Source organism: Microcaecilia unicolor, chromosome 5 (genome assembly GCF_901765095.1).
Source record: "Microcaecilia unicolor chromosome 5, aMicUni1.1, whole genome shotgun sequence".
Taxonomy (NCBI): Eukaryota; Metazoa; Chordata; class Amphibia; order Gymnophiona; family Siphonopidae; genus Microcaecilia; species Microcaecilia unicolor.
The window spans coordinates 287,657,090-287,945,447 of NC_044035.1; the positions used below are offsets into that span (position 1 = coordinate 287,657,090).

General features: G+C 42.0%; 2 protein-coding genes across 2 annotated transcripts; one reads left to right on the plus strand and one right to left on the minus strand.

Moving 5' to 3' along the window:
* Nucleotides 1-23,105: 23,105 nt before the first annotated feature.
* CHODL (chondrolectin) lies at nucleotides 23,106-46,116 on the plus strand. Its single transcript, XM_030205045.1, has 7 exons — nucleotides 23,106-23,415; nucleotides 31,702-32,014; nucleotides 33,438-33,595; nucleotides 40,522-40,569; nucleotides 40,919-41,002; nucleotides 41,887-41,989; nucleotides 45,031-46,116. The coding sequence occupies exons 1-7, from the start codon at nucleotides 23,106-23,108 to the stop codon at nucleotides 45,113-45,115; spliced, it is 1,101 nt and encodes a 366-aa protein (XP_030060905.1). The 3' UTR covers nucleotides 45,116-46,116.
* A 5,338-nt stretch (nucleotides 46,117-51,454) lies between these two features.
* Nucleotides 51,455-234,699, minus strand: TMPRSS15 (transmembrane serine protease 15). Its single transcript, XM_030205046.1, has 26 exons — nucleotides 234,549-234,699; nucleotides 230,462-230,607; nucleotides 228,165-228,232; nucleotides 202,658-202,809; nucleotides 194,056-194,100; nucleotides 193,145-193,189; nucleotides 185,298-185,417; nucleotides 177,973-178,081; nucleotides 163,951-164,060; nucleotides 158,286-158,423; nucleotides 157,443-157,592; nucleotides 150,179-150,281; nucleotides 142,627-142,777; nucleotides 140,971-141,112; nucleotides 116,388-116,477; nucleotides 110,506-110,631; nucleotides 106,003-106,143; nucleotides 101,470-101,580; nucleotides 94,742-94,874; nucleotides 89,408-89,503; nucleotides 78,090-78,139; nucleotides 77,746-77,920; nucleotides 74,340-74,521; nucleotides 72,704-72,799; nucleotides 59,840-59,979; nucleotides 51,455-51,610 (listed from the first exon to the last, which is right to left on the minus strand). The coding sequence occupies exons 1-26, from the start codon at nucleotides 234,697-234,699 to the stop codon at nucleotides 51,455-51,457; spliced, it is 3,126 nt and encodes a 1,041-aa protein (XP_030060906.1).
* Nucleotides 234,700-288,358: the final 53,659 nt, after the last annotated feature.

Sequence of the window (288,358 nt, forward strand, 5' to 3'; positions counted from 1 at the left end):
GCAATGTATTGTTTTTGGGGGTTTTTTTTTAGCATGGATTTCTTGCTGTTCTTTCTTCAATTGGTTTGTAAGGTAGAGATTTTGTTCCTGCATAGTTCTTATCATTTCTTCTACCTGGGCTTTTATCATTTTCTTCTTTTTGTAGAGCTGATGTATAAGTTCATTTCTCGTTGACTAGTACATTTGCAGTTTTTCAGCACAGTCAGAATTGTATGTAGTGGCCACAATGTTTGATCTTGAATCTTTTAGGGATGATGTTCTTCTTGCAGAGCGTCAGAAAGTAAATTTGGCTGTTCAGTTTTGTTTCTTTCTCAGTGAGTTGCTCATTTGTTTTCTCATATAGCTGTATGTATTCTTTTTCATCTTGGATAAAATAGTGTGGCTGTTGTGTTAGTCCACTTTAAAGGTAATAAGTAGAAATATAACAAAACAAATAAAAAGATAAAATGATACCTTTTTTAATTGTAAGAATACATAATGGGCTGGATTTGGTAAATGGTGCAGAAAATCGACACTGAACGGTATTCAATAAAGGGTGCTCAGGGATGGGTGTCCTTTATAGAACAGTGCATAGTGCCAGAATCCACAGCCAGCTTTGGGCACAAGCATTTACACCAACTGAAACCAGGTGTAAATCCTGGTGTGCAAATTGGCATGGATCTCACCAATTCGATAACACTGCGTGCATTTTAAGGGACTGCCCCTGACCTGCCCATTTCACTTCCAACATTACTTCCCCTTTTCAGATCTGCATGGAAACAGTTAGGCACTGTTCAATAACAGGATACGTAAGTGTAGTTCCATGCCGATCTGCCAGTTTTGGGCCATCGGCACCTTGCTTCCTTTATCATGCGTCTGTGCTGAATAATTGGTGCAGAAATAGCTTATAGGGGGAGATTCTGTATATGGTGCCTAAAACATTGGTGCTGAAATTAGTGCAGACTAAGCATATTCTATAATCGGCACTTAGATTAAGTGCTGCTATCAGTGTTGTTTAGCTTGTTAAGTTTGTTAAGTTAGAAGCATTGTTATAGAATCCCCTTGGATTTTGGCGTGAATGTGTAGGCGCTCTAAATAGAATCTGGGGGATAATGCTAGGTGCCATACATAGAATTCCCTAGAATGTAATTAGCATTCAAAAGCAATGCCTTCTTCTTTAGGTTATAAATGAGCAAGAGATGGCTATATGAGAGTATATAATGCTTTAATTTATTTTTTAATTTTATGCTATTTTATTTTTTATTTAAAATATTTCTAGTTCATATGTTTCACAGTTCAAGGTAGGGTTCAACATACAATATATAAGTGAAACATAAAAACATTCCAATGACAGTTTCATGGGGAAAGTAGGGGGGTGAGAAACAAGGAAAGATGGATGGGTGATTAGAAGGTGATAATACAGTATAAGTTTGTGGTTTAGAATATGATAGGAAACCCAGGTCTCTGTTAAGACCTATTTTGCTGGTATTACAATATTTTAGCATGTTAACTTCTTGCTTTCCTGGATTGTTCTAAAATGTCCACTTAGTATTCTGACCATAAAGCCAGGGATGTCTGAGGGAAGCAGGGATTCCCCTTTGTGGATGAAAGGCAACTCATTGGATGTAAAAAGCAAAGAAGGGAGTGGGGGAAGGGAGGAGAAGCAGCAGCTCAATTACTGCTGACTCAATTACTGTTGGCCAGTGAGAATGAAATAGTGCTTACAAAAATTATTAGTGCTCTGAAGCTCTCTGTCCATAGCGTGTCAGGGAAAGGAGGTACACTACATCCAGAACACCCCCCCTCCCGGGACCTGCTGGTGGCTTCGGGTCTTTGCTGCATTTTACCGGACAGCCTTCTCTGAACAGCAGCTCCTGCTGCCCAGGCTTTGAAGCCCCCATTCCACCCAGGGCTCCAAGTCCCAGCCATGCCGTGCCTGTTGCTCACTTTCCTGCTGCTCAGTGCCTGCTTAGGGGGACAGATGGGCTGTGCAATGCGGCTCCTCAGTGGTGAGTACTGGGGTAGGTTGGGGGGAAGGGGATCAGGACACCAGGCTATGAGGGGATGTAAGAGCACAGAGAAGGGGAGAGCTGCATGAGGTACCTCACACAGTCCTTTCTTGTCCCTCCTGGGTCACCCTTGCTTTTCTCTATTGTGTCAACAAAGTCCGCAGCAGAGAAAGATCCTGGAAATGAAGTACATAGAAAGCAATTATTCTAAAGAGGTTAGTGTATTAAAAAATAAAACATTTGAGAGCACTGAGGATCTCACATTAGAAAAACTTGGGGTGGGGTCATTCAGAAAGAAGTCACAGGACTAAGGTGTTTTCCATTTATCATATTGCCTGTTGTTTTGCCATACTGCTTTCCTGTTATTCTAGGTCTCTTTTTTGTGTAACATATTTTCTTATTATTTTTAAAAATTCTTTTTGAAATAAGCAGTATCCCCCGGATTCTATATAGTACGACTTGAGTTGCGCAGATAAATCAGGTCGTATTCTGATTAGCATACGCAACTTAATTATCTTAACAAGTCAATCAGTGCCCAAAGTTGCCACTTAACAAGCAATTATTGACACTAATTGGCATTAATTAGAATTTATGTGCACAACTGTCTGTGCGTATTCTGTAAAGTAATGTGTGTAAATTTTAAGGCGCATGTTTGAAAAAAGGGCATGACCTTGGGTGTGGAATAGGCAGATCGTGGACATTTGTAAAAACTATGCCTATTTTTATAGAATATACCCAGACAGTGTCTAAGGGGTCCTTTTACTAAGGTGTGCTGAAAAATGGCCTGCGGTAGTGTGGGCACACGCGGAATTATTTTATAGCACATCTACAAAAAATGCCTCTTTTTTTGACGAAGATGGATGTGTAGCAAAATGAAAATTGGCATGTGCCCATTTGGGGTGTGACCTTACTGCAAGCCATTGACCTAGTGGTAAGGTCTCACGCGGTAACCAGGTGGTAAGGTCTATGCATGTCAAATTCCACTTGATGCGCTTGCGTCTGAAAATAAAAAATATTTTTCAGATGCTCGTAGCAGATGTGCGCCAAAATTGAAATTACCACAAGGGCCACACAGTAGCCGGGCGGTAGCTCCAATTTGGCACACATTGGGTGTGCGTAGGCGCCTACGCGGCTTAGTAAAAGGGTGCCTAAGTTAGGCATAGGCATTTACACCAAGATTTACTTGATGTGAATACCCACAACTAAACTTAGTCATGTGGTTGGGCACTAGGCATATTATATAACTCATGCCTAACTTTAGGTGTAGTTTATAGCATATACCTAGGCGTATTTTTTTCAGTTCCAATTTTTAGGACTCCATATACAGAATCCAGCTCTATATGCCTTTTGATGCTAGAATTTCCTGAGTCCCTCCTTCAGCTGTCCGCATTAGGGAATTACTATGAGCTGGTGTGAACTTCTGGTGAAAAGCTGCTCTTCATGTGTCTGTCTTGCATTTATGCTCTACATATATCGGAATGACTCCTGCTGTATTTGGTTCTGATAAGCTCATGATGGCAGTACCTGATCTATTTTACCTTCACCGCTGTGGAAGGGGTCACCTAGGAGGAATTTTCAGTAACTTTAAACACCAATACCTTCTTAGGAACAAAAGCAAATGAATGAGAATTCCCTAATGATTTTTTAAAATTTAAATGTGAACTTCTGCTCTAAAATGTTGGTGGGGTTTAATAGACACCTGAACTCATGCAATCTGGCTTATATTGGCCCAGATTCAGTAAATGGCACTAAAAAATCAGCACTGGGAAAAAATTGGTGATCAGTGCTATTATATAAATGATGCACCAGCTGAGAACCCTTTATAGAATAGCACATAGCGCTAATTCCCTCACCCAAGTTTTGGTGTGAGGACTTAGCCTGCTGAAACTAGGTGTTATTCCTGATGTGCAAGTTGGGTGCACATCTCCAATATTCTATAATACTGTGCCTAAATTTTTGGAACACCCCTGACCTGGTCATGACCCTCCCAAGGCCATGCCCACTTTCAGGTGTGGTGCATTATGGGATTTGGACACCCAAGATTATAGAACACACAGGTAGATGCACACACAACTCCTAATTGGTGCCAATTAGAGTTAGTAATTGCTAGTAGCCAATTATTGCTTGTTAACGGCTCCTTAACTAATTAAGTTGCGCGCATTTCTCAGGATCATGTCTAAATTTGAGTGACCTTTGTGGAATCTAGGGCTTACGTTCTTCTAGAAGCAAAAAAGTTTGAAGATCCTTACTCCGGATTAACCATCTCCTATCTTAGATGAATAGTGTTCAAGAAATTGTAGCTGCAAAATTTTATGAGACAATATTATCATATTAGAAAATTCCCTTTTTATTGTGACATCATGTTTTTGGCTTATTCTACAAGAGTACTTGTGTAGGTTCGGTCTGTCTGTCCATTTCTCCATACAAGTGCATAGGTGTTTTTAGAGGAAGCTTGAAGTAAAAGGAAGGAGCAGTGAACTGCAGGGTAGCAGGGATCCTGAGTTCAAAGCATAGTGGAACTGACAGTGGTCATGTCACAAGCAGCGCTGTGGAGGGGAGCCTAGGCAATGCCACTAGAAGATTGCAAGGAAAGAGGAGCCAGCTGGGCATCTTTCTGCTTGAGCTCTGTCACTTTTACTTGCACCATCTTTACAGCATTTGTGCTTGACTCCATGATAGTTTTTGCCTCATCCATATGAAAGAAATAGCTCCAGAATGTCAGGCTGATTCTTGAGTCTGAGCAAGAACTGTCACTTGATTTGATCAAAGAGAGACAGCAAAGTCATAGTATCCTCTATCATTTACACAGCATGGTCACTGGGTGAGGGGATGGGGGGAATTAGCAACCCACAATTGCTATAATCAGTGCATTTTCCTGGGGGATGGTGGGGAGCAAGGGCAAGTGGAGCAGATTTCCTTAGCAGGGATGACTGTGGGAAGCGATTCCCCTCTGTGAATGAAAGGCAACTCTTTGGATGCAAAAAGCAAGGAAGAGAGTGGGGTAGGGGAGGAGATGTAAATGTTTAATTACTGTTGGTCAGTGAGAAGGAAATAGTGTTTGATAAAATTCATAGTGCTGTGAAGCTCTCTGTCTGTAGTGTATTGGGGGAAGAAGGTACACTGCCTTTTGAGCAGTGAACTATTCCATGATGCTCTTCCTTCAAGTCTCATGAAGCAACACTGATCTTGCAGCTACAAACACTTCCCTCTCATTAGCTCCTACTTCCCATCACTCATTCCCCACCCCTATTCCCTCTTCTCTGCAGCCTCCCACCAATCATTTATATTCCTCTCCCAGATACCTCCTTTCACCCCACCCTCTTCACCCAGTAATTCCACTCCACTCTCCTACTCTCTCCCTTCTCACCCCTCCCCTCCTTTCTCCCCTACTTCATTCTCCCCACATTCCCAGAGTCCCAACTCAAACCACCTACAATCCTCAGACATCCCCACCCCACCTCTTCCCTTATCTTTTCCCAATACCTTATCTCTTATTTCTGTACTCCACACAACTTCACAGCTTCTCTTCACCACTTCCCCTGCATACTCCCCACACACGTTTCCCCCACATCTTCTTCAAAGACAGGAATTCTCAGTACAGTTCTCAGGACACACCGAACCAGTCAGGTTTTCAGGATACCCACAATGAATATGCATGAGATATATTTACATGCACTACCTCCATTGTACATAAATCTATTTTATGTATATTCATTGTGGGTATCCTGAAAACTGACTGGCTATGTGTGTTCCGAGAACTGAGTTGAGAGCCACTGACATAGACAAATACACACTGCACCACACACACACCATGCCTATTAATTTCTGTCACACTGTAAGTGTGCATTTGACACCTTGTTCCATTAGTCTATGTTTGCTTTTTACTAGTGTGCTAATCATTCCCATTTTACCAGCACGTTTTATGAGGATTTAATACAACACTATAGTACTGGAAAGATAATGTTAAAATAAAAATGTTATGCTGGCCAGTGATCAGTCCCTGGGTTAGACTTGTTCAGTCCCTGAAATTGAAGATGAACCTCTAGTTAAATGCATCAGAAGGAAATTCAAGGTTAGAAGTCATTTAACATGGATTTCCTGTAAGAGAAAGCACTATCACAATCTAAACCATGACTGGACACCAATCGCACCGAATAAAACCTCCTGCTCATAATTGTGTTTTCAGAATTACTCACTCACTCACTCACCTACCTACATTACATTCCTGTAAAGACAATCCTTTAATGCACAGTTGATATGTAATTTCATAGAAGGGCTGCCAGACAGGAACAGGCATTCTACCTGCAAGATATGAGAGATGAACAGGCAGGTCAGTTGTTGTAGACAAGTAATTGCCCGTTGATCCATCAGAGACATCTACTTTAGAATATACACAGCAGATGCATTGAACTACCTAGAGGGGCATAATCGAACGGGGACGACCATCTCTAAGGGTGCCCATCTCTAAGGACATCCTGGCGAAGGGGTGGGGAAACCTGTATTATCGAAACAAGATGGGCGTCCATCTTTCATTTTGATAATACGGTCGGGGATGCCCAAATCTCAACATTTAGGTCGACCTTAGAGATGGTCGACCTAAATGTTGAGATGGTTGACCTTAGAGATGGTCGTCCCCGGTTTTTGGCCATAATGGAAACCGAGGATGCCCATCTCAAAAATGACCAAATCCAAGCCCTTGGTTGTGGGAGAACCCAGAATTCGTAGTGCACTGGTCGCCCTGACATGCCAGGACACCAACCGGGCACCCTAGGGGGCACTGCAGTGGACTTCACAAATTGCTCCCAGGTGCATAGCTCTCTTACCTTGGGTGCTGAGCCCCCCAAAACCCACTCCCCACAACTGTACACCACTGCCATAGCTCTTATGGGTGAAGGGGGCACCTAGATATGGGTACAGTGGGTTTCGGGTAGGTTTTGGAGGACTCACATTTACCACCACAAGTGTAACAGGTGGGGGGGATGGGCCTGGGTCCGCATGGCTGAAGTGCACTGCACCCACTAAAACTGCTCCAGGGATCTGCAAACTGCTGTCATGGAGCTGGGTATGACATTTCAGGCTGGCATAGATGCTGGCAAAAAAAATAAATAAAAGTTTTTTTTAGAGTGGGAGGGGGTTAGTGACCACTGGGAGAGTAAGGGGAGGTGATCCCCGATTCCCTCCGGTGATCATCTGGTCAGTTTGGGCACCTTTTCATGGCTTAGTCGCAAGAAAAAATGGACCAAGTAAAGTCGGCCAAGTGCTCGTCATTGACGCCCTTTTTTCCATTATCGGCCGAGGATGCCCATCTCCTAATCACGCCCCAGTCCCACCTTCGCTATGCTAAACACGCTGTGATTGGCTCAGAGACTTCCAGGTCTTTCAGCTCAGTGAAGCACTGCCAAAAAAGACGTTTTTATTATTGCAGGGGGGAATGACGGCCAAAATGGACGTCCATCCAAAAAAACATCCATTTTGGCCATCATTCCCCTCTGCAATAATAAAAACATCTTTTTTTGGCAGTGCTTCACTCAGCTGAGACCTGGAAGTCCCTGAGCTGAGCTAAATGCGCTGTGATTGGCTCAGAGACTTCCAGCTCTCTCAGCTGAGTGAAGCACTGCCAAAATGGACGTTTTTTTTAGATGCGCATCCTCAACTGCACTGTCCTCTGGATCGAGCCGCATCGGAGGGGTTGAGCAGCGCGGCATCTTCACGCGGCACAGGGAGGCGTATTTGGCATGTGCAGAGCAGCCAGCATAATGCTTGGCTGCTCTGCGCATGCTCAACTGGCCGATTGGCCGACTGTTTAACGATGGAATACAGAATGCAAGTGAGCTATAAAGAGCAGCTCATTTGCATTCCATTTCCTTAATGCATGCCCGTTCCTTACCGATTCGCTAAAGGAATCGGTAAGGGAAGGGCTTTAACGATTGTTTAGTGCTTCTGGCCCCCAGTCCCCTCAGATTTTACCTCTCTGCTGGAGATTTCTTGGACTAGTGGCACCTGGACTTCCAGGCTGGCTATGCCTGTCTCTGCTGTGGCTTCCTGGAAAATTTCTCTTTGCTCTGAGGACCAGCTGTCCTTCCAAGACAGTTGGACTCTGAGGACCAGCTGCCTCCTCCACTGGGCTACTAGTGCCATCCTCACCCCGGAGGCCCTGTCCCTCGTTGGTCCTCTCTGTGGTGTTTGCTTATGTTAACTGAGTTGATGTGAAGAAATCCTCATGTCTTATATGTATAAGAGGAGCCTGCTGGGGTTCAGGTTTTACCAGCCCTTAACTGGGCTCTGCAACCACCAGTACTAAGGTTCCCCACTAGATGGCTACCTCTGCTTTTCTTGGCCCTAGGCACCAATTGTGCCCCGCAGGCCATCTTCTTCTGCCCTGAGCCATTCCCAGAGGTCTCTTTGCCGTGAGCAGTGCTCCCAAGGGCTGCTGTTCTTCTTGTTTTCAGGAGAGCCTCTAAGGGTACTTTACCTGCTGGGGTTACAGAATTACCCCAGGGCTCTGAAACTGCCAGTAACAGGGTTTCCCCTCTGGAGGGCTGCCTCCCATCTCTGTCAGAACCATCAGAGATGGCTCAGCATGAGGTATACGTTTTCCTCCTTTTCCCACAGTGAATTCCCAACCATGCCACCAATCTCCCCTCCCCTAAACTCATGGGGAGCAGGGTTTCCAATTCCCTTTTTGAGATCCAGCTCTCTCTATTCAGTGAGTGTGCATCATTTATCTCACAAGATTTATTCCCTGCAGTGAATTAATCCACTCATAAAGTATAAAAGAGCTCCCAGCATTATGCCTGTCTGCCCCCATTTCCATGCAGGCAGAGCTGTGAGACCCATCCCCCTCCTGCTAATGTAACAATGTTTAAACAAGCAAACAAGTGACGAGCAAAAAAAAGTCCAAGGAAGCTAGTTTTCAATGGTCCATAATGTTTATTGAAGTAGAATAGTGCAACTCGTGTTTCATCAAAGATGCTTGCATCAGGAGACCAAATCTTCCGTATAAACATCAGAATACAAATAAAACAATAGGTAAATGCCATACAAATCATAAATTAAACTAACATACATATAAGAGAGCATACAAATATATGACAAAAGTAAAGCTTATAAGGCTACACAGATAACAATGTGGAATGTAAAATTAAGAAATATTCCAATATATTACAATCACAAAGACCACACAGTGTAAAAGGATCAAAAGAAAACTGTATCACTGCACAGATAAAATATTGTAATAAACCAAAAAAGTATAAACTAAAATGCATAATTACAAAAGCTTGATGTAACTGTGTAAATATTGGAGTAAGCGTTTAGTTACAATAATAGAAACACAGTGAGCACACCACACCTTACCATGAAAGCCCACACTCAAGAAGGCTGCTGCATAAAACTTTCTATAGTGCTCTTTGATCCAGATCACAGTGGAAAAGATTTCTGCATCATGTTGAGTCGCACTTCCAGTTGCACTATTCTGCTTCAGCAAACATTATGATCCATTGAAGACTGGTTTACTTGGAATGTTTTGCTCCTCACTTGTTTTCTTGTTGGACACTTTAACCCACGTGAGGATTTTTTTCTCTTTTTCTATATTGATAATGTTCAAACAGCCACATTCCTGTGCAGCTGTACTAAGGCATGCAAACAGACAGTTCACCTTAGAGAGAATCAGTGGTGTAGCTACGGGTGGGCCTGTGCCCACCCATTCTTGGCTCAAGCCCACCCAATACAATTCAGCAGTGGCCACCTTCCTCCCCTCTCTCTCTCATCTAGATCCGGCATTTGCCCCTGCTCACCCACCCTCGGCCTGGCAACTCCCCCTCTTTCTAAACCTCTCCCTTCCCGGTATATCTCATCAACTTTGCAGGTGGAGGTAGAGACCTGCCCTCTAGGCTTCTCTCTGCTGCCTCTTTCCAGACAGAAACAGGAAGCAAAGTCAGTGGGAAGTCTGAAGAACTTGGGCAGGTAGTGGATGCATGGTGCTGCCGGTGAAATAGCTGAGGTACATGGAAGGGAGAGTGGGTGGCTGTGATGGCAGTGGCAAATTCCAGATCTGGGGGCAGAGGAGAGGGACCAAGATGCAGGATAAGGGGGGGGGGTTAGTTTGGGAAGACCCACTCAACATAACTGCGGGCCCATCCAAAATAACAGGTCTGGCTTTGCTGCTGAAGAGATTAAAACTGTTTGTGTTTTAAAAGCACTTTAATCAAGATTTCTTCTCTCTCCTTATTCTCAATAAACTCACCCACAAAGGGGGTTTATATATATATATATATATATATATATATATATATATATATATGCAAATATGTAAGTCATTACATTTGTGACATACAAAAAGGGGATGATAGCATAAAGTATAGGAAATTATTAAATTACAGGCACATAAAACAGAAACAATATTCTTGTGCCATTTCTACAAATGTTGTCTGGAAACTGTAGGTAATAGTTAATCAACATAGAACGATTTTTAGGGGGGCAGGATGGGGGTCAGGGGATGAAACGAGAGTAGATTCCATTCTGTCGTCACTCAAACAGAACTGAGAAACTCACTGTTGAACCTTCACTCTGCAGGGGCAGAATCCTTGATGGATGTTAGCTGAAGCAGTGTCAGACAAATGTGCTGAGTATTACTTGGGCTGCAGTGCTGTGTAATGACATCATGAGGAGTACAAAGTGATGAGAAAGCAGTTTGAAACGATGTAATTACTGAAAGTATCTGCTGGGCAAAAACGAAGAGTCTAATCCTGTTAGTCACCATTTAAGAACTTGTGTATTAATCAGAGCTATTATGCCTTTATGTCAGCTGTCACTGGCTGGTTTCTGGAGGAAGAGTTTTCTTCTGTTTAGCAGTGCTTGCTGAATGCCAATATGTTAAAAGTAGATTGAATAAGTAAGCAATATTTTGTAATTAATATTCCTCTTTCAGAGTAATAGTTATGAAACATGTAAACTGTCTAAGTGAAAAGAATGCTTCAGTGCCAACACTCCAGTGAAGGTTTTGTTCTTAAACACTGTCAGGTCGATATTTAAACACCACGGTCAGATTGCAAGTGGCGCTGAATATCGAGACAGAGTGGGGAGTACCACTGCTACCTGGACAGTGACGATTTTCAGACCTCTATCCAGATTGGGGGTTGAATGATGGATTAAAGATGGAGTTTGTGTACTCATCTATCCAGGACTTTTCTTAGTTTGCGGTAACTGTGTAGTTGAAACTTGGTAATAATGCCTGAAGGAAGACTTGGCCATTGGGTTTAGTGGTGGTCTTGAAAGAAGCATAGAGAAAAAGGTACGAAATGGCCTATCAGTGAAGATGGTGAAAGTCAGATTCTGGGCATACTTGGAACTGATGTGGGTGCAGTGGTCAGATAAAGGACATGGAGGTAGGGAACTGGTATTGAGTAGAGTATGGCAATTCATATGCTTATCCATCGAAAAACGAAGAATTGCACCTGAGCACATTACATTGGCCAATTTGGTCTTCTGCTATCATTTACTATGTTATTCTATAGCTACCTCAAGTCAATTTCTCCTGGCTTTAAGATATTCAAAATATTTATTTATTAGGATTTATTAACTGTCTTTATAAAGAGATACACCTGATATGGTTACTTGATTTCTTATTTGTACCAGTAATCAATAGAAATAAAACAAAATAAAACATGGAAAAGAAAATAAGATGATATCTTTTTTATTGGACATAACTTAGTACATTTCTTGATTAGCTTTTGAAGGTTGCCCTTTTTCGTCATATCGGAAATAAGCAAGTGTTGGTAGATGACAGTATATATAAGTGAAACATCAAAGCATTTCAGTGACAGTCTAACAGGGTGGGGGCGGATAGGTAAGAGACCAGGAGATATGCAAGGGAACATCAAAGCATTTCAGTGACAGTCTAACAGGATGGGGGTGGATAGGTGAGAGAAGGGTGACAAACAGAGCATTACAACTTTATGGTTTATAATGGGCTAGAAAACCCAGATCTTTGTTAAGTCCTATCTGGTGGGTGTCAAAATATTCAATCATTCTGACTTCAAAAGTCTTACATTCCTGTATTGTTTTAAAGTTACCTTTCAGGATTCTTACTATGAAATCACTGGTACGGTGTTCTGGTTTGTAAAGTGCTGCCCCACAGGAATGGAATCCTGGCTGGCACTGGCATTTTTCATATGATGTCTATGTAAGTTAAATCTTGTCTTTGGCATCTGGCTTGTTTCTCCAATATAGTACCCTTCGTCACATTTTTTTACACTGAATGATGTATACCACATTCGAAGATGAGCATGTAAAGGATTCCTTTATGTTGAATATTTTTCTTTTGTAAATGACTGTGGGGTCCTGTGAAATGTTTTGGCATAGCTTGCAGCTGGATATATTACAAGGATGTGTGCCATTCTCTTCTTTTTGAGTCTGTGTTGGGAGCTTACTTCTGATTAACTTGTGTTTTAAGTTGGGTGGCTGTCGGAAAGCCAGCACTGGTGGGGATGGGAATATCTCTTAAAGTAATTCATCCTCCTGGAGTAGAGGCTGAAGATCTTTTATGATTTTTCTTAATTTTTCCAGCTCTGGGTTGTATGTCACTATAAGGGGGATTCTGTCTGTGGCTTTTTTTTCTTTGTACTGTAGCAGATTTTCCCTGGGTGTTTTGAGGGAGGAGTCACATTTCCCATCTAGTCAGAGCACTATAAAGCATTCCCATGGCTGGAAATTGTTTATAGTGGAGTCTGTGGTTATATGGTCCCCTCTGATAATCACCTAGTCCCAGAGAAGGCTATAATAGGTGGTAATTCTTTCTCTGATCCTTTTGCTTACCATAAGAAATATACCAATAGGGTTTCTGCCTCCTTACACCCACCCCAAGATACAGTGGACCAGCCACCCCCCTGATATGGAGTGACAGAAAAGACAGAAGCTATGTTTCTTCCAAGAAGAACGTTTTTATTACTTACCAATCCAGATAATAACAAGTGTGTGTGGGTGTGTGGGTGTCTGGGGGGGGGGGGGGTGGATGACTCACTGCAGGACCTGTCAATAACAGAAGCCTTGCAGACTCTGTCCTGAATTCTTATCAGTTGCTTTGCTTCCACTGCTTCTCAGGATCAGCCACTGTATAGGATAACAGCACTGTGGCTTCAGGCCTGGATTGTGGCAGTGATGGCACTGGAGGCAATAGTTTCAGGCATCAAGATTTGGCACCAGAGACAGTTTCCTATAGGACCTATGCCTAAATCAGGGCTTGAAGATTTACCTTTTTTATTTCATTACTCGTTATTGCACTTCTCAGCATGGTATGATTTAAAAAATAATTATAATTTGTGACTTTAAAGAAAATGCAATTAATGAAAGAGCTAACTGGCTTTCAAGGTAGAATTGCAGGATCAATATCAAATAAATGGAGCAGAAAAGAAGCCAAAGAAATAGACATTCTCTGCTTAAAAGCAAAAGCAAAAATGATCCATTTGGGCCAAACATGCTTCATTAAAAATAAGCTTGGGTTTATTTTATTTATTTACCCAGGAGCATTTAGTGAAATCTCTGCTTAATACAGATTGCCGAGAAGCTTTCCTGTGAAGTTCTATGTTATGTTCCCCCAGTATAACACAAAAGTGCTGAAATTAATGCTACTTTTTATGTGTCAGGATTTTTCTAAATTTGTAAAAAGAAAATATTACTTTATTTGTATTCTATGGGACTGGTTGTAAATCATTGGATCACACCATGAAATTTAGAACTAGCTAGAAATCACAGATTTCCTTATAGAAAATATGAACTGTACTTTTTTCTGTTCATTGAAAATCTGTTTTTAAATTAGATTGACCAAATCAGGGTTTTACCTAAGTAAAGCAGAATGTTGGTCGCTTAAAAGGACTAGATTAGGGCAAGTAGGTTTAGCCAGTAGGAACAGATACTCTGAACTCCCTTTATTTTGTAATATACCAAACAGTGTGAAACACCTCATTGGAGCCTGTTCTATAAAGAAATTTTTCTTTAGAGAAAACTAGCATAATGTGCCATATAGCTGATGTAAATACTGTCACCAAGATGTGGGAGATATGCAATTAACATGTGGAAGGGCATTTTTGATATGACGTCTAAGTCTGACTTTGGACATGATGTCTTGCTCAGAACGTCTAGAATCCAAGTGGCAAATATAGTGATTTTCAAAACGGCAAAACATCTATTTTTTTTCACAAATGGCCACTTGCTAGATATTTTTGTGGTCTGTGCATTTATCTTTTTGGTCCATTTTCAGGAAAAAAAAAAAACATCCAAGTGAAAAATGCACAAAATCAAGCCATTGGGATGTAGGAGGAGCCAGCAGTAGACTGGCCACAGAGACATCCCAGCAGAGCAGTGGGTCACCGTAAAGGGCACTGCAATGGACGTCACGTAAAAGGTCCCGGTGGTGGGAGGCAGGGCTGGTGGTTGGGAGGCGAGGATATTGCTGGGCAGACTTATACGGTCTGTCCCAGAGCCGGTGGTTGGGAGGCAGGGATAGTGCTGGGCAGACTTCTACGGTCTGTGCCCTGAAAATGACAGATACAAATCACGGTAAGGTATACACAAAAAGTAGCACATATGAGTATCTTGTTGGGCAGACTGGATGGACAATGCAGGTCTTTTTCTGCCATCATCTACTATGTTACTTATGTTACTATGTCCCAGGTGCACATCTTACAATTATATTATATGGTGAGCCCTCCAAAACCCACCAGAAACCTACTATACCCAACTATACACCACTACAATAGTCTTTATGTCTGCAGGTGTCACCTATATGTTGGCACAGTAGATTTTTGGTGAGTTTTGGAGGGCTCACACTTTCCACCACAAGTGTAACAGTTAGAGTGGGATAGGGGACTTGGTCCTCTTCTCTACAGTACACTGCACTGACAAGTAGGCTATTTCAGGGAACTGCTTGCTGCCCAAATAGGACTGCCTATAACATCTGAGGCTGTCATAGAGGCTGATATTTACTGTTTCTTTCACATCTTTAGGGGGATGGGAGGGGGTCAGTGACCACTGGGGGGAGTAACGGAGGGTTATGTGGTTACCTGCTTTAGTTTCTAGACACAGTCGACGAGACACAGGATCGTTACCCCTGATACAGCTTTCACGAAACAGGGACTCCCTGTTGGGTTTTTTGAATTAGTTGATCGGCTGGTGATGCTACCTGTAGTAGAGCAACATGTGAATTGAAGAAGCAGAAGATTTGAGAGATAAGTGGTTTTTGGTTTTGGAACCAGCTTGGTTGAATTGAATTGAACTGAATTTAACTATTCTGTGTTCTACTGTGTATACACACGTGTGTTACCTTGAAGACTTTGAACATTCAAATACGCTGGAGTAGTGGAGTTTTTTCTGAGCCATATGATGGTGAGCTGGGCCCACACCTTATAGTTTGATATTTCAGGCTGGCTGGGTGGGGTTATTGAGGCTTTTTTTCTCCACTTTTTTGAGTGCTATACTGTGGTTCTCTGCCAAGGCACCTGCATCTGTATCAATACAACTGCAGATTTTGCGTTTTGTTAGATTGATTTTCTGCACTCTGGTTCACAATCTGCACTCTGGTTCACAAAATTATCTACGGTGAAGCCCCGGGATACATGACAGACTTGATCGACCTACCAACTAGAAACACATCCGAATCAACACGAACATACCTAAATCTGCACTACCCAAGCTGTAAAGGACTCAAATACAAATGAACCTACGCATTCAGTTTTTCCTACATTAGCACACAACTGTGGAACGGATTACCAAAATTCTTGAAAACTACGTACAATCACCTAAACTTCCAGAAAACACTAAAAACTAACCTGTTTAAAAAGGCATACCCGGCTGATCCTACATAAATGCCTGATATCTGCAACACAACAAAACTAAACTACGTAATGGACATACCACAACTCTTCCGATGCCCTAATGTGGCTGTGCCACATGAACTTTATCTTACCACAACATCACTTTGTATTTGTTTACAACGGAGTCTGCAAACGCCCTCTCTGGTACTATGTAAGCCACATTGAGCCTACAAATAGGTGGGAAAATGTGGGAGACAAATGTAACAAACAAATAAATAAATTTTCAGATTGAAGTTGACAGCTTGGGTGGATTTTTGGTCATTAAATTTTAACTGCCAGACCTTCAACCATTCTAACTTTTGGAGATCCCTTCTCATTATTTCTACTCATTCCATGGTATCCACTCTATTGGCTATCTTTGTGTCATCCAAAAAATGGCAAACCTTTCCTTCCAACACTTCAGCAATATCTCGCACAAATATATTAAACAGAATAGGCCCCAGCACTGACCCCTGAGCAACTCCATTGCTCACCTTCCTTTGCTCCGAAGAGACTCCACCCTCTGCCACCTGTCAGTCAACCAGTTTCTTATCCAGGTCACCACTTTTGGTCCTAAGTTCAGTCCTTTCAGTTTATTCATGAGTCTTCTATGGGGGACCGAATCAAAGGCTTTGCTGAAATCTAAGTAGATTACATCTTATGCACGTCCTTCATCCAGTTATTTGGGCACCCAGTCAAAGAAGTCAATAAGATTAGTTTGGCAGGATTTTCATTTGGTAAAGCCATGTTGCCTCAGGTCCTGAAACCCGTTGGCTTATAGAAAGTTAACTATCCTTTCTTTCAGTAGCGACTCCATTATTTTTCCTACCACCGACATGAGACTTACCGGTCTGTAGTTTCCCACTTCTTCCTTGTCTCCACTTTTGTGAGGAGGGACTACATCCATTCATTTCCAATGTAGTGGAACCTCTCTCATCTCTAAAGATCTATTAAATAAACCTTTAAGAGGTCCCGCCAGGACCTCTCTGAGCTCCCTCAGTATCCTGGGATGTATCCCATCCGGCCCCATAGCTTTGTCCACTTTCAGATTCTCCAGCTCTTTATAAATTCTTTCTTCCGTAAACGGCGCAGTATCCACTCCATTCCCAGATAGTCCCTTGGCAGCAAACCATGGTCCTTCACCAGGATTTTCCTCTGTGAACACCTAAGAGAAGTAATTGTTTAGCACATTTGCTTTCTTCTCCTCACTCTCCACAATGCCTTTCTCATTATCTTTCAGTCTCGCAATTCCATTCCTGTCTTTTCTACTTTCTCCAATATATCTGAAAAAGGTCTTGTCACCTCTCTTTACATCTTTAGCCATTTTTTCTTCTGCTTGCGCTTTTGCTAGCTGTATTTCCCTCTTTGCTTCTTTGAGTTTAATCCGATAATCTTTTCCGTGATCCTCTTATTGTGTTCTTTTGTATATCTTGAACAAAACCTCTATTTTTTCAGCTACTTGTTTGGAGAACCATATAGGCTTCCTGTTTCTCTTGTTTTTGTTTACTTTTCTTGCGTAAAGATCAGTAGCCATATTTATAGCAGCCTTTAGCTTTAACCACTGATTTTCCACTTCTCCTACGCTTTACCACACCAACAGCTCCTTCTTCAGGTATCCCCCCATTTTACCAAAATCAGTACGTATGAAATCCAGTACTTTTGCGTTTTCTGCGTCCGCACTCTGACATCAAACCATATCGTGTGATGATCACTATTACATAGGTGGGCACCCACCCGGATTTTGGAAACACTTCCTCCATTCGTGAGCATTAGACCCAGCATCGACCCTTCCCTCGTGGGTTTCATCACCATTTGTCTGAGTAAGGCACTTTGACAGGCGTCCACAATCTCCATACTTCTTTCAGATTCTGCAGACGGGACATTCCAGACCACATTAGACAAGTTGAAATCTCCCAAGAGTAGTACCTCCCCTTTCATACTAATCTTTTGAATATCTTCTATCAGATCCTTGTCTAGCTTCTCCATTTGTGCTGGAGGTCTGTAGATAACTCCCATGTGGATAAAGGTTCCATCTTCTCTTTCCAGGATAATCCATAAAGCTTCTTCCTTTCCCCAGGTTCCCCACATTTCAGCTGCTCTGAGATTGTCTCTCACGTATAGTGCCACTCCTCCACCTCTTTGGTACTCTCTATCCTTCTTAAAAGATTATAGCTGGTATAGTCACATCCCATTCATGGGAATCATTGAACCACATCTCTGTAATAGCAACAATATACAATTTTTCTTCAGACATCAGGGCTTGCAAGTCTTGAACCTTTTTACCTAGACTACAAGCATTTGTGCTCATTGCTTTCCATGTGCTGAGTGAGTTTAAGTGGTTTTCTATATTTAGGTGACCTTTCCCTCTACCATCATGTTTATTCTGGGGGTGACTTTCCGAGTTCCCTTGTTTTGTTTTGTCACCCCTGCCTTCTAGTTTAAATGTCTAGAAACATACTGTCTGAATTTCAACTCACGGATCCTTTTTCCCATCACAGAAAGATGTAGCCCATCATTATAGTACAGCCTGTTATTTTTCCACGTATTACCCCATGCTCCTATGTATCTAAAATCTTCTTCTTTACACCAAGACTCAAGTCACTTATTGAAATCCACTGTTTGGTCTAGTCTTTCCTCTCCCTTATATAGGCCAATAAAAAAATATATGCAGCCCCTTATTTTAGCATTATATGGTAAGTAAAGGTGTGTGTGTGTGTGGGGGGGGGGCATAATTAGTTATCATTGGATATTCTGTACGTTCTGATTGCAGCATTTTTTTTTCTGTTTATAGCAATAGCATGTATTGTAACAACAAAGGGACCTCAGTGTATGTGACCCTGCCTATGTATGGTGCTGGCACATGAGTGCCAGTCACTTTTCTAGGCTGCTCCTTATAGATCTCCATGCCCTCATGGAGACATTGTGTGGGAGCAGGTGGGGGTGGGGTTTCATTAGGACCAATAGCTCTGTTTCCTCCACAGATAAATTTGGTTTCCTTCTCAGAGACATAGTTGGGCAATCTGAGGAACATTCTTTTATGTCCAGTGGTATATATGTACGTTCTGCATGTGGAGGGAATGTCCTGCCATTGGCACAGATGTTTTTACGACATCAGTACCACTGTTGCACGTTTTACGTAATGTATTGGCAGAAACATTTATCTCCAAACATCTAGGAAGTTTTCAGTATATTTCTTTTAAAATGTTTCTTTTTGTGTGTATTTCTGAATATCGTAAAATGTTTAGTTTTTTTCTTCCATTATGGACTTTGGTTTTTAAACGTTTTCCAATAAACATTTATTTTCCCATTTGGATGTCGTATTGAAAATGCCCCTCTAAGTATACTACAGACTGGCAAAATAGAGCACAATGAAGTGAAAGATTGGATGGGAAAACATTAAAATATTTTAAAATAAATATATATTAACATAGATCAAAACAATAAGCGATACTTGAGGGTAAGATTATGCCTTGAGTTGGTGACTCTGGTCAAACAATACAAGAGAATATCTATATGTTTGAATTTTATGGGCTAGATATGATGGCATAATATTGTAGGATTGGTTGACCCCTGGAATGGAATTATTGATGTTAGTTATCCATGGGCATGGATGTATGAAGAGAGAATTTCGGTGCAGTGACTCAGAATTAAAAATCTTTAGACCCCTTTTACAAAGCAGTGGTAGGCCCAATGCGGGTTTACCACTCACTAAAAAGGAACTACCGCCATGCTACCTTAGCACCCCGGCGATAGTTCCCACCCCCAGTGTGCTGTCATATCCGGCGCTACTTTTGTAGTGCCAGTGTGTACTTGGTGGTAATCGGGCAATGCTGCATGTTGCCCGGTTACCACCGAGTTAGCTCGGGAGCCCTTACCACCACCTCAATGGGGGCCAATATTCAGCCCTTAACTGTATAAGTGAAACTAGACAAAAAAATAGGGCTTTTTTAAAAAATATGGTCAGATTTGTCCAGTTATTTTATCAGGTTAATGCTGAATATTGGTACTTAATTGCATAACTGCCAACTTTACCCCTGGATTGCCTACATTACAGCCTGTTTCTGCTTAGGCGATTAGAGGGGATATTCAATGGCAATTATCTGGTTAAGTGCTGCTGAATACCCCTTGATAGCCCAGCACAAGGAATTTAACTGGGCAGGAGCCTCTCCTGACCAGTTAAATCTCTTTAAATATCGACCCCTACATGTTTATCTAGTCCTGTTTCAGTCATGACTAAGTCACAAGTGCTCTAACTGACCAGTTGACCACTGAAGGGATTAAGGCATGATTCTGCTTAATCCCCCAATGATCACTGACCCCCTCCCACTCCCCAAAGATGTGACAGTGACAGTAGATACCAGGCTTTATGATAGCTCCAGATATTATGGCCATTCCTAAGAAAGCAGAAGCAAATGGATGGAGTAGCCTGGTGGTCAGTGCACTGGATGGAACCCAGGTTCAATTCCCACTATTACCCTTTCATTTCTGTACACATATGTGAGTCCTCCTGTAACATAGAAATACCTCCTGTACCTAAATATATAAGTAACCTGCAAGCCTGAGTGCTATTGTAGTGGTAGACCTTTACTACTACTACTACTACTACTTAACATTTCTAAAGCGCTACTAGGGTTACGCAGCGCTGTACAATTTAACATAGAGGGACGGTCCCTGCTCAAGGAGCTTACAATCTAAGAGACAAGTGAACGGACAGTCCGATAGGGGCGGTCAAATTGGGGCTACCCAATTGGTGGTTCCGACCAGCTGTAGCGCCGCCGCCAACATAGATCGCCGGCGATCTATTTGGCTGGCGACGTTCGATTATGCCCCTCTCTGTGTTCCACAATGACATGCTGCACTTTGTCCCTCTACTGGAGCAGGTTAAGAGTGGACTAGGCCATAATCAATATCAGTAATTTGATCAGTGCTACAGGTGTTTTACATGTCCTAAAATTAGACTGAAAAATCAATTTTAACCTATTATCACTTTTCTAAAATCTGGGGATTTAGAAGTGAAAATTTGGATTTGATGATGGTAAAGGACCATATCTATTAAAGAAAGACAACAACTGCTGCACTGGAGGGCAATGTGAGCTGCCCTTACAGTCACATAGTCCAAGCAGACAGAAGCTGAGGGTGTATTCCATACAGTCACCATTATCCCAACAGTGCAATATATTAAGTAGTCATAGGATTGACCTGATAAAGGGAAAAGTCATCAAAGAAAGTTAGAGGGAACATGAGTATGATTACTTTATTATTCAAAAATAGATAGATAGATAGATAGATAGATAGATAGATAGATAGATAGATAGATAGATAGATAGATAGATAGATAGATAGATAAACAGACAAGCTTGTGGGAGCAAATTGTGACATGATCCAGATAATTGTGAAATGAAAAAAAAAACCTTAAAATAGGTTAAAGAATTTTTTAAAAGGTAAAGTAGTCACACTGGACTTAAACCTGACTTAGGTCTTCACATTAAAGTGGACAGGTCAATAGAGAACTTGAGCGGCAGCCAGTGCAGTGCTGTCAGTATAAAAGGAAATGTTCACCACCCCCTCCCTCTTCCACCAGCAATCTGGCAGCCACATAATGCACCAAAAGGAATTCATTCAATGATTTATCATGAAGACAGTTACTTAAGAGCTGCATTAACCTGATTGTGAAAGAAGGCCCAGCTGACCAACAGCACACAGCTCAGCAATATCCTTGCTGTGGTAACAGAACTACCTGCCCAGATAATATATAGGTCTTTTGATCCAAACAGGTGCCAGAATAACTCCAAGAGTTTTACTTCTGATCTAGGGGAAAAGACATACAACAGTCAAGAGTTAACTGGAATCCAGTAAAAACAGGAGATCACCAACTTCAATGATCCGTAATGAATCTTGCTTCTGATGAGGGTTTCCAACAAAGCATGAGAACACTCACCATAAAGAGGCCTCATAAGCAGAGAAATTTACAGTATAGTAGACTGAGAATACAAATTCTGTAGAGTTGAAGTATTCTTTGTTCAGCATGGTAACACAGTAGATGATGGCAGAAAAAGGTCAAGTGACTGATCCAATCTTACCAATTATTCCTATCAACATAGATATGGATTTATTCCAGTTGTCAGCTATAGAGCGTGATCACTTGTACCTCTAGGGTAGATGAACATACAAGCTCCCTCACACAGTTTGTTCCCAACTTCTCTCTATTAGCTTTGTAATATTTTAAACTAGTAAAAAAGGCCCGTTTCTGACACAAATGAAACGGGCGCTAGCAAGGTTTTCCTCGAAGTGTGTATGTTTGAGAGAGTGTGTGTGAGAGTGACTGTGTGAGAGAGAGAGAGTGAATCTGCGAGTGTGTGTGTGTGTGACAGAGAGAGTGAGACTGGGTGCGAGTGTGTCTGTGAGAGAGTGTGTGTGCCTGGGGCCCCCCTTCCTCCGTGTTCCAGGGTGGTCGTCCCCCCTCCCTCCCTCCGAGTTCCAGAGTCGTCTCCCCATTTGTTTTTAGTTTTTGTACAGGTGGTGCATTCCCCCTCCCCCCTGTTTTCCCCTCCTCCAAGTTCCAGACCCCCTCCCTCCCTCCCCCCAAGTTCCAAACCCCCCCTCCCCCAGTTCCAGACCCCCTCCCTCCCTCTGAATTCCAGACCCCCTCCAAGTTCCAGACCCCACCTCCCTGCCTCCCTCCCTCTGATTTGCAGACCCCCTCCCTCTCTCCGAGTTCCAGACCCCACCTCCATGCCCCCTCCTTCCGATTTGCAGACCCCCTTCCTCCGATTTCCTGCCCCCCCTCGGAGTTCCTGACCCTCCGGGCTTCGTAGCCCATCTGTGAAGAAAGTTACAGACACAGGCAGGCAGACACATAGAATGTTGGAGGTGAGAATTATTATATAGGATGTAAACCAGACTGAGGGAGAGCAGAGAAGGAGTCATAACCAAAAATCTGGGAGTGTTCATTGCTGCACACAATCGGCACTCTGGGTCCGGCTGGATGGCAGGCCTGGATGAAAGTAGAGGATGCTGTCATCAGAGATAGGCTGTGTGCAACATGGCTTAGATAAGCCCAGCAGGCATCAGTGTCATGGGCTGGCAGGATGACGGCGCGTGTGTGTACATTGTGCATTTTGAATAGAGGTCCAGCAAAAGAGCAACAGGAATACACCAGGGATCCTGATTGAGACTTTCCCCACTTATCACACTCCTGTCCAGATTCAAACAGGAAATAGCAATGGGAAACAACATCATCCTACTCCAATTCGACCTGTCAAGTGCATTCAACATGGTTGATCACCAAATACTATTGAGAATCCTTGACAAGATAGGAATTGCAGGCAAAGTACTCAACTGGATCAAGGGGATTTTTAACTTCCAGAACATACCAAGTCAAATCAAACTCAGATATTTCTCCACATTGGAAATGGGAATGCGGAATACCACAGGGATCACCACTATTGCCAATACTATTCAACCTATTGATGATACCACTCGCCAAATCCCTAGCAAAACAAGGACTCAACCCATTCCTATATGTGGACGACAACACAATCTACATCCCCTTCAAACAGAATCCTACCGAAATCACCAAGAAAGTAACACAACGCTTGATCGTCATGGAATCTTGGGCAATGGCATTCAAACTAAAACTCAACAAAGAAAAAACTCAATGGCTTATCCTCTCCTCCCAACACAACAATGAACACCACACTACCATCAATGCCCTGGACTCATCTCTCCCAATCTCGGACAAGCTGAAAATCCTAGGAATAACTATAGACTGCAACTTATCACTAGAAAACCAAGCTAAAATTAAAACAAAGAAAATGTTCCACACAATGTGGAAACTTAAAAGCATAAAATTCTACTTCCCTAGAGACATTTTCCGCAACATGATCCAAACAATGGTACTAGCCCACGTAGACTACTGCAATGGAATCTACGCAGGTTGCAAAGAGCAAATCATAAGAAAACTACAGACAGCACAAAAGACGGCAGCCAGACTCATCTATGGAAAATCGAGATTTGAAAGCACGAAACACCTCCTACAATCCCTACACTGGCTACCAATTAATGCGCACATAACCTTCAAGATATGCTCAATCATACACAGAATTATCTACGGACTTGCACCAGAATACATGACTGACCTAATTAATCTACTGATAAGAAACTTGATGGAAACAGCAAGATCATATTTAATGCTCCACTATCCCAGTTGTAAGGATCTGAAATACAAAACGATATACACCTCCAGCTTCTCATTTATAGGAACCGTACTATGTAACTCTCTAAAAAAAGACCTGAAACTACCTAAACCTCCGGGAAAACCTAAAAACACATCTTGTCAAGAAGTTCCTCCCCAATGCATCTACCTAATCTCAAACCCACTGCGACACCCTCATATAACTTCAGACAATGACAAAAAAACGTCAACCTACCCTTAGCATACTATACCCATTACCACCATACAAATCATATCTGTTCACTTGTACTAAGTGATCTCTTCAACCAATCTGACCCACTGTAATAGTCTGCCTTGTTATAACGTTACTTGTCAATCAAACTGAAAATCTGTAATTGTATCCCTTGTTGTATGTAATCCAAAATGTGGGATACAACTGCAATAAATAAATAAATAAATAAAATTTGCAGATGACACAAAACTATTCAAAGTTGTCAAAACACATGTGGATTGTGAAAAATTGCAGGCAGACCAGGAAACTGAAAGATGGGCATCCAAACGGCAGATGAAATTTAATGTGGACAAATGAAAAGTGATGCACATTGGGAAGAATAATGTGAATCATAGTTACCTGATGCTGGGGTTCACCGTAGGAGACAGCATTCATGAAAAAGATTTAGGTGTCATTATAGACAATATGCTGAAATGTTCTGCCCAGTGTGCAGCAGCGGCTAAGAAAGCAAACAGGATACTGGGAATTATTAGGAACAAGAATGGAAAATAAGACAAAGAATATTATTATGCCTCTGTATTGCTCCATGGTGCAACCTCATTTTGAGTATTGTGTTCAATTCTGGCCATCATATCTCAAAAAAGTTATAGTGGAATTAGGAAAGGTTCAAAGACGAGTGACTGAAATGATAAAGGGGATGGAACTCCTCCCATATGAGAAAAGGCTAAAGAGTTTAGGGCTCTTCAGCTTGGAAAAGAGACACCTAAGGGGGGGGGGGGGGATACAGTTGAGGTTTATAAAGAACAGGTAGAAGTGAATTGGTGTTTCACTCTTTTAAAAAGTACAAAGATGAGGGGACACAATGAAGTTACATAGAAATACCTTTTAAAACAAATAGGAGAAAATATGTTTTCACTCAAATGATATTTAAGCTCTAGAGCTCTTTGCCGGAGGATGTGGTAACAGCGGTTAGAGTATTTGGGTTTAATGAAGGTTTGGACAAATTCATGGAGGAAAAGTCCATAGTCTGTTATTGAGATGGACATGGGGGAAACCACTGCTTGCCTCGGGATTGGTAGCATGGAATCTTGCTACTATTTGGGCTTCTGCCAGGTACTTTGTGACCTGGATTGACCACTGTTGGAAGCAGGATACTGGGCTAGATGGACCATTGGTCTGATCCAGTATGGCTATTCTTATGCTCTTATGAAACATGATTGAACTGAATAGAGCAATACACAATTAACAGACCATTCGGAAAAATATCGAGTATCTGATTAACTGGACATTTAATTAAAAAAAAAGTGAGCAATGTCAGTGGAAATAAACAAAACAGCCTAGTGAATTATTCAGATTGCATTTGAAACTGTACTAGATATAATATTTTCCATGTCGTTTATACTGCCTCGTGCAGTGCAGAGGTGGAATAGTGATTGAGTGATGCAATTAAAGCAAGAGACATGCAGGAGCAGCAACAGGGTTGGGTATGAATGGTTAAGTCAGAAAAGAGTAAATTTGTGTATTTTGAAGCAGTATCCCCCAGACTCTATATATGGCACTCAAAATTGTGCTCACCAAATTTCTGTGTGCAATTTAATCGAATAATGAACCAATTAGAGCTGATAATTGGCAACAATAGAATTTATGTATACATCTTGCTAGGCATATTCTATAAAGATGTGTGTGTAAATTCTAGTGCGTGAATCTGAAAAGGGGATGTGGCCATGGGAGGGTCATGGGCTTTCCAAGAATTTGCATGCACTGTTACAGAATACACCTGATCCATGTGTAATTTAGGCACAAGGATTTAGATGCTGGAAATTCTCACACCTAAAGTTGGGTGTGGTTCCCGACACTAGCAGATATTCTATAAACAGCTCTTAACTCAGGATGTCGTTTATAGAATAGCACTTAGCAATCATTTTTTTGTGACAATTTTTTGGCACCATGTATAGAATTTTGTCCTATGTGAAGAGAAAAATATTTGTTTGTATGTATAGGCTTGCAGCAAGTGTTGAACTTGAGAAAAACCTTTTGCTGTCAGTGGAGTAGCTATTAAAGGCAGATGGGTCAGAAACTGCATTTTCTGCCATTTCTGGTTACTGGCATTGACTATCTGGTTTAAATTTGGCCAATTTCAACTTAACCATCCAAGCCAATATTCAGAGCTGTCCTGTTAAGTTGGAAATGGCCAAAGTTATTCCACTTATTTACGTGATCAAAGATATCCGCCATACTTAGCCAGCTTCACGCTAAAAATTGGCTATCTGCTAAGCACTAACCAGCGATATTCAGCTGAGGATAGCTGGCTATCCCTAGCTGAATATTGCCGGATAGCCAGCTAAGTTCCATTTAGGAAGATAAATTGTTCTGAATATCGGGGGCGGGGAGGGGGAGTACTTCTTTTTTTGCCTTTGACATTTTTTTCTGTTCCATTGTTGCTGAAGAACATCCACATTTGAAACCCACCTGAAATGCAACTCCCACATGGCCCCTTGCATTTAGATGAACTATGGTGTAAAACATCTGAATTCTGAGTTTCAAAAATTCCAATTTAGATGTTTTTCCTAACAAAATCCATCTGCCGCTTTGTGCCGCTTTTCAGACATTTTTCAAATGAGCGCCGTGGTGTCAGAAGTAGATTAGTTATGGAAAGTTGCACATAAATGCTACTTCCACTACCCCTGAGTTTGGTAGGGGATTGTGCTACAAATTTTAAGCATTTCAAAAGCCAGTGGTGTAATTATAAAATTGCAAATGATCAGGATGAACAGCTGATGAATAAATGCTCTGCCATTCTCCTGGCATGCATTGGCATGGAAGCATATAAGCTGTATGAGACCTTGACCTTTGAGAACAAGGCAGACAAAACTGCTGTGAATAAAATCCTGGATACTTCGAAAATTACTGCATTGAAGAAACAAATGTGATTTACAAAAGGTACATCCTGAATAACAGGCTGCAAGAAACCAATTAATCTTTTGATGCATATCTAGCAGAAGTTAAATATTTAATAGTCATGTGAGTACAGAGATTTACCATGACTACCTCAATCATACATGAAAAAATTGTTATTGGCATTAGGGATGATGCTATATGGTGGAAGATCCTCATTACAAAAGGCTAACTCTGAATGATGCTATTGCAATATTCTTGTTGAATGAGATTGCCTCTAAGCTCATGAAAAAATATAATCAGTGAGGAAAAAGTGCAGTGGCTTTCACAGCCCGAGTCAGAGCACATGTGGCCAAGTGCGCTGAGATGACTTCAGGTTGCTAGAAGTTGTCAGAAAGGGATATGCTACTACTGTAATGGTAGCCATGAAGTGAAGAAGGAAGCATGACCTATGTATTGGAGACTCTACTTGGGATGGTGACATATCTAACAAAGTTTGTACCTAGATTCTCTGAAATATGTTCACTCATCAGAGAACTGCTTGAGTAGGAAAATGAATTCATTTGGTGACCTGAGAGACATGACACAGTTCTTCATGAGCTGAAATGCTTATTGAAGGAGGCCCCAGCATTGGGATTCTATGATGCCAGTGTTGATTTGTGGTGCAATATGATGCTATTCAGCATGGTCTAGGGGCTTGCCTTTCGCAAACCTGAAAAACTCTTGCATATGCATTTTGAGCAGTGACAAAGGTGGAGCAAAACTACGGCCAAATTGTGAGAGGGCTTCTAGGAATAATTTCTGCTCTTGAGCATTTTGATTCTTATGGCTAGGTTAGACAAGTGACTATTTAAACTGATCACAAGCCACTGGTCTCCATCTTTAAGAAACCCTTGACCACAGAGACTAAACCGCTACAGAGAATGATAGCTTTATCTTCAGCATATACCTTTTGAACTATAATATGTACTGGGAAACAAATTGGACACTGCTGACCCACTAAGATGGACTTTTTTTTCCTGACAGCCCAACACAGATCACAGTTGGAGAATTCTACAGAAGTGTCAGCCATACTGATTGAGGAGGAATCTCTCCCAGTGATAGCAGTGGTCATGGCACCTGAAACGATAGATTTACAAAACCATGAAACCCCAGATCTGGAGAGGGTGGCCAACTGATTTATTTATTTATTGGGATTTATTAACCGCCTTTATGAAGAGATTCACCCAAGGCGGTGAACAGCAGGCACAGTTTAACATAAAACTTACAATTAACATTAACAATATATTTGGTCATTAACAATAGTAAAATGACCAAATAAAAACATAAATGCAACAAATGAGGTAAACTTGAAAACAGTAAATTGAAACCTAATGATAGGAATACCATGAAACAGGATCAAAAATATACATATTTAACAGCCTTAAAATTCAAATAACAGAGATATAATATAATGGTGAGATGTTACCGCTGGAGATTAGACATTTTCACAACTTCTGTGATGAATTGACTGTCAAAAAGGGCCTGATTTACAAAGGATTAATGTATGTTCTGGCCAGAGCTGGGCAAAAGATGTTTGAAAGAATTCATGTAAGTCATATTGGTATCAACAGATGCATTTGTGAGAATTGAGAACTTTGTCCAGAGGTACTATATATTTGCTGTGATCCAGTTGGGCATTGCCCAAGAACTCTTACACCCTTATACGTCTATCAGCTAGGATCCGCATAAGTGCTGGTGACCAGTACATGCCCTGTTATATCTGGATATTCAGTGTCAGTGCCCAGATATTGCTTGGCATTGAATATCTGGGCTAATTTAGCTGGTGAATTTCAGCACTTACAAAAATGATGGCTGCTACTGACTGAATATTGAGTGGCTTGAGTCCAACCGACCAATCCCTGTGGACTACACCACTGTTGTCACTCCTGTGGCGGAGCATGTCCATTTCAGGGATGAGTATAGAAAACATTTTGGTTTATTTTTAGTTTATTTTTGGACTTTCCCCCCTGATTTTTGGACTCCTTTTCTGTTCAATTAACACACTTGTATTAATAGAAAGATTTTAACATACAAAAATGAGCTAAATTGATTTGAGTGCACTAATTTTTTAAAGATATGCTAATGCATCAAATGCATCCTAATCAATCCTTATCCCCACTTTCTTACCACTCATCTCTGCCTCTCTGTACTCTCCTTTGTTTTAAGGGAGCAAAGCCCCTTAAAATGAGCATTGCACAGATTGTAAAATTACTTCCATAGAGCTTGTTCTAGTTAATCCATGGGTTCTAGTGAGTACACCTTAGATTTTTCAATAGGATTTTCCCTCTCAAGAAAGATTGATGATCCTCTTTTATTGATTCTAGTTGACATATGTGGAGCTTTTCAGAAAATGGTTAAACATAGTAGGTCTGATATTCAAAGTGAATTAGCCAGTTGGTAAAGTCTGCTGACTGGTTAAATCACACATAACTGGCTATCCGTGAATATTCAGCAGGAAATAGCCGGTGCATAACCATGAGTCGCTATCTTGGGTGAGTCACACTCAATGTTCTCTTTAAGCAAAGCACATGAGTGATTGCTCATTCATTTTAGGAGTGGTGCTCACAGATTTTACATGGTTACTCACAAAAATGTTTTTTGTGCTATATACAGAAATCCATTGATAATACCGGCACTCAAAAATTGTTGTTTTTTAAAAATTGTTGCTTATACAAAAAAAACATTTGCACACACCAGGCTACTCTTTAGAGGAAACACTTAGGACCCAATATTCAGAACTAACTGGATAAGGTTAGTGCATAAATAGGACTACATAAGTCCTATCTTTATGTGCTAGCCTATTGCAAGTTAGCACTGAATATTGGCGTAACTGGTTATTGGCTAGTTGCCAAAAATGAAACCGGATATTCAATGCCTGTCACTGGAAATGGCCTGGCATCAAATATCTGGGTTAAATGCAATGTGGGCATTGTCTGCCATCAGCTGAAACTTAGAGGGGAGTATTTTTATCTTGGTCAAAAATTGGTACAAAGAGTTCACCATAAGAGGCTAGAGTAAGTTTACTGTAGTGTGAGACATCACATCATGAAGGCAATCGAGTGGGAGAGGATGCAGTATATTCACAACTAATGGTTCAAAATTTCCCTTTCCGTCTGAGTGCTGCTGTGTTGTCTGTAACCACCTTTGTTTCCTTCTGTTGCCCATGGAATGAAAGATTAGGATTTATAGAGGGATGCTTAACAGTGACTGTCTTCTGTGACACCTACATGAGTTCTGGTAATTATTCTGACTGCAGAACAAAGGGAAATTTTCAGCACTGAATAAATGAACATCAGGAAATCTCAGCAGTGTGTGGTCTCTAGGACATTAAATCTACTGAGTCACATGGAGGGGCATAATCAAAAGGGGCACACAAGTTTTCCTGATGACGTCCTCGCAGGACGTCCCGGCGAAGGGGTGGGGAAACCCGTATTATTGAAACAAGATGGACGTCCATATTTTGTTTCGATAATACAGTTGGGGATGCCCAAATCACGAAATTTAGGTCAACCTTAGAGATGGTCGTCCTTAGAGATGGTCGTCCCCGATTTTCAGCAATAATGGAAACCGAGGATGCCCATCTCAGAAATGACCAAATCCAAGCCATTTGGTCGTGGGAGGAGCCAGCATTAATAGTGCACTGGTCCCCCTCACATACCAGGACACCAACCGGGCACCCTAGGGGGCACTGAGTGGACTTCATAAATTGCTCCCAGGTGCATAGCTCCCTTACCTTGTGTGCTGAGCCCCCAAAACCCACTCGCCACAACTGTACAACACTACCATAGCCCTAAGGGGTGAAGGGGGGCACCTAGATGTGGGTACAGTGGGTTTCTGGTGTGTTTTGAAGGGCTCACAATTACCACCACAAGTGTAACAGGTGTGTGTGGGGGGGGGGGGTGGACCTGGGTCCACCTCCCTGAAGTGCACTGCACCCACTAAAATTGTCCAGAGACTTGCATACTGCTGTCATGGAGCTGGGTATGATATTTGAGGCTGGAAAAATATATTTTTTAATATTTTTGAGGGTGGGAGGGGGTTGGTGACCACTGGGGGAGTAAGGGGAGGTCATCCCTGATTCCCTTCTATGGTCATCTGGTCATTTAGGGCACATTTTTGTGGTTTGGTCGTAAGAAAATAAGGACCAGGTAAAATCGTCCCAAGTGTTCGTCAGGGGCGCCCTTCTTTTTTCCATTATCGCTCGAGGACACCCATGTGTTAGGCACACCCCAGTCCCGCTTTTGCTATGCTTCCAACATGCCCCCATGAACTTTGGTCATCCCCACGACGGAAAGCAGTTAAGGACGCCCAAAATTGGCTTTCGATTATGCCGATTTGGGCGACCCTGTGAAAAGGACGCCCATCTTGCGATTTGTGTCGAAAGATGGGCACCCTTCTCTTTCAAAAATAAGCCTGAAATTCTGAATAAAGACATAGTCTACAATCATTATGCTTTCTGTGTTGCTTTATTGCATTACCTCAAGGCATTCTTGCTGTCTTTACTTAAACTGCATTTTTATTTTCCAGGCCAAAAGGTGTGTTATGCAGACTATCTGCATCCCTGCTACAAGATTGCCTATTTCCAGGAACTTCCTCAGCGGGTGGGCTTCCAGGAGGCTCGGCAGGCTTGCGAGATTGATGGGGGAAGCTTGTTGAGCCTTGAGACGGAAGGCGAACAGAAGCTCATAGAGCGAATGTTACAGAACCTCACTAAATCTGGATCTGGCATTTCTGATGGGGATTTCTGGATCGGACTGTGGAGAAATGGAGAGGGGCAGGTGTCCTCAGTTGCTTGCCCTGATCTCTACAAATGGGCTGATGGAAGTATTTCACAATTCAGGTAAAACTCAGTGTCCAAGATTATGACGTATGGTATGGTGGGAATGCCCTCTCTTGTACTCCATTTTTCCTTAGGCTTCAGGAACTGGGATGCAAGGAATGGATTATAAAGACTCATTGTTTCCTTGTTTTGTTGTTACGTTCATTCTTGTGATGTGCTGTGCAGTGCTGTACTGTTGGCACTTTTGTAAAAATAGATAAATAGGAAAGAATACCTGCAGAAACACATAATGAGAGCAATTTTCAAAGTGTCCACATTGGACCAAAAACTTAATGGCAATCCTTGAATCAGTCCTCAAGGCAAAAGTACATGTGTCATTTCAGTTTGAAATTTACCATAAGCACAATGGAGGGAATTCTATAAATGGTGTTTAAAGTTAGACGCTAATTCCGTACCCAACTGTCGGCGCAAAAATGAATTCTAATGGATAGAAGGTGCTGAAACAGGGCTGAAGTGACATTGGTATGGAATCATACTTACTTACCCAGTTATAGGAGAGTTTAAGTGTATCTGCATGCAACTGCAAAGAGGGTGTTCTCATGGGGCATGGGCAGATCAGGGGTGTTCCAGAAAATTGCACACAATAGTGTAGAATACCGCAGATGCGTGCCCAACCTGTGTGCCAGGATTTACATCTGGTTTCAATTGGTGTAAGCAACAGCAATGATCTAAGGAAGGACAAGACAGCAAAAGTTCACTCAAATGTAACTTTAATGGAAACTAGACACGATCTGGCCAAGTTTCAGAAAACCTTCGTCAGGGGTCACACTGGTTTCCAAATATATTCACTGGTAAATGCATAGGTAGCCAATATATACTGCAATTCCTGCGCTGAAGAAGAATCAGTTCAAATGCAGAGAGGATTTTACCAGTGAATATATTTGGAAATCAATATGACCCCTGATGAAGATTTTCTGAAACTTGACCAGGTTGGGTGTATTTTCCATTAAAGTTTACATTTGAGTGAACTTTTGCTGTCTTGTCTTTCCTTGGATCATTGCTGCTCTTCTGTCTGCTTGGTTACAGCAGTGGGTTGTCTCCTGTTTTGTTTTAAGTGGTGTAAGTCATCATGCCCAAAGTTTGGAATAGAATTCAGTGCTTTACACTTCTCTAAAAGGCGCTCATCCTGATTTTTTTTCTGCACCCATATTTGGGCACCATTTACTTAATCTGGCCCAATATATATATAGGCAATTGTACTGTTTTTGTTGTGGATAAATATCTGATGGAAAAGTACACATGTAAAGTTGAACATGCATTATGCACCTTGTTTTCCTCTCTTGCCCTGAATAGCCCCCCCCTCCCCGAGAATGCCTCCTATTAGCGCTACTAAAGTACTCATGTTGTAGAACACATTTACTCATAGCAGCAGTGAGGGAGAACAGTCTTTGGACAATTTAAAGTTTATTTTTTGCACACATAGGAACTGGTACATAGATGAACCATCCTGTGGAAATGAAGCTTGTGTCGTGATGTATCATCAACCAACTGCAACCCCGGGGTTGGGGGGTCCATACCTGTATCAATGGAATGATGACAGATGCAACATGAAGCACAACTTCATCTGCAAGTACCAGCCAGGTATGAAAAGTGATAATGGGAGCTATTTGTTTTAACTCATTGTTGTTGGCACCTCAAGTTCAGTGGCGTATATACATAGAAATTGCAGCTTTACTTGTGCTCTGCCCAAAATTTGCCCCTGAATATATTTTCAATGTGTCATGTACAAGTATGCCCTTTCTTGTCATTGTCTCCTTCATTCTATAACAGGTCACCTAAATCTAAGCATCCATTTCATGCTTAAATATTTGGAATGCTAGTTTTTATGCACATTAAATGGTGCCAAAAATTGGTGCTGAAAAAATAACACATTAATTGCTATTATAAAATTTGCGCTGAAAATTAGGCGCCATTTATAGAATATGCTTAGTGCCGGGATTGTCACAACTTTAGATGCGAGGATTTACAGCAAGTAAACCCTGGTGTAAATCCTCACATTTAAATTAGGCACAGATCTCCCTTATTTTATAATAGTGTGCATAAATTGTAGGAATGCCTCTGATCCGCCCATAACCCTCCCATGAGTATGCCCCTTTCTGGACCCATGTGTAAAATTTATGCACAGATCTCTGTGACTAAAAATGCACATGCAAATTTCAATTAATGCCAATTAGAGCTGATAATTATTAGTACCCAATTATCAGTGCTAATTGGCTCATAATTCAAATAAATTTCATGTGCAAATTAGGTGCGCAATCAAATTTGTGCAGGCAGTTTTAAGTGCCATTTATAGAATTTTGGGGTAAGTGTACACTTGCATGACTAAATGGCAGTAAGGCACTCAACTGTTATTCTATAACTAGTTAAAAAGGCCCGTTTCTGACACAAATGAAACGGGCGCTAGCAAGGTTTTTCTCGGAGTGTGTATGTTTGAGAGAGACAGTGGCGTAGCCACAGGTGAGCCTGGGTGGGCCGGGGCCCATCCACTTAGGGCTCAGGCCCATCCAACAGTAGCACACGGTAATGAAAATGCTGCTCTCCACAATACCGGCACCTTCGCATGCTCAGTTTTCATCGCCTGCCTGCTTCAGACTACCAAGGTGGAGACTGGAGAGAAGCATTTTCCCACCAGCTGAGATAAGTTTTTGATGTGGGGGTGGGGGACAGAACATTTGGTGCCCACCCACTTCTTGCCTAGGCCCACCCAAAATCTGCTGTCTGGCTATGCCCCTGGAGAGAGAGTGTGTGAGAGTGACTCTGTGAGAGAGAGAGAGAGAGAGAGAGAGAGAGAGAGTGAATGTGCAAGTGTATGTGTGTGACAGAGAGAGAGAGTGAGACTGAGTGTGAGTGTGTCTGTGAGAGAGAGAGTGTGTCTGTGAGAATTAGAGTGTGTGCCAGGGGCCCCCCTCCCTCCCTCCCTCCCAGTTTCAGGGTCCCCCCTCCCTCCCTCCCACTCTTCAAGTGCCAGGGTCATCCCCTCCCTCCCTCCCTCCGAGTTCCAGGGTCGTCCCCTCCCTCCCTTCCTCTGAGTTTCAGGGTCCCCCTCCCTCCCCCCCTCCGAGTTTCAGGGTCCCCTCCCTCCCTCGGAGGTTCAGGGTCTCCCTCCCTCCCTCTGAGTTTCAGGGTCCCTCCCTCCCTCCAAGTTTCAGGGTCCCCCCTCCCTCCCTCTTCCCCATCCCAATTCAGCATCTCCCTTCTGTCACCCTACTCCCACCATGTCTACTATCTATCCTTCTCTCCCTGAGCAAGCATATTTCCTTTCTTTCCATCCTTCCTTGATCCTGTATCTCCTGTCTTCCCTATCCTCTCTATCCAGCATCTTCCCATTGGCTAGTGGCGTAGCAAGGGCCGGGCGGTGGGGGCGGTCTGCCCCCGGGTGCACGCCACTGGGGAGGTGTCGGCTCCGCTGGTTCCCTGCTCCCTCTGCCCCGGAACAGTCCTGTTCCGGGGCAGAGGGAGCAGGGAACCAGCGGAACCGACCCCCCCCCCCCAGAGGCATGCACACAGCAGGCAAGAATGCACTCGGGGGGGGGGGGGCTTGGGTGATGCACCGAGGGGGGGGGGGGTTGATGCGCTGAGGGGGGGGGTTGATGCACCAAGGGGGGGTGTCAGGCTGCACCCCCCCCCAGGTATTTCGGGAAGGTGGCTGTTGAGCGCGTCAGTGGCATCAGGCAGGCTGAAGTCACAAAGTGTTTGCTGACGTCAGCCTGTGCTAAGGAGCCTAGCAAACCAACTCCGAAGAAGTCACGAAAACAGGCAGCAAGACCAATAGAATGTTGGAAGTGAGAATTATTATATAGGATTACAAGCTAAAATGGCTTAGCGTGTAATTGTTTATGTTTAGTAAGAAATTGCTATACCACATATTCCAAGCATATGGATCTAAGCGGTTCACAACATAAAATACAATAAAATAGTAGAAAGGAGCACTATTATAGGTAGGATAGGTATATGAACATCCAAACAGACTCAAACCAATTAATTAAATTAAGTTGAAGCTAACTGGCCACCCACCTGGGGTTACCCTGCGGCCACTTAGAGGATCTATCCCCAGCACAGCTCATGTCAGCCTGCACCTGCTGCTTGTGCTGTACACTAGCACCTCCTCCCGTTGAAAGCAATGGAAGTAAAACCCAGACTGGCTCAAGCTGTCCTCCTTTTTCTGGAGCCATATGGTAACTCTATTTCTACTACAATTCATACATACAGTGGTGGAAATAAGTATTTGATCCCTTGCTGATTTTGTAAGTTTGCCCACTGACAAAGACATGAGCAGCCCATAATTGAAGGGTAGGTTATTGGTAACAGTGAGAGATAGCACATCACAAATTAAATCCGGAAAATCACATTGTGGAAAGTATATGAATTTATTTGCATTCTGCAGAGGGAAATAAGTATTTGATCCCCCACCAACCAGTAAGAGATCTGGCCCCTACAGACCAGGTAGATGCTCCAAATCAACTCGTTACCTGCATGACAGACAGCTGTCGGCAATGGTCACCTGTATGAAGACACCTGTCCACAGACTCAGTGAATCAGTCAGACTCTAACCTCTACAAAATGGCCAAGAGCAAGGAGCTGTCTAAGGATGTCAGGGACAAGATCATACACCTGCACAAGGCTGGAATGGGCTACAAAACCATCAGTAAGACGCTGGGCGAGAAGGAGACAACTGTTGGTGCCATAGTAAGAAAATGGAAGAAGTACAAAATGACTGTCAATCGACAAAGATCTGGGGCTCCACGCAAAATCTCACCTCGTGGGGTATCCTTGATCATGAGGAAGGTTAGAAATCAGCCTACAACTACAAGGGGGGAACTTGTCAATGATCTCAAGGCAGCTGGGACCACTGTCACCACGAAAACCATTGGTAACACATTACGACATAACGGATTGCAATCCTGCAGTGCCCGCAAGGTCCCCCTGCTCTGGAAGGCACATGTGACGGCCCGTCTGAAGTTTGCCAGTGAACACCTGGATGATGCCGAGAGTGATTGGGAGAAGGTGCTGTGGTCAGATGAGACAAAAATTGAGCTCTTTGGCATGAACTCAACTCGCCGTGTTTGGAGGAAGAGAAATGCTGCCTATGACCCAAAGAACACCGTCCCCACTGTCAAGCATGGAGGTGGAAATGTTATGTTTTGGGGGTGTTTCTCTGCTAAGGGCACAGGACTACTTCACCGCATCAATGGGAGAATGGATGGGGCCATGTACCGTACAATTCTGAGTGACAACCTCCTTCCCTCCGCCAGGGCCTTAAAAATGGGTCGTGGCTGGGTCTTCCAGCACGACAATGACCCAAAACATACAGCCAAGGCAACAAAGGAGTGGCTCAGGAAGAAGCACATTAGGGTCATGGAGTGGCCTAGCCAGTCACCAGACCTTAATCCCATCGAAAACTTATGGAGGGAGCTGAAGCTGCGAGTTGCCAAGCGACAGCCCAGAACTCTTAATGATTTAGAGATGATCTGCAAAGAGGAGTGGACCAAAATTCCTCCTGACATGTGTGCAAACCTCATCATCAACTACAGAAGACGTCTGACCGCTGTGCTTGCCAACAAGGGTTTTGCCACCAAGTATTAGGTCTTGTTTGCCAGAGGGATTAAATACTTATTTCCCTCTGCAGAATGCAAATAAATTCATATACTTTCCACAATGTGATTTTCCGGATTTAATTTGTGATGTGCTATCTCTCACTGTTACCAATAACCTACCCTTCAATTATGGGCTGCTCATGTCTTTGTCAGTGGGCAAACTTACAAAATCAGCAAGGGATCAAATACTTATTTCCACCACTGTATTTATAACATTTTTCATGTGCATGTGAAACAAATAAAATGGAATTACATACCTGGTTAACTGCATGTTAATCTCCTGAGTAGACAGCCCCTATCAGGAAAGAAAGCAGAACAGCTTATGAAATCACTACCCTACACATGCAAATGATACTGCATGCATAGATCCCTGGGATTGATAGCATGGAATCTTGCTACTATTTGGGAGAATAAGGATTTTGTATGCATATTGAAATATACTGACTTCATCCCCAGAATAGCAAAGGTGGTAAAAAACAGTGGAAGGTTGTAAGTACATTAGAAGTATTTCAAGTGTGTGTTATCCAATGCCAGCAATAAAAACTTAGTGGACTTATTATCTTCTTTGAATGTGCGAGGTTACACGCAACAATGAATTGTTGAACATCAAAAGTGCAAACACTGCACAGTTTGTGTCAATATGGATGAGGTCAAGGAAGTTTGATGGCCTAAGGGTGTACACATGATTCAAGTGTGCACTATCATGACTTATGAATTCAGAGTGATATACCTTATATGTTGCCCATGTGACCTGTTTTATATAGGTCGAACAAAAAGAAAATTGCATGTATGGTTGGTAGAACACAAACACTGTTTGAAAGCTGGAAATATTTCTGCTCCTATGGTGAAACACTGCTTGGAAATGAAAAATAAGTTTGATGAACAAAAATGTTTGGTAATCGATTATATTCCAGATTATGGCTATAGGGGAGACTTTTCTAGAATTTTGCGACAAAGGGAGCAATGCTGGATATATTGGTTGCCTACAGTGGCTCCTGCAGGACTGAATGGTCCCCTTGAATGGGAGGCATTCTTTTGATGTGTGTGGCTTCCGGTTGATAACGTCAGCTGATTGGATCTGCAGTATACAGCATCCTTAAGTAACCCATTGCCATTTTGTACCAAAATCATTTTGTGGAAAGTTTCTCTTCCTGACGTAGCTTTACGAAACAAGGGAGCCCTTGTTGAGGTTTGGGAGTTCGAGCAGGCTGCCTTTGTGATGATCTAGTTCTCGTGGATGAGCAAATATGCACCAATGAGTAAGTTTTCAGATAAGTGAACTTATTTTGTCTTGGCAGAGCTCTAGCCCTAGAAACATATTTTGTTATTTAAAATATTACTTGATTAAAGTTGAAAGTTGAGTACAACTAGCACTCGGTTTTGGAGTCTTATATAGGTAAGTTTTTTCTGTAGTGTTTTTTTTCTCCTAATATTAGGAATTGTTTCCATTATAGTTTTTCAGTTTGCCTTTGAGCCAATGAGAAGAAGCCCTCTGGGGTTATGTGTTGTAAAAATCTAAGACTTATCCCAGGGCAGTTGAGGCTCAAGTTATTTAAAATTTAGAAACTCCTCCATAGTGTTGGTTCTCTCAACTTTAGGAGCATTATCAGTGGTAGTATTTAGAGTTGTTTCTAAAATCACCATGACTTGCCATATACATGTGTAGATAGATAGATAGATAGATAGATAGATAGATAGATAGATAGATAGATAGATAGATAGATAGATAGATAGATAGATAGATAGATAGATAGATAGATAGATAGATAGATAGATAGATGCAAGGCTCATCTTTTGCTGATCATTTGTAAAATATTTACTCATGTTACTGCAACCTGATTTAAGAATGACCTCCTTAGGGGGTAATTCTATAATTGGGCACTCAGAAGGCATACTGTAGAATCCTATACAATAAAGGAATGTAGGCACCTAGGTTCTGTTATAGAATATGAGTTTAACTGGATATTCTCCATACCAGTCTCCAAGCTTATATTTCATCTTTGATTTCTCCCTACTGGCCTTCTCATGCTCCTCGGTCGGCATATAAAAATCATCTTTTTCTACCCCCTTTTCACTTCTCTTGTCTTCAATCTACTCAGCACTCTGCTTTTTTTGTACTGCCCCTTTTTTTAATGGAACTCTCTTCCACCTTACCTCCACTCAGAATGCTCCTTCTCCAAATTTAAAGCAGCATTAAAGATTCATTTATTTGTCTTAGCATGTCCTGACGTCATTGGGCAGGGGCCTTGAGAACCAGTAGCTTAACAGCCTTTTTTCCCCCTCTGCTTCCCTGCCCTATTTCTTCAGTTTTTTGATTTTCTTTACTGTCCTTTGATATATTCGAGTTCCTTTCCTCTCTGATTTTAGACTGTACGTTGTTTTGATTTGAATTGAACGGCGATTTAGTAAGAATCTAATAAACTAAACTAAAATCGAAGATGCTCACACTTACAGCAGCCAAAGAACAGATATAAGTGTGCATGCTTAAGTGTGACAGGGACACATGTATCTTACAGTATTCTTTAAGTTCCATGTGTAAGTGGGAGCCCCACCTATGTCCTGACCATTCTCTTCCCCTGTGTATACCCTCATTGCAAATATGCACTATGTAGGTTAAGTGGATATTTGCAGAATAATATTTAAGTAGGGGTGGACCAGGAAATCTCATCAGCCGAAGGTAGGTTGAAGTGACTTTATTCAGCACCAGATACGTGTATGACCCGACACAGCCTGTGGGGGTTTTCTTAACCAGACCTGTTGGTTGCTGTTTTGACAGAATAATATTTAGGTATCATACTAGCTGTGAGCACTTAGGTTACAGAATTGCCCTTCATGTGACCCTGCTCTAAACAGGGCTGTGCATATTCTACTCATCTAATTGCTCCTTGTGTTTGTTAACTCTGTAATTAACAGATAATGTTCCAGAGAATGAATTAGGAGAGCAAGGAGAGCAAGACTATGGTAAGAAACTTAGTTGAGAACTTTATTGAATTATTAATTCCAACACAAATAAGTAAAAGTGTGGAGCTTAACATAAATGCAGTGTTTTCTCTAATGGGATGCATGATTGAGTAATCCCACCGGGAGTACTGTTTCCATATGGATGAAATATTATTATTCATGAATGCCACAGCTCTGATGATTCTCTAACCAGCTGTTTCCCCAGCTTTATTACAAAATCCCCAAGCAGCATTAACTTACTGCTAAATTGTCCCATTAAAACTGTTCAGATATAAAACATAGACAACTGCTGCTGCTGAAGACCTGTTCTTCTGTCATTGTATTCTGACCATATATTTACCATTCTTAGGAGTGCCTTCTACAGTGACAGCAGAAAAAACATACACATCTGACAATCCAGGGGATCCTTTTCACATCCCTGTTACAGATACAGGTACTAGGAGGATTTCTCCAAATGGGTGTATGGGAAAATGGATGGATGTGTTGTATGCTGAGATTTCTTTCCATAGCAGAACTAACTCTGTGGCTATGGCAAACATCTTTACTGAGTGGTGTCCTCTGGGATCCATTTCACCAGCCTCAGGGCTTTCTGTCTAGTAGACAGGAGCATTGTAAGAAACTGGGGCCCATCTCCTCCAAATAATCCAGCGGAGTCTATTCAAAGTTCACAGAATGATGCTATTGCCAGTGCTCACCTAAGTAGTTCTGCTAATGTAGGTAGTCATAGATATTCAATATGGCTATCCTGGAAACTTGAATGGATGGGGGGCACTCCAGGACTGGCTTGAGAAACACTAGTCTAGATCCTTTTGGTAGAGATGGTACTAGAGGCCCCAGTGTCCCCTGAAACTGTTGATTGGGGCTACCCCAGGCCTGCTACTGCCACTACTGCTGCCCCCGCTGGTCTCACCATCACCTCCATCGTACCTCAGCATTGCCATGAGGCCTTCCTCCACAGGCCCACACTCCAGTGCTACTGTGTCCTGCTCCCTCTGACAACTTCCTGTGAAAAAAGTAAGCATAGAATTCTCTCCCTCCCCCCAAAGTCAGCACCCCCTGCCATGCTTACAATGTTCCAGCAGCTCTGCCTTTTGGAGGTAAGGCCTCTGGAATTGGAGATAAAGGTCCAAATGAGGTCTCCTCTATTTTTTGCTTGATGCATTATCACACCTTTAAGCTATGTGCTTGCCAACTTTCATCGTTTTTCTTAGTTGCAAAAATGGGTGCTTTATGTGCAAAATTGTAGCATACAGTTTTAAAGAATTCAACTTGAGTTAATGACTATGACAAAATATAATGATCATGTTTCTCTTCTAGGTATAATTCCAAATTTAATTTATGTGATTATACCAACCATCCCACTGCTTTTGCTGATATTGGTGGCTTTTGGAACCTGCTGTTTCCAGATGATACAGAAACAGTGAGTACAATACATGTGTTAAACTAATCATGGGGAGCTAATTCTGTATCTCAGCTTTTTATTTGCAAACTAGTTTGGCAGTAATGTAAGTTCAGAGAAACTGGTAGGTCCTTCAGCTTTCTCTGCAGTGCACTTCTCCCAGGCCTTTAAGTCCTGGCAATTTAAAGAATAATTCTAAAGTATTGGGCTTGATCATGGCAAAGGTTGACTCACGTCCCATTTTTCCTCACTAGGAAGTTCTTTCATTGACCCATACTAATGTCACACTTATTAATCACAGACTGTTTGGATTTGGTAAGATTTCTGCATTCTGAGTCATTAGAATTCAGAGGAGTGAAATAAAAGACCAACTTTTATCCCCAAAGCAATGAATATAAATGGGCCATATCTGTATAAGTGATTTTACAGTATAATGGAGAGGGACGTTTTCCCTGCTACGATAAGTAAACTTCTGCTTACTTGAGTGAATTTCTGTCATCCATACAGCATGCCCAGTTAAAAAGATGTGTTTCTGAGAATGGCTAAGGTTGGGGGGGGGGGGGTGTTAAATGTTGCATACACTTGATTTTCCAAATGTATGCATGCTACTTTTCTCTTGCTCAGCTATCTTCTCAAATGCATAATATGCAACCAATTTTAGCGTCTTTGCTTTGTGGATGCTAATGTTCAAGAGAAACAAGGTGACTGATTTCTGATTTCTTTTTAAATACTGACCATGATATATGTGGGTTAAAAGTGACTGTCCTGCTTATAATCGAAAGAGAAAAACGCCTATATTGTGACCCAAATCGGGAGATGGACGTCTTTCGCCCGTGGCTCCCAAATCGGTATAATCGAAAGCCGATTTTGGGCGTTTCCAACTGCACTCCGTCGCGGAAACAGGTAAAGTTGACGGGGGCGTGTTGGAGGTGTGGTGAAGGCGGAACTGGGGCGTGGTTATCTGCCGAGGAGAGATGGGCGTCTTTAGCTGATAATTGAAAAAAAAAAGACGTTTTTACCGCGATTTTGGGTCACTTTTTTGTACCCTTTTGTTTCATGAACAGGTCCCAAAAAAAGTGCCCCAACTGACCAGATGACCACTGGAGGGAATTGGGGATGACCTCCCTGGACTCCCCCAGTGGTCACTAACCCCCTCCCACCAAAAAGACCCCACTTTAAAAACTTTTTTTCCAGCCTCTATGCCAGCTTCAAATGCCGTACCCACCTCCATGACAGCAGAATGTGTTCTATCCTGTGACAGCCTTTCCCTGGTTCTGATGTGGCTCTCGGGTGAGTGTGACACCTTTTCTGTTATGCGCACTGCAGAGTCACATTAGCAATGCATTGTGGTGGGTGTAGGGTATTGGGCTCCGTGATTCCACTAGCTTGTGGCAAATGCTCACGATGTTGGTAGTTGGTAGGCTCTACTCCCATGGTGCTTTTCCCCCTGCTTACTGGGTCAGTGTGTGCCCTGTTTTGTTTCCGGTAGTCCATGAGGTAGTGGCCATTTTTGTAAGCCAGTTTTAGATCCCTTTCACGTGTTAGCCACGTTACAGAACTTAGTTCTTACCTTGAATGTGGCTGAAAGAGGGTTTTGCACAGCATTCTGCCAGCTCTGACCTACTGCTCATCTCAGTACCAGGGAGACTCGTTGCCAGTGGGGCACAACCTCTGATCTGCAGTTAACTGTGAGTAAGCGTGCTTATTCCAATAAAGGATATTTTTGGAGAGATTAGTCTTCAGGTGTCAACTGGTGTGCCAATGTTATATAGCAGCAACAAGTCCTAGAGGCCTGCGTGTATGCAGGTCCCTGAAGCACTTTTAGTGGGTACCGCAGTGCACTTCAGCCAGGTGGACCCAGGCCCATCCCCCCCTAACTGTAAAACTTGTGCTGGTAAATGGGAGGCCTCCAAAACCCACTGTACCCACATGTAGGTGCCCCCTTCACCCCTAAGAGCTATGGTAGTGTTGTACATTTGTGGGTAGTGGGTTTTGGGGGAGGGGGGTTGGGTACTCAGCACTCGTGGTAAGGGAGCTATGCATGTGGGAGTGTTGTCTGAAGTCCACCGCACTGAACTCTAGGGTGCCCAGTTGGTGTCCTTGCATGTTAGGGGGGCGAGTGCACTATGAATTGTGGCCCCTCCCACGACCAAATAGCTCGAATTAGGACGTTTTTGAGCTGGGCGTTTTTAGTTTCCATTATCGCTAAAAAAAACAACTCCCAGCTGAAAAACGTCCATTTTTTCGAAAATACGGTCTGTCCCGCCTCTTCATGTACCCGATTCGGACATAGACGCCCATGGAGATAGGCGTTCGATTATGCCCCTCCACATGTACTACAGTCTATTCAAAATGGCCTCCTTAATTTTTATTGCATATTGATATAGTGGGTTCTTCTTTTTGGTCTACTTGTATCCTCTGGCAAAAGCCACGCATGAAAATTGATCCCCATATACCATGGGGAGTCCCTGGTCTGGAAATACAGCATTATCAACATCTGCTTGCCAGTTTGTGTGGTACAGCAAGTTTTAATAAACTATAAACTATATCCTCTGTTTCAGGCTAATGTTTCTATCTCCATTTAGACCTACCTTTTGCCTCTTGTACAGTCCAAATGTCTTCAAGAAGGTCTGCATTTCAAAACTGCACCATGATGATTTTAAAATTCAGACAACATAATGTAAACCCGTAATAAAGGTTTGAACAAGTTCCTACAAGAGAAGTCCTTAAGCCATTATTTATTTATGACATTTATATCCCACATTATCCCCAAAACAAGTTTGAGATCAATGTGGCTTATTTCTGGGTAAGCAATATAAAATCTGTTTTTACTCTTTTGGGATTTTGCCAGGTTCTTGGTAACTGTTGGAAACAGGATGCTGAGCTTGATGGACCTTGGTCTGATCTAGTATGGCAATGCCTAAGTTCTTCAGTTCTAACCCTTTCAGTGAATATGAGAATCTGTTGAAGCACATAGGCCGTTAGTACTTCTTAAATATCCTGGATAGAAACATACTGCAATTTCAAAACTGATATAGCTGATGCTCATTTCTCATTTTCAGGAAAGACCGAACAAAAACCAGTCCTGAACATTCTACACTCTGGATTTCCAAAAATCCCAGGAAGGAGAATGGCATGGAAGTTTAATTGCGCAAGGAAAGGCAATTTTGTATGGCATTTTACTCTGGTAATCTGTCCTGTTGGTGCCTCAAAGCATGGACTTGGAATGGCTTCATGCCTCTATCAGCAAGAGGTCAGCTCCCCCTGCAGGCAAGCACAGGGCTCCAAAGGGTTTTTAATCCTAGGTAATGCTGAATTACAATAAAAGGAATATTGCTGTGCCAAAGAATCCAAATGTTATTTTGCCAGTGGAACGACCCAGACTGAACTGTAGATAAATGGGATGAGACAATAACTTTTAAACTTTATAAGAGAAAATGTACTTGTGTACTTAAAATGGTTTGCAGAAAGGATTTTTTCTCCTGTATGGCATTGTACATTCTATGAAAATTATAAGAAATGGTCTGTCTGCATAAATGTTTGATGAGCCGATTGCTCTGTTTATTTGCATGTTTAGCCCATTGCTCTTTCCAGCACAAGTTAATTGCTAGATATTGTTCCTGTGATCTGGGAGTCTCAGGAAGGATCAGCAGAGGCCCAGGAGGTGTGACTGTGAGCTGTAATCAGTTCTATGGGATAGAGATCAGAGTCTGTAAGGGGCTTGTCTAAGTGTCATCACTAACCATTCATTTTATAGTAATAAGACTCCCATTCTAAGTTGCAGGGCACAGGCTGTTCAGGTTCAGTGGTTCAGACAAGGCCCTGCTATGGGCAGCTCTCAGGCTCACCACTTAAAGTATCATTTAAGAAAAGAAGCAGATCTGACCCTTGAATGTTCTGTTTGCTTGTTCTAAATGCAAATATATTCCTGGCCAGTAGCGATGTGCATAGGGCAAACATTTTTTGTTTGGCCTTTATTCCTGATTTTCAGACTTTTTATTTTCAGCATATTTCACACATTCATTTAAAATAAAAAAAATTTCAACACATGCAAATCAACTTAATGTGCATGACTTGGTAGGTTAAGACATGTTAAATCGATTTTGCAGGCACTAATGATTTTAAGGTATGCTAGTGAATGCACACCCCTAGTGCCTGGCATCTGCTATTCAGGTCTCAAGCTGAATGTGATCCTGTATGGTGAATGAACATCCTTTTTCTCCCTCGCCCATGGCTGTATATGTTATCTGCTTCAGGCTCTAGTGAATGGCATTGACATCACTGCACACTGCACTTGCTGTCGGCAGTGTATTCTTTTTTTATGTAGCACTACATGCTTACTAAAGGTAACATTAACTTACTAGTGAAAAAGTATTTACTCCTTTAACTTTGGGGACTTTAGACCTTGTGAGCTCATTTTCAATTAAGAGGAAGTCATACACCTGATCAATTGTGTTATATATGTTCTACCATGCCAACTGTTATTATGAATAATGAACTCTGTCATAATGTTTTCCCTCTGGGTTCACCTTCACCCCAGCTTTCCTTAAGAGAGGACAAATGTGAATCTGTGGTTCCCCTGGGAAAGGTGAGCACTGTTCCCCTTAAGCTGAGTGGGAGTCCTCCAACTGCATTGTGGCAATAGAGGGAGGTGCTTCAATATTGTGCTTTCAATTGCTAGGGACAGGCATGTTCCCTGGAGTCCTGAAGAGCTTGCCTGTCCCTCAGTATTGAAAATGTAATAGAGAAATAGCACCCCCCACTGGCAGGATTGTAAGTGGAGGACTCCCATTCAGCTTAGAACAGGTCCTCGGGACACACTTAGCCAGTCAGTGTTTCAGGATATCCATAATGAATACACAGGAGATACATTTGCATACAATGGAGGTAGGGCATGCAAATCTATCTCATGCATATTCATTGTGGGTATCCTGGAAACCTGACTGGCTAGATGTATCACAAGGACTGGGTTGAGAAACCTGGCTTAGAGGGAACAGTGAAAGTAAACATCCCCTGGTGAGGATGTGGGGTTCCTTCTCTCTGTGCTATGTGCTGGGCTAATCTCTTTCTTCCTTTGCTTAGGGAAGGTTGATTCTCATTAATCCCCACAACGAAAGAGAATTTTCAGTGGGTGGGACAAAGTGGTATTGTCAGGACCTAAACCCAAAGATATGGAAATAAAAATGATTTTTAATAAAAGTCTATTTTAATTCCAAATGTTGATTTCTATCATTTTTATAATAATGAATGTACTTCATAAAATAAATCTTGCTACTGTACCCTTAGGCAGCATTTAATAGACACCAACTTCATTGGTACCAGAAGGTGCTGAGCACTCCGTAGTATAGATGAAGCTCCTTCATTGTGTCTAGGAAGGGGCAAGTTGTATCGCGCCTGGCATCCCTAATCATTTTGAGATGTTGGTATCTATGGCTACAATAAGTAGCTAATCAGTTTGTTTCCTGGGTGCAAAGCACAGGAAGGATTGTTCCAAGAGGTTGCTAGAAGGACTGTTATTGGGAGTCAGTTCCTTGCCTGCTGGGGAAAGTCTTTCCGCTGTCCACCAAAACTAATTTTGCTGTCACAGGGTACTGCTAGTCCCATAGACCAGGGTTCTCAACCCAGTCTTCGGGACATACCTAGCCAGTCAGGTTTTCAGGATACCCACAATGAACATGCATGAAATAAATCTGCACATAATGGAGGTAGGGCATTCAACTTTATCTCTTGCATATTCATTGTGGATATCCTCAAAACCTGACTGGCTAGGTGTGTCCTGAGGACAGGGTTCAGAACCCCTGCCATAGACCAATGAAAGAAAATGTATTAACCAAAAATGTGCAGAGAATGAACAGTGAGAAACAGCAGATCTGTGTCTGCCACAAAATGTATTACTTTTTTTTTTAGATTTAGGGATTAATTAATAACAACATTGACAATTTATCAGTGCATTGATCCTTTAAAAATGAGAAAACCCTTTAAGAACATGAACAGTATTTATTAAAATATTTCTAAAAGTTATTATCTTACATTTATATGCTATAAGTTACCAACATCCATTGTGTGAAATTACTTCAGGTAAACAGCATATCTGTCCACTGTAAATATACAGAATAAATGGGAGGAATTACCACATTGTAATTAAACAAAACCAGATTCTTTGGAAAATAAATTAAGCTGCTCTTCTACCTTCAGTAAAATTACATTCTTACTTATACAATAAGCAGCAGTCAGTTGCAAGTTATTGAATAATGTGTTTTATTCCACAGAGCAATTTTTAAAAGAAACATAGTAATAAGTAACATAGTAAAGGACGGCAGATAAAGACCTGTACGGTCCATCCAGTCTGCCCAACAAGATAAACTTATTTTACATGGTATGTGATACTAAAGGAAACCGGTGTTGGATAGTAATTAAATATAACTAGTTAGTAAAAGTTTTGCTACTTTTATTTGTAAGGTAGTACAGAATAACATTTGTTACTTTTACTGAAGTAATAATTTCACCAATTTTTACTACTTTCACTCAGTTACATCTAATGCTTGCAGTTAAAATTAAAAAGTAAAAGCGGAAGTGAGATGTAAATGATGATTGCTCAGTAACAAATGAAACAGCAAAACCAGGAACAGGATTTTTGCTATTGCAATCCTCATCACACAAACAGTAGATCATCTCATCTTAAATTTTGCTGTTCAGTGAATCTAGCCTATGAGAACAGTGGAGTTGCCTTTGTTTGTTGGTTACTGGTCTGCAGCCATACAGAACAGTGATGAGTTGGGTCACTTTTAAGCAGGAAGCTGGTCGCAATTCTTGGTGAATAGACATATGTCTCTATCACAACAGACTGCTGGTCATCCCTTAGAAAATTTTACATTGAGATGACATCCATTAGAGAGGAAGTCTTGTCTGTTAAGACTGAGGGGTTCCCACATATTTGATGTTCTAGTATCAGTTCTCAAAGATATTCAAACAGTTTGTCATCAGATGAAAAATTGTTAGAACAACAATGATTTCAACTTTGTGAAAGCCTTTTCTGTAATTGAACAGCATGATAATGATAACTACAAGGGATGAGTTAGACAGCACTATTTCTAATACAGTTGATAACAACAACAATGGTAAAACATTCTTTGCTATAAGGAAGTCAGATGTTTCAGGCAGAGATTACCTTGATCAATCCCTGCAGACTTAGTCAAAAGGCACCAGTTGCAGCCTAGCCTGATTTGAAGGTACTTTTTTATCAGACTGATCATTCTACTTTCTGCTAATGAAGTTATTGAACATCTTTTTAGCTCTTCTGGATTAATGACTCACAAGTGCATTCACATGAGTGACAGTTGTTTTCCAAAATCTAGTTTTGCCATAAGCAAAGTGAATTAAATTGTAGAGCAATAAAGTTGTTGGGATAAAAACATTAACAAGGGTTGCATTCATTTTAGTTATAGTACTTTTACTTTTTACTCAAAAAATATTATATTAGGCAATAACTTTTTTACTTTCACTTAAGTACATTTTTGAATGTGTTTTTCACTGTATGTTCCAAAGTTACAGCACCTGTTCAATAGCTAGTGGGGATGTTGAAACCTTTCCAGTCAACGAACTCCACTGCCCGAGCCACCTTCTCCCCTTCAGGAGTGAGGAAGTCCACAGTGTGCTTCCAGCCACTGATGCCAGCACTCCCTGAACATACTTAGTTCAGATGTAACCTGAGCATGCTCAAGGAGTACCAGTGACAGCAACTGGATGCATGCTGCTGACTTCCTCGCTCCTGAGGCAGCATAAGGGGAATGGGGTGGGTTGAGCAGAGGATCTCTTTGGCTGGTGGGGCTTCATCATCCCTGAAAGCAAAGGTATGATAACGTGGTGGAAGCAGGGGGAGAGAAAATGCACGCCTCCCCAGGTCCACCCCTGGGTCCCACCAAAAATGGACTGCTGGCTATGTCTATGTTTCTAGGAATGGAGGTTGTACAAGGCAAATAATGGTACAGTACAGAAATATACCACTGAGAGCAAGGCATTTATAGGAAGAGAACAGAGAAGGAAAATGCTATGTTTGCAGGATTTTGGAAAATCTTCCCAGACGTTACAAATTAAAATAGGTAGGAAGATAAGGCCATCAAGGGCTGTAACACAGGGAAGTAGAGCAACCTCATGCCACAGAAGATGGAGAGAAATGAGAAAAGGGATCCTGAGGCAAAGGCCCAGGGAGACCAAGAGTAGCAAAAACTGGAACATTAAGTTGGACCCATGCTGGATAGGATTGGAGACTAGTCCACCTACTTAACATTGAATATAAATTTAGCAATCAGACTGAATCATGTCATGATATTTACAGAGGAATATACAAAACTAAATGTGCAGGACCAAAGGGGCTGCAAACGAGAAAGAGATGCACTCCATGCATAAAACTGCTACAGCTCACACTTCAGCAGTAATCAATGTTCTAGAACAGGAGTGCTGCAATCCTGTCTTTTCTTTTGGATTTCCACAATAACTATGCATGAGATCTTATTTGTGTACAGTGGAAGCAGTGCGTGCTAATAGATCTTATGTATGCTCATTGTTGAAATCCTGAAAACCCAACTGAGTTGTAGCCTTGGTCTGCACTTCCAAATGTTGAGGACCTCCAATGGGTTACGTTTTCAGGCTATCCCTAATGGGTATATATATATGAGAGACCTGCATACAGTGGAGGTAGTATGCATGCAAATCCCCTTCATGTATATTCATTAGGGATAGCCTGAAAACCTGACCCGTTAATGTTCCTCAAGGACTAGAAGTGAAGACCTAGGCTCTATGGGGGTCAATATTCAATGCTGTTTAACTAGGCAGGAGGCTCTTTTGCCCAGTTACGTAGCAGTAGCAGGTTTGGAACATAGTATTCAGTGGCACTTAACCAGAGAGTGCTGCTGAACATTATATCTGATTACGGGTGCATTCTGGGTGAGGAGTTGTGATGAACCTGGAAGTTATCTGTGCCCCTCTGATAGTAATGCTTGATGCCCTGTCAATAACTGGGCATGCAGAACTGCATAAAAAGCTGACCTAACTATGCCTGTTTAGTTATTCAGGTACCATTACTGAATTTTGGTGGTACCTGGATAACTTCCGGTGGCCACCAATGACACGGATATTGAGTGTCGTTAGCTGGATATAGCTCAGTATCAAATATCTGGGTCTAAGTTAGCTTGCAGTGGTCAGCGTTAAAAAAATGCTGACTGCTGTGGGCTGAATATTGACTGAAATAGTGACAGAGGACATTACTTTCTGATCTTCTGCTATTTTACTATTGCTTATGCAGTTTTTTCATATAAAGCATGGTTTTCTGAGATCTAGACATTTTTGTATTAGCTTGAGCAACAGCCACATTTGAAACAGCATAAAGGAGTCTGATACTTCTCTTCAAGTGGAGTGCTGATGCTTTCATATACATATATGGAGCTTTCCTCATCTGTACCAACAGTGCCTTTTAGTCAGACATCAGTGCTAATGGAGGAAAGTTTGTATCCATTCCACAAACTGCGTGACACGCACATACACTCCTGGTCGGTGGGGCCGTGCACACTCATAACCAAATGAGGTAACACCTGCCAGGAACCAGCGCTCATTTATTTGACACATCATAGGCCCCCCAGAGTCTCCCTGAAAGAAAGAGTTTAGCGTTGAGAAAATAATTAGGAAATAATTAGGAAAAGAAGATACTTCAAATATATCCACTTTCTTATAAAAGAAAATATATATCACAGGAACTTAACAAATGCTATGCTAGATCATACTAATTGAACCTGGCAACATGCTCCATTAGTGGCCAACCTAGGACATTGGGAAGTATCTGGTACATTTTAATGAGGAGATCTGTTCTCTGCTTCTCATTTCCAGAAGTAAGACATGGTGAATCATAAGTCTGTTTGGCTATTAATTATTCATGTATTTGTCCTCCATAATTTTGTTTGTTTGTTTGTTTTAGATTTAGGGGTCATTTAGTAATGTGTATAAGTCTTTGCACTTACTGTATGTTGGGTGCAAAAACTAGTGCATGATGAGAGCAAAGACTGTGGTAAATGCAGGAGATGTATCCAGGATCTACCCTGCATTTACTGCACAGGGCAGACACTTACCGCGGGACACCACGTTACATAAAGTGGCAGATAGAGTGGGAGCACTCATACTATCTTCCACTGCATGTAACATTGTGCAGGCCCACTTATAAATGAAAAATATAGAATTGCTGCAGTGGTGCACCCCCTCTTCCCCCAACATCTCTACACCCAATCTAATTCCTGCTCTTATATGGAAGGCTGACCCCCTATTGTAGCCCTGCGAGATTACTGTTAAAGGTTGGTAGGTGCCATTTTAGTATCTTGAGCTAGATGGAACAGGAGCAGAGAACTTTCTTGGCCCATCTCACTAACCCACCAGGGATGGCCGCCAGGTAAGTTCTGGGGGAGGGGGGAGGAGGGCTGGCTCAGGGAATTGTGGAAGGGGCTTTGTGTCAGGAAAGGGGCTTGGAGGATCAGATCAAGGGTGAAGAATCAGATGTGGGGACTGGATTGGAGATGTGGGTGATTGGATTTGGGGATCTGGTGGCTGAAGTGGATGTGGGGATCGGAGGAGAGAGTTGATATTGGGAGGGAGATGGTGCTCTCTTCTGTTAGGGCTGTGGCCACACTAGTGGATTGCCGATAGCATGGGAGCACTTACTGCCAGCTCTTGAGGTGGCAGTAAGTGCATTCACAGAATCATGACAGCTAGCATGCGATACTGTTCTATGTGCTAGCTATCACCACTGGCCACTCCTCCAACCTGCTCATGTCATGCCTAGTTCATGTTTGTACCAAGGGTAAGCAGCTAGTTTGGGGTTTCTCTCATGCTGGCTTGTTTTTGTGCATGCTAGACATTATCCCAGGCTCATGCTAACATCTACCAAGCAGAAAAACCTGCACCAGCTGCTTAATACAGCTTAATAAAGGGGCACCTTAGCACAATACTTTTTCAATAACAACATGTATCTAAATCTTACCTGCATTCTTCTTTCAACATTAATGCATATGACTCTTCCTTTTTTTCCAAGGCAAGTTTAAAATTCAGGAACAGCAAGTATCTTCCTGACTCTGGAGGGCTCACAATCTACACTTTTACCTACAGCATTGGAGGGCTAAGTGACTGCCCCAAGATCACATGAAACTGCAGTGGCATTGAACCCTGGCAAATCCTCTGTTCGAAAAAGATTATTCTGTCTTAAAATCTGCCATTATACGGACTTGAACATATCTTCAGGCAACAATTTCATATCTTAACTGAATATGTACTTCCTTAGATTTGTTTTAAATCTGTTACCAGATAGTTCTCTTGGAGTGACCCCTAGACATAGTATCATTTAAAAGGTAAATAACTGTTTCAGAACTGTTTTGTGTTCCAACGGAAAATTCAACACATGTTTAGAGAGCCTTGAGAGTTGAGCTACAATGAGTGGAAAATATCCCCCTTATTCTATAATCTCATACACAAATTTGCTTAATCGGGTACAGATTGGTACTAAGAACCAATAATCAGCAATAATTGGAGTTAAGGCATTAATTGAAACTAACTTGCAGTTATGTGCGTAATTGAAGTTAGAAGCTATTCTGTAAGGGGCCTTTTTACTAAGCTGCATAAGCGTCTACATGTGCCCAATGCACGCCAAAATGGAGTTACCGCACAGCTACCATGTGGCTCTTGTGGTAATTTCATTTTTGGCACGCATTCAATAAGCGCGGCTGAAAAATAATTTTTGTTTTCTGTCGTGTGTATCTGATGCGCCTCAAGTGGCATTTGGTGCATGTAGATCACTAACACCTGGTTACCGTGTGAGACTTTACCACTATGTCAATGGCTGGCATTAAGGTCTCAAACCTAAAATGGACACGCGACAATTTTCATTTTGCCGCACGTCCATTTTTGGCAAAAACTTTAAAAAGACATTTTTTGTAGGTGCGCCAAAAAAATTATTCTGCACACACCCAAATTATGCATCAACACTACCACAGGCCATTTTCAGTGCATCTTAGTAAAAGGACCCCTCAGTTCTATAGGGCCAGATTCTATATTTGGCACCCAAAAAATTAGTGCGGATGGAAAACGTGACTACATGTATTCTATAAACTGTGCCTAAAGTTAGACACAGTTTACAGAATACATGTAGCACTGTCCACATGATTAAAGTTTAAGTGCAGTCATTTACACCTGGTGTAAATGTTCACGCCTAACTGTAGGAGTGGAATGGGTTATTCTATAACACTGTGCTTAAAGGAATGCCCATGACCCACCCATATTCCACCCATGCCCACGCCCCCTTTTGAGATCCGCGTGGTAGAATTTACATGGGCTACTTTATGCTTAGCAAGTAGTGGGAAAAAATTCTAATTAGTGCCAATTAGTGCTGATAATTGCTTGTTAACATTAAAATACCAGTGCTGATTGGCTTCTTAACCAATTGAGTTGTGTGCGCAAATCAGAATACACTCAGATTTGCATGCACAACTCAAATTGCACTATATAGAATTTGAGGGATAGTGTGAAGCTGTGAGAGGGACATAGGTATGGGAGGGATATGGGCAAGGCAAGGGTGTACCAAGGAGTTACACGCTGAGGTTTTAGAATACTGTCTGTTACGTATAGACTTATGCTATAAATGCGGGTAGCTAAATAGGTCAGTGATCTGCATAACTCATATTATTCTATAAGTTACATACACAAGTGTCAGTCTCATTCATTCAATGCTCATGTGTAGACCCCCTTGTATTTATACACTATCCTCCCTGTTTACTAAGCCGCACAGGAATGCCGATGCAGCCCATTCAAAGTGAATGGGCAGTGTCGTAATTAGCGCACAGCAGCTGCTAGTGCAGCTTAGTAAACAGTGGTTTATGTAGGTTAGCCACGTTGTTTATGTTTATTATATAATTTAATATACCACCTTATCTAAAGGAGGCCAAATGCTATAGCATAGGCACAATCTCTACGTGACTCTAGTCTGTACCTTTACTGTAACTATCCAGCTACTGGAGCTGTATAAACCACAATCCCACTCTCTGATGATATACAGCACTTTAATCCTAGTGCAGACTTTCTGCTAACTGTAGTACTCTAAACCACTTCTTCTGGCACGGGGTTAAGTCAGTGTCTAAAGCAGCAGGTTTTGCTTACTCTGCTAAATGTTTAAAATCTAACTAAATTAGGGGCCCTTTTACTATGCAAATACAAATCCACCTATGCAACCAGCTTTTACTACCTAAGCGCACAACTATGGAACGCACTGCCAAAAGCAGCAAAAACTACGCTCAACCACCTAATTTTTCGGAAAGCACTAAAGACAGACCTGTTCAGAAGAGCATACCCCACCAACCCAACATAAAAATACCTGGTCACTTGCGACACAATATAACCAAAGACCGTAACGGACATTACCTGACTCTTCTTCCCTATTTCCCTCTCTAAGTTCCCCCCAGCTGTTCCTACCATACATGTACCTCATTATACCACAATATCACTTTGTATTCATTCATTCATACCATGTATTTGTTCAGACCTTAATCGGCTAACGCTGTTAACGGTTATATGTAAGCCACATTGAGCCTGCAAAAGGTGAGAAAATGTGGGAAACAAATGTAACAAATAATAATAATAATAATGCAACAAAAAGCACTGCCATGGCACGTGCTGAGGTATCCTATGGTAGTTCGCCGATCGCCACTCACCAATCCCACGCTAAAAAATAGGTTTCATTTTTTAGTGCAGGGGGGCATGATTATGGGCAGAGAGTAGGCATTCCCTGCACTTATCAGTTAGCATGGGGGTATTGCCATGAGTTGGTTAGTCCTGGATTAGTGCGGATGCCCCTAGAACCTACAAAATAGAAGGTGGCAAGAGCTCCCACGCTAACTGGGAAATTAGCATGTAGCCATTAGGGGAAAAAAGTGGCTTCAGCACGTGGAAAAGCTATCCACCAAAATTACCGTAGGCCACTTTTTAGCATGGCTTAGTAAAAGGGCTCATAAATCTTTTAGGGACCCTTTTACTAAAGTGTGGAAATTCTTTCACTTACTGTGCTTTAACAACAAATATTAACATGTAGTAAGTGGAAAGGCTCTCTGTAGCTTCTGGAGTGTGTCCAGTATGTCGTCTGTAGTTGCCACACTGAAAAGTTATTTGCAATTAATATGGATGCACTTAACCCATTCTCTAGAGGAGGCAGTAAGTGTACCTGTGTTAATTGCAGTAAGTAGGGCAGGGCAGGGCAGCCTAAAAATGTTCATTTTATGTCATTTCTCATGTCGCTTCTGGGAATGTTTGTGTTGATCGTTTTTGTTGGCCAATTTTTCATCAAGGGAGGAATGTTGTTGAGTGTGTACTAAGTGCTCACACTTCCAGAAAGAGTGCACATTCTTTTCCCAGTAGTGTGTGCACGTGTGCAAAGCAGTTCACACATGGGCAATAGGTGCTCACATTATTATCGAAAAACAAGAAAACATAAATTTTCATGTTTTTTATCTGCTTATTTTTAGGTTTTAATGATATGCAACAACATGGGATGTGTTGTCATTTTCCGGTCTTTGCAAAAGACAGCCCACCTTAAGGAAGTACCATGTGCTAATTGCAGTATACAGTCTACTCTCATTCTCGGCCCATAACCTGCTGCTTAACACAGCTTACAGTTAAATCTTGAATTAGTGTGTGCTGCCATCCAACTGCAGTAACAGTTACTGAGTGTAAACTGCTTAATGCTTAAAAAAAGAACCCCAAAATGCATTGCTTTGACTTCAATATTGACTTTGATGGGGCCGAACTAATCGAGCTGTGAAAGGTTTTGGAAATCTCTTTTAGATTAGTTTCCCTTTTGATTCAATCAAAATTCACATTCCTACTGCTGAATATTCATTGTAAACATCCTGAAAAAGGGGCCTACATGCATCCCTCGAGAATGGGAGTCAAGAACCCTAGATCTAAAAGTACAAGAATAGATACAAATGAAAAACTTAAACTAGAAATATAAAGAAAGGGAGGATCCAAAAGCAGCAGCCAGGAGAGGTTAGAGTGGCCTAGTGGTTAGAGCACCAGTCTTGATATCCTGATTCAATTCCCACTGCTGATCCTTGTGATCATGGGCAAGTCACTTAACCCTCCATTGACTCAAGTATAAACTTGATTGTAAATCCTCCAGGGACAGGGAAATACTTAGAGGGGCATAATCGAACGCGAATGCCCATCTCCATGGGCGTCTATCTTCGAGGACGGCTCTGCAAAGGGGCGGTCCAAACCATATTTTCGAAAAAGATGGGCGTCCATCTTTTGTTTCGATAATACGGTTGGTGCCGGGCAAATGCATTGGATTTGGGCGGATTTGAGCTGGGCGGTATCGGTTTTCAGCGATAATGGAAACCGAAGGCGCCCAGCTAAAAAACGAACAGATCCAAGGCATTTGGTCATGGGAGGGGCCAGGATTCGTAGTGCACTGGTGCCCCTCACATGCCAGGACACCAACCAGGCACCCTAGGGGGCACTTGTAACAATTAAAAAAAATTAAAATACCTCCCAAGTCCATAGCTCCCTTACCTTGGGTGCTGAGCCCCCCAAATCCCCCCAAAACCCACTCCCCACAACTCTACACCATTACCATAGCACTTATGGTTGAAGGGGGCACCTAGATGTAGGTACAGTGGGTATTGGGGGCGGTTTGGAGGGCTCCTAGTTACCAGCACAAGTGTAACAGGTAGGGGGGGATGGGCCTGGGTCCACCTGCCTGAAGCCCACTGCACCCACTAACAACTGCTCCAGGGACCTGCATACTGCTGTGATGGAGCTGGGTTTGACATTTGAGGCTCGCATACAGGCTGGAAAAAAATAGTTTTTAAAGTTCTTTTTTTGGTGGAAGGGGGTTAGTGACCACTGGCGGAGTCAGGGGAGGTCATCCCCGATTCCCTCCGGTGGTCATCTGGGCAGTTGGGGCACTTTATGGGGACTTGTTCGTGAAAAAAAAGAGTTCAGAAAAAGTGACCCAAATTCTCGCTTCTGGCGCCCTTCTTTTTTCCATTATCGGCCAAGTGCCCATCTCTCCTCGGCCGATAACACGCCCCAGTCCCACCTTCACCATGCCTCCAACATGCCCCCATCAACTTTGTCTGTTCCCGCGACAGACTGCAGTTGGAGGCGCCCAAAATCGGCTTTCAATTATACCGATTTGGGCTCCCATGAGAGAAAGGCGCCCATCTCCTGATTTGGGTTGAAATATGGGCGTCTTTCTCTTTCGAAAATAAGCCTGTTAGTGTACCTGCATGTAAATGTAACTCACCTTGAACTACTACTGAAAAAGGTGTGAGCATAATTTAAATAAATAAATAATGCTAATATATAGGGATGTAAACAGACAAACAAGAAAAATTAGTTTGGAAAGTTAGGCTTCCCTTCTCTAATTTTCATGATTTCTTTTTCAGTTGGTTTCATATATTTGTGTCAAGAAGCGTTTTTAACCCACATTAGGAAATTTTAATGCATGCAAATTGATTTTACATGCATTGATTCATAGGTTAATATGCCTTAGATCAATCGGCTTTCAGTAACGTTTTCAAGGCACCTTAATGAATCAAATGCACACTCTTACTATTACTGGGAGTAGATTTGAAAGGACTTTTTAACAGGGAAGTTGCTTTGTTGTTTAGTGTGTTATGGCTGAAGTTGTAGATAGATGCATAATTCCTATTAACAGTTTCAAGGTGATCTTTCTTTATTTATTCAATTTCTTAAACCTGTCTCCTGATCCAGATGTGACCTTGAGCCAAAGTTGCTCACATGGTGAAAGCCTCTCCTTGTGGTTTTCTTGGCATGATACAGAAGTGGTTTTCTGTCACCTTCTTCCAAGACATGAAGGGTTAAGTAACTTGTCCAAAGCCACAAGGAACTACCATGGAATTTGAACCTAGGCCTTCTGGTTCTTAGTCTGCTGCTCTAACCATTAAGCTACCATGGTTCTGGCGTCCTGTTTGAGAATTTATTACATTATATGCTTCTCTTATATTTTCCTGTTTAGATGTTACTTCCAACCTATCCGGTACCCGCCCCAAAAGCATTTAATATGTATTTACCTTTATTTCATTTATTCTAGGGGTATAGCTCCGGACTACACATGTTATAATGCCTTTCTTGCCTTTTGTTGAAACCGGTGTTTCAGTTACATATATGGTTCTCCCCTGTTACTCTTATTATAGTATGTAGAAGTTTCATGTCTTGTTTAATGCCTATATTTTGTTTCCATATACAGCTCCCAACATTACATACAAGCTTGAAAACTACCAAGTGGTGTACATTCAGGTCCAATAGGTATTTTGTTTTCTGTCCCTACAGGGCTCACAATCTAAGGGAGTATTTTACTAAGGTGACTAGTGTTTTTAGCTTGTGCTAAGAAATACGTGTGCTAAATGCTAAAACACCAATTAGATTCCTATAGTTTCTTAGTGTGAGCTAAAAACCCTAGTGCACCTTAGTAAAAGACCCCCTAAGTTTGTCCCTGAGGCAACATAGGGTTAAGGAAGGCTTTACTAAGGTGTGCTAGTGTTTTTAGCTCACACTAAAAATCAGCTGGCACTAAACACTGAGATGCCCAATATATTCCTATGGGCATCTCAGCATTTAGCACCAGCTGATATTTAGTGTGAGCTAAAAATACCAACACATCTTAGTAAAAGACCCCTTAAGTAATTTGCCCAATATCACAAGAAGCTGCAGTGGGATTTAAATTTGGGTTCCTGTCATTCTCAACCCACTGCTCTAACCATTAAGCTACACCTCCACCTTCATTCATAAGCACATTATCATTGACAGTTTCTCTGTTGTTTTTACCTGACATGTGTCTATCCCTCCTTCATCATAGCCTCCACATATCATGTTCTTTGTAATGTTGTATTCGGGCATCTGCTCCTGGCATTTCACATTAGTTATAAGAGGTATCTCTGCTTCTTGTAGAATGTTGGCCCCAGAACCTGATTAATGATTGCGAATTAACCAACAACAAGGTTATTTCGGCACTTTCATTCTGGAACTCCTTTTCCCTGGCTTCTGTTCTGCAGAAACAAACTCTATGTTCTACTATGTTTATGTCCTGTCTTATCTATCCATCCCTAGGGATCATCCCAAGCAGGTTACAATTCAAAAATACATCTCATAAAGATACAGTTCATGGATGCATACTGTTTCTTTTTAATTTTGAGGGAAGTTTCAGCAATTTTCATTTTGTGCAAACATTTTTTTTTCTCATTTCAGATGGAAGTGCACACTATTTTCAATAACAAAACAAAAGCAAATTTCATAAGGATTTTTTTTTTCGTTTTGAAATTAAAAACAAATCTGTTTCTTTGCAATTTTCATTTTGTCTCAGAAGTAAATGTACCGAATATAGTACAAAGATGATACAAAACTACTACTACTAATAATAATAAATCAATAGCCAATCATAACACTAGAGCTACTCCCTATGCTCATAAGAGGGACAGATCTATAGGCAGTAATTCTATAAAGACAGTGCAAACATTTACATGCTGATCACACATGTAAATGGTTAGAAAAGTGGCATATACAGGGTGAGGCAAAAAAAAAAAAGGAATCCCCCTAGAGCTTTTTTGTCACTTTCTCAGCAACCACTTTGAATTTCAGTGAGAAATTTGACATACTTAAGGGTATGTTCACTAAGGTGCATTGGCGTTTCTAACACACCTTTAAATTTAAACTGCATTAAACGCTAATGCGCCTGTTTATTAATATGTGATATCTCCAATTTAGGAAAACAGAACAGAAAGACAGAGAGTGTTGAAACGGGTTATTATGTTGGAAGTCTGGAACACTGTGAGATGAGCTACAGCTGGTTTTGTTGAATGGTACTGGGGATGAGCGATTTGGGAAATGTATAATAAGGAGAGACCACTGTGAGAGTGTGGGATAGAGAGTGTTTTATGGTTAGATAAGTGTGGTTTCCATAATAAAGATTGTAAAATCAAATGCACACAATGATGTGGTTGTAGAATATTTAAATATCAAGAATTATTGTATTAGTCAAGTGGTATTGGCAGTTTATACATTGGCAGAGTCACAAGGGCTATCTGTGGGTTGTATGGGAGGTGTTGGGGGGTGTATATGGGAAGGTGGGGTATCTGTGAGTATGGGGGAAATTTCTCACTTGGCATATAAACATCGTGCACTTCCCTCCATGCACTCTCCCCTACCTAATTGTTCTCACTTCCTCACCCTCCCTTGCACTCTCCATTCCTTTCAACCCCTCCACTCATTTCTCGCTCTTCCTCCTACCTTGGTCCCCTCCCACTGTCTCTCTCCCTGTCTCATTCCACTCTTTTGCTTTTCTGCCAGAGGATTGAAATCCTACTGGCAAACTACAATATAAACAGAAGAAAAATCATGCTCACTCAGACCAAGGTTAAGCCCAACATCCTATCCTGTTTCTGATGGTGGCCAATTTGGATCATGGGTACCCAGCAACAGTGTTCTTTGCACCACCCTCTATCACTTCCACACACACACACACACACAAAAATATATCTTTGTGACACACATGATCTTTGTCTCTCACACTCACACACACAACCACCGCCCCCCCCCCAAAAAAAAAAACTCTCACACACAAACACTCATGCGCAACATGGAGACATGGACACTCAGAGGGGCATAATCGAATGTGAATGCCTATCTCCATGGGCGTCTATGTCCGAAAACGGGTACATGAAGAGGCGGGACAGACCGTATTTTCGAAAAAATGGACGTTTTTCAGCTGGGAGTTTGTTTTTTTTAGTGATAATGGAAACTAAAAACGCCCAGCTCAAAAACGTCCTAATCCAAGCCATTTGGTTGTGGGAGGGGCCACAATTCGTAGTACACTTGCCCCCCTGACATGCCAGGACACCAACTGGGCACCCTAGAGGTCAGTGCGGTGGACTTCAGACAATGCTCCCACACGCATAGCTCCCTTACCACGGGTGCTGAGCACCCAACCCCCAACTACCTCCCCCAAAACCCACTACCCACAAATGTACAACACTACCATAGCTCTTAGGGGTTAAGGGGGCACCTACATGTGGGTACAGTGGGTTTTGCAGACCTCCCAATTACCAGCACAAGTGTTACAGCTAGGGGGGGATGGGCCTGGGTCCGCCTGGCTGAAGTGCACTGCGGTACTCACTAAAAGTGCTCCAGGGACCTGCATACACGCAGGCCTCTAGGACTTGTTGCTGCTATATAACATTGGCACACCAGTTGACACCTGAAGACTAATCTCTCCGAAAACGTCCTTTATTGGAATAAGCACGCTTACTCACAGTTAACTGCAGATCAGAGGTTGTGCCCCACTGGCAACGAGTCTCCCTGGTACTGAGATGAGCAGTAGGTCAGAGCTGGCAGAATGCTGTACAATGCCCTCTTTCAGCTACATTCAAGGTAAGAACTAAGTTCTGTAACTTGGCTAACACGTGAAAGGGATCTAAAACTGGCTTACAAAAATGGCCACTACCTCATGGACTACCGGAAACAAAACAGGGCACACTCTGACCCAGTAAGCAGGGGGAAAAGCACCCTGGGAGTAGAGCCTACCAACTACCAGCATCGTGAGCATTTGCCACAAGCTAGTGGAATCACGGAGCCCAATACCCTACGCCCACCACAATGCATTGCTGATGTGACTCTGCAGTGCCCTTAGCAGAAAAGGTGTCACACTCACCCGAGAGCCACATCAGAACCAGGGATAGGCTGTCAGAGGATAGAACACATTCTGCTGTCATGGAGGTGGGTACGGCATTTGAGGCTGGCATAGAGGCTGGAAAAAAAGTTTGTAAAGTGGGGGGTTTTTGGTGGGAGGGGGTTAGTGACCACTGGGGGAGTCCGGGGAGGTCATCCCCAATTCCCTCCAGTGGTCATCTGGTCAATTGGGGCACTTTTTTGGGACCTGTTCGTGAAAAAAAAGGTCCAAAAAGTGACCCAAAATCGCAGTAAAAACGCCTTTTTTAAAATTATCTTCTAAAGATGCCCATCTCTCCTCGGCCGATAACCACGCCCCAGTTCCGCCTTCACCACGCCTCCAACACGCCCCCGTCAACTTTACCCATTTCCGCGACGGATTGCAGTTGGAAACGCCCAAAATTGGCTTTCGATTATACTGATTTGGGCGCCCACGGGAGAAAGACGCCCATCTCCCGATTTGGGTCGCAATATAGGCGTTTTTCTCTTTCGATTATAAGCAGGGCAATCTCTCCCCCGTCACACCCTCTCAGTTCACCACCCCACCCCCTCTCCAACCATTCTGAGACACACACACAAATTGACACAAACACAGACACTCACCCCCCAACCTCCAAGTCAACACAACCCTCTCTCATTTTCACACACACACACACACACACACACACCCACACACACACACACACACTCTATGACACACACACATTGATGCTACCTCACAGATTGCCACACATGCCCCCTATCCACACATTATCTCTCTCTCACACATACTCCTTCCCATGCATCACTCTTAGACACACACATACTAACTTCATGTAACTGTCAGACTTACTGTCTCCTAACAGAGTACTACAATAAATAATTGCAAATACATGAGAATTGTGACACTGCCCATTTCATTTCTAGCAGAACACTGGACACACAGAAAACAACAAGTGTGCCACCAAATAACATTACAACCAACACAACAAAAAAACAAATAAAAAAAAATATTAGAACACCAAAATGTAAATTAATCATTAACATGACAACACAATTACCCTAAATAACCCTTTCAAAACATTAATTGCAGAAAACAAATACCTTACTAGCGCCTGTTCCATTGGTCTCAGAAATGGGCCTTTTTTACAAAAAATATATATATTACACACAACACAAAAATGTAAATTAATCATTACCATGACAACACAATTATGCTAAATATCCCATTCAAAACATTAATTGCAGAAAACAAATACCTTACTAGCGCCCCTTTCATTGGTCTCAGAAACGGGCTTTTTTTACTAGTAAATGTATAAACTGCCAATACCACTTGACTAATACAATAATTCTTGATATTTAAATATTCTACAACCACATCATTGTGTGCATTGCGTTCCCTTCCAGTACGACCCCCGAGTTTTCAACTTGTTTTCTTTTTCTGCTGGCGACCTGTGGGTGTGTGGTGTTGTGGTGAGAGCGGTAGAGGCGGTGCCTCGTGCTGCTGTTGTTCGTCCTGGGGTGGCGCTGCGTGAGGGCGGCAGGGGCTTGGCCTTGTGCTGCTGTCGTTGGACCTGGGGGGCGTGGCATTGCGGCTAGGGCGGCAGGGGCGGGGCCTCATGGTTTTGACTTTCGCGGAAGTACGCAGTGCGCCTAGCAGGCCGATAGGTTTGAAGTGCGCGAAACGCACCAGGTTGGTCTCGTGCTGATAGCGGACGTTGTTCATGTGCAGCTGCAGGTCGCTCGCACTCCTATGTTGTGATTGGCCACTGTCGGAAGACGTCGTCTTTTGAGAAGATGGATACCGAAGCACGAATGCTTCAAGGTTTTTGTCCACGCTGCCAGCTTCAGAACGTTGGAGGTGCGTTTTATTATATAGGATGTGGGCATGTTAGCATTATACGTACGTAAACCATTTACTCACATTAAAAACTCTAACGCGCCCATAGCGCACCTTAGGAAACGTGAAGGGGCATAATCGAATGGAAACGTCTATCTCCATGGGCGTTTATCTCCGAGAACGGGTCCGTGAAGGGGCAGACCGAACTGTATTTTCGCAAAAAATAGACGTCCATGTTTTATTCGACAATTTGTGAGCTGGGCGTTTTTGTTTTTCAGCGATAACGGAAAATGAAAGCGCCCAGCTCAAAAATGAATAACTCCAAGACATTTATTCGTGGGAGGGGCCAGGATTCGTAGTGCACTGGTCCCCCTCACATGCCAGGACACCAACCGGGCACCCTAGGGGGCACTTCTACAAAAACAAAAAAAAAGGTAAAAGAGCTCCCAGGTGCATAGCACCCTTCCCTTGTGTGTTGAGCCCCCCAAATCCCCCTCAAAACCCACTGCCCACAAGTCTACACCATTACTATAGCCCTAAGGGGTGAAGGGGGGCACCTACATGTGGGTACAGTGGGTTTGGGGGGGCAGTTTGGAGGGCTCTCATTTACCAGCACAAGTGTAACAGGTGGGGGGGGATGGGCCTGGGTCCACCTGCCTGAAGTCCACTGCACCCCCTAATAAGTGCTCCAGTGACCTGCATACTGCTGCCAGGGAGGTGGGTATGACATTTGAGGGTGAAAATAAAAAGTTGTGAAACGGCATATTTTGTGGTGGGAGGAGGTTTGAGACCACTTGGGGAGTCAGGGGAGGTCATCCCCGATTCCCTCCAGTGGTCATTTGGTCATTTAGGGCACTTATTGGGGCCTTATTCGTGGAAAAACAGGGTCCAGGAAAAGTGCCCTAAATTCTCGCTACAAACGCATATTTTCCATTATCGGCAAAAGGCGCCCATCTCTGATCGGCCGATAACCACACCCCAGTTCCGGCTTCACCACGCCTTCGACACGCCCCCATCAACTTTGTCCGCATCCGCGACGGAGTGCAGTTAAAAACGTCCAAATTCGGCTTTCGATTATACCGCTTTATTCGATTTTGTGAGATAAACGTCTATCTCCCGATTTGGGTCACAATATAGGCGTTTTTCTATTTCGATTATAAGCAGGATAGTTATTTAGTCATCATATTTATATATTGCTATTAAACAACATTTAATTATCTTAAGCTATGTTGATGTTACTGACATTTTAGTGTTACCACCTAGCAATTTTTGCAGGTTGAAAATGTTCAAGCTAAAACACAGGAATATGGAAAGGCCCACCCCTTAAAGGGGGGCCGATTACAACCGGGCTGAAGGCCCATGAAGAATGGGGGAGGGGAGGGAGGAGTAGGAACAGAAAGAAAGGATAGGAGAACGAAGAGTTAATGGGAAAAGGGGCGGGTAGGTAGGAGTAGTGAAGAAGGGTTTGAAAGGCAAAGAAAGCACTATTTGGCGCTCAGCAGGCGAAGGGATCAGTGCTGAGTGCCGAATGCCCATGTTGATGACATCATTCAAACAATGCAATTAACAATGTGTCAGAATTTTGCAGTCACTGTGAATGTTCAAATTATCCACCCCCAGCTTCAGTCACTTTGGGAAGTTCTTAACAGCCTTTTTGATTGATCACTGTGGCAGGCTGTCCCAGGTCATCTGCAGTGCTTCCTTGAGTTTGGCAATTGTTTGCAGCTCTGGGTAGAGTTTGTGATAGGACTCCAACACTGCTCTGTACAGACAAAAGTCTACATCACTGTGACATCATTAACAATAAGTTGGTACCCTTTTTTTTCCCCAAATAATTGTAGTTTTACAGTGCAAACATTTTTGAACCATGCAAAAATTGCTGGATGGTCACAATAAAAAGTCTGTAACTTCACCATGTTTAAAGATAATCTTATTCCACTCTGCACATAAACGTAGATAGTAACAACAAATAAAGCTGTAAAATTTCACTTTGAAATTCCAAGCGGTTTCTGATAAAACAGCATAAATTTATGGTGGGTTACCTTTCTTGCCTCACCCTGTACATGTGTATTTGTGCACATAGACATGTAAATGCCACAATTCTGCCTAAGCACTATCCTCTGAAAGGTGCACTAACATAGTGCACATTTTAGAGATGTGTATACACATTGGTGCAGTCTGGCAGTGCATGGGCGGGACTCACATTTTCATGTGTAAATGACAGAACACGTGTATCTCTGGCATGTAGGTGCAAACAATTACGCCAGCTCTATCACTGGTGTAAGTGCTACTGCCAAAATTATAGGTGCATATTTTCACTGTTACACTAGAATTCTAAAAAGGAAAGTAGGCCTCTAAATATAGGCACACTGCTATATACTTACTCCACACGGGCATTTTCAATATGATGTCTAAGTCCGATTTTGGATGTTTTGCACAAAAGTCCAAAATATGAATAGGAAAGAATGTCATTTTCAAAAAAGAAAAACATCTTCCCCCCCCTGGGGCACCCTAGAGGGCATTACTGTACATTTCATAAAAATGCTCTTAGGTATACATCTCACCTTTGCTCCCTTATCTTGTCTCTTGACCCTCCAAAACCCATTCAAAACCACTACCTCCACTATAATAGCCCTTTTGTGTTATAAGTGGGTATAGTAGGGTTTTGAGGACATTGGGAGGGTCATAGTTTCCACCACAAGTGTGACAGGTAGAGGGAGATAAGGACTTGAGTCCCCCACTCCATAGTGCACTGCACCGACCACTACACCACTCCAGGGACCTGCATGCTGCTTTAATAGACCTGACTTTAATATCTGAGGCTGTCATAAGGCTGGTAATATTTTTATACACATTTTTGGGGGGTGGGGTCAGTGACCACTGGGGGGGGGGTCACCCCTGATTCCCTCCAGTGGTCATTTAAGGCACCTTTTTGTGCCTTATTCATTATAAAAACAAGTCTAGCTCAAAATGTCTTAGTTTTAGTCCTGGATGGTTTTGTTTTGTTCCATTATGGCTGAAAAATGCCCAAATCCCGCCCTTACCAAGGCCCTGATATGCCCCCTTGAGATTTGGATGCACTGCTGAAGAACAGCATAGAAAAGCATCAGAAAAATAGGTTTCAAAAAACTGATTTGGATGTTTTTGTGAGAAAAACTACCAAATGCTGCTTTATGCCACTTTTAAGATGCCACTCATATTAGCATACGCCACATTTTAGATGCCACTCATATTAGCATAATTACATATACATTTTCTTTAAATAAAAAGAAATACTCTTCAAAAACCAAATTCCCTACCAACAAAACTCACTTTCCTCTTGAACCCCCATAGGACTTCCTAAAACTTCCAAATTAGCATATTCTGGGCATGTCCCAAACATAAGGGAAAAAAAACTGAAATCAGTGTTCAAAAAGACTGGTTGGCTAACTCTCTGCTTGGTTAAAATTTTATATGGGAAAATTGCTGCTCAGACAAAATGCATCCAGATTTTCTGCAAAAATAACAAAACCCTTATTTCTCTGGTAAAGACATAAATGTGATAAACTAAGAACAAGGAAAACATGCTGATACAAAAATCACTATTGATACAGTAAGAGGAGCTCCCTCAGAAAAATAAACACCCACATGGTAGTCGCTAGACCACTATTAGATGAAACATAGCACTTCATTCATTGGGTAGCTCACTCTCCTTGTGATTTTGTATATACCAAAGTGCTGTTATTGCTTAGTGCTTGCGCCGTTGTGCCCTTAATCTATCTTAATCCAAATGCACAGCAATTTGTCACATAAGCCAGCTTCAAAAAACCAATCAGATTTATATAAAATGGAATAAAGAAACTATACGCTAAACTTGTGAGCCCAGTGTCATCAAACGCTAATGGCTCCATGAAGATATTCGCTTTACATTCATACTCATGCTGAAAGACTGCTCTCCCCTGAATATTAAGATTCGCCCGATGCCGTGGGCTTCAGACCAGCTTTCTTCAGGGACTTGGGTTAGGGACCTCTCTCCCTCCCCTGGATTTGTTGCCAGATTTTCTGCAGCATAGTGCATTTCTAGCCAGCTAGGTAGGTTTTGAATGTGGCTTAGAGGGTGATTCTACAACAGGGTGCCTTTTTGAAACCTATTCTATAAAGGTGGGAACTGACCTAGAACCATGTATAAATGTGCATGCCTAGGTTCTACAATTGCCCTTTATGTCTCTTTATATAATAGTGCCTATGGAAGAGCCTACTTGTCCTCTTAAGAGGCATCCCCTTGAAAACTTGCCCTCTTAGGAAGGGGGTATTTCTATAACATAGGGGCTAACAATTACATGCTGATAATGGCTGATAATGGCAGGTTGTCTTTCAAGGGCAACCTGTAATGATATCCACAGTAGAGGGGAGAGTCCAGTGTCCATGGATTCACTTCTAAGTGGCAGAGAAGCACCATAGGTTTCAGCAGGGAGGGAGTGTGGTAGCAAAGCTCCTTTCCCCACAGCATTGCAGCTTATCTGTTGAGACAAGCCCTCTGATTCTGTAACCTTTAGTGCCTAAAATGTAAATGATATTCTCACGCTAAGATTACAGAATGCTAGCACTTACATACACGAATGTAGCATTTACACATGGAAGTGCTGGGTATATGCTCAGCGGTATTCTGTAACTGTAGTGCATAAGTTGCATAGCGTATAATGCAAGGGGGTGTGCATAGGGAAAATGCTTGGGCGGGGCAGAGCCATGTCACTCATTTACTCGTGTAAGTTATAAAATACTGTCAACTATATGTTAAAGTGCTACATTTAGGTGCACACATTTACACCTGCTGTTGACATGGTATTTTAACATGCTAGATGGTAGCATATAAATACTTAATGTAAATAAAGGAAACAAGTCATAATGTAAGCAAGTCTGAAAAGTTTTTTCAGGAGGAAAAAGCCTCAAGAAGAACCTTGTCCACTAGTGAAGCAGGTAAGGGCTAGGACTTCTTCATCATAGGCAAAAAAACCTCCTGCTGTTACTAGCTTGCCTTCTTGCCTTAATACTCATAAGGAACTACAATTGGAAAGATATATACGGTAGTCTTCTTCTATTTATTCCTCTATGTTAATTTTAAGAAGAGGTATTTAGCTAAAAAAACGCAACTTTCTTCGAAGCTCCTCCGTGTTTCTGACGGTCAGAAACAGGGAGGAGCTTCGAAGAAATTTACGTTTTTTGAGCTAAGTACCTCTCCTTAAAATTAATATAGAGGAAGACTACCTTATATATCTTTCCAATTGTAGCTCCTTATGAGTATTAAGGCAAGAAGGCAAGCTAGTAACAGCAGGAGGTTTTTTTTTGCCTATGATGAAGAAGTCCTAGCCCTTACCTGCTTCACTAGTGGACAAGGTGCTTCTTGAGGCTTTTTCCTCCTGAAAAAAAAAGTTTTAGACTTGCTTACATTATGACTTGTTTCCTTTATTTACATTAAGAATAACTGTCTGTAGTGGAAACTTGCTCCCTGGTATTATTTTAGTTTAGCATATAAATACTGACATTGTAGTATTCTATAATGGATTCTGGGTGCCCAGGTGCTGTTATAGAATTCACACTCAGTGCACTGTGTTTTGGTGCACTTTATAGAATTGATTCCAAGATGTAGGGAAAGAGGATGGGATTTGTTGTACCACCTTTCTGCAGTTACAATCAAAGTGTTTTACATATTACAGTATATACAGGTACTTAATTTGTACCTGGGACAATGGAGGTTTAGGTGACCAGCCAAGAATCACAGGGAGAAGCAGTGGGAATTGAACCCAGTTCTCCAGGTTCTCAGGCCACTGCATTAGCCACTAGACTACCCCTCCCCTCCCTCTCTATTATCTGTTGCCTGCAGCAAAAGAAGCAACGCCATGAGCTGAATATTTCTAGCTCGTCACACATTTATATAGCTTAGGACATTTGAAGACTAGAAACCTATCTTTTATACTGGAGATTAGTTTATGTGGTTTTCAGTACATCTAATGAAGTGCACATGAAAATATCTTCAGTTTCATCTGTCTTACAAATTACTTAGACCTAAAGAACAATTCTATTAAGGAAAGGTTGCGGTAACTGGTTCCTTTAACCCTCCTGCTTATGAAGTAATTTGAATTGATTGTGGTCATTAAGATGTAAGCTAGGTTCCATCTTAATTTCAGACATGAGGCCGAACTCATGTACAGCTCTGATTGCTTTGTATGACCCAATAGCCCCATTTAATAAGGATATACTCCCATATTTTGTTATGGTGGCAATAGTCATTTGTAAAAGAAGCCCCTGGTGCATGAGAACTTAGCATGTAAAGCTATTCCTTCAGGCTTTAGCTCATGAAAATCCATCCAATGATGCCCCAATCTTTTCGCTCAGGCTCTTCAGCAAAACCATAGAATTTGCTACCATCAATTCTACCACAATTGTAATGCTGCACAGTTTGTTGACTGTATGTATGGAGATAGATGTGGTTAAGCGTATATGGAGGGAAGGAAGGGACATAATCTACTATAATAAAACTCACCCTCAACGTTCTGAAGACAACGTTCTGAAGTCACTCAGTCACTCCCTGAAGGGTTCATGGATTCATGGTGGTGAAGCCACAACACTGACCATGTCTCTCTGCCCCGCCCTCGCATGACGGACCAATCAGAAAAAACACCCTCAACATTCTGAAATACAAAGGACCATCACAACACCGTTCCCAGGCAACACTAGGCAACGTAACACGGACCAATCAGAGGAAACTACGTGACAAATAAGGGAGGAACATTCCCCAGCAGAATGGCTCATTATCTGTGCAGCACGGAGAGCACAGAACCACTGCTGGAACGAGAGAAGAATATTCCTGCTGTGGATATGTGCAAAAATAGACCGGGGGGGGGGGGGGGGGAGAAATGTTTAAATGCCTAATGCCAGTACTGAAGAGTGCCAGAGGGCCTATAGCAAAGACTATAATTGGGATCGCTTGACATGGAGTCGGAGGAGCCGGAAAACAACGTGCCCGTCACCATCTGGGACGTGGGCGAACAGGACAAGCTGCGGCCCTGCTGGAAGGATTACCCACGACCCAGCCAGCAGCAAACAGCGACCAAGGTAGGGGGAGGAGTACTCCTTCCCTGCCTAGGAATCGCTGGAGACTGGCTGCCAAACTAACGAAACAACCGCACACCGACGCACCACCACCATAATTCAAAAGGCATCTACTCTTTCTTCAACAGAAATGCAAACTAATAATACAAAACAAACAAAGAATACATGGTTTCTCAGGCAGCTGCAGGTAACTCCCCACCCCCTTCCTCTTCCCCTTTTGCCGAAGCGGCCAAGGACGTGCCCAACCATCCCCAGCCTCAGGCAAGCTGTCTCCCACCTCGGGGATTCCCCGAGCACCCGGAAAAAGACGGCGCTGATACCTGCTGCGCATAAATGTTCCAGCATTCCCTGCAGCCGGCCTGAAATGGACCAAACATACCGGATCACCCCCCGACGGCCCGAGAACGTGCTCTTCTCCCTTCCGCCAACTTAAAACAACCATCCCCGTCCTTAGGCAAGCCGTCACCCACCTCCAGGATGCCCAGAACCCCAGCCCAATGGGAAAAGACGGCGCTGCTTCCCACAGCACATTTCTCTTCCAGTGTTCCCCTACAGCAGCCCTGAAATAGCCAAAAAATACCGACAGACCAAGAACGTGCTCCTCTACCTTCCGCCCATGTAAAACAACACTGCTGCCTCAGCACAACACAAAAAAAAAACCTGGAAAAAACAATCCACCACTCAGCAAAGGCTGACCCCCCTACAACCACATTTACATTTCACCAACAGAAAGACCCCCCTCCACAAACCTCCATGACAGACAAAACCACACACACACAACACAACAGAAACACACCCTCAAAGCCACACACCAATCCAACCCACTTTGCCAGCACAGCACAGCACATCCCCCAACCCCCAAGCAAAAAACAAAACAAAACAAAAAAAGACACACATCAACAACCTGCACACACACCGCACCCTCACACACACACACACACACACACACACACACACACACACACAAAATAACTCTGTGACACATACACACACACAAAAAAAAAAGCCACTTGCTAGCGCCCGTTTCATTGGTTTCGGAAACGGGCCTTTTTTACTAGTACCTTGATAATCTGTTCTTCCCCAGCCAGCGATAGAGCAATTCATTCCTGGCAAAAACTCCTGCTGTTTTTTTGGTAAACAGATGGGCTGGATGTAATCTATTAAAACAGGAACCTTCCATTCAGTATATCAAAACACACATTCTGTGCATAAAAATAGCATAAGTTTGAAAAGTGTCATATTTAGTGAAGCAGTGATTTAATTGTGTTTGGGTAATTCTTTGATACTAGAGTGTGTGTTATAAATACTATAAAATGTAACATAAGATGCATCTAAATATGGCAAAAGATCTTCACATTTTATAAACATGGTAATTGATCCAAGCTGTTAAATATTCTATCTTGGGTCATCCTGTTTGTAAATATGGCCCAAAACTCATTCAAAGGAGTACGTTTTAAATGTGAGGTCCTATGAATAATAAGAGTCCAGAGTCTTCCTTTAGGTATGTATTATTCATAGAATGATACATCCCTTTTCAGCATTGGCATCCCTACTTATGCAAAAACCTGTATCTCTAACTTGTATGAATCATGCACTGGTGTGAGGATTTCCCCGGCAATCTGCAGATGTTACTGAAATGTTTGAGAAGTAGCTAGATGCACACAAAGATTTTGCTTGGTGATGTCCACTGTGGGCTCAGAATAAGGCCAGTAGTGAACATCATGTGAAAGACAGATGAAGAACCCCAAACCTGTTCTGAGGACCCCACAGCCAGTCAAATTTTGAGGACACCCACAATGAAAATGCTTTAGATGAGTCTGTATGCTTTAGATGAGTCTGTATGAACTGGAGACCTTCTAAACATAAACATAAAGGAATCCTGTTCCGAGGGAATGGATCCTCAGAAGCTTAGCTGAGATTGGGTGGCAGAGCCGGTGGTGGGAGGGGGGCTGGTTGGGAGGCGGGGATTGTGCTGGGCAGACTTATACTATCTGTGCCCTGAAAATGACAGATACAAATCAAGGTAAGATATACACAAAAAGTAGCACATATGAGTTTATCTTGTTGGGCACACTGGATGGACCGTGCAGGTCTTTTTCTGTCATCTTCTACTATGTTACTCAAGTTACATGCAAATTGGTCTCATGAATATCCTGAAAACTTGACTTGGGGGCTTCCAGGACAGGTTTGGAAAAGCCGCATGCTAGGAAATCACAGGATTGGTTCTTTTCATTCCAGACCTACTTTGGGGTCCTTTTAATAAGGTGCACTGAAAAATGGCCTGCGGTAGTGTAGGCGCGTGTTTTGAATGTGCACAGATCCATTTTTCAGCACACCTGTAAAAATGCCTTTTTAAAAATTTTGAACGAAAATGGACATGCAGCAAAATGAAAATTGACTTGCGTCCATTTTGGGTCTGAGACCTTACCACCAGCCATTGACAATGGTAAGGTCTCACATGTTAACCGGGCGGTAATGGTCTATGTGTGTCAAATGCCTTTTACCACCCGGTAGCGCCGCACGCCAGAAAATAAAAATTATTTTCTGGCGCGCATAGTGGACACGCATCAAAAATGAGATTACTACCCGGGCCACGCGGTAGCTGGGCGGTAACTCAGAATTGGCATGCATTGGATGCGCATAGGTGCTTATGCAGCTTAGTAAAAGGGCCCTATTAGAGAGCAGTTGTATTCTTACCTGTGTAATTCACTTGCTGCTCGAGATGCATCAGAATGATGTCACTGTCTTTAGTCCTTTTATTGTAGTGTGGGTTAATGATGATCTGATCAACTGCCCAGGTAACTGTTTGGGGACTGCTCAGGTTCAAATGGGAGTGCAGGCCCAGCACTGCCTTCCACTGGGATGGCTGAGAATTCCTCCTGTGGAGTGCAGAGAGACCTCAAGGTTCATTTGTGATCAAACGATGGGCTTGACTCATTTCTCATGTTATTATTTGTGCTAATCTTTGAGCCCTCGGCACAGCATAATAATTAGTATTTTCTGTCTGATTAAGTGGAATAGTGTTCTCTAATTGGAGAGCACTTAAGGCTTTCTGACTGTGCCACAGGCCTGAAGTTTGCAGAACCTGGAATTATCAGTGGGCTCCTGGAATGCAGCCAAGAGAGAATGATTTATTTTACAATGCTAAAACAACAATACAATTATGGGACTGCCACTAACTTGGATATTATGATTCTTTAAACAGGTAAGTTAAAATCTACCCTGCAATTAGTCAGTGGCTCCCTGGCACTGGTGGTTAGTGAGTATTCTTATAGAAAAGTGTTTTCTTTCTATCTACGTCATGATGATCAAAAGATCACAATAAAGAGGCTGAATGTTTTCTGTAACCCTTAAGGTGAAAGAACCCAAATGCTTAAATAACAGAATTGAACCACAAGATTTTACTTCACATACTCTGATGCCATTTCATTCAAAGGCAATTAACTCCTGCTTGCCAGGAGAAATCTAGAGAATTGGATTCATAAACAGAATTGTCTTCCTCCGAAATTGTGCTTTAAAAACATGGACAAATCCTTCAGCTCATGGGTAGAAGCTGAACATAAAGGGCTATATATACAGCACCAAAACAATCAGCACAAAAAAAATTGCTATTCCACAAGACGCTTAAATTTAGGCACGATTTATAGAAAAACGTTGCACAAGGGAATGGCACCTATCTTTAGGTGTGGCCATTTGTACCAACTGAAATGTGCAAATATAAGTGTCTACATTAGGTGCGTATCCTTATTATTCCATAACACTGCATGTTAATTTTAGGAATGCCCCATTATGCCCATGCCCCTTCCATTTCCGCAGCCCCCTTTTCCGATCACATGTAAATTTTAGGTGCAGATCCTGTGCCTAAATTTATGTATGTTGTCAATTAAATCTAACTAGTGCCAACAATTGCTTGTTAAAAAGCCAATTATTGGTGTTAATTGGCTCATTATTCAATTAAAGTTTGCACAATTTTAGGTGACTTTCATAGAATTAGGGGAAAAACATGTTGATTGTCATTAAGGAGGTAACTGTATAACTGAATGCACCTGTCAATAGTATGCTGGTAAGTCTTCAACATGAAGAAATGCCATTATGAACTGAAAATGAGCAGAACAAAACCAAGAAAATGAATGTTTTATCATTTGCAGATAATAGTGTGCACTCTTTCAAGACAGTGTGCACTATCTACAAAGAAAACACCCAATGTGCATGTACAAAGCAGTGTGCATGCGTGCATAGTGCAAACTCTTTTAGAAATAGTGCATCCTCTTTTCACTTAGTGCGCCTTCTTTCAAAAGCGTGCACACTCATGAGGAGATTCTATAAAGGGTGCTCAAATTTATGCCTCAGATGTGCATACAACTAAATTGGGCAACGAGTCAATTAACATCAATAATTGGGCGCTAATAATCAATAATTGATGTTAAATGGCACCAATTTGGATTTCCACACCCATCTTGCTCTGCATTATTCTATAATACTGTGTACCCAAATCCCATGGTGTGCAACCCAAAAGGGATATGGCCGTGGGAGGGGCAGGTCAGGGGCATTCTGGATATCTATGCACAGTTTTACAGAATACCACAGATGCACATCCAAATTGGGCGCTTGGAATTATACCTGGTTTCAGCAGGTACAAATCCTGGTGCCCAAATTTGGGTACGGGAATTGACGCTATATGCTTAACACAGAATGCCATTTATAGAATAGCACCAGGTGCCAATTTTTTTCTGGCGCCCAAATTTAGGTACCATTTACTGAATCTGACCCTCAATGACTTTGCACCTATGAGGAAAAAATGGCCAAACAGAAATGAATAAAACAAACATTTCCAGAACTGACACAGGAAACGATTCAAAACAAACATTTTCTGGTGGCCCATTTCTAATATTTACACCTGCTTTTTCACACATGCACATTTCCTGGCTTAATCAGTGCTCAAGTTTTATTAAGTATGCTAACCCTTCCCAAGTTTCTCCTGCAGGAAAGCCTCTGATCTTATGTACATACAGGCTGTAGGCATTTAAGCTGAGCTACATATTGAGAACAGTATTTTCTAAAAGCCTATTTCAGTGCAAACAATGCTGTTTTATCTGCAGAAATAACTATTAAAGTTATCTTAGGCCTCACCAACAGTCATCATGATTCTTGCAGCTATCCAGGTGATGCCACATCTGAGTTTGACTGACATCTCAGCCATCTTGTTGTAGCTTTCTTCAGGAACAAAGAGCTGCACCATCCAGATAGATGCAGGAACCTTTTAAAGTTGCCTCTTAAGTGCTGGGTGAGGTGTATTAATATTATTTTATGAACATTTGGTTGGAATCCACCTTGATCAGTATTTGCTAGGTTGACTACACATATTACTAAATAAATAGCGTGATATTACTTGTAGCTTTTGCCAATTTGCCCATGGATTTCCTGGTTAGTCCAATATGGCCACCATTGAAGATGTCTCTGTCAACCTATGGGAGCATCACAGTAGCTCTAAACAGAGAGAACCCACATACTGTCAGGGACTTAGTAAACATTTCTGTGATTTCCCCATATCTATTTTTTTCAGCCTGTGATGGTAATGAAAAAAATCAATTTTATCATTAAAGCTCAGTACCCCATAATTGTGATGACTGGAATTCCAATTAATTTTTCTGAACAAAGTGGATGAAACTGAAAGTTCTGAGTGAGTTATTGATTGCATCCTGTACAGTTTTCTGTCTTTATTCTTTCTAGGGAAGTTCTTCCCAAACTTGTCCTATGCATAAGATAAATTTTCATCATGAGTGCAGATCTGTCTTATGCATATTCAATGCTGATATCCTGAAAACCTGACCGCTAGAATTCTCCTAGAACATATTTGGAACATATTGTTCTTGGGTATTTCAACCAGCTTCAAATCCTGCTTTTGAATGTTGAATAGATAGCGATGGTTTTCTCATAGAGCCTCTTAAAAAATGTAGATATGATAGGGAAGACCTTCATCTTTGCTATTCACTTCTTCACTAGTATTAGATGTAGTTGACTTTATTTGCCATTATTCCCTCATGTACGATGAGCACAAAGGATTTACTGTGCCTTAAAAAGAAGGAAAGCAGTTGAACCTTACCCATATACGCAATGAGCTGCTGACAGCAGCCACTCATTGCTAAGAAGGGAAGCTCCACAGAGAGGCCTTCCATTATAGTAGAGGGAAATGATCCATGGCCACGCCCCTTGAGCCGCATCACTTCCACCAACAATCTTAGAGCTGGTCTTGGGGATTATGAGCCTTTTCCCACATGCTTAGTTGAAGAAAGAAATATTTTTATGAAAAGGTTACAGATACAGCTTACTACTTCTTGCTTATTATCTACCATTAATACATCACATAATAACATCAAAGGTTTCCCTGCATTGTAGACTGTATAGCGTGAAAAGAAAGAGTATTGTTTTATTACTGATATGACTTACGTTTATTATTGCACTGCAGATGAATCACTGAGTGATTGAGGCACTGGTCACTGGAAGAGAAGGCTGACTATTAATTTGCATTGTGTTCAGTGTCTAGAGATAGTTTAGCTAATATCCAGGGAAGGAACACATCCCTGCACAGAACAGAAATTGAGACTCCAAACCTTCCCCTCCACTAACATAGGTGCACAGACATCCTTAACATTCTGCCATTTCTTTGATACTTTGTATTATATACTTCAGTAATCTTATGTGTGTATCCACTCTAGGGAGTTAAAATAATCACTTCCCCATATAGCAGTAATGATCAGAGGTATACAACCATTTTCTCCAAAGACACAAAATGAATAAAATAAAATTTAGTATATCTAGCCCAAAGAAAATTTAATTTTACACACTCAGAACCTCTAGACTTTTATTTTGATGCTTTGCCCTTTTCAGAAAGGCAGAGGGTGAAAGAGAGAGTGAAAGACTGCCTTAAGGGACACTAAAAATAATTGCTAATGTTTGAAGAAGCAAAGTTTAATTAAAAAAGAGCATCTCATTTATATAACACCTTTCTCTTTCAAACGTTCAGTATTTTGACCACTAGATGGCAACATAACCTAAAGAATTGGGAGGGCTACATTACAGCTTGAAGCCTGCTGTGAGAGAGCATTCAGAATTGGCCTGTTCATTTATTTATTCATTTATTTAGCTGACTACTGTTGAAAATTCAGAGCTGGGCAGCTATATTGTTCACTTGTGTGTTTTTTTTTTTTTTTTTTGCACATTTAAGTCTAGGGACATTTTCAACATGTAAGGATGGGCTGCCGGAAAATTTCATTTGAATTTTTGTCTTATTTGTAGTTTTGTTGGTCATTTGTTTGTTACAGGAACAATATCATTATGAGTGCGCCCTCTTTGCAAAGAATGTAGACTATCTGTAAAGTTTTCCTGTAACAAATCTCTCCCTAGTGAGCTTACAATCTAAGGGCCCTGTTTACTAAGGTGTGTTAGTCTTTATAGCGCGCCTACATTTAGCGCGCATGCTAACCATGTAGGCGCCTATAGGCAAATTGTAGACACGTACATGGTTAGCACGCATACATGGTTAACATGTGTTAAAATGTTAATGCGCCTATAACGCTGCTTAGTAAACAGGGCCCTAAATTTTTTTTGTACCTATGCAAAATGGAGGATTCAGTGACTAGAACAGAGTCACATAGAGCTGCAATGGGAATTGAACCTAGTTCTTCTGGTTTTCAGCCCCCCTCCCCATTTCCCTCCCTGCACTAACCACTAAGCTAGTCCTCCACTTCAATCGTTGCAAAGAGGGCAAGCTATTTTGGAAAGTGTGTGCATTTTTTCTAAATAGTGTGCACATGTGTAGGGTTACCATATTTGCAATGATAAAAAAGAGGACACAAAATAAAATTCAGTCTGCCCTGCCATGCCCCTGTCACATGCAAGCCCTGCTCCCACCGCACCCCCTGTTGTACTCCAGTCCTGCCTTACCGCCCCCTGTCATGCTCCAGTCCTGTCCCTGCACCGCAGTGTCACCTTGACCCCCCCCCCCCCCCCAAGATAGCCAGATTCTGTAAGCAGTGAAAATACTGGTAAAGTAACAGAAATACATTTTCTTCCATGTAAAATATAAAATGAACATGACATGCTAATGAAATGCTTAGACATGTACATTTCATGAGAACGTCCTCCTTTCTTTTCCCTCTCATCCATGAGCAGCATATCCCACTCTCCTCTTCCCTCTAACCCCTTCTATGCATTTCCCTATTTTCCCTCCCTCTTCCCCCATGTATGTCTCCTCCCCAATCTTTTTTCCAGCCTCCCTACACCTACCTTTTTTTTTACAGCTCCCTCTCTCCCTCCCTCCACCCATCCACCCACCCACATGATGTCATCCACATGCCATCCCCTCTCTTCCTGTCCCATACCTTATCATGCCTGGTGGTCTAGTGGCCTCTTCAGGACAGGAAAGATCACCCTCTTTCCTGCCCGGGGCTGCCACAGACCGCTCACTGCCGGTGCTGCTTCAAAATGGCTGCTGAGAGTTCCGGCGGCGGCCTTGCAAGACTCTAAATTAGGCATGGATGTTGTTTAAAAATACCATCTTGGAAGCCCAGATCAGATGTATTCCATATATTTATAAAGATGGAAAAGAAGAGCAAACAAGAGCCAGCATGGTTAAAAGGTGAAGTAAAAGAGGCTATTAGAGCCAAAAGACATCCTTTGCATGACTGATTTGCTTTAATATTTTTAATGGAGTTACTTTTTATTTCTAATTCTGTACACCGCTCTGCTGTGCCTAGTCAGTTAGAGTGGTATATTAAGTTTTAATAACTATAAAGATTGGAAAAAGGACCCAAATGAAGAAAATAAGAAGCAACTTAAGCACTGGTAAGTCAGATCCAAAGCATTGATAAAGAAGGCTAAAAGAGAATATGATGAGAGGCAAAAAACTCACAATATCTTTTTCAGGTACATCAGAAGCAGAAAGTCAGGGAGGGAATTTGTGAGACTGTTAGGGGAAAGGGAAATGGGGACTTGATATACCGCCTTTTGAGATTTTTGCAACTACATTCAAAGCTGTTTACATATATTCAGGTACTTATTTTGTACCAGGGGCAATGGAGGGTTAAGTGACTTGCCTAGAGTCACAAGGAGCATAAGGGGCACTCAGGGAGGACAAGGCCATAGCACAGAGAATGAACAAATTTTTTGCTTCGGTCTTTATGGATGAATGTGTACCAGAAATGTTTTTCAAGGATGATGATGTGGAGGAACTGAAAGAAATCTTGGTGAACCTGGAAGATGTACTGAGCCAAATCGACAAATTAAAATCACCTGGAAGAATAGCATACACCCTAGGGTACTGACAAAGTTCAAACATAAAATTGCTCATCTGCTGTTAGTGATCTGTCACAAGTTGTTAAAATTGTCTATAGTACCTGAAGATTGGAGGGTGGCCTATGTAAGCCTATCGTCAGTGCAGGGCAAAATAGTGGAAACTATGATAAAGAATAAAATTACAGAATGTGTAGTCAAACATAGCTTATTGGGACAGTGTCAGCATGGATTCAACCAAGGAAAGTCTTGCTTCACCAATTTGCTTCATTTCTTTGAAGGCGTAAATAAGCATGTGGATAAAGGTGAGCTGGTTGATGAAGTGTATCTAGATTTTCAGAAAGCTTTTAACAAAGTTCCTTATGAGAGACTTCTAAGAAAATTAGTCATGGGATAGGAGACAATGTTCTGCAGTGGATTAGGAATTGGTTATCTGACAAAAAAACAGAATGTAGGGTCAAATAGCCATTTATCTCAATGTAGGAGGGTGAATAGTGGAGTGCCACAGGGATCTGTACTGGAACCGGTGCTATTTAACATATTTATATATGATCTGGAAATTGGAACAGCAAGTGAGGTGCTTAAATTTGCAGATGACACAAAACTACATTCAAAGTTGTCAAAATGCATGTGGATTGTGAAAAATTGCAGGAAGACCTTAGGAAACTGGAAGACTGGGCATCCAGATGGCAGATGAAATTTAATGTGGACAAATGTAAAGTGATGCACATTGGGAAGAATAATCTGAATAATATTTACCTGATGCTAGGGTCCACCTTGGGAGTCAGCACTCAAGAAAAAGATCTAGGTATCATTGTAGGCAATACACTGAAACCATCTGTCCAGAGTGCGGCAGCGGCCAAAAAAGCAAACAGGATGCTAAGAATTATTAGGAAAGGGATGGTAAATAAGACCAAAAATACTAAAATTTCTCTGTATTGCTCTATGGTGCATCCTCACCTTGAGTATTGTGTTCAATTCTGATCACAGTATCTCAAAAAATATATAACAGAATTAGAAAAGGTTCAAAGAAGAGTAACCAAAATGATAAAGGGGCTGGAACTCCTCTTGTAAGAGGAAAGACTAAAGAAGTCAGGGCTCTTCAGCTTGGAAAAGAGATGGCTGAGAGCAGGGGCGTATCTGGACTCCGGCGGTAGGGGGGGCCAGAGCCAGAGAGAGGGGGCACATTTTAGCGCCCCCCCCCCGCCGCCGCCGCCCCCACCGCCGAGCCCCCACCGCCACCAATGACTTAGTCTCTCCACCCCCCTCCCGCCGCCAACCCTCCCCCGCTGCCGTTCTTACTTTTGCTGGCGGGGGACCCCAACCCCCGCCAGCCGAGGTCTGCTTCCACCTGCCGCTGCCTTCAAAACTTCTTCTTCAGCCGGCGGGGGACCCCAAACCCCCGCCAGCCGCCCCGCGCTGTTTAAAATTCATCTTCGGCCTCCGTGGCCGTGCTGCTGGGATAGGCGGCGCTGTTGAAATCCACTTCGGAGTCTGACGTCGTTGTACGTTGTACGTGCTGCGACGTCAGACTCCGAAGTGGATTTCAACAGCGCCGCCTATCCCAGCAGCACGGCCACGGAGGCCGAAGATGAATTTTAAACAGCGCGGGGCGGCTGGCGGGGGTTTGGGGTCCCCCGCCGGCTGAAGAAGAAGTTTTGAAGGCAGCGGCAGGTGGAAGCAGACCTCGGCTGGCGGGGGTTGGGGTCCCCCACCAGCAAAAGTAAGAACGGCAGCGGGGGAGGGTTGATGGCGGTAGGGGGGTCCAGGGCAAAATCTGCGGGGGCCCAGGCCCCTGAGGCCCCACGCAGATACGCCCCTGGCTGAGAGGAGATATGATTGAGGTATACAAAATCCTGAATGGTTTAGAATGGATAAAACTGAATGGAATTTTTGCTTTTTTAAAACCTTCAATGACTAGGGGACACTCAATGAAGTTACATGGAAATACTTTTAAAACAAATAGGAGGACATGTTTTTTTTCACTCAACCAATAGTTAAGTTCTGTAACTCATTGCAGAGGATGTGGTAACATTAGTTAGCATCTCTGGGTTTAAAAAAGGTTTGGACAGGTTTCTGGAGGAAAAGTGCATAGTCTGTTATTGAGATAAACATGGGGAAGCCACTGCTTGCTCTGGGATTGGAAGCATGGAATCTTGCTATTAATTGGGTTTCTGCCAGGTACTCGTGACCTGGATTGACCACTGTTGGAAACAGGATACTGGGCTGGATGGACCACTGGTATGATCCAGTATGGCTATTCTTATCCTATATAATAAAAACCAACCTCAACGTTCTGAAGCTGACTCCCTGGCTACAGTGAAGGGTTTGAAGCTTCTGAAGCTCAGGCTCCATCTCTGTAAGCTCCGCCCTCGAATACTTCCGGGTTTGTCACAAACAGAAGTGACCAACCACATGAGGTGTCTCGGCTTCAGAATGTTGGAGGTGCATTCTATTAAATAGGATTGGTCAGTTCCTTGAAGCACAGCCAGAGCTCAGCGTCCTGCACAGTAACGCTCAGACACCAGAGAGAGAGGGGGGGGGGGGGGGCTGACACCAGAGAGGGGAGGGGGGAGGTATCTCTGTCACACATACACTTTCTCTCACAGTCAATGTCTTTCTCTGTCTCACTCTCACACACTGTCTCTCACACACTCTATGTCTCACACTGTATCACAATCACTCTCTATGTGTCACACAGTCACTCATGCACTCTCTTGGTCTCATACACTCAGTCTCACAGAGAGTCTGTGTCTCACACACACTCTCTCGCACACATTGTATCTGTATGAAACACACTCTCTCTCTCACACACTGTGTCTCACATACTCACTTGCACACACTCTCATTCTCACACACACACTCTCTCTCACAGACACACTTGCACCCAGACTCACTCTCTCTCTCTCTCTCTCACACACACACACACACACACACACACACTCGCACATACACTCTCTCAAACATACACACTCCGAGGAAATCCTTGCTAGCGCCCGTTTCATTTGTGTCAGAAACGGACCTTTTTTACTAGTGTTCTTATATTCCCTAGGTGTTGTTTTCATAGACAGTAGGCATAGAGATTGTTCACACCTACTGTTTTTATGTCTTTTTGGGAAACGTTTAGGTGCAGCATGAGTGGAGTTGTGATGTATGCATGCATTTTATAAAATACAGTGGCAATATTCAGTCAGCAGCAGTCTGCATTTTTTAAACAGCAGACTACCGCTGGCTAACTACACCCATAAATTCAATGCTGGGCCATGTATGGGCACCGGCATTGAATATCCAGGCTTGATTGGCCAGGAGCTATCCACTGGCATTTATCTGGGTCCCAGCTGATATTCAGTCCTACCACCTCCCAATTTACCTTTAAATGGAAGGCAGACCCCTAGTGGTAGTAGTATGATAATACATCTAGGGGTCAGCATTGCCATTTTTGAACCCTGTGCCAGATAAAGGTGGGAGCAGAGGAGAACCACCCCTGCTTCCTCTCACTAGACCATTATAGATCAGTTTAGTCTTGGGGGGGTGGTGAGGGATCGGGGAGGGGTGGTTAGAAGTGAATATTTGAGTTGAATTAGTAGTAGTAGTTGTAGTTAATACAGGTAAGCCATGGGGGAGGGGGCAGGGTTTTGAAAAAGGATCAGGTGGGATGGGAGATCAGAAATGGGTAGTTGGAAGAAATATTGGGTGGGATGGGGATCAGAGTCAGCAGATTGGAAGAGGGACTGGGTGGGATGGAAGATTGGAATATGGTGCTCAAAGGGGGATCAGGGGGTGAAGTACCTGCCAGATTAGTTATGTGGGTGCTGATATTCAGTGCCAGCACCTGTATAGCTCTGTAGTGAATGATAGGTCAGCCTTTTGTGTGGTTCTGTCTGACCATTTAGCTATGTGGGAACCGGCTCTGAATATGACCAATGCCCACACAACTTCTGGCTCCTCCCTAACTCCTACATTCCTTTATAGAATATGCACCAATCAGGCACCAACTGGATGTCTGTAGGTGCACAATTATAGAATTACCCCCACTCTGTTAGTTGGAGTTCTCTCCCCTTATCCCTAGGCTTCCTCTTTCCCCTAGATTCTATATATAGATTTGGGACACGCTTCCAAGATATGCGCACAACTTAATTGGCTAACAAGCTGTTAACCATCAATAATTAGATGCTAACAACCAATTATTGACATTAATTGGCACCAATTAGGATTTGTGTGCACATCTGTCCGTGCACTATTCTATAATGCTGGGTGCCTAAATCCTACAGTGAGCAACCCAAAAGGGGGCATGATCAATGGGAGGGGTATGGGCAGGTCAGGGGCATTCCAAAAATAATGGGTCTCTACGCCCAACTTGGGTGCTGGGATTTACACCAGGTTTCAGCAGGCCTAAGTCTGGAGCCCAGAGTTGGGCGCAGGAATCTGTGCTAACCTCTATTCTATAAAGAGCATGTGCCCTTTGTAGAATAGCACAGTGCTGATCTTTTCTGGCGCCCATTTATAGAATTCCCCCCTATGTGTCTGTACTATGTGTTTCAGTTTTGGTTTCCACCATATTTTCTGTTCCAGGTGTCCATCACTCGTTCTTTGAAAAAGTACTTTATCACATTCCTTTTCAGCTTTCCTCCCTTTAGCTTTACACAATGACCCCTTGTCCTTGAGCTCTTTATTGTACGGAAAATGCTAGCTTCTGATATATTATTGAAAGCTGCCAGATATTTCAATATTTATATCATAGCTTCTCTTTCCTTCTCTTGGTTGTTCTCCATTGAATTCCCCCTATCTTGTCAATGTTCTTTTACAGATGTTGCCTTTAGGAGCTGAACAGAGTTCTTGAAGTAGCATCTCACTAGACACATGTGGAGAGATTGTTTCCCTCTTTATATCATTGATACTTCTCTTTATGTACCCACATATTCTACTGAAACCTTTTATTCAATAAGACCTGTTGGGTAAAAACAAGAGCATAAGAAGTGGCATGCTATGTCAGACCACTAGTCCATTCAGTCTAGCATTCTGTCTCCGGCAGGGTTCAGTCTTGCTTGTTTGTAAAAATTCAGCAGAAAGCTTAGCTATCACTGACAAAGCATATTGCTAGCACTGAGATAATATGTGTCCTGTCCAGAAAAGACACAGCAGGGTTTCTCTCCTTAACTATTTCATTATAAGACACAAGATCAAAGCCTATAAGAATGATTCTATAAAATAGGCACTCACATTTACACTCGCAGTATGCATATGTGTGTATATGCCAATATACCACCTAAACAGTATTATGTAAATGTGTGACTATCTTGCATTTAAGAAGGCATAGGCAGTCAGAGTGTGGGCTCTGTAACTGGTCAGCTATCCTAGAGAGAGAAAATGGGAAGTAATAGGGAGAGAGCAGATTTAAAGGTAAGAGGATATAATTCAGAAAGAGACAACCAATCTTGGGGTGGGGGGGAGTGGAGTTAGCAGCAGAGATCCTAGGAATTAAAGGGTAGTGGACAGTGAAGAAATAGCAACATGGTTATGGGTCAAGGGATGTTGTTAAAGGTGAAGGCTGACCAAACTGACAGACAAGACTGTAGTTAGAATGGTATGTGCTCAGGAGTTTAGGAAACAGAACATGAGGTAATAGAATAGCAGGGAGTTTCTGGCTGTACAACACAAGAGAAATAGATGATGAGTGAAAGGAATGAAGTAATCTCTCATGAAAGGGCTTTGTATATACAAGGTAAAATAGAAACAGTATATAAGTAGCTTCATGATTAGTAAATGCTTGAGACAGTTGCCAGCCAATACTTTTGTATAAGCAGAACTGTACTCCTATGAGAAAAATTGATATTAATTCTGTATACTCTATTGGTAAGACAATAAATGAATTATTTTTCTCATACGTGCGCGGCCTTGGTCTTTTATCATTCCAATCTTTGGATGAGATAAGTATGAACATTGGGATGGTGGTAAAAAGACCTAAACTGTTTAACAACAGGGAGGGAGGACAGTTCAGGTACACAGTATGGGAGTCATTTTATAAATGCTTACCCATATCGTCAGGGATTGTATTCATTGACAGTAGGCACAGAGAATGTTCACATCTACTACATTTACATGACCTGAGTGAGGGTGTCTTTGTGGGAGAAGTTTAGATGCAGCAGAGTTAGCATTGCAATGGATGGATGGATGCATTTTATAAAATACAGGGACAATATTCTGCTGGCAGGAATCTGTAAGGGGAGTGCACAAATAAAGGGAGCATGAGTAGAACATAGGCAGGGCTTCCACTATGGCTGGTGTAAGTGCAGGTACTTAAATGTTAGACACATTGATGCTGGGTTATGTTAGTATTCTATATCAGAATTTAGGCACTATGGTTCCTTTATAGAATAAGCTCCCACTGCTTGCTCTCTGGGCACCTAAGAGGGCCCAGTTTTAGACTCCCCCCTACAGGTCCATTGGAGAATGACAATATTCAGGAAAGTCAAGAACAGGAGAGTCAGTGCTGTTAGAAATGGAGAGTTAAATTGTGTCACATTACTGCTGTTGATTGGACAATACAACAGATTATGACATTATATTTCAGTTATCTTAACCAGAACACATTTCAATAGATAGAAGCATTTTATCCAAGCTTTATGTAGTGCCTTATCAGGCAATAGGTTTCCAAATAGTGTGAGTAGGAGATTACTCAGGCATGTGATATGACCATGCCCCAGTGAATCAGGCCCACAGCAGTGGGCTGTAGGTGAGGGAACTGATTTAATTTAATGCATGGTCTTATAGCCTGCCGTTTTCAGCTAAAATACTATATAGAGTGAGTTACAATATATAATCCCATAACCTGTCCTACTTAAAACAATGATTTCTTATGTCATCTAAATTAGACACAATAATATATAAAAACAAACAAACAAACAAACAAAACAAAACAAGTTTTCAGCTTTTTCCTAAAGCTCCCATAATCTTGAAGATTCTTTAATCAGCCGGGAGCTTATTTCAGAGCTCTGGAAATGTCCCCTGAATTCCAACTAATCTAAATTTCTTAGCTGAGAGTAATTCTAGGTTCAACACTATTGGAATACAACTGTCTTTATGAACCTAAGCTTTTTAATGAATTTTCTGATAATCCAAACCTATTCTTCAAATAACTGTAAAAGCAAATCAAGTACCCTACTGTATCTTTGTACACATTTTTCTTCCTTCACATATTAAAGAACCGACTGCAGCCAACTGGCCTCATGGCTGGCTGATTAGATGAGAAAGCAGGTTGAATGTGCAATTACACAAGTTGTGTGTGGGTGTGTGTGTGGGGGAGGGTTGGGTAGGTCCTGCAGAGGAAGGAGGCATGAAACCGCAAATCAGAAAAAAGATGTTTCTCCTTAATGCATGTCCTGACTTGAATCCTTCCTATGAGTGAGATATGAATGAGCATCGGCAGGAAAGGGATACTATGTAGAGAATGACATGGGAATAAAATTTCTCCCCGTCCCCGCCCTATCCCTGTGGGTTCTGTCTCCATCCCCACCCTATCCCCATCCTATCCCCGCAGGCCCTAACTCCATCCCCACTCCGTCCCCACAGGTTCTGTCCCCATCCCCGCCCCATCCCCGTGGGCTCTGTTCTTATCTGCAGAAGCCTCAAACACTTATGATTTTATATTTAAATCTTTTTATTAAAGTATAAAAAGGAACAATATGCTGTGCAACCATTGTGTATACATTACAAATAGAAAACAACAATAATAACAATGAACAGCTATAATAAACCCTTCCACCACTACCACCCTCTACCCTTCCAACCCCAACAAATACTGACTTCTACTACCTCAAGGAATCCTAATCCACCCTGTTAAAATGTCCAGGGGTACAAAACACAAACCCATTATGTATGCCCTAGAGAGGAGAAATATGCCCTCTGAAGCACTGTTATGATTTTTTAATCTGTGGATGAATAAGAAGTCATCAACAATCTCAGGATTCAGTCTAGCTCTCCTGTCTTCCACAGTCCCTTCTGCAATAGAAGATGTCTTCTTAGAAGATGTGCTGGTAGCAGGATGGACAGGATCCCCCATGCAAATTTTGTTAGCTATGGCCAGCATGTTTGCTTATTTTTCCAAAACATAAAAATATTGTCTGCATCAATCAAACATAAATAACAGTCCAGTTTATCATCAGGCTTCAAAGTAGAAAGTGACACAGGGACAAAGTTTGTCCCTGTCCTCACGGGTTCAGCCCCCTTCCTCATCCCGCTCCATTGGATCTCTCCCTGTCCCCACCCCATCCCCACGGAATCTGTCCCCACCTTGTCCTCGTGGGCTCTGTCCTCATCCCCATCCCTGCGGTTACCACAGGTCCCCGTCCCTGTATCATTCTCTAATACTATGTCCAGATACCATGGCTTACAAGTGAGATTGTGATGATGTGTTTGTTCTATTGAATGAACTGCTTTGTGATCTGAGAATGAGCTTTTCAGACTCTGCAACTTACCTTGGGCTTAGCATTAGACTACCATTTTCAGCTCTGCTGAGTTTTACAAATTGACCTATTCCATCAAAAGCCAGAGGTACTGTTCTGTTTGAATTCCTGAAAAGATAAAAGTCATTCCAAGTTACTCACTATCTCCCAATTTTACCTATATAAGATAAACAACTACAGGGCTTTATCCTCTTCCCCTGTTCTACAACATAAACCTGTTGTGAGTAATGTCAAAACACCAAGCAAAGCATTTTTAGTAGTTCTGTGCAAATGATATAATTTAGAAAGTGAGTCCTCAAAAATACAAGTACTTCAGCAATGCAAGTACTAATTAGCATGGCAGTTTAATAATAGCTATTATTCTCTGTTGAAAAACTGTACCACAGCCATCAACAACACATAGCTCACCCAGTGGATGGGGGAAGGGGGACAAAAACAAGGTAATTTTCTTCTCTGGCCTGTGAAATTCTTCTGGAAGTTGTGAAGAAGATATGAGTACTGTCAGAGAATTCTGTCCCTTTAGGGCTGAAATCTGACAGTTTTTGAACAAAGAAAATCACTTAGAGATAGCTACTGTTAGGTTCTTTCTTTAAAAACAAAAATTCTTTTGCTCTTTGCTCCTTTTAACACCACGGCTCTTTGCTCCTTTTAACACTATGGTGGGAGAGGGGAATGAATAAGGAGCAATTGTTTTGCTGTTTATTTATTTAAAAAGCCATCAATCACACCACCTTTTATATAAAGTGATTGAAACTCACAGATGCAATACCTTTCCTGAAAATAGCCCGATGCTGTGTTCCAGATATACTCCTTAATGTATATGTCATAAGATCCATGCAGTATGGCCCCTTTAATTCTGGGTTCAGATGAAGAAAGACAGGTGTCCATACAAAACTCACACCACACACACAGATCACCTGGGATGGATGCTATAGGCAAGATCTCCCATAGTCCATATAGTATACTACTACTGCTACTTAACATTTCTAAAGCGCTACTAGGGTTATGCAGCGCTGTACAATTTAACATAAAAGGACAGTCCCTGCTCAAAGAGCTTACAGTCAAATTCAACTCTGGCGGGATTCTTGGATATAAAATATTATATTTCCATGTGAGTAGTGTGGTGAGGGAAATGTGAAGTGAATATGCTGGGGTCGATATTGAAAGCAATTTAACTGTCCAGAAAAGGCTCCTGGCTAGTTAAATCGCTTGTTAAGGGCTACCAGTCACATTCAGTGACACTTAACTGGATAGCACTGCCGAAAATGACCGGTTAGCACACAACTCAAAAATTGACTATTTTGGGGGTGTTACGGGGCGAGACTCAACACTTGGCCAGTTGCTAATATTCAGCACTTAACTGGCCAAGGTAGCCACATAAATAGGACCGCATAATTGTCAGTCCTATCTTTATACTGTCCACCATAGCCACACTTAACTATATCACACTTAACTAGCTATTTTTCCACTGGTGCCATAAACCCAGAAGTTTAATGGCGTATCCCAGAATTTCCGTGAATAACACAGGCAGCGGTCAGCAAAACCCTGATCACTGCTGGCTGAATATCAGGCCCCTTCTGGCTTATATTGAAAGCGAGTTAACCGGCCAGGAATAGCTGCTGACCAGTTAACTCACATCTTGGTGGATAACTGTTCATTTTCAGTGGAATTTAACCGGCTATCGCTACAGAAAATACCTCATTAGCGCTGAAAAAAAGCCAGCAATGTTGGGGTCTTCCTGATATTTGGAACTTAACCATGAGGTTTATTGGGCAAACTTGGGCAATCAGAAGTTAATCATTTCTCCTTAAATGGGGTATATGGATTTGGCTTACTGTTGAAAATGATCTAGACTTATTGGGGTAAGCCTAATAAAAACAATCCTTTGCAAAAGCATTTATGTGACCAGAAATCAATAATTTCTCCGATTGAGGAATGTGGAGGAGGATTGGCGCTTCCCAGAAGACACTGTCGATTAAGATTCTAGACTTATCGGGGTAAGCTTAATATCAACAGTCCCCTGGAGCAGCACTTGTGTGACCAGAAGTCAATAATTTCCCCTTGACTGGGGAATATGGTGGAGGCTCAGTACTTCCTAAAAGGATGAGCGCCTGGGGCTAAATCTACACACTAAAGCTCCATATTGAGCAGTTCTCTACAGGTCAGATAATGAATGTTTTCATTTAGGACATAACTAACAGTAATTGTTAATGAGATTATTAACATTTAATGAAAAATGATACTGTTGATTTTCAGATTATGGTTTATTCTGTTTAAAGTCTCCCACTAGAACTGTGGTAATTAAATATTAATGGGCTGGTGTGTGGCATGCAGAAGTGGGCTAATTACAGGCCGTGGAGATCAGGAATAATGTTAAGTTATTCTATTAATTACAAAGAGACTGCTAATCCTGAGACTACTGGCTGACTTTTGCTGCTGTTTCTTAGTCAGTGATGTAGAAAGAGAGAGAGATAAAAGAAAGAGAAGTTTAATAGCCCGAGGCCTCCCTTTCTTGTAATATTGGTTTTAAAATCGTATTTCACTGGCTCATTGCTTTAAATATGAAGGAAGAATAAATCTTCTGGTGAGTCATCAACTACAAAAAAAAAAGAGCCTAGTGGATAAAGCACAGAGATATCAGTAAAGCTCCTTAAGTCAGACATACCTTTTCATATTGCCACATACACACATGTACTTGTATATATATATATATATATATATATATATATATATATATGTGTGTGTGTGTGTGTGTGTGTGTGTGTATATATATACTTTTTGCCTCCTTACAGAAAGTCAGTGTTTTGGATGGCAGTTTGTAAAATTGTCCAGTTGTCAAAGTACGGTCATGCTGAGGGTCTCCCCGTTTGCCCCTGAAGAAGCCCTGTGGTGGTGAAACGGGTCCGTTGGGCAGGGAAGCCTGATGGCGACCGCTTTGCAGCTAAGTGATGTTTAACATTATGGGCAATGTAACTTTTGATATTTAATATTTGATATTTAATATTTGATTTGTTTGTTACAAAATTTGAGCACATAGGAGGATGGTGAGAAAGTGACCAGTGATTGATTTGTAGTGACGCTCATGTAGAGCACAACTTGTTCAGCATTATTGCTGTACGTCACTTATCTGAGGTCCTTTCCACTGTTCCTTATCACTATTTTTGAACAGGGTTCCCATTCATACAAACCCGCTCTTTTCCTGTTTGATATATATATATATATATACACAAACATCTCTGTCTGTCTATATATTTTAATGTCTATATATATATAATATTTATATATCTATACCTATATCTATATTGATCTCTATCTTTCTCTCCGGATTTTCTATATTGATCTATACCTATGTATATCTATACTGCATCTCTCTCTATCTCAATCTCTCTCTATATACATATGCTATATAGGTCTACATCCATACCTATATACTGTATCTATAACTATATAGGCCTTTATCTATCTATGTTTATTTACACTTGATGAATTGCTTTTTTTAGCGAATAAATCTAAGAGATGTACAAAAATAGTTAAAAACATATGACCAAATGGTTAAATAGTGCTGAATATCTGGTTGTGTTTTGCTGTGTACATGTGTACACTTACCTGCATCAGTGACAGTATTCTGTATACTTATAAATGAAATGGTGCATACGTATGGGCATCCTGTTATAAAATTGCCTAAGTTTGTACCTGAAGCAATGCAGGCTGAAGTGATTTGGCTACAGTCATGAGGAGTATCAGTGGGAGAATTGAAATTTGAACTGTAGCTTCCATGATTCCCAGGCCTCTGATCCAACCACTTGACCATTCCTTCCTGCTATGTGAATCTACCATGCTGTACATATCCATGGAATCTGTCTCTCTTTTGTACTTTAGAACTCTGTTCCTCTTCTGACAGCTTGATTTCAAACTCTTTCTCTGCTTCTTCAGTGCCTAGTAGCAGGCTTGATTTAAATGCTGTGCACCTATAGGCATTGCGGGGATGCGGGTGAGGAGGAAGGAGCCCTCTCCACCAAAATTTATCAAAGAATTGGGTTGGTTAGCTGACAAATCACTGGGAGGAGAGCAGTAATGTGAGGAAAGTGTACCTCCCCACAAGAATCATCAACACAGGGGGTAGGCTCCCGAAACCCATCCCTAAATCTTTGGGGACAGTCCCTGTCATCACTGTCTTCTTGTGCTGCTGATGCAGGAACAACAGCAGAATCTGTAAAAACTTAAGAGAAAGCAGCAGTGGCGTAGCCACAGGTGGGCCTGGGTGGGCTGGGGCCCACCCACTTAGGGCTCAGGCCCACCCAACAGTAGCACACGTTTAGTGGTAGCTGGTGGGATCCCAAGCTCGGCCAGCTGAAGACTTCCTCCTGATGGTAACGAAAACGCTACTCTCCATGATACCGGCATCTGTGTATGTTCAGTTTTCAGCGCATGCCTGCTGCAGACTGCCAAGGTGGAAAGAAGCGTTTTCCCACCAGCTGAGATATTTTTTGGGTGGTGGTTGAGGGGAGGGGAGGAGAACAATTTGTGCTCACCAAGTTCGTCCTTAGGCCCACCCAAAATCTGTTGTCTGGCTACGCCCCTGGAAAGCAGTGCCTAGACCCCTGTTTCTAACATAGTGACATAGTAAATGTCGGCAGATACAGATCTGCATGGTCCATCCAATCTGCTCAACAAGGTAGCTAGAGTTGTATCTGGCACTCTGCACAGGTTCCACTTCTTTATGATTATACACTGGTGCAGAGTCTCAAGCTCTGAGGAAGCCCTGCCTCCTCTTCCAAGTGGCCTTCATGTTACCAGGGAAACCATGGGAGAAGGAGGCTTCTATAAGAGACTCTGCACTTGCTCTGATGGCCTGCACACTGCTTTCTGTTAAGTGTTTACAGCCAAAGCTGTTGCTGCTGTTCCTGCATAACTACAATGGCAGGGAAGATCTGGATAAAGGCATGGCTACTGCAGCAGCGCTCTGGCATCTAATAAATATTGGTGCTAGAGGCAGTTGACTACAGTATGTCTGAAGAGCAGGCCACGTATACCAGTCAAAGACCAACGCCACACCTCTGTTCACAAGTTCTATTAAAAGTTTAATTTGGTTATAAAGAGAATATTTCCACCTTTTACTTTCCTAGGTATTATTTGTTTTAAATGTTTTCTGTAGTTTAAATCTATCACATGTACCTGTGTGACTCTGACTGCAGAGGACAAGCAATGATGTATATGTGGCTAACTGACTCTTGCACCCTGGTCTACTGTCCTTGTCTGCTCTTGCTCCAAATTTGCATAGCTCTCGTTCATTACCGACTCCTTTTCATGGGGGTGGGTCACTTGACAGCAAGTAGCCTTACCTACCCAAGTCCTAACTGATGGCAAATGGTATCTGAGATTTGGTTGTTCCAGTCATCGGCACAGACCATGCACCACTTGTTCTGAAGTCTAAACTGCAGCAGTCCGCTGGTGCTCACAGAGTCATTAATAAGACGTACTGTAAATGGAAAAAGGAGAGGTCAAGTAATGTTTTAATTACATGCCTTCCAAAGGCAAAAATATGTGAAGACTCATTTTATATAGAATGGTGAAACAGGAATGGAGATGTTCAGGTCATGACATGATCGATTCTAGCAGTATTTGATCAAAGGATCTGCCGAACACTGTGACTTTTGTAAAATGTGAATAAGGAAAAGCAGGAGTACATGTGAATTAGTCACATACAGTGGAAACAGCCATTTTACAAATGTACATGAGCATAAAAACTCAGCAATTTGCATGGCACTTACACACAGAAGCATCAATTTTGCGATTTTCACATGTAACCAATCCCATTTTACAAACCTATAATCTGAAAACTGCCAATTAAGTAGTGAGGCTGCATTAAAAAAAATTTGGAAGCTGAAATAAACAAAAGGGAGATAAGGAGAATTGCTCTGGGTGATAAAAGCACTTATTAAAATGTGTACAATGGGGACATTTTTTTTATCATAGTCATGCATTCTATATGTAAAATGGGGAATATGTGTGTAGATATTTGGTTCACCTAAGCTATGCCTAAAACCACATCCAAATCAATGCACCCTGGTTATCCCCTTGTGTAAATAATGGCTTTCTGAAATCACCATGTACATGGTTATGTGATCTAGATCTAAACTTGCAGCAGAGACAAAAACTCATAGTAACATCTTTTTCAGGTACATCAGAAGCAGAAAGTCTGTGAGGGAATCCATGGGACTGTTAGATCATGAAGGAGCAATAGGGGAACTCAGGGAGGATAAGGCCATAGTGGAGAGGTTGAATAAAATCATTGCTTCAGTTTTTCCGGAAGAAGGTAAAAGAGATCTACCTACACTGGAAATGTGTTTCAAGAGTGATAATGTGGAGGAACTGAAAGAAATCTCAGTGAACCTGGAAGACATACTGAGCCAAATTGACAAATTAAAGAGTGATAAATCACCTGGACTGGATGGTATACACCCTAGGGTACTGAAAGAACTGAAACATGATCTGCTGTTAAAATTGTTTGTAGTCTGCTTATTTCTGGGATAAGCAGCATAAAATGTTTTGTACTTTTTTGGGATCTTGCCAGGTATTTGTGACCTGGATTGACCACTGTTGGAAACAGGATGCTGGGTTTGATGGCCCTTTGGTCTGTCCCAGTATGGCAATACTTATGTACTTATGTACCTGAAGACTGGAGGGTGGCCAATGTAACGCTCGTTTTTAAAAAAGGGTTCCAGGAGTCATCCAGGAAATTACAGACCAGTAAGTCTTACCTCAGTGCCAGGCAAAATAGTGGAAACTATTAGAAAGAATAAAGTTACGAAACACGTAGACAAACATGGTTTAATGGGACAGAGTCAGCACAGGTTCAGCAAGGAAAGTCTTGCCTCACTAATTTGCTTCATATTTTTGAAGGCCTGAATAAACATGTGGATAAAGGTGAGCTGGTTGATGTAGTGTATCTAGATTTTCAGAAAGCTTTTGACAAATTTTCTCATGAGAAACTCCTGGGAAAATGAAAAAGTCATAGGATAGGAGGCAATGTCCTTCTGTGGATTCAGAATTGGTTATTGTATAGAAAACAGAGGGTAGGGTTAAATGGCCATTTTTCTCAATGGAGTAGGGTGAATCGTGGAATGCTGGAGGGATCTGTACTGGGACCAGTGCTATTTAACATATTTATAAATGATCTGGAAATCGGAATGACAAGTGAGGTGATTAAATTTGTAGATGACACAAAACTATTCAAAGTTGTCAAAATACATGTGGTTGTGAAAATTTACAGGAAGAGCTTAGGAAATTGGAAGATTGGGCATCCAAATGGCAGATGAAATTTAATGTGGACATATGAGGAAAGACTAAAGAAGTTAGGGCTCTTCACCTTAGAAAAGAGACAGCTGAGGGGGGGAAATGATTGAGGTCTGTAAAATCCTGAGTTGTGTAGAACGGGTAAAAGCGAATCGATTTTTCATTCTTTCAAAAAATGCAAAGACTAGGGGATAATGAAAGTACATGGAAATACCTTTAAAACAAATAGGAAGAAAAGTGCATAGTCTGTATTTGAGATGGACATGGGGGAAGCCACTGCTTGCCCTGGGATTGGTAGCATGGAATGTTGTGGTTTCTGCCAGGTACTTGTGACCTGGAATGCCCTCTGATGGTAAACAAGATACTGGGCTAGATGGACCATTGGCCTGACCTAGTATGGCTATTCTTAAATGCTGCTATATAGATGTGAAAATGCATTTTAAAATACAGGTGTAGAGGTCTAAACCAACTTTATATATAACCCTATAAGCCATATTGTATTGGGCTCATTTTTTTTTAATTTGGATTATTATTATAATGTAGCTGTTAAAAGTAATTGGATTTGGGGTCATTGTTTCATAAGGTATCCAGAACTAATTAGCTTTGTCTGGCTTTTACGAATGACTACGATGCTTTACTAATGTGTATGAGGGCATTTATTTTTGTATGCAGAGTGACTCTTATGGCCTTCAGAGGGATATGATTATATCTTACTGACTTTTAATAAAACTGAATATGGAAAAATATATAATTGGATGGTGACAGATGCCCAATCTGTAGAGTTCTGGTAAAGGGGATTATTTTGTCTATTTGAGAGATACAAAATTATAGTGCAGTATTATAAGTTTCTTTTTGGAGGTGATGCAGAATAGGGAAAAGGGAGCAATAATTCCATAGTAATACCTCAGCAACCATCTAATGTCACAGATGTAAAAGGTCATTTTGAAAGAATTAGATGGTATTTACACATGCACAAGGCCAGTTTAGAAATATAAATATGTAAGTGTTGATTTTAGACAAGCTGCTAGTTTCATGTGTATATCCATAGCATGCAAAGATTTCAGCGGGGTGTGGTATGGATGGATTTCTTAGAAATAAGTATTCATCCTCTTCTTACAAGAAGAATACACATATATTTCCACAAATTTCTCCATCAGAATTTATACCCTCATCCAATTTACGCAGGAGTTTGAGCTTTCTGCTAATTTGGACCCGGGATTTCAAGGAAGAAAGAGAGGGCAACTGTACTTATCTCTGTGATAGACACCACCTGAAAAAACTGAATATTTGACGTTTAGAAATCTCTTTTTAATTGACACCTTTTGTATATGTGTGTGTGTGTGTGTGTGGCAGTGTGGGTAGCGGCTGGCTGCCGAACCTCATATGAATGTGGCACACTCATACACAGGTTGCAGGTAAAAATCAAAAGACTGTGCGCATAAATAAAGACTTTATTTATGTGCACAAAGGGACAGTAATCAACTCTATTACTTCACAGGCTTAGTGCTTTTAATTAGAGTTTTTTTCTCTCTCTCTCTCAATATAGTGACAGAAAATATTCTTAAGAGGGCTGACTCTTAGCTAGGCCCAAACATAGTGTGGGCCCATCTGAGCATACACCAAAATAATGTATTCTCAGGATATACTTTAAGGTTATCTCCTACCTTGTCAGTCTTCTTTACACCTATAATTAACTGCTGGAGGCTGAGTTGAACACACACACACACACACACACACACACACACACACACACACACACACACACACACACCTGGGAAACAGTTAAAATTAGGCTGCTCTTCTTCCCTGGCATCTTCCCCTTGGAGACCTCTTCACTCAGGGCCTCCCTGAACTGTTCTGCTTTAGGGCATTTAACCACTGCCTTGCCTGAGCCCTACCCCTTTAAACTTCACCTACCCTAAGGTAGTTCACTATCAGGCTTATTTTCAAAAGAGAAGGGCGCCCATCTTTCGACACAAATCGGGAGATGGGCGTCCTTCTCCCAGGGTCGCCCAAATCGGCATAATAGAAAGCTGATTTTGGGCGTCCTCAACTGCTTTCCGTCGCGGGGATGACCAAAGTTCACAGGGGCGTGTCAGGAGCATAGTGAAGGCATGACTGGGGCGTGCCTAACACATGGGCGCCCTCGAGTGATAATGGAAAAAAGAAGGGTGTCCCTGACGAGCACTTGGGCGACTTTACTTGGTCCATTTTTTATTATGACCAAGCCTCAAAAAGGTGCCTGAACTGACCAGATGACCATCAGAGGGAATCAGGGATGACCTCCCCTTACTCCCCCAGTGGTCATTAACCCCTTCCCAACATAAAAAAACTTTTTAAATATTTTTTGCCAGCCTCTATGCCAGCCTCAAATGTCATACCCAGCTCCATGACAGCAGTATGCAGGTCCCTGGAGCAGTTTTAGTGGGTGCAGTGTACGTCAGGCAGGCGGACCCATGCTCATCCCCCCTACCTGTTACACTTGTGGTGGTAAATGTGAGCCCTTCAAAACCCACTCGAAACCCACTGTATCCACATCTAAGTGCCCCCCTTCACCCCTTAGGGCTATGGTAGTGTTGTACAGTTGTGGGTAGTGGGTTTTGGGTTTTTTTGGGGGGGCTCAGCACCCAAGGTAAGGGAGCTAGCTATGCACCTGGGAGCAATTTCTGAAGTCCACTGCAGTGCCCCCTAGGGTGCCCGGTTGGTGTCCTGGCATGTCAGGGGGACCAGTGCACTATGAATGCTGGCTCCTCCCATGACCAAATGGCTTGGATTTAGTCGTTTCTGAGATGGGTGTACTTGGTTTCCATTATTGCCGAAAATCGGGTATGACCATCTCTAAGGATGACCATCTCTAAGGTCGACCTAAATTTCAAGAGTTGGGCGTCCCCGACCGTATTATCAAAATGAAAGATGGATGCCCATCTTGTTTTGATAATATGGGTTTCCCCACCCCTTTGCCAGGATGTCCTGCGAGGATGTCCTCAGGAAAACTTGGGCGCCCCTTTCGATTATGCCCTTCCACCAGTATCAGTGAAGGAGTGTTCCTAAGGAAAACTATCTCTGTACCACTTACTCTCTTACAGTGTGTTTTTATAAAATTTTGTGCTTCTATGTACTGTATGTTTACAAGCATTTACATGCAAAATGGCACTTACACATGTAAAACCACCATTTATTAATTTTATATTAATTTGGTTTTTGCTCAAACCTTTTGCAGTAGTAGCTTAAGGTAAGTTATATTCAGATACACTAGTTATATGTGAAACATGCTGAGAGAAGCCATTCTTCTTTGCACTTTTGTCAAATTGCTTTTCCCACTGTATGTGTTGGCAAATACTAGTATACTTCTGTATGTCCTCGTATATATTTTAGAAATGACTCAGTTTTAAAGTGAAACTTTAGTAAAATACAAAGGATAGCTTTAAAGACCTGGCCTGGATGTCTCTTTTCTGGCCTGGTTGAATTATCCGTAATGGTGCTTAACAATTGAATTCTAGACATGAAAACATAAAGCAGGCTCATGGACAACACTGAGGAGCTTCCTATATTTAAAACCAGCCTTGGGTGAGCTGTGTCAGGCCTTTAGATATGGATATCATCAGGTTCCTCTGGAAATTACTGATGGTGCAAAACTCATTGTATGGGCAGAGAAGTAGCCCACTGGGCTTGGAACTGGAGGGCCCAGGTTCATATATCACAACAGCTTTTGTGACCTTGGGCAATCCATTGCCTTGGGATGGACAGGGGTGACCCTGGCAATATCACCCTGATTAGGCCCTGCCATGGAAACCATCTTGCTTGTGGTGGTCCTCTATAAGTTGTTCACAGCTTGGTGAATGTGCACAGAGGATAGAGAGAGAAAAAATTCATTCCATAGCAATTATAACTAGGTGGCATGTACAGTACAGTCTCAATTATCCAATATAAATGGGACCTGCCTATTGTCGGATAAGTGAAAATTTAGATAATACAGAAAACAATGGTAACCCTTTAAAAATGCACACAAAACATACTTTAAGCATAAAGAAAAGGCATAGGATATCTATATTTTTTATTAACGTGATGATGTCACAGGGGGTGAAGGTGGGGATCTGTTGGATATGCCTGATGGTTGGATTACTCAAGGTTGAATAATCTACACTGTACTGTAATACCAAATAAGAATGCTGAAACCATCATTTGTAAGAGGAAACATGCGGTAGAGGTTACATCAATGAGCTCAATCGAGAAGAATCCTGGAAGTGCTTTATCTTCTCATCTACCTATCTGTAGCATATGTTACTGACAGTACTTTCATTTCATCTCTGCTCTCCTCATTTGAGCACCAGTCATATTCTGCTAGGTCCTCCTGGATGCATGTATGGATCTTATTATATCCACAACTGTAAAGAAAGTTCAATGCCAACCAATGTGGATGAGAGGTTTATCTATTGTACAATCAGGGAAGTTCTCTATCATATTATCTAGTTTGACAGTGCCACTAATCAGTTTCGCCAGTAGAGCAGATCTGTGCTATTCACAAGTTTGCATCTTTATTTTGGTTTTGTTAATCTGTGTTCTTAAAATAATCAAGAACTTGTGACTATGCTAAGGAATATGAAAAAGGGACCAATGATATTTCTAATATTTAAAAGTGTAAAATTTGGTAAATTAGTTTCTTTCATTTCCTGAGAATCTCTGTCAGTGATATGACTTGCAGAAGACTGAAGTGCTAAACAGGACATGTGTTTTCAGTGTTTTGTTCTGTGTCCCTTGGTGCAAACATAATTCCTTACCACATTCTGCTTCATCTGAGCCATCTCTGCAGTGCTGGTGTCCATCGCACAGATTCACAAATGCTATACATTCCCCACTACCACATTGAAAGTCCTCCTGTGTGCAAGGCTCTGTGAAACAAGCAGAAAACGTATTTAGTTCAAGAAAAATTTTATGTAGTTGATGGAATTATCAATTTAAACAATTGGTTATTTGAGGTATTTTCTTTCTTTCTTTCTACCACCTTTTGAAGAAATTCACCCGTCAATATATAGTAAATATAACCCAGACATAGGCAATATACAATAATAACAATAAAATATTCAAATAACAGTATAGTACATATTATAGCATAGAGAGGCATTTTCAAAAAGTCATCTAGGTCAAAATTGGAACATCCTGCTCATAATGTCCAAAAATCCTGTCTGCCTCACATCCAATTTCAAATAGGAAAAACATCCATATTTTCTATTTGAAAATGGCTGTGAGATGAACATTTTTGTGCTAAGAATGTCCACAATGAATAGGCATTTTCTAAAATGAAGCATCCAACTTATAAACAGCAAAAAACAAAAAGAAAACAAACAAACAAACAAAAAAACAGGGATAGGGACATCTGTCTGGAATCATTTTGAGAAAAATGGCCACACAGACATCCAGGCAGAGAAGAGGAGCAGCCTTGTGGTTGGTGCAGTAGACTTTAAACCAACAGACCCTGGTTCAAATCCTACTTTAACTCTTTTAGGGCCTCTTTTACAAAGCCACACTGTCGATTCTCAGTGTGGCAAATGAGAGGCTGGCATAAGGGCTTGTGCCTATGCTTCTTTATAGTACTACTACTACTACTACTTAACATTTCTAAAGCGCTACCAGGGTTATGCAACGCTGTACAATTTTAACACAGAAGGACAATCCCAGCTCAAAGAGCTTACAATCTAATGGACAAATGTAGAGTCAGTCAATTTGGGGCATTCTCGATTACATGAAAGGTATAAAGGTATAAAGGTTAGGTGCCGAAAGCAATATTGAAGAGGTGGGCTTTGAGCAATGATTTGAAGATGGGTAAGGAGGGGGCTTGGTGTAGGGGTTCAGGAAGTTTATTCCATGCGTAAGGTGATGCGAAGCAGAATGGGTGGAGCCTGGAATTGGTGGTGGTGGAGAAGGGTGTTGAAAGGAGGGATTTGTCCTGTGAACGGAGGTTTCGGGCGGGAACATAAGGGGAGATGAGGGTAGAGAGGTAATGAGGTGCTGCAGACTGAGTGCATTTGTAGGTAAGAAGGAGAAGCTTGAACTGTATGCGGTATCTGATCAGAAGCCAGTGAAGTGACCTGAGGAGAGGGGTGATATGAGTATATCGGTTCAAGCGGAATATAAGGCATGCAGCGGAGTTCTGAACTGATTGAAGGGGGAATAGATGGTTAAGAGGGAGGCCAGTGAGGAGTAGGTTGCAGTAGTCAAGGCGAGAGGTGATGAGAGCGTGGATGAGAGTTCGGGTGGTGTGCTCAGAGAGGAAAGGGCGAATCTTGCTGATGTTAAAGAGGAAGAAGCAACAGGTCTTGGCTGTTTGTTGGATATGTGCAGAGAAGGAGAGGGAGGAGTCAAAGATGACTCCGAGGTTGCGGGCAGATGAGATGGGGTGGATGAGGGTGTTATCAACTGAGATCGAGAGCGGAGGAAGAGGAGAAGTGGGTTTTGGTGAAAGATGATAAACTCGGTCTTGGCCATGTTCAGTTTCAGGTGGCGGTTGGACATCCAAACAGCAATGTCAGATAAGCAGGCCGATACCTTGGCCTGGGTCTCCACGGTGATGTCTGGTGTGGAGAGATACAGCTGGGTGTCATCAGCATAAAGTCCTCCTGGATGCATGTATGGATCTTATTGTATAGAATAGGCTTCTACCAGTTGTCCTGCTATAAAATTGTCTTCTTATTATTTGTGCATGTCATAACACAGCCTGGTAAATAACTCTTTTAGGGGGTCAATATTCAAAAGGGTTTATTCAGGAAGGAGAGGCTCCTGCCTGGTTAAAGCCAGCTCAGATCTCCTTCTAATATAATTGGTAAAATCACCCATCCTTTTATGTGTATAAGATCACTTGTTTTGTTTATAAACTTTATATGGCCAAAGCTCTTGTCATGTTTATAATCTATCACTCTTCCTCCAGGTTGATGTCTAAACTTAAGAATAATAATTATCTTTTATGTCCATCTATACAAGGGCGTAATATCTATGAGAAATCGTGAACAATCTCATTCCTATCTCTGCTTTTTGCTTTTTGCTTTCTAGCACCTAAACTATGGAATTCATGGTATATGGTTAGATAAATTCTATGTCTCTTTTCGGAGAGTGCTGAAAACATATTTATTTCATTCAGCATTTGACAACAAATGAACAATTGGACCCTGCAAATCAGGATTCACTGGTTTGGAGCAGTTGATGACAATTTATGTATGATTGGTTTTAACTATCTTATGAGTGTTTGTTCTATCAATTTACAGCATTCCATTTCTTAGATTTGTTTTAGTTGTTAATATGTAAACAGCCTTGACTCATGTGCAAAAGAGGCGGTATATAAAATCAATAAATGATAAATGATAAATATTTATTTAGGTAAATAGTGAAGTGCAACAGCTGGAGAAGCCTTCTCCACTCTCAGGAATGTGTCTTACAGACTTTAAGCTCTGTATTTACCAATAATTTTCCTAAAAATACAGATCTTTCTTGTACAAGTTAATATGGAATTACTTTAAATTGAGGACAGCTGTCAAAGTGTATCATTACTTAAGTACTGCATGCAGTGCCACAGCTTTGTAGGTGAATGAATGCATTTTGTGCTTCTGCAGGACTGCAGCTTCCAAGCAAGTCATAAAGATAATCATGACCTTTGAGATGATATACATATAAGCATACATCTACACTGTGCTCTTCTAAACAAGTCTTCCATGACTGAACAGCAGTAATATAAGAAAATCAGATTAGAACATTTCTTCATACATCATTACCAAGTATAATCATTGGTTATAATATATAAATCTGAAAGAATGCACTCCATTTTCATATGCTACATTAAGTTCAGAGGAGCTGAAACAGCACAAAAAAAGCTTAATTTGGTTGCACCAAACAAATACAAAATGTTGGTAAGAGGTTGGGAAAGAGAAGCTGTGACATTAACTTGCAGTGACTGATAGCATGTTTCGAGTGCTTCTCATCAAATGAACATACAGTCTGTCACAGTCTGTAGAACTGGACTGCTACATTAAGAGGCTCATTTTCAAAAGAGGATTTGAGACATTTTTCTCTGAAGTGTGTCTAAATCATAAGGGTGTGTGTTAGGGGCAGGATTTTGACATTTTTCTGCAATAATAGAACAAAGCAAAAACATCCAGAGCTAAAAGTTAGATGTTTTGGTCTAGACCTGTTTCAATCATGACTAGGTTACAAAAAGGTGCCCTAAATGATGAGATGACTACTGGAGGGATTACGGCATCCCTCCCCCCTACTTAGTCCCCCATGGTCACTAAACCCTTCCCACCCCTCAAGGATTTGAAAGAAACAGTACATAAAAGCCTCTATGACAGCTTCATGTTAGGACCAGTCCTATTAGAGCAGCAAGCAGGTCCCTGGAGTAGCCTAGCAGTCAATGCAGTGGATTTCAGAGAAGGGGACCCTGGGCCCATACCCCATTCTAACTGGTGAGCCCTCAAAACCCCACCAAAAATCTACTGTACCTACATATAGGTGACACCTGCAGGCATAATGGCTATTGTAATGGTGTACAGTTGGGTACAGTAGATTCTTGGTGGGTTTTGGAGGGCTCATCATACAATATAAGGGGGTAACAGTAAGTTATGTACTTAGGACCTTTTATGTGAAGTCCACTGCAGTCCCATAGGGTGCCCCACTGCTCTGCTGGGATGTCTGTGTGGCCAGTCTACTAAGAATGCTGACTCCTCATACATCCCAATGGCTTGTTTTTATGAATTTTCCCTTTGGATGTTTTTTTTTCCAGAAATGGTCCTAAAATATAGATGCACTGAGCACAAAAATGTTTGGCAAATAGTCATTTTCAAAAAAAGTTGGACTTTATTCTGGTTTGAAAATGGTCATTTTACTACTGGATTTTTGGACAGTTTGTGCAAAACATTCAAAATCGGATTTGGTCTTCATATGAAAAGTGCCCCTCCAGAAGGATCATTTTTTTCCCAATTTATGATAAGTAACAATATCAGTGCATTAACTGAGGTTATGAATTCTAGGTTGTTTTTTTTTTACACAACCTCTTCCTTTTATTCAGATGTAGTGTTGGTCTTTGGAAAGGCACAAGATACCCATCATCCTGTCTCTGCTCCATGAATAATGGTCACACTACAGGTTCACATATGTGTTATCAGATTCCTTTTGTGGAAAATAAAACTTTGCATTGAATGAGCTTAATTACAGTACAGTATCTGATTGTGGCAGGATGTTAATTTTTTAAAGTTGAAGATCACAGGCAATTTTGGTTTTCAAGAAATATAATAAAGTTCAACATTGGCCTTACACAGCATATGTACCTGGCATGCCAAGATGGTATCCAGTAGTGAAATTAGCCACAAATCCACCTCTGGTTCCTGCCTTGTCAGTAATGAGATACACTGTCATATGATTGGTTGTGGAGAACACATCTGGTACCTGGCCTCTCCCTGTATAAACAGCTGCTCGTAAGGAAAAACAGAGTGTCAGAATGATAGTATCTGTTCTACATTATAGTATTGTGATTGCTATGTTAGGCCATTTTGATACATAGAATTAAAGGGAAACATGCTAGTTATAGGTGTGACTTTGCATTGAACTAAATTCAGTGGCGTTCCTAGGAGGGCTGACACCCGGGGCGGATCGCCGATGCGCCCCGCCCCCAGGTGCAGCGCCCCCCCCCCGGAACAGCGCAATGCCCCCCCCGGCGAAAGAACCCCCGATCCCCCGGCGAAAGAAACCCCCCCGGGTGCACGCCGCTGGGGGGGGGGTGTGCCGCACACCTGACGGCTCTTTGTTTTCATGCTCCCTCTGCCCCAGAACAGGAAGTAACCTGTTCTGGGGCAAAGGGAGCATAAAAATGAAGAGCCGACAGGCACGCGGCACCCCCCCAGTGGCATGCACCCGGGGCGGACCGCCCCCCCCCTTGGTACGCCACTGACTAAATTAATATATTTGTAACTAGCTTTCAACATTTGTATCCTTTTTATTTTGTATTAACCTAATGAAGGCCACAAAGCTCCTGAAAGTTGGTTGTGAATGTATTATTAGTCTATTTAAAGTTACCACTAGCAATTTTATTTGTTGATCTTTATTTTGACTGACCTTACATTAAAAGAGGTTACTCAAAAAGTGTGCTTTTAAAACTAACAACTTACTATGCTCATCTGTAAAATCAAGGTCTTACCTGACACCTTTTTGAAATTTAAACTTGCAAACAGATCCTGTAGCTATAGATCCTTCCAGAAAGCAGAAAGCTTGATCATAGTCATAACAGGGAGAAGCTATGTTCATAAATGCAAAGCACGGCTGTAAAGTCTAAGCAAAAGCTATTTCTGATAACTTGCAAACAACTATCCAGAGGCAATATATCTGAAGTAAAAAAAAGAAAAAGAAAAAGGCAGGACAGACCAATAAACCTCAGGGTTATTAAAGAGCAGTTCACTGCTCTTCAGCACTGGGGGCTGGACAGCTCCTATGTTTCACAGACTTAACAAAAGTAATAGTGCTGTTCACATTTTTGAAGCATGCTAAAATGGACTTAAAAGCTGGTGCAGAGGGTGGCACAAAAAAACAAACAAACAACCTCTGCCCCTGCCCCCAGTGCCTTAATTTCTGATGTTGTGTGGGCTAAGGCCTTGATGGCTTGCTCCAATCCACCTATGTTTAAATTAGGATGCCTGATTTAAAAGGGCAAGTAGGTGTCTACTTATGTGATATTTTACAAAGGGCAGACATTCTATATACCTTTAAGGTGTGGGCTGTTGCACCTGCTCTAAAGCAAGAGTAAATAGTTCTACCTAGATAATTCATGTATATGTATATATTAGCATATTTTACAGTCTATGGGGCAATTTTATAACTTGGCACCTCAAATTAGACACCTTGATGCCATGTGCTGAACACCAATTCTATAATGGCATCTTGGCACCAAGATTTCATTATAGAATACTAGCATGAGTTGGCACAACAGGGCTACATTTAGGCACACCCACTTATGGCTGTAATAAGTTGTCACACCTATAGGGTGCATGCATAAGTAGGAAACATAACCATGTCACTCTTCTACTTCTAATCAATGCTCTACTCCTGCTTTATCTCATACTAGACTTCAAGCCTCCCATCGCTCTTTATGGAACTCTTTACCTTTTGCCCTCTGACAGAACAGTCTTACCAATATTTTAAGATTGATCTAAAAGCCTACCTGTTCACTAAAGCCTTCTTTTAAGATCCTGTGACTCAGTTCTCAGGTTCGGCCAACTGCCAGTATTTATGCTCCATGTTTTCTCTGCTCTTCCCTTCTCCCAATTTTTCTTACTGTCTTTTCTATTTGACCCTTTATTTAGTTGGAGTTCTTTTCTCTTATTTTCTTTTTATTGTATTTTAAGTATAAACCACTTTGACTTTTGTGAAAGATGGTATATTAAATGATAATAAACTAAACTTATGCTCCTGCCTATGACCATCCAAGTTTATGCCCCCTTACAATTTTATGTTAATAACACCTGTAGAATTGTACTTAGGGGGAAATTCTATAAATAGTGCCAAAAGTTAGGTGCTGAAAAGATCTGCACTGAGACCCTATTTTTAAAGGGCACCCAACCTTTATAGAATACCGTTAAAGTGTGCAGGTCATGCCTATCTTTGAGTGCCGGACATAAGCCTGGAAGAAACAGGTGTAAGTCTAGTGTCTAAAGGTAGGCACAGATTTCTACTATTCCATAAATCGGTGCTTAACGTTTGGAAATACCTATGACCGGTCCCATGGTCACACCTTCTATTTGGTTGCATGCAGGAAAAGTCAGGCATTAAGTGATAGAAGAGCACACAAGGGCTATCTGTGCACAACTGCAATTGAGCACTGATTAGCACCAATTACATGACCAATTGGCATCCATTTCCTTGTTATGTTGCATGCAGATTTCAGATCTGCACACAAATTCTGGTGCACAACTGTTGGTAGCATCTATAGAATCCAGGGGTTAGTGCACTTGCATTTGTGAGTACCTACGAGGATGCCACTCAGATGCACAAGGCTCGCTTAACTGCACTCTCCCAATTATAGAGTTGCCCTTTCTGTGTGTGTACCTATGAACTTCACTCACACTCCGCCCAAACTCTGTCAATGTACACTCATACTGGCAAAGTATGCACAATCATGTCATGACATTTTTTCACGTTTGGTATTTTATAAGAGCCCATTTATACATGAAAATAGTCGTAATTACTGCAAAGTGTTAATTTGGGGATCAAGTTGAAATATTTTTGACCATTTCTACGTACACCAAAGTATATGCTGTCTAATATTAAAAACTGGCTATGATATCACTTTTTATACAGCATAGATCTAATGATGATATTACCTTGTTTAAAATATGTGGAGGCCAATTGTGAATACATCTTCCTGTGCATTTAAGCTCAGCATCATTTTCTAATCTTAATTTTGAATAAAATGAGAAATGATATTAGGAGCTTCTTATTCATTCTGGGGATAAAGGAAGCAATTCTATAATTAGGTGTCTCCTTTTAGGTACCCAATACCACAGAATGAGTGCATATTCTACAATAGCATCTGGGCACTAGAATACTGGTGTAACCTGGTGATAAATTATAACCTGGTGTCACCATTGCTAACTGTTGGGCACCTGCACTTACATCAGTTATAGAGCTTGTATAACTGTGGGCACCTAAAAGGTGTGAGTGATTTACTGCATTCTGTAAGTTGCATGTATAACAGTCCTGCTCATGCCCTTTCTATGCTCTGCCTATGTGAATGTCCTCCTTGCATTTACAGGCTATGCCACTTACACATACTCTTATAGAATAGTAGGGAGGAGCAGTCATTTGCAATGATATGGGACAAGTCAATGACACATTCAATGTTGTTGCATGCCATTATCAAATGAACCCCCCCCCCCAAAAAAAAAAAATCACATTTTATCATTTACTGATAATAGCACACACTCTTTTGAGAGCATGTGCATGATTTGCAAAGAGGATACTTATTGCACATGCATGAGCTATCACACATGTGTGAACCACTGTTCATGCACACATAGTGGGAAATTTTATAAATCACGCTCCAAGATCGGTGCTAAGCATAATTCTATAATGGACATGTTGAAGCCATGTGTAAATGCTAGGGCTCAAGTTGGGCACTGAGTCAGTATTCTGTAATAACCTCCACAATTTTTTGGAATGTCCCTGATGTGCCCATGCCCTCCCATATCCATGTCCCCTTATGCACTATGGGATCTGGGCACCCAGCGTTATAGAATAGGGTGCAGCCAGATAGTATTTTGCTGCCACTTATGTGCCTAAGTGATGGTTTTCTGTGCAAGTAGCACATTACTGTAAGCACCCTGTTATAGAATTGCCCTTAAAATGTTTTGGAAGTCTTGGGTCATTGCTTTATGCCGATAGGATTGTGACCAGAATTCAGCCTGGATATGAGGATCCTGTTTCCAAGTCCATCCTCTGTCCTCAGGTCCTCACTACTTCCCCCTTCCAACTTAACCTTGATGATACATCCTGTATTGCCCCAGGCTCCAGATAGGATTGTTTTAAGCAGTGGCCTCATCCTTGCATAAACCATTTCTGCAACTGATATAAACAAACCACAGCAGCAATAAACTCCAAGACAGCTTTTTTTTAAAGCTACAGGGGCTCACAGGGTGGCAGCTATTCCTATACTGCTGGTCTGCAACCCCTACAGTTTTAAGAGGATAAACTTGAAGGGTTGCATTTGCCATAGTTTGTTTACATCAGGTGCCACCTGGGAATGCCTACTTCCCAAACTGGGCAAATCTTCCTCCGGTACTTACCCAGAAACTGAGAATCTGCTCCTTTGCCGTCTCGAACCTCAACAACATCATAAATATTTTCCAAGTCAAAATCTTGAAAATGAAGCTGAATATTCTTCCCCACATCTGCATTCAAATACCAGATACCTGGAGATAAATGGGAACAGAAACACTGGTGAAACTACTCAGGTCACAGGCTAAATCTGAACTTTGTACCAAAAATGGAAAAGGAGAACCACTGTGCTAGCTCTGCATCAAATATAAAAATACTATGTTAATGTAACACTGGAAGTCAGTTAGATGGGTTGTTAGGTTTTAATGCAGTGAGACTAGATAAGAGCATTTGTTAAGCCATACGGCTTTCAGTCAATTTTTGGAACTTTAGGAGAAGGATTAAAATGTCTATTTCATAAATATGTGATTCAGTCAGAATAGGAACAGGTTAGATAATTATCTTTTTACAGGAGTAATTTATATTTTTCTGTCTTTTGTTGGCTCTGTGTGTCAGTTTATTTTATTGGCTCTGTGTATCAGTTTATTTGATTGTTATTTTTTTAGACATGTCACTGTTACTTATATAATTCCATGGTATGATCAAATTTTTTTTTGTTGTTGTTGTATTCCACTTTGAACTGAACAGGTTTAGGCGGATAAACTAGTTTATATGCATAAATGGGCATACAAGATTTCAAGGGGGCAGCTTCTGGGTATGGTATGGGTGGACTGGTGACTCCACTCAGGGATAGAAATGAAACTGGTTATTCACTCTAAAGGGCTCAGTTTTTGGAAAAGAAAAACCTTTAAAAAGTGGCATAAACTGGCAGATGGACATTTTTCTTGCCAAAACGACCAAATTGGTATTTTTAAACACATTTCCCAGACATTTTTCTATGCTGTTCATCTGCAGTGCATCCAAATCTCTTGGGAGCATGTCAGGGGCAGGATTTGGGCAGTCCTAAGACTTGGATGTTTTTCAGCTATAATGGAACAAAACAAAAATATCCAGGAATAAAACTAAGACGTTTTGAGCTAGACCTGTTTTAATAAAGACTAAGCCACAAAAAGTGCCCTAAATGACCACTGGAAGAATAAATGAATTGACCCCCCCCTTACTCCTCCAGTGGTCACTGACCCCCTCCCACCCCCCAAAGATGTGAAAAGAAACAGTACATACCAGCCTCTATGACAGCCTCAGATGCTATTACCACTCCTATTAGAGCAGCAAGCAGGTCCCTGGAGTATCCTAGAGGTCAGTGCAGTGCACTGTGGAGAAGGGGGCCCAGGCCAAAAAGTCACTCTAACTGTTACATTTGGGGTGGAAAGTGTGAGTACACCAAAAACCTACTGTATCCACATATAGGTGACACCTGCAGTCGTAAGGGCTTTTGTAGTGGTGTGCAATTGGGTACAGTAGGTTTATAGTGGTTTTGGAGGGCTCACTAGACAACCTAAAGGAGCAATGGTGTGATGTGGACCTGGGAGTTTTAGGTGAAGTCCACTGCAGTGCCCCCTAGGGTGCCCCACTGCTCTGCTGTGATATCTGTGTAGCCAATCTACTAAGAATGCTGGCTTCTCCTACATCCCAAAGGCTTGATTCTGTACCTTTTTTACTTGGATATATTTTCCCCAAAGATGGACCAAAAAGATAAATTCACAGAGCACAAACACATCTAGCAAGTGGCCATTTTTGAAAAAAAAAAAAGATAGACGTTTTACTGTTTCAAAAATCACTATATTCGCTAATCGGATTATGAATATTTTGAGCCAAACGTCCAAAGTCAGACTTAGATGTCATATCGAAAATGCCCCTCTATAGCTCTTTGTGTGTTGAAAACTACTGAACAACAGTCATTAGTTGGTAAAGGAACCAAGTTCTGGAACCCTCATCCATCCTCTATTCTTGAATGTAAGAGCTATATGACATTTTGGCATAGCCTAAAAACCTGACTTTTTAAAAAGTATTTGATAGGTTCTATTTAACTGAAGGATCTGTTTTGTATGAAATGTACTGGATGCATTTAGAAGTTTAACAAAAAAACATTCTGTGAATGTACTTTGATATTTTGTTATGCATTTTGTTCAATTGTGATTTAAAATCTTTTTACAATTCGTGTTGAACTATGTGGTGTAACAGAATATAAATGTGTGAAATTAAATTAAATAAAATGAACATGTACTTTCCATTTCACAAGAGAAAACACATATATTTCAAAATATTTCCCCATGAGCATTGACATCGCCTCTGAATCATACATAAATGTGAGGTAACTGCTTGCTTGCACCTGGAGGTTTGAGAAGTGATCTAGGAAGCAAATCATGCTTATTTCTGTTTCCTTAAAAAACACCTAAAAAGCCAGAAATTCAAAACACAGAACTCAGCTTCTGTACTAGAAGTAATTTGACAAAAACTGGTACTTACACGTTTATAAGTTGCACAGAAGGCACTTCCATGTATAATGCTGGCAAACATATGTGTAACAAACAGCAGGAAGTCCCACTATAGTAACATAGTAGATGATGGCAGATAAAGACCTGTACGGTCCATCCAGTCTGCCCAACAAATAAACTCATATATGCTACTTTATATGGTATACCTGACCTTGATTTGTCCTTGCCATTTTCAGGGCACAGACCGTAGAAGTCTGTCCAGCACTAGCTTTGCTTCCCAATTACCGGTGTTGCCACCCAATCTCCGCTTAGCTTCTTTGGATCCATTCCTGCTGAACAGGATTCCTTTGTATTTATCCCACGCATGTTTGAATTCCATTACTGTTTTCATCTCCACCACCTCCTGCGGAAGGGCATTCCAAGTATCCACCACACTCTCTGTGAAAAAATACTTCCTGACATTTTTCCTGAGTCTGCTCACCTTCAACCTCAATTCATATCCCTTAGTTCTACTGCTTTCCCGTCTCCAGAAAAGGTTTGTTTGCGGATTAATATCTTTCAAATATTTGAATGTCTGTATCACATCACCCCTGTTTCTCCTTTCCTCCAGGGCATACATGTTCAGGTCAAGAAGTCTCTCCTTGTATGTCTTGTAACACAAATCCCATACCATTTTTGTAGCTTTTCTCTGCACCGCTTCAAGTCTTTAAGCATTGCAGAGAAAAGCTACATCCTTAGCAAGATACAGCCTCCACAACTGAACACAATACTCCAGGTGGGGCCTCACCAATGACTTGTAGAGGGGCATCAGCACCTCCTTTCTTCTACATGCCCTTACATGTATGTTACAACAAGCTCTAGGGAAATCTTGAACTTCTCATATAAAATGTATCTTCATGTTTATCTGCTGGAACAATGAATCTCTGCACCCAGATCAGCAACAGATTAAGGGGGGAAGTTATTAAGTTGTAGGAAAAGATGGGCTTTTACTATACTTTGCTTTATAATAGTACTGCATTAGAGCCATTTAACATGCATTGAGGAGCAAACAAGTTTACTGCATTTATTGTATTTATATTTGGTCATTTTACTATTGCTATACTGTCAACACAATTGTTTTATGTTAAACTAGCCATTAGGCCCGTACCAACGGGCTAGTTTTTTGTTTTCCTATGGCCCCCCTGTCCACCAACCCTGCTCTCTCCCCTGCCCTCCCCCCAGCGTCTGTTTCCCTCAGTTCCACCCCTCCTACCCTCCCTGCTCCATCCTACTCTGATTTCCACACCCATGTCCAAGCCCTCCTCCCTATTGGGCTGTACTGCTGGTGGAGGCGGGGCTTGGACTTCTACACTCTCAGCGTTCTGACTCTACTGCACATTTGCAGGTGAATCGGTCACTTGCCGTTTATATGTTTGATTGTGCCAGCTGTACACTGCGTTGGGTTAATCACTTCATAAAGATGGTTAATAAATCCTAATAAATAAATAATGTGGGTTAGTGCCCTCATGCACTTTGATAATTACCCCCTTCATGCAAGACTCAAATATCAGGCAAAATGAAAACAATATATTGAATGAAAGAAATAGTTCAGAAAATGCAAAACCTGTTCAAAAAGTGTTCTGTGATATTTTTCAGATCTTCAAATTGAGTTCTTAATGGTATGGGGATGTGTTGTCACTTTCAAACATGAATCCTTCAATGATGCTATATGATATTGATATTTTGTAATTTCCCATCATATCCGTTCAATAAACTATCACATACTAAAGCACTCTGGCATACACTGTTCAGAAAATTTAGTGAAATGCATATATTATAAAAACATACAGCAGGAACTGAACTGAAACTAATAAATTAAGTGATATATATGGGGAAATGAAATATGATTTTTCTTTCTATACATACTTCTAAAAAAAACATCTGGCTGATATTGAACCAGTCAGCATTTAAGCAGAGCACCAACTGCCGCAGTTAAAATTAGACCAGACATTTAGTGCTGACCCAGAAGTACTATACTGTTAGTAGAGATATTCAGATCACAGATGTGGAGGGGCATTTTCAGTGTAAAGTCTAAATCCGATTTTGGATGTTTTGCTGATAATGCCCCAAAATCAAGTGGCAAACATAGCAAATTTCAAACCAGAAAAGTGTCAACTTTTTGTTTTGAAAATGGCCATTTTCAGATGTTTTGTAGATGTTTTGGAATAGATGCTACATATGGCACCTGAAAAATCAGCGCCAAAAGTATTTCTGCCTAGGTGTAGTTTGTAAACTGTGTCAAGATTTAGGCATGGTTTATAGAATACACACTCCTTTACACCAAGTAAAACTTGGTGTATACACTGGTGCCTAAGTTAGGTGCAGAGCAGGTATATTTTATAACAGTGTGTGTAGATTTTCAGAATGCACACAGTTCACCCATCTCACAGCCATGGCCATGCCCCCTTTTTGGCAGCACATATTGAAATTTACAAACACCACTTTACAGAATATGCCTAGCAAGTTGTATGTGTAAATTCTAATTAATGTCAATTAGTATCAATAATTGCTTGTTAAGTGGCAATTATCAGCACTGATTAGCTTTTTAAGTAATTAAATTGCATGTGCAACTCCAGAATATGACTAGATTTAAGTGCGCAATTTTGGTTGCGCTGTATAAATTCCGGGGATTTGTGCTCAGTATGTTTTTCTTTTGTGACCATTTTTGAAAAAAAATGTCCAAGGGAAATGGCACATATTGGGGGGGGGGGGGGAGGGCAGCATTCCTACTCCCCTGTTTACAAAGCCGTGCTAGCGGCTGCTGGTGTGCTAATGCCGACACAGCCCATTCATTTTGAATGGGCTGTGTCAGCATTGCCATGTGGCTTTGTAAACAGGGGGTTACTAGACTGGCCACGGATATCCCAGTAGAACAGTGGGGCACCTTAGGTGGTGCTGCAGTAGACTTCATATAAAATGTCTGAGGTACACATTTCACTGTTACCCCTTATAATGTATGAAGAGCCCTCCAAGACCCAGAGAAAACCTACTGTACCCAACTGTACACCACTACAATAGCACTTATGTCTGCAGATTTCACCTATATGAGGGTACAGTAGGTTTTTGGAGGCATTTTGGAGGGTTTACACTTTCCACCACAAATATACCAGATAGAGTGGTATATGGGCCTGGGTCCCCTTCTCTACAGTGCACAGTGTAGGATACTCCAGTGACCTGCTTGCTGCTCTAATAGGACTGTAGCTGTTCCAAAAATGAGCCCCAAAGGTAGAGCAATCTTTTTGTTGTCATAGCTTTATCCAGTTTATCTAGTTAATGTTTTGAATATGGCTGCTAACCTGCCCCGACTCTGTCCAGATATGCAAAGGTGATCATAGGAAATATTCAGTGACATTATTTGGTTAGTGCTGCTGAACATTTCTCTTTCTGGCACATATCCAGTTGACAGCACCTGCCCAGTAGTGGCAGGGAATCCATGCACTTGTGCAACTAAAATCTGGAAGAGGTCACAGACTTACAAAAAGCTTGGTTAGGGTAGTTCTGTGGGTAATTCATAGAACTGAAGGTGTTATTTGATGCCCAGAGTTCAGAGGGACCTCCACAATCAGCTGTAATAGAAAACAGGAAAAGGATTTAATTATTTCCCATTCATGAACTGTTACCATAAATTATGGATGAGGAGATAAGATTGTTTGAGGTGAAAACAATTTTGTGCACATGAATATTCAGGTTTTATTCTGGAGATATCTTGAATTCAGATGTACAGTTCTAAACTTTACATATAATCGATGAAAATGATAATCCATGAGAACACCGCAGACTCAACCTCATGGAACAAACACAAATCAGTGGGCATAAAGGTGAATTAAGAGGCTTGTATTCTGAGCAGTCAGTCACTAATCAATAGTTTATAAGGTCTCCTGATGTATTGTTAAAATTCAGGATGTGTGAATATATCATTTCCCCATGAACAGAGCAGTAGCATATTAAGGCCTATGCAAGTGGTGTGATTGTACAGGGTGCAAATATGGAGGGGTTCAAGATGTGCTGGGACCACTGCTTTTTAACATATTTATAAATAATTTAGAGATGGGCGTAACTAGTGAGGTAATTAAATTTGCTGACAACACAAAGTTATTCAAAGTTGTTAAATCATGAGAGGATTGGGAAAAATTACAAGACGAGACTCGGAGACTGGGCGTCTAAATGGCAGATGACGTTTAATGTGAGCGAGTGCAAAGTGATACATGTGAGAAAGAGGAACCCAAACTATAGCTACATAATGCAAGGTTCCATGTTAGGAGTCACTGACCAAGAAAGGGATCTTGATGTCGTTGTTGATGATACATTGAAATGCTCTGCTCAGTGTCCTGCGGCGGCTAAGAAAGCAAATACAATGGAAGGAAAGGAATGGAAAACAAAAGTGAGGATGTTATAATGCCTTTGTATTGGTCCATGGTGCAACCGCACCTCAAATATTGTGTTCAATTTTGGTCGCCGCATCTCAAAAAAGATTAGTGGAATTAGAAAAGGTACAGAGAAGGGCGACAAAAATGATAAAGGGGATAGGATGACTTCCCTATGAGGAAAGGCTGAAGCATCTAGGGCTCTTCAGCATAGAGAAGAGATGGCTGAGGGGAGATATGATATAGATCTATAAAATTATGAGTGAGTGGAACGTGTAGACGTGAACCGTTTTTTTTACTCTTTCCAAAAATACTGGGAGTAGGGGGCACGAGATAAAGCTACAAAGTAGTAAATTTAATACAAATTTGAGAAAATGTTTCTTCACTCAACATGTAATTAACTGTGGAATTTGTTGCCAGAAAATGTGGTAAAGGTGGTTAGCTTAGCGGGATTTAAAAAGGGTCTGGACGGCTTCCTAAAGGAAAAGCCCATAGACTATTATTAAATTGACTTGGGGAAAATCCACTGCTTATTTCTGTAATAAGCATCATAAAATTTATTGAGCTTTTCTGAGATCTTGCCAGGTATTTGTGACCTGGATTGGCCACTGTTGGAAACAGGATACTGGGCTTGATGGACCTTTGATCTGTCCCACTGTGGCAATACTTATGTACTTATGTAAGATTTTCTCCCAGCCCACCATCTCCTCTAATGCCCCCGTGGCCCCATATAGCTACACCCCTGCTTACAACCTGCATATATTCCATTATAATAGTCAATATCTGATAGTATCAAGGAATGGACTATTGTTCTGAAGATCTTGTTCAGGAAAAGCGGTCTTATTCGTTTTCACTACAACTGCATGCACGTGAGGTTCCAGAGTCAAGAGAGGATCTATAAGCACACCTAAGATCCTTAAATTTGACTCTAGTGGATAAGTTATTTGATCAGTGAAATTTTTGTAAGGAATGGGTTGAAAAGGTTGGGAATGACCAAGGAACTTAGTTTGTTCTCTATTTAGTTTAAGTATAAACATGGATGACCAATTTCCCATAAGGTCTAGTGCTAATTTGATAATGTTTATTTTTTCACTAATGTCATTGTTGAGAGGGATATATATTGTAACATAATCCACATAAATGAAAGTGTTAAACCCACTGGATACCAATTTTCTCCCAAGGGGAACCATCATAATATGAAATAAAACTGGCGAGAGAGGGGATTGAGGTGCCTCACAATCTGGTGCCCATTTGGGAGAGATGGAGCTCGATTACTTTACCTAATAGGATCTACATTTCAGAAATCCTTTGGACCATCTGAGGACATTTCTTCCTATTCCTATGTTATCCAGTAATCAAAATTCTTTTATCCTTTATGAACCCAAACACTTTTAGGAATGTTTGGTTTCAAAGGAAGAATTGAAAGTAAAGATATGACAACTGTAGAAAATGACTTCTGTGAACCATACTAGATGAGCCATGGATCAGGTCTGGAGAGCTAAAGAAAAGCTCTAGGCCTCAGTGACTTCTGTTTGACATTTGCATGATTTAAAAATTCATGTCTGTTTACACCTTGTGGGTAATTAAAAGAGGAAGAGGCGAGGGTGCAAGAACTGGACAAACTGGTTTAGTAACGTAAAGGGAAACAGATGGCTGAATTGGGGAACAGGGTAGTTCCCTAAGGGGGATGACTAGGTCTTCCGAGAAAAGGATGGCCTCTTACAAGAAATGATAACCAGCTTATCTACTATAATAATTTCCTCCGCCAACGTTCTGAAGCTGACTCCGTGGCTTCACTGAAGTGAAGGGTTCATAAGGTTCGTTAGGTTCGTCAGTCTGTCACCATCTTTCTCTGTCCCACCCTCGTGTCAAAACGTGATAATGTCGAGGGCAGAACAGTGAGAGTCAAGGCAACCAACGAACGCAAATAGTTGTAACGACCCTGCGCACCGCCTACCCTCTCTGTGTCTAACACCCACTAACGAAAGTCGGAACCGCAGTTTCCACAAGAGAAGCCTGCTTACTCGGCCGAGTGGCTTTCCCAGCACTCCCCGGCACAAGCACACCAGTTTGTCAACTGCCACTACCACAACAAGGATCACCTACTTATCAGTACAGACGCGATGAAACCAAACAGCGATGAAACCAAGGCGTGAGGTACGGACCTCACTTCCACATTTCCTTCTTTGTCTGTCTCAGGATCTCAGCCGCATGCTGCAGGAACTGGCACTAAGACACTGCAGGCTGCTTGTGGAGCGCATACTAACAACGTAATCAACGTGATATTTGCTAAATGGCGCTGCCATTGATGTAGCTCCTGCTCTGTAACAACGCACAAGCATGGCGTCTGCGAGGGAGACAGAATCTAGTGACATGGGGGGCAAGGGGGAATCTTCATGGTGCTACAAATGAAGGCTTATGGTGCCAGATCCATGCACTGGTTTCAAATATACAGGAAAATAAAAAGAAGATGTAACAGCCAGGTCATGCAAAAAGGATTAGGGTGAATTAGGTGAATGTGATTGTGGGCCACAGGAGACTGTAATAGTGTATGGTAAGGTATGTTGGCAATGAGTGTAGGTCTCAGGTGACTGCAATAGTGGAAAGCACTGAATTTTGTGGCAGTGGCAGCAGCTGTGGGACCCAGGAGACTGTAAAAGCGGAAGGTGCTGAATTTTGTGGCACTGGCTATGGGACCCAGGAGACTGTAGTACTGGAAAACATTGAATTTGGTGCCAGTGAGTGTAGGTCTCAGGAGACTGTAGAAGTGGAAAGCATTGAATCTGGTGGCAGTGTGTGTAGGTCTCAGGATACTGTAGTACTGTAAAGCATTGGATTTGGTGGCAGTGAGTGTAGGTCAAAGGACACTGTAATAGTGGAAAGCATTGACTTTGGTGGCAGTGAGTTCAGGTCTCAGGAGACTGTAGTACTGGAAAGCATTGAATTTGGAGGGGAGGATAGGGAGGGAGGGAAGGAGGGGGTCATGGCACTCGGAATCCCACACACACACACACACACACACACACACACACTCACACACACACACTCATTCTTTGGCTCTCACATATACTCTTTCTCACACTATCTCTCTCTCACACACACACAGTCTCTCTATCACACACAATCACTCTCACACACACATACACTCTGTCTCTCACACACACACTCTCTCTCTCTGACACAAGCACACACACACTCTGTCTCTCACTCATTCTCTCTCACTCACACACACACTCCATCTCTCACACACACACACTCTCTCTCTCTCAAACATACACACTCCGAGGAAAACCTTGCTACCACCCGTTTCATTTCTGTCACAAACAGGCCTGTTTTACACACTGTGCCATGGAGAAACAGCATCTATCTCTCTCACTCACACCCACACACTCCCCTCCCACCCCCCCCCCCCCCTTAATACACAGACTCTACAAAGGAAAATCAAGATCTCACTCTGTCACTAAGACACACACACATTCCCCCCAACCACCGCCACCACAACATAATACACAAACTCTGCCATGGTGAATCAAGATCTCTGTCTCTCACTCACACCCACACACACAACCAAGAAAAAAAAACAGAAAAACAACAAAAAATATTACACATAATACAACAATGCAAATTATTCGTTACTGTCGTTATACCCCACTCGTTCCTCAGTGTAAAGTGTCCCTGAGCACTTAAAATTTCTTTCAGTGCCCAGAATCACCTCACCAAGGACGGAGAGGCCGACAGTTCACTAACCACGCCTCAAAATCTCAAAGAAAATGAGGGGAAAAATAAGCTAATTTTGGATTTGTCCTGCTTTTGAAATAACCAAACGGAAAAAATGATTAACCAAAAACAACAAGATTTTAATTCAATTCAAATACTAAAGAATAAATTATTAATTAACAGACTTTAACCACTAACCTTAACATTTATATTCTAGTGCAAAAGAAATGTACTTTACAATTGTATAACTTTTTTTCTCTTTTTCAGAATTTCCCTCTCTGGTATCGATACCAAGATTCTTATCAGATAAGTATTAATTGTAAATTTTTCTTTCTGAATAATTTCTTTATTAACTCTCCCTTGTATCTCAACTTTAAAGAATTGATACTTTGTGTCCTTTTTCTCTTCCCTTTTCTCACAGGTCCTCGTAAAGCAACCCCAGTGACCCAACTCAGGTAAGTAAAAAATATTTCTCTGTCCTGTCACTGTGTTGTCACTTAGCTGCAGTTTTTTTCTGATGCAGAATCCTTCACGGTCTTTCTTGCGTGGGAGCTCAGGTTTTCCAGACTTCTTTTCCACTGTCTTTGACACCGTCACCCTACACCTCACTCTTAATAAAAATAAATGGAAGGAAAACCCTATCTACTTAACCAACCCCTTCTCACACTAAATGACTTAAACGTATATAATTTATAACACAGGGCAACACTTAACTAAGAAAATTAGAAATAACTATACCCTCGCTAAACCCCCTAACCTTACTTATTTTTCCCTAAACTAATGAGCTCAAACATATATACACCTCCTACACCTTTCACCAGAACAAAATTACAAAACACTTCCAACTCACCACTTTCCCCTCACACACTGCCCTCCTATCACCAAACTCAGTCAAAATCCCACTTCCAACCTTCTCAAAATCACTCCAAACTCACCACATTAACCACACCACCAAACACACTTCCTTCCACCTCCACAGTCACCAGCGCTCTGCCAACTGTCCCACTGACCGTTTCCTAGGAGACGGCTGCTTGGCTTGGGATTCCGCCCTCAGCCAGCCAATCCCTAGTCCTGCTCAACATTCCAACTCTCCCTGCTGACAAGCGGAATGTTGAGCAGCACTGCTCAATCCCCATTTTAACTGAAAAATCCCCATAGAAATCAATGGGAAATTCTTCAATTAATATAAAACCCCTATAAATATCCATCAAATTACCCCAAATTTCCCATGCCAATTAAACCTCCCATCCTCTATTAAACGGTGTTTTTAAAATTTAAATATCCCAACATTTAACCCCGCCACGCAACAATCTTCTAAAAACCCCTGAAAAAATTCCCAAAAAATTTAAAACCTATTTCAAAAATTTTAATATTCCCCTCTGAACCTACTCCGTCGAATTTAACCAGTTAACCCTTTCCTAACCCCTTAAAACCAGACCCCTCCCAAATGACCCCCTTAAAATATTCAAATTCAAAAACTAATATACCAGAAAAATCCCAAAAAATTCCCCGACCCCAAATCCAAAAACAGAATTTAAAAATCATTAACCGTTTAATTTTAAAAATCAAAAACCCCATTAATACAATTTAAAAATAAACTAATTTAAATTTCGGGTCAAAAACCCCTTACCTGCTTTCCTGATTTTCTTTACACACGACCACTCCCGTTGGATCCGATCCCGGACGTCCTCAATCAAAATCGGAGGCAAAAACAAAAAACCCCCGAAGCCGGCCCAAAATTTAGGCCCCGGCTTCGGCCTAGTCGGAAAACCGCGCGTTCCCGGTTCGTGCATGAGGCGCGCCGCCTCATGCACGCGCGCGCCGACATCTTCTCCGGCCCTCTCTCCCCAGAACCGCTCTTCACTCCCGGGCCTCGCTCCTTCAGCCCGGGAGCAAAAAAACTTCAACGCTGCTTTATGCAGCGTCTCCACTACCGCCCCAGCGCTCTCCCCCTTCCGGTTTACATCTTCTGGCCCGGGAACGTGCTCCATCGCTCCCGGGCCCTAAAACTTGCCGTGCTGCCTCAAATCTGCCCGCACCCGGCCCAAACATGCCCCGGACCTCTTCTTCCCTCCCGGGAACATGCCAATCATCCCGGGAGAAAAAAAACAAAACAAAATCGCGGCGCTTCCACAGCGCCTCACGGACCAGCCCCCCTCGGAGCCCAAAACAGACCCGGGGTAAGTTTTTATATTTAATTATTTTTTCTTTAACCTCTAACCCCCTGTTACATTCGCCCGGGCTTAAAAAACCGAATATTGTCCTCAATATTCTCATTCATACCCCAACACTCATAAATCCAAACTCCACACTTTCACCCAAATCCATAATCTTATCATTCTATCAAATTTTTCCTTCCATCCAAACCAATACTCTAACCATTCAAACTCCTTCTATCTAACAATCATACCTAAACTTAACCTTTCCCCCTCTTTTTTTTTTTCCCATCAACAAAGTTGATATACTGTCATCATCTTTACATTATAAGTATTACCACTTTGAACTGAAACATATTATATCTTTATAACATCTCAGACATTTTATGACATCACATATTCCCCCACTCCCCTCTTAACCCAGGAAAAAATTTTCCCTAAGGTAAGCAGAACAAGTACCCTTAGTACTTCTGTTTGACACCCTTATCTCCTCAGTATTTACAGGACCATCCTCCCCTAACCCAGGATTAATAATAACATCTGTTCTGATAGTATACCACCCCTTATTTATTTCAGGTTCCACTTTTGATTCAACTTTTAGATCAGGAAGCTTTTCTTCCTGAACTTGGCCAATTTCACATTCCTCAACCTCCAAATCATATTTTTTTACTGCATCCCTATGTACAGTTTTCACATCACCTTTGTAATTACGAATTTTAATCACATTTAACTTTTCTCCCAAAACCTCCAGGACTTCATATGGGTGTGATTCCCATATATCCTGAATCTTGTGCCTTCCCGGGAACCTCTGCCTCCTGAGCAATACCCAATCCCCCTCCTGAAGAGATTCAGCTCCACATTTTTGATTGTAATAGTTTCTCATTTTCAGATTCTGTTTAGTCGCCCAATTCTTCGCCAGTTCCCGGGTACATTCCAAATTTTCCCTGTGCACTTGGATCCAATCTTCCAAATTCTTAATTCTTCCCCAATCCTCATTATCTTTTACCTCTGGCACCAGCATATCTTGTGGAAGTAAACTCTCCCTTCCCAAGAACAAACACGCAGGTGTGAAACCTGTTGAATGGTGTATTGAGCTATTGTAAATCTGATTCAGCTCAGGTAGAAAACTCGACCATTTCCTCTTCTTTTCGTCAGGGAACGTACGCAGAATCTGATGGAGTGTTCTGTTAAACCGTTCGCATCGCCCATTCCCCTGAGGGTGGTATGGTGTGGTCCGGGACTTCTTAATTCCATACCACTGACACAACTCCTTAATAATAGCTGACTCGAATGTGGGCCCTTGATCCGAATGCAACCGCTCTGGAGATCCATAGACTGCAAACCATCTGTCAATTAATACTTTCGCCGTGGTCTTCGCGGTCTGGTTCTTTGTAGGAACGGCAATAGCGAACCGTGAAAACATATCGGTCAAAATGAGTATGTTCTCGAATCCTCTCCCATCCCTTTCCAACACCGTGTAGTCTATGGCCAAGACTTCATTCGGACGCACTACATTGAAGCAGCTCATCTCACTTTTCTCTCTGGGGAACAGCTCTCTAGCAAAGCAACACCTTCAACACTTCTGTATCCAGCTGTCAATGTCCTTCTTCATGTTCACCCAGAAATGCTGTTTTCTGATGTTTTTAAAAGTGGTTTCTAACGCAAAGTGCCCCATCTGGTTGTGAAACATTTCTAAAATTTCACTCTTGCATACATCCGGCACCACTACTTGTCTCATGTCTGTTCCCAACCGGCAATCTTCATAAGTTCGGTACAGTATTCCACCTTCGAGTCGCAATCTTGCTCGATGTTTCCATAACAGCTTTTTCTCCTGAGAATCCAACTCTTCTGAACAGGGTGTATAGTCATTCTCTAGCCAAGCTATGATGGTTTTCAAAGTAGCATCCTCCCTCTGGGCTTTCTCGAATTCAGTGTTTGGTCCTCTTCCAAATACAGCATTGCAGTTTTTCCGGCCGCTCACTCTTCTCTTCTTTGACTTTACTGAGATTGTTGCACATCGAAATTCAAAAAAATCTTTCTCCCCATTCTTCTCATCATTCTCGGGTTCGTCTTGATCTGGCATTCGTGAAAGTACATCAGCCACCAAATTAGTTCTTCCAGGCTTATATTCCACATCGAACTCTAACTCGGCTAATTGCGCTAACCAGCGCTGTTCTACTGCTTGCACTTTTGAGGTTTCCAAATATTTAAGAGGATTGTGGTCTGTCCGTAATATGAATTTCCGATAAATCAGGTATTCCCTGAACTTCTCTGTGGCTGCCCATTTAAAAGCCAGCAATTCCAACTTAAAGGCGGAATAATTGTTCGAATTTCTTTCTGACTTCCGCAGACCACGGCTTGCATATGCGATGACTTTTTCAACACCCTCCTGAACTTGACTCAGGATAGCTCCTAATCCTCGATTACTGGCATCCGTTGTTAGGATGAAAGGCTCTGTAAATATTGGATAGGCCAACACTGGAGCTGTAGACAGTTTTTTCTTCAAAGTGTCAAACGCTTGCTGACAATCTTCGTTCCACTCAATTTTGGATCCTTCCGAAACATTTTTCCCCGTCAGTGCATGCAGCGGAGCAGCTATTTGTGCAAAATTCTTAACAAAGCGCCGGTAAAAACTGGCAAATCCCATGAAGCTCCGTATCTCGGTTTTACTACTCGGAACTTTCCATTCTTGCATAGTTCTTATCTTCTCCTGATCAGCTGAGACCCCTTTTTCGGACACCACATACCCAAGGAATCTCACCTCTTGACACAGTATTCTACATTTTGCAGGCTTCAACTTTAAACCGCAAGTCCTCATCCTTTGGAACACCATTTCCAATCTCCTTAGATGTTCCTTGAAGTTTGGCGCATAAACTAGGATGTCGTCCAGGTATAGGAGAAGGACCTCGAAAACATACTCATTCAGTACCGACTCCATCAACCGCTGGAAACTAGCTGGAGCATTACACAATCCGAATGGCATTCTGGTCCATTCAAACAGTCCAAAAGGGGTGGTCACAGCCGTCTTTTCCATGTCTTCCGAAGCCATCCCCATCTGGAAGTACCCGGAAGTCATATCAAGTGACGAAAACCATTTGGAGTTTCCCAATGCATCCAAGGACTCGTCGATTCGGGGCAGTGGATATGCATCCCGTATGGTGACTGCATTTAACCTCCGATAATCACAACAGAATCGGAGGCTACCATCTTTCTTTTTGATGACAACTGCAGGAGAGGCCCACGGACTATAGCTCTTCCTAAGGATTCCTTGTCGTACCAGCTCCTGTACGTGTGACTTGAATTGTTCGAATATATGAGGGGATACTCGTCTGTAAGGCTGCTTGATCGGTCGAGCCTCACCAGTGTCGATCTTATGCCTCACTAGGTCAGTGTATCCAATATCGGTGTCATCACGTGAAAAGACAGATCGGTACCTCCACAAGAGCTCCTTAAGTTCTTCTTTTTGTTCAGGTAACAGTTTTTCCCAATCAACTTTCACCTTTGGAATTTGCTGTTCCCATCCCTCCTCCATACTCTCAGGCATGTCGGCTTCTTTTTCAGAAATTATCGAAGCTGGTATGTGAACTTCTGCGATCCGAGTCCGGCCCGGAATGATGACATCCTGAATTCCAATGTTTATCATTCTTACTGGAATGTTTCCTCGTTCTTGCTGTACCAAAAGATTTGCCACCATAATCTTATCTGGTAGACTAACTTTTTGGGAAGCTGTCACCAATAAAGGCCCGGTGATCTTCCTCACAAGCTGACATTCCCCTATAACCACTTTCTCCGACATGGCCGGTATGATCTGACCCACGCTCCCCTGCAGCTTGACCAGACCATCAGCCTGTCTGACCTTAGTCACTTGTTTTTGTGCAATTTTCGACAGAATTCCTGAGATTCTCCCTGGCTCAAGTGTAAAGCAGGCAAGGTCCTTGAACAGACCCTCTAAATGCCTCAGGACATTCATGCCCACGATTCCTTGGATTGGTTGACTCTCTATCCGGCCATTACAGAAGTTATCCTTTACCACGAAAATGCACCTTTCCGGTACCAGCTGCCCCAAACATTGCACATCTGCATCTATATAACCAAGCACCGGAAGGTCTGTCCCATTTACAGCCACAAGCGTCAGTTGACTTGCATCTTGTAAGCAATCCGTGTTTTCGAAGTTTTTATAAAAAAAACTTGCCAGTATTGTGGACACACTGGACCCGGTATCCACCGTGCAAAGAGTTTCTACTCCATCAATCTTCATCTTCATTAAGGGGCTCGTCCCAATTGCCTTTTCACTCAATAGCTTTTCCTCTTTGCAATCCTCATTCTCCACCGGCTTTTGCAACCGGACGGTGGGTTTGCTGTCTCTCAACTGTGAAGCACCAGAGGTCTCACCCTGAGGACTCCCGCTGTTCCTGTTACAATTAGCACTGGTGCTCGGACTCTCAGGATTCTCTTTACCAATTCGTGGTAAAGGACAATTCCTCCTTTCGCTCTGACAATTTCTTGCGATATGTCCGGGCTCCTGGCATCTGTAACAGATTACCTCCCCAGAGGAAGTTCTAGAAGGTCCCACATAGTAATCTCTCTGCCCACCACGAGCACCAGCATACGTCCAGTTATCTCTTTCTCGTTCTCTTCTCTGGCGACCCCACTCCTCCTCCTGACGTTCGCACATCCGAGACAGCATGTTGGTCATTTGATGCAGCATCGCTACTGTAGCCGTCTCTACGGGTCGCCCAGCTCTTCCATAATCCCCTGCATCTTCCCGGGGTCTCGGTAGAATTCTCTTGGGGGACTCCCAGTGAGCCAAACCCCGCTCTTCTCCTGCCCAACGAATAGCCGCTTGCATTAACTCTGCAAAGGATAAGCCAGGATTATCTTCATTCCTTTTCGAGACCTCTCTCCTCAGGACTTCATCACGCAGTCCGATGATGAACTGCTCCTTAAGGGTCTCATCTGGATCCCCAACCCTTCTCCGGTCCCTTTTCATTACTGCTTCTAACATTCCTTGCAGCTTGTAGGCAAATACCCTGATGGGTTCCCTTTCGCCCTGCCGGATGTTGTAAAATTCCTGTATCCTCAGGCCCAAAGCCACAGTATCGCCGTATACTTGCTTCAGTAAATTATAGATTTCTTCCACCGTACAGTCGCGTGGTAACGAATACTTAACGGTGTCCAACGCTATCCCCTTCAAGTGGTCACGCACCACCTCCACTTGGTCCTCCACAGGTACTCTCAATATTCTTAACCGGGACTTCATCTTGTCCACCCATTCTTCAATCTTTAAATCTTCAGGTCCTCTAGGAAAACCGTGAAAGTCCGGCACGGTTCTGTCCTGTGGTATCACAATCGTCTGAGTGAGGATCTGCGGGATAGCTCTAGCTCCAGTGGCTTCTCCCTCCATCTTCTTGATCTTCCAGGAACTGGAATCACCCCAGAGACAGAAATTCCCAGGGGAACAAGACCCAGGACAAAAGAAATTTCCCCAAAATAAAACACACTTAAACCTGGAAACCTTTATTTAAATTGCTTCACCTAAATGGGAAAATTCTTCACAACTGTTAGTCAATTCCTGAGCTTCACAGTTTTACCCTTTGGTACCCCAACTTCAGGAGAAATCCTGCCGACTACGCCAAAATTGTCGTTGTACCCCACTCGTTCCTCAGTGTAAAGTGTCCCTGAGCACTTAAAATTTCTTTCAGTGCCCAGAATCACCTCACCAAGGACGGAGAGGCCGACAGTTCACTAACCACGCCTCAAAATCTCAAAGAAAATGAGGGGAAAAATAAGCTAATTTTGGATTTGTCCTGCTTTTGAAATAACCAAACGGAAAAAATGATTAACCAAAAACAACAAGATTTTAATTCAATTCAAATACTAAAGAATAAATTATTAATTAACAGACTTTAACCACTAACCTTAACATTTATATTCTAGTGCAAAAGAAATGTACTTTACAATTGTATAACTTTTTTTCTCTTTTTCAGAATTTCCCTCTCTGGTATCGATACCAAGATTCTTATCAGATAAGTATTAATTGTAAATTTTTCTTTCTGAATAATTTCTTTATTAACTCTCCCTTGTATCTCAACTTTAAAGAATTGATACTTTGTGTCCTTTTTCTCTTCCCTTTTCTCACAGGTCCTCGTAAAGCAACCCCAGTGACCCAACTCAGGTAAGTAAAAAATATTTCTCTGTCCTGTCACTGTGTTGTCACTTAGCTGCAGTTTTTTTCTGATGCAGAATCCTTCACGGTCTTTCTTGCGTGGGAGCTCAGGTTTTCCAGACTTCTTTTCCACTGTCTTTGACACCGTCACCCTACACCTCACTCTTAATAAAAATAAATGGAAGGAAAACCCTATCTTCTTAACCAACCCCTTCTCACACTAAATGACTTAAACGTATATAATTTATAACACAGGGCAACACTTAACTAAGAAAATTAGAAATAACTATACCCTCGCTAAACCCCCTAACCTTACTTATTTTTCCCTAAACTAATGAGCTCAAACATATATACACCTCCTACACCTTTCACCAGAACAAAATTACAAAACACTTCCAACTCACCACTTTCCCCTCACACACTGCCCTCCTATCACCAAACTCAGTCAAAATCCCACTTCCAACCTTCTCAAAATCACTCCAAACTCACCACATTAACCACACCACCAAACACACTTCCTTCCACCTCCACAGTCACCAGCGCTCTGCCAACTGTCCCACTGACCGTTTCCTAGGAGACGGCTGCTTGGTTTGGGATTCCGCCCTCAGCCAGCCAATCCCTAGTCCTGCTCAACATTCCAACTCTCCCTGCTGACAAGCGGAATGTTGAGCAGCACTGCTCAATCCCCATTTTAACTGAAAAATCCCCATAGAAATCAATGGGAAATTCTTCAATTAATATAAAACCCCTATAAATATCCATCAAATTACCCCAAATTTCCCATGCCAATTAAACCTCCCATCCTCTATTAAACGGTGTTTTTAAAATTTAAATATCCCAACATTTAACCCCGCCACGCAACAATCTTCTAAAAACCCCTGAAAAAATTCCCAAAAAATGTAAAACCTATTTCAAAAATTTTAATATTCCCCTCTGAACCTACTCCGTCGAATTTAACCAGTTAACCCTTTCCTAACCCCTTAAAACCAGACCCCTCCCAAATGACCCCCTTAAAATATTCAAATTCAAAAACTAATATACCAGAAAAATCCCAAAAAATTCCCCGACCCCAAATCCAAAAACAGAATTTAAAAATCATTAACCGTTTAATTTCTAAAAATCAAAAACCCCATTAATACAATTTAAAAATAAACTAATTTAAATTTCGGGTCAAAAACCCCTTACCTGCTTTCCTGATTTTCTTTACACACGACCACTCCCGTTGGATCCGATCCCGGACGTCCTCAATCAAAATCGGAGGCAAAAACAAAAAACCTCCGAAGCCGGCCCAAAATTTAGGCCCCGGCTTCGGCCTAGTCGGAAAACCGCGCGTTCCCGGTTCGTGCATGAGGCGCGCCGCCTCATGCACGCGCGCGCCGACGTCTTCTCCGGCCCTCTCTCCCCAGAACCGCTCTTCACTCCCGGGCCTCGCTCCTTCAGCCCGGGAGCAAAAAAACTTCAACGCTGCTTTATGCAGCGTCTCCACTACCGCCCCAGCGCTCTCCCCCTTCCGGTTTACATCTTCTGGCCCGGGAACGTGCTCCATCGCTCCCGGGCCCTAAAACTTGCCGTGCTGCCTCAAATCTGCCCGCACCCGGCCCAAACATGCCCCGGACCTCTTCTTCCCTCCCGGGAACATGCCAATCGTCCCGGGAGAAAAAAAACAAAACAAAATCGCGGCGCTTCCACAGTGCCTCACGGACCAGCCCCCCTCGGAGCCCAAAACAGACCCGGGGTAAGTTTTTATATTTAATTATTTTTTCTTTAACCTCTAACCCCCTGTTACATTACCATGACAACATATCTCTTCTAACAATCCCTTACAAAACAAGAATTACAGGAAGCCAATACCTTGCTAGCGCCCGTTTCATTGGTTTCAGAAACGGGCCTCTTTTCCTAGTTATCATATAAACTGCCCAGTTTATTATCATAAGATTTGCCTAAAAGCTTTTCATACAATGAACATTATATAAGTGATTGTATGTATTATGTACTTTGGAGATTCAGTACAGCAAACACTGATGAGTAGTACTCTGTTCTCCCATGAGAAACTATCAATTGTAATTTGTAGTTGGTAAGTAAAAATAAAAATTGCTTTTCTCATATGTGGCCTTGGGTCTTTCTATCATTCGGGATTGTGGGTGTCTGGTACATAATATTCTTGGGGTGGTAGAAAGGGCCCTAAAATCACAACCCATGGAGGGATTGGGGGCTACTGTTAACTGGCTGCTGTTGTTGTTTCTATAAGGTGTCTTTTTCTGATATAGTTATTTTTTCCACTATTTGTTTTTTCTAGATATCTTGGTCCCAATTGATATTTTCATTTTCATGTTGTTACTTTTCTTTTTATGGTATCAGGTGACTTCCTACCCATTGGTGGGTGGGAACTGTCCAGTTGGGAACAGATCTAGAACCCTTTTTATATATAATATCTGGTTAAAATTCTTTAGTTGAATTTTTTTGTAATGTGATTGCAATAATTTGAAAAGTGGTAAATAAATAAATGAATAAATAAATAAATAAATAAATAAATAAATAAATAAGAATAAGAATAAGAAAAGGCTGGGGAGGGTGTAACCTGAAGAGTGATATTACTGGGGAAGGAGAAGGTGGGAGGACTGGTCAGGCCTTATAACTGGGGAACCTCTGTATGAACATATTACAAATGATGAATACAGAATTTTTAACTATTGTGCACAAAAGTTTTCAGTTGGTGCTGAATTCCCCAAGGAGTAATAGGTAGGGTTCTCACAGTTTGAATCATACCATTAGTACTACTGTTGTATGACATGTTTTCTACATGTATGTTGAGTTCACAGTTCAGATTTTCTTCAGGTTTTATATTCAAAATGTGATTGCTTGGGAATGGCTTGGGATAAACATAGAGGTTTAAAAAATTATTATTGGGAGGGCAGGAGCGGGTGTTGTTAGTTGAGATGGTTAGGAAATTTTGTACCCATCCCTTCTCACCCTCTGTATGTCAAGTGTGTCTGTTCGAAAGAGGCCAGTTATTCTGTTAAGCACTGAATTTCAATTTGTATCAATCTGTATTAATCTAGCTTGATTCATTTTTTCCAATTGGTGTATTGATGTCCTAGTACCCACTACAATATTTACAGTGTTGCCTTTTCCTATGTAGGCCCTTGCTGTGTGATTCCTGGAAGTTAGTGCTGCCATGGTATGCTCTGTAGATCCTGAGTGACTTTTGTAGGGATTTATATCACTTCACAATATGCTTGGTACTGGACTTTGGATATGTATTTAGCTTTTATCTCTCATAGTAGTAGATGAAGATAAGTTACATTCAGGTACAACAGGTATTTTCCTGTCCCTGGAGGCTTACAGTCTAACCCCCCCTGTTTATTAAGCCACAACAGCAGTTGCTGTGCAGCGATGCCGACATAGCCCATTCAAAGTGAATGGGCTGTGTCAGCATTAGTGCATGGCAGCTGCTAGCGCAGCTTAGTAAACAGGGGGATAAGTTTGTACCAGAGGTAACAGAGAGTTTAGGGACTTGCCCATGCCCTCAAGGAGCAGCAGTGGGATTTGAACCCTGGCTTCCCTGTTTCTCAGCCCATTTCTCTAAACATTAGATACAGCTAATACAGATAATACCTATTCCAAACATGTTTTGTAACTGTATGGTAAACTAAAGACCAGCAGCTCTAAAGTCTGGTTACCATTTGGCAACTTACCCCAAACTTTGATAGGCAAATCATTTTATAGCTGCCAGTAATCACAGGATTTCTTTTATAGTGTTGCTGAACATCAATATTCACACGGCCAACAGGAAGATGCTGGACTGGGAAGATAGGACTGACTGAGAACCAAGAGTTAAAGTACCTGCATATATTTTCAGAATACTGCAAATACTATTCTGTTTAATAATTTATATTATTGTGGTACATTATTTGGATATTTTCAGCACATAATTCCATGGAGTGTATTCAGTGTGCATAATACCATCAGTAATAGAGACACTAGGGGAAAATAGCTGGTGCATATGTGCTAGAAACACAGTGAAGGGGTCCTTCATTGCTGTGTTCAAAAGTGCCATTGCTGTCCCTTTACTGCTGACATGGGTGTTGCCCCTACCCTAAGGATTTTAACTAGCCCTTCTCCCAAACATCCTAGCCCCACCACACCCAACTTTAGCTTCCCCAACCAGATGAGTCACTGACTGCATATGCCTATGCAGATTTTAACCCTCTCCGCTCTCCCAGCCCTTCAGCCTTGCACTGGCATCTGATCCCCCTGATGTCAAAACCTGCTTCTCTTGTTTTGGTTTATTCTTGTTTGTGTTTTGTTTTACTATGAAACCAGCATGTGTGAGGAGTGCCAACGTCAACAGCTGGAAAGCACACTGCTGACTTCTCACTGGGGGAGGCTCAGGCCATTGAGTTCTTCAGCAGGTGGGGCTTGGGCAACCCCACCAGCAAAGGTAACATTTTTAACGGGGGGAGGGGGAAAGAGCAGAAAGGAATGGGTGGCCCCCAGTCCACCCCTGGCCCCCCAACATGGGCTGCTGGTTACACCACAGGTGTACACTACTAATAACACGACAAATTTTTCTGTTCATTTGTCAACAACATGGGAAATGTTGTTTAAAAACTAATACACATCCCTACTACATCTATGATTCTGAAAAGTCCAAAAGGATCCTGTATAAATATGTCTAAGCCAAGCACTGATCTCATTATACAGTTTGTCAAAACTCCTAGCTCTCTCACATCTGTGTACTAAATGAAAGAACCTAAAGAAAGACACTGCTTTTGAATATTAAAAAAGATAATTGCTATATGAACTTCAAATATTATTGCCCTTGAACGGCAAGTTAATAATATATCTTTTCTGCCTGGCCTAATATGATACATTAGTTACTGTGTAGACAGCAGTGACTGTAAGAAACACTTATCTGCCATTTTAATTGTGATGATAGTATTTAGAGCAATGGGGTCTCAGTTCTATTGAAAAGAAATGTAGGTCTTCAGGGAGGAAAATAAAAGTTCATATTGAAATGTGATTTCAAGTGTCTTTGTTATGAGGAGTCTTCTTAGAGCAGTATGATCATGGAGCACAGATAAAATAGAAAGGGCCTCTCATCAGGGCTGCAATTAAATGCACCATATGTTTGCAGAATGCTTCCCATTCTCAAGTATCTTCTAGTGTTTTAATCGTGATGAAATATTTTGCAGAATGCCACCTTATAGAATACTACTCCCACATTCTACTGGTTTATCCACCTGAATTTACCTGAATGGGGAACAGTAATAACTCATCAGTGTCATCTCAACTTTTCCTGAACTGAGACTGAAGGACCCTAGATTTCAGTTTCAGATCTGATTGTTCCAAAGTACTTGAAGCTTCAATGAAAAGCATTTCAAACTCATCTAGGAAAATAGAAATGAGGCTGGCACTGTACTGTACGGACTGTGCAGTGATTTGTAATGATATTGGACTTCAGTGACATATTCAATGTCATTTTATACTGTTTTCAAAACAAAATGAGATCCCTCTGAAATTTAGTTTTTTTTGAATGCTCAATAGCACAAGCTACTCTTACTTAACATATGCAGTTCTTGCCTAATGCACTATATGAAATAGCACTATATAAAGAAGCATATGCTAATAACTAACTGGCTGATTCAGAGTAATTTAAGTGGCCGGAAAGGCTCTGGTCTGCTTAAATGGTGGTGAGCCACCCCACCACCAATATTCAGCTGCACTAAACTGATCAGTGCTGCTGAATGTCATCTCTGATTGCCCATGTTAAAAATGGGCATGTCAGGGTCGGTATTAGGGAGAACCAGTGGTTATGTGGATGCCGGAAATTTTCAGTGCCGGAACCCGCATAGCTAACCCGATCAAGTTAGGACAACTCGAGTGTTAGAGCAGCTCATCATACTGTTTCTAATATGACAGAAATGTACCACTGAGATACAGTAGTCAATGAGTCTGCAAATAACTACTATGTTAAAAAGTGTGTGATATTATTTAAAAATGGGCACAGTGACAGTAATCACAGAACATTGTAAACGACTCCCTTTTCTGCCAGTGCATGAGCTGTGATTGGCTCATGCATTGACAGGAATTGAGACGTTAAAAAAAAGCTGCCATGCAAGAGGTCATCTTCACTTCCAAAAAATCCCCAATTCCCATACTTCCAAATTAACCCCCTTATTTACCAAGCTGCGCTGCAGTACCGACACAGCCCATTCAAAATGAATGGGCTATGTTGGCATTAGCGCATGGCAGCTGCTAGCATGGCTTAGTGAATAAGGGGTTAAATGTCCCTTTTCAACTGATCCCCTTAACCTTTGAGAAGACTCCCATTTCCTATGACCCCATAACAACGAGCCCCCAAAACAAATATCCCTAGTATCTAGTGGTATTCCCTGACTCCCTAGATTCCCTAAGCTCCCCTCCCCCCATAAACCCCATGGCATACCTTAAAGAGGAGGCAGCTAACCTGGTCAAGTTAGGACACATCATTGATGCAGTGTTCTGGTTGTGTAAACTGCTGTCCCACAGAGGTGACATCCTGGTTGGCACTGGAATGCTTAATATTATGTCTATTTGAATTGAGTCCCATCTTTAGCATCTGGCTTGTTTCTTCACACTTTTTGAATTTAAATAGATCCAAACAGGCAAATAAGTGATTTACAGAAAAGATTTTCTAGTACATTGCAGATGAAGATGCTAGCCAGAGTAAGAGGGGAAGCAAAGAGAGGTCTTAAGAGGGGGAGGATTCAAAAGCCAAGGAAAAAAGATGAGCATGTGAAGGATCCCCTTAAGATGAATGTTTTTCCCATGTGAGTGACTGTAGGATCCTGTGAAATGTGCTAGCACATTTTGCAGCTAGGTATATTGCAGGGACGTGTCATTCTCTTCTTTTTGAGCTTGTATTGGGAGCTGACTTTTCACTAATTTCTGTTTCAAATTAGGTGGCTGTCAGAAGGCCAGCACTGATGGGGCTAGGAATATCTCTTTCAGTAGTTCATCCTCCTGGAATAGTGGCTGTAGATCTTTTATGATTCTTCACAATTTTTCTAGCTCTGGATTGTATGTCTCTACAAGGGGGATTCTCTCTGTGTCTTTCTCCTCTTTGTACTGAAATGGTTTTCTCTAGGTATTTTAAGGGAAGAGGCAATATTCCTGGAGATTATTTGGGATTATAGTCTTTTTGTTGGATTCAGTCAGGATTTTGAGGTATTTGTCTCTTTCTCTTGGGTCAGAGCAGATTCGAAGATATCATGTGGCTTGGCTATGTATAATAGATTTTTCGCATGTGAAGGGTGGAAGCTGGAGTTGTGGAGATAGTTGCATCTGTCAATAGGTTTCCTGTATATATATTGGTGCCTTTGATGCACACATGTGTTACTATAAACTAATCATGAGCCAGAGCCTAATATAGTAACATAGTAGATGATGGCAGAAAAAGACCTGCACGGTCCATCCAGTCTGCCCAACAAGATAAACTCACATGTGCTACTTTTTGTGTATACCTTACCTTGATTTGTACCTGTCCTTTTCAGGGTACAGACCGTATAAGTCTGCTGATGGAAACTGTATTGTCTAGAAAGTTGACTTTTTTTCTGGGAAGTAGTCAATTTTGAATTTGATAGTAGGATGGCATGTATTGAAGGAACTGTAAAATTGCTTTAAGAGTCTCTTCTCCCTCAATCCAGATCATGAAAATGTCATCAATATACCTGTAGCTGCCATTCTGAAACTCGAACAACTATTTTTTTTGGGGGGGGAGGGGTTGAGATGTTTGATTATGGAGAGGTCTTCTGCTTGGGTGGTTCTGTGAAGGGGGATGTTGTGAGGGACAATGTTTTTGGTGGGAGAGGGGTTGGTTGGAGGGAGTGGGCCTATTGAAGAGGGTTCTGCTCAGGGGCATCTGCTTGATGGGGGGGGGTCTTCTGCTTAAGGCTACCCTGACAAAGGGTGTTCTGTTTTAGATGGCTACTATGTGTGTGTGGGGGGGTACTTTGGGGGGGGGGGATCAGATGAGTTTTTCTCCTGGGCTGTGCCCAAGTTGTTTGACTGCTGGCAGTGCAGTTGAACTTACCACCTCTTGAGATGTTAAGTGCAGCCATGTTACTGGCAGTTAGTATGTATTAATATGCCATGCACTAGCTGTCATTGTCAATCTCTCCTGATCTTTGCCTATGACCTGCTTCAGTCCTGCTCCTACCCATGCTAAGTAGCTAACATGGAATTTTTAGAGTGGGTGCATGCTGTTACTGCATGCTAACATTCATGCCAGCTACTTAGCATAGTTTAGTAAACAGGTCCTAAAGTGTAATCACATCCTAGAGCAATATAATATTCTATGTTTAATTCTCCATTTCTTTTTAAATAATTACTAACATTCTGTTTGCTTTTTTGGCTGCAGACATACCCTGATCTGAGGATTTCATTGTTTTATCCATGATGATGTCTTGATCTTTGAGTGGTGATTCTTTATATAGAAGTGATCATGTAGCTATAGTTTGAATGATTTTTCCCTTTCTGTATTACTTTGCACTTGTCCATATTAAATGTTGTATGTCATTTGGATACTCATTCTCCAAGTCTCTCAAAGTCCTTCCGAAATTTCTTACCTTTGCTTTTGATTTAACAACTTCAAGTAATTTTGTGTTGTTTGCAAATCTGATCACTTCACTTGTCATTCCCGTTTCCAGATCATTTATAAAAATGTTGAAAAGAACTGGTTCAAGTATAGATTCTGGGCTACTCCACTATTCATCTTTCCCCATTGAGAAAACTAACCATTTAGTCCGCTTTCTAATACCTATTTTGTAAACTGTTCCATATTCACAAAAGGACACTGCCATCTATCCTATGGCTTTTTCTCAGGGTCTCTTATGAGGGATTTTATCAAATACTGTTTGAAACTTCAGATATATTATTTATTTATTTATTTATTTATTGCATTTGTATCCCACATTTTCCCACCTATTTGCGGGTTCAGTGTGGCTTACAATACATTGTGAATGGTGGAAATACAGTTTGTTACAACTCGGTTATGGATTACATTGTGAGGGGTTATACGAAAACAAAGTTAAAGTGTCGTTATGGGAATAGAACAATGGAGAAGAGCAATGGAACAATGGAAAGAAACAACGGGAACTAATAGGGCAACTAAACAGTAGTAGGAGAACAATTCGGTGAGTAGAGGTATAAATGTGGTAAAAATTACGGGGGGTGGGAATTCAGAAGAGAATGTATTGTTGCATTACTAACAGTGTGTGCGGACTTAATGTGTTTTGATTCTTTCAGTAAATTTTATCAAAGAGATGGGTTTTCAATGATTTGCGGAAGTTGGTTAGTTCATAGATCGTTTTCAGGTTGCGTGGTAGTGTATTCCAGAATTGCGTGCTCATGTAAGAAAAGGTTGATGCGTGTAGCGTTTTGTATTTTATGCCTTTGCAATTGGGGAAGTGAAGGTTGAGGAAAGTTCGGGATGATCTTTTAGCGTTTCTAGGTGGTAAGTCTATTAAGTCAGACATGTAAGCTGGGGCTTCAGCGTGAATGATTTTGTGGACTAATGTGCATACTTTAAAAGTAATGCGTTCCTTGAGTGGGAGCCAGTGTAGCTTCTCTCGTAAGGGTTTGGCACTTTCGTATTTTGGTTTTCCGAAGATGAGTCTGGCTGCTGTGTTCTGGGCTGTTTGAAGTTTCCTCAGTATTTGCTCTTTACAACCTGCGTATAAGTGAGTTGCAGTAATCCAGATGGCTGAGTACGAGGGATTGCACTAGGCTGCGAAAGACGGATCTTGGGAAGAATGGTCTTATTCTTTTCAGTTTCCACATGCAGTAGAACATTTTCTTGGTTGTGTTGTTTGCATGAGTTTCAAGTGTTAAGTGGCGGTCAATAGTAACTCCAAGGATTTTTAGAGTTTCTGAGATTGGAAGGTTTAGTTTAGGTGTGTTTATAGCAGTGAATTCATTCGTGTTGTACTGGGAGGTGAGTATCAGGCATTGAGTTTTTTCTGCGTTTAGTTTCAATCGAAATGCATCTGCCCAGGAGTTCATGATGTGTAGACTTTGGTTGATTTCATTGAGGATTTCTTTAATGTCTTGTTTGAAAGGGATGTATATTGTTACATCATCGGTGTATATATACGGGTTAAGGTTATTATATCAACTGGCTCACCAATATCACTCTTAAAAAATATATATATAACAGATTAATGAGACAAGATAATCCTTAGCTAAATTCATGTTGGCTTTGTCCCATTAAACCATATCTAGCTATAGTTTTTTGGATAATATCTGGAACACTTTTTAAATATTTGCATTACGCTGGCTGCCCTTCAATCGTAGGTGCTACAGATAATAATAATGATTTTTGAGTTATTTCAGTTTCTGGGATGTATTCCATCCAGTCCAGGTAATTTGCTAGTTTTAAAATTTTGTCAATTTGCCCTATTTCATCTTTCAGATTTATTGAGATTTGCTTTAGTTCCTCAAATCTTCACCCTTGAATATCATTTGTGATGGATATCGCCTTAATATCCACCTCTGTAAAAACTGAAGCAAAGAAATCATTTTGATTTCTACTATGCACTTATCCTCTCCCAGGGGCTCTTTTACTAAGCCATGATAGTGCTTTTAGCTCACAGTAGAAATCAGCTGGCGATAAACACCAAGATGCCCATGGGAATATAATGGGCATTTTGGCATTTACAGCCAGATGATTTCTACTGTGAGCTAAAAACAGTACCATGGTTTACTAAAAGACACCCTAGTGCCCTTTTTACATTTCGGTCATCTAATGGTTGCCACAATCTAATAATGTGGATGTCTATTGAGCTATATGATAAGCACACAACAGGGAAAAAGTGTATGATATTTCCTCTAATGTTCTGAAACACATTTCTTTTGACTGAGTTTTCTGCAGAGGAAATTTGAGGATGATTAGTTGATGAATCGTACAAATTATGCTCCACAGTATGGAGACAGGAGGAAGCAACCACATATTCAGATGATGCTCTGGATACAAATGTAACCAGGGTGTTAAAGAAGTAAGAAGAAAAGGGAAAAATACTTTAGAATATTTTTTTTGTTTTTATATATATATACTTACCTGACTCCTGTTTTTACTGACTCCTGTGGACGATTGGGCACGTCCCCGGGAGTAAAAGAAAGACATGGGGCGGTGCGATGGGGCCTGGGTCATCCCGACGTCGTTGCGCTTCTTTGGGGCCATTTTTGGGCCATTGGCGGGGTAGTGCAGGCGGGGAGTTGCTGCGGGGAGCAGCGCTGGTGTTGCTGGGCGTCCGACATCACGTCGGGACAACCCAGGCCCCATCGCACCGCCCCATGTCTTTCTTTTACTCCTGGGGACGTGCCCAATCGTCCCCAGGAGTCAGTAAAAGCTGATGCTGCCTCCCAAAATCGGCCCAACAGCGGACCCGACGGCCCCCAACAAACAGGCCAGTCACAACCCCTCTGGCCTTCGCAGCGCTCTCATCGAGAGCCCCTAGCACCCCAGAAGTGGTCCAGCAGCCCCCAGGACCCTCCAGGTAAGTATATATATATATAAACAAAAAAATATTCAAAAGTATTTTTTCCCTTTTCTTCTTACTTCTTTAACCCCCTGGTTACACAAAGACACTCATATATACATGCATCGTTTACTTACTAGGAAATACAGTAGCGGCAGTGGTGGTAGGAACTGGAGTTGGCTCTGGATAAGCACTGTCCTTACAACTTCCGCTTGTCAGGCCAATGTCATCCAATGCTATATCACTAAAACCTGGGTTTTTAATTGCATCAAAAGCAATCTGAAATTCAATTTAAAAACAGTTTTGTAACAGTGATGCAGTTCTACAAAGAAGAAAAATAATTGAATTTTTAATTACCTCTCAGATTCCCTGTGTATCTCTACATCTTGCAAATGTGCATCATTAATTACAATTTGGTCTTTATTTCACTTCCCCATGTGCTTTTTGAGTTTCAAGTACATTGATTTAAATACATTTGAACCTTACATTAATGTGAGGGAAATTACAGGCTGCACAGGAGTCCTTTGCTTTTACACTGGTAAGCACAATATCTGTTTAGTGATGAATGTTGATCAGTGAGAGTCATGCAACACCTTTCTCCAATGTACCATCACACCATAATTAGGAGCTATGCTAAGATAACCAAAGACAATGCAATACTCTAAAATTCTAGATGCTAACTTAAGACGTAAAGATTCCTAGATAGGCATATATGAAAATTTCCCCCTTCTGAGTTTCAACATTTATGCTCTTGTTTTTACTAGGATCCTAATTTTGGATCATTAAAAGTAGAGAGGCCAGTGTAGAAGAACATTATTATTATTATTATTTGTTACATTTGTATCCCACATTTTCCCACCTATTTGCAGGCTCAATGTGGCTTACATAGTACCGTAACAGTGTTTGCAGTTCCGGTATGAACAAATACAAGGTGATATTATGGTAGAAAGAGGTTTAAAAGCCTATGCTTAACAAATTTGATTCTAAAATATAGGATCCTAAGTATGGCTGAGGGTGCCAAACTTTAGATTCCTAAAATTGAAGGACTGTGGTCAGATGCTCATCTTCCTTTGACAATAAGCCTTCATTTCTTTATTTTTCATTCATACCTTTTTCAGTTGTAGCTCAAGGTGAGTTACATTCAGGTATAGAACGTATTTCCCTGTCCCCTTAAGACCTACAATCATGAGTTTGTAGCTGAGGAAATATGAGGGAGGGGGTTAAGAGAGTTGTCCAGGGTCACAATGAACAGTAGTAGGATTGAACGGGGCTTCCTTGCTTCTCAGACTGCTGTTCTCACTATTAGGCTAATATGTTTATCTTCATATAGCAGGAAACAGAGGGGCCCTTTTACTAAGCTGCGTAAGCATCTACACGTGCCCAATGCACCCCAAAATGGAGATATCACCTGGTTACTCTGTGGCTTTTGCAGTAATTTCATTCCACGTGGCCGAAAAATAATATTTATTTTTGAAGGCGCGCCAAGTGGCATTTGACATGCATAGGTCATTACCGTCCTGTTATCACATGAGACTTTACTGCTAGGTCAATGGCTGGTGGTAAGGTAACAGACCCAAAATGGACGCGTGGCAATTTTGATTTTGCCACAAGTTCATTTTCGGCAAAAATTTAAAAAAGGCCTTTTTTACAGGCACGCTGAAAAATGGATTGGTGTGCACCCAAAACCCGAGCCTCCACTACTGCAAGCCATTTTTCAGTGCACCTTAGTAAAAAGACCCCAGAGTGCAAGTGATTAGATAAAAAATGTATAAATAAATAGATCTTTCACAAACCATAAAAGCTGATGTTTCATTTAAAGTGACTTGTCCATAATTCCAGTAGAATCCATAATTCCCTTGCTTTTGGAAAACAGTTTTTTCTATGCCACGTTCATTAGTGATATTTATACTTAAACGATAAACATGAATACCATACATATGATACCTAGAATAGAAACAATTTTCATCAAGCCAGAACTTTCTGTATATACAACATAATAATGTTTGATCTATTCTTACTGTACACTGCCTTCAGTGAATTCCTTCAAAAAGGCGGTAAATAAATCCTAATAAATAAATAAAATGATTACATGAATTACCAGTGAGCAATGGAAGATCAATAGTTTAAACAACAAATTTGCTATAATAGTTAGATTTTTTAACACAGATCTGAACATTATGGTATATGAGAAAGTCAATGTTTTTGGGTGGTGGGAGGATGTTCAAGTACCCAACTAATACAGCTAAATTAACATAATCCTGTTCTCTTTCTTTAATCACAATGGGAAGGTGACTGGGAAAACCTATTATCTCAGGCTTTATGAAGTGAATAGACAGAATCCAGAAAGAGCATGTCAAAGCATCTACTATCATGATTCTCAACAATAATTTTCAGCATTTCAGAGTGGTATAAATTCTGTCCAAAGCTCCTGTGCTGTGTGTATTTCTGTGTTGGGGGAGGGGGGCTAAGTAAGAAGGGGATCTAGTGACCCACTACCATACTTAGAAATAGTATTTAGACTCTGCAAAATTGAATGACAGGCAATGTCAGAGAACTTATGCCAGTCAACCCCTGAATGTCCATCTGATGATCGCATGAGCACTACTGCTGAAATATTAGCAAAATACAGTGTGAGCTGGTAGTTGCCAAGAGGACCTAGGATGGCCCTACCCCTCACATGGATGGATGAGGATTGCAGGAGTTGAAGATAATTTGGGAATGGGCCATGGGAGAGCAAAGAAGGTAGCAATGAGAGAAGAGGACCCAGGAATGGGCCAGAAGGGAAGAGAAAAGACAAGAGAAAAGGAAACAGAATGGGCCATGAGGAGGATAGAAAGGAAAATACCCAGATATGGGCTATTGAGATGTGGTGTGGGAAGGGGGGGAATAGAAAATAACCCAGAGTATTTAAAAATGTATGCCTGGTTTTTAAAAGTCTTCATAGAGGTGTGCCATCTGAACTAGGGACCATGATTCGGCACTATGATTCTGTTTGTCCACTTCTTTGAAGTCAATCTGTTCTTTGTAGTTTTACCCTCAGTTGTTGTAGCCTGAAAGACAATAACTCATTCATGTGTCATTTCGGTAACAGGTTCTCAGCAACGGAATGCACTCCCTACTCAGTTGTGGAATGAATTGAATTTTATGTAATTTTGAAAAATACTAGACGTGTTTTGTATTAATTTTAATGATGTGAATGCAATTTCTTAGCCTATTGCTAACGTTATGTGGTTGTTTTGTGTATTTTATGTATATGATTCTGTACTTCATCTAAATGAAAGCCAATAGGGCTCGTGAGTAGGAAAGGAAGGAGAGGACCTAGGAATATTTCTTTAACTTTTGCTATATCAATTAGGTAAAAAGGGTACTCCTGCTCCTAGATTTCAAGGGAACCTCCCATCCTTGCTCTAGTAGTCTGTAGACTTTGAACTGAGGATCTAGAATTTGAATTTATGCCATTGACAATGACAAAACATGCAAAGGCCCATGTTCTTAGACCAACTGCATATCCTCAAAATTGGACTTGTTTTGGTAGTGAAGAAACAAAACCCACTGAACTAGCATTAAACCATTTCTAAGGTCCATGTTTTTCATGAAATAAGTCCATGAGAACAAAACAGGCTTTTTAAATAGAAAAGTTTATGATATGAAAACACCTTTAATGAGTGATACCATCATATAGGCCAGAAAAAATGAAAATCTGACAAAAGATAAACCCAGAAATCATGGGCTTGAATTCTGAAAATAAAATGAACATTTTGAGACTAGCTATTGAAACCTGGGTTTTCTTTGTAGTATCCAAAAGAACTAGCAATTTATCTTTCTATTATAATATGTTTTTATATTTTGAAAATAATAAATGTGAACCTACAATCTGCATTTCTTGTCGAATCCTTCATATCCTGGTTGTTGTTAAAATGGAATTTGTTCTTGAATTACTAATATGACTTTTTGTAAGGTCCTATTACTGAATATACAGTAATTTAGGAAAATCTAAATAAAAGCTAAATAAACAGCCACAAAAGTGGATGTGGCTGGAATATTGGCAATTCTAAAACTGGGCATCTCCATTTAGGTGCCCTGAGGATGCATAGAGTATCCATTACAGAATACTAGTTTTTAGCACAAATCTTCCTGGTATCTAACTTTGGGTGCCATTTACTGAATTCCCCTCAATGGGCTATATTTTATATATGGTGTCTAAAACATCAGCGCTGAAAAACCCCACACTTAGTTCTATTCTATAAACCACACCTAACGTTAGTTGCAGTTTATAGAAAACTAGCCGTTGAGCCCGTTAAAACGGGCTACAATTGGAATGGGGGTTTTCCAAGGCCCCCTCCCCCACCGAGGTTGCCACTACCGGTAGCCCCTCTCCGGAGTCACGGCCGCCGCCGCCACCCCTCCACCCGGCCCGGGCCCTCTGTTCGCTATTAATTCAACTTACATCGCCGCAGCACGCAGATCAGCTGAGCTCCCGTCGGCCTGGCCTTCCTTCTCTGCCTGTGTCCCGCCCTCGTGTGACATACTGCTGGCGAGGGCGGGACACAGGCAGGGAAGGAAGGCCAACCGGAGCTCAGCTGATCTGCGTGCTACGGCGATGTAAGTTGAATTAATTGCGATCAGAGGGCCCGGGCCGGGTGGAAGGGTGGCGGTGGCGACCTCGGGGGGGGGGGGGAGTGCAGTTTCCCTCTCTGTCACGCCCCCGTCATCACGTATTGATGCGGGGGCGGGACAGAGAGCGAAGTCTCTACTGCGCATTTGCGAGTGAGTTCGGTCACTCGCCGTTTATATGTTTGACTAGGAAAAAAGGCCCGTTTCTGAAACCAATGAAACGGGCGCTAGCAAGGTATTGGCTTCCTGCAATTAATGTTTTGAAAGGGGTTGTTAGGAGAACCGTGTTGTCATGCTAATGATTAATTTACATTGTTGTATTATGTGTAATATTTTTTTGTTTTTTCTGTTTTTTTTCTTTGTGTTGGTTGTGTTTGTGGGTGTGAGTGAGAGATGCTGATTCTGCATGTTAGAGCTTGTGTATTTTTTTTTTTTTTTTTGGGGGGGGGGGGAGTGTGTGGGTGTGAGTGAGAAACAGAGATCTTTATTCACCATGGCATAGTTTGTGTATGATGTGGTGGTGGTGGTTGGAGGGAAAGTGTATGTGTCTTAGTGAGAGAGAGAGAGATCTTGATTTTCCATGTTACAATTTGTGTATTAAGGGGGGTGGGAGGGGAGTGTGTGGGTGTGAGTGAGAGATGCTGTTTCTCCATGGCACAGTGTGTGTATGATGTTGGGGGGGGGGGGGGGTGGAAGGAATGTGTGTCTGTGTCAGAGAGAAAGATGGTGATTGTCCCTTGGAGAGTTTGTGTATGATGTGGGGGGGGGGGAGAGGGTAGCGGTGTCTGTGTGTGACAGTGTTTGGAGGGGGGACAATTGTTGCCGTGCGGGGTGGCGGGTAATTGTGTGTGTGTATGTGGAGAGAGATCGTGTGTGTATGTGTGAGAGGGGAGGTTTTCTGGCAGGATGTCACTTTTTTTTTCCTGTGTCAGAATGACAGAGGGGGGGGGGGAGGTTTTAGATGTTGCATGAGTGTGTGTGCGTGTGTGAGTCAGTAATTGTGTGTGTGTGTGTGTGTGTGTGTGTAGAGAGAGAGAGATCCTGTGTGTATGTGTGAGACAGGGGAGGTTTTCTGGCAGGATGTCACTTTTTTTTCCTGTGTCAGAATGACAGAAGGGGGGGGGGGAGGTTTTAGATGTTGCATGAGTGTGTGTGCGTGGGTGATTAGTAAGGAGGAGTGCTTTAGATTTGTCTGGATTCTCTTGGGAGGAGCCAATGTTCTTCTTGCTCCTTGCTGGGCAATGGGGAAAACATCTCTTCAAGGGGTCCCCCTTACCTTCTTTGTTTCTCCTGGCTGTGCTCCTCTCCCTCCCGTTTGCTTCAGCTGTTTTTTTTTTCTATCACTCAGCCTGCCTCAGTGAGTGAGTCGTTAGGGGGGTGTGGCTTGGTGTGCGACCTTCTTTGTTTCTCCTTGCTATCCTTCTCTCCTTTCCCTTCCCCTCAGCTGGTGTTTTTTTTTGTTTTGTTTTGTTTTCGATCACTCAGCCTGCCTCAGTGAGTGAGGAGGTGGGGGTGCTTTTTCGGTGTGTTTGCTGTTTCAGGCTGTCCCACACCTTGAGGCGGTGGTGCAGGGTGGGGGTGTTTTTGTGTGTATGTGTCAGAATGATGGGGGGGGGGGAGGGGTGCCGTATGTGGAGTAGTAGCTCCTAGGGTTGCCAGGTGGAAATTTTTTTTCCAGCCCAATCCAGGCCAAAAAACAGCCCAAAACCTGCCCAAACACAAACCCCGCCCCTGACACCCCCACCCCCGCGTCATCACCCCCGCCCCCGCCGTCATCAACCCCGCCCCCGCCGTCACCGGCCCCGCCTCCCACGTCATCGGCCCCGCCTCCCCGTCATCGGCCCCGCCTCCCCGTCATCGGCCCCGCCTCCTACGTCATCGGCCCCGCCTCCCACGTCACTAACCCCGCCCAAAACGTCACTAACCCCGCCCAAAAAACGTCACTAACCCCGCCCCCCGCGGCCGAAAAAACCGCCCTGAAGCCCAAAAACAGCCCAAAAAAACCGCAACCCGCCGCGGGCAAAAATTTCCCGCGGCGGGTCGCGGAAAACCGCCCAATTGGGCGGTAAAACCGCCCACCTGGCAACACTGCTCCTAGGTTTGCTTGCTTTGTTTTGAGTGTATGGCAATGACGGCTGCGTGGGGGAGTGGAAACAGAGATTAACCAACAGGCTTCCTTGCTTGCAGTGGAATTGATTGGTTCATTTACATTCTGTGTAGGCTGGGGGCGGCGACCTGGGGGGGCATGGTGTTACGGCGGGGCGGGGCCTCATGCTGCTGTCGTTTGGTTTTTCTGAGGGCGGGGCTATGAGAGTGAATGCGATTCCTGTGGATCGTGTTGCTTTGTTGTGGTTGGTTAGTGTCGATGATGATGTACCAGGAAGCGCACGAATGCCTCAAGGTTTTTGTCCACGCAGTCAGCAGCCAGCTTCAGAACGTTGGAGGTGCTTTTTATTATATAGGATGTATAGCGGCCATCCTGTAACTAAAATTTAAGTGCAGGCATTTATGTCATCTAAAACCTGGTAGAAATGCATACATCTTATTTAGGCACTGCTTGGGCATATTCTGTAATACTGCATGTAAATTTTCAGAACACCCATGACCCACCTATGCCCCTCCCATGGTCACAACCCAGTTAAGATCTGCGCAGTCTGATTTACACACATCACTTCATAGAATATGTTTAGCAAGCCATGCTCATAAATCCTAATTAGTGCCAATTAGAACTGATAATTGCGTGTTTAACATCCATTATCAGTGCTGATTGGCTTGTCAAGCAATTAAGTTCCACACACAAACTGGCTACATGCATTGATTTGCACACGGAACTTTAGTCACCATTTATAGAATTTGGGGAATATGTCTAAAATTACAGCTATGGAAGATAAACAAGGCAGACCTTGTAAAAAAACACAGTGTTTATTAATAGATTAAAAGCTCCCAGAAATTGTGTTTTTATTATTTATTAATTATGTTTTTATTGCTTATTTATAATTATGTTTTTATAGTATTTTATTAGATACTGAATGATTTTATTTTCATTTACAGTGACCCACTGCCCCTGATGCAGCCATTTTATACTGGCGAAACATGGCCATGTCAAGCATTTTATGTTAAATTTCTGGGCGCTTTTAATCTATTAATAAAAACAATGTTTTTTACAAGGTCTGCCTTGTTGTTTTTATCTTCAATATTGGATTTGACGGACCACCTGCCTTGCTGCTTTTTGACTCCTAAAATTACAGCTATACATGCAACTACTGGAAGCAGGTACAAATGTATATTTATACCTGTCCTGGAGGAGGCATAAATAAACACACAGTTCTGCCAAGTTTTGCAATGTACTTTGCTTTCTACAAAATATATATGTTGACCCCAAATTTCATTCAGTTCTTCCCAAGAGAATGCTTACTTTATATACAAACAAATGTATATTTAAAATCTCTCCCTGTAAATACATGTACATACCATGCTTGGGGCCCTGTTTACTAAGCAGCGTTATAGGCACATTAACATTTTTAATGTGTGTTAACAATGTACGTGCGTTAACCATGTACGTGCCTACAATATCCCTATAGGGACCTACATGGTTAGCACATGCGCTAAGTGTAGGCGCGCTAAAAACACTAACGCATCTTAGTAAACAGGACCCTTGGTTTTGATGGTAGAAAGTTTTATTTTTAATTATCCTTCATGAGAGTATTCATTTTTTAAATGCCTTGGCCTGTGCCTTTCACCCTATTGCATATAAACTAACTAACCTTGTTGAAAAATTTAATTTTTTTTAAGTTTAAGACTGGAACTATTTTTTTTTTATATAATAGAAAAACAAAAGATTCAGGCAGACAGGAAGAATAACCAATCCAATGAGACTGATCATACAGAAATAAGACTTATCAGCCTCATTGGGATTACTTCTCTCTATATGCTACTATATATTCGTCCCAAAGTTGTATTCTCTTTTCCCGAACCTTATCAACTTCCTTGCACCTACTGTTACTCTATTTTCCACTCTGTATATATTCCCGGAGTTGTTATTCTCCTCTCCAGAACCTGTAAGCCACATTGAGCCTACTGCTATGTGGCAAAATGTGGGATAATAAATAAATATAATGCTACATTGGAGCTATAGTAATTCTCCAGGTCACTAGACCCTTTACATAGAAATGTTAAACAACAGCAAAGTAATTATTGTAATTCTTATTTTCTTCTTCTGCAGTTCCTTTACTCTCCTGATTCACTTGTGGTTTGATTTTACCACTCTACTGTTTTGAGCCTCTTTCTTGCCTCATTCCTTATCTCTTTCTTAAAGATGTCTCCTCATTCTTGCTGCTATTATAAACTTTTCTATTTAAAAAGGCTTGTTCTGTTCCCCTGAACTTATTTGATGAAGAACATGGACTTCAGAAATGCTTTCATGCTAAGTCAGTGGTTCTTCATTGCCACTGCTCTTCGCTGCCAAGAGGGTATCTATCTGGTCTAGGGACTTGAGGTATGTGCATATTTGTTAACTCTTGGTGGTATAAGTTCAAATTTTGAATCCCCAAAGATAAATTTTCCATTATTTTCTACCCTGTGCTATGAGTGCTAGTGGACTTCATAGGATTATTTCACAGACTTCCTACCATCTCATTGTCCGATACCTCAGGTCACCAAAGCAGCATTTCAAGCAGTGACTGAAAGGTAATGATCTGACACTAATCTCTGTAATGGGTGTCAGTAACATACCAGAAGCTAAGGCAGAGTGCATGTGGAGCAGAAGATATGAGGAGGCTATATAGTCTCACTCGCTGGCCAATTCCAGGTCCTGTAGGAGTTGAAATATAATACCCTAGACAAGAAAAAACATATTACAAGCAAATCAGTGGGAATTTAGGCTTCTATAGCAAGCAGCAGCAGCATGAAACATTAAAAGTTGGAAACAAAATAACTATTTAGCTCTATAGGACTGGCCAAATTCAATCTCTAAATGTGTACAACATGTCTCACTGGAGGATTCATATTGTTTAGCTCTTGGTATTCATTCACTTGTGGTTCATAACTCTAGGCTCCTATCACAGACATGTCCTGCAAATTGTTTAGGTGGCAATTCTATAAATTGGTGCCAAGATGTAGTTGCCCTGCACTTAGTGCCAATTCTATAATAGCATCTTGGCACCAAGATTCCATTATAGAATATGGGCGGTGCACCTAAAGCTAGGTGCCAACAGTTATGCCAGGTCAATGGCAATTATAAATATTGGCACCTAATTGTGCCCAGAAGGGCACATAACTCATAGAGTTCTATAAGTTACATGTGTATCTCAGAGGCATGCTCATGACTCACCCCTACTCTGCCCGTGTTTACGCCCTCACATTTACACACTAAACAGATTCTATAAAGGGCACCCAATTATCTATGCCCAAATTTGAGCACAATCCCGAGATGCTCATGCTTTTGGGTGCCCAAATCACATAGCATGCAACCCAAAATGGAGCGTGGCCACAGAAGGAGAATGGGCAGATCAGGGGTCTTCTCAAAAGATGCATGTTGTGTTATAGAATTCTGGGGATGCACATCCAACTTGCATGCCAGGATTTACACCAAGTTTCAGCTGGCATAAGTCGTTGTACCCAAAGTTGGGCTTGGGAATTCCAGCTAGACACTATTCTATAAAGGGTGCTCATCATGGGGCACTCTTTCTAGAAAAGGGGTAAGTGCTGATTTTTCCTGGTGCCTATTTTCAGTACCATTTATTGAATTCAACCCTAAGTGATTTTGGTGCATATGTTATAGAATAGCACATAACATGCACATGGGGGGGGGGGGGGGGGGGGTCAATTTTCACAGCAATTTAAATATTCAGAAATGGCTCCTGGCCAGTTAAATCACCTGTTCATGTTTAATTGCTAATTTTCAGTGACACTTAACCGGTTAGTGCTGCAGAAAATAACCAGTTAGCACCAAACTGAAAACTAGCTGTTTTGGGGGCGTTCTGGGGGAAATGGCATTTGGCCGGTTAAGTCCGATATTCAGCACTTAACTGGCAGGTTAACTGCACAATAAGATTGCACAAAAGTCAGTCCTATCTTTATATGGTAACCCATAGCTGGTTAAGAGCTGAATATTGCACGGAACCAGCTATACTTTGGCCTGCTCCTGAGACCTTAGGTTTAATGCTTTTTGACTGCATTCAGCAAAACGCTGATCGCTGCTGCTGAATATCAGACCCCAAATTGCCAATTAGTTGCATCAATAATATGCATATTTACTATTATTCTATAACTTAAAGTGCACAATTGGCACCTATCTTTAGTCATCAACTTATAGAATTGCCCTTTAAGTATTAGCCAGCTATGTAGATCCTTATCATTGAGGGCTTATGACTGGAGTAAGGGTATTACTGAAGAAGAGCACAGAGGGATGGGATATTTAGCCAGGATGATTCCAGAGAGGGTTCAATGAATAAAGAAGGCTAATTGGATGCTTTCAGGAGCAAAATAATTATTACTTTTAATTTCATGTGGAGTTTGGGGATTTTAGTTGAGATGAGAAAGGATTTCTAGAGGTACTGGGAGCAGGCATGGATTGAAACGTATGTGCTCGTGATAATGTGAAGAATGAGATCTGTGAAGAGTTGAGGGGATGGTAGCAACTTCCTCCAGATAAAATGAATGGGCACCTAATGTTACAAACATCTTCCTAATGGGTTTCCAATTCAAAACAGATTATTATTATTTGCGGAGAGGAGAGAGCAAGATGCAGGGAGAATTAATACAGAACTTTTCACAATTAAAATACTGGTAAAATATGTATAATGTGTGATCATCTGTGGGAAAAGGTGAATTAAGTAGTGGATTCAAAATGTTAAGAGTGGCCAGTTTTTCAAGTCATAGTTCCATGCAGTCCATGTAACGTTAAATGTTTTTTTCACATAAAAGGATGAGGTTTGGACTATTCTGTTACAAATTGTTTGCTCTAACACAATTCATGAAAACCTCACTTTTTGTTTCTGGTAACTTTAGTCATCTTTTCTCAGACATGGTCACATATTATCTTTAAAGATTACATTGATCTCAGTTCTGTGAAATTGTGAGATTTAGACAGAGACCAGTACTCTCTGAGCAATGTTTTTTTTTTTTTTTTTTTTACAGCAGAAGAGATCCATCCATTTATATGGCTCAATAATTCTGCAGGAACTGGAGCAGCAAACAATCAGCTCAGTATTTAAACTCTGTGCATAAGTACATAAGTATTGCCATACTGGGAAAGACCAAAGGTCCATCAAGCTCAGCATCCTGTTTCCAACAGTGGCCAATTCAGGTCACAAATACCCGGCAAGATCCCAAAAATGTACAAAACATTTTATACTGCTTATCCCAGAAATAGTGGATTTTCCCCAAGTCCATTTAATAACGGTCTATGGACTTTTCCCTTAGGAAGCTGTCCAAACCTTTTTAAAACTCCGCTAAGCCAACCGCCTTTATCACATTCTCTGGCAACGAATTCCAGAGTTTAATTACACGTTGAGTGAAGAAACAATTTTCTACGTTTCATTTCAAATTTACTACATTGTAGCTTCATCGCATGCCCCCTAATCCTAGTATTTTTGGAAAGCATGAACAGATGCTTCACATCTAGCCATTCAACTTCACTCATTATTTTATAGACCTCTATCATATCTCCCCCCTCAGCCGCCTTTTCTCCAAGCTGAAGAGCCCTAGCCGCTTTAGCCTTTCCTCATAGGGAAGTCATCCCATCCCCTTTATCATTTTTGTCGCCCTTCACTGCACCTTTTCTAATTCCACTATATCTTTTTTGAGATGTGGCGACCAGAATTGAACACAATATTTGAGGTGCGGTCACACCATGGAGCGATACAAAGGCATTATAACATCCTCATTTTTGTTTTCCATTCCTTTCCTAATAATACCTAACATTCTATCTGCTTTCTTAGCTGCAGCAGCACACTGAGCAGAAAGTGTCAACGTCCACAATTAGATCCCTTTCTTGGTCCGTGACTCCTAACGTGGAACCTTGCATGACATAGAGGGCAATAATCGAACGGCGCCGGCCAAATCGATGGCCAGTCATTTTCAGGGCCAATGCCGTAAGCAGGCGGAGCCAAGCGTATTTTCGAAATACGCTTGACGCCTGCCAGATCATTTGCCGGGTTTACAACAGGATCACCAGTGGATCGCCGGGTTTATATGAGATGGCCGGCTTCAGTTTTCAGCCATAATGGAAACCGGGCCTGGCCATCTCAAACCCGGCGAAATGCAAGGCATTTGGGCATGGGAGGAGCCAGCATTTGTAGTGCACTGGCCCACCTGACATGCCAGGACACCAACCAGGCACCCTAGGGGGCACTTACAAAAAAAATAGCTTCCAGGTGCATAGCACCCTTACCTTATGTGCTTAGCCCTCCAAATCCCCCCTAAAACCCACTCGCCACAACTCTACACCATTACCATAGCCCTAAGGGGTGAAGGGGGCACCTACATGTGGGTACAGTAGGTTTTGGGGGGTTTTGCAGGGCTCTACATTAACCACCACAAGTGTAACAGTAGGGGGGGAATGGCCTGGGTCCACCTGCCTGAAGTGCACTGCACCCACTAAAAACTGCTCCAGGGACCTGCATACTGCTGTCAAGGAGCTGGGTATGACATTTCAGGCTGGCAAAAAAAGTTTTAGTGTTTGTGTTTTTGGGTGGGAGGGGGTTGGTGACCACTGGGGGAGTAAGGGGAGGTGATCCCCGCTTCCGTCCGGTGGTCATCTGGTCATTTGGGGGCACTTTTTACAGACTTGGTCCTAAAAATTAATGGACCAAGTACAGCCGGTGAAATGCTCGTTCGAGCCGGCCTCTTTTTTTTCCATTATTAGCTGAAGCCGGCCATCTCGTACCCACGCCCCCACCCCGCCCTCGCTACAATACCAACATGCCCCCTTGAAGGTTGGCTGGTGCCGCAACGAAACAGCAGTTGAAGCCGGCCAAAATCGGCTTTCGATAATACTGATTTGGCCGGGATCAGGAGATCACCGGTGATCTCCCAATTTGTGTCGGAAGATCGCCGGCGATCCCTTTCAAAAATAAGCCTGATAGCTATAATTCGGGTTCCTCTTTCTCACATGCATCACATTAAACGTCATCTGCCATTTAGACGCCCAGTCTCCCAGTCTCATAAGGTCCGCTTGTAATTTTTCACAATCCTCCCGCGAATCAATGACTTTGAATAACTTTGTGTCATCAGCAAATTTAATTACCTCACTAGTTACTCCCATCTCTAGGTCATTTATAAATATGTTAAAAAGCAGCAGTCCCAGCACAGAGCCCTGGGGTACCCCACTAACTACCCTTCTCCATTGAGAATACTGACCATTTAACCCTACTCTCTGCTTTCTATCTTTTAACCAGTTTTTAATCCACAATAGAACACTACCTCCTATCCCATGACTCTCCAATTTCCTCTGGAGTCTTTCATGAGGTACTTTGTCAAACGCCTTCTGAAAATCCAGATACACAATATCAACCGGCTCCCCTTTACCAACATGTTTGTTCACCCCTTCAAAGAAATGCAGTAGATTGGTGAGGCAAGATTTCCCTTCATTAAATCTGTGTTGACTTTGTCTCATTAATCCATGCTTTTGAATATGCTCTGTAATTTTGTTCTTAATAATAGTCTCTACCATTTTGCCCGGCACTGACGTCAGACTCACCGGTCTATAATTTCCTGGATCTCCTCTGGAACCTTTTTAAAAAATTGGCGTTACATTGGCCACCCTCCAATCTTCTGGTACCACGCTCAATTTTAAGGATAAATTACATATTTCTAACAATAGCTCCGCAAGCTCATTTTTCAGTTCTATCAGTACTCTGGGATGAATACCATCTGGTCCAGGAGATTTGCTACTCTTCGTACAACTGCCCCATTATATCCTCCAGGTTTACAGAGAATTTATTACGTTTCTCCGACTCATCAGCTTTGAATACCATTTCTGGCTCCAGAATCCCACCCAAATCTTCCTTGGTAAGGACCGAAGCAAAGAATTCATTTAATCTCTCTGCTACAGCTTTGTCTTCCCTGATTGCCCCTTTTACTCCTTGGTCATCTAGCGGTCCAACCAATTCTTTTGCCGGCTTCCTGCTTTTAATATACCTAAAAAAAATTTTACTATGTGTTTTTGCCTCCTACGCAATCTTTTTTTCGAAGTCCCTCTTAGCTTTCCTTATCAGCACTTTGCATTTGACTTGAGATTCCTTATGTTGTTTCTTATTATTTTCAGTCGGTTCCTTCTTTCATTTTCTGAAGGATTTTCTTTTAGCTCTAATAGCTTCCTTCACCTTGCTATTTAACCACACCGGCTGTCATTTTGTCTTCCGTCCTCCTTTTATAATACGCGGAATATATTTGGCCTGAGATTCCAGGATGGTGTTTTTGAACAGCATCCACACCTGATGTAAATTTTTGACCCTCGCAGTCGCTCCTCTAAGTTTTCTTTTCACCGTTCTTCTCATTTTATCATAGTCTCCTTTTTTAAAGTTAAATGTTAACGTATTTGATTTCCTATGTGTACTTACTTCAAAGCTAATATCAAATCCGATCATATTATGATCACTGTTATCAAGCGGCCCCAGCACCATTACCTCCCGCACCAGATCATGCGCTCCACTAAGGACTAGGTCTAGAAGTTTTCCTTCTCTCGCACAGCTCTGTGCGAGTACTCTATTTGCAGCCTGAGACCCTGAAGAAGCAGCGAAACGCTGGCCACCATCGGCTCAGGGCAGCTTTTGAGGGACCGCATAGCGGGAGCAGGATTGACATTGAACAGAGATAAGTAAACCAGTTATTTATGGATGTTCCTTTGAGAATGTAGTGTAACGTTCAATGCATTGAAGATTGATTTATCAATATTAAAAATTTCAAAAAACCCAAAAAGACTAAAATAAAGTATTTTGGCTTCAGCTTAAATAATTTTTATAGCTGTAGCCTCAGGCTTTTTTGCCTATGATGAAGAGAGGACATTTTTTGTCCGTTTAGCTTGTAGAGACTTTTCATATAGTCCCCAAGGTCTTTGAGGCTTTTTCCCTGATTGTTATTTCATATTTTGTGGATTTGTTCACGATTTTGTAAGTGTCAACACTTCCACGTACAGCACTTGCTAAAGCTCTGTAAAAAATGTTCCACACTAGGCATCCCATTTTCTGATATGTGACACAATACCACGTTACATGCTCTGGCATGCTTGACATTATGTAACACTTAGAGGCTCATTTTCAAAACACATAGACTTACAAAGTGTGTTCCGGTGCTACCGTTTTTATTCCAGAAACACACACCAATACTGCTGTCACATGGAACAGTTGGAATATCATCATGTTAATGATTCTGTCTTACATATTTACATTAAATTAATTCTGAAAACCAGCAATGCTGAAATAATGGGAACATGTCTTTCAGTCCTGTCAGCTTAAATCTAGCAGGGAAGACAGGGAATACAGGAACAAATGAATCTTCCAAATTGTTCTGAAAATCACTGCCAAGTGTTTGATGAAATGCATTTCAAATTAAATCCATTTATTTGTCTCACTGAAGGAAAAATTGAATACAAATTTTGAGTTTTTTTTTACTATTATTATTATTATTTAGGGACTACAGGTATTTGAGTTCTATTCAGGGTCATCTGAGGTAAAAATGCAAATGTGTTGCTCTGTTCTCAGAACCACTCGTGCATTTCATATCAGCCTTTGTACCTACAACATTTTCCAGAAATGATTTCTGTCATAGGCACACACTTGAAAGATGTAAATTACAGAAAGGTTGGATTTGAGGTGTGAAACATGAAGTTTATTAGATTGCAAGAAAGCGAGCTTTCACTATAATTGCATATAAGAACACTCAGTAATTGAGCCAAGATGTCCCCTTCAAATTTCAGCTTGTAACTGCTCTTCACTTAGCTTTATGACATATATCATGACAGTTAACTCTTTCTGTCTTGTGTGTTTATTCTTACCTGACTGATTGCCAAGCGTATGATCATCGTTGGGCCCAGTGGTGGGAGGAAACGTGGGCCCACTTATTCTCTCCCATTCCCCATCATCATTTAGGTCTTGCACCCAGTAACAAAACCCATCTTCAAAAGTGCAATTAATTTTCTCTTCATCTGCAGACATGAACAGTGAGGTGGTCACTAAAAAAGCCTAATGGTGGGCAAGTCTCCTCATATCAGGGATCTCAATCTGGTCCATGAGACACTCAAGCATGTTTAGTTTTGAGATCAATGAATTCAATGAAAACCAGACAAGGGGGTTGACTATAAGAATTAGTTTTTAGTGTGATGTGCAAGATATGTTGTCAGATAGATGTCACTGTCAGGATTAATTAAAACATTTCCCTTCCTTGGTGGAAGTGTGGAATGGCTTCCTGATGGAGGTGGTGGAGACGAAGACTGTATCTGAATTCATGAAAGTGTAGGGCAAGCAAGCAGGAGAGGAAGGGATAATAGATGATACAGATAGGCAAACTGGATAGGCCATATGGTCTTTATCTGCTGTCATTTTTTTTTCTGTTTCTATCTGATTACTATGGAAGGAGCAAAATCATTTCAAAGATAGTTCCTCACTTCTGAAAATGATTTTTAAAAGGTTACCATAAAGGTAATAAAGCTCTGTATCAGACTTTTACTGTAAGTGGACAGTATAAGTGATGCATTTACCTACTGGAACCTGAATTTTCAACATTTAGAGAATTATCTGGTTATCTAAACTGTCAACTGTACTCTCTGATGTCATTAATCTTATGGTGTGGGACCCATTAAATTGGTGGATAAGGGATATCACAGGAAAAGCACACTTACTGCTGAGATCACTTGTATTGAAGACTGAATATAATGCATAGAAGCCATTGTAATTGTCCTTGTAATCTGTATGAAACTCTACTGTTGCATAATTCGAAAAAATCCGTACTGTGCCAGGATTTTTACCCCACAGTGAAGCTAGAAATGGCAAACATAAGCAGGAAAAGTCATGGTAATGTAGTATTAAGCTTGGAAAATGAAAATGGTTATTCATACTGTCTAAAATCAGGGTAAATATAACAAAAAATGGGGGATTTGCCTTTGGAAAACCATCAATACAGTCCCTTCAGCTGTAGTTCTCACTTTTATCACTACAGGGGGTAAATTACAACACTACCTATTATGTAGGTCATGTTGTAATTTATCTTCTTATTTATATGGATCTTATTTATAGTGTCTTCTTCTTTGTAGGGATCATTTCATAGTACATAGATACTAAAAGTAAATGGCCTGATATTTAAAGAGATCTAACTGGTTGGCAATCCCCACTAACCAGTTAAATCGCACATAACTGACTATCCGTGATTATTTCATTGGAGATAACTGATTATCAACACAACTCAAACACTTCTACCTTATATATACTAAGCTGGGGGGCACTCTGGCAGGCACACCATAAAAAAGTGGAGAAAAAAAGACTTCAGAACCACCGGTATCACCTCGTTTTTAAAGGACACACCTTAATTATAATGAGGGAACCATATACAATCATGTGTCTTCACAAAAAAAAAACCCTCCACATACATTTTCAAAGAGGCACTGCCATGTGTCACCATAAACTTTGTAGGAGACTCTATTCACTCATTTAAGCTTGGAGAATCATACTTAACTTAACGCATGGATGTCTTTGCCATTTTTCATTCAATCCAGGTCAAAATGATATAAGGTTTTCAAAATTTCTTCAAATCCCGACAGGGAGAGCCTGTTTCGCTATTTCTTAGCTGCCTCAGGGGAATATTTTTCTTTCCTTCTCATCCAAGCATTTTAAATTCACCTTGGATGAGAAGGAAAGAAAAATATTCCCCTGAGGCAGCTAAGAAATAGCGAAACAGGGTCTCCCTGTCGGGATTTGAAGAAATTTTGAAAAAATTATATCACTTTGACCTGGATTGAATGAAAAATGGCAAAGACATCCGTGCGTTAAGTTAAGTATGATTCTCCAAGCTTAAATGAGTGAATAGAGTCTCCTACAAAGTTTGTGGTGACACATGGCAGTGCCTCTTTGAAAATGTATGTGGAGTTTTTTTTTGTGAAGACACATGATTGTATATGGTTCCCTCATTATAATTAAGGTGTGTCCTTTAAAAACGAGGTGATACCGGTGGTTCTGAAGTCTTTTTTTCTCAACTTTTTTATGGTGTGCCTGCCAGAGTGCCCCCAAGCTTAGTATATATAAGGTAGAAGTGTTTGAGTTGTGTTGATATTGTATTCTACCCATTCCGGATATTTTGCAGATAACTGATTATCTCAGTTGAATAGTTGCGATTACCGCGTAACTGGGAGTCGGCTATGTAGGGGGCATTCTGGGGGCGGGTCACATTTAGGACCCTATATTTAGCACTAAAGGGGCAATGTTAGTGCACAAATAGGACCACATAACTAGCTGTCCTATCTTTATGTGCTATCCAATGGCCAGTTAGAGCTGAATATCAGCTTAACCGGTTATCGGCTGGCGACCAAAAATGAAAATGGATATTCAATGCTGGTTGTCAGAAACAGCCCGACAATGATTATCTGGGTTCAGCGCTGATGGCGGGCTTTAACCATAATGCCCATCACTGGCTGAAAATCATGAGGAATGTATACTTGTAAAATACTAATGCAATTCTTTTGTGCTAGCTAATATCCTAGATTTTGAATGTTTACTGTCATGCAGAATAAAAATGAGGAGCAATTTTATAACTGAGTGCCAGCAATTAGATGCCTGGATGACACACAGTAGGAGCCCATTCTGTTAATGAATCTAGGTTCCATTCTAGAATACTAGGGTAACCAGCTATCAATGCACCTAAAATTTGGACACTCATATTTATGCCATCTATTGAGCTGGTGTAACTGTGCACACCTAAATATACTAGTGCACAGTATTTTATGAGCAATGTGCGTAAATGGGAGCTCTGTCTACATCCCGCCCATGCTCTGCCCCATGTGTGTCCCCCTTGAAAATATGTGCTATATAACTGAAGTGAGTATTTGCAGAATAGTGCGTAAATGCCATAATAACATTTACCCACATTAGTGGGCACTATAGTATTTGAAGCATATACATGTACATGAGGTCAATTCTATAAAGGACACCAAAAGTTAAGGACCCAAAATCTGTATTCTACAACGGCACTTGGATGCCCATTTCTATTATAGATTAGAGTCTAAGTTGACATTTGGGTGCCAATATTTAGGTATCTAACGTTAGGCACCAGCATTTATATCATGTAAAGCAAGTGTAAATGTTAGCGTCTAAATTTTATCAAGATACACTGTAATCCCAGCATATGATCCTTTCATTAGACACACTTCTCACACTTTTTTAAAATTTATATAAATCCAAAATAACAAATAATGATAATTAAGAACCTTCAGAAACAGCATACATTTTACAGATCAACTGCTATTGAAATATCAGAAAAACTCTTTCACTCGTCATCAGTCCAATCATTCTGCAGTAGTCAAACATTTTTTAAAATCACTTTGCAAGTTCAGTTTTTCAATTTTCAACTCTTCAAATCTTCAACAGCTTATAATATTCATATTTACAAAGTTAAAGGTTCAGCACTTTACTTTCCAGTCAAGTACTGAACCTCAATAGCAGTTGATCAGTAAAATGTACGCTGCTTCTGAAGGTCCATAATTATCAATTTTTCATATTTTGGATTTCCTATATAATAATTTCCAACTCCAACATTCTGAAGCTGACTCCCATGACACTGAAGGGTTCTTAGTGTCCGTGCAGTTCATAGGGTTCGTGCTGCCTGAAACCATCTGTCTCACTGTCCCCCCTCGTGTCATAACATTATGACGTCGAGGGATGAACACTGAGAGGGAAGGGGACGCGGCATAGTTGCCAGGCAAAGCAACGCAACATCACAAACATGAGGGTGTCGTCGTCCCTCCCTCCCTTCCAGTTCCAGACCCCCTCCCTCCGATGTTTAAAAGTCATCTTCACTTACCAAGTCAGGGTTAGGGCGGCCGGCAGCAGCGGTAAAACGCGTGCAGCCTCGGCCCTTTTCTCTCTCTCAGCTGTGGTCCCGCCCTTGCGGAAACAGGAAATGAGGGCAGGACCACAGCTGAGAAAGAGAGAGAGTAGGGCTGAGCCTGCACGCCTTTTACCGCTGCTGGCGGCCGCCGTAACCCCAATGAGATAAATCAAGATGACTTTTAAACTTTGTAGGGAGGGGGCCTGGAACTGGGAGGAAGGGAGGGATGACAACCCTGGAACTGGGAGGGGGGACCCTGGAACTGGGAGGGAGGGGGGAGGGGACGACCCTGCAACTCGGAGGGAGGGAACGACCCTGCAACTTGGAGGGAGGGAGGGGGGATGACCCTGGAACTGGGAAAGAGGGAGGGAGGGGGCGTCCCTGGCACACACTCTCAATCTCACACACACACACACACACACACACACACTCTCTCTCACAGACACACTCGCACCCAGTCTCATTCTCTCTCTGTCACACACACACATTCGCACATTCTCTCTCTCTCTCTCACACAGTCACTCTCACACACACTCTTTCAAACATACACACTCCGAGGAAAACCTTGCTAGCGCCCGTTTCATTTCTTTCATAAACGGGCCTTTTTTACTAGTATATAGATAAAACAAACATGAGAAGTGTGTCTAATGAAAGAATCATATGCTGGGAGTTCAGTGTATCTTGTTTATTTTTCCCCGCATGAGTATATGGTGGAGCCCTATTAAATAGATTTAGCACCTAAAGTTTAGCACCTATGTGTGCAACTTACAGAATTCTACAAGTTAGCAGGCCCTTTTACTAAGGTGCGTAGGTGCCTACGTGCAGTGGTGTGCTGGAGCCGGCTCACACCGGCTCGCAAGAGCCGGTTTTTAAACTTTCTACCGACTTGCGAGCTGGTTGTTAAAAATTGCGAGCCAGCTCTGTCTCTCCTCCCTCCCTCCGGATCCGGTCCCTCACCGACTCCTTGTCCTTCTAATTCTTTGGGGCAGGCAGTCTTGCCTGCCCGCTGCCAGCTGACTCTCCCCTGCTGCCGATTCGCGCTTTACAAATGGCCGCCGAGACTTCCAGAGGCGGTCTCGCGAGACTTCTGTTTTCATGATATCTCCAGTGAATATGGATGAGCTAGGTTTGCCTATAATGAAGATGGTGCATGCAAATTTAGTTCATGTATATTGATTGGTGATATTCTAAAAATCAGACTGACTAGTTGTGTCCTGAGGACTGGGTTGAGAACCCCTGCTCTAAGTTGAGCAGGAGTCCTTCACCTACAGTCCTGCCAGTGTGGGGTGCTATTTCACTGTACATTTTCAATAGCAACAAACAGGCAAGTTCTGCAGGACTCCAGGAAACCTGCCTGTCCCTAGTGATTGAAAAAGCAATATTGAAGCAACACTCCCTGCTGGCAGTAATGCAGTTGGAGGACTCCTATTCATCTTAGAATGTGCAGTGGTGGGGATAGGGGCCCCCACCAAAGAAACACTGAAGTAAATTGAAAGGATCTTTTACAAAGTGACAGTAAGCCCAACACAGGCTGACCGCTCACTAATCTGCAACTACCGCAAGCCCAATGCAGTTGATGGTGGTAGTTCCGACTGGAGCGTGCACCATTTCTGACATTCCATACATTTTTTTTCTGTAAAGCGGCACTAACCCGGCAGTAATCGGGCATCGCAGCGAACTGCCCGGTTACTGCCAGGTTAATGCAGGAGCCCTTACCATCATCTCAGTGGGTGATGGTAAAGGATCACTGTTGCATGGCCATACGGTAAGACCTGGTCATTTTTTTTGGGGGGGGGGGGGCATTTTACCCACTGTGGAAAAAAAGGGTCTTGGCGTGTGGGGAAAATGGCCCCCGCCACTACCACAGGGCCCTTTTTCCCACAGCTTAGTAAAAAGGACCCCTGAATATCTCCTTCATCACTAATGGCACTTTAGTTTAAGTGCCCCTGATCTTCAGCAACAGTGACCTGTCAAACCCACTTCCCTAAAAGGGCAAGTTTTACACAGCCAGCATTGATGTAAAGTCAGTAGATCAACTTTACCCACAGATTCTGCATCACTTTAGAAGTGAAAATATGCCAGTAGAAAAAAGTGCCTGTAAGCACTTGCACCTCCTTGCAACAGAGGAGACACTGAGGCATATTTTCAAAGCACTTAGACTTATAAAGTTACACAGTAACCTATGGAACTTTATAAGCCTAAAGTGCTTTGAAAATTTGCCTCAGAGCCTCTTTCAGCACATGCACTTAGGTAGGTCTTTATCTGCCATAATCTACTGGTATCTACTAAGCCTGTATTGCTTTGTGAAAATTTGGACCTAGGGCTTTTCATATCAACAATACAAGACAATTTTAAAAGAAAAACTATCTAGGTTTCTCTTTTGAAATTTGCCTGCACTTAACATTATATCCAGTGCAGCTCCCTTGTGCACTTTACCTGATCTGAAAACAGTGTGAAGAATTCTAGCTTACCTCTCAAAATCTTTCTTGGCCCGATGCCTTCATAAATGTTTAAAACATCCATAAAATTTTCAGTGTCGAAAGAAATGAAGTTTAGTTTGATGGAAGAGCCATTCTCCACCCTAATAAAGGCAAATCAAAAGGCATCATGTGCAAAATATTTATTTGCTTTCTCCAATCCAATGATGCTGATAGTAAGAAACTGTAACCATGGGCAACTCTTCTCTTAAAAAGATCTGTCTCTTTCATAGCATTGTAATGTGTTAAATGTGGCACTGTTAGGCAGTGTAAAAAGAGACAGAGTGAAGTAAACAAACATGCACATAGAAAGGGTAATTTTATAAGAACAGAATCTGACAACATAGAGGCTATTCTAAAATCCAGGAGAAATGGTCATTTGTGTGCCAGGTGAGTGCAGCATAAACATCCATTTTAGAAAAATACATGCACTGTTAAAGAGGGAAAATTTGGATGAAAATTACAGGCCCATATCTGTATTGCCTTTTATGGCTAAAGTTATTGAAAGAGCAGTATTGAGTCAACTGATTGATTTTGTGGAGCAGTCACAAGTATTAGACCCGTATCAATATGAGTAGACAGGGAAACAGAGTAGAAGCTTTGCTGAGGTCTGTGGTGGATAAGTTGTGTTGTGAACTTGATGATAATTGGACCTATTGTATGGCCTCTTTAGATATTACCTCCGTGTTTGACATGGTGGATGAGGATATAATACTCTACAGATTAAAGCAGATGGGGATTTGTGGTTAGGTGTATGCCTGCTTTGTGTCCTGTTTTAAAGAATGGTCGATGCAGGTGAAGAGCAGAAATTTGGTATATGATTATTATTAGGAAAGGAATGGAAACAAAAATGAGAAAGTTATAATGCATTTGTATTGCTCCATTGTGCAACTGCACTTTGAATGTTGTGTGCAATTCTGGTCATTGTATCGCAAAAAGATGTGGTGGAATTAGAAAAGGTCCAGAGAAGGGCGACGAAAATGATAAAGGGGATAGGACAACTTTCCTTTGAGGAAAGGCTAAAGTGGCTAGGGCTCTTCATCTTGGAGAAGAGACAGCTGAGGGGAGATATGATAGAGGTCTATAAAATGATGAGCAATTTACCCTTTCCAAAAATACTAGGACTAGGGTGTATGCAATGAAGCTAATAAATATTAAATTTAAAACAAACCAGAGAAAATATTTCTTCACTTAATATGCAACTAAACTCTGAAATTCACTGCCAGAGAATGTGGTAAAATCAGTTAGCCTAGCAGGGTTTAAAAAAGGTTTGGATAATTTCCTTAAAAAAAGCCCATAAGTCATTATTAAGATGGATTTGGGAAAATCCACTGCTTATTTCTAGGATAAAAACCGTAAAATCTGTTTCACTCTTTTGAGATCTTGCCAGATACTTGTGACCTGGATTGGCCACTGTTGAAAACAGAATACTAGGCTTGACAGACATTTGGTCTATTCCGCTATGGCAACACTTATGTTTTATGTTGTTCTGATGACTAGATGGGTGCCTCAGGGGTCAGCATTGTCGGCATTGCTTTTTAATATCTACTTGTCTTCTTTGAGGAAGATCTTTAGGATTTAAGTGTAAGTTACCTTTTTTATGCAGAAGATGTGTAGATTGGGTGAATGAACTGTCAAGCTGACAGGATTTTTTTTTTTTCTAGAAATAAGTTACTGGATGCATGTGAATAGGATGCGATTTTTAAAAAAGGTTCCAGGGGAGATCCGGGAAATTATAGACCGGTGAGTCTGACGTCGGTGCTGGGGAAAATGGTAGAGGCTATTATCAAAAACAAAATTACAGAGCACATCCGAGGACATGGATTACTGAGACCAAGTCAGCACGGCTTTTGTGTGGGGAAATCTTGCCTGACCAATTTACTTCAATTCTTTGAAGGAGTAAACAAACATGTGAACAAAGGGGAGCCGGTTGATATTGTGTATCTGGATTTTCAAAAGACGTTTGACAAGGTACCTCATGAAAGGCTACAGAGGAAATTGGAGGGTCATGGGATAGGAGGAAATGTCCTATTGTGGATTAAAAACTGGTTGAAGGATAGGAAACAGAGAGTTGGATTAAATGGGCAGTATTCACAATGGAGAAGGGTAGTTAGTGGGGTTCCTCAGGGGTCTGTGCTAGGACCGCTGCTTTTTAACATATTTATATATGGTTTAGAGATGGGAGTAACTAGCAAGGTAATTAAATTTGCTGATGACACAAAGTTATTCAAAGTCGTTAACTCGCGACAGGATTGTGAAAAATTACAGAAGGACCTTATGAGACTGGGAGACTGGGCGGCTAAATGGCAGATGACGTTTAATGTGAGCAAGTGCAAGGTGATGCATGTGGGAAAAAAGAACCCGAATTATAGCTACGTCATGCAAGGTTCCACGTTAGGAGTTACGGACCAAGAAAGGAATCTGGGTGTCGTCGTCGATAATACAATGAAACCTTCTGCTCAGTGTGCTGCTGCAGCTAGGAAAGCGAATAGAATGTTGGGTATTATTAGGAAAGGCATGGAAAACAGGTGTGAGGATGTTATAATGCCATTGTATCGCTCTATGGTGCTACCGCACCTTGAGTATTGTGTTCAATATTGGTCGCCCCATCTCAAGAAAGATATAGTAGAATTGGAAAAGGTGCAGCGAAGGGTGACTAATGATAGCAGGGATGGGACGACTTCCCTATGAAGACAGACTAAGGAGGCTAGGGCTTTTCAGCTTGGAGAAGAGACGGCTGAGGGGAGACATGATAGAGGTATATAAAATAATGAGTGGAGTGGAACAGGTGGAAGTCAAGTGTCTGTTCATGCTTTCCAAAAATACTAGGACTAGGGGGCATGCAATGAAACTACAGTGTTAGCTTGGCAGAGTTTAAAAAGGGGTTAGACGGTTTCCTAAAGGACAAGTCCATAAACCGCTACTAAATGGACTTGGGGAAAAATCCACAATTCCAGGAATAACATGTATAGAATGATTGTACGTTTGGGAAGCTTGCCAGGTGCCCTTGGCCTGGATTGGCCGCTGTCATGGACAGGATGCTGGGCTCGATGGACCTTTGGTCTTTTCCCAGTGTGGCATTACTTATGTACTTACTTTCTTATTTACTTATGTACTTATGATGTTAAAAGCGCAGAAAACAGAAATTGTGCTTGTCGGGAGGTAGGAAATTGACCCATGGCCCACTTCGGTCACCATCGGTACAGTTGTTTTACCTGTGAAATGATATTTGAAAGTGGTTCTGGATTGTAAACTTACCATGCAGGAGCAGCTTTATGCAATGATTGTCTCCCCCCCCCCCCCCACCTGCAAATATTGAGTCGATTGAAGCCAATGTTACCTCTGTATGACTTTAGATTTGTAGTGCAAACTAGCACCCAAAATAAGAAATATATAGGAATATACTAGATTCCACAAAATCCTCAAATCGGTCCTATTCAAACAAGCCCTCACAAAGAACAATCATATCTCAATCAAATAATCATTACCTGAATTGGTTATTACTCTATTTACCTCTAACTTTCTCTTTGCCTCATGTACAATTTCTCATTCATAATACATTTTCTAAATGTTAAACTTCCACAGATATCCCATTATGTTTATGATACTGCACTGTAAAATTAGATTCTTACAACAAGTTACTTTCTTATGCATTTTTCTTTGTTATGTATCCTATACTGTTTATTGTAAGCCACATTGAACTCAAACTTGTTTGGGATATAATGTGGGATATAAATAAATAAATAAATGGTTGTGTCAAGAGTTGACTATTGCACTGCCTTGTTTTTGAGCATGGCGTGGCTTATTGTGGTGGTGGGGGTCTAGATTTGCATATTTTATACCAGTTTTGAGACAGTTACATTGGCTGCCAATGCATTTTTCCATTGAACATAAAATTCTGACACTGTTTCATCAAATAGAGTATGTAATTCCCTGGGAAATTAAATGTGGATAAACTGAAGGGATTTTCCCCCAGGGGATACTAAGACTACTATAAGAGTCTCTCCAGATTCACTGGGGGGAAAGATAATGTTAATGGGGGTGAAGAACATAGCCTCAAGGGAAGTATTGGGAGTGAGTAATAGCACTTACCTATCTGGTAATATTCACCTTTGTACAACCCGAGACACACCCAGACCGTGCTCCCCTGCCATTTGCATGTACTTGGGTTTGAGACGTGCATTTCCTGACTTTGAAAAATGGGAACTTAAGATGTTAAAGGAAGCTGACCCAGACATTTAGGTGGGCAGCCACACAAATGGGTGGCAGCCCAGCACAGCGGGATAAAGGGGTCCGGGGGGCAGGGGGGATGGCAATCAGGTAGGAGTAGGCAGATTGGATATAAGTAGAGGAGAGGAAAGTTAGAAAAAGGCAGAAGGGGAGGGGGAAGGAGGCAGGAACAGGAAGGAAGGTCAAGGAATCGGAAAAGGAGTGGCCGCTAGAAGCAGCAAGAGGGGCGTTGCGAGAGTGCAATCACCATTTTGTTCTGCTACTCCAGTGGTTCACAGGCTGCTCCCTCTCAATGGTGCAATTTTGAAGGGTTTTGTTAAATTTCTCGGCTTATCTCTCCTGCTGTCCCTTAAATGCTTAATTCTCAAGCGCCGGGAAGTGCCTCTTGCTTGGCTGCTCATTCGCCCACTGTCGTGAGGGTTTTCATCTTTCATGGAGCCGGACCGATATGTCCTATCATGCTGCATAGCGTTATTTTAGCCCCCCCCCCCCCCCGATGTGTTGCACCTGCTTTCCTGTCATGCCTTCATTATTCTTGCAGGCTTCCTGCTTCATGTGGGTGATGGTCTGGAGTCCTGTGTGACCTTTAGAGAGTTAGACCCCAATGCGATGTACATTCTTAGCATTTCAAATTAAAAAGGGGGATAAAATATGGAAAGGGTGGGGCCACAGATCTTTGTTCTGTTCTGACTGCTTGCTCAGGTTGTGTGCACAAGCAGGAGTGTGCCAGATGACTAGGGTGCGGCACCCATGCTAGGAAGGTGGGCCTTTTTCTCTTCAGCATCTGGGTCTCAGTGCAAGAGAAGGGCAGGTGGCGGTAACGATCACAATGTGAAAACAATCACAAGACTGACATGACTACGGTGGCACCAGAGAAAGAAATTACATGCTCCCAATACTATTTTGGTCCTCCCAGGACTTTTTTAGGACTGCTGGCGTGAAAGGTAGAAAAAGCTGTGGCGCTTTGGTATGTGCTGTATGTCATACAGGCCCTGTCTGCCCGCAGCCCCTGGCCGTGGCAAGCCTTGGTGGGCAGCTTATCAGGAGGAAGTCGATCGAGCTGGCACTAGTCATGAAGGGGAAACCATGGCGCCTTCAGCACCTTCCTTCCACCTGTTGGCGCCCCCTACTAACATGAGGGAGGGTGTCAGCATATGAGCGCAGCAACCTGCGGGCCGGGTCTCCAATGCAAACACATGACCAACGGTCTGTGCACTGTACATGTAGCACTCGGTAGTTAAGTGAGGGAGGCCCATACGGAGCAGGAATGTGTACAATATAAAATATGAGAACTGTTTTTGCTCAAGGGAGGCAGCAAGGTGAGCTCAAACAGATGAATAATAATCACAAATGTACATGGCATCACCACTTACATAACAGACCAAGTGCAAAGCATTGCACAGCTTGGAACATTGTACACGTGCTTGAGAGTGGGTTTAATTAAAAAACAAACATCTATTTCCATACAAAGTAGTTCATGGCAGAATTGGGAGGCCATATCAAGTAAGAGCATATATTAACTTACTTCTTGAACAATGGCCAAAGGCATTAATTATATCAAACTGAACTGATATAATTATGTTATCACCCATAGGATCTGATCCTCTGCATAATCTACATAATAGGTTGGATAGATACATATTTACTTGCCTAATGCACTGAATAATCTAACAGTTTGTACTTCTTCTTAAAGGAACTTTCTTTAGGGTTGTACCGCTAGCAGTGCCAGTATGTGCTCATGTAGGCTGTACCCCTCTCGCTCTGGCACCAGATGTCAGCAGAAATAGAGCTCCAAATTTTCAGATGTAATTAGTCGTGACTTTGGGGCTCTACACCAGAATGAAAGGGATAAGCTACAAAAACTAACCTCTCCTCACAATCCCTTGAACCATGAGGGGAAAGAAAAACTAAATTCAGGATTATCCCCTTAGTTGAAGAAATAAATGAAACTCTATTATCTTACTATAAATAAAACAAGTTTATTTATCACATTCTGTTAATAATAAAAACTAGAATCAATAACATTTTTATTTCTAACCAAATTCCCTTCTATTTTCTTTCACAATACTAGCTAAACAATTTATCAACTCAGGTTTAATATCTTAACTTGTTTTCTCTTATCTTTTTCTTTACAGGAATCCCTTTTTCACTCAAGAACTTTCAGATAAGTATCTTTAAAAAACCCATTTCTCAATTTCTTTAAATTCAATCAGATAACAAATAAGCTCCACAGTAAACTCTTAGAATTGATACTTTGTGTATTCTTTGTTTTTATTTTCACAGGTACCAGTTTTACTCTAGAGAAGCAATCAAGGTAAGTATATATATGGTATTGTCTCTGTTTTTCTCTATCTTTTCTTTTCTATTTTTTTCCTCTATTCCTTCAAAGATCACTTAGCTGATAACAGTTAGCTGAAGGTGTAGTCTGTCTTGCGGAGGGGCCCTTGTTGATTTTCCAACTTCCAGGTTCTTCTTCCTGATCTTCTCTCTAAACCTATCCCTTAAAAACTTAATAGGAGGAAAAACCCTATCTATTCTCACACGTAGTTTATACTTATAGTTCTAGTGAATTATTAGTTAATACTTAGGGCCAATTAAACTATTTAAATAAAATTAAATAAACATCCCTGTACTGCTTCAATCCTACGCTAAACATTTAATTCCCTAACTGAGGAGGCTGATAACCCTTTCACACTTGCATCCCAACATTCCACTTTTTTATGCTCACATGTATTCATACACTTTCCCCTATCATTCATACACTTCACTTCCAAAACCAATCACACTTTATACCACCCCCTTCCCCAAGTTTATTATAATTGATCAAAAATCAAATAAACTCCCTTTTCTGGCTTTTCCTTACATTCACTATCACTCTCACACTTTTTACTCTCACACTAAACTCACTTTTTCACTTCCAATCACCAAAAATCTCACACTTTCTCTCCCACACTGAGCTGCACTTCCGCTCTCTTCAATCACCAGCCTCTCAATGCAACTGCCAGTTAGCCTCATCTCCTAGGAGACCAAGCTTTGGCTTGGGATTCCGAGCAGTGCTGACCAATCCCAAGCCTTTTCCAACATTCTAAACTCTCTAGCTGACCAGCGGAATCTTGAGAAGCACAGCAAAATCTCCATTTTATTTTATAATTTTCCATAGAGTTTAATGGGAAATTATAAAATAAAATTATAACTCCTTCCCAATTTCTCCAAAACACCCCAAATTTTCCCTGCCACTAAAACCCTGAATCCTCCCTCTAACCATGCTTTTAAATTTTAAAAATACCCCAATTTTCCTATCCGTCGCACATTATCCCCTCTAACACCCCTCCAAAATTACCCAAATTTGTAAAACCCATTTCAAAAATTAATATACCCCTTCCTTAATCTACCCTGTCGAATTTAAGAATTTAACCCTTTATTAACCCCTTCAAACTGGCACCCCTCCAAAATACCCCCTAAAAATATTTAAATTTAAAAACTAACCCACCCCAAAAATCCAGAAAAATTCCCCGATCACAAATATGTAAACCAAATTTAAATTGAACCAACCCCTGATTTTTAAAAAATCAAAAACCGAATTTACAAAATTTAAAAATAAACAAAATAAAATTTCAGGTCAAAAGACCCCTTACCTTGTCCGTGATTTTCAGCACACTCGATGCCTACCCTCGGTTCCGGTCCCGGTTGTCCTGGGACGAAAACGGACCCAAAAATAAAAAAGAACCGAAGCTGGCCCAAAATTTAGGCCCCGGCTTCGGCCTACTCGTAGAAAAAAAAACCCCGTTGCCGGTTCGTGCACGCGCGCGCACGTCTTCTTTGACGCCGGCCCTCTTCTCCTCCTCTTCGCTTGGAAACATCGCGGCGGTGCCTTCCTGCCGCTCCCGCCGCTATCCCAAGCGGCCCAGTAGCCACCCGGCACGGTTCCACATGTCCGGGGACGTGCTCAATTGTCCCCAGACCTGCAACACAGCATCCTTTTCCCTCCCGGAGACATGCTCAATTGTCTCCGGGAGCCAAAAAACGAATGGGCCAAAAATCGGCCCCGAAAACGCCGGCTTCTTCACCCCCGGGGCTCGACCATCCCCGGAGGCCAACAAACCACACCGCCCCCACGGACCCGTCGACAACTCGCGGCCCTGCTTTTCGCCTCCCCAAAACTTCTTTCTCCTACCGCGCCAGCCCTCGGCTCCTCAAACCCTGACCACAAAAACGGCCCCCAAGCACCAGCAGCCCCGGTGCACTTCGCCCTGCCCCGGCCGAAGACCGCTACTTCCGTGCCGGCCTGAAGATGAACCAGGCCACACAAACAGTAGCGCTACACCCTGCGATGCCCCGTCAAAGACCTGAACCAGACCCCAGCCAAAAAAATGTCCTCGGAAGCCTCCAGGTAAGTATTTTTTTTTTCAATTCCTTTAACCCCAGGTTACACATGGATGGGATGGGAGAACAGTCATAGGCACCCCGTATAAGAGGCTTTGGGAGGCTAAGCTCCCCAGCCCAACCGTGACCTTCCCCTGGCTGCTGTCCCTCCAAATGCAGGGCTGCCTGGCAGAGCAGTGCTGCAACCAGGCAGCTCTTGGATGGTCCCTCCTCTCCTTCCCACCCTCAGCTCCCCGATCGACAGCCCTCCTCCCCGTTCCTCCCTCCCCTTTGCGCGTGTTTAACCCTTTTACTTTCAGGCGCAGCAACGGCAGAGAGGGCTGGCAGGGAGCTGAGGGAGGGCAGGGAGAATCGCTGGACATGGATGGGAGGGTAGGGGGAGAGAAGAGTGGCTGAAATTGGAGAGGAGGGCAGGGGGAGAACAGATCGTTGGACAGGACAGAAGGGGAAGGCAGGGGAGAGAGGAGAATTGCTAGACATGGATGGATGGAGGGGAGGGCAGGGGAGAGAGGAGAATTGCTGGACATGGATGAATGGAGGGGGCAGGGGAGAGATCAAATTTGCTGGATATGGATGGATGGAGGAGAGGGCAGGGGAGAATGGAGAGTTGCTGGACATGGATGGGTGGAGGGGAGGGCAGGGGAGAGAGGAGAATTGCTGGACATAGATGGATGAATGGGGGCAGGGGAGAGAGGAACTTTGCTGGATATGGATAGATGGAGAAGGCGGCTGGGGAGAATGGAAAGTTCCTGGACATGGATGGAGGGGAGAGGAGGGCAGGGGAGAGAGGAGAATTGCTGAACATGGATGGATGAATGGAGGGGGCAGGGGAGAGAAGAAATTTGCTGGATATGGTCGGATGGAGGAGAGGGCAGGGGAGAATGGAGAGTTGCTGGACATGGATGGATGGAGGTGAGGGAAGTCAGGAAGGAGATGCACATGGATGGAGGGGAGGGAAGAGAGAAGAAATGCTGGACATGGATGGAGTCTGTGTACTCTTTATCTTTTAAAAATACTATAAATAAAAATCACAAAAATCACAAAAATAGAAAGATGAAAACAAAAAAAAAACATAGATAAAACAATTCGTATCTCATATCCCTGGAGCATATTACTCATTATACACCCTTCCCAATTATTACTTATCATGACAGAACATTTCCCCTAACGGTTCCCTTAAAAACGTAATTGCCATTACATGATAACCTTGCTAGCGCCCATTTCATTTGTGTGAGAAACGGGCCTTTTTTACTAGTAGTTAATAAAAAACAAAATGATGAAATTTGTAAAAATACATAAATAACCCCATGATGAATCCCCCCTTAATGTTCTTTCTCATATTCCCCCTCTTCTCTTTTCTTCCCTTTCTCACCCCTCCTCACCTTTTTTCCGTCCCCAGTTTTCTCCCCTTTCCCTTTATCCATTTTCCTCTTTCCTTTTCCTTCTCTCTACAATCCTTTTCTTCTCTACCTTTCCCTCCGTTTTCTTTTCTTCTTCTTTCCCCTTTCTTTTTTCTTCCCCTTTCTTTTCCATCTACTCATACAATCTTTTAAAAATGTTATTCTTTTGGCTTTTATTAACTATGGGTCCTGTTTATTAAGTCGCGTTATAGGCGCATTAGCATTTTTAACGTGTGTTAACCATGTATGTGTGTTAACCTTGTATGTGCCTACAATATCCCTATAGGTGACTACACATTTAGCACGCATGCTAATTTTAGGCACATTAAAAACGCTAATGCACCTTAGTAAACAGGGCTCTATATTTGTGACTTATATGAAGAATTAAACAATGAAGGTGAAGACTTACTGGTACTGAAATCAGTTTGTACTGTACACCAACTCACTCAAAGTCCAGTGTAAAAGCTGTATTAAACTATGGAATGAGGAAAAGACCCCATACGCCCAGATGCGTACTTCAGGATCTTATATGGGGCTGTGAATATTATCATTGGTCAATGGTACTTAATACCTTGCAAGAACCAGTATGCAGGAAACCATGCTGCCTTGTGCAGTCACCCAAGGATGAGTTCTGAAAATTGCATTTTTACTTTTGAAAATTAATTAAAAATGCTGAAATCTGCTAACTGTAGTCAACTTATGCAATTATCATTCAAATGTGAATCCCCCCTCCCCATTTACTAAGCTGCACTAGTGGCTGGCTATATCAGCATTAGCACGTGGCTTAGTAAACAGGGGGAGGTGGGAGTAAGTGTTTCCCCCAATGGTGGCCCAGCTGCTTCATCAGAGGTTGTGCTACAAAAAACAGGTATTCACACTGCTGTCAGCAGGAATTGTGGCACATTCTCATGACCTTTGCCATCAAAATCTTCTGACATTCTCCGCACCACAGAAGAAAAGAATAATTTGCGCAACGTTTTTGACCAATGATAATATTCACAGCTCCATATAAGACACTGAAGTGAGTACGTGTTTGGGCATTTGAGGTCTTTTCCTTGTTCCACAGTTTATCTAATACACTTTTTACACTGGGCTTTGAGTGAGTTGGTTTATAATTTTGTATAGACACATTCATAGATGCATTTATTATTATTTTACATAGTAGATGGGTTTTATTAGTAAATATTTCTTTACTGTATATATATTTATTTATACAGTATATATGCACGTTTTTATCTGCATTTATTTATATATAAATGTGATTGATTTGTACTTATTGTTCTGTGTAGACTCTGAAGCAGGCCATTCAGCCAAAACACAGCCCGTGTTGAGTCTGATGAAAGACAATCATTAAAGTTACCCTTGCACCATTGACAACTTTGTGTTTTGTTGGTCATCGCCGCTGTTTCCTGTGCTATACTGTGTGTTGTGGAGTTTTGTTCTTCTGTTCTGCTTTACCTAAATTTTGGTGTCTAATTGCTAATTTACACTAGTATTCTATAATACATTAGGGGCCCCTTTTACTAAGCCATGTAAGCATCTACGCGCGCCCTATGCACGCCAAAATGAACTTACCACTTGTCCGTCACACGCATCTGAAAAATATTTTTTTGGGACACGCATAGCGGATGTGCACCAAGTGGCATCTGATGCGCGTAGGTCGTTACCACTCACATTCTTTACCACTAGGTCTATGGCTAGCGGTAAGGTCAGACACCCAAAATGGACATGCGGCAATTTAGATTTTGCCGCACGTCCATTTTCAGTGAAAAAAAGGCATTTTTTTGTACGTGTGCTGAAAAATATTTCTGCGTGCACCCAAAACCTGAACTTACACTATCGCAAGCCACTTTTTACTGCAGCTTAGCAAAAGGACCCAACTTTGCTGTTATAGAATACTAGCTTAGTGCCTACATTTCGGGCACCTTTTAGTGCACATTGAAGTGCCTCCATAGTGGCCCCATTTCAACAAATTATGGGCTAGATTCTATATATGGTGCATGAAAATTCCAAGTGGAAAAAAAATACACGTAGGCGTATTCTCTAAAGTACGCCTATATTTTATAGAATAGGCTTAAATTTCCTCTCTGCATGACCAAATTTAATTGCGGCCATTTATGTCATGTTTTATTTGGTGTAAATCTCAACACCTAAACTGGGCGCAGAATGGGTGTATTCTATATTGTCAATAGATTTTAGAAATGTCCACACCCCACCCATAGCCACGTCCCCTTTTCAATTATGCAACTTAGAATTTAAGTGCACCATGTTACAGAATATGCTTAGCGAGTTGTGCACGTAAATCTTGATTAATGCCAATTAGTGCTGATAATTGCTTGTTAACATCCAATTGACAGGGATTGGCTAGTTAACCAATTCAGTTACGCGCATTGTTATAAAATATACTTTGATTTCTATGCAGAAATTAAGGTGTGATATAAGGAATCCTGGGGTATATGTATAATTGTAACCATTTAATCAGTGAAGCCACAAAAAGTGCTCCCACATTAATATTTTGCAATGGCTGCACACTAATGCTTACTTCAAACTAGACAACCCGAATTGCAGATATTACTCGTGTATACCGCAATAGAATGACTGCAATTATATATATATTCTTCACATGTGTTGAGAGGTTCACTTAAATATGGAGGAAAAAGGTCTGAAATTGCCAATTTGCCCATATACATGAATAAATCATATGGTATATCTCAGGCTAAACTCATCATCGACCTAAAAAAAACCTCCTTCAAATTTATTCAGATAACTTTTCACAAAGTGAAAACTTCTTTTAACTTAGCTTTTATATGCTGGATGGTCTCATGTCTATTCTCTTATCTCCCGACGGGTTGGTCTTGCTGCACACAGAGAGACACATCAGCACGTCTACGTCCCTCCCTTGAGAAAGCGGTGGAGCGAATCGGGTCCCTGTCGGGAGATAAGAGAATAGACGTGAGACCATCCAGCTAAGTCAAAAGAAGTTTTCCCTTTGTGAAAAGTTATCTGAATAAATTTGAAGGAGGTTTTTTTTAGGTCGATGATGAGTTTAACCTGAGATATGCCTTATGATTTATTCATGTATATGGGCAAATTGGCAATTTGAGACCTTTTTCCTCCATATTTAAGTGAACCTCTCAACACATGTGTAGAATATATATATAATTGCAGTCATTCTATTGCACACTAATGCTAACATTAGCACACGAAGAAAAAAAGCACAACTGGGTCTTCAAGACTGAGACAACAGGAGTCCTTTATTGAGATAAGACCCGACATGGACCGTGTTTCGGCGTCAACAACGCCTGCCTCAGGGGTCTACTAATAAAATACATACAATATATAATAACTTAATCAATAGTCAGAATAAGAATAAATCCAAATGTGCAATTTAAAACATAAAAACATCACCATAAATAATATGTATAAAAAGCAGGTATGCAACTTAATAAAAAAACAGGTATACAACTTAGTAATAAGTAAATACTAATTTAAAAGAAACCTAATCAAAACATCGATCAACAAAAACAATATACATAGACACATATATAATATGATAAACATCCATATCCAATCAAATTAAATTAAAATTGTGAACATTAGCACACGGCCAGATATTCAACAAATAGGAAAATACCTATTTTACCTTAGCACGTTGGGAAGTCCCACATAAGGACCTGCTAAGCCCCTTTACTAGTGCAGCTTAGTAAAAGGGCCCCAAAGAAAGCTGTGGAACATTGATATACATGGTGCCCTTGGAAATCCTAAGTCTGGAAAATGATCAACAAATCTAAGACCTGTAGTATGACACTCACATCTAGTACCACGGTATGGAAAGCTGGCAGCTTATGATATGGACATGTGGGGGTATGATATGGATTTTGAGTGTAAGCAACTGCTTCACTTCCTTAGAATTTTCTTCAAGAATATTCAATATTGAATGTTTGCAGATAGATCCTGAAGCCAGCACTTAAAACATCAGCAGGATCCTGAGAGTATTACTTACCGGATTATCCAGCGGCAAACAGTATTCGACTCGTAAGGCTTCGGATAATTGGCTGAATGAAAAAAACCAGAAGCACCAGTCAGCTTGAAGTGCCCATCACAAGGTGTAGCTGTGAAAGAGAAAAAGAAATATTAGAGAACTGTCATTACATTCTTGAGGACAGGATCTCTATTGCTGATTGCACTTGTCTGACTTATAGCAGAGTTCATTCAATGACCCAGCGCTGATTTGTCTCTGCTTGCTGGTCAAAGGCTTTCATTTACTAATGTGTGTTAACTATTTAATTTAAGTTAAGTACATGGTTAGTAAGCAGGCTCCATTGAGAATAATAGGGCTTGAGTTATAGAAATGTATCCACATGTAAATAGCAGACATATGTAAGATCGATTTTAGGAAACTGGTATTGACAAGTGGAGATCCAAAGCATGCAGAGATTTCAAGGCGCCCATAGGTTGGGTGGAACTAAAATCTATATGTGTATTCCCCATTTTACAAAGTGAATACATGTGTATGGGGAAAATGTTCACGCTGAATTTTAAACCAGCTCAAATGCATGCATAGGTTTTTAAAAAGTGCACTGCTATAAGTCTTTTTGAAAAGGATCTGCATCATCAGATCCTTTTCTAAAATACCACCAGAATTTGGCAAACCCTGATCCAGTAGAAATCAGCATACAAAGCAAAATGTTAGTAAACAAAGCTAACCAAGAACCAGGAAAACGTACTAATGCAATAAACTTAATGAAGCTGAGAGGAGCTCCCTCAAAGAAACAAACACCCACGTGGTAGTCTGACTAGACCACTATCTGGTGAAACATGGCACTTCATTCATTGACAGCTGACTAAGTGATATTATATGTGACAATGTGCTATGAGTGCAATAGTGCCCTTGTAAGTCTATAATCATAATGTACTTTAAACTATCACTAAAGCCAGCTCATATAGCAAACCAGATGAAACTAAAAATAATGATAGTAAACTGTGCACTTATCTTGTGAGCCCGGTGTCATCAGACACTAAGGGCTCCATGAAGATAATCGCTGTCCTCTAGAAACTGCTACTGAAAGACTGCTCTCCCCTGGATCTAAGAATTTGCCTGATACTGTGGGTTTCACAGCTTTCTTCAGGGACTTGGGTTAGGGCTGTCTCTCTCCCCTGGATTGTTACTAGCTGTGACTAAATTTGCTCGCATGGAGAGGCACTTGGCATATTCTATATACCATGTGGAAATTTAAGTCTATTCTATAAAACTGAGGTGTACTTTAGAGAATACCCCTAGCCATATTTTTTGCATGGAATTTTCAGGCGAAATGTATAGAATCTAGCCCTATGTGTGTATCTCCAGAAGATTGATGCACATATTCATACCAATTCTATGGCTGGTGTAAGTGCTTATGCCTAAATGATAGGCAATATGTCTGCTGTTATGCTAATATTTAATATAGAAAAGTAGGCACCTACATTCCCTTATTTCCCCTATAGGTCCAGTTTTCAGATTTATAGCACATAATTTATCAAAAGAGTAGTTGGATATTTACTCCCTGATTCTGTAACAGTCAAAATGTAAACGTGTTCCCAATGTGCACGTTCAATTTAATTGAATAACAAGCCAATTACTGCCAATAACTGGCTTTTTAACAAGAAATTATTGGCACTAATTATATTTAATTGGGATCAGTTAGACGGGATCCATGCTTAATATTTACATGTGGTTCAAAAAATGAGGGTGCTGATATGGGAGGGCCATGGGTGTTTTGGGTGGAATTGGACTTGGCTTCAAATTACACACGTAATTACAGAATAAAGGTGCTCTGAACATAAATTTAGGCACATGAATTTACACCACGTTTTTGTTGGTGCAAATAGCTGTGCCTAAATTTACACACAACTCTCTGATTAAGCTTGTATGCTATAAACCACAACAAACTTTAGGCACGGTGTATAGAATGCCACTTAAGTGTTTTTGTGAGCACCAATTGTAGGTGCCATTTATAGAATTTATCCCTTAATGTGCCTGGCATACTGGCTTAGAAGGCTGCCTGCTTCCATTTAGACAGTAATATTATTGGGAATTCAATTTTGATTAAATAGACAAAAAATGCCAGACAGGGTCACAAATAATAACTCTCCCAGAGACAAATTTCATCTCTTTTTGCAGCATTACATGGATCAGTAGCTCTGCCAGTTTTCTGCCCAAGCGTGTGTTAACTAATTGTTTATGTCTCCAGTGCACTCCTGGATTTACTTGGTTGGCCTGTCTCTAAATCAGCTGTGTGCTTCCTGTTGGTGCTTTACATTGTGTAGACAGCCATAAGAAGTCTGAAATGTGGTAATGTTTCCATAACTGGGAAATCAAAGCTTGCATCAATTTACAAATATTCCTGTGACTACTCCAGAGAATAGCAAATACTTTCAATGTTAACCTTCTTGCAGTATGTACCTTAAAGCACAGCCATGTGTTGAACTCAGCAGCACTAAGGGAACAATATCCAAGAGGAAATCCTCTCTTTATCCACCATCTCTGTCTTTCCACTGAATTCTCATAATGGTTGGAATTCCCAATGAAACTTCTACAGCAGCGCTCAACAGCTGGGTATTTCAATAGTTAGGTGGCTATATTAAAGCTGCTCTGGGCCTGATTCTATATAAGATGCCTAAAAAATACACGCAATAAACATTTCTGCTTGAGTATTTTATAAGCGGCGCCTAGATTTAGGCATGGTATATAGAATATGTTTAGTTGATAGCCCAGAGCCTAAAACTACATGCCTCCATTTACACCAAAGAAAATGTGGTATAAATCCCTGCACATAGATTTACATGCACTGGGACATATTCTATAACTATGCACGTAAATTTGGGAACGCCCATGAAATGCCCATTTCCCTGCCCATAGCCATGCCCCTTTTGAACTGCACCCATTAGAATGGCATAGTTCATTATGCTTTTAAATTCTAAATTATTACCAATTAGTGCTTATTATTGCTTATTAAGTGCTGCTATCAAAGCTGATTAGCTTGTTAAGCCAATTAAGTTATGCACACTGTTATAGAATACACCTGGATTTCATTGTGGTTCTCTAGCCATGCTATGTAGAATCCAGGGGTCTATAGATAGGGCATGACTGAAAATTGAAAAAGATTGCCCACTATTTCAGGTGACCTGTGGTCAAAAAGGCTAATAAGTCACCATTTAGAGAAGTACTGAAGTGTTTGCTGCTGAGCACACATGACATTAAGGAGTCATGGCATTGAGTGCAGCATTTTGTTCCCAGGTCCACGTTCTTCTCTCAAGAATTGTACTATTTTCGACTGAAGACATAACTACTTATTTTCATTCCTGTGCTGCTCAGCATGGCAGAAATCAACATTAGGAAAGTACAGAGAGAGAGAGAGAGATACATTAATTAGCATCTTATATCTGGGATGGGTTAATTATACATGCTGTTTATTCAAGCAGTGAGGTCAATCATTCTGAAATTCATTAAAAAAAAATCTAACAGGTAGTTAGCAACATGTAAATCACAAATGGGAACTAAAACCTCAAAATCTGGTTAGTGTTCTTGGAATAACCAAATAATGCTTGGATGAGGAAGCACCAAGCAGTGACAAATCTTGAGTTTTAAATAGTAACCCCTATATGTGTAAGTTATATGCTTGGCTCAGATGGTCCAAATTCTACCAGGTTTACCCATATCCAAGTGAATCATACAATCTATATCAGTATTTTTCATTGCAAAACCAAGGGGCCAGTGGTGGTCCTGAGCATGGCCCCTCATTCCTCACTCACCTTTTCCTCAGACTTGCTGTTGCCATGCCTCCGTAACAGTTATTCTGTTTAATATCTGTACTATTTCGCTTTCAGTGAGTTTGAACCACTTGGGGGCCAGGGGCCCCTACTTTGGGCTCGGGCCCCCTCCAATCCTGTAGTACCCCTTAAACAGCTGGCGGAGATGCCGAAGGGCCATCAGCCAAAGAAATACTACTCCTCCTTGTGCTGCTTTTGTAATGCAGAAGTCTGTGGCTTGCCTTCTGCCGCTGACTCCAGGACCTCTCGCACATGCTCAGTAAACGCAAGAACTGTGCATGCTCGGGAAGCCCTGGTGTGGTGCACATAAACTTTACCATGTAGATCTCAAAAGGGGACATAGCCATGGGAGGGGTATAGGAGAGTTGTGAGCATTCCTAAAAATTATGAGCACTGTTACAGAATACGCTTAATCCGCGCCTAAGTTAGGTGTGTGCATTTACACCAGGTTTTAGTTGGTGTAAATGGCCAAACCTAGATTTATAGAACTAAACTATAGGTATTATAGGGGAACTGGTTTCCTCAAATAGCAATACATATAATTACAAAAACACAGTTATGTATAGGTAAGCAAGGAAAAAATCCTTCTAAAAGGAGGAAAACGCCTCAAGACAGACCTCTCCCGTATTTGTAACTGGACAAGGGCTAGAATTTCATCATCATTGGCGATACAAAAACCTCCAAGTTGTAATTATTTTTTGTTTTTTTAATTTCTTAATGAACAAAATTGCTCTGCCATACAGTCTTCAAAAATTACTTAACTTAGGTAGGTTGACAGCCTTCTTCTTCCCAGACCGTGATCAAACTGTGGTCAACAGGTCCCGTTTCACATATGTTGACCACAGTTTGATCACGGTCTGGGAAGAAGAAGGCTGTCAACCTGCCTAAGTTAAGTAATTTTTGAAGACTGTATGGCAGAGCAATTTTGTTCATTAAGAAATAAAAAAATAATAATAATAATTACAACTAGGAGGTTTTTGTATCGCCAATGATGATGAAATTCTAGCCCTTGTCCCGTTACAAATACGGGAGAGGTCTGTCTTGAGGCGTTTTCCTCCTTTTAGAAGGAGTTTTTCCTTGCTTATGTATACATAACTGTGTTTCTGTAATTATATGTATCAAACCTAGATTTAATCACAGGGATGAGCGCTATGCATATTCTATAACTACTACTACTATTTAGCATTTTATAGCGCTACAAGGTGTATGCAGCGCTGCACAAACATAGAAGAAAGACAGTCCCTGCTCAAAGAGCTTACAATCTAATAGACAAAAATAAAGTAAGCAAATCAAATCAATTAATGTGTACAGGAAGGAGGATAGGTGGAGGTGAGTGGTTACAAGTGGTTACGAGTCAAAAGCAATGTCAAAGAGGTGGGCTTTCAGTCTAGATTTAAAGGTGGCCAAAAGGGGACATAGCCATGTTTACCTTTAGGTGAGGTTTATAGAATAGCGCTAAGAATGTTTTTTTTGTCACTGATTTTTGTAGTGCCATATATAGAATTCCCCCCCATAGTAGATTTATCTGTATAACACTATCCTCCAGATTCTATATAGGCCACCCAAATTTAGATGTGCAACTTTGGCATGGATCTCAGATCCACAAGTAAACTAATTAGTCATCTATTGGCGATAAACAAGCATTTAACCAGCAATAATTAGGAGTTATGTATGGATCTGCTCTATGCCCCATTCTTTAACATTAGTGCCTAAATTTTATAGCACACAACGTCAAAGAGAGTGTGGCCATAGGAGGGACATAGGTGGATCAAAGGCATTCCCAGAAATTAGGCATGATGTTATAGAATACCTGCATTTGCATGCCTAACTGCCATTACTTGGGTGTGAATCAATTTATGCAGTCTGTGCCTTCAAAATGGGGGGTAACAAAATCCACACAGCTTCAATATCAGCCCGGGACTAACATTGATGCACATTCTTAATATACAGCAGGTACAAATACTTCAGGGTCTGGTCCACTATAGCCCCAGCATTTTCTTCTAGTATATTTACATCCAAAGTTATGCATGAATTGTGTGCTAAGCTACTATTCTATAAAGGACGTTCCGTACAGAATACAACTTTAGTGTGGATCATCCCAGTGCATAACTTTGGGCCCCTTTTACAAAATGGCGGTAAGCCCAGTGTGGCCTTATCGCTTGCTAAAAAGAAAGCACTGCTGGGCTACCACAGCAGCTTTGTGGTAGATTCCACTCCAGTACCAGGTTAGTGCGGGAGCCACTACTGCCACCTCAATGAGTATCGGTAAGGGATCCCCCCGAAATGACCGCATGGCAAGTGCTTCACTTGCCGCAGGGCCATTTCCTCAAACAAAGAAAGACCTATCTTTTACCCACTGTGATAAAAGGGTGCCTCGGCGTGCATCAAAAACACGTGCCAATGCAAGCGCTGGCCCCCCCTTTTGCCACAGCTTGGTAAAAGGAGCCATTTGGGTGCCATTTATTGAATCTACCCCTATCCTCTGAACTCCATAAAAGTCACTAAAGATTGCGTGGCCCAGTTTGGGCATGCAATCTAATTGAATATGGAGCCAATTAGTGCTGATATTGAGATTTTAAGAAGCAATTATTGGTGCTAATTTGATTTAATTAAAATTTACATGCGCAAATTTAATCACAGGTCCAAAAAGGGAGCACAGTCATGGGCAGATCTGGAGCGTTTCTTTCATTTATACATACTTATAGAATAAAGGGGATCTGTGCCTAATTTAGGCATAGGGATTTACACCAAGGTTTCATTGGTATAAATGGTCATGCCTAAATGTAGTCATAGTTCCTGGCACTAAGTGCAAATCTATAAAGGGCATCTTAATTTAAATGTTGTTTATAAAATAGCAATAACTGCTATTTTTTTCAGCACTGATTTTCTTGGCACCCTTTATAGCATTTAGTCCAATATGTGCAAGGGCACTGGATATATATATTTTTTAAGTTTTATGTTTAACATGGTGCAAAGAGGGGGGGGGGGATTCTATATCTGGTGCCTAAAAAATTAGCATGGAAAACAATTCCGCCTAAGTGAATTATAAGCAGTGCCTAGATTTAGGCGCGGTATATAGAATACACTTAGTTAATATCCTAGCGCCTAAAACTACACACCTTTATTCTATAACAATGGACTTAAATTTTGAAACACCCACAAAACGTCCATTTCCCATCTACAAAATGCCCATAGCCACACCCCTTTTTGCCTACACACATTAGAATTTAGGCACAGTGCATTACAGAATGCCCTTAGCAAGTTATGCAAGTAAATTCTAATTATTGCCAATTAGTGCTCATTATTGCTTGTTAAGTGCTGTTAACAAAGCTGATAGGCTTGTTAAGCCACTTAAGATGTGCTGGATGTTACAGAATACGCTTGGATTTTGGCACAGAACGCTAGATTAACTATATAGAATCCGGGGGGGGGGGGGGGGGGGAGGGGAATGTGTATCCGCTGCTGAATACTGATCTAACTTTATTCAATGAAAAATGACAGGAGATCTTATATTCTTACCACATGAATTTTCAGCTTCATCTAGTCCATCTGGGCAGTCTGTTAAGCCATCACAAAATAAATCTTGGTTTACACAGGTAGCAGCATCAGCACAAAGCTTAGAAGATGGGGGACACAGCTCTGTAATATGGAAGGAAAACAGAATATTAAACAAGAGACTTGCTCCCTCCTCAACAATAGATAGGTTCTTAGAACCCCTGCTCAAGACCCTCTTAAACCATGTACCATGTCCTGAGAGCATTTAGGTGGGCAAGTAACCTAATGTAATTAAAGCAAAAGAAGACTCTATGTAATAAAAGCCATTGTTTGTACTGGGCATCATTAGAGCAATGCTTCTCAATTCTCTTTTGGAGGCATGCCAAGGCAATCAGGTTTTCAACATTACTGCATTGAATATGCATGAGATAGATTTGCAGAGAACAGGTATTCAGTACATGCAAATTTATCTCATCCATATACATTGTGGTAATCCTGAAAATCCCAATGTCTAGGTATGCTTCAAAGAGAGGGTAGAGAAGCATTGTTTTATGTCTGACTCTAAGGATGCATAATATCCCCAGGGGAAAATTCCAATGTTTAATTACCCTGCTCTTTAATTGTTAATGGATTAGTTCTGTTAACAATAAATAGGCAAACAAACTAGCATTTGCTTTATTTACTTGGAATGGTTATATCAATAATAGAAGATTAAAACATTTTGGGAATGGTATTCAAAAAATGAATTTTCCTTTTTAAAAGACATTGCTCATTTCTTATACTTTATAAAACCTCCATGAAAAATGCCTTTTCAATTGGGAGAGTCACCTACTCAAACTTTTTCACAGTCTTACAGTTTTCTGGGATATCGCTGTTCTTAGGTTATTAGAACTGATGTATTGATTCTTTACTGGGCTGATGAAGGAACAATAATGCTTTAAAACTAGCCACTAGTGTATTGAGTTAATCTAATACAAAAGGTCCCACTTACAGCTTGTTTGCTACCCTTTATTTCTACACTAGTAAAAAAGGCAGAAAATAAATGTGCAGCGCCCTCTTGTGGCTAAAATAAAGTGAACACTTGCTCATGACACCATTAAAAGAAGAGGAAATTTGCAAGGTACTAGAGACATGCAGAAACAGACAATAAAATGCTTTCTATTGCATAGTCTTCCATATGTAACAGATCACAGTGGTCTGGCGGTAGACAAATGTATTACCAAGTGCTGAAAAACTGAAAATGTTCGATGCAGGCTACAGGAAGTCAAGTTAAAATTCATCTCCATCTTTTGTCTTCAATTTCTTATTGGGGCAAATTAACAAGGACCGTTTCTAGATGAACATATTATAGGTATGAATGATTAAGATGGCACTGGCATGAAAGGTCATAGATGTGGGAGCTCTGGAACCTCAAATATGCCTTCTTGATTTCCCTTTTAATATTTGGATTTTTATTATTTGATGACCATGAAACATAAGGAGAAGGCCAAGAGTTTCACTCAGAGCCCCCTGTATCAACAGACATTTAGTTTTTTCCATTTTCATTGCTCCTGTGCATGTAGGGGCCCTTTACAAAGCTGTACTAAAAATTGGCCTGCGCTATTTTTAGTACACGCTTTGACTGTGCGCTGAGGCCACTATCTGTGCAGCTGTAAAATGGTCACAATTTATTTTTTTCCATTAATGGCCATGTGCTAATTTCCCATTTAGCACGTGGCCATTAGCGTGGAAGTCCTTACCACCACCTATTTTGTAGGCAGTAGAGGCTCCCGTACTAATCATACCCTAATCACTGAGCGCGTACCAATGCCCACAGGTTACCTGATTAGTGCAGGGCACACCTACTCTCTACCTCCAAACATGGCCCAAGCTAAAAATAAAATATTTTAGTGCGTGGGAAGCACACACCAATTTCAAAACTACTGAGGGACACCTAAGTGCGTCCTACGGTAGTGTCTTTTTAAGCTGTGGTAAGCACACATACTGTAAGTACATGTGTTCCCATACTGGGACAGACCGAAGGTCCATCAAGCCTAGTATCCTCTTTTCAACAGTGGCCAAGTACCTGGCAAGATCCCAAAACAGTACAATACATTTTATGCAGCTTATCCCAGAAATAAGCAGTGGATAATCCCAAGTCCATTTTAATAATGGTCTATGGACTTTTCTTTTAGGAAGCTATCCAAACCTTTTTTTAAACCCCGCTAAGCGAACTGGTTTTACCACATTCTATGGCAATGAATTCCAGAGTTTAATTACACGTTGAGTGAATAAATATTTTTTCTGATTCGTTTTAAATTTACTACTTTGTAGCTTCATTGCATGCCCCCTAGTCCTAGTATTTTTGGAAAGAGTAAAAAAGTGATTCATGACTACCCATTCCACTCAGCTTAATAAAAGGACCCCATAATATGTAAACCACTTTGGTGGTACCACAGACAGGTGGTATTTCAAATGGTATTTTTTTTTCATTTTTTAATTGTGAGCCCTCCAGGGACAGAAAAGTACCTACTGTACTTCTCATGTTTGGCTAAATAGCAGAAACTTTTTCTCCAGGAACTTGTTCAAACCTTTTTTGAACCCAGATACGCTAACCACTGTTACCACATCATCAGGCATAGAGTTTAAGAGTTTAACTGTTCATTTAGTTAAAATATATTTCCTCCTATTTGTTTTAAAATTATTTCCAGATAACTTCCTTGAGTGTTGCAGAGTGTTTGTACTTTTGGAATAAGTAACAAATATATTTGCTTAAACTTGCTCTAAACCACTCAGGATTTTGTAAACCTCAGTCATCTCTCCCCTCATCCATCTCTTTTCCAAACTGAAGAGCCCTAACATCTTACCCATTCCTCACACGAGAGGAGTTCCATCCCCTTTATCATTTTGGTCACTCTTCTTTGAACCTTTTCTAATTCTGCTATATCTTTTTTGAGATACGGTGACCAGAACTGAATGCAATACTCAATGTGCTGTCACACAATGGAGCGATACAGTGCCATTATAGTATTTTTGGTCCTATTCACCATCCCTTTCCTAATAATTCCTAGCATCCTGTTTGCTTTTTTGGCCGCCACCACACACTGAACAGAAGAATTCAGCATATTATCTACGACAACCATATCTTTTTTCTTGAGTGCTGACCCCCAAGGTGGACCCTAGCAACAGGTAGCTATGATTCAGATTATTCTTTCCAATATGTATCACCTTGCATTTGTCCACATTAAATTTCATCTGCCATTTGGATGCCCAGTCTTCTAAGGTTTCCTGCCATGTTTCATAGTCCACACACAATCTTAAATAGTTTTGTGTCATCTGCAAATTTAATCACCTCACTTGTCATTCTGATTTTCATATCACTTATAAATATGTTAAATAGAATTGGTCCCAGTACTGATCCCTGTGGCACTCCACTGTTCACCCTACTCCATTGAGAGGAATGACAACTTAACCTATCCTCTATTTTCTGTCCAATAACCAATTCCTAATTCACACCAGAACCTTGCCTCCTATCCCATGACTCTTTAATTTTCTCAAGAGTCTTTCATGAGGAACTTTATCAAAAACTTTCTGAAAATCTAAATACACTAACCAGCTTACCTTTATCCACATGTTTATTCACAACTTCAAAAAATGTAGCAAACTGGTGAGGCAAGACTTCCCTTGGCTGAACCCATGCTGACTCTATCCCATTAAACCATGTTTATCTAAGTGTTCAGTAATTTTATTCTTTATAATACTTTCCACTATTTTGCCCAGCACTGACATCAGGCTTACCAGTCTATAATTTCCAATATCACCCCTAGAAACCTTTTAAAAATTGGCATTGACCAGTCTCCAATCTTAAGGTACTATGGATGATTTTAATGACAGGTTATATATTACTAACAGCATATCAGCAATCTCATGCTTGAGTTCTTTGAGTACCCTTGGATGTATGCCATCTGGTCCAGGTGATTTACTACTCTTTAGTTTGTCAGTTTGGCTCATTATATCTTCCAGGTTCACCGAGATTTCTTTCAGTTCCTCTGCATCATCACCTTTAAAAACCATTTCCGGTACAGGCATATCTCTTACATCTTCTTCCGTAAAGATCGAAGCAAAGAATTCATTCAGTTTCTTCACTTTGGCCTTGACCTCCCTAAATGCACCTTTTGCTCATTCATGATTTAATAGTCCCAAGGATTCCCTCACAGGCTTTTTGCTTCTGATGTACCTGAAAAAGTTGTCACTATCTTGTCAGTTCCTAGACCTGCTGCTCTAAGAAGCAGTCATTTATTACATCTAGAATTTTATCTCCCTGGCACTCCCTGATGTGACATTTATCCAGTCAATATTGGGGTAATTAAAATCACAATTCACCAACAATTCTCCACTTTTTTATTCTGTATGTCTAGAAGGGTCATGTAAGATCATATCAACCCCTTATCAGTGGAGCAAAAAAGACTTCAGACATCATGAGAATCTTATCCACTTGTAAGGTAAACCTTCATATTCATGGGTGGCTCTCCCCAATCATTAGGCATTAAAAAACTCCACTAAGTTGTTATACGAATGACCAAAAAACGTTTTGAGATACAGAATAATCTATTTCATTTGGAAAGCTTATACTAGCTGTGATAGCTTAAACAAAATTTCTTCTTAAATGAATGTGACTTATCTTGAGAACATTTCTTTAATCCCTACAGGGGTTTCCTGTTTCACCACCTTGGGTTGCTTCAGGGGAATATGCATTCTCTCCAAATATCAAACATGATCACATTTTTTCATCGCTGTCACAATACGGGCACTTCAGATTGTGTTTTTTCCTTGGATCTACAAGCTGTTTAGAAGTTGAAGGGGATAATATGCATCCTTTAACCTGCTTTCTCATTAAGCACACCTGGCTTACTTTCAGCATTGTTGAAACCTCTCTACTGGGATTCCCTAAATATCCAGTTTCTAGTATCCTTCAAGGATACTCCACAATGAACCATGCACTCCTGGGCAACTGTTGGCTCCCCCCCCCCCCCACCCCACCTCTGTTCTAGTTTAAAGGCTACTCTATTTCCTTTTTAAAAGTTAGTGCCAGCAGTCTGGTTCAATCCTGGGTAAGGTGGAGACCATTCTTTCGGAACAACCTTCCCTTATCCTAGAATGTCACCCAGTGCTTAACAAATCTAAATCTCTCATCCCTGCACCATTGTCTCAACCATGCATTGAGACTTTGGAGCTCTGTCTGCCTTTTGGGTCCTGTGCATGGAATGGGGAGCATTTCTGAAAATGCTACCCTGGAGGATCTGGACTTCAGCTTTCTACCTAAGAACCTAAATGTGTCTTCCACAACCTGCCTCCTACATTTTCCTATGTCAATTATACCCACATGTACCAAGACAGCTGGCTCCTTAGCAGCACTATCTAAGATCCTGTCTAGGTGATGTGTGAGGTCTGCCACCTTTGCACCAAGCAGGCAAGTGACCAGGCAATCCTCACATCCACCACCCACCCAGCTACCTACATGCCTAATGATCAAATCACCAACTACAACAGATGTCCTAACCCTTCCCACCTTGGCAGAAGTTCTTGGAGGCATATCCTCAGTGTGAGAGGATAGTGTATCCCCTGGTGGGCAGGTCCTGGCTACAGGAGTATATACTAATTCACCAGGGTAATTCTTTCCTTCTAGGAGACCTCCCTCCTCCAAAGCAGCACAGGGGCTTCCAAATGTGAGATGGGACTTCTCTACAATGTCCTAGTAGGTCTACTCTATGTACCTCTCTGTCTCCCTCAGATCCTCCAAGTCTGCTACTCTAGCCTCAAAAGAATGGACCCATTCTCTGAGATCTAGGAGTTCTTTGCATTGGGCATACACATATAACTGCTTACCAATGTGACACTTAATGCAAAAGACTGAATTGCACCCCTCTTGCTGCTAGACTGCTGTCTCCATCTTAGTATTTTTTTTAGTTTTTTAATCATTTAAAACTTGCTAAGGTATTAAGGATATTAGAAATCGCTAAATAAATCACATAATATACCATATAAGCTAAAGACGTTTTTTAAATATATTAGTCTAATATAAAAAAGTTTTAACTTATATGGTATATTGTGTGATTTATTTAGGGATTTCTTCTTAGAAAGTAATAAAATATATTCAAACTCTGTATGAACATCCCTCCCTTGTTATCCTAATTACAATAACTGACTGTAAATGAAGATTTGTGCTAGGGGTGGGAAGGAGTTTGGGATGGTTGGTGTGATTGAAAACTAAACTAAGTCCTGCTGTGCCTTCTAGAGGCTATCTATTAAGGCTGTGGCAGAAAGTTCAAGTTAACTCAGTAATCAGATTGCCATCAATAACATTTGCAAATATTCTACTTCCTCACACCTTAATTAACATCTAATTCAGGTCAGTAGCACTGCCTCTCCAGCAGCCAAAGAACAGAAAATAACTGTCTTTTAGAATAAAATTTGAGCCTTGCTACTATCCTTTTTAATGTTCTTTGGCTGTTAAGTTTCTACCTCTAGGAATGTTTCTAAGTCTAGAGAAAGTTGCAGTTTAAAACTTTGAGAAAAGCTTCTACGTCTAGAGAGTTTCAGTTTAAAACTATGGGAAAAGGGTTGTACACTGTGGAAACTAGTTAGTAATGCTTGTTTCTCTCTTCCCCCTCCCCCCTAAGACTGAACTAGACCCTGCTGTGCCTGCTAGAGGCTATCTGTTAATGCTGTGGTACAAAGTTCAAGTTTTAAAACTAGGGGGAAAAGGGTATGGAGACTAGTTGATAAAGTTTGCTTTTTACATTTTTTATTCTGCCTATCAATAACCTACAATTCCTCCTTTGAACCCCAATCTTTAAATTCCCAAAACACAGAGCAAAATAATGTTTGCTTACCAGAGAAATGTCCTCGTCTCTCAGAACTTCTCAGAAAGAAGGTTTAGTGGGACCTTTCCTCTCTATATAGTCTTGAATCTAATGGGACTGCTTCAAACAGACCGTTTCAATCTAACTCAGTAATCTGATTGTCCTTAATAACCTTTGCAAATATTCTACTTCCTCGCACCTTAACACCCAATTCAGGTCCGTAGCAGTGCTACCTCTCCAGCAACCAAAGAACAGAACATGCAGGAGTGTCTGAAAGATGGGGGTGCAGAACCTGGTATATCAGATTGGCCATAGAGATGTAATTTAATCATGCAGGGTACAGACCCTATCTGATCAAACGAAGAAGGTACTGTACAATTGTATGAGAAACTAAACAAGATACAGGTAGAAATAGAAGGGTTCTGGATAAAATGAAAGACATGACCGACAGATTTAGAAAATAGATCTCACCAAACAATATCCAAATTCTGGGCCAGCCCAAGGGAGTTTAGAGATTTGTTTTTCTTATCTGCATTATGATGTATTTTATAATGAAGAAGGCACAGCGAGTCCCAAAGCAGACCCTGGTTTTGGGAATAAGTCATGGTCTATGCTGGCAATGGTGCTGAATTTTTAGCCCAAAGAACCGCTGTTAATATTTGTTTGAAAGGCAGGAATACTGAACTATAAGGACAATTAGGTTTAGCTTTTTAAAGATTTTAGTGTTGTTTAGAGAATTTAAAAAGAGATTTCACTCCAATAGAATACAACTGGTTATGCTGTATCCTGCAAAGCTGAAAATTTGGTGGAAAAGGAAGTTATTTTCTTTCTGGAGAAAAAAATGGCCAGGAAAGTCCTTATACTGCATTTCCCAGATAATCTCCCTTTCCCAACCAAACTGGGATCAAGCGCAGTATATAACATCATTACAATGAGCTGACACCATGGTGGAAAAGTTGTTGTACAAATATGATTAGATATTGCTGATTTGTGGAATATGAAGAAAAATAATTAAAATTGGAGACTTACGTGTCACTGTAAGAGGTTTGACTGTAGTGGATTCTTCTGGAGTTGCTATGACAAGACAAACAAGTATAAAATGCAACTCACAATAAAAGCAGATATACATAGATAATTGGTCAACAGCATAAATAAATTTAACAGGACAACTGTTGCTCAATTTTATGAAGGCTTCACTTGAAATCACATAAGAAATGCACAAGAAACATTCTGACAATACCAAAGCCCTCTTTACTAAGCTACATATACCTCTGGAGGAGTGGCCTAGTGGTTAGGGTGGTGGACTTTGGTCCTAAGGAACTGAGTTCAATTCCCACTTCAGGCACAGGCAGCTCCTTGTGACTCTGGGCAAGTCACTTAACCCTCCATTGCCCCATATAAACTGCATTGAGCCTGCCATGAGTGGGAAAGCACAAGGTACAAATGTAACAAAAATATATATGGGGACCAAATTTGTGCACCCAAATTAATTGATTAATGTGCCAATATGTGGCTGCTAACAACCAATTATTAGCATTAATTAAGATTTACAAAGAACCACTGTTAATATGCTTTTGAAAGGCAGGAATACTGAACTATAAGCACAATTAGGTTTAGCTTTTTAAAGATTTTAGTGTGGTTTAGAGAATTTAAAAAGAGATTTTACTCCAGTAGAATACAACTGGTTATGCTGTATCCTGCAAAGCTGAAACTTTGGTGAAAAAGGAAGTTATTTTCTTTCTGGAGAAAAAAAAGGCCAGGAAAGTCCTTATACTGCATTTCCCAGATAATCTCCCTTTCCCAACCATACTGGGATCAAGCGCAGTATATAACATCATTGCAATGAGCTGACACCATGGTGGAAAAGTTGTTGTACAAATATGATTAGATATTGCTGATTTGTGGAATATGAAGAAAAATAATCAAAATTGGAGACTTACGTGTCACTGTAAGAGGTTTGACTGTAGTGGATTCTTCTGGAGTTGCTATGACAAGACAAACAAGTATAAAATGCAACTCACAATAAAAGCAGATATACATAGATAATTGGTCAACAGCATACATAAATTTAACAGGACAACTGTTGCTCAATTTTATGAAGGCTTCACTTGAAATCACATAGGAAATTCACAAGAAACATTCTGACAATACCAAAGCCCTCTTTACTAAGCTATATATACCCCTGGAGGAGTGGCCTAGTGGTTAGGGTGGTGGACTTTGGTCCTAAGAAACTGAGTTCAATTCTCACTTCAGGCACAGGCAGCTCCTTGTGACTCTGGGCAAGTCACTTAACCTCCATTGTCCCATGTAAGCCGCATTGAGCCTGCCATAAGTGGAAAAGCACAAGGTACAAATGTAACAAAAATATATATGGAGACCAAATTTGTGCACACAAATTAATTGATTAATGTGCCAATACCTAGCTGCTAACAACCAATTATTAGCATTAATTAAGATTTACACATGCATCACATTCTATAATGTTACGCACAGAAATCCTATAGCACATCAATTCAAGGAGGTATGTCAGAGGCCTTACCAGAATTTACATGCATTGTTACAGAATAGACCCAATTGATGCCTGCCTTAGGTGTTGACTTTTACACCTGCTTTCAGCAGGCGTATTTCCTGATGCCTTAGGTTAGGGGCCGTTTATGCACTTAGCCACCATTCTATAAAGGGCACAGATCCTTTATAGAACAGCATTCAGCATTTACATTTTTTGGTGTTGCTTTCTTGGCACCATTTATAGCATTTAGTCCTAAGTGTATAATGCAGGTTTGAATGCATGTTAAGCACTTACACAGTAATTCTATTAAGTGGGCACTAATATTTACATGTCAATTATGTGTATAAAGGTTTAGAAAAATGGCATATATGCACATTGTACATAAGCAGATACACATGTATATACTTGATTATGTTAATAGATACCTACTTTCAATGATCAATGGGGGAGGGGTGTCTTCCAGAGCAGTCCACTAGTTCTGTTATAGAATAAACTTTCACTGTGCAGCATCAGAGAGCCCAAAGGGAGGTACCTAATTATAGACTTACCCCCAATGGGCCAGATTCTATATAAGGCACCTAAAAAAATCTATGTGGTAAACAGTTCCGCCTAAGCATATTCTATAAGCGGTGCTTAGATTTAGGCACAGTATATAGAATACGCTCAGTTGGGGAGAGGAAGTGACGTCACCGATGTAGTCGGTAGCCAGTTTGTAGAGCTCCGCGGGTTTACAGTTATAAAAGAGTGTCTACCCCTTGAAAAAAGCGTGACAATCACCTCCGCGAACGCTGAAATAGGATTATAATATCTTATGGCGGCCAGAAAGAAGTTGGCGAAGTACAAGTACTTGGCGGATCCGCCGCGGGCGGTGAAAAGAGAGAACGCAGCTCTCCTTCAGAGCGGAGCTAAAATGGCGCCAAATGATGATGAAGAGCCTGATAATGATATGGAGGAACACAGCGCGGGTGAGGCCGAGGTAGAAAGGAGTGAAATCATCCGATGGTTCCAAGAGCTCAAATCAGAGATGATCAATACCAGGAAAAGTATTCAGACAGCAGTAGCAGAGCTCCGGGAAGAGGTAAAAGATATGGGTCATCGTGTAGTTGAGACTGAGGAGTGAACGGAAGCGTTAGCGGGTGAATTAAAGACTCTGAAGAAGAAAGTTAATACAGAACAGCAAGTGAGACTGGACATATAGCAACAAATAGAAGACTTGGAAAACCGCTCCCGGCGGTGTAATTTACGCTTTAAAGGCCTGCCGGAAGAGTCTCAGTATAAAGATATAGAGAAGACTGTGCAAGAGATCTGTGCTTTCATTTGGAATCAAGGAAAAGATTCACAGGAAGGGCCCACAATAAAACTTGATAGGGCCCACCGAAGTCTGGGACCACAACGGGGTGACTTCCCCAGAGACATAGTTGTCTGCTTCCATGATTTCCAAGTGAAAGAAGCAATATGGCGGAAAGCACGTGCTCTGGGAGAAGTTGAATGGCGTAATGTGAAGGTACAGATTTTTCAAGATTTGGCGAGAGTTACTTTACAAAAAAGGCGAGACTTTAAAGACATAACTAGATATTTGCAAAAGACCGGCTTGCGCTACAGGTGGTTGTATCCTAGAGGCATCCTGGTATCAGTGGGCAGTCAAGCAAAGAAAATACTGCAACCAGATGAAGCATGGAAAACTCTGGCGTCATTAGGCTGTATGGATTTACCCGAGGTAACAGCGACACCTCAGAGCTCTCAAAAAGACAAATCCTCCAAAGGTGTTGGGGGCTGGATCCAGCGAAGCAGAGGCAGTACCAGAAGGAGCCCAACACATGAGGACCAGGGGCATGAGCGAGACGCAGAAACTTGAAAATCTACTTGTTTCAGGGCTAATGCCCGGATCTGGGTCTGGTTTCATGTATACTTTAATATAGGTGAAGTTATGTTAAGAAATATAGAATGTTTTCTTTTTTTTGTTATATATGATTAAAGGGGGGATTGAATGTGATGGCTGATGATGGGTGAGGGGGGACACGGAGGATAAATTATAGATGGATAACCCATCGGAACGACACTTCCTTAGGGACTTAACTGGCATCTAAGCTTGGAGGCCAGTCGAGGGGATTCATTGGGAGTGGGGAGGGGCAGGGGGGGAACAGGGAGGGGGGTGGGATAACAGTGGGTTCATGGAATGTGAATGGTTTGAATACCCCTGAGAAAAGAAGTATCATATATAGGGAAATTCATAAAATGCATTGGGATATTGTTATGCTGCAAGAGACTCATATTCAAAAGAAAGATGAAAGATTAATACAATATAAAAATATGGGCACTGGATATTTTCAGGCTGATCCTAGAGGGGGGAAAAAGGGGGGGTTGGCAATTTATATAAAGGATACGGTCGCCTTTGTCCATGAACAAACATATGTGGAAGGCCAGGGTAGATGCATAGCGGTTAAAGGTAAACTAAATAATCAACCACTTACATTAGTTAATATCTACGCCCCTAATGAGGGGCAGGGCGCATTTTTTGAGGCCTTACGGTTGGAACTGCTTCACTTTGTATCAGGAGAAATAATTCTGGGGGGTGACTTCAATTGGGCATTGTCAGATTTGGACCGCTCTAAAGGTGAGAGGGGAAGTGGTCAGGCAAATACGGCCAAAATATTGAGAATGGTCAAGGAACTGGACTTGATCGATGTTTGGAGGATGCAACATCCGGGGCAGCGGACCTATTCTTTCTATTCTCATGCACAGCGTACTTACACTAGGATAGATACACTCTGGGGATCCCGCAATCTATGGGGAAAGGTTAGGGATTCGGGCATAGAATACGCTCAGTTGATATCCCAGCACCTAAAACTGTACACCTCCATGTATACCAATGAAAATGTGGTGTAAATCCCTGCATGCAAATTTACGTGCACTGGGCTATATTCTATGCCTACACATATAAATTTGGGAATGCTCCCTGCCCATAGCCCCACCCCTTTTAAACTACACCCATTAGAATTTAGGAACAGTTCATTACAGAATAGGCTTAGCAAGTTGTGTGTGTGTAAATTCTAATGATTGGCAATTAATGCTCATTATTACTTGTTAAGTGCTATTATCAATGCTGATTAGGTTGTTAAGCCAATTAAGTTACATGCATTATTATAGCATATGCCTGGATTTCAGCATGGATCTCTAGGCGTGCTATATAGAATCCGGCAGAATGTGGGCAGATATTTTCTGACTGATAACACAATTCAACTTTTCGTCTTTTCTGGCAGTTAGTTGCTACAAAGTTTTAAAACAAAACAGCAAAGCTAGCATTTCCTCTTTAAGAATTCTAGACCAAGACCCTATTCTCAGCTGACAGTAAGGAGCTAAGCTGTAAAACAAAGGAAATGGGGCTTTTTATTTCTAGGTTTATTCATAGACAATAAAGTGACTTCTACAACACAATGAGAATTAGTGGGGAACTAAATTGTAGCTAAACAGTGAGGTTGCAATGGAAAAGACAAGATACTCAGGAGACAGTTCCTGTGAAGCCTTTCAATTTATTTCTTCATAGCTGTGGTTTTATCAGTGCTCTATTATAAAAAGCCCCCATTATTTCAAGGAAAACAGAGAAGGCACACACTAGCAACAGCAAAATACAGAGCAACCTAAGGCAGAGTTTAAAACAAGGTAACCTTTACTGAGTTTCCAATTTTATATCAATGACAATGAGGGGACCAGCAGGGATCAACCAAACAGGAACATTTTGACCCAAGAGGCTGTGAGAATTATTTCAGCAGCAGTTCCAGCCCTGGCTATCCTGAGGAGCAGGGAGCTACCTAAACTCGCAGTGGTTTATCATTTCTGAATAGCAGTTGGACATCTTATTTTTACACCCATCTTCCAAGTCTCATTTTTCATGTCTTCTGAAGTTTCTGCCTTCTTCCAGGTCTTAGTCAAATGAAAAGTATATTTTCTCATAAATTATCACCTTATAAATAAAAAATCCAAGCCTTCAACGTGTTCTATAAATAAATGTTATTACACTCTTAAGTTCAAATATTTTTATTGAAATATAAACTCCCTGGAGGTAGAGCAAGTCATTACACTGATGTTACAGTGATTTCCCCAAATAAACTCTATGCCAAACCAGGGAGTTCAAGAATAAAAATAAATGTTAATGATTAAGTACAAAAGACCAGGTGTTATAATTTTCCACAAATTTAAATGGACATTAATTACAAATATACATTCTCATTTACAGTGCTTCAGCTTCGGAATGCAAAATATCTGTATAACAGAAATAGTTTCAGGTAAGTATTCTGCTCACAATTTATTTTGTTACATTTATTTGCTTACGAATTTGACACTTTAAATGTGTATATACTTTCTTTCAGACTTTTTAGTATCTGCAGGACCTAGAACTTCCTACCAGGTAAGTATTCTTTTATTTTTTTATATATAACCATTTAAACTTTTACAAGTGATAAAACAACTTGCAAGAAATACAGAGAAAGTAATATATAGGAATTATTTCAATCAGGTAATTCTATTCTCTTCCTTAGACCACTAAATAGGGAGAGTGAAACAAGACAAGGAGATCATTTAGACAGTAAACAGAAAGAAAACCATGGTGTTAACCTGATTATCCCCAGATATTACTCATCTAATTAATTATTCCACATTGATCATCTGGTTGGCTTCTTCAAGCCCAATACCGTGTATAGTCAATTCATTTAATTGAAAACATACTTATTGTCCAATATTAGTTAGAAATAATACATCTGATTACATTCTTTCTCTTTTAAAAACTCCATCACTCCCGAATTATTCAACCACCATGTCCAAAGGAGTGGAGGAGTGAGTTAGAGGCATATGCTGAAACGGAGGACGTTTACAGCAGAACCCGAATTGGCGGAACCACTCCTAAACACTGAAGAGAAATCAGCTTGAAGTTTTTGGCTCCCGTGGAGGTTACATTGAATCCCATCTGCAAGGCGCTTTGGGACCTAACGGTGGTAGTAAATAACTTTGTTTCAGATATAATCTTATTAGACAGTTACATGGACAATTTAACTGAACCCTTTGAGAACGAAAAATTGATATAACAAATGAAGTTCTACACGAGCAAGAAGTGGTTATGTTGTTGAAAATGATAATAGACAAGAAATTTTGAATAATAAAATGAATATTATTATAGATGATTAATATCGAGATTATTGTTTTTCCCAGAGTTATGGGTATGACTCCTAACGTTTTCCTCAGAAATATTTCCTTAATTATTACTTTAAAAGGAGTGAAGCCTGTGAAAACTGGGATATACTTTAATCAGTGGGATATGTATTAGAGACTTAAGTATATGTATTGTTAGGTAAGTATTCTATTTTATTTCTTTTCTCTGTGCTCTTCTTTGTCCTTCTGTCTCTACATACAGGACTTAGTGCATACTTAATAGGGAGAGTGTTTCTGATGTTATAGTAGGTTATCATGGGGCATGATGGCATGCATTCTAGGGTACTGAAGAAACTTAGGGAAGTTCTAGTGATTCCACTGATTGACCTTTTCATTGCTTCTGTGGAGTCGTTAGTGATCCTGGAAGACTGGAGAAGAGCAGATATGGTCCCTCTCTACAAAAGTGGAAGTAAGGAAGAGGCTGGGAACTACAGGCCAGTAGGTCTGACTTCTGTAGTGAGTAAAGTAATGGAAATGCTTTTAAAACAGAGAATAGCACAGTTTTTGGAATCCAATAGATTACAGGCGGGGATGATAAAATAAGGGTACTGATCAAGTGAGTAATGGTTAGGACCTGAAAAAAAAGTGACCAAGTGAAACCGCCAAAATGCTCGACAAGGCCGGCTTTCTTTTTTCCATTATTGGGCAAAGCCAGCCATCTCAATGCATGCCCCCGTCCTGCCTTTGCTACTGTGCCGACACACCCCCTTGAACTTTCGCCGGCCCCATGACGGAAAGCAGTTGGAGCCGGCCAAAATCAGGTTTCGATTATACCGATTTGGCCGGCTTTGTGAGATCGCCGGCCATCTCCCGATTTGTGTTGGTAGATGGCCGGCGATCTCTTTCAAAAATGAGCTGGAGTGTTAACTGTATCCTTTGAATGAGGTTATTTTACTGTGTTTTAGCTCAACATCAACAAAGCTTACAATAATTAAATGTTGATTAATAATAATATGTAAGTATGATGACTAAATAAGTAGGTAAAGTTTTTTCGTTGAAATTCAGTGATTGCTGAGAAAATGGCAAAAAAAAACTGTAGAGGGTTTTTTTTTTTTTGCCTCACCCTGTAGATAGGGAAAACTGCATGGGGATGGGATGGGTAGGGGTTGGAGACGATTTTCATTACCATGTCACTCTATACCCCAAATCCCACCCCCTTTTCAGAGGAATAATTTTGGCCATAGAACAATTTAAATATCTATAATAACTTTGGCCATATACAATTATCTGTTTAAGTGTCCTGAAACTTCTTTAAAATCACTTTATAGTCAGCCCTGCCACTGACCACGTAAGTACTTTTGAACACTGACCTTCATAATTAATAGCCATTTTTGTATACCACAAGGAGTAAAGTGTTATTTTTCATCATTGAAAAATATGGTATCATATCTGTCTCATGAGATACACTTTTTCTGAGCAAGAATGCAGCAGCCAATTATGGGGCCCTTTTACAAGCATCGGTATGCCCAACGTGGACTTACTGCATGCTGACCTCGAACTACCACCTGCCCAATGCGAGCGCGTGCCACTTCTGTCATGCCACATTTTTTTTTAAATTTTATAGCACAGCACTATGCGCTGCCCGGTTGCCGCTGGGTTACCACGGGAGCCATTACTGCCACCTTAATGAGTGGCGGTAAGTGCTACGTGTTCCCCCTACATGGCCAATTGGTAAAAGTAATCTTACTGTATGGCCATTTTTTAAGGGACTTTTTACCTGCTTTGGTAAAAAGAGCCCTGGCATGTGGGGAAAATGGCGCCTGCCACTACTGCAGGGCCCTTTTTCCCACAGCTTAAGGACCCCTATATGTCTTGTGCTCTAAAAATGTTAGGGCAGTGGTTCTTAACCCAGTCCTTGAGGTAGATATCCTCAAGGAATGTGCATGAGATAGATCTGTATACCAAGAAGATAGTGCATGCAAGTTTATCTCCTTCTCTGCACATATTCAACAGACTGCTAAAACCTGTCGTTTCTTTCTTTATAATATCACCAAATTTTGTCCTTTAATTTCTGAGTACACTACCAGAACCCTTATCCGCATTCTTATCACCTCTCGCTTGGACTATTGCAACTTGCTTCTCATAGGTCTCCCACTTAGCCATCTCTTCTCATAGGTCTCCCACTTAGCCATCTCTCTCCTCTTCAATCTCTTCAAACTTCTGCAGCATGACTTATATTCCACTAGTGTTGCTATGCTTATATTAGCCCTTTCCTCAAGTCACTTCATTGGCTCCCTATCCATTTCCGCATACAGTTCAAACTCCTCTTATTGACTTACAAGTGCATTCACTCTGCAGCTCCTCAGTACCTCTCCATTTGTATCTCTCCCTACACTCCTCCCCAGTGAACTCTCTTATATGCACCCTTCTCCTCCACCTCTAACTCCAGACTCTGTTCCTTTTATCTTGCTGCACCATATGCCTGGAATAGACTTCCTGAGCTGGTACGTCAAGCTCCATCTCTGGCCGTCTTCAAATCTAGGCTAAAAGCCCAATTTTTGATGCTGCTTTGAACTCCTACCCTTACTCACTTGTTCAGTACCCATGTTTTATCATTCCCACCTTAGTAATTCCCTTTTCTCTTATTTGTCCTGTTTATCTGTCCTAATTAGATTGTAAGCTCTGTCGAGCAGGGACTTTCTCTTTATGTCCAGTGTACAGCACTGCATACGTCTAGTAGCGCTATAGAAATGATAAGTAGTATTAGTAGTAGTAGTAGTATCTCATACATGTGCAATGTGGATATCCTGAAAACCTGATTTGCTGGGTGTGCCCCAAGGACTGGGTTGAGAAGAACTGCTTTAGGAAATTAGATAGAGTTGAAGAGTTACCTGTGATCACTATAGTATTCAAGTCAATTCTAAATGTCTTGAGAAGGTCACTTGCATTTGCTTTGATACCCGAGACCAGCACATTCTTTACTTTCTCCTCCAATATCTGTTGTGCAAAATAAAGGTTGAATACAACAATGACGCTGCCATTTCTATAAAAAACAGAATAGAAAATATAAATTAATGGTTGGTCATAAAGCAGCCATACCTTTTGTCAGCTGACAATTGTAAAACTAGAAGGTCTAATGAGTCCTCCAGTTGGAGGGATCCTTTAGTTTCTTTCTGTGAATGAGACATACCCATTGTATGTGACACTTTGAATCTATCTCCCTGCTGTCTTAGCACTGACACAGACAGTGATTGTTTTCAGTAACAGATGTGCTGCAGGGAATATTCTCACCAGCACGGCAATCACTTCAGAGTGACAGAAACAACAACCAGTGCATAGATGAGATTTGATAAAGTAGGAAGTTTAAGAAACTTGGTCACTCTGGACCCAATGTACCAGAGGGATTTTCTTTTATCTGTTTATAGGAAAAATGCTTTCTTCATTTGTAAGCCAATACTGAAATAGAACTTATAGGGCCGGATTTTAGATAGGACATCCAAATCAGACTTCCAAGTCAGTATGTCACATATGGACATCCACTTTCTCATGAATTTTAGAACAGGATCTGTCAACATACAACCTGCTCTAAAATACATGAGAAATGGATATCCAAGTGATGGTATCCAGTTTACAAACTGAAACATCCAAACTATGTACAGGACAATACAAGTCACATGGACAGCATCATAGCAGCACAGAAATGTCCATGTTATAAAATGTCCACATAGACATCCATGTATGAGAGTAGCCTACTAGTTAGAGCAGTCAGCTGAGAACTAAAGCAGAGCTCCAGAGGACCCCAGTTCAAACCCTACTGCAATTTTTTTGTGATCTTTTTTTTTTTTTAATTGTGAGCCCTCCAAGATGGAAAAATACCTACTGTGTTCTCCCTTACTCCCTCCAGTGTAGAATTGCTCAATCGGAGCACTCTTCTGTACCCTGGATGAACTAGGTACCAGGTCTAAATATGGACATCCATTGTTTTGGACATAGATACCCCTTCCTCTTCTTAAATCAGAGTTTGATGTTCATATTTTGCCCCCCCCCATCCTACCTAAAACATACCCAGACCATACCCCCTTGCTATAAGGATGTACTGCAGTCTTAAGACGTACATATCCCAGCATTTTAAAAATGGGAGTTTGATGTCCATAAAATATGGATGTCTAAATGCTGGTTTTCAGATGTCCAAAACATGAATAGAGCATCTAAAATAGGGGCTATAGCTATATGCATAGCCATACATGGATATTCAGTGACATTATATACTGCTGAATATCCGCATATATAATTAGTGAATATCACCACTTCTACATACATATTTATACTTTGGATTGGATGACCCAAGCTATACCTGTCTTCTTCCTTGTATAAGTTCTCTCTCTCTCTCTCTCTCTCTCTCTTTGTCTCCATACATATCTATCTATCTATCTATCTATCTATCTATCTATCTATCTATCTATCTATCTATCTATCTATCTATCTATCTATCTATCTATCTATCTATCTATCTATCTATCTATCTATATCAGAGCTAAATATCTGCACCTATATAATTATGGTGTTCTTTTTCAAAGTACACAGACTTATAAAGTTAAGTGGAGAGGCATTTTTGATATGATGTCTAAGTCAGATTTTGGACGTTTTGCACTAAATGTCCCAAATACAATGTCTACTTTTTTTTTTTTGGGGGGGGGGGGGGGGGGGAATACCATTTGTAACGTTTTGTGCATTGTGCATTTATCTTCTCAGATCATTTTTGAAAAAATTTTACAAGTGAAAAATGTTGAAACTCAAGCCATTGGGATGTAGAAGGGGGCCAGCACTTTTAGTTAAACTGTCCCCCAGATATCCCAGGAGAGCAATGGGGCACCCTAGGGGGCACTGCTGTAGACTTCATACAAATCCTCCCAGTTACACATCTCACCATTACTCCCTTATCTTGTCTGCTGAGCTCTCCAGAACCATCTTTAATAAAACAGTGGGGTTTCTAAGCCAGAAAACTGTATTATTTCATGCAATGTATTTCTCCTAATTGGCCAAAAGATGGTGCTTGTTTTGAGTTTTAAAGCTGTTGCAGAATAAGAATTTCTCTCTTCCAGTTTCAGTTTATGGAAAGGCAATCTGCAGTACTATTGGGCAGCTACTTTCAACATTGATACCCTGGGCTCTGATTGGCCATGGATTTCAAATCTAGCCTGAAGGTACTGGATTTTCCCCAGTCACAGGAAGTGAGTGGAGAGAGAAAAGATCTCTTTACTGAGGACCTGTGAGCAGCTACATTTCCTGACCTCCCCAGGTACTACCCAGGTAGTAAACAAATATATAGATAGTTTTATAATTGATCCATGTTCAGTTACCTGTTATTGCTTGCTGATTTCACCTTTTACTGTTCACAGTTGAAGTTCTATGATAATAAACATTATTAGTTTATTGACTCTGCTGTCCTGGACTAAGATTTCTGGTTTGTTTTTTGGGTCTGTGGGTGCTTTCTGGGAGCTGTGGGAGTCCTGGAGTGTGGTCCCAGTGTCCTAGAAATCACCAGAAAATAACCTGAGATTGGGAATCTAGCCCACAGGTAAGTGGGATCCAGTTGGTAGGTGGAGGGTGCTAGTATAGAGCATGAGCCCAACTGTAGGTAAGGCTGGGCAGTGCTGGGCAGACCCTTCAGGTGGCTGCAGGGTAACCCCAGGCAGATGCTAGGTGTTTCATGTCACCACCCAAAACCCACTACCCCCAACTGTACACCACTAAAAGAGCCCTTATGGGTGAAGAGGGCACCTATATGTGAGTACAGTAGTTTCTGGTGAGTTTTGGAGGGCTCACAGTTTGAACCCCAAATGTAACAGGTAGGGGGAGGTATGGGTCTGTGTCCATATGTCTACAGTGCACTGCACCAACCACTAGACTACTTCAAGGACCTACATGCTGCTCTAATGGATCTGGCTATAGCATTTGAGACTGTTATAGAGGCTGGTGAGTAGTATTTTTATTCAAATTTGTTTGTGGTGGGAGGGGGGTAAGTGACTACTGGGGGAATAAGAGGGGTCACCCCCGATTCCTTACAGTGGTCATCTTGTCATTTAGGGCATCTTTTTTGTGCCTTATTCTTTCTAAAAACAAGTCTAGACCAAAGCGTTTAGATTTTTACCCTGGATGTTTTCATGTTTATGGCTGTAAAATGTCCAAGTGTTGGGGTTAGACATGTGTTAAGCATGCCCTAAACCTGCCCTAACCCCACCTTCAAAATGCCCCCAAAATGCCCCCTTGTGATTTGGATGCACTGCAGACAAATTGCATTGATAGACATTTGCAAAACAGGTTTTGAAAATACTGATTTGGACGTTTTGAGAGGATTTTCATCCAAATGCTGCTTTATGACACTTTTTGGATGTTATTCTCTTTTGAAAATGAGCCCCATGGAGGGGCATAATTGAACGAAAACGCCTATCTCCATGGGCGTTTATCTCCAAGAACGGGTCCGTGAAGGGGCGGACCGAACCGTATTTTGGGAAAAAATAGACGCCCATGTTTAAATCAACAATGTGTGAGCTGGGCGTTTTTGTTTTTCAGCGATAATGGAAAATGAAAGCGCCCAGCTCAAAAACGAATAAATCCAAGGCATTTGTTCGTGGGAGGGGCCAGGATTCGTAGTGCACTGGTCCCCCTCACATGCCAGGACATCAACCGGGCACCCTAGGGGGCACTTTTACAAAACCAAACAAAAAGGTAAAAGAGCTCCCAGGTGCATAGCACCCTTCCCTTGTGTGTTGAGCCCCCCAAATCCCCCTCAAAACCCACTGCCCACAAGTCTACACCATTACTATAGCCCTAAGGGGTGAAGGGGGGCACCTACATGTGGGTACAGTGGGTTTGGGGGGGTTGGACGACTAATAAGCATTAAGCAGCACAATTGTAACAGGTAGGGGGGATGGGCCTGGGTCCACCTGCCTGAAGTCCACTGCACCCCCTAACAACTGCTCCAGTGACCTGCATACTGCTGTCAGGGAGCTGGGTATGACATTTGAGGGTGAAAATAAAAAGTTGAGAAACTTCATTTTTTGTGGTGGGAGGGGGTTAGTGACCACTGGGGGAGTCAGGGGAGGTCATCCCCGATTCCCTCCAGTGGTCATGTGGTCATTTAGGGCACTTTTTGGGGCCTTATTCGTGAAAAAACAGGGTCCAGGAAAAGTGTCCTAAATTCTAGCTAAAAACGCATACTTTTTTCCCATTATCAGTGAAATGCGCCCATCTCTGTTCGGCAGATAACCACGCCCCAGTTCCGCCTTCGCCACACCTCTGACACGCCCCCATCAACTTTGTCCGTATCCTCGACGGATTGCAGTTGAAAACGTCCAAAAATCGGCTTTCGATTATACCGCTTTATTCGGTTTTGTGAGATAAACGTCCATCTCCCGATTTAGGTCGGAACTTGGGCATTTTTCTCATTCGATTATAAGCAGGATGGTAACTTATGTAACTTTGTATGTCTATGAGCCTCTATAATTTTGAATATATCTTAGGATATATTATTTCCTTTATTTCAGTGCCCTACCTCATGAGTAACTGATTTCTGTGTTCTTGTTTCCCTTGTTCACTTTTTGTTGCTTAAGTTTTGGGGCTTATTATGATAGTTTTGACGTATTATTTCTTGGAAATTTTTTTCTTTTCTTTCCTTTTTCTTTTTTAATTTTCAAATGTCAATACTATTTTTCTTCTCAGGTGTTATGCTTATATATTATATATTTCAATAAAAACAAATTAAAAAAAGAAAAGTAAAAGAAAATGAGCCTACCCTAATGCTACCACCCCCACTCTGCAAATAGCAGCACTATACATGTAGAGCAGAATATACAAGTAATTCTCAAAAGGATGCTTTAAGTTAGGTGCAGGATAAGATGCACTTAGCATGAATTCTATATCGGCAATTGCTGTTAAAAAATACTAGCATGTCTGCATGGTGTTAAAGGGGCGATCAAGGAGGACAAAGCCGTAGCGGAGAAACTAAATGAATTCTTTGCTTCGGTCTTCACCGAGGAGGATTTGGGGGGGACACCGGTGCCGGAAAGAATATTTGAAGCGGGGGAGTCGGAGAAACTAAACAAATTCTCTGTAACCTTGGAGGATGTAATGGGTCAGTTCAGCAAGCTGAAGAGTAGTAAATCACCGGGACCTGATGGTATTCATCCCAGAGTATTAATAGAACTAAAAAATGAACTTGCGGAGCTACTGTTAGAAATATGCAATCTGTCCCTAAAATCGAGTGTAATACCGGAAGACTGGAGGGTAGCCAATGTTACTCCGATTTTTAAGAAAGGTTCCAGAGGAGATCCGGGAAATTATAGACCGGTGAGTCTGACGTCGGTGCCGGGCAAGATGGTGGAGGCTATTATTAAGAATAAAATTGCAGAGCATATACAAAAACATGGACTGATGAGACAAAGTCAGCACGGATTTAGTGAAGGGAAGTCTTGCCTCACCAATCTAATGCATTTTTTGAGGGGGTAAGCAAACATGTGGACAATGGGGAGCCGGTTGATATTGTATATCTGGATTTTCAGAAGGCGTTTGACAAAGTGCCGCACGAAAGACTCCTGAAGAAATTGCAGAGTCATGGAATCGGAGGTAGGGTATTATTATGGATTAAGAACTGGTTGAAAGATAGGAAGCAGAGAGTAGGATTGCGTGGCCAGTATTCTCAGTGGAGGAGGGTAGTTAGTGGGGTCCCGCAGGGGTCTGTGCTGGGTCCGTTGCTTTTTAATGTATTTATAAATGACCTAGAGATGGGAATAACTAGTGAGGTAATTAAATTCGCCAATGACACAAAATTATTCAGGGTCGTCAAGTCGCAGGAGGAATGTGAACGATTACAGGAGGACCTTGCGAGACTGGGAGAATGGGCGTGCAAGTGGCAGATGAAGTTCAATGTTGACAAGTGCAAAGTGATGCATGTGGGTAAGAGGAACCCGAATTATAGCTACGTCTTGCAAGGTTCCGCGTTAGGAGTTACGGATCAAGAAAGGGATCTGGGTGTCGTCGTCGATGATACGCTGAAACCTTCTGCTCAGTGTGCTGCTGCGGCTAGGAAAGCGAATAGAATGTTGGGTGTTATTAAGAAGGGTATGGAGTCCAGGTGTGCGGATGTTATAATGCCGTTGTATCGCTCCATGGTGCGACCGCACCTGGAGTATTGTGTTCAGTACTGGTCTCCGTATCTCAAAAAAGATATAGTAGAATTGGAAAAGGTACAGCGAAGGGCGACGAAAATGATAGTGGGGATGGGACGACTTTCCTATGAAGAGAGGCTGAGAAGGCTAGGGCTTTTCAGCTTGGAGAAGAGACGGCTGAGGGGAGATATGATAGAAGTGTATAAAATAATGAGTGGAATGGATCGGGTGGATGTGAAGCGACTGTTCACGCTATCCAAAAATACTAGGACTAGAGGGCATGAGTTGAAGCTACAGTGTGGTAAATTTAAAACGAATCGGAGAAAATTTTTCTTCACCCAACGTGTAATTAGACTCTGGAATTCATTGCCGGAGAACGTGGTACGGGCGGTTAGCTTGACGGAGTTTAAAAAGGGGTTAGATAGATTCCTAAAGGACAAGTCCATAGACCGCTATTAAATGGACTGGAAAAATTCCTCATTTTTAGGTATAACTTGTCTGGAATGTTTTTACGTTTGGAGAGCGTGCCAGGTGCCCTTGACCTGGATTGGCCACTGTCGGTGACAGGATGCTGGGCTAGATGGACCTTTGGTCTTTCCCAGTATGGCACTACTTATGTACTTATGCATTTATGCGTCTAACTTTAGGTACGAGCACTTATGCTAGTTCAATGGCAGATAGGTATGTCATTGCTGGTATTCTATACATTGTGTGTGCTACTGCTAGGCCTGCCCCTGACCTGCCCTTGCCACTCCCAGGCCCATACACCCCTTGCAGTTGTACTGTATGTGCTAGATTTTGCATGCACGTTTGTAGAATACTGAATAAGGGCAGTTATATTACATGACATTACATTGGGATTTATAACCCTTCCAAAGACACTTACATCCTCCCAAGGAGTATCCCTAACCATACCCTGTCCAAAAGACATTACATGATATGATACCTGCAAGAAATCCTTCTCTGGAGTAGCCCCCACATTCTGGAATGTACTCCCTGAAAAGCTCCACTTAATATAAGACTATCTCTACTTCAGGAAGCAGGTAAAAGCTTGGCTCTTCAACCAGGCCTTTAATGGAAGAAGTAACTAACTTGTTAGTCTCCATCACGCACACAAGGAGTGACACAGGCTGCACATACTGCAGCAGGACATGTTTATCCACTTCTACTATAGCTGAGATAATATTTAACCACCTCTTTGACCTCAAATTAGTCACCTTATTTTCTAACTCCTCTTGCTCTTATGTTCAATCTTTGCTTATACCCTACACTGTCATTTAAAATGTTATATTACTTATTGTGTTAGCATGGTAAGTAGTATACTGCCATACTTTGAGGGGCATAATCGAAAGGGGCGCCCAAGATTTTCTGATGACGTCCTCGCAGGAAGTCCCGGCGAAGGGGCGGGGAAACCCGTATTATCGAAATAAGATGGGCGTCCATCTTTCATTTTGATAATACGGTTGGGGATGTCCAAATCGCAAAATTTAGGTCGACCTTAGAGATGGTCGTCCCCGATTTTCGGTGATAATGGAAACCGAGGATGCCCATTTCAGAAACGACCAAATCCAAGCCATTTGGTCATGGGAGGAGCCAGCATTTGTAGTGCACTGGTCCCCCTGACATGCCAAGACACCAACCGGGCACCCTAGGGGGCACTGCAGTGGACTTCAGAAATTGCTCCCAGGTGCATAGTTCCCTTACCTTGTGTTCTGAGCCCTCCAAACCCACTCCCCACAACTGTACACCACTACCATAGCCCTTATGGGTGAAGGGGGGCACTTGCATGTGGGTACAGAGGGTTTCTGGTGGGTTTTGAAGGGCTCACATTTACCACCACAAGTTTAATAGGTGGGGGGGGGATGGGCCTGGGTCCATCTGCCTGAAGTGCACTGCACCCACTAAAACTGCTCCAGGGACCTGCATACTGCTGTCATGGAGCTGGGTATGATATTTGAGACTGGCATAGAGGCAGGATGAAATATTTTTAAAAATTGTTTTGATGGTGGGAGGGGGTTAGTGACCACTGGGGGAGTAAGGGGAGGTCATTCCCAATTCCCTCTGGTGGTCATCTGGTCATTTAGGGCACATTTTTGTGGCTTGGTCATAAAAAAAAGGACCAGGTAAAGTCATCCAAGTGCTCATCAGGGACACCCTTCTTTTTTCCATTATCGGTCAAGGATGCCCATGTGTTAGGTACGCCCCAGTCCCGCCTTCACTATGCCTCCGATACGCCCCCGTGAACTTTGGTCGTCCCCGCGATGGAAAGCAGTTGAGGACACCCAAAATCGGCTTTTGATTAAGCCGATTTGGGCGACCCTGTGAGAAGGACACCCATCTTCCAATTTGTGTCAAAAAATGGGCATCATTCTCTTTCGAAAATAAGCCTGTTTGTATTGTTATTTGAATGTTTTTACTGCTGTAATTGCCTATTGCTCATGTATGATTTATTCTTATTGTACACTGCCTTGAATGAATTCCTTCAAAAAGGCGGTAAGTAAATCCTAATAAATAAACCCGCTAATACCTTAACAAGTTCTAAGCAGATTACAACAGAACAGATGGTATCTGGGAATAGCATATAATAGTTATCAGATCATTATTCTAATTTCACATTGAATTTTTGAAACAGTTTAGTTTTCAAACACCATCTAAATGCATATAACTAAATGAAGAACAGATTATCTCATCTAATTCCATTCCATACTTTGCAGCCTGGTAAGGAAAAAGAGAATCTGTAATTTAAAATCTTTTCTTATCTTTCATTGTCAGAAAAAAAAAAAATAAGGACCCTAGATTGGTGAAAACAATCTACAGTTCCCAATATAACATGATTATACAAATAAACTGGTGCATTACTGAACAAGATTTTATAAAGAAAACAACGAAACTTAATAGTACTCTGGCTTTAATAGGAAGCCAAAGTAGGATGGCATAATATGCTGAGATACTGCCAAACTTTTCTTAAGTGAAAAGATTAAACCAACGACAATGTTTTAAATAGCTTGTAATAAAAATAGTTAAGAGGAGGCAAAATAAACAAGATTACAATAATCTAGTTGTGACAAAATTAAAGCTTGAATAAGTAATCTAAATTGATCTGAAGAGAAAAACATTTTTTATATCCTACAAAGTTTTTTCATTAAACCAAATATTTTCTTAGTTAAATAATTAACTTGATCATCAAATGATAACGATTGATCAAAAAATTATTCCCAGTATCTTAATAGGAGATGAAATATTATAGATGCTAGAACCAATTATCAGAGAAGTACAATTAGGATCGTGATTTCTATGTATAAGGAGAAACTTCATTTTATCTGTATTTAGCTTTAATTTATGTTGCAATGTCCAAGCTTCAATTAAAGAATACAGTTTTGGATTGAGAGTAATGCCTCTTGTGATAGAGTATGGAAAGGAATTAAAACTGTGATATCATTAGCACAACTTGTAACCTGCATTATCCAATTCAAAATCCAATGAATGAAAAACAAATTGAATAAAATAGGGGAAATGGTGAATCTTGCAGAACACTGCATAGATTTATCAAGATTCAGATAATATGCCATCTTTTTCAACTCTATAGGACCTATGTTGCAAAAACCTCTTAAACCAAGAATGAACTTGACCAGAAATTCCCAGAATTTGCAATAGAATGACATGGTACACCAAGTCATATGTACTTGAGAAATCAAATTGAAGGGCCATCATCTGTCTGCCTTCACTTAAAGCTAGATGAGCACAATCTAGGTTTGAACTCACCACTGTTTCCATACTAAAAGCTGAACAGAAACCAGAATGCAAGGGATGCAATAAATCATGCTTATCTAAATATTCAATCAGTTGACACATAACCAAACCTTCCTTTATCTTTACAAAGAAATCAACACAATCAGTCTATACCTGGATAACAATTGAGTCGAATCCTTAAGATTTTTTCAATATAGGTGTTATAATAATCCTGCTTATTTTCAAAGGAGGCCAGCCATCTTCCGACACAAATCGGGAGATGGCCATCCTTCTCTTAAGGCCGGCCAAATCAGTATAATCAAAAGCCGATTTTGGCTGGCTTCAACTGCTTTCCGTCACAGGGCTGGCCAAAGTTAAAGGGGGCATGTCAGAAGTGTACTGAAGGCGGGACGAGGGCGTGGTTAAGAGATGGCTGGCCTCGGCCGAAAATGGAAAAAAGAAGGCCGGCTCTGATGAGCATTTGGCCGACTTTACTTGGTCCATTTTTGTTCACAACCAAGCCCTAAATGACCAGATGACCAGATGACCACTGGAGGGAATTGGTGATGACCTCTCTGTACTCCCCCAGTGGTCACCAACCCCCTCCCACCCCCCAAAAAAATTAAAAACATTTTTTTGCCAGCCTCTATGCCAGCCTCAGATGTCATACCCAGCTCCATCACAGCACTATGCAGGTCCCTGGAGCAGTTTTTAGTGGGTACTGCAGTGCACTTCAGGCAGGCGGACCCAGGCCCATCCCCCCTACCTGTTACACTTGTGGTGATAAATGTGAGCCCTCCAAAACCCACCAGAAACCCACTGTACCCACATATAGATGCCCCCCTTCACCCGTAAGGGCTATGGTAGTGGTGTACAGTTATGGGGAGTGGGTATGATAGTGGTGTACAGTTGTGGGGAGTGGGTTTTGGGGGGCTCAGCACACAAGGTAAGGGAGCTATGTAATGGGATCAATTTGTGAAGTCCACTGCAGTGCCCCCTAGGGTGCCCGGTTGGTGTCCTGGCATGTGAGGGGGACCAGTGCACTGCAAATGCTGGCTCCTCCCACAACCAAATGCATTTGATTTGGCCGGGTTTGAGATGGCTGCCGTTAGTTTCCATTATCGGCAAAAACCAATGGCGGCCATCTCTAACACCAGCGATTTCTAAGGGCAGGCCAAATGTTGAGATTTGGCCGGCCCCGACCGTATTATCAAAACAAAAGATGGCCGGCCATCTTGTTTCGATAATACAGTCGGGTATGCTGCTTGTCAGGGCAGGCGTTAGAGATGGCCGGCCCCGTTCGATTATGCCCTTCAATGTGACCTAACTCAACTGGAAAAGAACCAGAAATTAAGGAGAAATGTAACCACTGTAATAAACGTCCTTTAAAAATGGGAGAAACTGCTTTCACCATGCTTGGAAAACATGAAGCAAGAGAACAATATGTAGTAAAATATTTAAGAAAAAGTGAATCCAGTTGGTTCCAGGAAGGTAATGCAAAATCAGACCAAGACTGGTCCTCAGGGATCTCAGTTTGAGGTTGATGCTTAGTTACATTGAGATTAAAGATAATGACTGGAAGTGCTGTCTTATAGAACAAATCTTATTCTGGAAATAAAAAATAGCTAGTTCAGAAGTTTTAGGAGATTCAGCCTGCATTCGATCTGAAGAGAAGGAAGGTGAACTGAGTTGATTCACTAGCTTATTTTATTATGATTTATTTACTGCCTTTAAGGTATTTAGGGCCGTGTTTACTAAGGTGCGCTATCGTTTTTAGCACATGCTAAACATTAGTGTGTACTAATGTTAATACTGTCTATCCCAATTAAGGCCTTAACCCTTACATTTACGCAGATGATGTCACGATCTACATCCCGTTCAAACACGATCTATCAGAAATTACTAACGAAATCAAACTCAGCCTCCAAACCATGAATTCATGGGCGGATGCATTTCAATTAAAACTCAACGCAGAAAAAACACACTGTCTCATCCTCTCATCACAATACAACATGAACAAACCAACCACTATAAACACCCCAGACTACACCCTTCCTGTTTTAGACAGCCTGAAAATTCTCGGAGTGACAATCGACCGAAACCTCATGCTAGAAAGCCAAGCGAAAAATACACCAAAGAAAATGTTCCACTCAATGTGGAAGCTCAAACGGGTAAAACCTTTCTTCCCGAGGGAAATATTCCACAGCCTGGTAGAATCAATGGTGCTAACTCACCTAGACTACTGCAATGCAATCTATGCCGGATGCAAAGAACAAATCAGTAAGAAACTTCAAACTGCTCAAAACACCGCAGCCAGACTCATATTTGGAAAAATTAAATACAAAAGTGTCAAACCTTTAAGAGAAAAACTACACTGGCTCCCGATCAAAGAACGAATTGCGTTCAAAATTTGCACCCTAGTTCACAAAATTATTCACGGCGAGGCCCCAGTCTACATGGCAGACCTCATAGACTTACCAACCAGGAACACAAAAAGGTCAGCACGCACATACCTAAATCTCCACTACCCAAGCTGCAATGGACTAAAATATAAATCAACATATGCATCCAGATTCTCCTACATAAGCACTGAACTATGGAATGCACTACCAAACGTCATGAAAACAATACTCGATCTAACAAACTTCCGTAAATCACTAAAAACCCACCTGTTCAAAAAGGCATGCCATAAAGATCTTACCTAAACGCCTGAATCCTGCAACACAACAAAACTCAAACCAGAACTGGCGTAACCTAACTATCTCTCCTTGACTTCTTAATTTACTCTGTCACTCATGAATCTTTAGCGCAATACCACTCTGTATTTCTCATACCGGAATTGGCGATCGCCATCATGGTACTATGTAAGCCACATTGAGCCTGCAAAAAGGTGGGAAAATGTGGGATACAAATGCAACAAATAAATAAGTTGGAGTAAACCTCACGTCTTCTAGTGTCCAAAGTAGTTTTATACTGCCGAACAGCCTGGCGTAAAACTTGACTAGAATCAGCTGATTTCATTTTATTCTATTTATGTTTGAGTTTTCTGCAATACTGTTTCAACTTTAATAAATCCTCAGTGAACCACTTATTGATGAGTCTAACACTTCCATACTATACTTCTCCCAATTCACCAAAAAGAAGAGGGGTAATTGTCCACCCAACTAGCATCCAAATGATTAAAAAAAAATAACATTTGAGTCTACGTTCACTCTAGATTTAATCAGTATTTTATGTGGAGGTTTTAACCATTTAGACTCTTTCCAATTAGTGCTAATTCACACAGATAATAGCCTAGGTCAATTAGCATCTAATTAAACAATAAAATTACATGCGTAAATGCCTTTATTCTATCACATGCACATGTAAATTTGCATGCACAAGTATATAAAATCAGGGGGGATAGTGCTATATATATGGAGGGCAATTCTGTAGTATGCATGCACAATTACATGCTGATTCCACATGTACTTCATTAGAATAATGACATACATATGTGCATGTATGCACATATGTAAGCATATATAAGCTAAAATGTTCATCAACATTTTTGGGTATAATGTTTGATCAGAATTTAACAATGGAATCCCAAATGAATTCTCTTGTTAAAAGGTGGTTTGGGATTTTATGTAACTTGAGAAGGATTCGGAAATATTTATACTGGAAATGTTCAGAATGGTTGTGCAGGCCCAACTATTATCCAAATTAGACTAATATAACGATAGTCTATTTGAGTTGTTCAAAGTATTTATTGAGGAGACTACCAACACTACAGAATACTTTTACTCATTTGATATGTTCACTGAACAAATTTGATAGAGTGACTCAATGGTATATTCAATTACATTGGCTGCCTATAGAAGCTAGAATTTATTATAAACAGTATTGTTTAATATTCAAAATTGTTCAGGGAATTGCACCACTTTATATGCACAGATTAATCAACACCTTATACTCCTCTAAAGGATTTGAGGAGTGAAATTAGGATTTCCAACATGTAAAGGTGTAAAATATATGAGAATTTTCTTTTTGTCATTTTCTTATAAGGCAGCAAAAATGTGCAGCATATTATCTGTATCTGTAGGTCAATTAACACATGTTGATGTTTTTAGGGGGCCTATTAAATCAATGTTATTTAAAAAAATATGTAACTTCTACTTAGTTTGAACAGTAATCTGATTCTGTTCAGATCAGGGTTATTTTAGCATTGACTATATGCTACCTACATTCTTTTATGCTGTAGAATATGCATCAATCAGTTGCCCAGTTATAGAAATAGCCCCATAATGCTGCAGAATGTTTTTTAAAAGAAAAAGTACTTAGATGTTTAGAATCTTGTCAAACATCTTAGCACTTTTTAAATATTGACTTGATATATATATATATATATATATATATATTTTTTTTTTTTAATGCCATAAATGTTAGTGTCAGAGGAAACTATCTAGTCAATCCATGGAGCAAATTAGATGGTAAAATGCACCCATCAGCTTGCCCACAAAAGTACTACCCATACATTTATAACAGATAACCTAAAATCATGTTTGTCATATGTGCGGGATGAGAACAAGACTTGCCACATGAACTAGAGTCTTTTATTTGCTTTACTGCTCCTGCAGCTTTGAGTTTTCCAACCACTACCAGAGTTGAATTTTGTCTGCCAGTCTTCTAGAACTACATTATAATCAAGCCTGTCATGAATTGGGACCCATCTGTGATTCCTTCCTGCTCCAATCATTTTGGTTGTTACCTGTGAGTAGAGTGTTCTGTTGTCTGCTGAGAAACCAATTTGCTTTCTGTTTGGAAGTCTTCTTGCATAACCTTTTTAAAAATTGACCCCGCGTGGTTTTCAAGAAATTCAAGTGATTGATGAAATGCCCCACAGTTTGTGAGCACAGTGCAGTTCCCTATTCCAAGGACATTGTGTTACACGATTCTTTCCTCTCGCCTAAGTGCAGTGTTATTCATTCCTCTTGCCTGCTGTGTGCAGCTTTAGTGATTAGTTTGTGAAAAATGTCTCTGACAAGTTGCAGTGAAAATGTTTGACAATTCAGAAGCCAAATTTATGTATGTAACAGTTGTTATAGTATTATAGGACTGATGATGGGAAATCACTCTAAGTACAGATTCTGGTCAGCTGCTGAACTAATTTACCACGTACTCAGGAACATACTGCTTCACAACTTGTTGCCTTCATTTTTCTACTATTAAATTTCTACCCCTTGCCTGTGTAGGTGTGTTGGATCAAGATAATTAAGTACTGAGGCGTCCTTTTACTAAGGTGTGCTGAAAAATGGTTTGCGGTACTGTAGGCGTGGGTTTTGGGAGCGCCAGTCCATTTTTCAGCGCACCTGTAAAAAAGGCCTTGTTAAATTTTTTACCGAAAACGGACGTGCAGCAAAATCAAAGTTGTTGTGCATCCATTTCGGGTCTGAGAACTTACTGCCAGCCATTGACCTAGCAGTAAAGTCTTATGCGGTAACCGGGCAGTAATGACCTAAGAGCACCAAATGCCACTTGGCGCATGTCCGATACGAGCGGCAGAAAATAAAAATTATTTTTTGGATGCTCGTATCAGATGCGCGGAAAAAATTAAATTACCGCAAGAGCTACACTGCAGCTGTGTGGTAACTACATTTTGGCACATATTGGGCACGCGTAGACGCTTATGCGGCTTAGTAGAAGGGCCCCTGATACTTTCAGCAAAATGGTAGCAGGCTGTTGAAAGTTTGCTAAGTATGTGTTCTGTTTAGTGTGAGGAAAAGATATTTTTTTGGAAGGCAGGGGATGCTGGAACAATTACATGACTCATTCATATATGCTTGAGCCAATGCGTTTGTGCTACATTCACAGCAAACTTTGGCACACTGTGGTTAGTCCAATCTCTTTACAATGTTTGAAAAGGTTTCTATGTTTAGCTCACAAACTGATTCTGATAACCTTCAAGGCACAGTGAGTGATTGTATCCTTTAAAAAATATCCTCCTGATAGACCTGGGATCAGAGTGCAGAATATTAACCTGATTCGCTGGTAGAAGGAATTCTTTGCAAAGTTAACCAGTGAATCTTTGAGCAATGTGGCACTTCCTGAGTAAAACCTACAAACTGCTTCATTACTAGAGGGCATAAGGAATGTGCTATTATAAAATACTTCTGGATTTATTAGCTTTATAGGCTGGAAAATACCCCATATCTGGCACAGAGTTTATAATAGGTTTAATAATAAGTTTGGAGTTAACTAGTAATATACTAGGGAAACGCACAGCAAAAACTTTGGAGCTCTGGTGTTGCAGAAGAACAGCATCTCACCTCTCTTTCCCTACCCCCACTCTATGGTCAGCATTTCTCCCCTAATTCCTCCTCCCTACTGCACCTACCACCTGTGCCACTCTAACAGCTTCTGGGTTTGCAGCTGCAAGGGAACCCAGGATGACATGGGCTCTTTAAACACAAGCTTGTGTTTAAGAGCTGCAGATTCCTGCCCCTCTCTGGGGGGGGGGGGGGGGGCAGCTTAAAGGCCTCATACCACACTGGGTATCCATGCAACTTCAGGCCTGGGAAAAGTAGTGGCAGGACCAGCAGGGGGAAGGAAAGGGGGTATGCTGGATCTGGTGGAGTGGGAAGGGAGGATGAGATGCTTGACAACCCCTACTTGATCAATCATCTACAAACAGTATAGAACACTGCTATGGCAAAGTATTATGGCCATGTAACTTCCCTATTGATTCAAGAACACTGGCTCCCAATCTTATTCCAAATTTCATTCAAAGTTCTTACACTCACTTACAAAATATTGCACACTGGGTTTCTCCTTAGCTTTCTTCACATTGGACCCTGTACTCCCTACATGATAGCTATTTATATATTCTGAACAGACAATCACATTCCTCTGCTTAATACAGGTACTGCTTAAAACAAATGTTGTGTGAGCCAAATGGGAATGCCCATTTGCGTAATAGTTTCTTTGAACTGCAGAAAGATATTGATTGGATCTCATTGTTCAATGTTTTGAGACTCCCTATTAAGGTAACTTCATACGTCCCTGAAGCAGTCACAAGCTGAAATGTAGCCACATCAGGCAGGTGACTTCTGTACCAGCAAATTAACTAAACACTATTAAAGACTTTTTACAATACTGCTATGTTTTTTTTTTATTTTTTCCAACTCTATCTTCCAACTTTATTAGACTTGATATACCACTTTTAGCAAAGTAGTTTATAAAGCAAAATAATAAAAGCCAGAAACACCATAGTATGATAGACAGTAAGGACAGTTGAATAACTAAAACAAAGCAAAGGTAACAGGGAAGGAATAATTTAGTAAGGAATAAGAAGGAAAAGGGAGGGATCATAAGGCAAAGATATTTAAGTCCCAGTGTAACCTCTGGAATTAAATTGAACTGGGATAGTCCTGATTTAAAAAGCTGAGTTTTGAGAGCAGTTTCAGATGTAGGGAATACATAGAAATAAAACCAAAACATAGAAAAGAAAATAAGATGATACCTTTTTTATTTGACTAACAATACATTTTTTGATTAGTTTTTGAAGGTAATCGTTCTTCTTCCAATCCCTACAGCACTCTAAAACCTCCCATTTTCACTCTCTTTGCCTCTATGAAAGAAATTAGATGAACCAGTCAGCAATCCATTCTTTTGCAGAATCAAGGGATAGTCAACCAAATCCAAGGCTGACAAAAGATTCAATTCCATTTGGACCGCAGCCTCTTCCTGATATTACATAAGGGCAACCAGTGGTCTCTGCATCTTCTTAAACTGGACTGTGCTAGATCAAAGGCAATATAGACTTCAAGATATCTGCATAACTGCCTATCCACTGCACATGTCACCAGATTTATGCTATGTAGAAGAGGAAGGTCCCCAGCAGAAGGAAATGGACCAATGGATAAACATCTGCAGATGATATCAGGTATGAATACTCCTGTTAATACTGCCAGTTTGATATCTTCTATGCAGAGCCCCTACCAATATTTGGGACCTTCATTAAGCTCTCATGATAGGACTTCTCCTCCATCCTCCTGTGAACGTTGTGCTTTCTCCTTCAGATGTTGGGCTCCCTCTGTTTGGGTCAGATGCTTCCATTTCAGGTAGGCTTGTGAACTCAGTATTTGGAAGCCCAGCTGAAGGAAAGAAACCATTTCTTTTGGGAGTGACTGCCTTTTCTGAGATGATAAGAATGGAATTGCGAGACTGAAAGATAATGAGAATGGCTACGTAGAGAGTGATGAAGATTAAGTGAATGTGCTAAACAAATATTTCTCTTTGGTGTTCACAGAGGAAAATCCTGGAGAAGGACAACGGTCGGCTGCCGAGGGAACATCTGGGAATAGAGTGGATACTGCGCCGTTTATGGAAGAAAGAGTTTATAAACAGCTTGAGCATCTGAAGGTAGACAAAGCTATGGGGCCGGATGGGATACATCCCAGGATACTTAGGGAGCTCAAAGAGGTCCTGGTGGGACTTCTTAAAGATTTATTTAATAGATCTTTAGAGACGGGAGAGGTTCCACGAGATTGGAGACAAGCGGATTTGGTCCTTCTTCACAAAAGTGGAGACAGGGAAGAAGTGGGAAACTACAGACCAGTAAATCTCACATCAGTGGTGGCCATGGCCAGAAGGATGCTGGCTGCATAGAGAGGGGTATAATCAGCAGAAGAAAGGAGGTGTTTATGCCCCTCTACAAGTCATTGGTGAGGCCCCACTTGGAGTATTATGTTCAGTTTTGGAGGCCGTATCTTGCTAAAGATGTAAAAAAACTGGAAGCGCTGCAAAGAAAAGCTACGAAAATGGTATGTGATTTGCATTGCAAACCGTACGAGGAGAGACTTGCTGACCTGAACAAGTATACCTTGGAGGAAAGAAGAAACAAGGGTGACATGATACAGACGTTCAAATATTTGAAAGGTATTAATCTGCAAAAGAACCTTTTCTGGTGACGGGAAGGCCATAGAACTAAAGGACATGAATTGAAGTTGAATGGGGGCAGACTCAAGAGTAATGTCAGGAAGTATTTTTTCACAGAGAGGATGTTGGATATGTGGAATGCCCTTCCGCAGGAGGTGGTGGAGATGAAAATGGTAAAGGAATTCAAGCGTGCATGAGATAAACACAAAGGAATCCTGTTTAGAAGGAATGGATCCACGGAATCTTAGCGGAGATTAGGTGGAGACGCCGGTAATTGGGAAGTAAAACCGGTGCTGGGCAGACTTCTACGGTCTATGCCCTGATCGTGACTGGATATTGATGGGCTGGAGTGTAAGTTTTAAGGGGCTTCGACGTTAGCTTTAGAACTTAGTACAAGAACAGTGCCGGGCATACTTCCACGGTCTGTGCCCTGAGAATGGCAAGGACAAATCAAACTCTGGTATACATTAAAAAAATCACATACCATGTAAAATGAGTTTATCTTGTTGGGCAGACTGGATGGACCATACTGGTTTTTATCTGCCATCATTTACTATGTTGCTATGGAGAGTTTGGAACTGAACCCACTGAAAATGAAGCTTATTGATGCATGGTGAATAGTCTCTCTCACAGACTCTTTTTCTCAAGGACTGGTAGACAAGGTTTTGCAACTGGAGATAGTTGCAAAATTGGGACACCTTGAAACTGAATTATTACAGGTTGAACAGTTTACTACAAAACTGGAGTCACAGGCTCATTTGCAACAGATCCAGCTCAAATTAAAGATAGGTTTTATATTACACCACGTGACAAAACAGTGGGTTTGTAAGCTTGTAAACTGTATTATTTATTGAAGTGTATTTCTCTAGTTTGGCCAGCAGGTGGTGCATGTTTTATGTTTAAACCTATTACAGAGGAATGACTATTTTTTCTTTAGTTTAACAAAAAGAGGAAGTAACCTGCAGTGATGTGACCAGCTACTTTTTAAAAAAATGTTATTCTGGGCTTTGATTGGCTCAGGAGCTCAAATTCATTCTGGAAACACTGAAGTTTTCTCCAGTCTCAGTTTCGAAGTAGAGAGAGAAAGACCTCTCTACTGAGACCCTGTGAACAGTTATATTCAGTAACCTGTGAGCAGCTATCAGGCTTATTTTCGAAAGACAAGGGCGCCCATCTTTCGACACAAATCGCAAGATGGGCGTCCTTCTCACAGGGTCGCCCAAATCGGCATAATCGAAAGCTGATTTTGGGCGTCATCAACTGCATTCTGTTGCGGGGATGATCAAAGTTCACGGGGGCGTGTCAGAGGCATAGCGAAGGTGGGACTGGGGCGTGCCTAACACATGGGCATCCTCGACCAATAATGGAAAAAAGAAGGGCATCCCTGATGAACACTTGGACGACTTTACCTGGTCCTTTTTTTTTTACGACCAATCCACAAAAATGTGCCCTAAATGACCAGATGACCACCGGAGGCAATCGTGAATGACCTCCCCTTAGGCCCCCAGTGGTCACTAACCCCCTCCCACCCTCAAAATATTTTTTAAAAATATGTTTTCCTGCCTCTATGCCAGCCTCACATGTCATACCCAGCTCCATGACAGCAGTGTGCAGGTCCCTGGAGCAGTTTTAGTGGGTGCAGTGCACTTCAGGCAGGTGGACCCAAGCCCATTCCCCCTACCTGTTGCACTTGTGGTGGTAAATGTGAGCCCTTCAAAACCCACCAGAAACCCACTGTACCCACATGTAGGTGCCCCCCTTCACCCTTAAGGGCTATGGTAGTGGTGTACAGTTGTGCGGAGTGGGTTTTGGGGGGGGGGTTGGGGGGCTTAGCACACAAGGTAAGGGAGCTATAAACCTGGGAGCAATTTCTGAAGTCCACTGCAGTGCCCCCTAGGGTGCCCAGTTGTTTTCCTGGCATGTCAGGGGGACCAGTGCACTACGAATGCTGGCTCCTCCCACCACCAAAGGGCTTGGATTTGGTCGTTTCTGAGATGGGCGTCTTTAGTTTCAATTATCGCTGAAAATCGTGGACGACCATCTCTAAGGTTGACCATCTCTAAGGTCGGAGGCATATTTTCAAAGCACTTTGGGAGGCTAAGTTCCATAGGTTTCTATGGAACTTTGGGAGGCTAAGTGCTTTGAAAATGAGCCCATAAATCATTATTATCTAAATGAAAGATGGACACCCATCTTGTTTCGATAATATGGGTTTCCCCGCCCCTTTGCCGGGACGTCCTGCGAAGATGTCCTCAGGAAAACTTAGGCGCCCCTTTCGATTATGCACCTCCACATTTCCTGTACTTCCCAGTCACTATCCAGGTAGTGATAAAATGTTTTGATAGTTTTATAATTGATTCTTATTCAGTTATCTGTTATTTGCCTGCTATTTTCCATCTGTTTTTATAGTTCACTGTTCAATATTTTTTTATGACAATAAACCTTTTAGTTTATTGACTCTGCTTGTCTGGACTGACTAAGAATCCTGGTGGTTTGTGTGTTGGGTCTGTAAGTGATGGTTAGGAACTGTGGGACCAGTGTGAGTGTGGTCCCAGTAACCTAGAAATCACCAGGGATAACGAGAGTGGGAGACTCACCCAGAGGCAGTTGGGAGCCAGTTGGTGGGATCAGGGTGCTAGTGTAGAGCACATGCCCAGGTGTAGGCAGACCCAAGCTGTGCTGGGGATAGATCCTCTAAGTGGCCGCAGGATTAGCCCCAGGCAAGTGGCTAAGTATTTTGTGACACAATGACACATGGTAGCTTTGAAAAATCTGTTATGATCTAAAAGCTTAAAAGCCAATAAAGGCAATAATATAAATTGGTGCCTAGAGTTAGGAGCCAGTAGTGTGCCTCATTTATAGAATAGTAACACTTATGCACGTGATTGGCCTCAATGATTGGCAGTTACACGCTTAAGTGCCCAGCACTATTCTATAAATTGTGGGGTCAATATCCAGCCATCAGTGTTCAGTGTTTGGCTGACCACCACTGTCAAAGTTATACCCGGAAACTCAATGGGCTCCTGCATTAAATTTCTGAGTTGGCAAAAACTTTAGCCAGTTAAGTGTGATATTCAACACTTAGGGGCTATTTTCCAAAGTGGTGGTTAGCCCAACACTGGCTTATCGCATGCTAATCTGGAACTACCGCTGGCTCAACGCGGGTGCTGGTGGTAGTTACAGCCCTAGAGCGTTCGATTTGCCACGTTAGAGAATATGACTATTTTCTAGTGTGGTTCGAATCTGGCAATAATCTGGCAGAGCCACTCACTACATGGTTACCGCCGGGTTAGCACAGGAGCCCTTACCGCCAACTCAGTGGGTGGCGGTAAGTGCTTCCCTTCACATGGCCATGCGGTAAGAGTAATCTTACTGAATGGCTATGGCTATTTTCAGGCATTTTTACCTGCTGCAGTAAAAAGCACCACAGTGTGTAGCAAAAACTGCCTCTGCTGCTATTGCAGGGCACTTTCTACTGCAGCTTAGTAAATGGACCCCTTAATCAGCTATGGAGAACCACATAAAGATAGGACTGACTTTTATTCAGCCCTATTTATGCAGTTAGTTTGGCATGTTAAGTGCTGAATATTGGCATTTAACCAGCCAAGTGCTGACTCTTCCCTCGGAACACTCCCAAAATATCTAATTTCGAGTTGGGTGCTAACTGGGCATTTTCAGTGACACTAACCTGTTAAGTTCCGCTGAATATTATCAGTTAGCCCCAAACATTTAATTTAACCAATCAGGAGTCATTTTTGGCAGGTTAAACCACTTTGAATATCAACCCCAGTGTTCCTAAATCACTTAGGGGCACTTTTACTAAAGCTTAGCAACTCCTAACAGCTATTAGCGTGCACTAAGTGCCACATGGCCCACAGGTATAAAATAGTATGTGCAGCCTTTAGTGTACACTAATGTCCATTAGCATGTGCTAAATTTTAGTAAAAGGGCTCCTTAGTGCGCAACTGTTAGGGGGCATGCATGTGGGTGGAGCCTGAGCTTACCATGGGCATGAAATCAAGTGGTATGTGCAACTCATAAAATACTATCAGCTGCACACATTCCCCCGTTTACTAAGCTATGCTCATGGCTGCTGTTCGCTAATGCCAACACAGATCATTCACTTTGAATAGGCAGTGTCAGCATTGCCACGTGGCTTAGTAAACAGGGAGGATTGTTAGGCACACTCACTTATCCTAGCTGTTGACCTGCCAATGTAGCTTTGAGCTAGGATTTTATAATGGCATAGATGTGCCTTTAGACCATTACAGGATTGGTGCTAAACATACCCCTTTCTGGCACCTAAAATGAGGTGTCAATTTATAGAATTGTTGCCTATTTATGGGGCCCTTTTACTAAGCCGCGTAAGCGTCTACTTGCCCAATGTGCGCCAAAATGGGGTTACTGCCCGGTTACCATGTGGCTCTTGCAGTAATTTCATTTTTGGCGCGTGTCTGATTCACGTGTCTGAAAAATAATTTTTATTTTTGGACGCGCGTATCGGACACACGCCAAGTGGCATTTGACACGCATAGGTTATTACCACCCGGTTACCGCGTGTGACTTTACAGCTAGGTCAATGGCTGGCGATAAGGTCGCAGACCCAAAATGGACACGCGGCAATTTTGATTTTGCCACACATCCATTTTCAGCAAAATTATTTAAAAAGGCCTTTTTTACAGGCACGCTGAAAAATGGATCAGCGCACGCCCAAAACCTGCGCCTATACTACTGCAAACTATTTTTCAGCACACTTTAGTAAAAGGACCCCTATTTAAGCAAGCCTTTTCTGGTTAAGGTCTACGGCTGTTGGCCCTATATTTGATCTATAATGGAAATTATGTTAACTAATACTGTGGCATATTTTTGTTTTATGTTTTTAATTTTTACTAAGTGTTTTTTATTACTATTATTATTATTATCCTTTTCCCCTTTATACATGGAATTTCAATCTATAGGAATTCCAAGATGTGTTTTGTTTCTTCAGAATTTTCAGTCTATTTGATTCAAGGCCCTCCTTAACATACAATGCTACCTTTCTATCAATTCAATCCACCCTATCACTATGATATAATTTGTATCCTGGTATGACAGTGTCCTACTGGTTATTCTCCTTCCTAATACATATATGTATACTTATAATTTATTGTTACCTATTAAGCAGTACTAGCTATATGTGAAGGCCCTTATTTTAGAAGCATCATTATATATGTGTGTGGATATGGGTGTGGAGACACCCAAATTTTTGAATGCCATTTCAGAACAGGCCTCATTCAAATGTGGGAAGTTGAATACATTTTACATAGTAAGGTGGCAAGGTGAGGGCAAAGAGAGGGAGTGGTCTGGGTTGAACATCCCTGTTGCATGTAGGGAATCCATGTCTACACTGGAAGCCTGGACTTTGGAATTTGCACCTGCTTTAAGGTACGTGTAAATGCCTGCTATAGGAGCAGCTGCAAATCCCACATTTTTAGCTCCTATGATGCTAGCGCTTCCCCTCCCTGGATCAAGACTCTACCCCTATACCAGCTTCTCCAACTCACCCAAAGCACACAACTTCACCCCCCCCCCCCCCCCCAATCAGCAAACAGACTTTTCACTCGATTTCTTAACAACAAATAGACCCTTCACCTGCAGCTCCCAAAGTAGTAAACAGACCAATTACACCCTCACCCTGGCAGCAGAGACCCCAAATCTGTCCCTCCCTTGCCAGAAAATAGACCCTTCCCATGCAAACCCAAACTCCCTGCCTACAGAGACCCTTCACCCAAAGCCCCCTATCCATATGTGGGCATGGACCCGAAATATGGCAGCCTCCCCAGACTACTTTTCCAGAGCCCAAGGCCTTCAGAATTGGACCTTGGACTGCAATTCACCCACTATCCCTGACCCAAACCTCATGCTTTATAGGAGTTCCTGGTGTCTAGTAGGGTGAGCAATGCCCACTCACTCCTGTCTTGTCTACTCCGGGTTTTTAAAATGGCTGGTAAGACCTCTAGTAGTAATATTGCAGAATTACCAGTAGAGTCAGGCTTCCATATATGGACTCAAGTTTCCCCATGTACAGATTGCTAAAATTACTGCTTCCTTTCTACTTGGAAGAGTTTGAATGTGCACCTCTGTTCCTATTTTACAAGAGAGGCTATGTTGACACAGTCTCTTGTAAAACAGTATGGGAATTTCACACGACTTAACTTGGATACGTCCTTTCTAAAATTTGCCATGTAATGTTACTGAATATAGGAATAATTTGAAATACCTACTGTAGATTAGAAGTTTCCAATTATTTCTCAGGCATTTTACTGAAAACTGACCAGAATAGCTATTAGGATCACACATCCCGCATCTCAAACCCTACGCCCATACATAGTGATGTCATAAGCTACTTCCTTTCAGAAACTAGGCTAAAAATAAAGGATTAGGTGGAGGTTAAGGAAAATCTGAAAAATGTCAGGATGCATGTATTTATCCAGCTTTACCACCAATATATACAAATACTGCTTTTTAAGCTTGACAAGAAACAGACTTCATCTTAGTATTTTATCAAAGGTACTTCACCATTTTCAACTTCTCCCATACTCACTGGAACTGTAACACTGATGTGTGCTTATACTCATTCTTCAGGTCACTTGTCTGGAAGATGTCATATATCTAAAAATAAAGTGCAATCTCTCAACAACAACTTGATAATGTATTTCTCTTTTTCTTGTTATGTGTTCATACTTTTATAGCTTCCATGTACTTTCCTAAAATTCAATAAAAATATAATTGAAAAAAAATATTATCATTCAGAAATATATTTTATGTTGACCTTCCAGCCATTGAAACGGAGGATGTAATGGGTCAGTTCAGCAAGCTGAAGAGTAGTAAATCACCGGGACCTGATGGTATTCATCCCAGAGTATTAATAGAACTAAAAAATGAACTTGCGGAGCTACTGTTAGAAATATGCAATCTGTCCCTAAAATCGAGTGTAGTACCGGAAGACTGGAGGGTAGCCAATGTTACTCCGATTTTTAAGAAGGGTTCCAGAGGAGATCCGGGAAATTATAGACCGGTGAGTCTGACGTCGGTGCCGGGCAAGATGGTGGAGGCTATTATTAAGAATAAAATTGCAGAGCATATACAAAAACATGGACTGATGAGACAAAGTCAGCACGGATTTAGTGAAGGGAAGTCTTGCCTCACCAATCTAATGCATTTTTTTGAGGGGGTAAGCAAACATGTGGACAATGGGGAGCCGGTTGATATTGTATATCTGGATTTTCAGAAGGCGTTTGACAAAGTGCCACACGAAAGACTCCTGAAGAAATTGCAGAGTCATGGAATCGGAGGTAGGGTATTATTATGGATTAAGAACTGGTTGAAAGATAGGAAGCAGAGAGTAGGATTGCGTGGCCAGTATTCTCAGTGGAGGAGGGTAGTTAGTGGGGTCCCGCAGGGGTCTGTGCTGGGTCCGTTGCTTTTTAATGTATTTATAAATGACCTAGAGATGGGAATAACTAGTGAGGTAATTAAATTCGCCGATGACACAAAATTATTCAGGGTCGTCAAGTCGCAGGAGGAATGTGAACAATTACAGGAGGACCTTGCGAGACTGGGAGAATGGGCGTGCAAGTGGCAGATGAAGTTCAATGTTGACAAGTGCAAAGTGATGCATGTGGGTAAGAGGAACCCGAATTATAGCTACGTCTTGCAAGGTTCCGCGTTAGGAGTTACGGATCAAGAAAGGGATCTGGGTGTCGTCGTCGATGATACGCTGAAACCTTCTGCTCAGTGTGCTGCTGCGGCTAGGAAAGCGAATAGAATGTTGGGTGTTATTAGGAAGGGTATGGAGTCCAGGTGTGCGGATGTTATAATGCCGTTGTATCGCTCCATGGTGCGACCGCACCTGGAGTATTGTGTTCAGTACTGGTCTCCGTATCTCAAAAAGATATAGTAGAATTGGAAAAGGTACAGCGAAGGGCGACGAAAATGATAGTGGGGATGGGACGACTTTCCTATGAAGAGAGGCTGAGAAGGCTAGGGCTTTTCAGCTTGGAGAAGAAACGGCTGAGGGGAGATATGATAGAAGTGTATAAAATAATGAGTGGAATGGATCGGGTGGATGTGAAGCGACTGTTCACGCTATCCAAAAATACTAGGACTAGAGGGCATGAGTTGAAGCTACAGTGTGGTAAATTTAAAACGAATCGGAGAAAATTTTTCTTCACCCAACGTGTAATTAGACTCTGGAATTCGTTGCCGGAGAACGTGGTACGGGCGGTTAGCTTGACGGAGTTTAAAAAGGGGTTAGATAGATTCCTAAAGGACAAGTCCATAGACCGCTATTAAATGGACTTGGAAAAATTCCGCATTTTTAGGTATAACTTGTCTGGAATGTTTTTACGTTTGGGGAGCGTGCCAGGTGCCCTTGACCTGGATTGGCCACTGTCGGTGACAGGATGCTGGGCTAGATGGACCTTTGGTCTTTCCCAGTATGGCACTACTTATGTACTTATGTACTTATGTAATTTTCAAAGGCATTTCTATGGTTAAATGGGCTGTAACACAACTGCTTGCTTAATATGCAGATAAACTTATATGTTTACAGCCTCTATGTGTGTAACTTTACCCACTTATTCCTAAGGGTATGGTTGGGAGCAGGATTTACACTTACATATATACTTTTGAAAATTCAAGCATCTGCACTTATTTAACTCAGAAAAATTATACACCTCAAACAGCAGGTATAAATGGAAGTTGCCTGAGGTATGAGTGCACGTTCACTTTGAAAATCCAGCAAATATCTTACAGAGGGAAGTATGACTGCACATTTTACCCATATGGGCAGACATTAAAGTATATCTTGTTAGTGTGTATAAGTTGAGAGGTTCCTACAATGTTTTGGACATCAAAGGCAAGAAGTTTAAACTCCTGCGAAGATTTGTTCTGCAAACTTAGTCCATATGTTGCTCCAGCTAAGATCGTAAATTTCCCTCCAACTCCATTGCTTGTGCTGTTATTGCAGGTGCCATTGTAGTTATCTATGAAGACAGAACAATAAGGGAGGGGGGGAGTTATCAAGCTGTGTTACGGCTCTAACATACATTAACACAAGTTAGTTTGCTGTAAAGCAGCATTAGTGAAACCACCATGTGGTAAATATTAATGAGATGCAAAGAATGCAAATGCATGTAAAACACCTCATTACTATGGAAATTCCATAATGTGGCTCATGGTGAACATCACTGGCTGCTGTATAGCTAAAAAATAAACACAGCAAAATGCTGGGGTTATTATACTATCCCTGGAGCATTATGTCTGAAAGTCAATGCCAGATAATCCTAAGCCACTTCTTAAAGGGGCTAGGCACAGTTACCTCAAGGTGCCCCCTGTTTTTCACCCAAGAACAAAAAAGGCCTCCCCTAATATAAGCCCCTCAATTTCAGTACCCTCAACTGAGCCTTCTCATCCTGAAGGGCCTCCCAAGTATAGATCCCCCACCTAAACGTTCCCCACCACCACCAGAAGAACCCCCAAGTCATGCTTCCCCAACCTGCAATAGACCATCTATACTTTGGAAGACTCCCCCCACCACCCCTGGACTACCTTCCAATATCCTTGGTGTTCAGTGGAGTCAGGCAGGAGCAATACCAGTGCCGGGTTGAAAATGATGCTGGTGAACCCTAGCAGGAGACTCACAGTACTACCTCTAGGGATTACTGGTGCCATTTTGAACATGGCACAGACGAGGGTAGAAGCAACTGAGAATCACTCCTACCCAACCCCCCCAGCAGGTCTTTGGGAGGGTGGAGGAAAAATGTCTTGGGGGTCTTCAAGTGGAGTGGAAATTCTGAGTAGGGAGATGTATAATTGGGGGGGCTAATGGAGGCACCGTCAGGTAACTCTGCCTGACCCTTTTAAGAAACAGCCTGGAAACATTATGTTGTACCATTTCCCCTTTCTAAAACGGATCAATATTTATTCAGTGGCAGTCAATGTTTCTTTAAACGTGGACTGCTGAAGCTGCCAGCTAAATTAGACTTAAATATTCAGTGAATATCTGGATCATCATCAGCGCCTGGAAGTTATGTAAGTATGGCTGTTATTCTGTGCTGAACCTGCAAAGCTAATCGGTCATAGTTAGGACTGAATATTGCTGGTGCCTGCATAACTGGCTTCACCACAACTCTACCCTAGAACTCCCCCAGAATTAACTGGAGAATGCGGTGACGGTCAAAGCTGATAGCAGCAGTGTCCAGTTAAGTGTCACTGAATGCTGGCTCCTATCCAGCTCAGCATAGTTTAAGTGGACAGGAGCCTCTTCTGCCTGCTTAAACTAAAGCTCAGTTTACTCTTTTGTGAACTGATTTGATGTTACCCATAAAAGTGGTATATAAAGCTTTTAACAAAACAAACCATATTATAATCTATGGTTAGTTGTTTGTTTGCTACATAACACATTGAGTGGTCCTTTTACCAAATTGCAGGAAAAAAAGGCCCTGTGTTAGCAGCAGGGGCCACTTTTTTGTGCACCGGGGCCCTTTTTTACTGCAGTGGGTAAAAAAGCCCACAGCACACATGGCCATTCAGTGAGAGAACTCTTACCGCATGGCAGTGGCGTAGCCACAGGTGGGCCTGGGTGGGCCGGGGCCCATCCACTTAGGGCTCAGGCCCACCCAACAGCAGCACATATTTAGTGCTAGCTAGTGGGGATCCCAAGCTTCGCCAGCTGAAGACCTCCCCCTGATTCTGGCCTCATCGCATTGGGGGGGGGGGGGGGGGAGGAGAACACTTGTTGCCCACCCATTTCTTGACAAGGCCCACCCAAAATCTGCTGTTTGGCTATGCCCCTGCCGCATGGCCATGTGGCAGGGAGCCCTTATCGTCGCCCATTGAGGTGGCGATAAGGGCTCCCGCAGTAACACAGTGGTAACCGGGCAGTGTGCGGTGATGCCCGATTAACACTGGGTTATCACCATGCAAGCCATTTCCGGGGGTTTTCATTTTCCCTTGGAAATGGTGCATGATTGGAGTGGGACTACTACCTGTGTCCACGTTGGGTCGGCGGTAGTCTCAGAAAAGCAAGCGGTAAGCCCACATTGGTCTTACCACCATTAGCTATGTACAAACTGTATCCTTTTATTACTCTTTAAGGGGACCTTTTACTAAGCCACAGTAGGGCTACCATGTGGGTAGTATGCGCCAAATCATCCCTTCTGCCGAGGTAGTAGTAGTTCTGAAGCTGGCGTGCGCAGTTTCCCATGGTAGGAAATCATTTTCTATTTTCTACCATGGGGGAGTTCCTGGCAGTAATTGGCAGTGTGGCCACATTGCCGTGCACTGCCCGATTACCGCATAAATAACACATGAGCCCTTATTGCCTACTAAATAGGTGGTGGTAAAGGCTCAGGCAGTAAATAGCCAAGCATTAATTTTAATATTAGCTCATGGCCATTTACTGCCCCATTTTAAAAATGGCTGTTTTCCCACTGCGGTAAAAAGTGACTCAGCATGCGCCAAAACTAGCACAGGCCACTTTTTACCGCAGCTCAGTAAAAGGATCCCTAAATGGATGTTTCTTTTTTGTTGGTTTTTAGAATGCAATGCAAATATCTGAAAACAATTGATGTAATTCTATACAGTATTGTTGCCTGATTATGAACATGCATTTTTCCATCTCACTGGTCTTGCAATCCAGAGGTGGCCAGTTCAAATCCCAATGCTGCTACTTGTGATCCAAAATCCAAATAAATAAATAAAGGGGGTGTCGGAGGCATAACAAAGACATGGAAGTCCTCCTCATAGAAACATCCACATTTTGGACGTCCTCAACTGCCCGTCCGCGAGGACGGAGGCATAGCGAAGGCGCCTAACACTTGGACGTCCTTCACCCATACTCAAAAAAAAAAAAAAAAAATATGTCCCTGACGGGCACTTGGACGTTTTCACCTGGACTTGTATTTTTTTAAGGTTGTAGACGGCTATAATACATGCAGCTTGTCTGTGTGTATGAAGCCGTCTTTGGCATGCGCAGAGCAGTCACGCCTAATGCTTGGCTGCTCTGCACTGGCTTCTCCTCCTTTGGAAGGAAATTGTGTGCAAATGAGCTAACAGCGAGCAGCTCATTTGCATGCGATTTCCTTCATGCATGCCTGTTCCTTTCCAAATCGCTAAGGGATCGGTAAAGGAAGGGCTTTTTCCGTTCAGTTAATGCATCAGTTAGTCCACTGCAGTACCCCCTAGGGTGCCCGATTGGTGTCCTGGCATGTCAGGGGGACCAGTGCACTATGAATGCTGGCTCCTCCCACAACCAAATGAGTTGGATTTGGTTGTTTTTGAGATGGGCGTCCTCGGTTTTCATTATCGCCAGCCTTTTACATTTTTTTAAAAGGTTTTACATTTAGTAATCCTTTTGTAAAATACCTGGTCTGGAATGTTCCTTCTCTGACCAGATGATTCATGTAAAATAGGGTTTCAAATATAACAAAATATAATGTCATAATTAATGCATAATCATGAATATATAGCAATGTAGAGCAAATAATATATCATAACAATTGAACAATTAATTAAAATGCCTTATCATATAATTTAAACCATATAAATACATCAATAAAATAATAAGGATGCCCAGAGTAGACCATATTTTTTGTTTAAAAAAGTAATTTTGTTGCTAGAGGGATGTATTTTCTTTGTAACAAACATAACCTTACAGTATTATTAACTGAAAGGGAGGTGATCATAGGGAAAAGGGTGGGGAGGGGAGAGAAAGACAGGGAAAGATTTGTGTTGAAATAGTACATTACCATTTGCTGAACAACCTAGTAAATTGTTGCAATATTTTTGAGCTTTTAGTGAATCCATCCTTGAGATAATCCTTCAGCTGAAAAGTACTTTATAGTCATTAGGTACATACATCAGAGCTTAAGACTATGCCATGTAAGAGAGGAGTTAATGTAAGCACAAAATGTTAACTACTCACCTTTCTCCAAATCCTTAAGTACAATCCATGAAAACACAATCAATCCAATGCAAGCAACTACAAACATCAGCAGCAAAGCTACCAACATGACTTCATGGTCACTCAGAGGGATTCTATTCTTTGATAATGCTTTTCTCTGAGTCACTGCCATTTTTTCAGCTATGGTGCCTACAGTTTATGCAGGACCTCTTAGCTAATATTTAGAGCTCTGAGAAGTGCCTAGCATAAGCTCCTTCCTTTATAACAGCAGTTTGTAAACTAATAAAGGCATTAATCATAATTTCTAATCAGCCCGTGTGTAATAGTCTTTATACTGTTGCTCAATGATCATTCTTTTGTATACAGGAAGCTCATTAGAAATCCTGACAAGCTCCAGGAAAGAAAAAGACAAGCGTAGGCACCCTCAGGTTTAGCCACAAATCACAGGACATGTCATTTACTCATAGAAATGCAAAGAAAGATAATAATAAAAATTACAAACATAATTTACAGTTGTTTGGTTTTTCTTTTTAAACCAGTGTTAAGTATTTTGCTTCAGCAATAGCTTTGATTGATAACAATGAGGCATAAAGACCTATGTTTTAGTTAATTGTAAAGAATGATAGCCTCTTTGTAAAATCAATATTCACCACTTTCTGAGATCAATATTTTCTTTTAATCTTATCATAGAGCCTAATATACTAAACAGAGTTTCACTTTTTTTGTGTGTCTACCTCATATTAAAGTAGGAGTCACGTAGAGGGGCATAATCGAAAGGGACATCCTCGTTTCGATTTGGATGTCCTTGCAGAATGTCCCGATCCAGGGGCGGGGAAACCCATATTTTTGAAACAAGATGGACGTCCATCTTTTGTTTTGATATGGTCATCCCTAGACTTGGTCGTTTCTGTTTTTTGGTGATGATCGAAACCAAGGACATCCATCTCAGAAATGACCAAATGCAAGCTATTTGTTTGTGGGAGGAGCCAGCATTTGTAGTGCACTGGTGCCCCTGACGAGCCAGGACACTAGCCAGGCACCCAAGGGGCACTGCAATGGACTTCATAAATTGCTTCCACGTACATAGCTCCCTTACCTTGTGTGCTGAGCCACCAAACCCCACTACCCACAACTATACACCACTACCATAGCCCTTACGGGTGATGTGGGTACAGTGGGTTTTAGAGGGCTCACTGTTTCTTCCACAAATGTAACAGGTAGGGGGGTGGGGCTGGGTCCACCTGTCTGAAGTGTACTGCACCCACTAAAACTGCTCCAGGGACCTGAATACTGCTGTGATGGACCTGAGTATGACATCTGAGGCTGGCAATCACTATTTAGAAAGATGTTTTTTGAGGGTGGGAGGGGATCCCCGATTCTCTACGGTGGTGATCAGTTCAGGCACCTTTTTGTACCTTGGTCGTAAGAAAAACAGGACTACGTAAAGTTGTCCAAGTGCTTGTCAGGGACATCCATGTTTCTTTCAATTATGGGTCAAGGATGTCCAAGTGTTAGGCACGCCCAAGTCCCGCCTTCGCTACACCTAAGACACCCCCCCTTGAACTTTGGCCATCCCTGCGACAGAAAGGAGTTGAGGATGTCCAAAATCAGCTTTTGATTATACCGATTTGGACGACCCTGTGAGAAGGACGTCCATCTTCCGATTTGTCTCGAAAGATGGTTGTCCTTCTCTTTCAAAAATAAGCCCATTAGTTTCATGTCTGTGTGCTACAGACTACTGGCAAAACCTGGCTAGATTCCTTTACTAGGGAAGTGAATTAATTACTTCTGAGCTCAATGCATACTATTGCCAGTTCAAGGAGATACTTCAGACAACAGTGTGAAATGAAGTGCAAAATGAAAGTCTTTATTATATAAAGTTTATTTCAGACAAACTGTTCCAAAGCAGTTTCACAGCATACAAGTACAACATAGCAGGTTCTTTCTTCCAAACACTGCTGAACACACATTTCCTTTCTTTGAACCTTTGACTCTTTCACGATCTTCACTGGTTATAGCTTGAATATTTTCTCTGAATATTTTTCTCCTCTCCACTTTTGGATTTCTATAGACTGCTTGATGGGCAGTGTTTTTCATTGTTCAATTCCAAGCTTATGTTTTGGAAAAATCAGAAGCACTGTCTGCAAGATGCAGGACCACAGATAGACTTTTTTCTTGTCAGGGCCCCCTCGACCTTGCCAGTGGATCTTGGAAGCAGGGCAGCAGATGGCTGCCTCTTCCTATTACCAGCCAATCACAGAAAAACAGGAAACACAACCTTCTCCTTTTTCTCACTCTTAGAATACTCTTCTAAGAAGACGGACTGAATTTCCTCATAGGCACCAATCCCAGTATTATAATTCTGTGGTCACTCCTGGAGTACCTTAACAAAAAGTTTCAATGCACTGTAGGAGGTGCAAAGTCTCCCTTATATCTGGTATGTCTGACTCATAAACAGTATATGATAGTGCTGGGGAGCAGCCTGCTGTCTTGGTACATCTGGGAACCATATATACCAAATTAGTAAAATGTACCACATAGGAAAATGTGGGAGGGAGGTTCTGGAAGCCAAATTTAGGCTCTAAGGTAGAAACATTTTCAGAAATGCTCCCCATTCCACACACAGGACCCAAGAGACAGGCAGATCTCCACAGTCTCAATGCATGGTAGAGATTTGTTAGGAACTGGACAGCATTCTGAGGACGGGGGAGCCTGTTCTGAAAGAATGGACTCCACCTCAACAGGGATGGAACCAGGCTGCTGGCGGAGATAAAGCAGCTTTTAAACTAAAATGAGGGGGAAGCTGACAGTCACCCAGGAGTGCGTGGTTTAGCATGGAGTATCTTTGAAGGATACTATTTAAACAGGAATTTAGGGAGTCCTAATAGCGAGGTTTCAATAATGGTGAAAGAAAGCCAGGAGTGTTTAATGGGAGAACAGAGTAAAGGATGCAAATTATCCCCCCTAAACTTCTAGTCAGCTTATAGATGCTAGGAAAACATCACAATTTGAAATGTCTCTATACAAATGCTAAAAGCCTAAACAATAAGATGAGTGAGTTGGAGTATATAGCACTAAATGTAGAGGTAGATATAAGAGGCATCTCAGAGGTGGAAGGAGGATAATCAATGATACACTGTGTTATCAGGGTACAAATTATATCACAATGATAGAGTGAATCAAATTGGTTTTTATTCTCTTCAAATTGCAGCAGTGTCAAGCTAGATGCAAAGCACTGATAAAGAAGGCTAAAAGAAAATATGAAGAAAAACTGCAGTGGAGACAAAAACTCATAGTCACACCTTTTCCAGGTACATCAGAAGCAGAAAGCCTGTGAGGGAATCCATGGGACTATTAGATCATGAAGGAGCAAAAGGGACACTCGGGGAGGACATGACCATAGTGGAGACATCGCTTGAATTCTTTGCTTTGGTCTTTACAGAAGAAGATGTCAGAGATCTACCTGTACCAGAAATGGTTTTCAAGGGTGACAATGCAGAGGAACTGAAAGAAATGTTGGAGAACCTGGAACCCATACTGAGCCAAATTGACAAGTTAAAAAGTGATAAATCACCTGGAACTGGATGGCATAAACCCCATGGTATTGAAAGAACTCAAACATGAAATTGCTGATATGTTGTTAGTGATCCATAATGTAGACCCTAATTCTGAGGCATCAATCATCATCAGTGACATTGGACATTTAACAATTGTGAGTCCTCATCTCGGCTAGGGGTGTACCCAGTGGTGTGCTGGTAAATTTTTAACAACAGGCTCTCTCCCCGGTCCACCTCGGCGCCCCCCCCCCCCCCGTCCACCACTGCGCCCCCCCCCCAAAAAAAAAAATTTTGCAGAGCTGGCTATAGCCGGGGGGGGGGGGGGGGGGGGGTCAATGCATTACTCTTTCCAGGAAAAAAAATAAATGTTCCCAGGTTCCAATCTAATTCATGTTTAATGTGGGATAAAATGCCATAAATAAGTAAATAAATACAAACTTTTAATGTTGAGCACCTGATTCTCAAAGTGAACATATTCCAAACACTATAATGAAAATAAAATGATTTTTTTTTCTATCTTGTTGTCTGGTGACTGTTTTTCTGATCATGCTGGCCCAGTATCCGATTCTGCTGCTATCTGTCCTCTTAACTCCATTTCCAGGGCTTTCTTTCCATTTATTTCTTTCCTTTCCTCCTTTCTTCTTCATTTCTGGTCCTCAGCTTCTGCCTATTTTCTTCATCCACGTGCAGTTTTTCTCCTCTCTTCCTTTTCCCTCATCTCCTTCCTCACTCTTCTCTCCCCTCCATCCATGTCCATCATTTCTTCTCTCTCCCCTCCTCTCCCCTGCCCTGCATGCACCCATGTCCAGCAGTGACTCTCCTCTCCCCTGCCCTGCATGCACCCATACCCAGCGACCCTCCTCTGCCCTGCCCTGCATGCACACAGATGTCCAGCAGTGACCCTCCTCTCCCCTGCCCTGCATGCACCCATGTCTATCTGTGACCCTCCTCTCCCCTGCATGCACCCATGTCCAGCAGTGACCCTCCTTTCCCCTGTCCTCCAGGCTCCATCTACCCATGTCCAGCAGTGACCCTCCTCTCCCCTGCCCTGCATGCACCCATACCCAGCGACCCCCTCCATCCACCCATGCCCAGCAGCGACTCCCTTTTCCCCCCTGCCACCCCCTCCCGAGTTGTTTGGCAAATTCTTCTCCACCCTCCCTCCCGATCTGGTCCCTCACCGCCCACTTATTCTTTGAATTCTTCGGGGCAGGCAGTCTTGCCTGCCCGCTTCCAGCGCTGACTGTCCCCCGCTGCCGATTCACGCTTCAAAATGGCCGCCGAGACTTCAGCAGAAGTCTCGCGAGGCCACCTCTGGAAGTCTCAGCGGCCATTTTTAAAGTGTGAACCGGCAGGGGAGGACAGTCAGCGCTGGAAGTGGGCAGGCAAGACTGCCTGCCCCGAAGAATTCAAAAAACAAGCAGGCGGTGAGGCGGATCCGGAGGGAGGGAGGAGGGAGGAGGGAGGAGGGAGGGAGGAGAACCAGAGCCGGCTCGGAATTTTCAACAACCGGCTCACAAGCCGGAAGAAAATTTAACAACTGGCTCTTGCGAGCTGGTGCGAGCCGGCTCCAGCACACCACTGGGTGTACCTAATGGGCATGTCTGTATGTGCGTCCTTCGTGCATAATTTCAGGTGGCTTGGGCACAGTTCCTCAGAGAAGAAAAATCCCATTATATCTTCCCTTTCTTTGTACAATTGGAAGTTAGACTATACGTTTGGAAGCCTGATGCTCCAGGGCATTAAAATTACTCCAGGTTTTGCCTGATTTTTTTTTTTTTTTTAATTAACCATAATGTTAGAAACCTAATGGGACTTGTGGCATGCAACCAGTATTCACTGCAAGTTGCATTAGAGAAATTACATGATAATGAGCTGCTTTACCTGCATGTTTGTTTGTTACATTTGTACACCATGCTTTCCCACTCATGGCAGGCTCAATGTGGCCTACATGGGGCAATGGAGGGTTAAGTGACTTGCCCAGACTCACAAAGAGCTGCCTATGCCTGAAGTGAGAATTGAACTCAGTTCCTCAGGACCAAAGTCCACCACCCTAACCACTAGGCCACTCCTCCACTCTTTGCAGCTCATTACTATGTAATCCACGATGACTTAAAATATTGCCACATTAGAGCAAGCCAAGTTGCATTAGTGCCTTTTAAGCCATGTTAAGGAGCAAATAATTGGAATGAAAGCCTTAATGCAACTTGATAACTTCCCCCTTAAATGAATCTGCTTCTGATACATACCCCTAAAGGTTACATGCTCTAAGCATTTTACCTGCAAATACAAAAGGGCCTGATTCACTGAGACTTTTCTGCCATTTTGTGCATATCGAGGAAAAAAAAACTTTAGCATTAAATATTCAGCCCGCAGTGGACAAAAGTTTTGATATCACTGACCGCTCTGGACAGAATTAGGCTGGATATTCAGGGTCAGCACCTATATGGATTTCAGCACTGAATATCTGGGTATTTGGCAACACTCAGAAATGATCCAGGTATGGCCAATATTCAGAGCTGTACCCACATAGATTAACCGGACATTATCTGCGGTCCACATTTTGGTTAACTATCCAGGCACTAGATCTGAATATCTGTGATAATACCACAGCAGTCAGTGCTACTATTCAGAAGCACTATCTGGTTAAACACTACTATATATGAATGTAGTCATTACATATAGATAGGACTATATACATGTGTAAAGGGGCGCTTATAAATACCAACCAGCTGATAAGTATGTGCCATGAAATGATGATGCATACTTTGTGAGGTGGACCTGTATGGGGTGAAGTTTGGGAACAGCATGGGTGGAGAACAAGTGTATAAAGGCTCGTGCAATCTCACTGGTCAGCTCTGACACTAATATTCAGCCAGGGCCGGTCTTAGCAAGTGCGGGGTCCTGTGTAGACCAATTTGGTGGGGCCCCATCATAGCTCCGCCCCCACCATAGTCCCACCTCCGCCCTAGCTCCATTATTGATAGATTATTCCATTTTTAGAAAAATTTTTATTTATGAAATTTCAAATAAAGACAAATGAAGCTAAACTTGTACAAAAAAACTGATTGAAATAATAAGCACAATGCTATCATGACCCCCCCCCCCCCCAGAAATTCAGTTAAGTCCACTACAATTAGTAGTTCCAATTCTCATAACAAAGGAGAATAAAGGAAAAATACTAAGAAAAGATCCAGTACTTTCAAATTCCCATATTTTTTAATTTAAAAAGGTTCCTTGGAAATGGATTTTATAGGTGCTCTTTCCTCTCCTGAGCTGAACATGCTTAGAGAAATGCCCCTCTTTCTTGAGGCTACAATGCTATTTGCTTTGGGAAACTCAAATTCTCTAAATACACATGACTGCCAGCTTAGCAAGATAAGTAACCTTTAAATGACATTTTTAGTCTGACTCTTTTAGGTTTTCAATACTTTGGGCAAATTAACAGTGAAGTCTGACAACTACTAGCCCTCTCCACTTGCCCCTGTCCCCACCCCTCACATTCACGCACCACTTAGCTAACCTCTTGATCTTTTCCTGGCACTGCCCTTCATAAACACTGAGATTTTGACTTAATCACTGATGGGAGAATAATATACTACTGCAATAGTATTTACCTTTACAAATGGCACAAAAGGGGTTTGAACTTCCCTTCTTCCTTATAAGAAAAGCTATCATCATACCTGGCTTGCCTTTGAATGGCAGTGGCACAAACTTGCTCGAGCTCCACTTGTCTGTCTTTATTTATTTTTAAGTCGCACTCACTCGCACACCGGCTCACCTCCGACCAGGCTCCAGGCCGCTTTCCTGCTCAGTGACTCCCGCCGCCAAACAGGAATACCTCATCAGAAAGGCGGGACACTGAGCGGGAAGTGAATGCTGGGATGAACCGTCGCTGCAACTCTCTGTCAGAAGCCGGGGCCGTCGCGCTGGCGCTGCAACTGTCCTGTCGGGGCTGTCGGTGCAACTGTCGGGGTCCGGGGAGGTGTGAGGCTGCTGACGGCGGGCTCAGCGGGGGGGTTGGGCACCGTGCTGCAACGTGGCGGGAGTGGAGCGGCAGCGGCTGAGCGGGATCATGATGCGGTCGTACCGAGCAGGGGTTGGTCGGAGTGAGGCAAAGTTGAGGCGCGCTTTGCGGGCCCCCTAAGCGTGGGGCCCTATGCGGCTGCCTTTGGTCGCCTCTGGCCTAAGACCGGCCCTGTATTCAGCAGACTTAACAGATAGTGCTGCTGAATATTAGTGTCAGATCCCGGTTCCAAAAAACAGATCAAAAATAAAAAAAATGCCCCCAAAATGGCCGATTCTTCTGGAGCTCTGGTTAAAAATTGAGGCCCAGGCTTCTAGGCCTCAACGGAGCTCCTCCGACACGCGCCCCCGATTCGTGCAAGAGAGCGTGAACATGCACACTCCACAATGCCTCCTCCTTCCTCTCTTCTCTCCTCTCGCTGCTGCCGAAAACACATCGCTGCTGCACTGTTTTTTTCTCTCTCACCTCTGCCCAGTCCCTGGCAGCGCCCCTGATTCCTGGAGTAATGCGCACCGGCCCTGAAATATGGACCGCGAGAACGCCCAAACTTCCCAGACCTCCTTTCGCTGCCCCCTCTGTGGACGGTCACAGAAACGGACCCAAATCGGCCTCCAGGAGCGGTTCCTCGCCCACACGATCCCGCCCAAAGTGTTATTTTTCTGTACGTCCCCGCAAGATTGCAGCGGACGCAAAAACACGACGCTTCCCTCCCCGAAGCACCAGAAAGCTGCGATCCCTCGCCAGCCACCCCTCTCGGCCCAAAAAACAAGGCAGGGGTGCCCATGTCTCCCCTTATGGCCCGAGAATGTCCCCAACCATCCCTGGCCATCAGGAACAGCTGCACTCTTTCCCGCACACCGGAACGGCCTACAACTGCCCCCCCCCCCCAAAAAAAACAACAACACGACACGGGCCTAACACCGCCGGAATACCCGGTACACCATCTGACGGCTCCCGAAAGAGCACTGCCGGTCCCTGCAGCCTTCGGAGACCCACGTAAATATTATTTTTTTTTCCTTAACCCCAGGTTACACTTTCTTGCAGTTTCAGAAATAGAGTCTTCGGGGTCTTTTACTAAAGCCTAGCTTGAGTTATCTGCAGCAGGTCCCATAGGAATAAAATGGGCCCTGCTGCAGATAACTTGAGCTAAGCTTTAGTAAAAGATCCCCTTAGGTAGTTCCTAGCTCCATGAGTTATATTGTGTACAGGAAGCTAATTAGAGATTGCATGTAGTCCGATGCAGTGTGAGGAGGAATATTTTAAAAGAAAGGATTTAATTGTATTATGAGAAGGCAAAAGGAAGGAGGACCAAAATCTATCAGCAACTGTGCCAATATTTGGGTTGATTTATTGCTGAATACTTCATCACAATTGTCTTTGAACTTGAGGACCACATTTCCTAATTTTGGTCTTTTCTGTTCAAAATAGGTGGCGTGTTGTATCTCAGTGAGTTTAGTCCTCGTTGGCTATATTAGTATTCACACCAATTTGTTTATTATAATATAGAATTTTAGCTTCTTTTACCTTTCTTCTATTCTCTGCATAGCTTTTTCCATAGTAATTTATTCTCATTTGATTATTTTTTGACCAGTTCCTCTCTAGTTTCCTACATTGTCTCTTCAGAAGGAGAGTGGTTGGTTGAACCACAATGACACTCTTTGGATTCGTTTTGACACAAGCCCTAGAGCTGTCCATATTTGCAATGACATACCTTTGTTTCCAACCAAGGTGGAGCACCCCCCCCCCAAGGCAGAGCATTCCCCTCCTTCGAGCAAGGGGGTGCGCTGAGCTACGAGCAATCATGAAAATGTTGGCTCTGTCAGTCCCATGCTCCAGAACAAGAAGTTGATGTCAGAAGAGGCAGCGGGAATGGAACCAGTGGCAGGCGTCGAGTAAGGGGAAAATCTACTTTTAAAAATGTGAAAATTGCGTTTTTTATTTTTAAAAATTCAGGGGTATAAGTTTTTTTGAATTTGGTTTGTGGATTTGGGTTCGGGGGATTTTTGAGAATTTTTTTTGGGGGGGGGTCAGTTTTTGAATTTGCATATTTTCAGGGGGTGATTTTGAGGGAAGTTAGTTTTAAGGGGTTAATTAAGGTGTTAAAATTGTTATTTGACGGGGTAGGTTTAAAAGGAGGTGTGGTGAATTTTTGGGATACTTTTTAAATAATTTGGGGATTGAGGTTTTTTTTTTTTTGAGAAATATGGGAGACGTATGTAGAAATAGGTAAATTTTGAAAAATAAAATTATAGGTCATGGAGAAAGTAGTGCTTAGTGGTTGGGTGATTTGGGGCATATTTGGGTGAATTTTGACTTTTTATATTGATTTTTAGTAAGTTTTCCCATATTTCTATGGGAAAATAAATTAAATGGAGATTCAGTTGTGCTGCCCAGGGTTCCGTTGGTCAGCAGAAAAAAAAACGGAACCTTGGGAAGGACAGCTGATTGGTCTAGGGGGTCTCCAGAACTCTGGCAGCAGGGTTCCAATTTCTTAGGCAACAGCACAGTGACAGTTAGAGGAGCTGAAGACTGCCAGAGAGGTGTGTCCAGCGGGGTCTGAGGCTGTGTGAGGCCTAGGTTTTAAAAGTGCATGAATAAAGGATAGTGAAAATAATAAAATAGTTGAGTGGGTGAGGAAGGTGATTGAAGTGAAGGTTACTGAGAATAGTCTTGGAATGTTAAGTTGCAGTTGAGTGATTGAGAGGTATGTTGGATGTACTGAAGAGTTAGGGAATTGCTTGTGTGTGCATCACCTGTGCTCCTCTAGAGTAGGGACTAGTAAAATAAGGACAGGTTTGGAAAGTTAGGGCAATTTATGTTATTTATTTTGAAAGTATAACTGGCCACAGTAATTTCAATTGATTGACCCTTAGGGAAGCTGTCTATTAGGGAGAAAGGGTTTTTTCTTCCTTTTAAGTTAATTAAGAGAGGTTTAGGGAGAAGAACAAGGCATCTTGAAAGTGAGCGGAGCGGACAAACTGGGCCCTCACGCAAGAAAAAACTGCAGCTCTATGTGAAAAACGCCATCTTACGGAGTACAGCTAAGTGGTTTAAAAAAAAAAACATTTAAATAACTATACTTACCTGATATTCCTGGGTTCCTTCTGGGAGCGAAAATCCTAAAGAGACAAAATAATACAGAAAGAATCAAATTCTTGATTTGAAAAGTAAAAGTTAATAAACTAATTAGAAGAAATTAGCTAAGTGTTAGAGTTCTAAGGGAAAACAAAAGAAGACACTTATCTGATGAAATTTGTTCTGCTGTTGTTGGAGGTTTACCTGTAAAAAAAAAAATAGAAACGTGTTAGAAATATGGCTGTTTATTGAAGGGTTCATACATATATATTGCTGATAAGAGTATTCATTGCATGTTCATTCTACTTAAAGGTGATTGTTTATTATAAAGTAACGTGTATATTAATTAACATTTTTGTATATTAACATTTTGTGTTTGGTGCCATTGAATTTTGGGGGAGACAAACATCTAAATCCTAAAATTAGTTTTTATTCCTCTTCTAGCCTTTGAGTCCTGGAGATGAGGTTAGTGGATTGTTACACCCTCCTGCTTGGGACCTTGTAGAACTCACACCGAGAGTTTGGTAAGATCCTGAGGTCCACAGTGAGGGTGCATTACAAAAGTAATATCACAATCAGTTTGTTCTGCTGATTTTACTATCAATGGTACCAAAGTAATGGAATTCTCTGCCATTATACATTGATGCCAACAAAATGATTTGAAATTTTACAAAATTCTTAAATCTTTCCTCTTCAAAAAGTTCTTCTCAATGGATAATGAAACTAAGGGATAATTTACCTGATGCTAAACATACATTCTATCTGTACCTTATCCTTTTACTTGGGAATTTCAGAATCCATAGGTATGCTTCTCAAAACTAGGCTGTACTTCACATATTTATAGTATTGTACCATAAATTGTTTTAAGCACTTGATATACAATTTACTGTAAACCACTTGACCTTAAGACTGCTTGGGATAATGTGGGATATAAATGACTTAAATAAATAAATTGTGGATATCCTGAAAACCTGTCTGGGTGGCCGAGAATTGGGTTGAGATCTCCTGTATTAGATTTTTCCGCTTGGATTCTAGGCTTACGTACTAGTATGTATGTATAGGGAGGTCAATGTGTTCATTTTACCTACAGGATGTGAAGTTGCTGAGAGGCCTAGTAAAGAGATCTGCTCCTCAGGGATAGACCTTGTATGAAGAGAGAGTATTTGTGTGGCTGAACGTGACTCAGAGACTACATAGTTATTATACATACTGCATCAGCAAAATAGGAACCAAACTTTCTGAACTTCTCTTTCACTCTTTAGTGCAGTGGGTATGATCAGCCTATCATTTACTTTAAATGGTATTGATTCGTTTTGTTGTGGTTTTATTATCTTTGTTTTACCTCTACAGAGATGACTTTGGGTTCAGGTAATTTCTTTATTACCCAGTCTTTATAAATTAAGCCTTACATGATTAATCAGACTGTAATGAGGGTTTGGGTGTATTCAGAAAAGTGTTCAGTACTAAAAGGAAGAGGGGGTCTGCAATGTTCACTTCAAAACTGAATATCCTTTGGTACCATTTTAGCTCCACTCATATGTGGCACAAAATGGTTATTAGTATATGTGAAAAGCATACTTTATTTCTGTGTAAGAAGTGTTCAGGCTTTCTTTAATGTTTTATGCTTTTACTAGCCGTTAAGCCCGTTAAAACGGGCGAGATTTCCAGCTACCCTCCTCGCTGCCACTCCCTCTCCCCTCCATGCCGGGCCCCCTTCACTGACCTGACAGCGCCTCTCACCTCCGTGTGAAAGCTCTGCTGCTGCCTGCAGCACTTCCACATGGAGGTGAGAGGCGCTGTCAGGTCAGTGCAGGGGGCCCACGGAGGGGGAGCGCGGCAGGGATGGGGGGAAGGGTGGAGGTGGTTGCAATCAATGTTCTTTTCTAAGCTCCAGCGCAGGCCCAGACTACCGTTTCCCTCTCTGTTCCGCCTCTGACATCATCACGTCTTGACGCGAGGGCGGACAGAGAGGGAAGTCTCTACTGTGCATTTGCAGGTGAGTCGGTCACTTGCCATTTATATTTTGATAAGTATCATCACTATGATCCAGAATTCAGGACCATGCTGCAGCAGGATTAGCTCTTTGGTGGGCCCTAGGCAAAGAATTGCATTGGTCCCCTCCCCTTCATAATAAATACATTTCAAAACTCCCCCAAACGCTGCTTTTTTCCCCCTGGAACTCTTACTGCAGAGGAAACCAGCAGACTGAGGGAAGCAGCAGGTAAGAAGCTCACTGACACACTCTTGCCACAGGAGGACAATGTACAGAATTCATAAAAATAGAAATGTAAGGCATGATAGCTCCTGTCCACCATCCAACACTTTCTTCCAGCAGACTTTTTTTTTTTTTTGTTACATTTGTACCCTGCACTTTCCCACTCATGGCGGCTTACATGGGGCAATGGAGGGTTAAGTGACTTGCCCAGAGTCACAAGAACCGCCTGTGCCTGAAGTGGGAATCAAACTCGGTTCCCCAGGACCAAAGTCCACCACCCTAACCACTAGGCCACTCCTCCATATTAAACATGAATTAGATTGGAACCTGGGATCATTTAATTTTTTTTCCTGGAGAGAGTAATGTGTTGGCTGCCCCCCCCCCCCCCCCCGGGTATAGCCAGCTCTGCAATTTTTTTGGGGGGGCGCCGAGGTGGACCGGGAGAGAGCCTTTAAAAATTTACCAGCACACCACTGGGGGGCTTAGTTTAGAGGACAGATAGCTCTCCAGAAAGGCAACATCAAGGGGGAAACAATGAGCACAATCCGCTACAGAAATGAATAAAAAAATTTCAATAAGTAAATCTTGCAGGCAAAAAAACTAATAATCCCTAAATAACATGCTTCAATAACTAAAGAATTAAACAGAAGTAACCCCTCCATTTACTAAGCCACAGTATCAGCCACCTATACGAGGTTTAATAAACAGGTCCATATCTGGTATACTCACCACACAAACAAAAATCCATCTGCTTTAAACAAAGTGTCTAGCAATGGAAAGAGCATGCTGTTCCTAAGGTGATAATCACAATCTGAATATTTTGTGTGTGTGAGGTGTAAGGGGGAACGCTTCATTACTGGGGAATATGGAGTTTGTAATTCAGAACTGGAACTTCAGGTTTATATTGATTCTGACCAATTCTATAAAGATCTAAACTCCACAACCAACCTAGAAGATTTGTTGAATGATGCTATCAATTATAAGGAGATTTTGCTGGATAGTTGAACTGGCTGGAGGGGAAAGGGTTTCTTTTATGCAGAGCGAAGTGGGAGTTTTATTGCTAATTTTAAAAGTGGGGAAAATGAGGTTATGATATGCTGAAATGTCACTTTGACTTGTGCTCCCACATACCTAGCTGGCCCCCCTGTATACCACCCCAAATATTTCTGTCTAGAGATGCCACTGATGCAAGATCATAACTGCATTACTTGCAATCGCAATGTTAAAAAAAAAGGAAAAGAAAAATACAAAGAGTAGCCCCTCCCTCCCCAGGACTACCTTACATCCCTTTTGAACTAGTGGTGTAGTCAGGGCAAGAGTGATGCCCCATTGTGGTAGGCATTTTGAGAGCAGAGCCAGAATGGTCAGGAGTACTGGGGGATCACTGCTGCCCCAACTACAGCCCTAAGCCACCAGGGATTATAAGGATAGGGCCCAATGTGGTCTATGGGTTGGGGGAAAGGCATTTGAGATGAGTCTGAAAGGAGGGGCAATTCCTATTCGGGTGGGGGAGAAGACAAATGGAATGAAGTATAATTTTTGACTTCCACTGAAAACACATTGTCATTTTCAGCCAAAACTAAAAAACATGGCCAAAAATTTAAATAACCTTTCTACTGAAACAGGGCAGAAACGGATTTTAGACTAGTTTGGGCACCATAACCGAAACTGAAATTCGGTCAGCCTCTAATGCCTAGGCCAGGGCTCAAATGTTAGGAGAGTTCCTCGTAGATGTGCTATTCAATGACTGTCAAGTAAATAAACATAAACTTTTAACGTTCAGGCACCTGATTCTCAAAGTGGACAAATTCCAAACACTATAATGAAAATAAAATTATTTTTTTTCTACCTTTGTTGTCTGGTGACTTTGTTCTCTGATCATGCAGGTCCAGTATCTGATTCTGCTGCTCTCTATCTGTTCCCTTGACTTCCGTTTCCAGGGCTTCCTTTCCATTTATTTTCTTTTCTTTCCTCCTTTCTTCTTCATTTCTGGTCCTCCGCATACTTGACTGTACAGTGGATCCAGCTTCTGCCTATTTTCTCCATCCATGTGCAGTTTCTCTCCTCACTTCCTTTTCCCTCATCTAATCTCCTTCCTCTATCTTCCCTCCATGTCCAGCATTTCTTCTCTCTCCCTTCCCTCACCTCCATCCATGTCCAGAATTGCTCTTGCTATCCCCTCCATCCATGTACCTGAAACTCTCCTCTCTCCCCTGCCCCTCTCTATCCATCCATACCCAGCAATTCTCTTCTGTCCCCTGCCCCCTCTGCCCTATCCATGCCCAGCAATTCTCTCCTCTGCCCATCCATGCCCAGCAGTTCTCTCCCCTGCCCCCCTCTGCCCATCCATGCCCAGCAATTCTCTCCCCTGCCCATCCATGCCCAGCAGTTCTCTCCCCTGCCCCCCTCTGCCCATCCATGCCAGCATTCTCCTCCCCTTCCCCCCTCTGCCCATCCATGCCCAGCAAGTTCTCCTCCCATCCCCTGCCCTCCCGCTCTCATCCATAGTAGCGATGTCCTTCGCCCCCCCATCCTCCCCTGCCGCTCCTATCCATCCGTTTCAATTACCTGCCTCGAAGCGCTGCATTATCTAAAGCCTGCCTGCTGGCCCGGCTCCAGCTGCCTGCCTTCCCTGCTGCTTCTCAGTTCGGTTCGCGCCCCGTAGTCCCGCCTTCTGACGTCATTTCCTTTTCCCACGGCGGGACTAAAGGCGCGAACCGAACTGAGAAGCAGCAGGGAAAGCAGGCAGCTGGAGACGGCAGCAGGAGGCTTAGATAATGCGGCGCTTCGAGGCAGGGAATTGAAACGGACAGATGGGAGCAGCAGGGAGGATGGGGGGGGGGGGGGCGAAGGACATCGCTACACATGGTGGGAGCGGGAGGGGAGGTAAGCATGGCACCCTCCTGCCATGCTTACCTTGTGCAATGGAGCTGGCTCGCCCCCTCAACAACCGGCTCGCAAGAGCTGTCAAATTTAACAAGCGGCTCTTGCGAGCCGGTGCGAGCCGGCTCCAGCACACACTGCCCACCCCCCCCCCAAAAAAAAAAAGCTACGCAGTAGATAACTCTTACCACAATGGCCATGCTGTGGGGAGCACTTACTGCCACTATTGAGGTGGTGGTAAGGGCTCCCGCGTTAACCCGGTGGTAACCGGGCAGCACACTGCAATGCTTGATTACTGCCAGGTTACCACCACACTAACCATTTCTGTAGTTTTTATTTTTTCCCCAGAAATGGTGAGCTCTTGATCTGGAACTAACCACCGGTGGCTGCTTTGGCCAGCGGTAGTCCTGGAATAGCGTGGAGTAAGCCCGAGTTGGGCTTACTGCCACTTTGTAAAAGGGCCCCTAAAACCCCATTAATACTTTCCCCTCTTAACACCAACATGTCTTTAAAGGGAAAAAAAAACATAGAACAATTATTTTCAATATGCCAGGTCATCCCCAAAGGAAACAAATATGCCTTACCTGGCAATTTCTTTCCTTTAATGTACCAGTATGAAAAAAATATTATTTTTAATTACCTGGCCCCTGGGGAGACTTCAGGAGGTTGGAGCCATTTCCGGCGGGTCTGTTGTGGGATCGCGGCGCGAACCACGCATTTCTGGACCGCCCTCGGATGAGAGGAGGCAGGGCAGACCTGCAAAAAAGCCCCAGGCTCCCTGAGGCCTATAGGAGCCCAGGGAATGCTGAAAGTTGAGAGCGCGATGTCGAAGGACGCACTGACATCATCAGTGACGCCCGCAGCGCATGTACAGTGCCCTGTTTGGGTCCGATGGCTCCGGTGTTGAAATGGAGCATCGGGACCCGCTGAAGCACCAATATTTTCATTAAAAATATGAAAGGGGGTTTGTTGTGACCCGTGGAAGGGTCTAATTATAAAATATATATGCAACCAAAATCGGGGGTGTGGTGCAATTGCGCATGGCGCGAGGCACGTGCATGTGGTGCATTTATAATAAACTTTGCCCGGAGACTGCTGGGAAATGCAGGAGGTTACTGGAGGCATTCTTGATTTCTATGGTGACCCAAAACTTGCAAATTTCGGCACAGGCGCAGTATAGTTAGAGGAGACCTGCATGGACACCTGGAAATCAGTATTAAAATACATTTTAAAAGTGTTTGCATGCATTTTAATGCTAGAATTCAGGTGTTGATAACCTATACTTGCTTGCCATGGGTTATGAAAGTTTAGATTTTATGCAAATTAGTCTGGCTTATAAACCCCAGGGGGTGCTGGTGTGTGCTGAGACCCTCTAGTGGCTCCTGTCCGGGCTCTCCCTCCATCCTCACTGTCCCTTGATTTCTGAGCAGCTTGTACAGATGCATGCATTTCCTGCTCTCTGCCTCACTGGCCCCTGGGCTTCTGCGCAGGACTCTGGCTGGTCCTCTCCCAGTCACTAGCACACACCAATCTCTATATCCTGGGGCTCCTTCCTTACTCAGGGTGATTGCTCTGCCCTCCTCCTGCTGGAAATCCTTCCCTGTTATGTCCAGTGTGCCCCGGTCACTCCTCTAGTTCATGGGCAGTGACCCCTGCACTTTTCCAGGGACTCTAACTAGGATTCTCCAGACTTCACAAATATGCAATAGGGTAGTCATCATATGCAAATTCACTTTATTAGTTCAATCCTATGGGGAACAAGTTCTTTCACACTCATCCTTTAACTGTGCTGCTCCACTGAGCCCCCTTATTTGGGGAGACCTGGGTCTCGTATCAAACAGCCCCCTTAGTGTACAAGCCCCAAACACAAAGTCTCGGCCCCCTGTCCTGAAATGCTGCAATAGTCTTTTGAAAATCCTTTCTTTTCTAGTCAGTAGCAGAATCAGTACTTGCCCTCTAAGCAGGATTTTCTGCCCCTCTCCAAACAAGTCGTTCAAATTCCATAGAGTTTTCCAACATAATCAGGGTAAGCTTTGGGGAACCAGGTTTTGTAATTCTTCCAGCAACCTCCCCCAACAGTCAGGGTTCCCCACAGCAACAGGTCTAACCCAAAAGAAAAACAGGCTTCTCTCTTTAAGCAGGTTTCAATCAAAATAACTTTCAAAACAATATGGATTTTCAAACCTTCGGTGCTGCTCTCCCCAGGCTCTCAAGCTCCCATTCCATTCGGTTTTCTTCTCCTGCTCAGCCTGATTAACCCCTCTTTCTTTCATCCAATCCATCCAATCCTCCTCCTGCTGCTCATCCCCACCCCTCCCTATTACAGTGGCCAGCATGATATACTGATTGCAGGTCCAGGGGAACTGGCTCCTTCATTCTCCCTCCCTCTTGTGGTCAGAAACATATATGGCCAGCTTGACTATCCCTTGGGCTCTCACTGCTGGGACTGGAAATGCATTCTGGGAGATGTAGTTTAGGGTTTTGCTGCTTCATTCAATGCTCTGGGATGTAGCCTTGTCGCGGGGTAGATGTGAAGCGTCTGTTCACGCTTTACAAAAATACTAGGACTAGGGGGGCATGCGATGAAGCTACAATGTAGTAAATTTAAAATGAATCAGAGAAAATATTTCTTCACTCAACGTGTAATTAACTCTGGAATTCGTTGCCAGAGAATGTGGTAAAGGCGGTTAGCTTAGTCGAGTTTAAAAAAGGATTGGACGGCTTCCTAAAGGAAAAGTCCATAGACCGTTATTAAATGGACTTGGGGGAAATCCACTCTTTCTGGGATAAGCAGTATAAAATGTTTTGTACATTTTTGGATCTTGCCAGGTACTTGTGACCTGGATTGGCCACTGTTGGAAACAGGATGCTGGGCTCGATGGACCTTCTTCGTCTTTCCCAGTATGGCAATACTTATATACTTATGTAAATCAAATAGAAGAGACTCACAACACTGATTGGGGGGGGGGGGGGCATTACATTGGTACAGATGATGTCATTGAGCTGGACGTGAGGACAGAGAGTACCGTTTGTTTGCAGTATTGTAGGGACGTGGGAATGTTTTTGCTTCCTAGTACATAGATTCTATTAATGAATGTGCAGTGTGCACATATCACTGATTACCCTTGAATGCAGACTCCAGTTTGTGCTTACACTACTGAGGGAGCTCTTATATGTGTAGCTACAGGAGGGGGCCCTGATAGTCCAGGGGGAGAGCAAACACTTACCTCTACAACCTGTCCCTTATCGCACCCCAGGCTTGGATGCAGAAAGTCCTGGGGGGGCAGGTGGTGGTGGTGGGGAGAAAGAATACACCTGTGCTTCAACCGGGCACCCTAGGGGGCACTGCAGTGGACTTCACAAATTGCTCCCAGGTGCATAGCTCCCCTTACCTTTGGTGCTGAGCCCCCCAACCCCCCCCCAAACCCACTACCCCACAACTGTACACTACTACCATAGCTCTTAGGGTATGAAGGGGGGCACCTACATGTGGGTACAGTGGGTTTCGGGTGGGTTTTGGAGGGCTCACATTTACCACCACAAGTTTAACAGGTGGGAGGATGGGCCTGGGTCCGCCTGTCTGAAGTGCACTGCACCCACTAAAAACTGTTCCAGGGACATACATACTGCTGTCATGGAGACTGGTATGGACATTTGAGGCTGGCATAGAGGCTGGCAAAAATGTTAACAACATTTTTTTGGGGTGGGAGGGGGTTTGGTTGACCACTGGGCAAGTAAGGGGAGGTCATCCCGATTCCCTATGGTGGTTATACTGGTCATGTTCGGGCACCTTTTTGAGGCTTGATCGTGAAAAAACGCGACCAAGTAAGTCAGCCAAAGCTCATCAGGGATGCCCTTCTTTTTCCATTATCGGCCAAGGACCGCCCATCTCTTAACCACGCCCCTGTCCTGCCTTGGTCGTCCCCGTGATGGAAAGCAGTTGAGGATGCCCAAAATTGGCTTTTCGATTATGCCGATTTGGTGCGACCCTGAGAGAAGAAACCCCATCTCCCGATTTGTGTTGAAAGATGGGTGCCCTTCTCTTTCAATTATGCCCCTGATAGTGGCTGAAATTCAGAACGCAGCTAACTCTTGTGGTCAGTGCTAAATCTGCATATTCAGTGCTGGGCCATTTCCAGTGACTATCATAGAATATCCAATTTTTTTTGTGTATGTGTATGTGGCTGGTTTGAACATAACGGTGAAATTGATATTCAGACTTAGCCAGTTATATTCAAAGTCAAAGATATCCAATATATTCACATTGTCAAATATAGCTTGTAAAGTGGGGCTGGAAATCTGTGAATACTGGTTATATGGCTTGATATTGAGTTATGAGGCATTTAACCAGCCTTTGAATATTGTGTGTGTGTGTGTGGGGGGGGGGGGGGGGGGGGGGTGTAAATAGCTGGTATATCTTTAGCCAGTTTAAAGTTAACTTGCTATCTTCGAATATCAATGTAGCTGGTTAACTTTAAACTGGCTAAAAATAAAATGGATATTTAATGCCGGTCACTGGAAACAGCCCAGCATTGACTATCCAAGCTGACTGCTGACTGCAGGAATTAGCTAGGCTCCCTCCCTGTGGTCTGAATATCACCACCTAGAACTTGCTCTCAGTAGCACAGCTGAAGTTAGAGCAAGATAATCAATGATTTTACTATTGAAACTTCAACCATGATCCTAAAGTTCCACCTGATCCACCACTCATTAACAATCCCATAAATAATCAGGAGTGATCCTTTGAGCAAACAGTTACAAAAGTGAGTGCCAAAGGACCAAAACACTCCAGGCAAGATCATGTCACTGACTTCAGTCTTTTGTATAATAAAAGTTTGATAGACTATAATTTAAATGAGAACATTCAACCTGCACTGAAATACATGTACAGAGGGAAAAAATTAGTCTTAGGCAATTGAACTTGATTAAACCAACTAATGAATTCCCTTTATGGGAGTAGGTATAGTAATGCTTTTTAGCATTTACATCACACACCATTGCTGAGTAATTCTTTGTACTTTGAATTCTCAAAGTAATTAAATTCTAGTCCTTAATAGCCCTAAGATAAAAGTAGAGCAAAAACCCAGTTACATGCTGCATACCTGAATGCAGCTTCTGTAGAAGTCTCTGAAGTCAGAATAGGAATTATCTTTCACAGATGGTTTTGCTGGAAGAGTAAATGCAGTCATCAGGAAGAATGGGGAAAGATATTGGTCTAAAATTTCCCCCACTGTGATTACTAAAAGTGCATTTTAACACCCACTTTTCCTAATAGATAAGACTGTGAATTTAGAAAGAAGAGTATTCAGTATCTTTGGATAAAGATGTTCCCTAGTGAACTTTCCCACATAAAACTGGGACATTATCATCGTTTGGAAATATGAACAGAAGAAATCCTTTTGAAAATATGGCCACGTATATTTACATTGCTTTCCCTAGATTGAAATTAAACTAGTTACTTCTAGCCCACTTCACTAATATGAGTTCAAAGCAGGTTATAATACAAAAATCCAAATAAATAAATAGAAAGTTAGACCATATACAATAGATATTGTTCTGATAATAAATAAGTGATTTGAACAGACAGGAGAGACTCCTACCCACTTAAATCAAATTCAACAGACTGGCTACCAATATTCAATGGCACTTAACCAGCACCAACTGGCCATTTTCAAAGTGAGCAGGGCATGCTGGGAGTGGAGATTGGAGGAGCTGGGAGTTATGTGACTGTTGGCAATATTCAATGCTGGTGCCTGTATAGCTAACTGGGCATGTAGGAGCACATAAAAAATAGCCTTAACTTTGCTCAGTTACCTGTGCAGGTCCTGGCACTGAATATTGGCCTGGACCCACAAAAAAGTCTACAATTACATCCTGAACAGAATGCAATCCCCTTTCATCTTGTTTCCCTGACCAGAATGCTATTCTGCTATGCCTCTGACACTCCCTTTATTTATTTATTTGGATTTTGCATCACAAGTAGCAGCAGTGGGGTTTGAACTGGCCACCTCTGGATGGCAAGACCAGTGTTCTAACCACTAGGCCACTCCTCCACTCCACGCCCTTGAAATTTGGCCATCCCTGTGGGGGGGGGGGGGGCAGTTGAGGACATCCAAAATGTTTGAAAGAAGGACGTCCACACCCTCGTTATGCCTCTGCTGACACACACCTCACCCCCAGGGACCTGTATACTGCCCCCCCCCCCCCCCACAGAACTGGCCAAATTTCAAGAGAGTGAAATGGAGTAGAGTGGAGGAGTGGCCAGAGCACTGGTTTTGCAATCCAGAGGTGGCCGGTTCAAACCCCCCTGCAACTACTTGTGATCCAAATAAATAAATAAAGGGGGTGTCAGAGACGTACCAGGCATGGACGTCCTTCTAACAAACATCCACATTTTGGAAGTCCTCAACTGCCGTTGCAGGGACGGAGGCATAGCGAAGGAGGTCCTTCACCCATACTCCAGAAAAAAAGACAAAAGTTTTTAAAGTTATTTTTTTCAGGGTGGGAGGTGGTTAGTGACCACTGGGGGAGTCAGGGGAGGTCATCCCCGATTCCCTCCGGTGGTCATCTGGTCATTTAGGGCACATTTTTGTGATTTGGTCATAAAAAAAAAAGAACCAAGTAAAGTCGGCCAAGTGTTCGTCAGGGACGCCCTTCTTTTTCCATTATCGCTTGAGGACACCCCTCGGTTAGGCACGCCACGGTCCCGCCTTCGCTATGCCTCTGACATGCCCCCAGGAACTTTGGTTGTCCCTGCAACAGAAAGCAGTTGGGGACGCCCAAAATCGGCTTTCGAATATGCCGATTAGGGCGAACCTGAGAGAAGGATGTCCATCTCCCGATTTGTGTCGGAAGATGGGCGTCCTTCCCTTTTGAAAATAAGCTAGATAGAGGGGCATAATCGAAAGGGGCCACCCATCTCTAAGGGCGCCCATCTTCGGGAACGGCTATGAGAAGGGGAGGTCCCAACTGTATTATCGAAAAAGATGGGCGGCCATCTTTTCTTTCGATAATACGGATGGGGACGGCCAAATGCCTAGGATTTGGGCGGATTTGAGATGGCCGGGCTCAGTTTTCGGTGATAATGGAAACCGAAGTTGGCCATCTCAAAAACGAACACATCCAAGGCATTTGGTCATGGGAGGGGCCAGGATTCGTAGTGCACTGGTCCCCCTCACATGCCAGGACTTCAACCGGGCACCCTAGGGGGCACTTTTAAAAATAAAAACAAAACATTAAAATACCTCCTGGGTGCATAGCTCCCTTACCTTGGGTGCTGAGAACCCCAAATCCTCCTCAAAACCCACTCCCCACAACTCTACACCATTACCATAGCACTTATGGGTGAAGGGGGACACCTAGATGTGGGTACAGTGGGTTTTGGGGGGGTTTGGAGGGCTCCCATTTACCACCACAAGTGTAACAGGAAGGGGAGGGGTTGGGCCTGGGTCCACCTACCTGAAGTGCACTGCACACACTAAAAACTGCTCCAGGGACCTGAATACTGCTGTGATGGAGCTGGGTATGACATTTGAGGCTGGCATACAGGCTGGCAAAAATGTTTTTAAAGTTTTTTTTTTTTGGTGGGAGGGGGTTAGTGACCACTGGGGGTCAGGGGAGGTCATCCCTGATTCCCTCCAGTGGTCAACTGGGTAGTTCAGGCACTTTTTTGGGACTTGGTCGTGAAAAAAAGGGTCTAAAAAAGTGGACCAAATTTTCTCTACGGCCGACCTTCGCTACCCTTCCGACACGCCCCCAGGAACTTTGTTCATCTCCGCAATGGACTGCAGTTGGGGGGGCCCAAAATCGGCTTTTGATTATACCGATTTTGGGCGCCCACGGGAGAAGGGCGGCCATCTCCCGATTTGGGTCGGAATATGCCCGCCCTTCTCTTTCGAAAATAAGCTTCATAGTAACATTTTTTAAAAAGTATATTAAAAGCTAGAAGCCGGCAAAAGAATCAGTTGGACCGCTAGATGACTGAGGGGTAAAAGAGGCACTCAGGAAAAACAAAGCCATAGTGGAATTCCTTGCTTTGGTCTTCACCTAGGAAGATTGGGGAGAGATACTGGTGCCAGAAATGATATTCAAAGCTGACAAGTCAGAGAAACTAAATGAAATCTCTATAAACCTGGAGGATGTAATGGCACAATTTGACAATTGAAGAGTAGCAAATTTTCTGGATCGGATGATACTCATCCCAGAGTACTGATAGAATTGAAAAATGAACTTGCAGAATTATTGTTAGTAATATGTAATTTATCTTTCAAATCAAGCATGGTACCATAAGATTAGAGGGTAGCCAATGTAACACCAATTATTATAAAAGGTTCCAGAGGTGATCGGGAAATTATAGACCGGTGAGCCTGACGTTGGTGCCGGAAAATAATGATAGAGTCTATTATAAAGAACAAAATTACAGAGCATATTAAAAAACATGAATTAATGAGACAAAGCCAACATGGATTTAGTGAAGGGAAATCTTCCCTCATCAATCTATTACATTTCTTTGAAGGGATGAATAAACATGTGGATAAAGGTGAGCCGGTCGATGTGATTGTGTATCTGAATTTTCAAAAGGCATTTGACAAAGTATCTCATGAAAGACTCCAGAAGAAATTGGAGAGTCATGGGATAGGAGGTAGTGTTGTATTGTGGATTAAAAACATGTTAAAAATAGAAAATAGAGATTAGGGTTAAATGGTCAGTCTCAATGGAGAAGGGTAGATAGTGGGTTCCCCAGAGGTCTGTGTTGGGACCGCTACTTTTTTTTTTTTTGGTGAAATGTATTCCGCATCAAGTGTTTTTTTTTTTCATCCCCTCCATCCATACTCAGGCAACTCACTCATCACTCATATACATCTCATCCCAACATTCGTACTCCATACGCCCTTCTACCCATACCCCACTCCCCCCCAACCCCCTCAGCAAAGACCTTATCCAAGAGTATTTAAACAAGAGGCCCAAAGGTAGGCGTATTGGCGATTGGTCAAATTAGGGGAGCCCCGGTAGATCTGTACCTCATGTTTGCCCACTTCCCTCATTTTTATCCTCCAGGCCTCCCCGGGCACTGGCTCCGAGGATACCCAGAAGTGCAATATAGTTTTCCGGACCAGCAGCAGGGAAACATACACAAATCAGCGCTGGGGGTGCCGAAGGTCTTGTGCCATCAGTAGAGATTGGTTCCCCAATAAAAGGGTCACATAATCCCACTCCAATAATTGGAGCAGCACAGCACTGAGTAGCCGAAACGCCTCATTCCACAGTGTCAGAGTCGAGCATTCCAAAAAAGTATGGAGGAAGGTTCCCCTATCCGCCCCACACTTGTTACACCTGTCATCTGCCCATAAACCAATGGTTGCCCCTTTTGCTCTAGAGATTTATGCTCTATGAAGAATGTTATACTGGGTTTCTTGTAGATCAGCCACCTTGACCATCCGATATAGGGTAGCAAAGAGTTGTCCAAACTCCTGCTCCATATATCCGGTACCCACCTCTGCATTCCAGCGGGTTACTAATCCATCCAAGCCCCCTTTCTGTCCATACACCATTATAATCTCATACCAGGTAGATAGACTGTTGGCCTTGGTGGGAATGCGCAACAGAATTTTATCTAGAGGACCCCACATCCACTTGTACCCATATTGCATCTTGATAGAGGACCAATAATGCCTGACCTGTAAATACTGTAGTAGATTAGTATTCGGGATGTTCCTTTTTAACATATTTATAAATGATCTAGAGGTAGGAGTAACTAGTGAGGTAATTAAATTTGCTGATGACACAAAGTTATTCAAAGTTGTTAAATTGCAAGAGGATTATGAAAAATTATAAGACATTACGAGAATGGGAAACTGGGCATCCAAATGGCAGATGAGATTTAATGTGCAAAGTGATGTATGTGGTAAAGAGGAACCCAAACTATAGCTACATAATGCAAGGTTCCACATTAGGAGTCACCAACCAGGAAAGGGATCTAGGCGTCATCGTTGCTCAATATGCGGCAGCAGCTTAGAAAGCAAATAGAATGTTAGGTATTATGAGTTTATCTTTTTGGGCAGACTAGATGGACTATGCAGGTCTTTTTCTGCCATCATCTACTATGTTACTATGTATGTATGTATTATTAGGAAAGGAATGGAAAACAAAAATGAGGACATTTTAATGCCTTTGTATTGCTCCATGGTGCGACCGCACCTCGAATATTGTGTGCAATTCTGGTCACAGCATCTCAAAAAAGATATTGTGGAATTAGAAAAGGTATAGAGAAGGGCAACAAAAATGATAAAGAGGATGGGACAACTTCCCTATGAGGAAAGGCTAAAATGGCTCGGGCCCTTCAGCTTGGAGGAAAGAAGGCTGAGGAGTGGAATGGGTAGACGTAAATTGCTTGCTTACTCTTTCCAAAAATACTAGGATTAGGGGGCATGCAATAAAGCTACAGAGTAGTAAATTTAAAACATATCAGAGAAAATGTTTCTTCACTCAAAGTGTAATTAAACTCTGGGATTTTTTGCCAGAGAATGTAGTAAAAGCAGTTAGCTTAGCGGGGCTTAAAAAAGGTTTGGACAGCTTCCTAAAAGGAAGTCTAAAATCCATTATTAAAATGGACTTGGGGAAAATCCATTGCATATTGCTAGGATATGCAGCATAATAACATAGTAGGTGATGGCAGAAAAAGACCTGTACGGTCCATCCAGTCTGCCCAACAAGATAAACTCATGTGCTACTTTATATGTATACCTGACCTTGATTTGTATGTACCATTTTCAGGGCACAGACCATAGAAGTCTGCCCAGCACTAGCCCCGCCTCCCAACCACTAGCCCCACCTCCTAACCACTGGTGCTGCCACCCAATCTCTGCTAAGCTTCTGAGGATCCATTTCTTCTGAACAGGATTCCTTTATGTTTGTCCCACACATTTTTGAATTCTGTTACCGTTTTCATCTCCACCACCTCCCGCGGGATGGCATTCCAAGTATCCACCACTCTCTCCGTGAAAAAATACTTCCTGACATTTTTCTTGAATCTGTCCCCCTTCAACCTCATTTCATGTCCTCTAGTTCTACTGGACAGGAAATGAGGTTGAAGGCGGGCAGATTCAAGAAAAATGTCTGGAAGTAAAATGTATTGTACTGTCTTAGGATCTTGTCAGGTACTTGTAACCTACATAAGTACATAAGTAATGCCACACTGGGAAAAGACCAAGGGTCCATCGAGCCCAGCATCCTGTCCACGACAGCGGCCAATCCAGGCCAAGGGCACTTGGCAAGCTTCTCAAACGTACAAACATTCTATACATGTTATTCCTAGAATTGTGGATTTTTCCCAAGTCTATTTAGTAGTGGTTTATGGACTTGTCCTTTAGGAAACCGTCTAACCCCTTTTTAAACTCTGCCAAGCTAACCGCCTTCACCATGTTCTCCGGCAACAAATTCCAGAGTTTAATTATGCGTTGGGTGAAGAAAATTTTTCTCCGCTTTGTTTTAAATTTACTACACTGTAGTTTCATTGCATGCCCCCTAGTCCTAGTATTTTTGGAAAGCATGAACAGACGCTTCACATCCACCTGTTCCACTTCACTCATTATTTTATATACCTCTATCATGTCTCCCCTCAGCCATCTCTTCTCCAACCTGGATTGGCCACTGTTGGAAACAGGATGCTGGGTTTGATGGACCTTTGGTCTCTCCCAGTATGGCAATACTTATAAATTGCTAGAGGGTGACCCTAGCTGTAGTACCATAAGATTAGTTCTAGAGGTCGCAGTAGCCATTTTCAGCCAAGAGTCATGAAGAGCAATCATTAACTGGAAAGTGCTGTTATGGTAAGCGCAGATATTAAGCAGAACTGTCATTGAATATTGGCTCCTGGGTTGACCAGCACAATTTAATTGGGAAGAAGCCTATCCTGCCTGGTTACATCACTTTGGTTATCAACCCCTTTGAATTTTGAGCTTTCTTAGCTTTTGATGTTGCTAATTTTTACTTTTTAATCTGCCATGGCCATTGCAACCTACTAATGAATATTTACTAATCTTCAATTTACATTTTAAACTGCAACAGATAACTTTCATTTGTAGAAGGAATTATTATACCCAAAGAAGCCTTTTCCTCAACACCTTTCACCATTTAATCAGAGCAAAACCTTCTGCTGGACAAAACTTTGTTCAAGTACCTGGCAAGATCCCCAAAAAGTACATTTTATGCTGCTTACCCTAGAAATAAACAGTGGATTTTCTCCAAGTCCTTTTAATAATGGTCTATGGACTTTTCCTTTAGGAAGCCATCTAAACCTTTTTTAAACCCCACTAAGCTAACCGCCTTTACCACATTCTCTGGCAACGAATTCCAGAGTTTAATTACACATTGAGTGAAGAAAGTATATTAAGAGAACTCCAGTAAATGATGGTTAGACCAGAGAAGTGGACTAGATTTACAACTGGTTATTATTATACATAGCTACAAAAAGGATGTTAATAGAAAATCCAGTTGATGACCACCTTTATAACTGCTCCTCGAATTGGCTAATTTTATATTTTAATCTTCCACAGACAAAATAAACTTGGTGGCTGGGCACAACATAGTAACAGATGTCCGGAATGCATGCCAAGACATTTCCTTATACAAGATGAAGAAGCAGAAAACTAGATCATGCCCTTCTGCTAGGGTAGCAATGGCTGCTATGAGAGGGGCCTAATGGATACCTTTGTAAACTGAGATGCTTGTTCATGTATAGCTTTAGCGGACCAGCCACTTGGAAAAGGTTTAGTGTCTTCTCGGGCTGCGGAAGTCTCCTTAAGCCCTAGAATCAGAGGATGGCCTTAGAGCCCCACAGTGGTCACATTGAGGTTATTCAGGGTTAAGCTGGTGAGGACTCAGTTTGATGATACAGGACTTGTGATGATCTCAGGAGAATTGGTGTCTTTTCTAGAGGTGGAAGCAACTATCTCTTCTTTAGTCATCTCAGCCCTCATTGAAAATTTGGGTGAGAATGAACCTAAGTTGCTTACTATTTTTTTGTTGAGTCTGCTGCTGAGTTCATACTTGAGAAGCTTAAAATATTTACATTACAGTCTATCTGGTTAGCAATTGATAATTTATGCAAAGCTTTTCCTAGCCAGTTCAGAACTTTGATAGTACAGATGGCCTAACTTACAATGTTGAGGAGCATGCCACTTTAAATAGTTTATAGTTTATTTAAAATTTGCTATACTGCCCAAGCTGACAAGTTGATTTAATGGAACAAAGACTTAAACAACTGGAGCAAGATGAAAATAATCTGTTTAAGGATAATATGATCCTCCATAGAAAATTGAAACACCAGGAAAAATATAGCAAGATTTAGAAAATCTTAGGTTTATTAATTTTCCAAAGATATTTTCTATCTCTCTAATGCAAATGCTTAATATACAGTGGGCACATTGAAATTGGCCGCTGTTATCTTGCCCTCTGTGAATGGTGCTTAATAAGTGATTTTAAAAGAGAAGAGAACCATTAGTACTGAACAATCTGAGCTCACATTCTGAGTACAGGGAAGGAAGTCTTGGAATATTTTGGTGCAACATTTGCTTTTGAATCAGATTGAGATTGCATTTGGAGATTTTATTTGAAATTTCAGCATGTTGTTTTCTACAATACTTAATTAACATTTTTTTTTTCCTGATGTGGTTGAAGTCACTCAAATGAGGAGGAAACAGTTTGTCCTTATGAGACCCAAGGTTTTTCAAACCGGGATGTTTTTCCTGCTGAAATTTACCTTTAAATTCATTATCAAGTACAAAGATTTAAAGAATGCTTTTTTTTTGATCCACCACAGTAGTATTTTCTTCTAAGTGATAAATCTTAATTATAGTTCTCTCTCTCTGTTTGATAGGTCTGATGTTGTTCTTTCTTTTGTGCTTAGTAGGTCCTCAATGGAATTTGTGCATGATTGTTCACACCAGTCATTCTTGATTGTTTTTGAATTCTTCTCTTTTTATTCTGTAATTCTCCCTAAGTTCTTTCCTTCTCTGCTCAGATGGACTGGAAAATGAATAATATACTTTTTCTTTTAATTATTTTTCTTCTTAAACTTGTTCGTTTTCTAAGTTTTTCCTACCAAGAGTTATGCTTGTACATTGTTTTTGAAATTATATAAATAAATAAAAAACCAAGAAATAAACTTATTTACAAAAGGATACTAAGGCGCGCTAGCGTTTTTAGCATGCGCTAATGCTAGAGACACCCATATATTCCTATCCAGCTTATTTTTGAAAGAGAAAAACGCCTATATTGTGACCCAAATTGGGAGGTGGGCGTCTTTCTCCCGTGGGCGCCCAAATCGGTATAATCGAAAGCCGAGTTTGGGCGTTTCCAACTGCAATCCGTTGCGGAAACGGGTAAAGTTGATGGGGGCGTGTCGGAGGCATGGTGAAGGCGGAACTGGGGCGTGGTTATTGGCTGAGGAGAGATGGGCGTCTTTAGCTGATAATCGAAAAAAAGGCGTTTTTACCGCGATTTTGGGTCACTTTTTGTGGACCCTTTTTTTTCATGAACAAGTCCAAAAAAAGTGCCCCAACTGCCCAGATGAGCACTGGAGGGAATCGGGGATGACCTCCCCGGACTCCCCCAGTGGTCGCTAACCCCCTCCCACCAAAAAACCCCCAATTTAAAAACTTTTTTTCCAGCCTCTATGCCAGCCTCAGATGTCGTACCCACCTCCATGACAGCAGAATGTGTTCTATCCTCTGACAGCCTTTCCCTGGTTCTGATGTGGCTCTCGGGTGAGTGTGACACCTTTTCTGTTATGCGCACTGCAGAGTCACATCAGCAATGCATTGTGGTGGGTGTAGGGTATTGGGATCCATGATTCCACTACCTTGTGGCAAATGCTCACGATGTTGGTAGTTGGTAGGCTGTACTCCCATGGTGCTTTTCCCGCTACTTACTGGGTCAGAGTGTGCCCTGTTTTGTTTCCGGTAGTCCATGAGGAAGTGGCCATTTTTGTAAGCCAGTTTTAGATCCCTTTCACGTGTTAGCCATGTTACAGAACTTAGTTCTTACCTTGAATGTGGCTGAAAGAGGGCATTGTACAGCATTCTGCCAGCTCTGACCTACTGCTCATCTCAGTACCAGGGAGACTCTTTGCCAGTGGGGCACAACCTGTGATCTGCAGTTAACTGTGAGTAAGTGTGCTTATTCCAATAAAGGACGTTTTCGGAGAGATTAGTCTTCAGGTGTCAACTGGTGTGCCAATGTTATATAGCAGCAACAAGTCCTAGAGGCCTGCGTGTATGCAGGTCCCTGGAGCACTTTTAGTGGGTACCGCAGGGCACTTCAGCCAGGTGGACCCAGGCCCATCCTCCCCTACGTGTAACACTTGTGCTGGTGAATGGGAGGTCTCCAAAACCCACTGTACCCACATGTAGGTGCCCCCTTCACCCCTAAGAGCTATGGTAGTGTTGTACATTTGTGGGTAGTGGGTTTTGGGTTAGGGGGGTTGGGGGCTCAGCACCCGTGGTAAGGGAGCTATGCATGTGGGAGCTTTTTCTGAAGTCCACTGCACTGACCTCTAGGGTGTCTAGTTGGTGTCCTGGCATGTCAGGGGGGCGAGTGTACTACGAATCGTGGCCCCTCCCACGATCAAATGGCTCGGATTAAGACGTTTTGAGCTGGGCGTTTTTAGTTTCCATTATCACTAAAAAAAAAACAAACGCCCAGCTGAAAAACGTCTATTTTTTTTCGAAAATACGGTCTGTCCCGCCCCTTTCACGTACCCGTTTTCGGACATAGACACCCATTGAGATAGGCGTTCGCGTTCGATTATGCCCCTCCACGTGGGGTATATTTATTCACTTTAAAATTATGGGCATTTCAGGGGGTGGGTTTAGGTTAAGGTCCATTTACTAAGCCGCGCTCAAAAGTGTCTGGCGTTGTTTCTAGCATGTGGATTTTCTATGTCCTGTGGCCACTTTTGGCCACTTGTTAATTTTCCAGTTAGCGAGTGGCCATTACCATGGGAGCCCTTACTGCGACCTATTTACTAGACAGTAAAGACTTCCACGATACTCCCGTGTTGATCAGGCAGCATATTGCAATGTACCCATCTATCCAATTAGTGCAGAACATGCCTACTGTCCACCCACAGACACACCGCCCATGCCAAAAAATAAAAACTATTTTTTTGGTGTGGGATTAGTGCATGCTGATTGGCACACTACTGCAGGATGCCTCAGCACGTCCCGTGCTATTAGCTTTTTGGCACACAGTAGGCACACACTAGTGCCTACTGTGGCTTAGTAAAAGGGTCCCTTAATAAAGCTTCAAATATGTGTGAAATGCCCCTTGCCTAGTCCTAGGCACAGATAAAACAGGTAGTTCATGTTTGAAAGTGAAACATAAAGGGGGTAATTTTATAAAGGTTTTCCACATATAAACAGCAAAGTATCCAGGAATATTTCACAAGGGGTGCATCTCCTGCCCCCTGTGCTACCCCCAATGCCACCCCCACACCCATCCCACATCTGTACCGTCAAATCAGCTCCACTGCAGTTTTTCCTGGGCAGTGGCAGTGGCACTCATAGGCTACCTTGGCCTGCACCAGGACTTTCACTCTGAACCGTCCCATCCTTCACAAAACAGGAAGTTGTGTCAAAAGGGGCGAGATGATTCAGAGTGAGAGAAAGTCCTGGTGAAAGTGCAGACAGCCTATGAGTGCCACTGCTGCTGCCCAGGCAATGTCTAGAGCAGAGGTGATGTGAAGGTGTATGTGAGGGCAGGTGTATGGGGAGGGGGCATGCATGTTTATGTGTGTGTGGGGAGGGAATTGCAGATCTTTTCCAGGAAGGGAAGTGAGAGATATCCGACAGTTTATCTGCATTCTCTCTCCAACCCTCCACCGCGGAGGGCAGGAGGGAGCATGCAAATAAACTGACTGACAGGGGGTGCATATGCAACACATACACCTTAAATAGATATGTTCTTCATGTGGAAAACAGCTTTTATAAATTGTTCCATGGTGATGCATCTAAAAAGATTGAGAATGGAAACTGTGCTCCTATTTTTATGGGATCTACTTGATGGTATTCCAAAATGTGTACTTTGGATAGAACAGAGGTGGATTTGTGATATATACATGCATTTTATAAGTAAGTATACATGTAGAGTACATTCACATATTCATACCAACTACAGAGAAGATGTAAATGTGTGCACTAGCAATTGCATTATTGGAACTGGATCTAGGAATATATGTTGTGAAAGCACCTAGGTGCCTCGTGTTGCCTTTATAAAATTGGCTTAAAATAGGTGCCTTTTTGGACGTCTCACCTAGACAGCCTGCTATAAAATCAGGTCCAAATTGTTGCCATTTTGTTGAGCCAAGGAATAAAATGGCATGCTGTTAAAGGAATGCTGAAGCTCCTGCTTTAATACTGAAAAATAAAGGTTGTGACAATTATCAGCTTTCTCTCAAAGATTGCAGGTCCATTGCAATGTTCCCTCAATTTTTTTTTCCAGGGTGTGTGTAGGGGCAACCCTGCTTCTGTCTCTGCAGGCTGTTTCTACTGTGGTCTCCTTTGCTTTATCTATCTTTCTTTTTGCAGCTTCTATTTCTTTTGTGGCATGAGCACGCACATCTATTCAAAGCTACATGCCGGCAACTTTCACTGTGATTTATTTATGGTAATGACTGCTGAACCAACACTGGTGCTGCCCTCAGATTTGTACTACCTTGGGCAGATGCCTAGTCCACCTAGTGATAGGGCTGGCGCTGATGGGTATTCATTTGCTAGGTTTAGCGGTGTTGCCATCTGCTTGACTTTTCATCCTGCAGCATTCTGCAAGGTTTCATTTGGCACCAGATCTATTTAACATTTTGTAGCTCCTCTCTTAACACTTATTCAATCTCTAGATTTTGCTTACATGGATGATTTGCCTCTTTAGATTTAGAGAATACTCAAAATATACATGCATTAAATTCAAAACTAGACATCATTGCAAAATGGCTATCACAAAATCAATCTAAATTAAATCCTGATAAGACTAAAGGTATAATTTTTTTCAAGAAAAGGAATAGCGATAACACAAAGGAATGACACAATTGCTCAGCATAAGCCACAAGCACCATAATGTCTAGGGTATGTTATCCCAGTCTGTCTAGATTCGGGATGAAATGGTTTTTGCAAAATTCCCTGCCTTGCAATTTTGTGGATTATGTGCTAGGCCATCAAAGACACTGCTTGCCTGAATACCATCTTTGTCTATTGTTCACTGTGTGAACCTGAGGCAAGTGATGTTCCCAGCTGTGGACCAACCTCGGAGGCAACATTGTATCAGAACCAGTCTTGCACTGAAGAAAGAAGGAGCTGGACCACGGAGCAGGCTGGTTGTATGAACTCGTCCCTCTTATTGGGGCAGTGAAGACCCAGGGTAACAGCTAATCAGATACACTGTTCCTGCCCTGTTTGTCAGACAGGTACTCTAAGGAGTTGCAAGAAGGAATTAGTGTTTTTGTACCGGTGCCCCATCAAAATAACTACATTCTGAGACTCTCTGCAAGAGACTTTTTGTACAGCCACAGAGAAGACCTTGCAGACACAATTAGAGAAGATTTATAATGCCTGGCACCCCATTTACCTATGAACTGTGAAAAGAGAAGCCTTTCTTGCTTCCTGAACCAGCTTACTGAGGAAGGAGTGAAGTTCGTTACCTGGGACTCTGGGACCCAGGACAAGTTTTGAAACATTTCTATAGTTTGGGCTTAGCTAGAAATATCTACCTTATTTTTATACTTATTCTGGTTATGGACAATAAAACGGATTCATTATCAGTGTCAGAGCTTGCATAGTCCAGTCATTTCATCCCGAATCCAGAGGGACTGGGTTAACACACCATAGACATTATTGTGCTCGTGGCTTATGCTAAGCAATTGTGTCATTCCTTTGTGTTATTGCTACAAAGGAGCACAACCATGATCAAGTTCTATTTCTGTTGCTGGTGCACCTGTAAACTTTGTTTCCTCTCTGAAAATTCTGGGCATTACTAATGATTCAGATTTGTCTGTTTCTATAAATTTAAAATGATTTGTTCCATAGAAGTATTGTTAACAGAGAAAGTTTTGAAAATCTTAGTCCATTCACTAGTCCTCTCACATTTATTTATTTATTTATTGCACCTGTATCCCACATTTTCCCACCTCTTTGTAGGCTCAATGTGGCTTACAATACATCATGGATAGTGGAAATATATAAGAGAATAGACATTTAGTATTACAGAAGTATTTTGGGTAACATGATAATAATAAAGCATGATAGTTGTATAACAAGCAAATATTATAAGACAATTCTGGATATAAGTGTAGGAGTTCATATTTGTTGATCTTTGTGGTATGCCTTGTTAAAGAGATGGGTCTTCAGTAGTTTGCGGAAGTTAGTTAGTTCATAGATCGTTTTTAAGTTGTGCGGCAGTGTGTTCCAGAATTGTGTGCTCAATATTTATTTATCTGGACTATTGGTACTCTTTATATAAAGGAATCCACCTTACACATATTCGCTGATTACAACTAATTCAAAATACTGCAGTGAAGTTCATTAATGGGCAAAAAAAAAGGCAAAACACAGGGGTGGAAAACACCAATGAGATGAGTCAAATGGAGTAGCACAAGCCTTTATTGTGTATAGCAGCAAAACTGGTATAGATCTTAGTCAGCATGTGCTGTACCAAAATGGTGAAGCAAGTTCTTGGTACGACATGCGCTGACTAGGGATTTTTTACAATACTTGTTTCACCATTTTGGTACAGCATGTGCTGACTAGGATCTATACCAGTTCTGTGGGGCTGCCTGCTTTACTCAGCACATTCTCCATTTGTCTAGATTTGAACTCCTGATGAAGGTGCAGGCTGAAACACAGACCGTCTTCAATCCACGCTCTAGCAGAGCTTGTGTCTTTATCTGATATGCTGTCTTCAAGCAAGAAAACTGCTGCTATACATAATAAAGACTTGTGTTACTTCATTTGTTTCATCGCACTTGTCATTCCCACCCCTGTGTTTTGTTTGTTTACCCCATGTGGGATTGCTTGGTTTTCTTTTTTCTGTTGGAAAAATAAAAAAAATGCATTTATTTATTTATTTTAAAACTTTATATATCGCCTATAACCTAGATGATTTACAATTTAAGACATACATAATCAAAACAAGAACTAGATAGTAACATATCACACAGCACACATACATGTAACTCCAATTCTACAGAAAGAACATTCACTTCTAATTAAACATCATATCACTCAAATACAAATCAACCTATGCATCCAGTTTCTCCTACATAAGCACACAACTGTGGAACGCAATACCAAAATCCATGAAAACAATGTACGACCACCTAAACTTCCGGAAATCACTAAAAACCAACCTGTTTAAAAAGGCGTACCCCACCGACCCAACTTAAGTCACTGCAACACAACGATACCAAAGCTTGTCATAGACTATTCATAACTCAACGATACCAAAGCTTGCAATAAACTATTCATAACTCTTCCTTTCTATGATTTCCCATGGGTCTATAACACCTGAACCTTATCCAACCACATTAACTCCATGTATTTGTTTCACCACCGGAGATGGTGAACGCCTCTATGGGACAATGTAAGCCACATTGAGCCTGTAAATAGGTAAGAAAATGTGGGATACAAATGTAAGAAATGTAAATGCAATGTTATAATCTTCTTTAGTACAGTGTTTCCCAAGTCCAGTCCTGGAGCACCCTTTCCAGTCAGGATATCCACAATGAATGTGCATGAACTTGATTTGCATACACTACCTCCATTATATGCAAATCTCATCATGCATATTCATTGTGGATATCATGAAAACCTGACTGGTAAAGGGTACTCCAGGACTGGGCTTGGGAAACACTGTTTTAGTGCACACAATTCATGTCTCAGGCCTGCCAACATTTCTATCCCAGCTTCTAGTACTATACTCTACTTCACAAACTCTATGTTCTTCTCAGTAGAACTGGTTAGTTGTTCTTTCTTATCACATTATTTCAGTGCCTTCCAAACCTGGTGCTGTAAGCACCCCAGCCAGTCAGGTTTTCAGGATACCCACAATTAATATTCATGAGAAAGATTTGCATGCACTGTCTCCACTGCATGCAAACCTCTCTCATCCTATATAATAATTCTCACCTCCAACGATCTATCTTGCTGCCTGTGTCCGTGGCTTTCTTCGGAGTTGGTTTGCTAGGCTCCGAAGCCCAGGCTGACGTCACACGCAGCACTGACTAACCGCATGACAGCAGCATGAGGCCCCACCCCTGCTGCTCTCGCTGCCACGCCCCTCCCCCAAGGTCATCACCACTGCCGCCACCACTCACCCCTCCACCCCCCCCAAGGTCACCATTGCTCCCCTCCTCCACCCCCCCAGGGTCACCACCATTCCCCCCTCCACCCCCCCAAGGTCGCCTCTCTCCCCTGCCCCCCTCCAGCCACCCAGGTTGTCCAGCGAATTCTTCGGAGCAGGCAGGAAAATCCCCAGTCTTGCCTGCCTGCCTGCTGCCGGTGCTGACCCTCCCCCGCTGCCGGATCGCTCTTCAAAATAGCCGCTGAGACTTTTGCAGAAGTCTCACGAGGCTGCGGCTAGAAGTCTCGGTGGCCATTTCGAAGAGCGATCTGGCAACGGGGGAGGGTCAGCACCGGCAGCGGGCAAGCAGGCAAGACTGGGGATTTTCCTGCCTGCTCCGAATCATTTGATGGACAACCTGGGTGGCAGGAGCGGAGGCAGGGGAGAGAGGAGAGTCGCTGGACATGGGTGGCTGGAGAGGGGCAGGGGAGAGAGGAGGGTCACTGGACATGGGTGGCTGGAGGGGGACAGGGGGAGAGGAGGGTCACTGGACATGGGTGGCTGGAGGGGGCAGGGGAGAGAGGAGGGTCGCTGGACATGAGTGGCTGGAGGGGACAGGGGAGAGAGGAGGGTGGCTGGAGGGGGGACAAGGCAGAGAGGAGGGTTGCTGGACATGGGTGGCTGGAGGGGGGGCAGGGAAGATAGGAGGGTCACTGGACATGGGTGGCTGCTCACAGAGAGTCTGTGTAACGCACACATACTCTCTCACACTCTCTGTCTCACACACACACTCGCTTTCTCTCACACACACTGTATCTGGGTGAAACACACTTTCTCTCTCTCTCACACTCACTGTGTCTCAGATACGCAGTCGCACACACTCTCATTCTCACACACACACTCTCTCACAGACAGACTCGCAACCAGCCTCACTGTCTCTCTGTCACACACACCCTCGCACATTCACACTCTCTCTCTCACCAGGGCCATGCCAAGGGTCTCTGGTGCCCCCCTGCAGACTATCAGTTGGTGCCCCCCCCCCCCCCCGGTTTGGCACAAGATGCAAAGGAAATAGGAGCTGAAAGATGGAGTGCATCTTTGTGGGATTGCTGAACAAATAAAGGGTTTACAACCACTTAGCTTTAAGCAGGTGACTACTACTTATCATTTACTACTATTTATCATTTATATAGCACTACAAGGCATACGTAGCGCTGCACATCATACACAAAGACAGTCCCTGCTCAAAGAGCTTACAATCTAGATAAGACAGTACACAGACAGTCACAGAACAATTAGTTGCTGGATCTTAAGTACTACTAGAACTGGAAATATGACTGTTATACTTATGTCACAATCCATTTTATTACTCATCAGCTTATCTTCCTTTCCTTGTGCCTTAGTCTCCCCTTCCTTCCTCCCTGATTCTAGCTTGTTCTCTTCCCCCCCCCCAACACACAAAAATTTCCTTGCCTTGTTTTTCCTATCTTCCTCTTTGCCTTTCTGTTCCATCAGCTCTTATTTTCCTTCCCTGCCCTTACTCTCCCCTCCTTCGTTTCTCCCTGATTCTAGCTTTTTCTCTCCCCCACCCCCCCACAGAAATTTCCTTGCCTTGTCTTTCTTTTCTTCCCCACCTGCATGAGGCCCCACCCCTGCTGCCCTCGCTGCCACGCCCCTCCCCCAAGGTCATCACCACTGCCGCCACCACTCACCCCTCCACCCCCCCCAAGGTCACCATCGCTCCCCTCCTCCACCCCCCGAGGTTGCCAAACCCTCCCCCTCCACCCCCCCAGGGTCACCACCATTCCCCCCTCCACCCCCCCCCCAAGGTCGCCTCTCTCCCCTGCCCCCCTCCAGCCACCCAGGTTGTCCAGCGAATTCTTTGGAGCAGGCAGGTAAGATCCCCAGTCTTGCCTGCCTGCCTGCTGCTGGTGCTGACCCTCCCCCGCTGCCGGATCGCTCTTCAAAATAGCCGCTGAGACTTTTGCAGAAGTCTCATGAGGCTGCGGCTAGAAGTCTCGGTGGCCATTTCGAAGAGCGATCTGGCAATGGGGGAGGGTCAGCACTGGCAGCGGGCAAGCAGGCAAGACTGAGGATCTTTCCTGCCTGCTCCGAATCATTTGATGGACAACCTGGGTGGCAGGAGCGGAGGCAGGGGAGAGAGGAGAGTCGCTGGACATGGGTGGCTGGAGAGGGGCAGGGGGGAGAGGAGGGTCGCTGGACATGAGTGGCTGGAGGGGACAGGGGAGAGAGGAGGGTGGCTGGAGGGGGGACAAGGCAGAGAGGAGGGTTGCTGGACATGGGTGGCTGGAGGGGGGGCAGGGAAGATAGGAGGGTCACTGGACATGGGTGGCTGCTCACAGAGAGTCTGTGTAACGCACACATACTCTCTCACACTCTCTGTCTCACACACACTCGCTTTCTCTCACACACACTGTATCTGGGTGAAACACACTTTCTCTCTCTCTCTCACACTCACTGTGTCTCAGATACGCAGTCGCACACACTCTCATTCTCACACACACACTCTCTCACAGACAGACTCGCAACCAGCCTCACTGTCTCTCTGTCACACACACCCTCGCACATTCACACTCTCTCTCTCACCAGGGCCATGCCAAGGGTCTCTGGTGCCCCCCTGCAGACTATGAGTTGGTGCCCCCCCCCCCCCCCCCCGGTTTGGCACAAGATGCAAAGGAAATAGGAGCTGAAAGATGGAGTGCATCTTTGTGGGATTGCTGAACAAATAAAGGGTTTACAACCACTTAGCTTTAAGTAGATGACTACTACTTATCATTTACTACTATTTATCATTTATATAGCACTACAAGGCATACGTAGCGCTGCACATCATACACAAAGACAGTCCCTGCTCAAAGAGCTTACAATCTAGATAAGACAGTACACAGACAGTCACAGAACAATTAGTTGCTGGATCTTAAGTACTACTAGAACTGGAAATATGACTGTTATACTTATGTCACAATCCATTTTATTACTCATCAGCTTATCTTCCTTTCCTTGTGCCTTAGTCTCCCCTTCCTTCCTCCCTGATTCTAGCTTGTTCTCTTCCCCCCCCCCCCCCCCAACACACAGAAATTTCCTTGCCTTGTTTTTCCTATCTTCCTCTTTGCCTTTCTGTTCCATCAGCTCTTATTTTCCTTCCTTGCCCTTACTCTCCCCTCCTTCATTTCTCCCTGATTCTAGCTTTTTCTCTCCCCCACCCCCCCACAGAAATTTCCTTGCCTTGTCTTTCTTTTCTTCCCCAGCTGGCCTGGTTGGTTCCAGTTCCCCCACCCAACCTGCAGCCTCAAATGTACTTTCTTTATCGATAAGTTATAAGTAGGCCGATACGCCAGCCAGCCATTACAGCGACATGAAAAGTTAACAAGGTGAAACCCTTACCTGATGTCCACCACAGTCTGACTCTGTCTCAGCATTCAACTAAAAACAAAATTAATGCGGAGTGCCGCGGGAGCGGGCAGCAGGCAGCGGATCATCCAACTCCAAGCAGCGGCGCCGGCTCTCCTTTCTCCTCTCAGCACTCCCTCCAATGCGTCGGTGGTGTCGGCAACACCCGTCCAGATCCTTAGAGTCGGACTGCCTGCGAGGCTCCAGGCACGGCATCATGCCGTGCGTGGAAGAGCTGGATCGGTGCTAAACAGATGAACCAGCGCTGCGCACGGGAAGGCAGCAGCCAGAGCCAGCAGCGCATGCGCATATAGGCGCCAACGCGAGAGAGGTTTATATTTTTTAATTTAGAACACAGATTTGGCCGACGGCGGCGGCGCCGCCCTTGAAGGTGAGGCGCCCCCCCTGCTGTGCTTACCCCGCTTACCGGGTTAGCACGGCCCTATCTCTCACACAGTCACTCTCACACACACTCTCTCAAACATACACACTCCGAGGAAAATGTTGTTAGCGCCCATTTTATTTGTGTTCAGAAACGGGCCTGTTTTACTAATGAATACTAATTGTGGATATCCAGAAAACCTGACTGGATGGGGTGCCTTCAGGATCAAGTTTGGGAACCACTGCATTATCTTTTTTTATACCATTTGTGAGTCCATATTTAGTGTTACCGGACTAACCCTTTGGAACTCACTTCCTCTGTCCTTACATTTATTACCATCATACTTAAAATTCAAAAGACATTTCAAATCATATATATTTGCAGATGCATTTGGTGGTTGGAAGTACTTATGCTTGGTGGATACAATCGAGGCAGCTCAGACTGGAACTGGATGGCTTAAACAATGCTCTACATTCTCTCCACTCTCCTTTGATTATGATGTAGTTTCTTATTATTCTGTATTATTGTAGTTTTATTATTGTAAACCATCAGAAAGGCACTGTCACTGGTGATATAATAAAATAAAATTAAATTAACTTGGAAACTGGACAGATATGGGCGATAGAGATAAGATAATACAGCAATAAATACGATGAAGATAGGCCATTTTATGTGTCAAGTGTTTTTGTCAATAAAGAGAATTGTTTATGATATTTTTCTATCTATTGTGAACCTTGGAGAAAGTGAGATATAAATATTTTAAAATAAATTAAATAAACAATTATTATTCCTCCATCCATATATCATGCTTTGTCCTTGTAATACCTCCAGTCTTGTTCTTATCCTTTGCCACCAAAGTTCTCTATTTCTCTTTTCCCCTGTAACTATTGTCTATTCAGCCCCTTTACCATCCATTCGCCTCCCATCCTAACATTCACTCTTCTGCCTCCTTCCCTCATCCTTAGCATCTGTTCCTGTCTCTTTCCCCTAGCATCCTCTCCTAGTGGTCCTCAGCACATTCTCTCTTCATCATCTACCCCTTTCACAATATCCTCTCCCCTTTATCGTTCTCCATATGAACACATAAACTGTCATACAAGGTCAGAACCAAGGTCCATATAGCCCAGCATCTTGTTTCCAACAGTGGCCAATCTCGGTCACAAGTACCAGGCAGGATCAAAAAAATAGCAAGATTCCATGCTACTTACCCCCAAGGATAAGAAGTGGCATTTCCCAAGTCTTCCTGAATGGCAGTTTATGGACTTTTCTTCCAGTAAATTGTCCAAACTTTTTTAAAACCCAGTTATGCTAACTGCTTTTACCACATCCTCCAGCAATGAATTCCAGAGCTTAACTGTGCATTAAGGGCCAGATTCTATATATGACGCCAAAAAGAAAATCTGCACTGAAAAATCTTGAGCTTAACGGTATTCTATAGACCTCACCTACAGTTAGGTTCAGTTTATAGAATTTACAGTATGTTGCACCTGTACAATGACTAAAATTTAGGCACAGACATTTATGCCAACTTAAACCTGGTGTAAATGCATATGTCTTATTTAAGTGAAGATTGGGCATGTTCTATAACAGTACATGTACATTTTTGGAATTCCCATGACCCACCCAAGCTCCTCCCATGGTCACACCCCATTTGAGATCCACACAGTCTGATTTACATACATCGCATTATAGATTATGCTTAGCAAACTATGCATGTAAATCCTAATTTGTGCCTATCAGTACCGATAATGGCTTGTTAACATCCAATTATCAGTGGTGATTGGCTTGTTAACCAAATAAGTTCTGTGCACAAATCGGCTATGCATGCTGATTTGCATGTGGAACTTTAGTTGCCGTTGGCGTAAGTGAAAAAATATTTTTTCATATTAATTTTAAATATATTGCTTAGTAAGTTCATGGATTGTTCCCTAGTTTTTACACTTTTTGAAAAAGTAAACAATTGATTCATATTTACCCATTCCAAATCCAACTGTTCAACCACTTGAGAAAAAGAAACAAATGTATTTCCTCCTATAACAAGCAAGAAACAAAGATCTAAGAAGTGCACATTCCCAAAACTGACATTCCAGCCACTGCGTTGACAGGGTCAGTCTGCTTTAAGGCAAGGTTTGTGCTATGAAGATGTGGAATAGAACTTTTCCAAAGTCATAAATTCTACACTGACACTGTAGGTATAAGAAAGATTTCACTCCTTCACCATATCACCCTCTTTTTATTTACCTTTTCAAAATGTAAATTTGTGAAACTACTTTCTGCCAGGGAATATTATTTCCTGCCATATATTTTGCATAGCACTCACTGCCACATGAGACAAATTTTGCATAGCACCATGTTAAAGTTGTATAGCAAGTTACTTTGCTGCCTCTGGAATCCTGACCTCTGTGTCAAAGCACTAACAGCAGAAGAAGCTCTTAAAGTGCTCTTCATCTCCTGCTGTCCCAGTCCACTTTGGCAGTAAGAACTACAAAATTCCACTGACTGGTTTTGTGGGAACGGCAGATAATGTGTTCTTTAGGAGTTCTCCTGACAACTGGGGGCTGGGGTGCTTTGGCATAGAGATTGGACCTCTGGAAGTAGTGATGGACAGCACACATTTTGAGGAATGCTATGAGATTTCAGACTAGCAGGAGAAATGAAGAAAGCTGCTTATGGTCTTCAGAGTAAGTGTGGAGCTGCACAGCTGCACAATTTAAGGGAACTCATCTATGGATAATTTGAACCTGTGAAACTTCAAGGTCATTTTCACGGGGAAACTCCATTTCAGAGTTTCCTTTTGAAAATAGAACCAAATTAGGTATTGGGGTTCCAAAGTTTCTATGGACTTTTCACCTACTCTTTGCGCAGGTGAAGTCCACGGGGAAAAATGAGTTTGTAGATTTGAAAATATACTTTTACTCCCTCAGTCTCTCCTCCCTGCCCTCAAGAATGCCCCTGTTATTCTCCCTGAGGCTGCACAATTTTCAAAAGCCTTTTTTATGTGTAAACACTTGAAAAATGATCCTTGAAACTCTTATTTGTTTTAAGTCTTAAGTCTTATTTACTTCATATACCAGCTAAGAAAGACAGCTCAGAGACACAAGACCCATAAGCTGTTAACCTCTGTAACTCTTGTAGACTGAAGATATCTGGAGTAATGGAAGAAACAGACTCTGAATGCTCAACACATGAAGACTCCTGATACTTCAAATCAACAATAACAACAACAACAACAACAACAAAACTCAAAAGAATTCTGCAAATTCCTTAAGGGTCCTTTTACTAAGGTGCGCTAAATATTAAGAAGTCTATTATATTCCTATAGGCATCTTATCATATAGTGTACGCTAAATTTGTTACTGCACCTTAGTAAAAGGACCCATTAACATAAACAAGATTTTGTCTAAGTACATCCAAACATTGGTCCCATAGGAAAACAGACTGAGGTCAGTTATTCAGTGGAAAGGCCATGGTTTAAAAGTTAAACATCTAATTAGCTCATTAAAACTATGAGTATTTGGTCCCCACAAGGGTTCTCCACTCTCACACACTCTTTTTTACATTTATTTTCATCCAGTATCAGAAATCAGCAGAAAATGAGGTTTTCTGCCGTATATATATATATATATATATATATAATATTTAAAAATTTTTTTGCTTCCATTTGTTCCTCTTTACTGGAGTTGTTACAGAACATTGACAGTTGTCTGATTCAGCTGGAAAGATGGCTGGCCAGCTAAAAACGTATGTTAAATACTGAAAAAGACTATAATCATTTGGATAAGTGGACCTTTAAACCTGTTGATTTGAAAATTTCAGCTTGAATGGGACATTATCTTAATGTTTTGGGCAAGGATAGGATTGTAATTGCTTTCATGACCGCAGCAGATATTTGAGTATCCAAAGTTAGCTTAGAGCCCATCTTGAATAGGGCTTTGTCTTAATGCACAGAATTAAGCAAAAAGCTCAGGGTCCTGTTGATTTCTAAACTAACTCTGGGTGCTCAAGTGTCTGTTGAGATCAGGAAAGCATGGGTCACACTGCATACTGTTTTCAGTTACATCCTTATTTCCCACAAGATTTTAAAACAGCGGTGCAGGCAGCAGTCCTTAGCTTTTGGTCTACTGTAATGCCACATATGGGTCTTTCTAAAAAGAGTTTGGGTAGATGACAGCTATTTCAGAATTTAGGTCCCAGTGCTCAAAAGAAAACACAGGCGCTAGAGGTGCAGAATGTTCAGAGTCCTAGAGCGCAGGAACAAATGAGCGTGGGAAGGAATACATGCAGATACATGCTCATGAGGTCATTTGCTATTCCTCCCCAATGCTCAGCGGACAGCATGCCAATCAAGAGGGCTCTTTCCACTGTAAACCCTACGACAGCTCGGAGCTGGCGTTAGGGTTGTGCCGAGCTGTGGTGAAACCCCCATCATCAGAGAAAAGCTTAACACTGGACTGACCAAGCAAAACCCAAAGCTGCAAAAAAGGAGACAGAGCAGGGAGGGAGCCAGGGCTGCTGAACAGTGCTATGAAGATGGGCAGGAAAATTGCTGCACAGCTTTTCCTTCAGCAGACAGACTAGCAGAAGATAGACAGTAGAGGGGGAGGGACACTTTATCCTTTCTGCATTGTAACGCGCGCATTCCCCCACTTCAGATTAGGGCCCAGCTTCAGGTAGGCCATTTCATTGCTGGGCAACCAGCACTTCTTCTTTCTCCTTCCCTCCCCTGACATTCTGGGGCATGCAGTCAAGAGCTGTGCTTAACGCACAACTCTTGAGTGCATGTGCCAGACACTATCCTCTCGCCGAACTCCCTAATTCTCAACGCTATTAGTGTGCCTATGTTTGCATCTCATTATCATAGAGCATTGGGGAGTTTTTCTGGAGCGCTGTCCAGTACAGTGCATCTTGCTGTTTACACATACTCCCAGATTCCATATAGGTTATCTAAAGTTGGCCATGCAAATTTGGGAATAGATCCCAAATCTGCATGTAAACTAATTAGTTAATGAGCTGTTAACAATCATGATGATGGGCAGTTATTTGGGGTTACGTGCAGATCTGCTCTGTGCACTATTCTGTAAAATGTGCACCAACATTTTATAGCATGTAACTCAAAAGAGGAATGGTCATGGGATGGGCATGGACGGGTTGGAGCATTCCCAGAAATTAGGTGTGATGTTATAGAATAGGGTCATTTATGTGCCCAACTGCCATTAGTTGTGCATCAATCAATGATATAAACAAGGATTTTTTGAACTTACTAAGAGGTCATAGGTAGAAAGCTTCATATAAAATTGCAATAAATAATCAAAATTATATGCATTTTTGTACGAGAAAGAGAAATTCTCAGAGTAAAGACTCACCCAAGCGGAATGCCACTCTAGGGTTAAAGGCTATTCCTAGAGGGTAAATAAGTTTCTCAATCATTGAAAATCTCCTATGTGCTTGTATTAACAACAGTGAGCAAACCCCAGTGCTCCCAATCCAAAAAAAAGTGACTGTCAACAAATAATATGTGATTACTTTTTTTTACCAATAACAAATAAGCTGTCTATCTAATATCCTTGTTTAAAAGAAACACTCACACATACATACGCCATTAGTTGTGCACCAGTATTTACACTAGGTTTCAGCAGGTGTAAGTGCCACGCACAAAGTTAGTACAGCATAGCATAGAATTTATTCTTCTATTTCCCAGATACCTAAAGTCAGATTCAATGCAGATTACAATTTAAAGTCTGTGGACAGAATTCCAGGAATTGCAGGCAAAATTGTAAAATTTAAATAGTACTTCCACCTAAGTCAGTTAACATATAAGAAATTTTTGAGAAATATAAAGGTCTGAAATAGACCTAAGTTGAGTTGGAAGGATTCTCCAGAGTTTTACAACCTGAAAAGAGAAGGAAGAATTACATAGTTTTGTTGACTTTTTCACTCTAGGATTTGTGAAATGAAAGGGACTAACATATCTCTGTGAGTGTATCTTTGTAATTGAGGGGACGTCAAAAAGGTCATACATATAAGTTAGGCATGAGATGCTCACTAAGCTAGCACTAAGTCAGTTAAATAGCATCTAGAGCATACTCTGTGGCAGCTAGACTGGTAATTTTGAAATCCTAGCCTCAAACTTCTTTTGACCAGTTACGGCACAGCAAACATATTTTTCTGGAGTCATCTTGGCATTGTGGGACATCTTACCACATTTCTACACATTATTCACATTTTCACTGTTATTTAAAATCCTGCTCCTTGATAAATTCCATGATCAACATAAATTCCATGATCAAAATTGCTTTAAAACACTAAAAATGTTTAAAGTTGTACCCAAATATTCAACAGAGGGTCATACCCAGATATCGGTGCTAAATATCCAAGTGTAAGGTGGCTGCCAGAAGTCATCTGGGTATTGCCAATATACAGCTCTGGTACTAGGATAGCTATTTTGCTTTCCTAACTTGCTCAAATAGTTTTCCTGGTACTGGCACTGAATATCAGTCATATCCATATCACTTCCCACTTCACTCGGCTCTCTCCCCCAGACCACACCAGCACTATTCAGTGTGACACCTTTGGGGTGTCATCGGTGCCACCAGGTGGTGAGGACTGGTACAGTGACCCTGGATGCACCTGGATATTTGATATTCCCTGTGAAGTATGACCTTTGGGAAATTGCTGAATAAAGCAGAAAAGTCTTAATGTGTGAAGGAGAATAGGATGGGGCAGAAGGGAAATTGAGGGTAAAGGTTTAACACCCCCATTAAATTTCACTGTTAAGGGTGGCTTGGTATTTCACTCTAGTTTTTGCTTGTCCTAATCTATTTCCTTAATTCTATTCTTATTGAATCCCCTTTATTTCCATTGATATTTTTGGCAAAATGTAACTGCTGTTATTTTATTTGAATTTTTCTTATATATGCTCTTTTTTCTATCTTTTTTTTAATCACTACTGTAGCAAGTGATATTTTTGTTCAATTATGTGAAAAAAATGTAAAAAAAAAAAAAAAAGAAAGAAAAGAAAATCTAGGTATGTGCGGTCACCCAGGCCAATATTCTAACCGATGACTGGTTAGCTTGGATAAAGTTAGGACAGCTTTTTTATTGACTTAACTTTATCTGCTTATTTAACCTTTTGGCAGATTGAATATCGTTGCTAACTAGTTAAGTATTGGGTCTGTTCATACTCTACCCACAGACCGTCCCTGCACTAATCAGACAGGTGCAGTTAGTGCTGATATTCAGCGGCACTGGAAGTGAGGCTGAATATCAGTGGATATGAAGGAACAAGTGATTTAGTAAAGCAGGAGGCTCTCTTATATGGTTAAATTGCTCAAAATATTGATCTCCATATGTATAATCCTGAGCTAGCAGCTTGGGAAAGGAAGAGGTTCCTACATCTTTGTTCCTTTTTTGAATCACACAATTCACTTTTATTCACTTTTAAATTGTGGTATGGCTGTGTTTATAAAGGTTCCTTGCCCTATGCCCACTTACTCTATCACAACGGGTCCCGGGGAGTCAAGAAGCCATAGTCTAGAGCAGGGGTTCTCCACCCAGTCCTACGGACACACCTACAGGCTCATTTTCGAAAGAGATGGACGTCCAAAAAGTGACATAAATCGGTATTTGGAGTCCATCTCACAGAGACGACCAAATCAGTATAATCGAAACCCGATTTTGGACATCTCCAACTGCAGTCCATCACAAGGATGTCCAAATTTCAAGGGGGCATGTCAGAGGTGTAGCGAAGGCGGGACTTTGGCGTGTCTAACACTTGGATGTCTTTGACCCATAATTGAAAAAAGCAAGGACGTCCCTGGCAAACACTTGGATGTTTTCACCTGGACGTGGTTTTTTTTACGAATAAGGCACAAAAAGGTGCCCCAAAGACCAGATGACCACTGGAGGGAATCAGGGATGACCTCCCCTTGCTCCCCCAGTGCTCACTAACCCCCTCTCACCCCCCAAAAATGTGTTGAAGAACATTACCTACCAGCCTCTATGCCAACCTCAGATGTCATACTCAGGTGCATGACAGCAGCATGCAGGTCCCTGGAGTAGTTTAGTGCACTTCAAACAAGTGGACCCAGGCCCATACCTCCACTACCTCATACCCCCACTAGCACTTGTGCAGGAAACTGTGAGCCCTCCAAAACCCACCAGAAACCCTCTGTACCCACATATAGCTGTCCCCTTCACTCGTAAGGGCTATGGTAGTGGTGTACAGTTGGGGGTAGTGGGTTTTAGGGGGGGTTTGGGGGGGCTCAGCACACAAGGTAAGGGAGCTGTGTACCTGGGGGCATATTATGAAGTCTACTGCAGTGCCCCCTAGGGTGCCCGATTGCTGTCCTGGCATGTCAGGGGGACCAGTCTACTAAAAATGACTCCTCCCACTTCCAAATGGCTTGCCTTTGGACATTTTAGACTTGCACATCTTTTTTCGAAAATGGCCGAAAATCAAAGATGTCCAAATCGCAAAATGTCCAAATCGCAGGATGTCCATGGTATTGTCGAACACAAAAGATGGATGTCCATCTTTTTTGAAAACGACCTCCTTCCCGCTTTGGAATTTGGATATCTTTGTAAAACGTACAAATTCTGACTTAGACGTTTCTTTTGAAAATGCCCCTCCTAGCCAGTCAGGTTTTCAGGATATCTACAATGAATATACATGAGGTAGATTTGCATACAATGAAAGTAGTGCATACAAATTTATGTCATGCATATTCATTGTGGGTATCCTGGAAATTGGACTGGCTAGGTGTGTACCAAGGGCTGGGTTGAGAACTCCTGGTCTAGAGGGAAAAGGTGATGGGTGTCCTAAAAGTGTGAAGAGAAGATGATCTATTTCTTTATTCTACTTTGTTGTGAATGTTTTATATATATTCCATAGGCATTTATATCATTGACATCTTTGCTTTGAAGAAATCTAATAAGTAAAGCCTTTTAAATTTGTAGCCCTACACCCATGGCTGTATCCTTTAACTAAAGTAGTGGTGATGGGACTTAAAGCAGATTATCCCTTCCTCATTAGAGAATCTACACCAGATTTTCATAGTATCTCAGTGGAGAAGGGACCTGAATCAGTATAAGCCCTCTGTAGCTGATGAATACTGAAAGAGGGGATACATAGAAAATACAGAAATAAGCACAGTGTCTCTGTGAAATGTGAACGCGTTTCACCAGGAAGGCAAGAGGAAAATGGCTATTAAAGATACAATTTCCTTCAGCAGAACCTTCTTCTGGAAGAGACATTTCATTAAGTTCAGTCAGAGAGAGCAGATGTATTAGATGGAAAGCTGACTGAGTACCTTACCATGAGAAATAAGCTTGTTTTACATAAGTAGATGCCCCTATACATGGCTTAGTTAAGACTGATTCAGGTATCACTCATAGTAGTTTTGCTGTCACTTCCTTGTGGACACAGCTTGGTACAGGTTTAATGAAGCTGTCTTGTAGCTCTTAGCTTTCTACATTTCCACTTTTCAAAAGCTTGAGTAAAACAAATGAGTAGTAGAAATGGGCAAAGCCCTATAAACTGTGATGTACTGCAGTTACCCTTCAACTAACCTTAAAATAATTCTTGAAAACTCTGCATTGTCATGGTTTCTTGCAGCTCTTTTCTTTTGAATCTCTTCGTTTTTCTTAAGTTTGTTTGGCAAACTTGTGATGTTAGTTCATCGGTCTTCTTGGCCCTGCTGTGTACTGACGTATATCCACATCTTATCAAGGTGCAGGGGTATGTTTATTAGTATCTGCTATATTGGCCTTTGTAAAAATGATCTGAGGCCACCCCTAGGCTAAAATGAAAAATACTTGGGTGGATACTAATGGCATGCAGCCCCACATTTTCATTTCATATAATTTCCCATGTTGTTTTTGGGACCTTTTATTTTTATGTTTTTATTTATGTATTTTTATTTTAGTTATGGGATCAATAGCATTAGTAGTATGTCCTCTTTCGGAAGAGTGCACACTCTTTCCAAAAGGGGTTATGCGCTTTTTTTTTGACTGTGCATGCATGCATGCATGCACTTTTAACACAAGCACAATGATGCATGTGTGTGTATACTATCAAGACAGAGTGCACATTCTTTTGGAAAGAAAATACACTCTGTGAACTGTAGTCTCTTTCAAAAGAGGGTGCCATCGACACAAAATCACGCATTATTTCACATGGATCCCTAGTGGATACAGATGTTCTCACCTTCGGCTGACATAATAGTTTAAAACAATTTGATATACCTCCCTATTTGCGAACAAGTCAGAGTAGTTTACAATAATTAAAATCAAAGACTGAAAAGAATGCCAATAATAAAATAAAGTAATTCATCCCAAGAACAAACAGCCATCACCCAGGCACTTAGGATACTACCCTCTATAGGTTATCTACCTGGGAAACAAAGGAAAACTCAGTCTTCCAAAAGTTTTCCCCAAAAAATAAGATTTCAACTGAGTTTAGTAAATGGTTCCACAAATATGGGCCACACCAGAAGAAGCCACCTTCTTGCGTAGAAGTTAAATGAGCCGAGGAATGAGGGGGAAACATTAAAAATGCTTTATCCTGTGACCAAATCATTCACAATGAACCCAGAATGATCTGTCAAAATCCAAGTCAGTTCAACTCAGCTTTGGTTCCTTTTATTTGTTTTAGCCTGGCAGTTTGCTCTTTCTCTTTTAGACTTACAATTCAGTTGGAACTGGGGCTGACCTCTGGTGCTACGAACCTTCACCTGAAACTGCCCAAGGTTTTCTGTCCTATTTTATACCCCATTAAATTTGCTTAGACTAATCATTGTGGGGATACTCTTCATCCAGTGCCACACAATAGGTCTCATTCTAGAACACTGCAATCATTGGCTCAAAGTTCAGCCATAAGTAGGTGCCTCATTTTAGGTACCCTGATGCCACGCCGTGAAAGCCAATTCTATAGTGGCATCCGAGCACCCTCATACCTGGTAGCAGCACACTTTGCATTTAGGTGCCCAGAGTTATACCAGCTATAGACTTGATGTAATTGTGGCAAGAGCATGCATAATTTACTGTATTCTGTAAGTTACATAGGAAAAAATATATATAGCAAAATAAAGGTAGGTAAAGACCATAGAGTCTATCCAGTTTGCCCATCCATGCCATCTATTATCCCTTCCTCTCCTTTAGAGATCTTATGTACTTGTTCTAAGCTTGAATTCATATACTGTTTTCATGTCCACCACTTCCACCAAGAGCCTGGTCCATGAACTTACCACCCTTTCTGTGCAGAGGTAAATCCTCAGGTTGCTTCTGAGTCTATCCCCTTTCAACATCATCCTATGCTACCTCATTCCAGAGCTTCCTTTCAATGAGACTCACCTCTTGTGCATTTATGCCCCATAAGTATTTAAAAATCTCTATCATATCTCCCATCTCTCACTTTTCTTCCAAACATCTCTTTCATATCTCCCTCTCCTCCCCCTTTCCTGCCCATACTCTGCCTGCATACATGCCCCTTTATAAATGCATGCAAAAGTACTTTCCTAGGTCCTTAAAGAAAAGAGCTTAGGGTGCTTACATGGGTAAATGCAACTTTTTTTTTTACATTTATGTGCTCAAAGGGTACAAATCTCTGAATGCCTAGTTATAGAATTGAACTTTTGGTGTCTCTGTAATGCAATGACAAAACCCTACTTCCACCAGGGGACGTGAGTGCTGCCTCTTCTACATCCCTAGTCTCATGGTTTTATTTTTTGAACCAACTTTTGAACCTTAATAAAAGGCTATGAATTGGAGACTCATTTGTGGATTAATGGCTTTGTAGAGAAAGGATTTGGCTCATGACTTTTTCAGTTTATTTATTTATTTGTTACATTTGTATCCCACATTTTCCCACCTATTTGTAGGCTCAATGTGGCTTACATAGTAAGGCAAGTTACATTCAGATGCAATAGATATTTTCCTGTTCCCTGAGGACTCACAATCTAATTTTATACCTGAGGCAAAAGTGACTTGTCCAAAAGCACAAGGAACCCCGTGGAATTTGAATTGGGCCCAGCTCTAACCATTAGGCTACTCCACCACTCCATCCCAGGTTAATCAACAGATTTAGATGTAAATTATCCAGATAAACAGTTTCTGTAAACCACCTTACTATTCCAGGAGTACATTTCTATTTTTTAAAATAATTTAAACAAATATGGTTTGGGTTCTGCTAATAAAAAACGTACTTGCAGAAATGGCATCCTTTAAACATCAGCTCTCTCAACATGACTCATTCATCAAGGTCATGTGGAGGGGCATAATCGAAAGGGACGCCCATGTTTTCCTGAGGATGTCCTCACAGGATGTCCTGGCGAAGGGGCGGGGAAACCTGTATTATCGAAACAAGATGGGCGTCCATCTTTCGTTTTGATAATACAGTCAGGGACACCCAAATCTTAACATTATGTCATCCCTAGAGAAGGTCGTCCTTAGACTTGGTCGGTTCTGATTTTTGGCGATAATGGAAACCAAGGACGCCCATCTCAGAAACGACCAAATCCAAGCCCTTTGGTCATGGGAGGAGCCAGCATTCGTAGTGCACTGGTCCCCTGACATGCCAGGACACCAACCGGGCACACTAGGGGGCACTGCAGTGGACTTCAGAAAAAGCTCCCAGCTACATAACTCCCTTACCTTGTGTGCTGAGCCCCCCAAACCCACTACCCACAACTGTGCACCACTACCATAGCCCTAAGGGGTGAAGGGGGGCACCTAGATGTGGTACAGTGGGTTTGTGGTGGGTTTTGAAGGACCCACATTTACCACCACAAGTGTAACAGGTAGGGGGGGATGGGCCTGGTGCGCCTGACTGAAGTGCACTGCACCCACTAAAACTGCTCCAGGGACCTGCATACTGCTGTCATGGAGCTGGTTATGGCATTTGAGGCTGGCTTAGAGGCTGGCAAAAAATATTTAAAACTTTTTTTTGAGGGTGGGAGG

Bases quoted from the DNA above. Each gene is read 5' to 3' on its own strand.
- CHODL (XM_030205045.1), top strand. From the start codon at position 23,106: ATGGTTGATCACCAAATACTATTGAGAATCCTTGACAAGATAGGAATT. The intron at 23,416-31,701 runs GTAACACAACGC...TTTATTTTCCAG, and splicing joins CTACCGAAATCACCAAGAAA to GCCAAAAGGTGTGTTATGCA. The intron at 32,015-33,437 runs GTAAAACTCAGT...TTGCACACATAG, and splicing joins GGAAGTATTTCACAATTCAG to GAACTGGTACATAGATGAAC.
- TMPRSS15 (XM_030205046.1), bottom strand. From the start codon at position 234,699: ATGGCAGTGACTCAGAGAAAAGCATTATCAAAGAATAGAATCCCTCTG. The intron at 77,921-78,089 runs GTAAGTCATATC...TCTTCAACTAAG, and splicing joins TCTGCAGTGCAATAATAAAC to CATGTGGGAAAAGGCTCATA. The intron at 72,800-74,339 runs GTAAGAATACAA...CTGTTTTAATAG, and splicing joins GCAGCAAGTGAATTACACAG to ATTACATCCAGCCCATCTGT.